Source organism: Mauremys reevesii, linkage group 9 (genome assembly GCF_016161935.1).
Source record: "Mauremys reevesii isolate NIE-2019 linkage group 9, ASM1616193v1, whole genome shotgun sequence".
NCBI lineage: Eukaryota > Metazoa > Chordata > Testudines > Geoemydidae > Mauremys > Mauremys reevesii.
Genome location: NC_052631.1, coordinates 80915738 through 81161848, shown reverse-complemented (window position 1 = coordinate 81161848; position 246111 = coordinate 80915738). Strand labels below are relative to the sequence as shown.

The window sequence follows — 246111 nt, the reverse complement described above, 5'->3', positions numbered from 1 at the left end:
TGTTCAATGTGTGGACTTTGGCTGGTTGAGGAGCTTGGTGGATTGTTAATATCGATTTTCAATAAGTTTTGGGGCACCGGGGAAGTTCCAGAAGACCAGGAGAAAGCAAGTGTTGTGCCAATTTTTATAAAGGGTAAACTTGTGTAATCATAGGCCTCTCAGCCTGACATCAATCCCAGCCAAGATAATGGAGCAACTGATATGGGACTCGGTTAATAAAGAAGTAAAGGAGGATAACATAATTAATGCAAATCAACATGGGTTTATGGGAAATAGATCCTGCCAAACTAACTTGATAGCTTTTTTTAAATGAGATTACAAGTTTGGTTCTTAAATGTAATAATGTTGGCTTAATATATTGGACATCTTCAAGGCATTTGACTTGGTACCACATGGCATTTTGTTAAACAAAACCTAGAACAATATAAAATTAACACGGCTCACATTCAATGGGTTAAAAACTGGCTAACAGGTCTCAAAATGTAACTGTAAACAGGGACTCAAGCAGATTGGCTTCCTGTGTGGTTTTCCAGAGATCGGTTCTTGGCCCTGTGCTATTTAGCTTTTTAATCAGTGACCTGTAAGGAAACAAAATCACGGATAAAGTTTGCAGATGATACAAAAATGGGGGGAGAGGTAAACAAGTAAGACGACAGGTCACTAATGCACAGCCATCAGGATTGTTTAGTGACATTAAAACCCATATTGCTTGCCCCCAGTTTACTAAACATAAATGCATACATCTAGAAACAAAGATGGGGGCCAGGCTTATGGGATGGAGAGCTAGATCCTGAGAAGCAATGACTCTTATAGGGAATGGTTTCCCCATGTCTGGGGATCTCTGACATTTTGAGAAGCGTTCTGGCATCTCTACTTTCAATCTGAACAGCTTCTAGAGCTGGGCAGAAGGGACACTAGCATGAAATGTTCAAAAGGAAGGAAGGAAAGGTGAAGAGAAACCATCTCCCCTTAATTATTTTATCTCATAGTAGCCAGTTATGAGAGATCGCTTCCTATTGGGAAGCCACCTGGTAAGATCGCTAAGCTTATCTATATGGCAATGTCTGGGAACCTACATAACTACATTAGGGCATGCTTAATGAGAGAAGACTGTACATGTGGAGGAAGGAACGTAGCCTGAATGTCACACTGTCTTGGCTTGCTCTCTTTTTACATATGAACACTGAACATGGGGTCAGAAGAGAATTAGCCCCTCTAGGTTAATGCGTTCAGAAACTAAGTATATCAAAAAGAACAACTCAAAGAGAAAAGGATAATCGTGGCAGCAAACCAGATTCCTGTCTCTGAGCAGATAGAGAAGACAGACAATGTGTTTTGCAATTGGACATTCTTTAGATCACAAGGGAAAACTACAAAATTGCAACAAACTGGATAAAAAGGAAAACAAAATAAGAGCAGCCTCACCATTAACTGTGGGAGGCAAAGGCCACCACATGGATGGTTTGGGATCGCAAAACTTACCCACAATAGAACATTTCCATCTGGACAAGAGAACGGACTGAATGTTTAACTCTGTGCCCGAAAACCTCTGGGGAGCTGGGATGGTTCAAGGTGCCTGAAGGGATGACTGAGAAGAGTTGCCACATAGATAGTTTATGTAGTACATAGCTTCTTCGTTGTCCAGGTGTAGCGGACTGCCCTTAGTTCTAGGATGCTGTTATGGAATGATCTCTCTTGGGGGACCATTTGCCCTCTGCTGTGACCTCTTGTAGATTGGCGCACCCACCCTGGAGAGAGGCATCTGTCATGAGAATTTTTGAAGGTGGAGGATGTGAGAATGGGCTCCCACACAAACCTTCAGTAGATCTTTCCACTACCTGAGAGAGTCTAGTACCAGCTGAGGCTCTGTGATTAGTTTGGAAAGACCCTGCCTATTTGCGGTCTACATAGTCCTTACCCCAGCCTGAAGACATCTGAGGCACAGTCTCACATGCGGTGTAACAAATATGGATGACAACATGTGGCCCAGGAGTTCTAGGCAGGCCCTTGCAGTTGTTTGAGGGCTGTGCTTTAGAGTAGAGATCAGGCTGGTCATAGTGAAGAATCTTTCCTTGGGGGAGATAAGCCTGGTGGATGGGGAGTATAGTGTGGCTCTGATAAAGTTTATCCAGTGGACAGTGGTGCAACTGGTTAGTGCAAAGGGGAATACTGCTAGGATTATGAGTTCAAGTCCTACCTGGAGCACTGGCTTCTATTACCCATATGGGTCTTTTGCTCATGGATTGTGTTATGAAGCCTGTTCATGGTGTTTCCCCAACATAATACCGCATTGTTTCCCTCCTTTATTAAAAGGATTTTGCTACACTCAGACTCCGGGCTTGCGAGAGGGGAAGTATTGCCTCTTAGAGCCAGCCAGGGGGTGGGGTGGTGGGGATATGTAACTGTCCCAGGTCACTGGGTGGGGGCTCGTGCCGGTTTTGCATTGTATTATTGAAACGGAACCCCTAGATACTGAACCCGGCCGTTGTTGCTACCAACTCAGATGGGCAGAAGGGCTACACATGTAAAATACTAGAAGTGTTCCAAATGATATGAAAGACGTCTCTTCAACAAATGTAATCAAGAATCTGAAGAAACAGATCAATATATTGCCAAGCTATGAAAATGACTGACTCAGACATTACTAATAGATTAGTAATGGGACACAAGACAAAGGAGCTTGAAAAAGAACGCTCAGAGAGCCCACACTAACTCTGCCAAGAGCGAGGGACACGTGCAAAGCTAGTTTTCAAGGTCATCTCCAAATGCAGAGCATAAAGTGGAGCAGACAGAGATTAGTTTACCAAGTAGCCAAGGGGAAGAATAAAAATAAAGAAAAAAAGACACCAAAAATTGTACAAAAGCAAATGCACAAATCACAAAGCAGAAGAGATAAAAATACTAAGGAAGGTACTGTAGAGAAAAACGTGTTAATGGAAAATACCATGCATCTGGGGTCTTGACAAAGTTACGGAATAAGAAATTATGCCAAGGCTTGCAGAAAAAACAAAAAACAAAAAAAGAGTGTACCATGTCAAGGAAGCAAGCAGCGACTCAGAGGAGGAGATTCTGCACACGACAGTGCAAAACAGCAAAATTAAATGGTTTGTGAAGCTCAGACTAGCAGCAGATGCAAAGACAAGGCAGCGGCACACATGCAGGAAACTGAATGCCAAATAAATAGGGAGGCATCAATGAACGTGCTAGGCTAAAAAGATTGGTATTATGTAAGAAAAGAAAGTGAAATTGCAACCAAGTGAAGCCAAATTAAAATTAGGCAAGACATCATCATAATACATTAGGACAGTGTAAATTACTAGCAGAATACCCAGGGAAAGTGATCAGGCAGTAGGGTGACCAGCTATCCCAATTTTATAAGGACAGTCCCAATATTTTGGGGGAGGGATAGCTCAGTGGTTTGAGTATTGACCTGCTAAACCCAGGCTTGTGAGTGCAATCCTTAAGGGGGCCATTTAGGGATCTGGGGCAAAAATCTGTCTGGGGATTGGTCCTGCTTTGAGCAGGAGGTTGGACTAGATGACCTCCTGAGGTCCCTTCCAACCCTGATAGTCTATGATTTTGGGATTTGTCTTATATCAACACCTATTACAGCCCACCCCCATCCCAATTTTTCACACTTGATGCCTGGGTCACCGTATCAGGCAGAAATTTCTGGCAGCACAAAACACAGAAGTCACTGCTTTGAGCTAAAACAATTGAAGGCTGAAACCTGGGACAAAAGGATTCATACAACAGACACAAGCAAAAAACATACCCAGAGCAGACAGTGAACCAGGGCAACCCTGCAGCAAAGCTGTCAAAAGATTATCAAGCTGGTCATCAAGGCAGGTCACACTCAGAAACAAATAAAACAATTCAGCCACTATCCGCCTCACAGAGTGCAGATTAACATAAAAAGAAAAAATAGGAGCAATAAAACAAAAAACTTAAAAGGCAGGCAACATTGTTAAAGTCATAAAGCCCCCAAGTTGGAAAAACAGATTCAAATAGTTTAAACAAAGCACTAAGAGCAGCTCAGTACAAAATGCTTACAACAGAAGTGTTACTTGACATTGTAAAGCTCAAAATAGCCTCAGTATTTGCCAAAGACTGATACTGGCAAGTGTTACTAGGTAAGGAAAGCAGCTACCTCAGCACATTTTGGACATCGGCAGGTAGATACAGAGGGCTGAGATGCTGTTTGGGATCAAACCTGTAGTGAAAGACAATCAATGCCGCCAGCAAGCCATACTAAGAGGACTCGCAGGGATAAGTGTCACTCACAGCTGATGACGTTCTAGCATGCGGATGCAGATACAGCATTGCAGAAACGATGGCCGATAAGGACCTCAACCTCATCTCTCTGCTAGAAAGAGCCAAGGAAGTAAATCTGAAAGTGAATTAAAAACAAGTTGTAATTGTGATTGTCTGCAGGATGATACAGGGGACACTGGCTGACCACCCAAGAGCTCAAATCACAGAGGCAAGTATTGGACAAAATTCAATATGGACCTGGTTACCTTAAAATGATGCAGCCATCACACACAAAGAACTGGGGCTCAGCTCAACTCTCCCATCCTGGCATGCTGTGATGTGAACCAAGAGGAATCCACATAATGTGATGACTGTGAAAAAGGGGTTGGGGCATGTCTCCTACAGAAGCTTTCACATCAAGATCGCAATCACTAATGGGGGCGGGGGGAAGATACACCCAACTTGAAAAGGAACATCATGCTAGAGCTTCCAAATGAAAAGTCTATTATTGGAACAGAACATTTCTATTGTTCTTTTCAAAACAACTTTTCATTTTGAAATTTTATTTTTTGAATAAAGATGGGATTTTCTCTCAACAGAATATTCTGATCAACCCAAAATTCCACTTCCCAGACAATTTCAGTGCCCCCCTTTCAGATTTAGAACAAAATTAAAAAACTTTCAAATCTGAACATTTTTAATTGAACAGAAATGCCAGTGACCCAACAGCTCTAATACCATGTGTGCTGAGTGGAGGGGCAGTTACATTAACAAGATGGCAGTTGTTTAGTCTGTCATCACATTGTACCAGAGCGTGTCAATGTCACTCCTTGTTACTAGGAAATAAACCACATTATGTTTCCTTCTATTTCAACACCAATGTAACTAGCTGTATCAGCATTTCATTTCTCCTCTTTCTCCTGCAGCGTCCCTCAATTTAGTACATAGATCTTGACTTTTAAGACAATCCAAAGAAAAAGAAGTGAAGGGACCTGGATGGTTAAGGAAACTGTAAACCAGGGGAGAGTGCTGCTGAAAGGAAAGGGTAAGGCAACAGTGTCTCATAACCTACCGGATGGAGTCTTTCACCTTTGGGTTGCAGCCATTCCAGGTAAAATGGGAACTGGAATCTGGGGAAGCTTGCTGTACCACTAACTGTATGGCATCACTTCTGCCTATTCTCTAGGGCTGCCACACTAGGCCCCACCATCCCTTGCACAGGAGGGCTTTCTGTTCCAATGCTCTCTGCACACCAATCCCAGTTAAGAACATAAGAATGGCCATACTGGGTCAGACCAAAGGTCCATCTATCCCGGTATCCTGTCTTCCAACAGTGGCCAATGCCAGGTGCCCCAGAGGGAATGAACAGAACAGTTAATCATCAAGTGATCCATTCCCCGTCGCCGATTTCCAGCTTCCGGCAAACAAAGGCTAGGGATGCCATCCTGGCTAATAGCCATTGATGGACCTTCTGTGAATTTATCTAGTTTTTTTTAATTTTGTTATAGTCTTGGCCTTCACAACATCCTCTGGCAAGGAGTTCCACAGGTTGACTGTGCATTTTAGCTGCCAAAGTAGCTCAGTTGGGAGAGCATTAGACTGAAGAGCTAAAAGGTCCCTGGTTCAATCCTGGCTTTGGCAGGCCCTTTCATCCCTCTTTGAGAGAGGGATAGCTCAATGGTTTGAGTATTGGCCTGCTAAACCCAGGATTGTCAGCTCAATCCTTGATGAAGCCCATTTAGGGAATCTGGGGCAAAAATCTGTCTGGGGATTGGTTTCCTTTGAGCAGGGGGTTGGACTAGATGACCTTCTGAGGTCTCTTCCAACCCTGACATTCTAGGATTGTGTGAAGAAATACTTCCTTTTCTTTTAAACCTGCTGCCTATTAATTTCATTTGGTGATCCCTAGTTCTTGTGTTATGAGATGTAAATAACACCTCCTTGTATACTTTCTCCATACCAGTTATGATTTTATAGACTTCTCTCATATCCCCGTTTCGTCATCTCTTTTCCAAGCTGAAAAGTCCGGCTTATTAATCTCTCCTCATACAAAAGCCATTCCATACCCCTAATCATTTTTGTTGCCCCTTTCTGAATCTTTTCCAATTCCAATATATCTTTTTTGAGATGCAGCAACCACATCGGCACACAGTATTCAAGATGTGGGCATACCATTGATTTTAAAAGAGGCAAGATGCCATTTTCTGTGTTATCGTCTATCCCTTTCTTAATTATTCCCAACATTGTTTGCTTTTTTGACTGCCGCTGCACGTTGAATGGATGTTTTCAGAGAATGACTCAGTGGTAAAAAGCTAATTTAGACCCCATCATTTTATATGTATAGTTGGGATTATGTTTTCCTACCCTGTATTTTCTGTCTTTTAACCAGTTACCAACCCATGAGAGGACCTTCCCTCTTATCCCTTGACAGCTTACTATGCTTAAGAGCCTTTGGTGAGGGACCTTGTCAAAGACTTTCTGAACATCTAAGTACACTATATCCACTGGATCCCCCTTGTCTACATGCTTGTTGATCCCCTCAAAGAATTCTAGTAGACTGGTGAGGCATGAATTCCCTTTACAAAAATCATGTTAACTGTTCCCCAATAAGTTATGTTCATCTATGTGTCTGACACTTTCGTTCTTTACTATAGTTTCAACCAGTTTGCCTGGTACTGAAGTCAAACTTACTGGCCTGTAATTGCCGGGATCAGCTCTGGAGCCCTTTTAAAAAACTGGTGTCACATTAGCTATCGTCCAGTCATTTGGTACAGAAGCTGATTTAAATGATAGGTTACAGACTACATCATGTGCCTTCAATGCCCCTCTGCCACGTACATTGGCCAAACCAGATAGTCTCTAAGCAAAAGAATAAATGGACACAAATCTGACATCAGGAATTACAACATTAAAAAACCAGAAGACTATTTCAACCTCCCTGGACACTCAGTAACAGACTTAAGTGGCAATTCTTCAACAACAACAAAAAAACCTTCAAAAACAGACTCCAACGTGAAACTGCAGAACTGGAATTGATTTGCAAATTGGACACCATCAAATTAGGCCTGAATAAAGACTAGGAGTGGATGAGTCATTACAAAACCTAATTTTACCATACTTATTTCCCCTACTGTTACTCACACCTTCTTGTCAACTGTTTGAAATGGGCCACGCTCCTTACCACTACAGAAGTGATTTTTCCTCCCTTGGTATCCTACTGTTAATTGAATTGTCTCATTAGACTGAGCCCCCACCTGGTAAGGCAACTCCCATCTTTTCATGTCCTATGTATAAATATACCTGCTACTGTATTTTCCACTCCATGCATCTGATGAAGTGGGTTCTAGCCCATGAAAGCTTATGCCCAAATACATTTGTTAGTGTCTAAAGGTGCCACAAGGACTCCTCATTGTTTTTGCAGACTATAGTTAGTAATTCTGCAATTTTACATTTCAGTTTCTTCAGAACTCTTTGGTGAGTACCATCAGGTCCTGGAGACTTATTACTGTTTATCAATTTGTGCCAAAACCTCCTCTAATGATACCTCAATCTGGGACTGTGCCTTAGATTTGTCACCTAAGAACAATGGCTCAGGTTTGGGAATCTCCCTCACTTCCTCAGCCATGAAGACCAATGCAAAGAATTCATTTAGATTCTCCGCAATGGCCTAATCACCCTCGAGTGCTCCTTTAAATAAAAATAAATTTGCTATTACATTTCGACTCAAGCTAGAAGTTCTTAACATTCTTTTTTGGCTTTCCTAATTATATTTTCACACTTAATTTGCCAGACTTTATGCTTGTCTCCATTTTCCTTACTAGGATTTAACTTCCACTTTTTAAAGGATGTTGTTTTGTCTCTCACTGCTTCTTTTACTTTGTTGTTTAGCCACGGTAGCTCTTTTTCAGTTCTGTTTTTTAATTTGGGATATATGTTGAGCCTCTATTATGGTGTATTTAAAGAGTTCCCCTTTCTGAAATTAAATGCTAGTGTTGAGCCGCTGTTTTCTCCCCACCACAGGGATGTTAAATTTTAATTATATTATGGTCCCTCTTACCAAGCAGTCCAGCTATAAGAACCTCTTGGACCTGATCCTGTGCTCCACTTAAGCAGTCCTTAAATAGGCTAACTCCTCTGCACACTGTCCCCCTCATTCTCTTTTGTTGCACCTTTGAGCTCACTTCCCATCGTCATTTGTCCCACATACTTCATCTCCATGTCTTTGTGGCCCCTTCGCATTCCTGTAATGGAGGCCATTGATCTTTCTGTGGTGGAGCTCTTTCAGAGGTCAGATGAACAGGCTTCCTTCTTAACATACTTACTCTTTTTTGAGGGAGGGAGAGGGGATAGGAGAAGGGAAGTGGGTTAAATAAAAGATCAGGATCTTACCCCAAAGGGACTCCAGAAACTGAGACCTTGAGTGGAACCGCAAATACAGGAGGATGCAACAGCTCCTTGCAAGCTTTCAACAATTCAGAATTATCACTTGACAATGCATTGCTCAGATTGCCCTCTGGACAACTCTCCAGTATAATTGCTTTGCATTATCATTACAATGTGCTATTTTGTCCCTTACACCACCACATACAGAAATAAATACTCAACGTTAACCCTCATCACTTAAAATCAGAAAGCTAATGTCCTGCATCTGCTGGAAGTTGATAGGACTCGCTTCATTTCTGCGGTTTCCATAATAACATCCATTTTCCCTTATCACGTGCAACTCATACCAACGCGCAAGCTCTAATCCAGGGGTTCTCAGACTTTTGTACTGGTGACCCCTTTCACACAGCAAGCCTAAGGGCGACCCCCTTTATACATGAAAACACTTTATATATTTAAGACCATTATAAATGCTGGAGGCAAAGTGGGGTTTGGGGTGCAGACTGACCACTCACGACCCCCTATGTAATAACCTTGTGACCCCCTGAGGGGTCCCAAACCCCAGTTTGAGAACCTCTGCTCTAATCCCAGTCTGCTCCCACACCAGACCAACTCTATTGCAGTTCTCCCCCCCCCCACCCCTAAAGAACACACTTTTACATGCAGAGTAACAAAAGGCATGACAAACTTTGTCCTGATTTTACAATCCCAGAATTTAATTACTTCAGCTCATATTTCTCCCTTGCTACCCACCCGTCTCACATCCGGCATATGCTGGTGCCAGGAAGCTTGCACAAATTCACACATTTCCAAGACCTCATCACCAACAAAAAAAAGCTGTCAGCATTTTCTGTTTCCATTTTGAAACCTAGGTTTTTTGGCTCAAGTTTTCTAAGCACAGTCTCAAGAAAATAAAATGTCAAGAAAAAAAATAAACAAGAAATGAACTTGATCTAAACCAGTGTTTCTCAAACTGGGGTCGCTGCTTGTGTAGGAAAAGCCCCTGGTGGACTGGGCTGGTTTGTTTACCTGCCCCGTCCGCAGGTCCAGCCAATCGCGGCTCCCACTGGCTGCAGTTTGCCGCTGCAGGCCAATGGGAGCCGTGATCAGCCGGACCTGCAGACTGGGCAGATAAACAAACCGGCCCGGCCCACCAGAGGCTTTCCCTACACAAGCGGCGACCCGAGTTTGAGAAACACTGATCTAAACCCTCAGATTGAATAAATGCTTGGCCCTGCTAATGCAAGGTACATTCACGATGGGTGATCTCAAGAGATATCAGTAGCAGGAAGTGGAGATGTTCAAATCAAAATGATACAAGAACATCCACATTTCCTGAACTGTCTGGTCTGTACTGCTTTGCTACTTTTGGCCAAAGGTAGGGATTGCAAAAATGTGTGAAAACAGAACAAAAAACAACCAAGCAAGCTTTTTCAAACCCAAGAAAGGTTTTGGCCCATTCAGCTCTTTCTACCAAGAGCTTGGGATCCTGCACACCTAACAACCAGCAGTTAAAGAGATATGAACATGAATCATCACCTAGGTAGAGGACAGTTCAAAAACGCTGGTTTAGGCCAGTCCTTTTGTAAATTACACAACTTTAGAAACAGCCGCTTCCTCATTTAACTCAAGACTCAGAGCAGAAGGAGCTACAAACCAGGTTCCAACAGGCTGGAGCTGCAAATTACTCTATCTGAAAATAATGTACCTGGCATCATTAGTCACTAGCCAAATAAATGTGGAACAGCTGAGGTTCTTGATCAGGCACTTTTATGATTCAGGATATTTTAGAGAGTGTTGGGAATGCAAGTTAATTACAAACTTAACACAAAGTAAAGTTATTTCACAGTAACTGCCATTTTTTTCTAATGGAACTGCATCACATTATCGAATTAATTGTCTCCAGTTAGCTCCCAGCTGTTTTGCTGGTTCAGGATATTGTCTGTTTAAAGACTATGAGCCACATCAGCCTGAGCACAAGCGGGTTACACGTTTGATATCAATGGAGAAGCATCAGGTTATACCAGTGGCTGAAGGTGGCTCTCTACATCACAGCTGATCACAGGCAGTGGCCAGCAGGATTACAGGAGGGTTGTTTCAGTGCTCAGGGGAAAAATATTTTTGACACCACCCTTTTTTTTTTTTTAATAGCCAACATGGGAATGGGTTTAAAGTTGCTGAACACATTTTTACAGGAGAAAAATATAGTCTTGCAATTAGAACCCTTAGGAAGAGATTTGGGAATAGAGGACATCGGCTAAGGACAAAATTCTGCCAAAGATGTGCAAATTTCCCAGCACACCATGCCTCAGATATAGCTGAGGGCAGAATCAGGCCCAGTGTATGAGTGCAGTTGCATGAACAGGGAGATGTCATGGGTGAAAGAGAGCAGTGTACAGGAATTGTTTTAAGTTAATGAAAAATCACCATGTGGATCTTTCAGTTTTGCCCCAAGTGAGCCAAGGCAGAGCTCAAGCTCTGTAACAACAGGTGCAGGAAAATGTCAAACTGTGCTCTTTGCTCAGGCAAGGTCAGTTTCTGGACTTCTGTGATCGCCAACTACTGAGGACAAGTGACCCATGCGTATGATATGTCCAAATTACGCCAGAGGAGCTGCTATGCATTGTGCACAAGAAATCAGTTAACTAACAGAACACTTAAGAACTCTGGTCAAGGGATGGTTGTTAGCTTATTAAAAAGTAGTACCTCCATGTTAAAAATACTGTTTTCCATGAGAAAATAATTTTGCCTATATTAATACCTAGGGGCAAATCTAAGATTAGAAAATAGTGACAGGCAGATGCAAACAATCTTAGCAGCAGACAAATAAAATATATTCCGTCTTTTCAAATGTTTAAAAAAAAATCTAGTTCTAACAAGAGACAAGCCACCTAATGAAAGAGGCTCTCAGAACAAGTAAATCCCATGTTGCAATATTGAATAGGATGTGACAGGACAGCTAAAAAAAAATACAGCCCAACTTTACAATAGGATACAGATTTCCTTTTGCAACAATATAAATTTTTTTTACATATTACAGTGCAATATATTGGTGACATTTGCTCCTCTTCCAAATGCGTTCAGTGCTGTGCAGTTCTTGTTTTGACACTGCTTTCAGCTTCTTGCTTGAACTGCTCTTGCATTTTTAAGAGACCTTTCATTATCTTTGCATATTAGGCCCGGGGGAGGTGAGGGGAATGGAAGAGATGCTTCTAACTGAGCCTTGTATCATCTCTATATTTTACACCAGGAAGCTGACCATATGAAGATTTTGTGCAAATTCTCAAGCAGTTTCTATCTCTGAGGCCTCTTCTATAAAGTTAGCAACAGGACTGAGAAGCAGGAGGGGAAATAATTTATATTCTCCATTTCCGTCTTCTGAAAGTAAAGGCTGATCATACAGTTCCAAGGTATCGAGGGATTCAGCCTTGTTTGCTGGAGCTGCCAATGGTGAAGCTGCTTCGCTACTTGAGGGAAGAGAGATAGCAGGTTTCTCCTCCAGTGAGGACAGGAGAAGATCTTTGGGATCCTCTGTCTTCCCTGCACCTTCAACAGAAGGCAGTTCTTCGAATAACGAAAGCAGAGGGTTGCCCCTGTATTGTATCAGCTGCATGTCTGTAAGGAAACAAACATTTCAACTCCGATTCATGACAGGTGCCAAGAGCAAGGAGGTCTTATTCAAAAAGGGAAATGGGGCAGGGGAAATTGCTTCAAAAATTCCTTCACTTCAGATATCAGAGAGGCAAACCACCTTTGAACAGCTGTGGGCCAGAAACAAGAGGATCCTGAGGACTGCATTTAAAGCTTGTGTGAGATGGAGCAGACTTGGTTGCCTTCATCTTTAGGCTGGAGACACAATTTGTGGATGCTACAAATCACATCACAAATGCATGGAATTATCTTTGTCCAAAATGGCCTGCCCTGACCACTGTAATGCTATACAAATGGCATGCACCAGCCTCTCAACAACTGCCCTCTCCTCACTCTGCTGCTGCTAAAAGTTCCCCTCTTGTCACTCCAAACATCATTCCCTCTCCCTCAAATCCCTTCAGTGGCTTCCTGTCCTTATCACATAGTGCCCTAAAGGCATTATTGAATCTTTCCTGTACTTCCTCCTACTCAAGTCATACACGCTGCCTTGTCTTTACAACTGCTCCAATCTCACCCATCTGCCACTCCCCAGCTTGCGCTGCATCCTCTGTCTGGAGCAACCTCTCACTTCTCAATATGCCTCCTTTCATGAAGCCTTCCCTTGCTGTCGCCTCAACCATCTTCTGTTTGAGGCTCCCTTGCATTTCATATTCATGCCTGAAGTAGAGTGCAAACTCATCGGAGCTGGGACCTCATACATCACATGAAGCTGTATATATACTTACCACGCTCCATAAATAAAGCAGACAGAGCATTACATTCTGGGGGCTGCAGTCTCTGGGGGCCACACCACCACAGTAAAGGGGGTGCAGCTGTGGACCCCACTTTGAAGCTCTCTGAATTGCACTTGCTCCCACCACCCCAAATAGAATTATTAAAAAATGCGAAGTCTCCTTGGTGACATTAACACATGAAATATTAAATCCAGCAGCTATGCTGATGATGCTATATTAAATCCTTAAGGGCTTGCCTCAGCTCCCATTAAAGCCAATGGAAAGTCAGGGTCTTAAACAGGAATTGGACTGGGCTCTCAACTATGGAAGTGAGGTCATACCAACACAGGCTGGGAAAGCTACATTCAAACCCCAATGATGTATTTTTAGGGTGGTCTAAAGACTCTGGGACAGTTCCCAGTTTTCCCTGCTGCCCACCTTTGCTTCCTGTTTCCTGCTCACTTGTTCCTAGCTCTTCAACGCTGTCCGTCATGTCCTCAATCTAGAGGGGAAGTGAACACAAAGGCAGCACATTTAGCAATAGAGAATTTTTAGAATCAGAAATATTACTAGGACTTCCAGCTTTCTGTTAAGTAACAGAGACTGAGGGGGGCGGGGGGTAGTCATTAACCAAAACCTCCACCAAAAAAGGCCAAAATGGCATGCATGCACTCTCTCACACTCCCCTATTTCTATTATTAATCTGCACAGCCCTGATCTTAAGGACTGTTGCTGCTCATGAGGGTGAAAGCTGTCAGTCAGTGCAGCAAATAGGAGCTTTCAGATATGCTTCTTGTAATTCAGGTAACTAATGTTTCCTGTACAGGTTTGCTGCAGCTGGTTTTTGGCAGATGTTCCCCAGTAAATATTGATCTCACCCTAAAACCAAAAGCTCTACTAGCTCTTTTATTCTATCAGGGCAGACCATGAAAAGCTGTTTCAAGTAATGCTTACAAATTAAAATCACATCTGATGAAAGCTGCCAGCATTTTACTCTGATTAACGTGAGCCAAAACAGGCTGACAGAGAAGTTTATTTAACCAAGGTACATTGTTTCAAGATTTGCAAAATCAGAAGCCATATTGCACAAGTTTTCTGTTTCAAGAGAGGAATTTATGAACTGGATTAAACAACAGCTATAAATTTTGATGTCTCATGTCTTCCTTCAGGAAGCTGCTATGGAGGTGTGTTTGGGATACGGGTATTTTATTCAAGTTTTTACGTTACGATGAAGAACTGGTGTCAATTCTGAAAGACGACAAATATTCATCAATGCCCCGTTTACAGAGTTGAGTGAATAATTCATGAATATATGAACTGAAAGCATTTCTGACTAGGTTTCTCCCTCCCCATTATTCCCCACCTCTATTGACAAATCAAAGAATACAATACCGAAGGCAAAATGAGAATGGGTGAAATAAACATTTTCCAAAATAGGTAGGAATATTACAAACTTTAAGGGGACACTCACAACAACTCTCTCTTACTTGCTGCACATAGTAACATCTGAGATAATTCAAACAAATCTAAAGTACAAGTTTTTCCCCATTTCTGCTCTTCACTCACTTTGGACAGTGAAACAAACTAGAATGGCAGTTTTCATGTTGTATCTCCAATCAATTTCACTTGTCACATAGACAACTTGTTGATTAGGGTCAAACAAAATTCAGCTCCTTCAATACCGTGTCAATCCTTTCCATCAGAAAAATTCCCCAACACTTACATTTTCCATACTGGATGAAGCATCTGTCAAGTTCGTGTCCAGGGCTGGTAGCTCAGGATTGAAAGTCTAAAGGTAAAGGGAAAGAACATACTATGTAATATATATATATATTTTATGGAAAAATCACAGTAACAGGTTCATAAAGGAAGGAGGGAAAAGGAGGCCAGGCAGATTGTGGAGTCCATTCCTCCCCTCTGCAATGGAAGGACACCACCTTTAATAGAGGATGTGTTGCATTCAACAATATGTAGGGCCTTCCATTTGAGAATCTAAGAGCACTTCACAAGCTTCAGAAGATGAGATAGATTAGTATTCTCCGTATTTTACAGGAACAGAAATGGAGGCACACAGGTAAGTGTCTTGTCCAGTATCACAAAACAGGACAGTAAGTACTGAAAAGAATTCTGATCTCCTATAACTCAGAACTGCACTGTTGCTAGATAAGATGCACCTTATAAACTGATTTGGCTGAGATTAAGAGCAACAAGGCCCAAAATACTCGTGGGTCTTTTTTTCCAGAGGAGCTGAGCATCCATAGTTCTCACTGATTACAATGGAAGTAGCAAGCACTCCGCTGTACTAAAAATCAGGCTGTTAGTTTCTTGCATCTTATGTTCACTGTAGCTCCTCAGGACTTTCCAGTCAATAGATACAAGAAACAGATTGTAACAATGATGCAATGGAAAGCCCCATCACAGTTTAACATTATACCTCTAACCTTATAAACTCTTCATATAGTGACTCTAAAGGCAGTGAACACCAACCAAAAAAATATTTAATGCTGCATCATCCCGAATTCCTGAAGAGTTAGGGCAGCAAACACAAATATCTAGTGGGTACACAGGCAACTAAGGCATGGCACAAAGGGAGAACGTGCTTGGTTATCAATCTGTGATGCTGACAGGCAGAGCATGTTGTATTTCCTGTTCCATGTAACACAGGAAAGTATACAGGAGGGTAACAAACCATAAGATGGTCTGATAGGAGTCCCTACAGTGACTCTATTTATAACTTTGTACTATTTCATTCACTGACATCTGCATTTATGAGGATCTTCTCCTCTACACACTCCTATGCAATAAAAGCCAACATGAGGAGAAATAATGTAAATGCATCAATTATTACATCTGAGAAATCAAAGTCTGCAAATAAGGAGACACTCACATCACTAAAGGATTCAGAGCCAAAGTTAAATTTCTTCCCAGACAGCATCGCCTGGAGCTCCTCAAGACTGGCATCAATACAGTTCAGAAAATCCTGAATCTCTTCCCTAAAAGAAATAAAAATGACAATGTAAAACAAGATGCATCAGAAAACCAGACATGTGGACTGTACTGCAGGCTGCGAATAGCCCCGGGGATAGTCTTGTGGCCAAGTGATAGCAGGAGAACAACATGAAATGGTCAGGACCCATAGTGGGCCTCTGCAAGTACAAGGTATGTCTCATTCCCATGCCACAGACCCTGTTACACTGCAGTGTTGACACATACAGTACTGTTTAGTTGTCAGGTAGTCTTCCTCCTCATGCCGATATACCAAAACCTATTGTATCAAAAAGAAGCAGGAAAACCATCTTGGATTCTCCTCTTTCTGCATATATTTTCCTCATTTTATTTTTCTTCCAAATACTCAGGATCCTGCTGTGGTCTGAAATACATGAAGTTTCTCTATTTTAGCTCAAGTTCAGGATGCGCAGCTCTTGCCTTATAGACAGCAGTGCTGAATGCAGCACGGTAAGAACCTGTTTTCCGGAAAGTTGGTCTGTACGGACACTGCTTATGTTGTAACACGAGCAGCCAGATTCTTGCCAGGCTGTACCTGCTTCCTATGGTGGCTGGCAGAACACAAAGGGCCTGGCCTCAAATGGAAAGGAAATGTGTAAAGAATGCAGACTGGCATGTGAGCCAGGAAGGAGAGAGACTGCAACCCCCTCACTGTATGTTGAACTACTTTCCACAGTGAAAGATATATACACAGCTAAACAAAACTGTACAAGTGCAATGCAATACTCCAGGTCTTGAATTCTCAGTGAGGTGATATACTACTGGATATTGGGGATTTGCACCCACCACTCCAACAACTGTGAATTATTGCAGCTATTCATCCCTGAAGGACAGCACCAGGGTCACTGAAAAAGAGTTATTAGATGTCATTGTTCAGTAACCAAACTTGTCAATATTAAATTAAATAATTGGAGATATACCTATCTCCTAGAACTGGAAGGGACCTTGAAAGGTCATAGAGTTCAGCCCCATGCCTTCACTAGCAGGACCAAGTATGGATTTTTGCCCCAGATCCCTAAGTTGCCCCCTCAAGGATTGAACTCACAACCTTGGGTTTAGCAAGCCAATGCTCAAACCACTGAGCTATCCCTCCCCACAATATATCTGTCTGTTCTTATGTAACAGAATAAAGGAGCATTCAACCTAAAGCAAGAGTTAATGATAAAAGAATGTGCTGCTAGAGGACTGGCTGGCAGAGAGACTATCACCTCTAAGTCACTGATCCAAACCTAGCCCAGGTCAGTACTGACTAATAGTCACTAATGGTTTTCCACATGGCTTATGTGGTGTTAGTCTCAGTCCAGCTTCTCTTTTTATCTAATGTGCACTCCCATCCAATAGAACCCACAAAAATGGCACTATTCAGTCCCCTTATTAGCAATCCCAGCTAAGGTTGAATGGACCTGTAGGGAGGAGCCCTGGCTCCCCGCCGTGCCTGAGAAGGACGAGCCAGACCAGGCGCCAGAGTGGGCGGAGCCACCGCCGCCTGTCCCCGCCCCCCGGAAGTCAAGGGGCGGTACAGGAAGTATAAAAGCCCAGTCCCAGCGCTCCGTTAGGGGAAGGCTGCCGGAGAGGACAGAGACTGGTGCTCGGGCTCCCGCCGGGCCCAGCCTTCCCCGTGCCCGGTACCCAGAGAAGCTGCCTGAGCATCCCGTGCCCGGTATCCGGAAGAGCTGCCGGAACTCCCCTCCGCCCGGTATCCAGAGGAGTCGCCTGCGCTCCCCTCCGCCCGGTATCCTGAAGAGCCCATGGTCTGGGACCCACCGGATGACGCCTGCGAGAGACAGATACCTAGGGACGGGGAGATTGGAAGTGGCCCAGGGGTAGCCGACCCCAGTCTGGCTCCGGGGGACCCCGAGCCAATGTTAGTGTGTTGTGGCCAGGATCCCCACTGACTGCAGCGAATCTTTGCCGCTGCTAGGGCCCCGGGCTGGAAAGCAGTGGAGTGGGAGGGCCTGCGTTCCCCCTGCCACCCTTCCAAGGGTGGCAGACTCCCCCTTCCCCCTGGCCTGACCAAGGCTTAGATACTGTGTTCGTTCAGCCCTGCTGAAAGGCCTGAGCTGGGACTGCTTGTTGCCCCGCCCTGCTCCAGGGCCGGGCATATAGACAGTGTGTTTACTCGGGCCCTGCTAAAGGGCCGGGACTCTGCCTTGTTCAGAGACTATTAGATTGCTCAGCCCCTGCGGAGGGGTCTGAGCCCGAGACGGATTGCTGCCTGTAGGGAGGCGCCCTGGCTCCCCGCCACGCCTGAGAAGGACGAGCCCCTTACCGGAGCCTTACAGGACCATTGAAAATTAACTCTCCACCTGTTCTACATGGAATTAATTCCCCATCTGCTTGAGAACTTGGATGTGTAAACCTTCATGGTCATTGTCACTGAGATACCTGTTTTGTAGGATAAGAAAGCACCTCAGTTTGTGGGGCTGGTCAGCCGAACCTCCCAGTGGCATATAAATTCACTGCTGACAGCCTCAAACCCCTGCCAGAGGCAAAGGCTTTTTTGCAGTGGTTGGGAGAAGTCCAGCTACATGTATATTGCTCCCCTCATCTATGCTAACATTCATTTTTAGAATAGGTATTTGCCATGTTGTTATATTGACAGATCCAATTAAGTTAGAGATTTCTACCCAGAATAGACAATGCTCAGTTTCAGGAAATGAGACCTATTCCCGCTGGAATGCCAAGTAGTATTAAGCATCACCTTCATCTAGGGCTTATTTTGAGAATGCTGGTACAGATGGAGAACAGATGATACCTGCTTTCAATTAGCCACACATGCCCAACAGCTTTCTGTATGACACAGCAGAAAGTTTTTTTTTTTTTTTAGGATCCACCTATTTTAAACTATGAAGCCTTGAATAGTTCGTGAAACAATAACCCAAATCACTTATCAATTTGAAGACAGAAAAATTGGAGTGGGTATGTTACAAACTATTGTGTTGAGGAAAAAAGGATTGTTTTTTTTTAAATTTAACAAGAGACTCAATACTGCTATCCTGTCTTGTGGGGTTTACTGAACACAGCCTATGGCAGCATCCTCAGAGCTATCACAAGCCTTTTTTTGCCTGGGCTGTTGTCTCAGAATGTTTTGATCCCATGTATCAAAGGTTGATCTGAGTGTGTTGTTTTGGACAGTTACGCCTTTTCCCAGAAGGCTCTTTCATGCAGGATTCCCATTCAGTCCTGTTCAAGGTGTATGAGGAGCAAGCGGAAGAGATAGCGAGATTGATTTGGGCTGCGATGCCATCAGGATACAAGAGACGCACAGATCTGTGTCTAATATCTCCATCAGATCCAGAGAGTTTGGCATTTTTTGCTTTCCTAGTGCTTAACTGAGACTGGCATTTGGAGGGGAACAAATTGGCTAAATAGCATTTGGAGAGAAACAAATTGGCTAAAACTAACTCTGGACAAGATGCAGCATATGATAGAGGGTAGCAGGCAGAGAACAGAAATGTGTGGTTCCTATCACAACTACTTTGCTCAAGGGGTTTGCAGTTGTAGAGTACTTGCATACCATCAATTACTATTGGTAGCAGTGATAGATGACACCTGCTTTCACTTTAAAGTATTCAGGACCATGTCTCTTTGATCTGGACTACACTAATGCTATGCATACCATTGGGACTTATAGACTGAATAACTGCAAATGCTCCACAGGGAGCCACCTTACAATGTCCCTTAGCACCAGCTGCATGGAACTATTACACAAAAACCTCAACAAATCCACTGGCCTTCTGATTTCTTCTTGGTGCACTTCAAGTTGCTGACTCCAATTTTTGAAGTCCTACCATATACAGCATGATTCCTGACTAGCAGAAAGTCTGCCCCTCTCTCTACAAACTGTCATGGTAGCTGATGACAGCTGGGCCATTTGAGGGGACAATCCTGAGACTTTTTTTAGTATCTGGAGGGCATGCATTCTCCGTGAATGACCCACAGCTCTGGAATTCACTCCCCGACCTAGTACAGATTGTGCTGACCTTCAACACATGGTGCAAGACCCATCTCTTTCCCAAAGCTTCTGAATGAAGAGTGGGGAATTATGATTAATGGAGGGAGAAGAGGGAGGTCTACATTTTTCAAAAGTATTTGCTGTGTTCTATATGTACACGACTGTAACTAGAAGCATTTTATAAAATTAGCACAATGTAATGTCACAAGAATGCTAGTATATAGACCAGAATTATATATTAGTATAAAGATACTCTGTACCTCTCCAGAAAAGCATCGCTTTGAGTAGTGGAGCTGCTCTCATTCAAGATGGAATCAATCACTGATGCAGGATCTTCGGGAACATTAACTTGTGCAGAATGCAGCTCTACAGCATCATTTCCTACTGCACTGGACTCGAGGGAATTGTCAGCAACTTGGGCTGGACATTCTGGTTCTGTATGACTTAACTCAATGGGCTGTGATACTTCGCAGACAGGCAGATCCTGTTCTTGAGCAGTCTGGGGCTCTCTAAGAAATACAAGACACGTAATGAAAAGTCTCAGGAGAGCTCAGCTACTACAATACTTCATAAAAAACATAACAGCAGCCAAAATGGGTCAGATCAATGGTCTATCTAGCCTAGTATCCTGCCTTCAGATACTTCAGAGGAAATGAAAAGAACAGGGCAATTAATGAGTGACTGATCCCCTGCTGTCCACTCTCAGTTTATGGCAATCAGAGATTTAGGGACACCTGGAGCAGGGGGATGCATCCCTCACCATCTTGGCGAACAGCCATTGATGGATCTATCCTCCATAAACTTATCTAATTCTTTTTTTGAACCCATGGCCTTCACGGCATCCCATGGCAATAAGTTCCACAGGTTGGCTGTGTGTTGTGAGACAAGATACTTCCTTCTGTTTGTTTTAAACCTGTTGTGTATTCGTTTCATTAGATGACTCCGGTTCTTGTGTTATGTGATGGGGTAAATAACACTTCCTTATTCACTTCCTCCACACCATTCAATATTTTATAGACCTCTATCATATTCCCTCTTGTATTTCTCTTTCTTAAGCTGAACAGTCCCAGCCTTTTCAAGCTCTACTTGTATGGAAATTGTTCCATATTCCTAATCCTTTTTGGTGCCCTTCTCTGTACTCTTTCCAGTTCTAATGAACTTCTTGAGATGGGGCGACCAGAACTGCACCCAGTATTCAAGATGTGGTGTGCCACGGATTTATATAGTGGCATTATGATATTTTCTGTCTTATTGTCCATCCCATTCCTAATGTTCCTAACACTTAACTTTTTAGGCTGCCACTGCACAATGAGCAGATGTTAGAACTATCCACGATGAATCTAAGATTGCTTTCTTGAGTGGTAACAGGTAATTTAGACCCTATCATTTTATATGTATAGTTAGGATTATGTTTCGAACTTGCATTACTTTGCATTTATCAACACTGAATGTCATCTGCTATTTTCTTGCCCAGATACCTAGTTTTAGCAGATCCCTCTGGAACTCTTCATAGTCTGCTTTGAACTTAACCATCTTCAGTAATTTTGTATTATCTGCAAACTTTGCCACCTTACTGGCTACTCCCGTTTTTCCAGATCATTAATGAATATGTTGAATCGTACTGGGCCCAGTACATGTTGGGAGAGAGCTGCCATTACCTGTGTCCGCTCTGAACACCGACCATTTATTCCTATCCTTTTTCTCCTATCTTTTAACCAGTTACTGATCCACAAAAGGACCTTCCCTCTTATCCTATGACTGCTTAGTTTCCTTAAGAGTCTTTGGTGAGGGACCTTGTCAAAGGCTTTCTGAAAGTCCAAGTTCACTATATCCACTAGATCACCCTTGCCCACATGCTTCTTGACACCCTCAAAGAATTCTAATGGATTGGTGACACATGCTTTCGCTTAAAAAGGCCACTTTGACTCTTCAACGTATCATATTCGTGCTATGGTAATTCTGTTCTTTACTATTGTTTCAATACATTTGTCTGATACTGAAGTTAGACTTACAGGCCTGTAATTAGTGATAGCTTTTTTAAAAATCAGTGTTACATTTGCTACCTTTCCATCTGGCACAGTGGCTGATTTAAGCGATAGGTTACATACCGCAATCAGTAGTTCTGGAGGAACTCAGATATGAAATTGCAGAACTCTTGGGTGAATACCATCTGGTCCTTTTGACTTACTGCTGTTACATTAATCAATTTTTTCTGAAACCTCCTCTACTGACATCTCAATCTGGGACAGTTCCTCAGATCTGTCATCTAAAAAGAATGACTCAGATGTGGGAATTTCCCTCACATTCTCTGCAATGAAGACTAATACAAAGAATTCATTTAGCTTTTCCATAAATAGGTTGTCTTCCCTGAGTGCTCCTTTAGCATCTCAATTGTCCAGTGGCTCACTGACTGTTCAGCAGGCCTCCTGCTTCTAACATACATAAAAAAAAATTGCTGTTAGTTTGTGTCTCTTGCTAGTTGCTCTTCAAATTCTTGTTTGGCCAGTCTAATTATACTTTTACACTTGACTTGCCAGAGTTTATGCCCCAGTCTATTTTCCTCAGTAGAATTTGACTTCTGATTTTTAAAAGGATTTTTTTTTACTCCGTTATTTAGCCAGAGTTGCATTTTTAGTCCTATTACTGGTGGGGTTTTTTCTTAAATTTGCATTTAGTTTGAACCTCTATCATAAGGTTTTTTAAAAGTTTCTATGCACTTATGACCATTCCCTTTAATTTACATTTAACCAACCTCGTCATTTTTGTATAGTTTCGCTTTTGAAGTGAAATACTACTGTGGTGGGGTTCTTTCATATTTTCCACCCTTTAAAATTTAATTATATTACGTTCATTATTACTGAATGGTTCAGCTATTAGAGTCAAACAGTGGTTCATCTGTTAGACCAAATCCTGTTCTCCACCTAGGACTAAATCGAGAATTGCTTCTCCCCTTGCTGGTTCTAGAACTAACTGCTCCAAGCAGCAGTCATTAATGGTGTCTCAAAATTTTCTCTCTGCATCCCATCCTGAGGTGACATGTACCCAGTGATGAGCTGCTAAAATCTTAACAACCGGTTCCCTATAAAAAGTTCTGATTTAAGAGATGTGCCACAGCATGTATTTTTTGTACCAATAGGGTTACCATACGTCCGTATTTTCCTGGGAGGAATTTTTAAGAACTGAAAAGCGATTTAAGAACTGAAAAGCCTGACATGTCCAGGAAAATACAGATGTATGTTAACCCTACCTAAAGTTTTTTTAAAAAGATGGGGCTAAACTAGAAATGAGCTCCTTTTCACGTGTGGGTCCCCGCCACTCCCTTGGGGTGTGCTAGGGTGACCACATGTCCCAATTTTATAGGGACAGTCTCAATTTTTGGGTCTCTCTCTTATATAGGCTCCTATTACCCCTCACCTCCTGTCCCGATTTTTCATACTTGCTGTCTGGTCACCCTAGGGTGTGCACGTGTGGGTCCCAGCTGCTCACTGCCCCCCCCCCATTGAAACAGGTGTGCAGGGTTACTGCCCTGAGAACTGCAGGGCACCAGTGGACATGGGGCTGGCTGCAGACGGGGCGTGGGGCAGGGCTAGCTGGAGGCAGGGAGTGACACGGGCTGGCTGCAACAGGGGCTGGCTGCGGGTGACTGCGGGCAGGGGGTGTGGCAGGGGCTGGCTGCTGTGGGCAGGGGCGGCTGCAGGCAGGGGGTGCGATGGGGGTGGCTGCAAGCAGGAGCTGGCTGCAAGCAGGGGGTGCGATGGGGGGTGGCTGCAGGCAGGGGCTGTGGGCAGGGGCTTGCTGCGGGTGGCTGCAGGCAGGGGGTGCGATGGGGGTGGCTGCAAGCAGGAGCTGGCTGCGGGCAGGGGGTGCGATGGGGGGTGGCTGCAGGCAGGGGGTGACTGCAGGCAGGGGGTGCGGGCAGGGGCTTGCTGCGGGTGGCTGCAGGCAGGAGCTGGCTGCAGGCAGGGGGTGCGATGGGGGTGGCTGCGGGCAGGGAAGGTGGGGGGGTGCAGACACTCACACGGGGGGAGCGGCTGGGAGCAGCCCGAGCAGCAGGACGCAGCCGGGGACTCACCAGGCAGCAGCAGGAGCCCCAGGGCCAGAGGTCCGAGGAGCAGCAGCAACAGGGCCAGGAGGCAGCTCACATGGCTCCCGCAGCACAGCGCAGCGCCCCCCGGTGGCCGGGAGGAGGAATTACAGGCTTCCTGGCCAGAGCCCATCAAAGCTTCCCTCGCAGGGAAGCCCATTAACAAGCGGTTCTAAAACCGCTTCTAAATTTAACAACCGGTTCGTGCGAACCGGCTCCAGCTCACCCCTGCATGTACCCAGTCAATATGGGGCCAGTCGAAATCCCCATTATTGTGTTTTCTGACTTTACAGCCTCGCTAATCTCCCTGAGCATTTCACAATCACAGTTACACTCCCTGGTAGTATATGCCTACTGGTACACTCTTGTTATTATGGTACACTTTGAGTCATTCGTGATTTTACTATATTTGACTCTATGCTTTCTTTCACACATATTGCAACTCCGTCAGCAACATGACCTACTCGGTCATTCCTATATGTTTTATAATCTGCTATTATCATGTCCCACTGATTATCATCATTCCATCAGGTTTCTGTGATACCTATTATGTCAATATTTTCATTTAATACCAGGCACTCCAGTTCATCCATCATAGTATTTAGATTTCTAGCATTTGTATACAAGCATTTATGAAATCTGTCAATATTAAGCTGTCTGCTTTCTGTAACGCAGCGGTGGGCAAACTATCGCCCGCAGGCTGGATCCAGCCCCTGAGGGCTTTGGATCCGGCCTGCGGGATTGCCCCCCATAGCGCCGTGGGCCCCACGCTGCTCTCAGAAGCAGCCGACACCACGTCCCTGCGGCCCCTAGGCAGGGGGGAAGAGATCTCCATGCACTGCCCTTGCCTCCAGGCACCGCCCCGCCACAGCTCCCATTGCCTGGAAATGGGGAACCGCAGCCAATGGGAGCTTCAGGAGAGGTACCTGGAGGTGCAGCAAGGGCAGCACATGTGGAGCCCTGCGCTCCCCCTACCCCAGGGGCTACAGTGTTTCCTGGAGCGGCGCAGGGCCGGGGACAGGGCAGGCAGGCAGGGAGCTGCTTTAAGTAAGCAGCGCTGCACCGGAGCCCGAACCCCTTCTGCCCCCGCCCCCCCAACTCCCTGCCTGCATCGTGCACCCCTCCTGCCCAACCCCCTGCCCTACCCCGCACCCCCCTGCCCCCCAACCCCCTGCCCTGAGCCCCCTCCTGCACTCTGCACCCCTCCTCTGCCTCAATCCCTTGCCCTGAGCCCCTTCCCGCACACCTCCCATACCCCGCACTCCCTCCCGCACCCCAACCCCTGCCCTACCTACAATTTCCCCACCCAGATGTGGCCCTCGGCCCAAAAAGTTTGCCCACTCCTGATGTAACGTAATAGAATGGGACTGCCATTTGACCGCTTCTTCTCTTCAGTTCCTACCTGTACGTTATCAACTACTTTCCTCTCCTCTTTACTAGGAAAGAGTATCTCCTTAAATAAATCCTCCCCTAACGGAAGTCTCTGTCTGAACCATGCACTCCGCTGCACATGTTGACTTTCCCCAGCCTTTTGTTTTGAAAACTTCTCTACCACCTTTTAAATTTTACATGCCAACAACCTGGTTTTGTTTTGGTTTAGAAGGAACCTGTATAGGCTCCTACTTTCCCTGACAAGTTCCCCCATTCCTAATAAACCTAAATTCTTCCTCCCAACACCATCATCTCATCCACACATTGAGATCCTGTAGTTGTGCGCGTCTAACTGGCCCTGCATGTAGAACTTGAAGCATTTCACAGAATGTTACCATGGAGGTCCTGGACCTCAATCTCTTACCTAGCAGCCTAAATCTGGCCTCCAGGACCTCTCTCCTACCTTTCCCAACTACCAATATTTCTACTAATCAAATCATCACTATCATTACCTGTCTCTTCCTAATAACTGGAGTTCCCTTGCCCAGGAGGGGTATCCACAGTGTGAAAGGATACCATGACATCACCTGGAAGAAGGGTTCTAACTATGGGACCATTTCCCTCCACTCCAGCTTGACGGCCTCCTTCCCTGAGATTTTCATCCTTCTCAACAGCACAGAGGCGGTCAGATTTCCCATTACAACCTTTAACATTTTAGTTCTCAATGCCTTTTAAAGTCTGACAGATTAAATCCTTTGAGTGCTCAATTCATCATTCCAGTCCCTTGTAAAATTAGTGAAAATACCTTTATAAAAGGAGAGGTGAATTACTTACTATAGCTTAGATAATGCACAATAACAGAACATCCTATTCTAAAGAACTGGAGTAGTGTCTGAAAACATGAGAGCTGAAAAAATCCTTCTCCCTAAAAATGGGAGATCATGCTAGACTTGAACTACAATGCTTTGAAGTGAGGCTGCATTTGGTATTGGTGGCAAGTCCTAGACCATGCAGTTAAGACATGCAGATTGAGAGAAAGAGAAACCATCTGTTTCGAAGACTCCATGCTTTACATGGTTCCTTATTCAGTATGCAGGGACAGGTGATTTTCTTTGGGAACAAAGATCTCTTTTCCCTGGGCTAACTGAAACAGACAAGAAACACTGTCCTTTTTACTTTTGGCATCATTTCTAAAGACTGAGATTTGCCAAATTTACAAACATTTGTTAAGCAACTACATTGGAGTCTTCAGCCAATACAGTAACTGAGTCCCATCTTCAGATCATCTTGGCCCCATCTAGGCTGTTTTATATTGTTCCTCCCAGACATTCTACAAGAGTCTGAGGTTGCAGGCTGGAGATTTTCCCCCACCCCACTTATTTAACGGTTATGTTCTGTAGAACAGAATCAAGGTAACTGCCCAGACTTGGGTAACAACTCTAAGGCTTGCTTTGAATATTATTGCAAAACTTGCCTGGCACTAGGGCCTCAGCATATAAGCACTTGAGCATGTGCTTAATTTTAAGCAGGTAAATAGTCCCAGAGAATTCAACTCAAGGTGTTTACTTTGATTCAAATCGGCTCATTTACATGCTTAAAAGGGAAAAACCCACTTAAGTGCTTTGCTGACTTAGTGCCCAAATGACCTGCATATTTTCTAACAGCTTTTAAAAAAAAGCTAAACAACAACAACAACAACAACAAAATCACAACGATCTGTAATGCACTGAATATATTTAAAGATTTGTATAGGCTGTTAAATTTTTAGATTCAAGTAGTGCCACTTATGTTATCATGACAAGTATTAAATATGTCTAAAGTGCAAGTACTTTCACATCTCATTCATACCCATCACTTCCGCTTGTATGCACTAGAGCGAGCAGCCCATCAGTGGCATCATCCACAGTGTTGGTGATATCTTGAATAATGATGCCTGTTTCATTTTCACTGTTTGGATCATGTTCAGAAATAGCCACCTGCGTGCCACAGGAAACAGTACAAAGAAATCAATAATCTGGCATATTAAGGTCACAGTTTCTAATTCTTGTTGCAATTGGGGTTCCACTTTTAGACTTTTTCTTACATCAAGCTCGTGTATTTCCATTGTTTTGGGGACATAGCAGTAGTTTAACATTTTCTATATCAGAAAATGTTTCACCCAAAGTTGAGGACGTTATGTTTGTAAGATTGCTCAGAACATACAATGCCAAACACATCCATTAGTCTATGGCCCCTCAAAATTTACCGCATTGCCATGCTCCACAGGAAGGTGAATATACTGCCGGCTGAATTTGGAAGGTGAGGCACCAGAGGCATCTGGTAGAGATCTGAGGGAAAAAAAAAAAATACAGCTGTAATGCAGAGTTAAAAGTAGGAGTACAGGTCATAGTAATGCTCGATTTCACACACTTGCTTATGTAGAACAGCAACAGCCGTTGCTTAGGGCACCTAGGAAGGGACTACTATTTAAGCGATTCAAAGCCATGGAACAGTTGGTGTAAAATGCATACTCATTACTGTTAGCCTCATACTTCCTATTTTTGTCACACACACTTGTTTTATTGAATAAGAGGGAAAAGTCTTGGGGGCAGGGATAATTTTTTCACATGCTTTGCCCAGCACAAACAGAGCTCTAACGCTGGTTGGGTCAACGGGGCATTAATGCAACACAAATTATAATAAATAAATAAATAAACAAACAAACAAACAAACGAGAAGGACATTCGCTCTGAAGAGAGTCTGGACAGCAAAACTTGGACAGCAACTTTTAGGAGAAGTTCTTAGTAGCCCCACACCATCACAAAGCCACACTTCAATTAGCAGAGCTACAGTTTTAACAGTAACCAAAAAAGGCACACGCAAAATTCAGAAGAAGCCTGCACTGGCAGCACAGTTAGGAAGCCACAAGTCCCAGCTCTATTTCTTTCTCATATGCATATAGACAGACGTGCGCCACACGTCTTTCCGTGAGAGAGCAGTGCTATTATGGTCCAAAAAAGTAAAATCTTTCAAAAGTCTCCATATAGCAAGTTTGATGACTTTGTTAAAAAAAAGAATGAGCTAGGAAAGGAGGGAAAAATAATAAAAGGAAGCGTGTTATGGACCTTAACAAGAGCTCTTTGGCCACCAAATAGTCAAATTAGTTACCTTTTTCTCTTGACTCCCACAATGTAGTTTCCTTTCATCAAACTTAGTATAAATTGAAGGATCTGAGGAAACAAAAGAAAATGTGATCAAACGGAAGAAATAACTCGGTATCAATGCATCAATGTATAGACTTTGCTACAAAATTATCAGCAAAGTGAGAGTTCATGTGTTAGATATAAATACTACCAATTGGCATGACTGTCTTTAGATTAAGAAAAAAACAAAATAAGAGGGCCCCCAAAATTAGATTCTCCCAGGTAGGTGAATTATGAACAGTTAAAAATCTCTCTTTGACACATGCAGCATTAACCACCATCACAGGCAGGATATAGACCAGATAGAACATGAAGTTCCTCCAGCAGGAGGATTACTAAATTTTCAGTTTCAAAAATCGTCACTGTCAGAATTCAGAAGTCTCTCTCCCCTTGTCTTCGAGATCCCCCATAGATTTAACTCTACTTGTTCACAATGTCATGATTTTCTATTCTCCACGAGGTCCCCGCAGTTCCCAAATCCCACACTCTGGCCTGATCTACATTTAAAAGCTTTGCTGTCATAGCTATGACAGTTAGGAGCATGGGAAAGAACAAAAAAAAACCCACACACATCTCTAATCGACATAGTTATGTCAGCAAAAGCCTTAAGGTAGATGCTGTCCTTTTGCTGGCATAAGCCGAGGGTGCGCTGGTAGAACTATACCAGCAAACCCTTTCTGGTGTAGAAAAAGCCTCTGTTCTTTCCCATTTCTTCTGTGAACAGCAAGATCTTCTCCCAGGCCCTGTATGGAACAGGCCCAGTACACCTCTATGCACCACATACACTTCAAATCCCTGGTTTATGACCTAAACAATCCACCTTCATTCAGCTTCCTAATTTTCCCACATGCTCAATCATTTCCCCTGAAACCTGCCCTTAACAACACTCTTGAAATTCTCTGCCCCACTTCCTGCTGGACGTATAGTAACCGTGATTGCTTTCTCTCTTGCAGAGTTATACTCGGGGGAGAGAGGGGGGAGGTTTGAGTTAGTATCTTTTGTTGGACCACCTTCTGTTGGTGATAGAGACAAGTTTTCAAGCATACACAGGCCTGAAGAAGAGCTCTGGGTACACTTGAAAGCTTGTCTCTCTCACCAACAGAAGGTGGTCCCATCAAAGATATTACCTCACCCAAATATCCTGGGACCAACACAGCTACTACAACAACACTGCAGGTATAACAGCATCATCTGTCATTCTACATAATGAAAAAATGCCATGGAACGTCACTGACAGGAAGAAATAAGGATAGTAGCACTGAAGAGGCTGCAATGGTACCTTAGACAGCAACTTCTGTTGTTGGCTGTGCTTCTGCCTTAGAACAGCCACTTCTTTCCACAGGGCTTTATTTTCCCTGCAACACAGAATGAATCAGGAGGTAGGGATGAACAGAGAGTTTACTTCCTGTGCTCTAGTTCAGTTTTCAAAGATTTATACTAGCCTGAGGGACTGAAGAAAAAACATTCCTTCCCTAGGTAACTGGGAATCAGTGACTCAGACCCACCAATCCAGACTCTGGGTTAAACTCGCTCCATCCTCCATCAGGCTGGACCAACCAATTGGTACTGGGGATTTTCACATCCTCTGCTGCTCAGCCACTCATTTTGGTCTGAGGTGTCCATCCAAAGCCTCCTGGGGTACCTAAGCCCATAGTTTTTTTTAACTGGTCATCAACATGTGATGCTCAGAGAAAGAGAGGCTCAGTGTAACAAGGACCATCTCAGAACAACCTGAATGGCTACTTCAAAGAAATACAAAATAATGTCTAGCAGGGGATGAAAATACTTACTGAGCTTTGGTTGGTGCTGCTTGCTTGTCAGAGGTCAGAACGGGATAACCCAGTGTCCAGAGGAATGGATCTGCAGGAACAGAGAGACTAGGACATGCAAATTCAACATACAGCTGACCTTCTCTCACATAACCACAACTGACCCTGTTTTGTATTTAGGAAGGCTAAATCACTTCCTGATGCATGCATCGACTACAACACAAATTCTGCCATGGATTCTGATGCTAGTCATTAAACTGAAATCGCATGAGTATTACCCAGGCTTTGCATACTGGAGTTGCTGAGCCATGTAGGTAAATGAAACCCGGAGACTGGAAAATGGATTATTCAAAGGAAAGTAAGGGACAATAATGAAGCTATATGCTTTTGATTAATATGAAACTAAAGTTTGGTTCCATTAATTAAATACAATCAATGTCCAAAATAAACTCATCTGAAATATAGACACAATCTACCTTCTCATACTAGCCAGTCTGACATCCATGTTGTTCTGTTGCTCCCTCATTTCCTGGACTTCAGAAAGCACTTTGTGTAAATCTTCCGAACAGACTCTGAGATCCTCCGCTCTCACTGCAGAGACCTAAAATGAATTGGGTTGTAGGTGCTTTAGTAAGGTCTATACTTTGTGCATTTCATTTTTATAAGGAACAGCACAATTTGATTATTGATTCTGCAGAAGAACAGTGTCTGGATTGCCTCAATAGATTAGATAAGATTGAAAAAATAAACTCATACTTTGATGCATGAGAAGTCACATCACGGCAGACACAATCTACTACTGATCATTCATGCTCGTTCCCTAAAGAAAACGCTCCACAATCTTTAGATTCTTTTTAGCCTGAAAAGTGTACAAAAACAGGAAGCCAAAAGGAGTGTGGCTATCATGGTAGGGTGGGTATTTAACACCATGCATCAAGCTCAAAGTTTAGCACAGATTCAGTCTTCTCCCCTCAAGGGCTCTCTGTATTACTGACATGAAGATATGCCAATACTGCTAAGAGTACAAACCTGTTGTAACCAGGAGCTAGAAGCAGCCCTGCTTATTGCACAACAGTGACATTATAGACTCTGAAACCAGCCCATATCAAAAAAAGGTAGAAGTTTACTGGGATCTAGATAGTTGTATTTAGATAATCCAGAATTACCAGGTGTGGACTAGAGACTTAATTCTGTTCCATCTCTGATTCTATGCTAATGTGGCTGCAGATGCTAATAATCAATAATACATTAGAGATTAAGATGCCTACTTGGTATCCTGATCAAAATGCATTGCTGCCTGCTTCATTATCAGCACAGCACCAGTTCCCAGAGAGCACAGACAGCTAGAAGGTAAATTCAACTATCAGTCACTCTGTCACTAAAAACTGTTAGGCATCCATCTGGATGAAATGGGATTTACCCCCTTTAGTCTGTATTTAAGTGACAGGGCCATAGGACTGACCACAGACACCCTATAGGAGAGGGTGAAAAGACTCCTCAAAAGCCTTGGTTAGGAGATACTCTTCACTCCAGCCTGCTTAGCCGCTGGAAGCCTGAAACAGAGTTTAGAGCAAACATTGCAATTATGACTCCCTTCCAGCTCATAAAACAGGAAAGGCTGATGGCCATTTTATCTGCTGTAAGAACCACTCATGTTTGCAGCACAATGAAGACTTGCTTGCCAGACTATTCCATGGCTCAATGTGAATTTTTTTGGCATTAATTAAAATCTTTTGTCTCCAGGCTAGAGGACTCCACCTAACGTAATGGTCTTAGGAAACGACATGAGCCAGCTATTTCAACATACTCGCGTGATAGAACCAGAAAATAGGTTTAAGCCAAACCAAGCTAACAATTGTAGGAAATAGGGAGGGAGAGTGGGCATGCGTACGTGTGTGCGGAGAAAGGGAGGAGATCGCAGCATCAGAACAGCAGATAAATTTGGTCCACTTGAGCTGCATGAACTCGAAATCACAAAATAAGGCATCGAGCAAAATAAAATTGTAGCTTCCTAACTAGTCCCTACATCTACAACCTGGTCTTTAACAACTTAGGCAACACAACAGCCAAAAGGATCTTCCACAGAGCTCAATGCACGTTTGCATACTGCCGAATGTCCATACTACACTCAGCACAATAACGTTCTGGTGTGCACTGCTTGGTAAGGAGGTTTTGGTATCTAATGATCAAATATCGTATTTTTCCTTGTATAAAACACCCCCCACTTTTCTAACCCAAAATTCAGGTTTTTTGTTTTGTTTTTTATCCCCCCTCCTGCTTTGCGCTCCGGCCATGCCCCAGGTTTTTTTTGTTTTGTTTTCTTTCCCTGCTTTGCCCCTACAGCCGCGCTGCAGGTCCCTCCTCCCCGCTGCTCCGGCTGCGCTGCAGGTTTTTTTGTTTGATTGGTTTTTTCCCCTCCTGCTTTGCCGCCCGGCCATGCCACAAGTTTTTTTTGTTTTGTTTTCTTTGCCGCTCCAGCTGCGCTGCAGGTGTCCCCCACTGACTTTGCCGCTCAGGCCCAGAAAGAGGACGCCGAGGTAGGGGTAGAGGTAACGAGGAGGGACGGGCACCCGGGCTGGTCTCCGGCCTCGGCCCTGCCCAGCTCCTGCCACGTCCCTCCCCGGCCGCCCAGGTCCGGTCCCCTGGCTCCGGCCGCCCGGCCCTGCGTCCCCGGCCGCGTGACTCCTGCCCTGTCCCCATGTCCCCGGCCGCCCGGCTCCAGCCCCGGCCCCGCTTCCCCGGCCGCCCGGCACGGCCGCCGGGCCCCGCCTCCGGTAGTGTGGGTCCGGGCACTGTGGCAGCCGCGACCCCACCTACCCGGATGCCCGGCTCCGGACACTGCCTGGCCCCGTGGCTCCAGCCGCCCGGCTCCTGCTCTTTTGCCACGTGGCCGGGCTCCGGCAGCGCGGGTCCGAGCATGGCGGCAGCACCGGCTGCCCGGCTCCAGCTCCGGCTGCGTGGCTCTGGCCGCCCGGCTCCCGCCACGTCCTCCGGCTCTGGCCGCCCGGCTCCCGCCACGTCCTCCGGCTCTGGCCGCCCGGCTCCCGCCACGTCCTCCGGCTCTGGCCGTGCGACTCCTGCCCCAGCCCCGCGTCCCGGGCTCCCAGCTCCAGCCGCGGCTGGACTGTAACGCCGCCAGCCACGTCCAGGAAGCGCGGTAAGGGGGCAGGGAGGGGGTGTTGGAGAGAGGACAGGGGAGTTTGGGGGTGGGGGGGTGGATAGGGACTTACTTCTGTGTATAAGACGACCCTCAATTTTTAGTCTAACGATTTTAGGAAAAAGTATAGTCTTATACACGGAAAAATACGGTACTGGTTTTACAAAGCCGCTGTTACAAGACAGACTCAGTGTGTGAGTTTAGTATGTGGAAAAGTGCTCTAGATTGATGGCCCTGGAGACTGAGGTCATGTGTTTTTCCTCAGGAGAGGTATAACATAAATGGGGCATGCATCCTCTACATTACACCAGGATGACTGTGTGTGGAATTCAGTCTACATGGCAACACCCAGTACTCAGCTTATGTGCTGAACAGGGCAGCAGAAAAAACAAACAAACAATCTCTGCACAGGTGAGATAGTGCTTTTTTGGTCATGCAGAATTTGTTAGCTAGGAAGTGGACTAAGACCCAACAACTTATTCCACATAAACTGCCTTTGATAAAAGAATGAATACACTCAGTGCACTATACCTTTCGTTTGATGTTTTCCAGTAGGTTTGCTTTCCCTTGTTTAAAGAAAGGGTGCTGGAATTCAATGGCTGCACTCTTCTCTGCTGTAATCATACCATTCTCCAAGGCAATCACTTTCCTGAACCCATCTGTTGAGGAAAGATTAGAGCACTCATTTCTCCCAGCAGCCAAAAGGAAGTTCAAAACATGCAGTTAAACAATGAAAACCAAATCCAAGTAAGATGATAATATCTGTAGCACATAAGAATAAAGTTACCAAAAGCAGGACCTGAAAGTGAGACCAAATAACCTTTCCCCAGCCCTCAGCCACTTGACCAATGCTGAACGTCACAGCCAGAGACCGCACCTACAGTACTACTGAGTGTAACTGACATGGACTAACAGATTCCATTCCCAGGGAATAAAAGGGGATGTTGTTTGGAAAGCAGGCATGTTGGGAGGAAAGAGTTGAACAGTGATTTCCAAGGAATCACGAAGTTAGAGAGAGACATGCCCTGTTAGGATCTCTTAGGTAAATACCTGGCCGACCTGAAGTAATGATAAAACTCCCATATAACTTCAATGAAGCCATGATTTTACCTATTGTTCATCTTTCGCTCTTACCCTCACATGGCAACCGAATGCATCAGAAACTGCATCTCCATGTACTACCTTCAATTAGTAAAATAATGTAGGGAAGAGAGAGGAGAGCAGCCCACAGAGCAGGAGGGGAGACTACGGCTCAGTTTATGTATCCACAAACAGACGTGCTGCTCTCCCCACATCACTCAGCAGGAAAGCAGCATTAAATAGCATGTCTGCTCTAAAAATAGCATGGTGACATTGTGTTCTATTTCCATTAGTGCCATAAATACTATGAGGAGGATGCAGAGTACACTCTTGAGGGGTAATATGGGTTCTTACCACCAACCAAAAAGTTTCCAAGGTAAATAACATCTTCTGGTTACCAGGATACAGCTCTCTGGGCAACAAGTCTGAAAACTGCACTCAAAGCCTGGCTGGGCCCAGCAGGAATATCAAGCCCCATACATCTGCATGGAATAGCTCAGTGGTTTGAGCATTGGCCTGCTAAACCCAGGGTTGTGAGTTCAATCCTTAAGGGGGCCACTTAGGGATCTGGGGCAAAAACCAGTACTTGGTCCTGCTAGTGAAGGCAGAGGGCTGGACCCGATGACCCTTTGGGGTCCCTTCCAGTTCTAGGAGATGGGGGGGGGGGAGGAGCTTTTACATGTTTAAGTCCAGTCTTGTCACAAGATAACTAGTAACTGTTCATTTAATCCTTTGATGCTCAGAGGTCATCCACTTCACCCTAAATTCCAAGAGATTAACAGATCCCTTCATCTCCTACATCCAATATAGAATCTAAACACTGCTCTACAGCCAAAATGCTTCTGAAATAAATGTAGTCAAACTTTACTAATTCTGGGTCACTGAGAACGAAAATGATGCTTAAAATTGTTGATTGGCTCTAGTTTTCAAGGTATGCTATTGGGTCAGTATATACGACCCTTGACTTGGGAATAGCGGAGGATAAGTGAGTTACAAAGGGAAGGTATCTCAATTTAAACCAGAAACGACTAAAATACATCTTTGACTGGATCTATGGATAAATCTATGACTGGGTTTGGACAGTACTTGCTTTTTAGGCAAAACAATGAATGATGCAATCTGAAGCTGGTATTGCGTCATACATGATATGAATTGCATCATGTTATTCCTAGAAGTCATGGATGATGCAATCATAACAAAGCTTACATCACTCTGCTGAACAAATTGCCCTATATCAGCTCTAGAAATCATACAGTGTCGTGCTCTCTTATTTGTCAGTGTTTGATTTTTGCAAAGGGACACATTTCTGTTTAGCCAAAGTGAGCAGAGATGCCTCGTACTTGTGTGAACAGTGCAGATAACTTCTGCTATGTTTGTGGTGAAGTGACTTTTGCATCACAAAAGCGCAGTATAACCACTATGGTTAAGAAAGCCTATCACCTTTATTTTGGCTGCAAAATTGGAGATCAGGACAAGAGGTGGGCCCCACACATATGCTGGGACACTTGTGCAACAAATCTTCGCCAATGGCTGAACAGGAAAAGGAAATCTACGCCTTTTGCAGTGCCAATGATTTGGAGAGAACCAACAGATCATACCAGCAATTGTTATTTCTGCACGGTGCCTCCAGTTGGGAAAGGTGTGTCAAAGAAGAAAAAGTGGACTGTGCATTATCCAAACATTCCATCAGCTATACGCCCAGTACCCCACGGAGAAGGACTGCCGGTTCCTGATGCACCAGAATCATTCTCACTTGAGTCAGACGAGGAAGAGGATGAAACTTCAGGTCCTGAACCATCAATGTCACAGGACCCACATTTTCTCCCATCCTCCTCCTCTGAACCACACCTCATAACACAAGGTCAACTGAATGACCTTGTCAGGGATTTGGAACTACCCAAGAGTAAGGCAGAGCTGTTGGGCTCCAGACTACAGCAGTGGAATCTCCTGGCAGGTGATATTAGGGTTTTCATGTTCCGTGACTGTCAAAAGGATCTTGTCCCATTCTTCTTCATGGAAGGTTGCAGGCTACAAGATCACAACATCGATGGTGTGATGGCAGCCCTCAACATCGTTCACGATCCAGATGAGTGGAGACTGTTCACTGATTCATCGAAGACGAGTCTTAAAGCTGTTTTACTGCATAATGGCAACGTTTTGCCGTCAATTCCAGTTGGTCATGCAGTCCATATGAAGGAAACCTATGACAACATGAAACAACTTTTGAGGTGCATAAACTATGACCAACATCAGTGGCAGCTTTGTGGTGATTTGAAGGTTGTTGCTCTCTTGCTTGGTCTGCAGACTGGATACACAAAGTACTGCTGTTTTCTCTGCGAATGGGATAGTTGTGCAAGAGATTCCCACTACATCAAGAAAGATTGGCCACTCCGACAGTCATTGGAGCCTGGGAGGAAAAGTGTTCAGCATCCACCACTTGTTGAATCAATGAAGATTTTGTTACCACCCTTACACATCAAGCTGGGTCTGATGAAGAACTTTGTCAAGGCCATTGACAAAACACAAGCAGCTTTCAAGTACCTCCGCGGAAAATTTCCAAGGTTAAGTGAAGCTAAGATAAAGGAAGGTGTCTTTGTTGGTCCTCAGATTTGTGAACTTCTTCGAGATGATGCATTTGACCATGCACTGCGTGGCAAGGAAAAGACGGCATGGAAAGCCTTCCAGTTAGTGGCAATAAATTTTCTCAGAAACAACAAGGCAGACAACTACAGGTTGTTGGTGGAAAACCTCCTCAAGGCATACAAAAGCCTTGGTTGCAACATGTCACTGAAGATACATTTTTTGCACTCTCATCTAGATTTTTTTCCACCGAACTGTGGAGCAGTGAGCGACGAGCACGGCGAGCGATTTCACCAGGACATTGCAACAATGGAGAAACGATACCAGGGCAAATGAAGCCTATCAATGCTTGCAGACTATTGCTGGACAGTGACAAGAGATGCTCCATTTAATGAATACAAGAGACAAGCCAAGAAGCGCTGAGTAGACACTGAATAGGACTAAACTATGTACATAATAGTTTTTTGCCTTTTGTTTCATAATACATTTTATTTATATAACCCTTTTGCTGATTTTTAAAGTGTTACATAAACAGTACAGGTGAAATATTATCATGTAAAGCAACCATAAACACATGAAAAGACCTAGGTTTACAATTTATGATTAAAACTGTACTATCTACACAATATACACAGACATAAAATGTAAAAACTTAAATAACTTAAAAACAGTAGCCAGTTATTTTAATTGTCATATTTGAATTCAGCACATCAAAATACATAATAAATAGCACATTTTATTTCTGAAGCAGACGACTTCTCAAGAATTGTAGACCAGTGCAATCAGAGATGTGGACAAGTCCGTACAAATCTACTCAGCCAAGGACAAAGTTCCTTAGTCACTTCACAACATAACCACAAGGGAATGCTATGAAATGACTAAGGCCCAGTATCACTCTGTCAAGCCACTGCAAATCTGTTTCTTCTGCAAGTCTATATGCGGAACCTACTTTTTAATCCTCCTTTCCCTTCAAAAAGGGATCTGAAATAATGAGATACCTTCCTCTGGTTAGTGAGGAGGGAGGATCTCCAAAATAAAAGAATGTTTTTCTTTGCAGTAATCAGGAACATTCAGTAACTGACTCCTCCAGTTCACTGACATAGTTCCTAAAGAATTATACCCCAGGGAAGGGTCACAGGTAAGCAGAGCTATGTGAGTAACTGATTTTTTGGCTCATTGGCTGAACTGGATTGGTGGGGGGTAAACATTTAGTGAAATTGAAGCAAAATTCTAAATGAAAAGTTCTTTTGGACTGAGGGAAATCAAAATATTCTGAAATCATTGAAACAAAAAACATTTTGATTTTTGGATTTTGTTCTTTCCAATCAAAACAGAATAGTGAATTCAACATGAACTCGTGGTTTCTGTTGACTCAAATTTGCATTTGTCGTAAAAAAAAAAAATTCATTCCGCTCTTCTGATAAGTCTGAGACTTCCCCTACTTTTTTTTCCCCTGGGGTCACACATACACAACATATTCGGACTGAACATTTTAGATAAACATCAGAAGTTTCACTAAGGTAGTTTTTCTATATAGTTTCCATCTCCAGTTGTCCCATGAAGTATTCCAACTACCAGACAAACAGGGATTTGGAGCAATCACATTTTTGAATTATTCTGCTCCAGCTCCGGGCAAAAACCTACTGGTCTCCGCTCCAGCTCCGGACTCCGCTCCAAAGCCCTGCAGACAACAACCTGTTTGTTCTGCAGCATAGCACTGTATTGTGTCTTTGGAGCAGAACCTCATTCAGCCTTGGCTGACAAACTGTATAGGGCATACATTTATGGTGTTATAAAAACAACAATGCACCATATTTTCAAGGAGGATGTAAAAGAAAGTTATGAACGAAGAACTTAATCCATCTGATCAACGTGACTAATCCTGTTTCAACATAACTCTGCAGCACAGATTAGAACATTTTGTCCTCCAAAAGATGAATGCACGTGTGTACATATGGCCTTGCTTCCTTTTAAATATTTATAAGTTTAGTACTCATGAAAATGAGGTATTAATAGCACTAGCTGGAGCCAGACAGCTCTGCCAATACACATCATCCCAAACAACATTCTCTATTTTAGCTCTGGATCCTCTTGAGCAGAGACCAACTATAGAATCCAAGTGAGCAGCAGTTTTGAGAGGCAGACAAGCCAAGACTGGGATGAACTCCACCACCATACACCTCTTCTGTTGTGAGCCAAGCTCAAGTCTAGACTAGACTAGAGCGTTGTATGGGACTATTTTTAATCCCATTCCCACTATTATGGGAGTCAGTCTTGTGAGACCCACGGGATCCTGGTCCTCCTGCAGGCCTCTACACTAGTCCCGCACAGGATTCTAGATAGACTCCATGTCTTCAGGGGTAAAAAGGTCAGAGTACTCAAGCCCCAGTCAACTCCATTCCTTTGTTTAAAGAAATTCCATATCATCGGGTAGCAAACTTAGCAGCATTGACACACGAGAACAGCCATTACTTACACATATTGAGCTGACGTATGAAGCTGCAAATATTGTTGTGTTTGAAGTATTTGGGAAGTAGCTCTTTAGCAAACCTCTGCTCATTCAGAATGCAAAAGCTCTGGCCACCCTAGAAGCAAATTAAGGGTAGAAATTAAAGAACAAATACATTTCCAAACTGTTTACATGCAAATGCCTTCTAGGCTGGTAACTACTTCTTTAAGGAGTGAGTAAAATAAATTCAGACAGATTTTTAAGTTTATAGGGTCCCTCTGAGCTCCTACTAATACAGGGAAAAAATTATAGTCAGAAGATATCCACAGCAGCATTTCTATAGGCAATGGGTGTTATAAACCCTTTTCAATTAAATGTTGAGCCTAAACCGTTTGAAAGCATGCCCCCTGAATAAGCTGTGGTAAGTATGGCACAGTCTTTCTAAAAGCAAGTCTCACGTCCTCCGACAAAATATAAGCATCGCTTGTGCATGTTAGAATTCAGCCACTAGAGGGCCCTTCCACCTGCCCCAAAGCCAAGCCTTCTGACTTCCTTCTTCTGAGGAGGTTCCTCTGTGCTCCATTGCTTTCCTCACAATTGTCATCACATATAAATACATATATAATCTCAAAGAGATACTGAAAGTACAGAGTGTGTAACCCAGCAATAAAAACAGCCATTTTATGGTAGCTGAACTACTTTTAGGTTCATTCTATTTCTAAGTTTAGACTTGCTGGAGCTGGACTGGTCTTTCACCATCCTCTTGCTGTTTGTGTTTATAGAATGATACAGCTCCTCCTCACCCATGCTTCTTATCCTCCCAAGGACCAAACACAACAAAGTGCTAGCACAGCAGGGACTTGAATCCCATGTTATTTTTAAATAAGTACCATTTGTGTTAACCTCAGTTTCATGGGTCTACATCTGTATACAATATCCAGAGCCTGGCAGAATCATAAGCCAGTCCTACCTCTCGGCCCACAGTCTCCCCATGAGGCACAAAATTTGATTTCACTTAAAAGAAGTTGTACAAAACCAAAACTAAATAAGTTTTAGCATAGTTTTTAAAAAAATTTCCTGCTGCGTCTGGAGCTCACACATTGCAGCATCATACTGTTGCATACAAGTGAAACCCATTGGTGCATATTTGCTGTTCAAGATTAGATGCCAGAAGTAAGTAGCGAGACAGTTAAATTAGATCCTTTTGATTTTGATGTTCTAAGGCACTAATTACAAGGTGAGAGTTGTTTTTCATTAAATTGTTTGTAATTCTGCATCTGACTGATCAACGCATTTAGTTGCACTGTGCTAATACTAGCAACACAAAGGCACTCACACAGTATATGACAGTGGTTCTCAACCTTTCCAGACTACTGCATCCCTTTCAAGGGTCTGAAACCCAAGCCCCACCACCCGAGGTGGAAGCACGTAACTCAGCTTTGAGGGCTCCCTTGTGGCATGGTGTCCCAAGCAATTCCCCTGCTTGGCACCCCTAACACTGGTCCTGAACTTGCAACCCACCTAAATCTGTCCCATGACCCCTCTGGGGTTCACAACCCCTGAACTGAGAAACACTTGTCTAGATGAGTTGATGTACCCCCTGAAAGACCCCTGTTTGAGAACCACTGGCATATGATGTATCCAGCTAAAGAAGAGGTGGGAAAATGGCTGCAGAAAATCAACACAAATACAGCTGTGTTCCTGGCATATCTACAACTGTGTGTGCATGCAACATATACCCAGACACACTTTATACCAGGGGTAGTTAATTCTTTTTTTGTCAAGGTACAGAGTCCAGAGGAAAGAATAAAATTTCAGGGTTTAGTCAAAAACGTCTGGTGGCCCAGATTCGGCCCACAGTCCACCTACTGACCACCCTGCTTTACACACACACACACCCCTTCTGAGTGAGTGAGCATAACCTGTACAGTACACGTGCAAACACAAGGGCTACTCGTGCACCAGCTCTAAGCCCTGCAAACGCCGCCCCTAGGTGCTGCTACACCACTAATGCACCATGTGGTACTTACCCGGGCACAAACTCCTCCTGGGCCCCTGCCTCCCCGCCCAGCCCAGGTGCTCTCTCGCCACGCCCCAGGAGGCTTAAACTAATCGTGCTGCGCGCATGCGCCCTGCCCCTAGCCGGTGAGGGGGTGCTTACCCGGCCCCAGGCGATCACATCATCGGTGCCCGGGTCCGCTACCAGGGCCCAGAGCTTCGCCAGGAAGCCAGGCACGGGGGCGGCGCCGGGACCGCCGGCCGCCACCGCCGCTTCCCTCATCCTCGCGCACAGAACGGAGACGACGCAACACGCAAGCGACCGCCACACGCAAAGAGCAGCACGGAAGCCAACGACGCTACGTGAGAGGCGGGACCTCCCTTCGCGAGCCTCCTCATTGGCTGGGCCATGCCGGGTCTGGCCCCTCCCCCTTCTAGGTGCTCCCGCCCCGAGCGTGGCGGTTGTTGTGGCGGGGCGGGGCCTCCGGGTCCTCGATGACGTCAGTGGAATGCCCGCAAAGGGCCAAACGGCGTAAGACGCTGCGTTGCGCAGCCAATGTTTAAACCTGGGCCCGGGACAGGGAGGGGCCGCTCGTGAGGAGAGCGCGGGGGGGAGGGGCAGGTTTAGGCGGGGACACTGACAAGTTGCGGGGAGGGGGCGCTCGGCCCCGGAGGCTCGCGCCGCTGACACACACGTAGGGGGTACCAGCCAGGCACGTGCACACCTGTAACGGCACATGACCCAGCACGGGGGCGGGGTTGGTGCAGCATTGCCAAGGCTCAGGCTTTTACTGGATGTTTTTTCTTAAAGCGTCGGCTGCTGCAGTCCTGTCCTGTGGGGAGACCCAGCTTTCATGTCACGGGGGTGGCAGCCACACAGCCACCGCCAGAGCGACACACAGAGCCTGAGTTAGGGGCAGGGTGACCAGATCTCCCACTTTGTAGGGACAGGCCTGATCTCTGAGGCTTTTTCTTATATAGAAACTTATTTCCCCCCCCCCCTCCGCCCAGTCCCAATTTTTCACACTTGCTGTCTGGTCACCTTAGTTAGGCACCTAGGCTCCCTTTACAGCAAATGGGGAGAGACAGGCCCCTAGGAATGCAATCTACAAAGCCGGCATATCTAAACTGCCTGGCAAGCCGCCTAACCTCATCAAAGGGCAATGCCAAGGAGCGGGGTGTGTGCTAAGCCTATCTCCGCTTAGCCTTTCACACACAAGACTCCAGCAGCTGGAGTCAGGCAGCTTAGGTGCATTAGGTACTTTTTCAGGGGCAGCTGCCTCACTCCATGCAAAACAGCGGGAGGAGGTAGTGGCAGTGGTGCTGCACTCCTTATAGGCTTTAGCCTAGTGGCTAGAGGACCTCCCCTGAGAGGTGAGGGACAGACCCCTGATCAAATCCCCCCACCTGTTGCTGTGGGGGATGTGATCCTGGATCTCCCACTTCCCAGGTAAGTACTCTAACCAGTGGACTAAACATTATAAGGTGGGCACAACTTTTTCCTCCAGCTAGATTTTGAATGGGACTTGAGCTACTAGATAGCCTCTCTGGTTGCCAGTTTTGGTTGGCTGTATTCCTGGAGATTTCATCACATGACAATCTTCAGGAATTAAAGATTACTCTTTAATTCCTGGAGACTCCAGGTCAATCTTGGAGGGTTGGCAACTCTACATCTGAGCCTAGCTACCACATCATGTCCCACCTGCAGCTTATGCAGCCAAATGTCTATCTTCCCTGGTTCGTGACTTGCTTGTTGGCTTGAGCGAGGCAACAGTGTGCATGCCCAGCAGAGCTAGCTTTAGCAAGTGCGAGGCCTGATTCGAACAGTTTCAACGGGGTCCCAGCAGGGATGACTGAAAAAAAACCAAACACACACACACAAAAAATCACGTGGGGCTTGTACTCACCGGGCGGCACTCCTAGTGTTCAGAGGCGGGTCCTTCACTCGCTCCGGGTCTTCGATGGCACTGAAGGACCTGCCGCTGACGTGCTGCCGAAGACCTGGGGAGACTAAACGACCCGCCACCGAAGTGCTGCCAAAGACCCGGAGTGCCGCCAGATGAGAAAAAATTAAAAAGGAGCCTCTTGCCAGGGAAGGGATTCTCGGCCACTTGCCCCCCCTGCCCTACCCCTGCCACTGGGCGCGGGGCCCTCTTAGGCATGGAGCCCGATTCGGGGGAATTGGTGGAATTGGCCTAAAGCCGGCCCTGACCCTAACCCTAGCTCCAAGTGCCCTACCCATAGGATCCCTAATGCTAGCTCCAAGTGCCCTACCCTTAGGAACCCTAACCCTAGCTCCAATTGCCATACCCTTACAAACCCTAAACCTAGGGCGGGAAGCCCTACCCATAGGAATCTCACCGTATCTCCAAGTGTCCTAGCCTTAGGAATCCTAACCCTAGCTCCAAGTGCCCTATTCTTAGGAACCCTAACCCTAGGGTGGGGCACCCTACTCATAGGAACCCTAAGCATAGCTCCAAGTGCCCTACCCGTAGGAACCCTAATCCTAGCTCCAAGTGCCCTATTCTTAGGAACCCTAACCCTAGGGTGGGGCACCCTACCCATAGGAACCCAACCCTAGCTCCAAGTGCCCTACCCATAGGAACCCTAACCCTAGCTCCAAGTGTCCTACCCTTAGGAACCCTAATCCTAGGGTGGGGCGTCATACCCTTAGGAACCCTAACCCTAGCTCCAAGTGACCTACCCTTAGGAACCCTAATCCTAGGCCGGGGCGCCCTACCCATAGGACCCCTAACCCTAGCTCCAAGTGCCCTACCCATAGGAACCCTAACCCTAGAGCGGTGCACCCTACCCATAGGAGCCCTAACCCTCCCTACAAATGCCCTACCCATAGGAACCCTAACCCTAAGGTGAGAAGCCCTACCCATAGGAACCCTAACCCTAGCTCCAAGTGCCGTACCCATAGGAACCCTAATCCTAGCTCCAAGTGCCCTACCCTTAGGAACCTGAACCCTAGGGCAAGAAGCCCTACCCATAGAAATCCTAACCCTAGCTCCAAGTGCCCTACCCGTAGGAACCCTAACACTAGCTACAAGTGCAATTCCCTTACGAACCCTAACCAAAGGGCGGGAAGCCCTTCCCATAGGAACCCTAACCCTAGGTCCAAGTGCCCTACCCTTAGGAACCCTAACCCTAGGGTGGGAAGCCCTTCCCATAGGAACACTAACCCTAGCTCCAAGTGCCCTACCCTTAGGAACCCGAACCCTAGAGCAAGAAGCCCTACCCATAGAAACAGTAACCCTAGCTTCAAGTCCCCACCCTTAGTAACCCTAAACCTAGGGTGGGGCAGACTACCCACAGGAACCCTAAGCATAGCTCCAAGTGCCCTACCATTATGAACCCTAAACCTAGGTCGGGAAGCCCTACCCATAGGAACCCTAACCCAAGCTCCAAGTGACCTACCCACAGGAATGCTAACCCTAGCTCCAAGTGCCCTACCCTTAGGAAGCCTAACCGTAGGTCGTGAAGTCCTACCCATAGGAACCCTAACCCTAGCTCCAAGTTCCCTACCCTTAGGAACCTTAACCCTAGGGCTGGAAGCCCTACCTATATTTACCCTAACCCTAGCTCCAAATGCCCTACGCATAATAGCCCTAACCCTAGGTCCAAGTGCTCTACCCTTAGGAACCCTAACCCTAGGGCTGGAAGCCCTACCCTTAGGAACCCTAACCCTAAGGTGGGGCGCCCTACCCATAGGAACCCTAAACCTAGCTCCAAGTGCCGTACCCAGAGGAACCCTAACCCTAGCTCCAGGTGCCCTACCCTTAGGAACCCTAACCCTAGGGCAGGAAGCTCTACCCATAGTAATCCTAACCCTAGCTCCAAGTTCCCTAACCATAGGAACCCTAACGCCAGGGCGGGGTGTCCCACCCATGAGAATCCTAACCCTAGGGTGGGAAGCCCTGCCCATAGGAACCCTAACCCTAGCTCCAAGTGCCCTACCCATAGGAACCCTAACCCTAGGGCGGGAAGCTCTACGCATAGAAGTCCTAAGCCTAGCTCCAAATGCCCTACCCTTAGGAACCCTAACCCTAGTGCAGGAAGCCATACCCATAGGAACCCTGACCCTCGCTCCAAGTGCCCTACCCATAAGAACCCTAACCTAGTGCAGGGCGCCCTACTCATAGGAACCGTAATGAGGGCTGGCTTTAGCAAATGTGGGTCCCGATTCGAAAAGTTTCAACGGTGTCGCAGCAGGGATGACTGAAAAAAAAAGACATATAAAAAAACTCGTGGGGCTTGTACTCACCAGGTGGCGATCCTAGTGTTCGGAGGCAGGTCCTTCATTCGCTCCGGGTCTTCGATGGCACTGAAGGACCTGCCACTGAAGTGCTGATGGAGACCTGGAGCGAGTGAAGGACCCGCCGCCGAAGTGCTGCCGAAAACCCGGAGCGCCGTCGGATGAGTAAAACTTTAAAAGGAGTCTCTAGCCAGGGAAGGGATTCTCGGCCACTTGCCCCCCCTGGCGGCCCTGCCACTGGGCACGGGGCCCTCTTAGACGCGGGGCCTGATTCGGGGGAATTGGTGGAATTGGCCTAAAGCCGGCCCTGATGCCCAGAGACAAACATAGCTGCCTAGGGAACTTTGAAACTTAATGCCTAAACTCACCCGATGCCTTACAGGGTTCAGCAGGAGTTTTGAGGGTTGCCGTGGTGGGATTTAGGTGCCCTTATATCTTTGTGGATCAAGGCCAAAGTTTCTAGTCTTCATTGTGGAGAACCAGAGTGTACCCACAAGGCACAGAAAAACCTTTTTTTTTTTAATTCTCCATTTTTTCCAAGTCTTATTCTTGGAGGACTGACTTACGACTTTTCAGCACTTACAGTTAGCAATACTGTACATCTCATGGGTATATTCTTTGTGGGCCGTGTCTGGCTGCAATGCAGAGATGAAGCAAGAGAACTTGTTGAGCTTTACCAGTGAAACAACCCTACCAGCTCTTTTCTAATAGGTCTGTTTTTATAGACACAATTAGGACAGGAGTCAGCTAATCCACAGTTGCAATGGTAGACAAGTCTTATAAAAACTTCTAGCCTTATCAGCCTTTGAATTCTCTACATCTGTAGTTTCTCTATTAAGCTATACTATTTCCCTCATGTTCTGCAGCCAAGGCTGTGCTAGGGAATTAATTTAAAAACACTGTTCTGGGACCTATTACTAGCATTAGCTAAGGGAGTTCTGACAGCTCAAGTGGTAGAACCCTGTGTTTTTGTAGCTGAAGTTCCAGGTTACTTAGTCCCAGCTGCCCAGGTTTATGTGCATTATTAATATAATTGTTTCTGTTGTTTGCAGCAAATTAATTTAGCACACTGGGATTCACGCATTTAACAAGTACATACATGTTTTATACTTTATATAAAATCCTTGTATTAAAAGCAGTTATAGGCTGACTCCAAGGGATATATACCCCCCTGCCCCAATGGAGATCAAATATGAATTCCTGTTCATAGGCTACAAGGAGTCCAGTGGCACCTTAAAGACTAACAGATTTATTTGGGCATGAGTTTTCATGGGTAAAAAACCCACTTCTTCAGATTTTCCTAGGCTTAGAGCCTTGTGGAGAGAGCAGCATGCTCAACCCCCTATCACTCTGAAGTGATCTCTCCACCTCTGGCCAAGGCACAAAAACAGATTAACAGGCTCTTCCACAAGCAGTGCTGTCCAGTCCTCAGATGGAGAGTCACCGTGCCAGGGCACCTTAGGGCAAAGCAGGAAAGATGAATGAGGGGCAAAGTGGAAGAGGCCCCAGTACCCAGTTAGCCTCTGAATGAAAGCATGAGAAAGAGAAAGAAAAAGAAAAAAAGAACAGGGAGTGTCTACTGTGTGGTATCTGTTATCTTCATTGCCTTTCTCCTAGCATGTAATTAGCTATATTAATACAATTTGTTTCCTCCCTGTCATAAAAAAAATACATACCTGATTTCCTGTTTCATAATTAATCCTCAGCTATAGTGCCACATGGAGAGGTTGCGGTAGCTTTTAAAAGCTGAAAGCAAAACAAACATGGATGTGCAGATATTATTTTTAAATTATGGGTAGGGCCCTACCAAATTCCTAGCCATGGAAAAAGTGTCACAGACTGTGATATATGGTGTCCCCTGTGAAATCTGGCTATTGTAAGTGGGTTGTACTATTGCCACCCTTACTTCTGAGCTGCCTTCAGAGCTGGGCAGCCAGAGAGCGGTGGCTACTGTCCTGGAACCCAGCTCTGAAGGCATCATTTGTGGGGTGGGGAGGCAGAGCCAGCCTTATGGGTGGGCAATGTGGGCAACCACCTAGTGGTCACACCATCCCCACCTCATACACACAGCCAGTTCAAGGCCTCTTTAACACCCGCCCTCCCCGAGCTCTGGGGCTCCTACCATGCGCCAGGCTCCAGCTGCTAGTCCCAGCTGGGCTGCAGAGGGGCAGGGGAAGAGGAAGTCCTGCATGAGCTGCTCCCAGGGCCAGGTCAGACCTATCTCTAGCAGCAGCAGCACAGAAGTAAGGGTGGCAGTACCATACCATGCCATCCTCACGTCCATGCTGCTGCTGGCAGCAGCGCTCGCTGCCGAGTTGGGTGCTCAGCCAGCAGCCACCGCTCTCTGACCACCCAGCTCTGATGGCAGTGCTGCTGCCAACAGTGGTGCAGACATAAGAGTGGCAATACCACAACCCCCCTACAATAGCCTTGGGACCCCCATGGCCCCCTTTTGGATCAGGATCCCCAAAGTTACACCACCATGACATTTCAAATTTTTAAAATCCTATGACTATGAAATTTACTAAAGCGGACTGTGAATTTGGAAGGGCCCTAATTATGGGTGATGCCTATGTAGGGCATTTCTATAGTATTTGTGACCTGAATATAGCTAGTCAGGCTGCTCACGTCTTGACTATTCAGTGTCTAGTACGTTCCTGAGACAACCCACAGCTCAGACCTATCAATTAACGGCTAGGCATCTCCCTTCTTTATAACCTGGACTTTGCCCCCTCTGCATATATTGATATTTCCAGGTTCGTTATTTCTACAATGCTCTAGGCATTTAAAGAAGAGAGTCTCAGCAATGACTAACCCATTCAACATTGCCTGTTTCTAACCCAGCTCAACAGAGTAAGTAAAACAGCAGATAAGTTAATTTAATACTTTCTTCTTTTTCTTGGGTAGAGGTTTCTTAGTAGCGGAAGTGTGATAGTCAAGACAGCGACTGGTTTAACTTGATAATATGGAGTTTCGCATGCCACAAGGAGAGAAGTAAAGAATAGTAGTTGTCTTCCTTTATATGCATTTCTTATAGTATCAGAGAATAATGTTCAGCTTTCAGATGCTTAATGTATGTTTTAGTGTCTAAACAGATCTATCTATTTCAGAGGTGATTAGAATAAGGGAGTTGAAATGTCTGTTTTCTCTCCTTCAGTTCATGGACCCAATTCTGATTTTTTTACACCAGTGTAAAGTCAGGAATAACTCCTTACAAGCCAATGGAGTTGCACTATGGTAAAAATAGGTGTGAGTGATAGCAGAATCAGGCCCTATGAATCTGAGCTGCTTCACCATTTCATAGAAATGGAGCACAGGAAAGTGTAGTATCCTGAATCAAACCCCTACTTTGCTCCTGACCTGGTCTTTGAAAGAAAGATCCCCAAAAGAGAGGCAATCTCAAAGATTCCATTTCAGGTTTTTGCATTAGGGCTGGACAAGTCACTGGAAGTTTAGTTTTAGGTGGACATCCATGCAAGTAAAATGTATTCAGTAAACCAACTAATGCTGTCATATTGGGTTTCTAGAACAAGTGACCCACCTGTAAGTGACTCCTTTCCAAATCTGCTTTAAAACCACTATCTATACTTGATATAAAGTCAAAACTCACCCTCTTCCTGAAATCTCATTTTGTGAACAAAATATAAAGATTAGACCAAAACTTCTCTCCACATTTGACTGCTCTTAGGTATCCCTTTAGGGCTACTGAATCACATCCCAGAAATCCTCTCCCCTAGATAGCCACTGCCACCTCATTTATATCCAGGTGGCTAATGAGCCACTTAGATGAGTCAACAGATTACCCTTTCTCGGCAATCAGTGTTAATAGGGTAAGAGGTTTCAGGCTAATCCAGCTTCTTACACCATCTATTGCTCCTCTTGGCTGATCACTGCTTCCTCTCTCTATTCAACATGACATTTGTGTGTGTGTTGAATAGCACATGTACAGTTTAGTTATCAAATTGGTTTGAAATCTATTTTAAAGAAGAGCATGAGTGTATGTCCTTTCATTTCCAAGTAGCTAATAACTACCTTAAGTGTGGCTTAATGGATGGAGCAGTAGCACGAGACCTTTGTTCTAGTCTTAGCTCTGCTGGTAGCATGCTGGGAGGCCTTGGGCAAGATATTGCATTTCTCTTTGCCTTTGTTTCCCCATCTGTAAAATGGGTATGATACTTATCTCCTTTGCAAGGCGCTTTGAAAGCTACTCATGAAAAACACTATGAGACTTACATATTTTTGGATTGTAGAGTTGAAATTTCTCACAAGTTCAGAGACTGTGCTCAGTTGGAGCAGAGGAATGTGTGGTAACAGTTCACACATTTGGGTATACCACAAAGAGGGGTTTTCCAGGTTGAATACCCAGCAGTGAAAAGCTCAGCCTTGTAAATTGAATGACTATCTGGGATTGATTAACAATCACTTCTGCCAGTTACCATTAATTTCTGGGGACAGATGAATTGGTTCAGGATTCTATCCATTAGCTCTCTATGTTAGCACAAGAGATATTTGGAGGGCTAGTAAAGGCAATGATAACCGATAGTGCTTTTTATTCAGAAGGACACCAAAGCATATTTGAAACCAATTTACAAGGACCACTTAACCCACCATAGCAGTACAAACACCCACAGTGGAGCACAGTAGATGTTTTACAGTGTACAGCAACATGACCCAAAACTACAGAACAAGCAGTTTAGAAGAATACGATCCAATGAAACACTTGAGAAAGTTGCCTAGGTCAGCCTGAGAGATAGTCAAGGCATGCCAAACCTCCCTCCACCTTATAGGAATTACCCCAGTAGGACAAGCCAATTGTCTATAGTCCATTGCCCTGTCTCCTTCAGTGGCCAGTGTCAGATGCTGTTGAGGAAGGTATAACTCCTTTGGTACACTTTGTTGTATGTTAATAGACCAGGGTGCGGGGTGGAGGTGGAGGATTTTGTTTTTCATCCTGGAGCTGGTGACTATCTTATGCTTGAAGCATGGGAGCTGAGAATCCTTGTAATTTTCCCATTCATTCTGATATAATTAAATGGTGACCTCAGAAGTTTTTACATGTTGATTCCTCCCCATGTTCTCAGAAATCCTGGACCTTCAAACCACACTGCCTAGGACTAAGTTATGAGCGTCAAAGCCTGCTTGTTGTCCCATTACTCCAGACTCTTTTTTTTGTTTCTTTTCCAAAAAAGCAGTTGCCTGCTCCTGAAGAGCCTTCACCTCAAGCTGGGATGGAATCTTGTTGGCAACTGCTGCCTCAGTCTCTGTTTTTCCTTCATTTGCTGCTGCTGCCCATCTTTGCTGAAGGTGCCACCAGAGTCTATTACCTGGGTATCTGTGAGGTGGAATGGAATTATGCTCCAACAGGGAAGAACATAATCACAGGCCGAAGCATTAAAGATGACCCGTATGTTTAACACCTATAAGTATTTGAGTCTAAAAAAAGCAAATGGCTCCGGAGGATTATGCAAGAAGTTTTGTTTAGCAAGCAGCTGATGTTGTCACATATCTGATCTTTATTGGCTTAATGGTTAACCTGTTTTTATCGTAGGAACATAGAAATTTTTACGTTGGGATAGGCCAATGATCAATCTAGTCCAATATACATTGACCAATTCCAGATACTACTGAGGAAAGTGCAAACCCTTTAGAATGCACCTTATTGCATGATACTATATTTCTTCCTGACCCTAGCAGGTGATCTGTTTATGTACCTTGAAGCCTGAGAATTTTATACCATTATGTACACAGGCAGTTAGAGGTGGTCAAAAATGTATTGTGACAAAAAAATACCTTTTTGACTAAGTGGAAATTTTTGCAAGAAAGCTTATGTTTTCATCAAAAATGTTCAGCATTTTGTTGAAAACCCAACAGCCTGAAAACTGAGAAAAAATTGGTTTTCAGTAATAAAAAAACCCCATATTTGGTTTCTGGTTTTCAAAAGCAAAAAAATAAACCAAACCAAACCAAGTCATTTAAATCACAACTTAAGAAAAATTCTGAAAAAACATTCTCTGAAAATGAAAATTGTGTATTTCCTGTTGAAATTTTTCATGGTAAATAAAATCCATTTCCTGGTGCTACACTGTCACCATGAATTCTTTGTACAATTGGATCACTTATTTTAAAAAAGCATATAGCAGAAATAGAAATGGTTCAGAGAAAGGCAACAAAAATGATCAGAGGCCTGGAAAGATTTTCATATATGGAGATATTTAATAGGTTGGGACTATTTAGTTTATAAAGACGACAAATAAGTGGGGACATAATAGAAAATACATATAAAATAATGAATATTTTAGAGAGGGTAAATCTTGTGTTTCTATTCACCTTCTCTCATAATAATACAAGAACAAAGAGACAGTCATTGAGATTAAACATAGAATTAGTCTGTGGAACTCATGTCCACAGGGAAATAAATAATAAAACTAGTTAAAATTTTTTGAAGGAAAAGTTTTTTAGTTGAAAATATGGCCTAGGTTTGAAAATGAAACTAAATTTGCAATAAACAGATTTTTTTCTATAACTATTTAGATCACACGTGCATCAGGCTGGCAAAATGTCAGGGCTTTTCATTTTGAAATGGAAACAGCTTCAACCTTTTGAGAGAGAGAATGTATGTGTGTGTGGGCGGGGGGGCGGTTTGCTGGGTGACCTTGGGCATGTCCCTTTCCCTCCCTGGGCCTCTAAAACAAGGATAATGATACTGACCACCTTCATAAAGCACTTTGAGATGAAAAGTGCTAAATAAGAGCTAGCACTTATTACACTACATTATATAATTTTTATAAGATTTCATAAAATGTAAGTCACTGCCAGGTTCTCTCATCCCTTTTTAAAACATCTGCTGTGGCCCTGCTACATAGAAGAGCTGGCTGCAGGAGTGACTCAGTGGATGTGGTGCAGCTCTGAGCCGCATACCTACAGCTCCACCCTGCTCTATTACTGTGAGTGACAAAGCTCCAGGTTGACTTCAGAGGTACAGCACTGAGCCAATACAGAACAGTTTTTCTATTTGCCCATGTGCCAGGACTATTTTTATTGCTGCAGCAATGATGATGCCTAGGAAAAAATATCTTCACCGTCCATGACCTGACACACTAATACTTGAGCCAAGATTCACCTCTCATCTAGTAGGAAAGGAAAGGAAAAAAAAAAGCAATCCACTGTTGTATTGACCATTGGACACTTGTAAGAGGTTTAAACTCTGCAGGTTAGATATGTGCTGGGGACACATCAGCCTCAGCTGACTACTCTTTCCAGTAATATTTCACATCGGCTTTTGACTAGAACCTCACCCTCTTTTCTTGTGTCAGTCTTTGTGAGAGCGCTCAGGAGATTTTTGTTCCCCCTTGCAACTCACAGAGCATAGCTCCAGTCTGCACTAGATTTAAAGGACTAGAACAATAGGTAGGATAGCAATCACTTGGGCTCTCAACTTTCATTCTTCAGTGCATAAAATGATCATAAGATAAGAAAGAAATTTCCCCCTGTCCCACCATTGTATAGCATCCACAGTTAAATACATTTAGGGGGACTGTGTCAGGTCTTCCCCTGAAGCATTCAGCACTGACCGTAGCCAGAAACTGTCTCTCAAACTAGATGGTCTGATGTGCTGATCTATTACATTGTGTCAGTTCCTCTCGTATTTTACAACATTCAAAACCAGACAAGAGTAGCGAGGCCAGTGTTATTGTCCAGTCGGATTGCAGTCCCAGCATTGCCATAGGGTCCTGGAAGAGGAAGCACGATGCTGGACTAGGAGTAGGGATAGACCGCTGGCACAGCAGAGACTCTAGGAATCAGCTGAGAGCTACATTAGGTGTCCCTGTTATCACTACTCCCCATGGTATGCAGCTGTAGTAGATGGCACATTATTCACAATCTGTTATCCTGTTTTGAATTTAACAGAGAAGCCTCTACGTTCCTCCAGTCTGGCAAGGACAGGGTGGGAAGCACTTACAAAAAATCTGTGTATAAGCAATACTCAGACTCCACGTATACAAGAGAGATCCCCAAACCTGCCTGGCTGGGATTTCTTGGGCCCATCATACGAGCAGAAGTGGGTGACACCATTACCGTGCACCTAAAAAACTTTGCCAACCGGCCACACACGGTCCATCCTCATGGCGTCTTCTACAAGAAGGACTCAGAAGGTAAATGATCCCCCGCTGAGTTGATTCAGGTTCCCACTGTGAATTTAGGAGTATATAGGAAAGCAAAGCCAGCTGAGAAGGGGTCTTGTTTGAGTTGGCTCAAAGCAGTATCACCTGGAAAACTGGTATAGTTAGGCTTTTAGCAATGCCACCGCATGCAGGGTTATTGGGTTCCTAAGCAGTACAGTACCATCTGAGATGGGTGGACTTTTTCCAAACATGAACTCCTTAACAAAATGTCCAAATTCCTTCCTAAAGAACACAATCTTAGTAACACTCTCATTGCCTGAATACAGCAGCTGAAGATCAGCAAGCTAGTAGCTAATAAATGTTTATATTATAGTGCAATGCATATTTAGATGTCTTTAATGTGATGAATCTTGAGGTGCCACAGGAATGATAGACTATCAGAACAGAGAGTCACTGTTTGAAATAGTCCCAGGGAATTTAGAAAGGAACTATTTCTGGGGTACTGCAGATTTGAACTGAAACTTAGCACAGTTCTCTGTTTTCCAATGAGAATATAAAGAAGCAATTTTTAGAACATGGGACCACGAGTCACCTTTCTGGTTCAGCCACCAGCATACTGGGCAAAGTCACTTAACAACTTCCCTGTGCCTCAATTTGCCCATTGGAAAAATGATGATTATATTAATTACGTGGTGTGAATCTTAATTTGAAAGGTGCTACAGAAGTGGTAAAAGTAACTTGCAGCTGTCTGTGCTGTATCTAGTGTGAGAAATGCAGTACATGTTTGTATGTTATATACTCTCTGCCAAAATTGAATGGATGCTGTGATTGCTCAATTATTCCAGGGTCCCTGTACCCCGATGTGTCCTCACAGGATCATAAGAAGGATGATGCTGTTCCACCAGGAGGGAATCACACATATACTTGGACTGTCCCTGAAGATCACAGCCCGGTGGCTGACGACCCAACCTGCTTGACCTGGGTCTACCACTCTCACACTGATGCACCGAAGGACATTGCTTCTGGGTTGATTGGGCCATTACTGACATGCAAAGAAGGTAAAACCTCAGGGGAAAGACAGCTCAGAGTTACAGCTTCACACATACTGAAGACTTTGCAATGATCTCACTTATGGTAACGCAAGCAGTGATGCTTTGTTAGACAGCTCTCTAGTTCACGTGGAACTTATATGTAATCTGAGATAGTTCTCAATTTCTAGATTGATTCTGATTGTTATTTCTTTGTGGCGTAGAGAGTTAGTACATTAACTTCTCAGCTCTGTGAATCAGTTCAAATGCACAAGTGGAAATTCAAGACCCCATTTGTACATATTAAGAAAGAAAGAAAGAAAGACAAAGCCCCCAAGCCTCCTCCAAACCCTACAGGATTTCAGCAAGAGTGACAACACTATTGAAAGATCCGGGAGCGCAGGGGGTGCTGTAAATCAGAAGTGAGACACATTGGAATTTAGGAATGGAATAGCAGGGAGTACTGCAGGTCTAGGGTGAGGTGCATTGGCAGACCTCAGTGATAGTCTGGGCTGGAAAATCACTCATCCTCTCTCTTGCCCTAGGAGCTCTGACTGGCACATCTCAAAGACGGCAAGACGTGGACCTTGATTTCTTTCTCATGTTCAGCGTGATTGATGAGAACCTGAGCTGGCACCTGGATGAGAATATTGCATCATTCTGCACAGACCCAGAATCTGTTGATAAGGAAGATGAGGAGTTCCAAGTGAGCAACAGAATGCATGGTGGGTGCCACCTTTCACACTGGCTTTGCCCAGTCAATCTATGCCTGGGGAGCTCCTTCCCTGATACCCTGAAGTGCAGTCTCATCTGATGTGTGCAGGGATGGTTTGAGAAGCCAGTGAGACCTTGTGCTGAAAGATGCCCCATCATAGGGGCAGCCATATCAGCACCATCAAAACAATCATAATTTTTGTCAGGGTTTTGGCTTTTACCGTCAGTGAACGTGTGGCCATTAATCTGATGTCGAGAATAAGATCCATGTTAGAAAATGATTTATGGAAGCAGGCTCACTGGGATTGGGCAGGAGAAGGGAAAGGTGTTCTGCTGAGACCCGTTTTCTGAATGTCCCATGTTTCTGTAATGGGACCTGCAGGATGGAGCTGTGAAACCTACCTCCACCCCTTTCCTGATCTCTGCTTCTGATTCACTTGGTTTTACAGCTATTAATGGTTATGTGTATGGGAACCTGCCTGAGATGACAATGTGTGCTGGGGATCACGTGGCATGGCACCTCTTTGGGATGGGCAGTGAGACTGACGTTCACACAGCCTTCTTCCATGGACAGACACTCACCATTAGAGGCCACAGGTCTGACGTGGCCAGCCTCTTTCCAGCCACTTTTGTTACAGCTGACATGATCCCCAGTAACAACGGGAGATGGCTTCTGAGCTGTCAGGTCAACAATCACCTGCAAGGTAAGGCACAGTCTGGAATCTGTCCTGCACCCTGTGGCCCCCATTCACTTCCCCACTGTGGCCCCTTGACACTACGGGATGAAGCAGACCAGTCTTGTGGGCAATGTCCCATGGTAAAAGGCCTTCCCCTGCTGGGTAATCAATGGTTTGATCTGATGGCTCCCCTTATATTGCATAAAACTTGTGAGTTACAGCCATCCTGGTCTTTAATATGAAGGTGCAGCCTACAGGGATTACAAATGCCAGATGTGACATCTCTTGTTCAGCACTGAATATCACAGGACTGGAGCACCTGGTGGTGCTGCAGAAGGCGCTTTACATCAAAGTGGAGCACTGCATGCTGGGACCTGTAGTCTCTCCGGGCTGTACCTATATGGTACACATGAGGGTGGCTGAGGGCTATTTTTGTCCACTGACCACCCTAATGCGATGTCCGCTCCCAGCCATGCACAATTTGTGACAACTGGGCTCAGTGACTTGTGCAAAGGGAATGGGTGGTGCACTGTAGAAATAGGTCCTCTGTCTGCCTTCCATTCAGAGTGGCAGACGGGAGTTAAGTGTGCATTTGCTTCTCCCATGTGCAGCTGGAATGGAAGCGGTCTATGAAGTCAGACAGTGTTCTCAGAAAACTCCGGAGTCCTTCATGAATGGGACAGTTCGGAAATACTATATAGCTGCAAAGGAAGTACAGTGGAATTATGGCCCCTCGGGGCTTGACCAGAGCACTGGGAAAAGTCTGCAGGAGCCAGGCAGGTAAGAGGGTTTTTGCATGCAAGGCACTATATTAAATCTGTAGCCATTGTCTGGAATACGAGCTTGACAGAAACGCTCTCAAGGAAACTTGGAACGCCTTTTTCAACGGAATGGTTTAACATGCAATTCACATAACATACATTCACAAAGCTTCCAGGTGTCCCAGCATGCTGTACGGTTGAGGGACACAGCACAGTTGCCTCCAAGTTCCATCTCTACTCACTGTACCTGATTTAGCAAGAAGCCTGCAAGTTTGATAAAAGAATGTAGGTACGATTAAAAAAGCAAGTCCCGTGGCAGACACAGGGTGGCATAGGTGGACTACAGATTTACACTGAGCTTCCATCTAGCCTTCTATGTGAAATCTAGCAGCAAATGCAGAGCGATTGAAATAAATAGCTCTCTTGAGGGTTTTACATACTTTCATTCCGAACAGCTGAAATAATATTTAGCACATATAAGGGTGTTTAATATTTTCAGAACACATTGCAAATAGAAACTAATGAATTCTCACACCCATCCCTGGGAGGTGGTAAATGTCAGGCCCATTTCTTACACATGGGAAAACTTGAACTGCACAGTGGTTAAGTGACTTGCCCAACACACCACACAGTGAGCCAGTAGCAGAGCCATGGTTGGAGCTCAAGAGTCCCAGGCTCTGTGCTCTCTCCACCAGATTCTGCTGCTTCTTCTGGAGGGCACATTTTGGAATGCAGGGGAGGGGATTAGTCTCTTTTCATTTCATGTGTGTTTCTTTTAGAGTTAGGATTGACACTACCCAAAACATCCCAATTCTTGTAGTGCTTTCCTGAGACCTCCATGGAAAGTGTTGTTGAAGTGGTGTTGATTCAATAGAGGGCATCTTTCCCTCTGAGTCAGTACTGCAGTTTCTTTTGGATATACTATTCTGTACATCCTGACCCCAAACTGTTGTACAGAATTGCTGTATAGCTATTAAACAGTGGCCATGTTCCACCAGAGAGTGGGCCGCGTTCCTGGGAAGAGCGAGCTGATCCCTACATAAAGTCTATCAGTTTGTAAAGGGCTTTGTCACACTCCTGGATGAAAAGTGCTACCTAACGGCATTATTATACTTGGCACTGCTGGGTTTTCAAAATCAGAGGTTTTGACTCAATTTGAAGGGCTGCAGAGCTGAGAGCTGCTGCTGTCACTGCCCTGATGGGGGCAGGGGAATTTGCCTTTTTGTAAAAGGACATGAAATTTGTTCTCTGTGTTTAGCTCTTCTGAGCAGTTCTTCAAGCATAGCGCCAGCCGGATTGGGGGAACCTACTGGAAGGCCAAGTATGTGGAATATACTGATTCAACATTCCGGGTAGAAAAACAACGGTCAGAAGAAGAGACGTATCTTGGGATACTTGGTAGGGATTGTCTGGCAACATAAACCCTCTTACAACACCTTTTAGAATGATCTAGCAGCACCAAAAATGCTGATTGGCTGGCACTGTCCCATAATTCCTAGGAGTTATAACTTCTGTGGTGGAGGTGTTTCCTGCATGACATTGCAATGCAGCTCTTTAGAGCAAGGAAGACCTATACTGGGGGGTGATGGGGTGGTCTTGAGATTGGTGGGGACCCAGTATTGTTCTGCCACAACCACCTTTGGAAGCTACCAGGAAGGGGCAAGGAACACATTATACCCCTATCTCTAACTAAACAAATCACAGCAAAGAGCTGGTCTGACTGAGCTTCTGATTATGTGTTTCTGACTGCGTCTTCAGGACACAATGCAAACTCCACTTTCTGCTTAGAAACTTCTTCCCGGGAGGAGCTGGCAATGCTCTTTGTGATCAGATAATGCCGAGACAAAAGGAGTGGGACTTGGAGAGTGAATGAATCATGCATGGAGGGGCACAGCATTAATTCCTTTGAATAAATTTTAGTACTGTCTATAATTTGAGCATTTGATGCCTAGATAATATTCTGGTGTGAGACACAACAGGAATGTGACAGATCAGAGTAGAGTAGATCAGATTAGATGAAGTAATAGATTGATTAGTCTGGCTGGTTGGGGTTAGTTCTCATAGAGGCCATTAGGGAGACGAAAGGCCTGATCCGGTCCCACTGAAGTCAGTGGAGCTTTGGTCACTGATTTAAAGTAGGATCAGGGAGTGAGTAGGAACAGGACATAAATCACTGCACCAGCTAAGGAGAAGGGGGTAGCTCTCCCTCTCCCTCCCATTTAATCCCAGCCTTTTGGGCCTGGAGTAACCGCTTCACTGAATTCTCTCAGTCAAACTTCAAGCTATTTTACCTTTAAATAGTTCCCCCATCCCTGCCCCGAATGCCAGTCTGCCCGAAGGGCCAGCAGTCCTACTTAGCATGGCCAAAACCAGACAGCTGGCGCTTCTTCTATGCCCATTGTTGTTAGTCATCTGTGGCTGTGAACTCTGGGTAGAAAATGGCCATTGATAGCCTGCTTTGTCCAGTTATCTTGGAAATCACTTCATTATCTCCTCTCTCTCTCTGCGTGTGCAGGTCCAGTTATAAAAGCCGAAGTAGGAGACACTATCTTGGTGACATTTGCTAATAAAGCCTCTTGGCCCTTCAGTATCCAACCCCATGGTGTGCTTTATGGAAAGAAGTGGGAAGGAACGCTGTACCACGACGGTTTGTTACTTCATCCCACCTCCTCTTTCTAAACTGAGGCAGTGACAACCCCTGTGGTGTGGTTCCACAGTCTGCAGCCACACCCCATTGGGTGGTGGTCTTCTCCGACCTTGCTAGCTGAGCAAAGCAGGGCCTGCTCGGCTAGTGTACCATGAGAAGTGGGGCTGGTGATGCAGTAGGGGATGTTCTTCCCTTTGACCTATCACTGAACCACTGCCCAGCATGGCACCACAGAGGAGGTGGTGCTGGAGGTACTATCTCTTGGAGAAGAGATGAAATCATGGTGCTGACCATTTCTGGCCCCTAAAGATCCCATGACGCTTGTTTCAAGAGCAGAGATATATCCCTGGTCACACTGTAATTTGGGTAGCTATATTCCACCTGCCAAAATTCTCCTGAAGATTTAATTGGATATATTTCTTTATTTCATGCCATCAGGCCCACCTCTGTCATGACACGTACAATAAATTTGCCCACACATGTATGTCCAGTAATATGTAAATATGTCTCTACTGTATTTCTGAGATATATGATGGCTACCCCATTCTACCCCGGAAGTGGCTGTCCTTTGGTGGTGAGTGAAATGAATCACAGTAGCAGATGACACTGAAGTGCTGCAGAGCTTGCAAAAGGGGCTGTATACATGAATACATATCAGCATCTTGTGTTTTAAAGGTCTGTCATGGAATGGGGCTTCAGTTGAGCCTCTCCATAACTTCACATACCACTGGACTGTACCACAGCATGTTGGACCCACTGCCAGTGACCCTCCTTGCCTGACCTGGATGTACTCCTCTGCGATAAATCCCATCCGAGATCCCAGTTCCGGCTTATTGGGCCCTCTGGTGATCTGCAGACCTGGGACTCTCAACACCAGCAACAAGCAGGTACAGTCAGCTCTCCCACTGCAATGATTCAGGCTCTTCGTCCTATGGTGAAGAAATAACTGGAGAAAGGAGACCCCAATAAAACCTTGGTAACTGAAATATAATTAAAAATACATGGGTGGAGGAGGCCCACAGATTAGAATAAAAGCATCTAGGCAGAATACGTGCGCTGCCTCAACCATGCCAAATTCATGCATCAAAGTGTCTTATGAGAGAAGCCTAACACATTGGATTCCTGAGGTATTTGACTAATCTTTGACTAATCTAATCTTGGGGTTTAATTTAAGGGAAAGGGAAACCTTTTGCATTTAGGTGGGTTTTGTCAAAATCCTTGGTCTGACCCTATACTGACAGTTATGGGATTACACAGGGATACATTTGTCCTAATATACGTAGGGCAGAATGCCCTATTCTTTTTCTTCCTTTTCTTCCTATTATTAATGAGAAGTGTGTGAAAAATTCACCACAAAATTGAAAATACTGAAAATCATTTTCATACTATGTTGAAAACAGTCCCGTTTTTGCTAAAGGTTTGTGCAATTTTTGCTTGAAAGATGGAAGATTTTGAGTTTCAAATGGAGCTAGGTTCTACTTTAACTCAGCCCATTTTGAGAAGAACTCAAATGAGGGGGTGATTTTACAACAAAAGCACATAAAATAGGTGGTGTTCTGCAGGCTTTTGTGATGTGGAGATAAGTGAAATCCTAGGGCTGACTAACACTTTCCCTTGGAATTTAATGAAGAAATGGTCATCACTTTTGCACAGGTGTTGCCAAGGTAGCACAATGAGTACACAAGGGGAACAGGAAGCACTGACAGCACTGAAGTAACAGGCCCACATTTGACAAACAGGGGGCAGCAGAAGACAAAACTAGTTGCATGATTGTGAATACATTGTAATGTGGATTGGGGAGTTGCTGGTGACTTTGCGAAGCAGCTGCTTTTAAAGCCTCCCTTGAAGATCTTGCTTTCTGGATCAGAATGATGTGGCTAAACTAGATGGAGTTCAGAGGAGAGCAAACCTGGTTAAGGGGCAGGAAAGTCTGATTTTGAGGAAAGATTAAACTATGTACAACTTGGCAGGTGGAGGGGAGATTATAATGATAAACGATTTACAGGTATTTGAGGGTGTGTAAATAAATCCTCGTGTCAAATAATTAAGAGTGGTCCAAGGAGGTATTACTAAGAATAAGAGGAGGAAACTGAGCAAATGGAAATTTTGGCTAAATATCAGCAAAGCTCTCCTCACAGGGAAATATATTAGTGTGTGTGGAATAGGTCCTTCAATAGAAGTTGTGGAAGTCTCATTGCTTGTCAGTTCAAACTGGACTCAACAAAGTTTTCAAGGCTTGATGGTAGGAAACAAATCGGGATTCTGATCTTGTATTAGGGAGGAGTGAGGTGGGCCCGGCTCCAGATCCTGCATAGTGGAGAGTGTTCTGATTTTGACCCCATTGGAAACTGGTGGGGAGTGTCCCGCACCTGAACCTATGGATTGTGGGGGAAGGAGAGAATGACTTTTCAGTCTGGAAAAGATTCTGATCCCTTTACTCATGCTGAGAAGCACCTTCCTGCACATATGGTCCCAGTGCTGCTCTAGGACCACTTGTAAAGTAAGTGCTACTCAGCATGAGTAAAGAGATCAGCATTTGGCCTCTAAGAGGTGGAAGTGGACAACTTAAGAAACAAAAAATTAGAAATTGCCATCATGCAAAGCAGCCTGTACTTTAACAGTTGACAGGTGTGGGTGATCTGTGTGTTTTTAAAATGAATGATCATTATTGTGATTATTATTGTAGAAAGGGATCGACAAGGAATTTTACCTCCTGTTCAGTGTATTTGATGAGAACCTCAGCTGGTATTTACCTGCAAATATAAAATACTATTTGAGAACGGAAGAAGCTTTCGTGAAAAAGGATGAAGGCTTCAAGGAGTCCAACAGGATGCATGGTATGGCCCTGTGCTCTCTCTTACATAGGCAGTGAGGACAGAACTATGAGGTGTGGGTCCATCTTTAACTGGTCGGAAAAAACTCTGGAATAGCTAACTACTGCCATGGCACCTAAGGATCCCAATACCGGTACCTTGGACATGCCATGGGGGGAGGGGGAGGGGAGAGAGAGAGAGAGAGAGATCAGGTGGACTTGGGAATTAAATTTCTGATTTGCATCAAAGGCACCTCTTTTGATAATTCTCTACATAGCAATGTCTTGGAGAATGGGTCATGGGACATGAGGTCCTGCTGTGCCCAAAAGCATGGCTCAAGCAAATCCCAGGGGTGAATTGCTGGTGAGCTGTACTGAGGAATACACAGCACTATGCAATTCCCACAGGTTGCCCTACATTGTAGGTATGTGTGTACAGAGGTCACCTCCTAGCTAGTGTGTAACTGTGTGGTTTTAATTCTTTTCTGTTGCAGCCATTAATGGATTTATGTTCTATAACTTGCCCAAGCTGGAAGTATGTAAAGGGGACACTGTGTCTTGGCACTTTCTGGGTCTGGGCACTGACACAGATGTGCATGGAGCCGCATTCCAGGGAAACACTATTCAGATGAATGGGATGAGGAGAGATGCAACCAATCTGTTCCCTCACACGTTTGCTACTGCCCTCATGCAGCCTGATCATGAAGGTAGATGCCTGCACAACTTCTCAATGAGCTCTCTCAAATGTTAATATTTGTTCTCTCATGCTGATTTGTCTACAAGCGGTGTCAGAGTTACAGGACGAGCTGCACTTTAGACCCCTTTCACTTCCTCTTGAGTGCACCCCTGCAGGGACAGCACCGGCTTCCTGCCCCTCACTCTCGGTGGAACCACCCAGCCATACCATTAATAAACTACTAGATCTTTGGGCTGTAGCACTCATTTCCCAACTGTCTTAACCTGACAGGCCCAACTGATTTTGACACTGGTCAGTCCTCTCACTCTGGCAGCCTGTGACAGGATAAATTTGCAGTGACACAGAAAGAACTTTTTCAAAAACAAAGTACTGATTTGCCAAAGGGAACACTGCATGTAGGAAAATGACTTAAAAACAAAAGGTCACATATGCATCTTATCATACCTAAGCTTAGCATCTCCAGCTATAGCTCAGGTAGGTCCAGTTTATCCCAGACCCCCTTTCTGAATCTGAGGGTTTGTTTTCATCCCTGCAGACCCACTCACTGTGTCAATCCTTCCTTCCCCTCCCTTTCTGCAGGATGAATCCTTTAACTGGCCGGTGTCTTTTGATCTCTCTTTCATGCTTGGCAAAACAGCTGTGTAACTTTGTTGGCACCAAGCAGGTAGTTTCTTTACAGCCAATAACTTGGCTGGTGTGTGAGTGCTTGCTGGGATGTTCCTTACCTAGGCCATTGTTTTGCCTTCCTGCTTGGCTCCTCTAACAACAACTCTCGATCTGACCCCACAGCAAGACACACCTCATAAAGAGACACACAGAGGTATGCACCATATTCATACGAAATAATACAGCTATTTCCCGGTTCATCTCACATAGTAAGGAAAGGACTTGCTTAGATCTTTAGAGCTGATCTTTTTGTTTATGATGCCCCTAGGCACTTTTGAAATCTACTGTCAGACTAGCAACCATTACCAGTCTGGGATGAAGGCACGTTACTCTGTCTCAAAGTGTGGCAAAGGGGCGCCTGCTCCTGAACCCCAATACGAGGAGGTGCGGACACACTACATCATGGCACAAGAGGTGGAGTGGGACTACTCACCAGATCGCAGCTGGGAGCTGGAACACCACAACATCTCTGGGCAGGAAAGGTAAAGAGGGCACCTTGGGGAAACCTGTGGCACCTTCAGGCAAATTTTGTAAAACCCATTCAAACAGGGGAAGCGGCTTTTTACTGGAGAGAGCCAAACCTCTGCTGATTGGATGGATACTGGCTAACCATGCCATGGTACTGCAGACAGCCCTCATCAGGGGTTCGGGGGCCAATTATCCCCTTTAATCCAAACATTGGCAGTGTTTTTCCTCCCTGTATTCTGCAGCTCCCTGCATATCTGTATGAGAGAGGGAAATTCCATCTCTGTGGCCCATTTTCATTACTGGCTGCTCACTGGTGCCAGCTGAGGTGGTGGTTTTTTGATGCAGGCCATCTGTCCACCACCAAATAGACTGATCTTCCCCTAACACCCTTCCCGTAAGCCAGCGAGCAGCCACCCCTCATAAGGGAATGCGGTAACTTTGATCACTATCATCCCGAGACAGAGTCCAATGGGTGGCTTGGAAGTGTGTGGCTCTGTATCCTCTTACCAACTCCCAGAGCCATTCAGCTCCCTCAGCTGATGTCATATGAAACTGGGGACTCTTCGGGGAGGAAACTGGTTCAGTTAATGAACCCTCTGCCCACAGAGAAGTGGTGTTTCTTTAATGCAAACAGAGCAGTGTTAACGTAACAGCACTCTGCATTTCTCAGCTATGGCAACCAATTTCTGAGCAATGAGAATGGACTTCTGGGCTCCAAGTACAAGAAGGCAATTTACAGGGAATACACTGATGGGACATTCAGAATACCCAAGAACAGGACCAGCGATGAGGAGCATTTAGGGATATTGGGTAAGCAATTATTTGAGTGGTGCATCTCTCACTCGGACAGGGCTGAGACTTAGTCCTGAAGAAAGAGCCAAGGAACTGGGACTTGGGAGAGCTGGGTTTGACTCTGCCTCTGACTGGCTGTGTGGCTGTGGCCAACGCAGTTCTCACATCTGTTCCCCCTCATCTGTACATTAGGGGCAAAGAGTCCTGTGGCACCTTATAGACTAACAGACGTATTGGAGCATGAGCTTTCGTGGGTGAATACCCACTTCGTATTCACCCACGAAAGCTCATGCTCCAATACGTCTGTTAATCTATAAGGTGCCACAGGACTCTTTGCTGCTTTTACAGATCCAGACTAACACAGCTACCCCTCTGATACTGTACAATAGGGATAAACCCTACCTTCGTAAAGCACTTTGAGAGCTATGGATGGAAATCTCCAAGTGCAAAAGAAACCCCTCTGTGTAGCATCATTAAAGAAAGACCCAGGCACCGTGAAGCAGAGGAGCATGCTGTGGATTCTTATGAGAGTCTAAGGAGGCAAGAGCTCCACTGCCTCACTCCAGGATATTTCAGTACAGCACAAGCAACGTGAGGCAGCATATCCAATCTAAAAGAGCAGGCTATGGCTATGAGCCGTCATGGTTTCAGGCCATTTTACACTGTCAGGTCTGGTTAAATCAGACCGTTGGATGATGATAATGAATCATTTGCATTATGGTGGCACTCAGAGATCAGAACTGGGTCCCACTGTGCTGGGCACTGTGCTCATAACAAGGCACGTTCCCTGCCCTGAAGAGTTCACAATCAGAGTTTTCAGGATCGTCTTGAATGTGGGGTTAACTATGATTCTTAACTTTGGGGAAGGGATACAGTGGTGAATAATTCACCTCCCACCCCTACGTTAAAGTGATTTCAATAAATGATAGAGAGAAATACTCTCTTTTGGCCATTGATGGAAGCTGCACTCACAGTGTGATCTTCCTGTTTCAAGGTCCTTTTATCTGGGCAGAAGTTGGAGATGTCCTCAACATTGTGTTTAAGAACAATGCTACACAAGCCTACTCCATTCATGCGCATGGGGTACTGGAAAGGAATGATGGACAGGTGGAAGCCGCAAAGCCTGGTGAGTCAGTAGTCAGCTATTTGTTGGGCTAACTTCTGTTTATACGGCAGTGACGACTCAACCCATTAAAAAGACCCAGCTAGGAGGGTAGAAGTTATTCTGGTGTGTTTGTTTTAATGTGATAAGTAATTGGAGCTGAATAGAAACCAGCCTTTCATGTTCAGTGTATTTTTATTGTTCATCTAATGTACTGGCTTGGCAGCCCTGGACAGTACCATCCTCTCTTTAGCCACAGAAGGCACACAACCTGGGTAGTGGCAGTGCAAATTCCCTCCTCCAGGTTACTCACCACCAGTGCACCCCTAGCCTGGAGGGTTCATCTCTAGAAATGAGAGGGACTGTGACAGAGTGCCGAGAGATGGAGCTTGAGCCAGCAATCTGGCCACTATTAGCATCAGTTAGCATCCTCTGGAGAAGGCCTGAGTGATCTGGGGTGTGCCTGATTATTAGGCCCCACTAGGACTAGAAAGCTAATGGGCTAATTAGCCCATCAATAGGCAAGCAAGGACTATTTCTCTGCAAGGGCAGGGGGGACGGGGAAATCACTGGAAAGTCTTCAGGAGCTCTCTTTGCCATTGTCCACAATCACAGACCTCTCTGAGACCTTCTTGCCTATAAACACCACCAGGTAGTTTACAATGTTTTAATCCCTCCATCAGTACATAGCAATGTCCCCACTCTTTTGAACTGTATCCCATCTTCTAATCCCTTCTCCAAAATAGGAGGGATAGGGACAGGGAAAGTAAGGCAGCTCTGCTCTGCAAATGCCTTTTATCAGTATTACCTTGCCTTCTTTTTCTCTTCCTCTCTTTCTGCCTTCCTAAACTCTTTTTAAACCACTTGTCTATTAATGGGCTAATTAGCTCATTAGCTTCCTAACCCCAGTGCGGCCTAATCATCAGGCACACTCCTGACTAATCAGGCCTTTGCCGGGAACCTAATTGGTGCTAATAGTGACTGAAGTGCTGGCTCTCCATCCCCCAGCACTCTGGGGACCAGCTAGTGACATTGGGCTGTGATAATGTTCTTTTATGATGTGGACAACTGTCTGCTAGGAACTGCTGAGACCACCCTGCACAGCCCTCACTCAAGGTAACAACTTTTGGTCACTGGCACCATGGGCTTGACTGGAGCTGGCATCTCATAGGCTCTGTATCTGGACTACGCAGCCCCTCCAAGCCATCCAGACTCTCAATCAGCCTCTACTTTTAAAATATATAACAAAAAGTTGAATGAGAGTGGCAGGTACCTCTGTGAATATACTTCAAAGCTTCCAAAGGTCATGCCGAGTCTCCCAGGAAGTGAGCCAGAATTTCCCTGGAGAACACTAGTCCTGGGTGATTCAAGTGAAGGTGAGGTGATTTTCCATAAGTTGGGGTTCAACTTTTCCACTCCCCATCCCCATCATGCCACCTCCTTTGTTTGTAAGGGGAGGAAAGAGTCTCTAGTCTATTGTTCACAACCAGGGAAAGAATCTGTAATGTACACGAGACTGCCATAATGTTGCTCTTTGGGACAGGCACCATGTTTTTGTTCTGTGTCTGTATAACATATAGAGATCCTGGCCCTGGGCTGGGGCTGCTAGTTGCTGCTGTAGTACAAATAGCAACTACTACTACCACCGTCACTCCTTTTTGTCTCTCAGGTGACATTGTAACTTACCGCTGGGATGTTCCTGAAAGATCCGGTCCAGGACCAAATGATTTTGTCTGCGTTTCTTGGGTTTACTACTCTATGGTGGATCCTGTAAAGGTAAAATATGGTTGGAATCTTAGAATAAAACAAGTTAGAGATGGAATAAAACAAGTTAGAGCCTCAGTGATCATCTAGACAGTCTCCTAGGAAACAATCAAGGGTTGTTCCCTGTAGGATATATTTTAGTGTTTGGCCTAGTTTAGAATGCGGTGTCCCATGTGATAGAGCTTCCACTATTTCCCTTAGGGAGACAATTCGACAGGTGAATAGATCTCATTGTTGATCTTGACATTAAGCCTAAATTCTCCCTTTCTTAATATAGTCCCTCATAAAATAATTCCTCCCACTCCTTGGCGTTAACACCCTTCAAATATTTATACGGTGTTATCACATCTATCAGGGAGGTGGTAAGGCCATTCTGCACTGCCATATAGAGCTGGCCAGCTATGGAGCAGATGCACGTACCTTTTAAGGGGTGGCTTAATGTCCCCATGTACCGTCAGTAGGAGAGTCACAGCTCCATGTTGCACCCAATGCACAGCAGTAATTAACTGCTAACATCTAGCCCTGCACTTGTAGTTTCTGTTAACTATTTCCAATAGACTACATTTCACACACAGGATTGATTATTCAGTGGCTTGCAAAGTACTTTATGGAGAGTACTGCAGGGAATAGCAAGTCAAGGTGCTGAATTGTGGTGGTGCTGTGTGCAGGAGGGATGGGAGGAAAATCCCCATCTCTGAACACCTCCGACTTTCTTCTCTTTCCTATTAGGATATGTACAGTGGCCTGATAGGCCCCCTAAAGGTCTGCCGTAAAGGGGCGCTGGGCTCTGATGGGAGGAGGAAGGGCATCAACAGGGAGTTTGCACTCCTCTTCCTGGTTTTTGATGAAAATCAGTCATGGTACCTGGAGGAAAATGTGAAAGCTTATGCACATGGGAATCAGAGCAAAATCAACCTGCAGGATGAAGAATTTGTGGAAAGCAACAAAATGCATGGTGCGTGGCCTTCACTTCACATCTTTTACTGGGCCCCATTCAGAGCTGCCTTTGCCATTTGCATGGGCCTAATTGACAAAGGTACCGAGATAGGGAAAGAGAGTTCTTGACCTTCTGGCCCTACTACCAGAATTAGAAATCCAGACAGGAGCCATTTCCTTTTAGAGTTGTAGGTGTTATTTAAGATTGCTAAATTGTGTAAGGTACATTGTGCATTGGCTGACAGATGCCTAATACACAAAGGCCTGATTCCTGCTGAGTGCTTCCTTTGGCTTTAGTGGTGCTCAGCACCACACAGAATCAGGCCCTGTGTTGCCGCTATTAATGTGGCATTTATAAGGCCCCAATCACAGATGAACGTAGGTGACAACTAATCATTACTATCATCCAAGCAACAGTGACGGAACAGAAAAGTACAGGTGCCAGAAGTTCCCGGCCTCACAATATGTCTCTTCAGCACGTACCCTCTCCCATTGCCCTCAGTGGAGATTTCCCTATGTGTTGCCTTGCTTTATTATGCTGCTCTTTCATTGTTTTGGATCCTTATTTCATTTGCAGACAAGGTGCAGCTCTCATTGTTGCTGTGCTAATTGTGAAATGAATCCTACTGAATAGCAATTTACAAATGACCAGCACCTCAGAGTAATGTACAACAACATATAGTATGCTGGAATTTGCCTGTTGATGGGGACCTGTAATGTTTCCACTGCTCAATAAGTGCGTGGGCAGTGGACTTTAAAAACGTGTAACTGTGGTTAGGCAACAAAGATCATATTTACATGGCCTGATCTTTAAAAGCACCGAGCTGCTTCTGCTACCTTCAGCTCTTGGAGATGGAATGTTCTTCAGTAGTAAAAGCAAAAGAGCAGGAAGGAGGAGAGTTCTGAGATTTAGCCAAGCTACGTCACTGACATAGCGTCCGCTTGGGACAAGTCACTTGACTTTTTTATGACTCAGCAACCTAGCTGAAAAGCAGGTGCAGTAGCTGAGTTGGGAGGTGACGGACAAAACATCAGGAAATCATGCTGGGGGGGGAATCTCACAACAGAAGAGACAAATGTCTGATTTACTTGACCCTAGTTGAGCTTTGAAAGGTTTAACCTGCCTTGAGGGAAACTGTTTTTGCACTGACATGTGAGGTCCTGAACATCCACATCATTCTGCTTTCTCAACACGTTGTCTACCCCACAGCCATCAATGGGAAGCTCTACGCAAACTTGCCTGGACTGACCATGCACCAAGGAGACTCGGTGAACTGGTACCTGTTGGGAATGGGCCAGGAGATCGATGTGCATACAGTCCATTTTCATGCCGAGACCTTCACATACAGGGTGAGAATCTCCTGCTGATTGCAGAGCCCAGCAGCAAGGGAAGGCTGGGGCTGGGGCTGGGATACCATTACATTCATTTGACCCCTTAACTAACTTCAGGCAGTTGGATATGTTTGCAGCATTGTCATGTAACCAGCAAGAGGAGATGATTTTACATGCCCAAAGCAGACCCAGGGGATCCCAGTATTGTGTTGATCTCTCTATCTAACCAATCTCAAGCTTAGGCTTTAGCAGGTTACAATCCTTTTCCACTTAGGACCTTGGAATTGCTTTTGGTAACTTTTTGTTACAATTCTTATCAACTACTGCAGCATCAACAAGGTTTCCAGGTCCTGCCCCCAAGATCCTTGTTACTCTAGACCAGAGTTCTCTAAAGATACATGAACCATTGCATGCTAACATACCCCTTCCCTTTTTGACAGAACGGCAAGAGTTACAGGGCAGATGTTGTGGATCTGTTCCCTGGGACCTTCGAAATGGTGGAGATGGTGGTTGGGAACCTTGGGACATGGTTGCTTCATTGCCATGTGTCAGATCATATTCATGGTGGTATGGAGGCACTCTACACAGTCTTACCAAGACCAGGTAGGGAGAGAGCAGCAGCCATCTCTATGCAGTCATCTTCATAAATAACTTAAGTGTACTTCCAGATAATGATAATACTTAGTACTTATAGTGCATCAAAGTGTTCTATGCATACAGTAATTCACTCACTAACTAAAGTATTATTAACTTAAGCTGCTCCTTGTTAACACCATATAAACAGAATTTGGGGCTAATAAACACTTCGGTCCCAGAGTTTACATGGCCCTAGATATTATTATTAGGTTTATGTTGTCGTCTATCCTGGAAGCACTGTCCATTGATCCTCCAGCTATTGTTATTAGTAAAAGTGCTAGCTACATTAGAGATGCACAGTGAAAGTGTTCTGATCTAATCACAAAACATTAGAAGCTATTTTGTGATGAACAGTGCTTAAGGGCATCTTGTCATGCCTTTCCCTTCCACAAGTTATCAAAGGATCGTGTACCCCATTGGAGTCTCAGGAGCCCTATTTGGCTAGCCCTGGTGCCTGAAATTAACTGAGACTTGGGAGTGCAAAGGTGCTCTCCTGGATGGAAGGAAGGTCAGAATAAGAAAAAGAAAATCTAGCAAGTGCTGAAAAATACTCACCATGTTTTAATAAAGTCAGTGTCTGAGCTGGAACCCAGGAAACAGCCTGAAGTAGTACGTGACATTCACCACAGAGACATAATACAAAAAAGGATTAGGAAACGGATCTTTAGAGGCAGATTTTGCAAGGACATTCTGCTTGGCCTCTTTTCTTTTGGAGGAACAATTTTATGCCCACCATGAACTGTGAACATACAATTACATCTGTAAAAATGGAAGCCATTGTTAAGTGTTATAATAATCCCTTCACATAACACAAGAATCAGAGGTCACCCAATGAAGTTAACAGACAGCAGGTTTAAAACAAACAAAAGGAAGTATTTCTTCACACAATGCAGAGTCAGCCTGTGGAACTCGTTGCTAGGGGATGTTGTGAAGGCCCAAAGTATAACTGGGTTCAGAAAAGAATTAGATAAGTTTATGAAGAATAGATCCATCAATGCTCTTAGGCAACGTGGCCAGGGATATAAGCCCTTGCTTTGAGTGTCCCTACGTCTCTGACTGACAGGGACTGGACAACAGGGGATGGATCACTCGATAGTTGCCCTGTTCTGTTTATTCATTCTGAAGCATCTGGCATTGACCACTGTTGGAAGACAGGATACTGGGCTAGATGGACCATTGGACCATTCTTATCTTCTTATAATTAATATTTGTTCTTGTTATCTAGGTTCTTGCTCTAACTGTCCAACTGGTGCTGAAGCTGGTTTCCACTCCCTTCTACTAGCCTTGTGCTGTAGGGGTCGGAAATGGCATCACCTATTAGCGTGCATGGCCTTCTACAGGCATTTACCACAGAGTATAGAGAGAGGCTAACTTCTTCAAAAGCACCTAATTGACGTAGGAAACTAACTGTCATTGAAAATCGTTGAGACGTAGTCACTAGGTGCTTTTGAAAATTGTACCCAGGATAGATAACAATGGCCTTCCCATAAAGTCTACACTGATTGCTTTTTTCCTATGCAGCATAACAATACATCACTAATTTGTCACTCTCTTTCAGAGACAGTGCCCGAGATCTTAGCGACAAAAGGAGGTACGATTTGCATTACACTGCTGAAAAAGCCTCTTGCATTGTGTGTAGGGGATAGTGCTGGTTGAACTTACCCTACAGACAGAAGATTTGGATCAGGTTGTGGTTGGATCTGTGTGTGGGGTGGGGGGGAGGCACAAGAAACCATATCTCACCCCATTTCCATGTGCCTCTGGGCAGGGGTGTCTCCACATCCCAGTCTCCGTGTTCCCCAAGTATAAATATGGGGGGCGTTGTGTTAGTGTGTGGGGTATGACTATAAGCAACGTGAATGGTCGGGGGTGGGCTCTGCCCGCTTGTGTGTTTCATCAGTAGAATTGCCCCTCCTCCATAACCTCTCGATCCTCAGCATGTCTGTGCTTAGTTAAGACAATCCAGCGGGTAAAAGTGACCTTCAAAAAAACGGTTTGTACCCTTTTTGCTTCTTTATGACCACTTAAAAAGAAGGCTTGAAAGATTTCTTTGTTTTTTAAAAGGGCGTTTTTCCTGTTCTGTTATACATTAGAACTTCTTACTTTATCTACCTGGTAGACTGTGTAGCAACTTGAGAGCTAGTGAAATTGTACACTCACAAGAGCGAAGAGACTGAGTAAGCAAGGGTGAAGAAGAGTTCAGTCAGATCATCTAAACCGCCTTGGGTTTCTTTTGTTTTCAGTAAGACCTAATTAACTGAAATGACAAATGAACAGCTTGGAGAAAGATAGCCCTTGTTAAAAATTCAGCACCCGCAGTCAAGGTGTGAAAACTCACAACACACATGCTCTTAAATCCACTTCTCTAACAATCCAGGGGATAAGAGACTGAATATTTCACACGTAAAACCCAGACAGAAAAACACTTAAACATCCCTTCAGGTGGTCTTTAACTATCATAAAGAAGCAAGGAGGGCAGAAGCCCAGTGCTCTGCAGGCGACCTTTGATTATGAGGTGTTTCGAGTATATTCTAAATGGAGATTTTTGACTCACCTGAATCATCTTACTGGATTGTCTGAGTTTCTAGCTTGTGTTTGGGGAGGTATTGGTTTATAATAGCTCCAAATATATCTGCTCTATGCAGTTATTAGATTGAAATGCCTTGCACTTCAGAAAGGGTCAGCTCTTCTTCTTGCGTACTCTTTCCTGTGGTTTCACAGGCCTCTGCACCACAGGCATATAATAACTTCCAGCTGGAAGTTACTGTTTTGCAGCTCTCACATTGTGTAAGATGCTCTTGCACTAGGAAGGCGTGAATTATCTTGGCTGTGCTACCCTGTGCTTGAAATGACAAAGGAGCAGAGTGAGATGATTTAAAAAATATCAGAGGTGCTTTAGCACCTGTTTTCATTTTTGCTTTGCATTTTCTGTACATCAGGACTAGTAATAAAGTGGCTTTTTCGGAATCTCACTGCATGTGCTCCTCCCCCACCAATGAACCCGCTTGCTTTACAGAATCACAGATCAATCACAGAGTTGGAAAGGGCATTTCAAGCCCTTAGGTCTCATATACTTTAAAGCCAGAAGGGACCATCATGATCATCTAGTCTGACTTCCTGCACATCACAGGTCACAAAATCGTGCCCACCCACTCCTGTAATAGACCTATAACCTCTGGCTGAGTTATGGAAGTCTTCAAATCATGATTTGAAGACTTCAAGTTACAGAGAATCCACTGTTTACATGGTTTACATCCTGCAATTGACCTGTGCCCCATGCTGCAGAGGAAGGAGAAAAACTCCCAGGGTCTCTCCCAATCTGACTTGGGGGAAAATTCCTTCCCAACCCCAAAATGTGGTGATCAGTTAGACCTGAGCATGTGGACAAGACCCACCAGCAAGACACCTGGGAAAGGATTCTCTGTAGTAACTCAGATCCCTCCCCATCTAGTGTCCCATCACCAGCCTTTGGGGATATTTGCTGCTAGCAGTTGCAAATCCATTTACACACCATTCTAGGCAGTCCCATCATACCATAAATTTATCAAGCTCAGACTTGAAGCCAGTTAGGTTTTTTACCCCCACTGCTCCCCTTAGAAGGCTGTTCTAGACCTTCACTCTTCTGATAGTTAGAAATCATCATCTAATTTCAAGCCTAAACTTGTTGATGGCCAGTTTATATCCATTTATTCTTGGGTCCACACTGGTGCTTAACTTAAATAACTATTCTCCCTTCCTGGTGTTTATTCCTCTGATGTTTTTATAGAGAACAATCATCTCCCCTCAGCCTTCCTTTGGTTAGGCTAAACAAAGGTCAGATTCATGCCTGGCGTAGTGCTGTCTTTATCTGAGGTGCAACCTCATTGAGTTTACCTCTGAGGCTAACCCACTGAACAGAGAACAGAAGGATCTCCCACTATATTGCATTTATCATGTACTTATTCATCTGCACAGGGATTTCAAGCTTCGAACTCGTATAGAGTGAAAATAGGAAGTTGGGGTGAGGATAACTTCCCTTGCTCTGTCAACCAAGCCCAACAGCTTTCATAGACACATTTGTAAAAGTCTCACTCTTCTTATAAATGACCACAAGAGCCCTCTACTTGAGGGATGCTGTCAGTGTCAAACATTAGCTTTATTGCCTCGTTAAAACGTACAGTATGTATTTTCCTGTCCATTTCTTCCAAAAAGGAGCCTAAACATCCACCATCACAATTCCTAACATGATCTCAGGGAAATTAATTGCTTGAACCAATGTTTTCTGAAGTGATTCAATAGAACTAATAGGGGAAAGAAGTATTTAAAGGTTCAGAATCATCTCACGTATGAGCTTCTTTTAAAATTGCCTGCCACGGGGAGTTCATTGAAAAAATTGACTCTGGGTTGCTCTCCCTCATCCCGTATCAGAATTACTACACCCAAAATACACGGGCCAGATCTATAGCTGGAATGAATGGACAGAGGAGCTCCATTGTCTTCAGAGGCAATTTAGACCTGCTGAGGATCTGGCCCTATATTTCCAATTTCTTCCTCCTGTCCCTGCCATCATTTCAGAGCTATCAAAGAATATTTTCCTTGCTCAAAATGAGCACTAAACAGAGGAGAAATAGAAAACCTGTCAGGAGTTATAGGAGTAAGTTAATTTTATACCAGTCTCAAACAGCTACATGTTAATCAAACCCCCTGGTCTACAGTTCTTCACACAATTAGCCAAGCAAGTCTTGCTTCTCAAAAGCTTTTCACATCCTTGCAGAACAAAAGCAGCAACAGCAATATTGGAAAGCGTAAGATTTAATGGCTCACCATGGTCATTTAGCTACCAGGGCCAGTGACTTGGAACAGCAGCAAAATGATGCAGGATGAGTCTCGTGTACTCCTTGGGCAAGTCACTGTGCCTCTGTGCCTCAGTTTCCTTATTTGTAAAAAGGGGGATAATGATACTTGCTAATAGGGATGTGTGAGTTTTAATGCGTGAATTTTTGTGAAGTACATTGAGATCCTTGAATGGAAGGGTTTACAGAAGGGCAAATTGTTGCTCACTCTGCAAATTCCTTCACAGCCTGAAGGATGAGAGACCTGTGGGATTGAGCAACAATTGATAGGCCCCTCCCATATATTGAATCTCTCCTTCCCCTCTACTCCCCTTTCTCCATGTTTCTCAGATGCCTTAAATTGTCTCATTCCTGCCCCCCAACAGTCACTTTCTCCTTTCGTTTGCTCTCAGTGACCTCTCCTGAGGACGAGTCCCATAAGGTCATTGTGTTTGGAGTTAAGATGGCTCAGGAGCAAGTGGAGGTCACAGTCATCGTTCTGGCTGTTGCAGGGATTGTGCTGTTCCTCGTTGCCAGCTTCCTGCTGGGTATGATCATCCGCCTCGAGAGGCAAAGGAGGTTAAGACGCAACAGGAGGTCCATACTGGATGATGGATTCAAACTCGTGTCTAAAAACAATCAAGTAATTTAGGAATTGTGTAAGGCCTTTTACCCACAAGCATGGAGCACAAGCCACTTCATAAAGCCAAACAAGGAGCCCTCAGCACTTTGTCAACTAAAATTCCTCCCACGAGCGTTCCCCTTTCAGCTAGCTGAAGAGGGGCCGTGGGAGTGAAAAGGATCTCCAAGTGCCTTCCTTTTCCCAAAGGGGGAGAAGCAATTATGAAGACTGTTTTCTCACAGCAAATTCTCTCTCCACTGAAGCAGCCTCACTTGCTTGGGTCTTCTCTTTCTAATGAAGGAAAGAATAAGGAGACAAGAGCTCTCAGGCTGAGTTCTGTCTTTGCCCAGCTGCCAGAGTTGGGCTGGACACGGTCTCCCTAAATGACCATGATCTGACACTGAACCCAAGTAATCTGAGGAAAAAGATAATCGTTGGTGTTTGTGAATAAAGAAAGATGAGACTAGATAGGAGAAAGCACTTTATTTGTATCTGATTTCTCTGCTTTTTATGAGAAGCTGGAAGAACACAGTACACTGTGTCACAGTGTCTAAGGAGATCCATCAAGAACATAACAGTAGCTGTGCTTCCGCCTTTGGCACTGCTGACACATCACAATGCATATATATGCATGCTACAGGGAACACATTTGAGTATCAGGCTTTCGGGGGTTTACTATAAGTGGTTGGGGGTGGAGCTTTTACACATGCTGCAAAATGCCTTGACAGTTCCCTGCATTAAAACTCTGTTAATCTGTAAGTGTAAATTAAGTGCAATATTTAAGTGTTTGTACAGTTCCTAGTAGAGTGGGGAGCTGATACCCTACGAAGCTTTGTGATTTATTTTCATGTCCATTGATGCTCTCTCTTTCCACTCTTCATATCAAAATACACATTGTTTTATTTAAGCTACCCTAGCATTTTTGACTGTTTCAGAGTTAATCGCTGTGTGCCAGGCATGGGAAAGGCCAATATGCTCTCAGCTCTGAGGAGAAGCCGCAGGAGTATGCTTGAAGTGAGGCTTACATTTTAGCTCAACTGGGGTTCTCAGACAAAGACACGGATCAGGAATCTCATCCTGTGCCATGAAGTTGTATTGAAGCACAAGTGAAGTCTAAACACCATGAAGGGAGAAACAGGTTTTCACGTGCTAAAGTGCCAGTAGCAGAGTTTGTTGAGAACACCAATGCAAGTTTATCCTTCATGCTCCCTACGGTTAATGAGACTGCCTGAGCCTTGAGATTAAGGGAACTCCTGAAACATAGAAAGTGGCAGTTGCAAGTGGGCTGGGTTTACCTTACCTCCTGTACATCTCACTCAAACTACACAGAGTCAAAGGTATTCGAGATGAAAGGGCTCTCTAGGTCAGTGAATCCCTTCCCATGCGTATGGAGAGTTAGCCTGTACTGGACATTCTGCTGTTATCACAACTCTGTGGTTTCTGTGGGTTGAGGGGTGGGTAATAAAGTACTAGGTTGAAGCTGGGGAGATTCAATTCCTCTGTTCAGACACAGGAGAACTACAACCAGGGCACTGGCATGGCAAAATTTCCCCACATTCTGACCCAGAGGGGCTGCCTTTGGGGCGAGAGGAGTCTCATGGCACTTTCAACCTCTCTGTTTAGACAGCCCAGCAGGCTCAGAGAATAATGGCGTGGCCCCCTGTTTTGCCAAGGGCTAAACTAAGACCACCAAAGCCATTTCACACAGGCCACTGAACAGCTCTCAGTGGCAAGAACTTCGATTGCATACTACCTGGTTGTGTTTAACCTCTCTTCCATTACCAGTGCTCTGAGCACTCAGACCCCAAGTGTCTCCCGTTATCTCACACACAGGTCTGGCAAGGAAACTGCATCCAGAGAAGATCCTGTTGACAACACGTTTAAAGGGTGGGGAATGGGGAGGGGAGGGGAATCCTTTCTCATGAAAAAAAAACAGGAGTACTTGTGGCACCTTAAAGACTAACAAATTTATTTAAGCATAATCGACCTAATGCCAGGTTATTTATGTTATTTAAGCACATCAGTTCTGTTTTATTCAGAGCAATAATTATAACACAATCACGTTCAGCTCATGTGGAATCCTTGCTTTTCTCCAACGCTTCTTTGCTTTGGTGATCGTCTTATATCTGACAATTTTAAAGCACTCTACAAACACTAAGGACTTAGGCAGGTAGGTACCGTTGTGTCTCCACTACACATATGAGTCTTAAGAGATACATTTTCTAAAGGTATTTGTGGGGGCAATTTGTTTAGGGATGACAGGGACTACAATGGTACCCAGCTGCTGCACAGGGGGATATGGGGAGGGAAAACTCCTTAGTTGCCTTCCCTCACCTCTCTGCACACCCACGTGGCTCAGACTCAACCTAATCCTTAATGTTCATCCAGCACTTGAATGCTGCACTCATATAGCCATTTCTATTTTTCATCTCTCTAGCTTTCTATGAGGGCATTGAGCGTGGAGGGTGTGTTGGCACTCAGAGCAGTGCTGTGAGGCCTAGGTAACAGTGCTCATACCTCAGAGGAATCCTACTCGTTGACTTACTGCAATAAGTAGAGATATTTGCCACATTCACCTTTCGTTTACATCAGTATAAACCCTGAGTAACTCTATTGACTTCAGTGCCAATGAGAGGAGAATTTGCCTCCTTGGTTCATTAAATTTCTTTTAGCATATACCACCATCTTAGGCACCAAACATAAAAAGAAACTAGTGGCACAGGTTCCTCTTACTTAGGATACTGCGTTTTGCTTGCAGTTTCGATGTTGCCCTGAATCAGCAAAGCACAGGTGTAATTGTGAGTCGCCCCACTGATTTGTATAAAGTTCTGCAAGTGCTTTCCTGGGACAGGGCCATAATCTGTAAAGAAAATTAAACCGTTCTGTCTAAGCAGCACCACCTAACATTTGCTGCAGGTCTGAAATGAAAAGCTCTCTCTTTTGACTTTATTAGTGCTCTGTCAAATTACTTCCTAATGTCCATAATCAAACACCACATTTCTCCAAGTAGGCTGACATTTACTTTCCCTCTTATTAACCATGTTCTACGCTCCTAATAATTCAGTTCTTTTATATTGATCTTAATGGCTTTGATGTATAGTCAGCCAAAACACCGGTTTTGTTTTTGTGCTATTTAACAGTGATGTGCGTTATACTTTGCCTTTTTTTAAAAACAAACACTAATGCCAAATAACCTAAGGCCTAGTATAAAAACCATCAAAGTAATGGCCTCTTCTGGCAATGAAGGGAATGCGTGTTGCATATGTTTGATGAGTAATTAGTTCTTCGGTACTGTGTGCAGTGGCTGTAGCGGCTCAGGCACATCATCATAGCTGCTGACAGTAACTCCAGAAGTACATTGGTATTTGCATGGGGAAAGGACCTTTAGCACAATGGATAGCAAAACCAAGAGGATAGGAGAGATCACAGTCTACTGGGAGTTGAAGCGGAGACCTCCAAATCTAATAATTCAGCCGGAGAATATCCTCTTTTAGAAAAGTAGGGAATGTATGCGTGACTCAGTTTCCCCACTCGCTTTTGTTTTGGTAACCACTCCATATTAAGGGATTAATTTATTTTCAGAGACAGGGGAATAAGTGGGATTGCTTGGGTGTAGGTCTCACACACACACACGTTGGTATGAACGGACTATCAAGACTATCAGCATGTGAATGACCATATCTTGGAGATAAAATGGAAACCAGCAACTAGGCCATTAATTTTTAATTACTACTGGCCACAGAGACCAGATGGGCAACTACAAGTCTGACCCCAACCCCTCCTCTACCTGAACATGGTGGGGGGAGTGGGTGGGTAGGGGGCAGGACACATGCAAACAAAGAGTAGAACTTGAAACAAAGGTCTAAGGTGTTAGGGGAGTGGGATCAGAATCCTGCCGTCCCAGCAGAGGGGTAGTTGAATCCAGGATAGTTCAGCAAGGCCAGGGTGGTTTGCTGCCTTCCCACCAGGCCCTGACACAGAGAGCCCCACCTCACTGGGCAAGAAGCTGACAAGTTAGGTGAGAGATGTGCATTTAGGCTTTGCTTTACCATTTTAACCTAGTCCCTAAATACTGTATTCCTGGCAAAGGCCACTCTAGGCACAGTCAAGCTGGGCAGCTGCCTTGGGCAGCAGATACACAGCAGCCTGGGGTGTGATACCTGCTGCACTGCAGACTGTCTGTACCCTGCTGCACATTAGTCAACCCTTAACCTGCTTTGATTTAGTCTTCTTTGAAACAGGACTAGATCAAGGCCCATTAACAGACAGGGCTAGAGTTAGACTCACTGTGGGCCAAGGCAGAAACTAAGGAGTGAACCCCAACCCTGCCACTCGGGCCCGAGCCCTGCCATCTGCAGCTTACCTTCGCGAGGGCCCCTCCTTCTACCCCAACACTGGCCCTGTTAACAGACTGTTCATGCGCATCAGGAGGATGATATAGATCCCTAATGCAGGGCTGGGCAGGGCTGCTCGAGGTAAGAGACCCAAGTAGGGTCCTTCCAGAGAAGACTGTTTATAGAGCGACATACTGTTATATTTGCCGCTCCAATAGGGAAGCTGAACTTAGCTTGGTCAGGGAGCTACAGAGGGTCAATACTGTCTGTATGGGGCACCCCTTTGAAATGGGGGTGCTGTTTTAAAGGAGTCACTTAGGTCCCATATACATTTTATACCAGAACTTGGTCGGGGTGGGGTGGGGTCATTTACCCACCCAGGCCAGGGCAGTAGCTAGGTTAGCACCACAGTTCTATTCAGTCCATGTGGACCAGACTGCTCCTTGCACCCTTACTTTTATTTTTCTCTCCTACCTGGGGGGCTTCACTTCCCCCCCCAACTTATCAGTATAGGGGGCTCTTCCTTGCATCCCATTGGACTTCCCCCCAAACCCAAGCCACACCAAAAATTTTACAAACCCAGAGCTTATGTTAAGGAACTGTTAATGCACGCAGGGTGCATGCTATGTAGCAGAAGGGGGCTGGCCTGATGACAATCTGTTGCCTTAGGCAGAACGTCTTGAGCAACCTCTGATTCCAGGCGACTATTAAATAGAAAAGCCCATCCAGTGTTGCTGCAAACATCTTCTGGAAACCCTGCAACCAGCAAAGTAACTCTCAAACTGGATCCAGCTCAAACTGGAGCACATGACATATGAGGAGAGGCTGAGGGAACTGGGATTGTTTAGTCTGCAGAAGAGAAGAATGAGGGGGGATTTGATAGCTGCTTCCAACTACCTGAAAGGGGGGTTCCAAAGAGGATGGATCTAGACTGTTCTCAGTGGTAAAAGATGATAGAACAAGGAGTAATGGTCTCAAGTTGCAGTAGGGGAGGTTTAGGTTGGATATTAGGAAAAACTTTTTCACTAGGAGGGTGGTGAAGCACTGGAATGGGTTATCTAGGGAGGTGGTGGAATCTCCTTCCTTAGAGGTTTTTAAGGTCAGGCTTGACAAAGCTCTGGCTGGGATGATTTAGTTGGGGATTGGTCCTGCTTTGAGCAGGGGGTTGGACTAGATGACCTCCTGAGGTCCCTTCCATCCCTGATATTCTATGATTCTATGCCAGGGACTGAGTCTCAGGGACACAGAGTCACAGCTCCCCCATCCCCACCTCTCATGAGCTATCTGGAGACCCAGGCCTTGTCACGAAGGTGAATACACTCCAGAAAAAAAGTGACAGTAAATTCATAAATTAGCCCTTTTCTTTAGTCTAGCTGATTTGCTTTGTCCTAGGTGGTTATTGTTAAATTATTCTTGGTCTGAATAAATTCTTTTAGCTTTTCATTCACCTCTCAGCACAAACAAAGAAACTACATTGGAAGAAACTCAGTGGAGGCTCAGAGATATAGAAATAAATTGCACAGAGCAGTGCTGCTGCTCTATTGGGTTGTTGCTCACTGGCCACAGATGCATCTGGGCAATTTTGTTGCTATAGAATTACAAACTACAGGGAGGGGGCAGAGCAGGAGGAATATATACAAATAATACATCAACCCTCCATAAACAACTCAACAGTAATTGATTAACAAAGCCACAGACTATTGGGGTGATGCAAGAACAGCAAGACTGCACAGCTGATAGACAGAGCAGCCTCTATTGGAAATTAGTGTTTATGGTGTTCAGATTCAGTTACTCACAATTACAGAATGTCGCAGAACAATATGGCTGCTATTTTTCCTTTTTCTGGACAAGCAAATCTATTACACAGCATGTCTCCTTTAAAAACCTCCCAACCTCCACTTTACCTGCTAAATCAGAGAAGCCCAGATTCTGTTTTCATTTGCACCAGAAAGAAAGATCAAATATACCCAAGGAGCCATAGACGCTGAGTAAGGGAAGACGGTAGATTATCAGCAGCACGTACATGGCATTGATACTAGCACAGGGAGCACTGTGTGTAATCGAGAGTTAAATGGAACTGCAGCTGCAAGCACGGTGGACTCAGCATGCTCAACCCCAGAGCTGGGGGTATGATGGAGGGAAATGTCATCTCCACTGCAGCCAGGAGTGGGCCTCCCAGCCCAGGTAGGCAGACACACTAGCTTGAGCCCTGCTAGTGTGAGCTAAAAAGAGCAGTGTGGCCATTGCCTCTCCAATGGAGACTCAGGCTAGCCATCCGAGCCCAGACCCAGGGTGGGGTCAGGTAGGCCTGAACTACAATGTCCATACTTGCTATTTTTTAGCACGCCAACTCAAGCCCCGCTAGTGCAAATCTGTCTATCCAGGCTGGGAGGCTCATTCCCAGCTGCAGTGTAGCCATGCCCTGTGCTGCTCTCAGCAGCAATTCCTCCCGTAGCAGTGAAAAGATCAGCAACGGGGGTCTGCGAGAGAAGCCCATCCAACCTTTCCCTGCTGAAGAAAGACAGCGATTGCAACACCAGGCCTTGAGATCAGTCTGCTCAGCCCTGTCCAGAACTCAAACCTGGTGCCTGCCCCAGACACTTTCAATCTAAAACCTTTTTTGTACAATTTCAAAATTTAATTTTCTTTAAACGAAAGCTTAAATTCTGCAGGCACTGACACGGTTTTCCTGTGCACAAAGAGCAGTCACAGCCTTTCAGTCAGGTTCACCTCTGATTTATATTAAACCACAAAACAACAGAAGAAAAAAATACTCCACAAGACAGAGCACAGTGTGCATTTCCTGTGCATAACAGGCTGCCACTGAGCACAAAGTGCCAAAGGGAGGAGAGTCTCCTCTCTAGTTAAAGGTGCAACATACCGAAAACATTTCACAATAGGCATAATGGAAATAAACCACCCCGATAAGTCCACTGGTAATGTGTACTACTGAGTCATGGCTGAAACCAAACCCTGCTGCTTACAAGGAGGATATTTTTGGGAACTGTTCCTTTGCCAAGTACTGGGAGATAATTGAATAAATGACGCAGATTTAAATTGTATTGTTTTTCCTTTTCTTTCAAAGAAATGGCATAGAATGTGGCTAAAAGTAAGAACTGTGGCCCATCCAAATTATGGTCTCTAGATTTGTTTAAAAGTAAATAAAATATGTTTATAATGAGAATATGATTTTCAAAGCAGATGAATTGCTAATTGGATTATATTTAATTGGAACCAGTGCAATGTTTAGAGGACCTCATTAGTGGCCTATTGCACTCCTCATGTTCTCTACCTTCTGTCTTCAATACTTAGTTGACTAGTCACAGTAAAGAGACCAGAATGAGCATGCTGTGCAGGAAACATTTCCTTCTGTTTGCTTATCCTTTGCATGGAGCCAAGATTTAGCTTCTTTTAGTGGCACTTGCTCTTCAGTTTGGCCCAAATGCTCAACAGTATGCACATAAAAGTGCATTCACACATGCATAACATCTGGTTAGAACAGTCACAGTGACTCACAGGGCCTCCCACTTCCTCTCACTGTGCTGCCCCTAACCCTCCTGGATGTGGGGGATGGAAGAATCCTCTCCCATGCAGCACTTTGAGGCATGAAGGCAGTTCCAACTCCCTGCAAGAGGTTCCTAAATTCAACCCTGCCATGCCATCACGTTGACTATTATTTGTATTACAGAGCTGAGATCAACCTGATAGTGAGCTGTACAAATAGTAAGAGTAGTCCTGGCTATGAAGTGCTCACAGCCTAAACAGACAGACATGTTATAAAGGGGGAACGGAGGCACAGTGATCACATGACTTGCCCCATATCACAAGGGGAAACTGGTAGAACCAGAAATTGAACCTAGATCTCCTAGGTTCCACTACCGTAACCACTATACCATCCTTCCTCTCTTTCCAAGAGGGGGTGCAGGCTCCGGCTGGCGGTTTGGGCTCTGGTGTGGGGCTGGGGATGAAGGGTTTGGGGTGCAAGAGGGGGCTCAGAGCTGGGGCAGGGGGGGTTGCAGGCTCCATCCAGGGTGTTGGGTCCCGGCGGTGCTTACCGTGGCTCCCAGAAAGTGACCAACAGGTCCCTGCAGTGCAGCCCCTAAGTTCATGGACAGCCAGGGAGGCGCCGCCTCCACAGCTCCCACTGGTCATGGTTCCCGACCAATGAAAGCAGCAGAGCCGGTACTCGGGGTGGGGGCAGCCTGCAGAGCCTCCCTGGCTGCCTATGAGCCTCCGGGCTGCAGGGACCTGGGGGCTGCTTCCGGGAGCTGCACAGAGCTAGGGCATACAAGGAGCCTGCCTTAGCCCTGGGCCCCTGCTGCGCTGCTGACCGGACTTTTAACGGCCCAGTTGGCAGTGCCAACCAGAGCCACCAGGGCCCCTTTTCAACCGTGCATTCAGGCTGAAAAACGGACGCCTGGCAACCCTAACAGGAAGGTACAGGATTTAGCCCTAACTAGATTATTTTAACAGTGAGCACTTTTACTCTGAGCTCTGCTGTTCAACCAGAAACTCCTCTTTGCTCCTAGTACATTACTTTCCAGCTAGTAACGAAACAAATAATGACTCAAAGCATTAAAAAGGGGCAGTTAAACCTCAGAGGAGCCTACTATGTCCCAGATGAAACCCCCAGTCAATGGTTGCAATACTGGAAATGTAGTTATAATACTAATAAACTGAGGTCCTCAGATAAAAAGTGCAACAGAAAAGGCCAAAAGTACTTTCCTCAGTAAAATCATGGACTCTCCTAGTTTTTCCTCTTGCAGCCCTCCTCCCAGCAACGCAGAGAGAAATCTACACAGCCCAACTCAGTCTCTGCCTTCAATATCCTTCTTCTGACTCATAGACTTTAAGGTCAGAAGGGACCATTATGATCATCTAGTCTGACCTCCTGCACAAAGCAGGCCACAGAATCTCACCCATCCACTTCTAGAACAAACCCCTAACCTATGTCTGAGTTATTGAAGTCTCAAATTGTGGTTTGAAGACCTCAAGCTGCAGAGAATCCTCCAGCAAGTGACCCATGCCCCATGCTGCAGAGGAAGGCGAAAAACCTCCAGGGCCTCTGCCAATCTGCCCTGGAGGAAAATTCCTTCCTGACCCCAAATATGGCGATCAGTTAAAACCTGAGCATGTGGGCAAGACTCACCAGCCAGCACCCAGGAAAGAATTCCCTGTAGTAACTCAGATCCCAACCCATCTAACATACCATCACAGACCACTGGGCATACTTACCTGCTGAAAATCAAAGTTCAATTGCCAAAATTAAATGCCAAAATTAGGCTATCCCATCATACCATCCCCTCCATAAACTTATGACGTCTGGTTGCACTGTAAAAAGAAGCATATTCTTCCTATTAACTGTCATCGCCAGTAACAGGTGATATGGATAATGCCCTATGTATCAATCTCCCTGGAAACAATTCTATCCTTGGGCCTCTTTCCATACTGCCTTGCTAGGGGTAGAAGGGCTTCCTGATCACAGATAACCAAGTTGCCACCTTCTCCTCATGTCAATCTCTCCTACCACCTCACTTGTCAGGCCTCCACTAAGAAGTGGGAGTTACCCTATTTTTCCAAAAAGAGATGATAGATTTCTGAGCCATCTAGATGTGCCCAGGGCAGACCTAAGTAACACTGCAGCTTTAGCACTATAACCCCTACCCAACCTCCATTCTACCTTCTACTGACTGTTATCCTCACAAGCTACATTTGATCTAAAATGGGGTTGCAAAGTCTTGGGAAGAGGGGACCACGCTGTGTCTTCATTTGCTCTCTGCAGCACTGAGAGCACTTTTTTCGGTAGTCTGTAAACAACTGTTGCACAGCCGGAATGAGTGGGAGAGAATTCAGGCTACCCACCACCTACTGTCTGGGCTCCCTTGCTGGAGCTATTATCTGATGGCTTCTTTGTGCTCCTCTGTTAGGTCAGAAATATGCTGGTTTTAGGGAACTAAAAAGTGTCTGGAACCATTCCTTTCCCTCACCCGAGTTGATGTGGCTGTCTGAATGGGCTGGATTGCTTTAAGGAAGCAGTGATTTGGCTTCTGGGTAACCAGTAAGCTACTGTAGGAGCTGTTCTGTTGCTGGCTTGGTGAATCTAATCATTAGAATAATCACCAGTTTTGGGGATTGTCTGCCCTATTCTCTGCAGTTTGATCTCAGTGTGCCCCTCCCCCCAAGCAAGTCACAAACATGCAGTTCAATCTCTCTCTTTCTCTCTCTCCCCATTATACACTTCAATTTTAAATGTCCTTCCTCCTCCTCCCCCCTTCTAAACCTCCTCATTTTCTTGTGTTGAAGTGCAAGCCAAAAATAGAGCCAACACACCAACTGAAAAGACAAAATGAAAGGAATTCAGAGAAGAGCTGTACACATGATGAAGGAGCCAGAGGGACTGGCTTATGGGAAAAGATCAAACTGGCTTAATATGTAGAATTTGGGTAAACAACTAGGGATAGCTGAACCTTCTCTAGATAGTTGAAGGAGGAGGAATTGTTTAGCTCCAAGGGGGTATAATTAGGAGAAACGAATGGCCTATTCAGCGTAGGAAATTTTACACAGGAAAAACTTCCCAGTGGTCTATCAGACTGTGGAAAGCTCTCGTAGGAAGTAGTGGAAACACTACGTCTCAAGTCAGTTACAACTAAAGTGGACAAAGCACTGTAGAATGTAATGGAAGGAATAATATTGCTGGAGTTGGACTTTACAAACTAGAGGTGAAGCCATCCTTGGCCTGGAGGTATTTTCCAACTCTAGTTTCCATGAAGCAATGCTGGGAGAGAGAGCAGGATCTCCCTGCCAAGATGAAGTCCCTACTGCAGGAATTGCTATGTAAACCGTACCATCTGTGGCACTCATTTTCACGCTGTTTATTCTTTTAATGATATCCCATTTCAGTACATTAGAAAATGCCTTCTTTGTAGGTAACAAAAGTTTCTCTCTCTCTCAAACCAAACCAGAGTCACATGATGGAGTTAGATTTGGAATTTTAAAGAACACGGGGAAAAATGTCTAATTTTTGTCATTGTTTTGTAAGGAGCCTTCTGGGAAATCTGCTGCTGGTGCCAGAGATGAGGTGGCTGATTTCCCCCGTGCTGTGCCATATGAAAGAGCTCTGGTAAAATTGATTGCAATGCTTCATTAGTCAGTATGCCCTAGAGGGCTGATCTTCTGTCACAGCATCGATGCGATGATAGTCAATAATGCTGGTGATCATGTGACAAGAATAACGTCTTCCCCCTCCTCAAGACCTGAATAAATCACTCTGAATATGTAACAAGTGGTCCTAGCAGAACTCAATCCACAGAGTAGGATACAAGGCTTTGATGGGAACAGGGGCAAGCCAATGGGGAAAGGCACCTTGAATGAGACAAGGTGATAGCCAGAAATGCCTGGGTGAGCCACTTTAGATAAAATTGCTGATGCCTAAGTATGAAGAGATGTTAATGAGGCATCTTGAGGGGTCACATGCACTGGCCACCTTGGGGCACCCTGCCTCCCAGGGAGCTGGGGGCATAGGCACATTAAAAGAACTCTCTGACTATTCTAGGAAAAGAAAAAATTAAGTATTCTACAAAGTAAAATTGAAGCAATCCTTCCTGTTAGGTCTGCATATTGATCCTTCCTCACTTGTCTGAATCACTCCGTGCTGATGAATGCACTGCACAGGCTGATTTTACAGAGGTTGTTCTCTCTGACTCAGCTGATCTTGAGCAGCAAGTGTTTGGAGACATTGTCATATCTTGGTATCGATTTCTGCAGAATCACTTCTGATCAACCTTTAAAATGTAAACATAGAGACACCCCCTCAAAAAAAAAAATCTGTTCCTTCCCTTCAGGGTGTCCTTTGAAAAGCCATCTTTCAATGAGAGTCAAAAGCAGAGTGCCAGATCTAACAGGTGTTCGGCCATGCCAGTGCCGCAAGCTCATGAAATGAACATGCTTGGAATGCAACTCATCTGCCTTTATCCTCTGAGGGCTGAGAATAATCATTTTCATTGGAATGGGGAGAGAGCTGTTTGTCCTCTCTCTCCTGAAGAACCCCATTTTTATCATTGAAATCCCATGATGTTGAGAGATCAGCAAACACAGCCCACTTGGGGGCTGTTCTCATCCAAGGAACTTTACAAAGAGCATCTCATCCCTGTTCTTGTTCTTCATGTAAGTCATTAAACATGATTAAGGCTGCAAGTCTGTCATGGATTCCGTGACTTTCTGGGACCTCTGACTTCTGCAGCTGGCAGGTGCAACAGATCACAGGGCCACCCAAGCTGCTCAGACAGCCCTGGGTCCAGCCACATCAGCCTGTGACCCGTCCATGACTTTTACTAAAAATGCCCATGACTAAACCTTAGCCTTAAAACATGATGTCCTTGTCTTGCCTCACTTCTAGGGCCTCATTGCACATGTTTGAGCTCTCTTCCCTCAGACTATTTCTAACCCAGTTCTCGTAACCTTATGATTTAAGTGATGCGGATGCTCCTCCCATTAATCTAGATGGTACCAAACCATTATCTGAAATCCCTGAACTTTGCATGCTCAGATGATAAGGAACCCAGATCTAAACCTCTCTTGGTTTTGGTTTGGCCAAACCAAACCTGATCAAGCCAAGAGCTTTCCCTAATTTGCCCATCTTTACTCAGCACTGCAGGGTTTGGTACCACATCCATCACTTTCCTCCACTCTGACCCATTTTACCATTGCAATTGGTCCTTGATCTCCTAGCCAGCTCCTTGTTTATTAAAGGATAGTGCCTTATGAGACATTCTTGTCAGCGCCTATGCGTTAGAGTCTCTGCACTGCAGTATCTCAATGCTTTTCTGAAATGCCTGCTATGTTATTGCCTCAATCCCTGCACCCCCACCAAAATGTGTCAGACAGAATGTATCTGCCATGAACCCTGCTGGCTTATGTGACCTGATCCCATTTGTCTTCAGATGATTTATGATCTCAAACATTATTGCCTGGTTTTACTAAGTTGTGAGCCATGTATAAATTACAGCATATTTGTTTTAAAAGTGAGTTGCCTTGACAACAGCACATCTGAGTCTTTCAAAGATTCAGTGAATCTTGGTGTCATAAACAGTTAGTTAAGGGTTAAGGTCTCTTTTACCTGCAAAGGGTTAAAAAGCAGTACCTGAGGAACACCTGACCAGAGGACCAATCAGGGACAAGATAATTTCAAATCTCTGTGGAGGGAAGTTTTTTTTCTGTGTTCTTTGTTTTGAGTTGGGTCTCTCTTGGGAGTTAAGGGAGTCCAGATATCTTAATCAAGTCTTCCCAGGTTTCTGCAATACTTTTCATCTATTCAGTCTAGTGAGTATTAGAAAGGCGTACTAGTATTATAAGTTTATTTCTACATTTGCAATTGTGTGTTTTGCTGAAAGAATCTCTTTATTTCTATTGCTGTTACTTTGCTTTTACTGAGAAAGAAAGCGGGAGGGGGAATTCTCTCCAGGTTTATAGGTTAGACTCTGTTTATTGTTCCATCCTGGTATCACAGAGCTAGTGTACTTTCTTTTTGTTCTTTTAATAAATTCTTTTCTTTGGACTTGGTTAATTCCTTCTCTTGTGGAAATTCAGGGGAAGGGGAGGGGGAAAGAGTGAGTTCCTCCTGGGTTTGATTCACGGAGTTGAATCGGTGTGTATCTCTCCGGAGTAGGCTAGGAGAGAGAGGGAGGGGGAAGCGGGCTGCTTCCCTTTGTGTTGAGATTCAGGGAGATTGAATCTGGGTTCCCCAGGGGAAGCTTGGGGGACAGGCAGTGTGTTATCCACTTTAAACGTAACTGGTGGCAGCGAAAACCCAGATCTAAACTAGGATTTTAGTTTAGAGGAGTCCATGCAGGTCCCCATCTTGGAACCCAACAGCTCCAAGTGGGGGAGAAAAACCTATGACACTTGGAATATTGGTCTCAGAGGACAATGAGGCTCAGCCCCATTACTTATGAAGTAAATAATCATAACTCGCCTTCTTCATCCAATAGAAGCAGTTCAGAGTCATCAGAATCAGGTGATAAACCCCTCAGAATTCACATCTTCCCATAATGTCGAGTGTCCTGTCTGATAAACTGTCAACATATGCACATTCCAAGAAAGCAGAGGTGTGCCATGCATTTGATGCCATGAATGATGATAAACTGAACTCTATGAAGGACTGAAAGGGACGTGAATAATTGCACAGCACTCAGTCATCCAGCCCATCCTTTGAGCACACTCATGCAGCTTTTAGGTCACAAACTGGCATATCTTGAAGCTACTGCCCAGAACGGTCTTATCGCTCCCAGTGTCAAAACAAGCAACCCTCTCATAAACTTGCTTCTCTCTCCAGCCTCCTCAGCTGGGTGTTTGATTTGGTTTCGGGCTTCAAGGGGCAGCGGCAATGTGCTTACCACAGATGGACATTGACTTCTCACACCTTAGCATCATTTGCTTTGCAACACCTGTAGCCACCCACCATTTATGAATCATTTGATCTACTTCTCAGTGCTGAAATAAAAGCTGCTCAGGTGGATGTCGCTGACAAACTCTTTTCCTTGATCATCAAATCCCCATTTCACTTCCTTTATTTTCCCCATCATCTTTTCAGAGCTCTAGGTGCATTTTAGATGGTGTTTGTAAAACAAATTGTATTTTTATTCTTGACATATATTTTCCACACTCATACACTTTCTCCAAGTCTGCTGTGTCTGGCCAAAAGAAACAAAATAGAATAGAAAATTAATGATATATTCCGTATTGTTTCCTTCCATATCCCAGAAATACACACCAGTCAACCAATGGAGCAGCTGTAGGCAAGTGGATTTAGCACTAGGTTGGGAGGCAAGGAAATAAATGTAATTACCTTGATTTATAGGAGGAGTGGAAATTGAGGCACAGAGGTTAACTGACTCAAGGCTACAGGAGCAAATCAATTCCAGAGACAGGATTAAAACTCAAAAGATTTCTGGCTCTCTCTCTTTCTCTCTCATATTCCACTTTTTCACTGAAATCTAGAGCTGTGGTCTAAGATTTTCAAGAGAGCCTAATGGAGTTAGGCAGGTTAATTAGTTTTCTGATGATTTGGTAATGATTTTTCCTAGATTTAAAGGGCCAAATTCGGCACTGACACCCATGCGACCCTAATGAAGTAAATGGATTACAAAGGTGTAAGTAGGGTGAAGAGAAGTCCCGATTTTATAGGGACAGTCCCGATTTTTGGGTCTTTTTCTTATATAGGCTCCTGTTACCCCCCACCCCCATCCCGATTTTTCATACTTGCTGTCTGGTCACCCTAGGTGTAAGTGAGGTTAGAATTTGGGTCAAAGTTTATAGCTCATTATGATTTTTTTTAAACACATGTATAAAACAAATGATTTACACAATTGTTTATGGATATTTCAGAGCACATCAGGAGGTGTCATTAAAGCCGCCCTTTCAAACTTATTTGCTTTTATGTCAGCTGAATGATGAATTAAGACTTCTGGCCTGAAAGGATTTTTCCATTCCATTCTAGTCAGTTTCTTGTACTGCTGAAGAGAGATCGACAAGCCACCTGAAACTGTGCCCAAACCACAGGGACCAGTTATTCTAATTGTACTGGTCTAAAGCGTTCTACATTTATGTAATTTTAAGGTTCTGGTGCAACCAATTAACATTTTTGTTTATCCAGTTTGAAGGTGGTAAAAAGCTCATACAGTCACAAGTTAAAATATACTCCAAAAATACAAAAAATTTCTTTTAAGGCAGATATGTAACTGATCAGCATTTTTCTTCTTTACACGAATACTCTTAGTGATACATTTTATCCATTTGATTGCTGCCCCTCTCATTCTGAGTAGCTCAAAGAAACGGAGTAATTCTTGTTCAACAATAAATGGACCATATGCTGTTCTCACACACACATAAATCTGGCGTAACTCCAGTGAATTCAGGAGAATTGCTCTGGATTTCCCTGGTGTAAGAGGGCAGAATCTAGTCCATAGTCTATAAAGCAGAGGCACAATCAATCAATCAGGTGAACATACTTCCTGCTGTGAGCATAGATCAATCTGACTTCAAACTCAGTGCAGAAAGTAACTGCCAAGGGCTCAATTCACAAGTTATCTGAATGGTGCTTGTAGACAATTTCAACTACAAACAAGGGAATTGCACCAAGATGGACAGATCCTGTTTTGTTTTGATTTTAAAGTTCTTCATTCGGGAGTGTGACATGTTGAAACACATTGTTTATATTCTTGGGCCAGCTAAGTCATCATTACACAGGCCTAATGTAACCAGCCTGGTGGTATAGAGAAATTTAGTTGGTATGTACTAAGGCACACATTATGTTGTATTGGTACATGTAACAGACTGAAGTATAAAGTCAACATACATGTTGATTCTAACAGACATTCTGTCTTAGTTTCTAGGCTTTTATCATACAATAAGATCTGCCAACCTCAGAAGCTTCTGCAGACCTATCCCTACATGAGCACATACGGTGCTGCTTTTCCAATGTTCTCAACACACACACACAGCCAGAGCTCCATCCCTAATCCCATCCACAACCCCATATAACTGTAAAACCAACAGAAATTACGTTTAACTGGCCTTCCCATCTATCTACTGCTTCAGAAGGTTTGGCAAATCAGGGAGTGGGGGTACGGCCCATCTGCGAAGGAGGGTTATCAGTGGCTGAGGAGCTGCACAAATAGGTATATCCCGTTCCGTCATGGCCTAGGGATGTGTCAAAGGCAGGAGGAGAGGGGGGTATATGGATGTGAGGTGAGAATTGGTTGGGGGCACACACATGCTATTTCACATGAGGTCCCTCAAAACCTAGTGTGAGTCCAGTCACTGCAGATGCTATGCAGATTCCTATAATTGCTTTTTATGAATCTTGCAAAACTATTTATGTCAAAAATGTCCTGAGGTTATTTTTTTAATATAACCTGCCTTCTCAAAGTAAATCCTTTGCCACTCTCTACTGGTATAGAAGAGAAGTGGGTTTCGTATAGAACCTTGCATATTGTAGGGATGCCAGTGCCCTTCATAAAGCAATGACTTACAGTCCTGAAATGCATTGCTTGGGCAGACAAATGGCAGAGCCATTTTGTTATCAACAATGGTTCACAGAACCTTGGGCTTTAGAAACAACTTTATTGAGGGAGAAGGATGTTGGACCAGGACACCAGCTATTATCCTAGAGTCTGTTTTTGCTGAGAGTTCTGGGGATATTTACCAGAGACAGATAGCAAGAGTCTTAGATGATGGGAATGTCTCTTCAGGTGCAAAATAATAATGAAATTGGTATAGAACAGGTTTTGGATCATCTGAGACACTTATCTGAGGAATTTAGAAGAACTTAATTCTCCTGTTAGATTCAGCCAAGTGAGACTAGGTCCAAGATAGCTGCTGTGTTTTACTAATCTCTGCCATAACAAATGGACAGCAGCTCAAACCTTCAGATGATAATGTGTCAAGGGAGCAATTACTACTACTCATCTTGGAGACAACAGGTTATTTAATTTTCAGTCCTCCTGGGTCTATTAAAGAGCTTTTCTTGAGTGATAAATGGAGTGCATTGGAAACACGGCACTGAAAGCAGCTCGATCATCACTTGGAGTACTTTTGGAATGAATATCTTAAAACAAAACTCCTCCCCACAATAGCTGCCAAGCAATCTACGACAAATGAAACACTAAATCCTAATCTGCTTCCTATTCTTTTTTAGAAGATTAGATTAGCTAGTCCACATTTTATTTGTTCTCTATGGTACTATGCATGCTTATGGTGATGCATATAAATATACGTGACACTAGAGTGGTTAAAAACAGCTGATTTATTATGGCATAACAGCTTGCATTCACACCTTCATGGAGCAGAAACTCTAGAGTACATGGCTGCACGATAATGCAAGATTCTTTGGTCTAATTTCTAAATGCATTTAACTGCACATTAACAGCCAGATTCTTCACTGTGGCTGGTGTGCTGGGAGTGGAGAGGAGTGGCCAGAAATGAAAAAGCTGCCAAAATCACTATCTTAAAGTATTTACCAGCTTACGTGGCCAGCTCTTCAAAAGGAGTACCGTGTGCTCAGTCCACATTCCCTGTGCAAAGGAAGCGTGTATGCACACACACAATTACCCTCACTGTGTTCCCGAGTGAAGGCATTTGCAAGCAGACTTGATGGACCCTCTTTTTTTTTTTTTTTTTAATAATTTTAGCCCAGATTTACAAATATAATGGAAAACACCACATTTGTCTGGAGGATGGGGAATGATTTGATGGCCACACCTCCATTCCGTTGTCCTCTTAGTGAAAGGCACAATTATGTGTACCCCTAACGGGCCCTCGTTAGCAGATCCAGCAGAAGCTGAATAATCTGCATGGACACTGAACTGCCCTTTTTCTGTTTGTGAAGAAGAGGATGTCAGGCTCCAGGGCTGTCACATGGAACCTTCACCTAATATATTAAACTTTGCTTCAATCTTCCTATATTTCAGGAGATAACTGTGGTAGCAGGTGTGGCATTTTTTATAATAATAATATTTAATTATTTAACTTCCACCTGAGGATCTGCAAACAAACACTGTACCAACATTCATTAATTCAGACTCACAACACATCTGGCTCAGTGTACGCACCTGTATTACAGGGCTATATTTAAAAGGGAGCAGCACTTTCTGGACAAAGGCCAACTCTTCTAAGTACTCCAGGGCAGGGGATCTCAGCCTTTTTCTTTCTGAGGCCTCTCCAACATGCTATAAAAACTCCACAACCCGCCTGTGCCACAACAGCTGTTTATCTGCATATAACCCCAGCGTTAGGGGGTAGCAAGCAGGGCAATTGCCCAGGCCCCTTGCCACAGGGGGCAGTGTTCCCGCTGATTTTTTACGTCCATGTGTGGAATGAATTTTGCTTTGTGCACCGATATAGAGGTTGTGTGTGGTGGGGATGGAGCTGAGGGGTTTGGAGTGTGGGAGGGGACTCAGGGCTGGGGCAGAGGTGCAAGGGAGTGAGGGCTGTGGTTGGGGGTGCTGGGTTGCCAACTTCCTCATCACACAAAATTGAGAACCCCTGCCCCACCCCTCCTTCAAGGCCCTGTCCCCTCCTTGTTCCATTCTCCCCTCCCTTCATTACTCGCTCTCCCCCACCCTCACTCACTTTCACTGGGCTGGGCCAAGGGAGTGCTGTGTGCGAGGGGGGTGAGGGCTCCAGGCTAGGGCAGGGGGTTGGGGTGCAGGGTGGGTAATAGGCTCTGGGTTGGAGTTGTGGGCTCCTGGTGGGGCCAGAAATTAGGGGTTCAGGGTGCATGAGAGGGCTCTGGGCTGGGGTAGGGGTGAGGGCTCCAGCTGGGGGTGTGGGCTCTGGGGTGGGGCTGGGGATGAGGGGTTTGGGGTGCAGGAGGGGAATCTGGGCTGGAGGAGGGTCTGGCTTATGGGAGGGGCTGTGGGGTCCTGGCAGCGCTTACTGCAGCTCTCAGGAAGCAGCCCCCAGATCCTTGTGGCCCCTAGGTGCATGGGCGCCCAGGGAGGCTCTGCGTGCTGTCCTCGTGCCTGCAGGCACTGTCTCCGCAGCTCCCATTGGTCGCATGTCTTGGCCAATGAGAGCAGTGGCGCTGGCACTCGGGGTGGGGACAGCGCATGCAGCCTCCCTGGCTGCCCATATGCCTAGGGGCTGCAGGGACCCGGCGGCCGCTTCTGGGAGCCGTGCAGAGGCAGGACAGACAGGAAGCCTGCCTTAGTCTCAGGCCCCTGCTGCGCCACTGACCAGACTTTTAAAAGCCTGATTGGTGGTGCCGACCGGAGCCACCAGGGTTCCTTTTTGACTGGGCATTCTGGTAGAAAACCAAATGCCTGGAAACCTAGGTGGGGATGGGAAATGAGTGGTTTGGGGAGCAGGCTGTCCCGGAGCTGTGGCAGAGAGAGAGAGGAGACTCTCCCCAGTCCTCTCCCTACCACGGCAGCCCCGGGGCTGGGGCCGGGGGAGAGGCCCCTCTCCCTGCCGCAGCCCTACAAACCCTCTACCTCTCTCCTCTCCAGTCCAGGCCCCTGTGGCTGTGCAGCTTAGAGGGAACTTAGACAGGGGTTCCCCGTGAAGGCTTCAACTTCAGACCTGGGTGGTGGGGCTCAGGGCCCTGGGCTTCAGCCCCATGTGTTGGGGCTTTGGCTTTCTGCCCCTGGTCCCAGCAAGTCTAATGCCGGCCTTGCTTGGCAGCCCCCCTGAAACCTGCTCGCGGCCCCCGGGTTGAGAACAATTGTTCTACAGTAATGACAGGGCTGGATTATCTTCTCACAGTTACACTGGTGTAAATCAGATGTGAGTAATCAATGAAGTTGCACCACTCTAAGGCTAGTGTGAGGAGAACTGGACCCAGAGACCAGTATCACATCCTCACCTTGTACTTGTAGTTTTTCTAGGCTATGATAATTACGTCTCTCCTCTGAAAGTATATACTCAGCGTTTGCTTACCACACTTTACTGCCTATTTCTGTCTTTTCATATTTGTATTATTAAAACTAGTGTTCCAGGTGTGGTGTCTCCAAAGCAATCTAACCTGGCAATATAACCTCTGTTGACCTGCAAGAGACACAGCTCTATATAGACAATCCCAGAAGTGAATTGGTTTGGCTACAGAATTACCTATGAACTCATATCAGCTTTGCTTCCCACTATTAACCTGACATCCATCTCTTAATCTCTGCTGTTCGGAAAACAAATTGTCCCTAGTTTCTCTCTGCCATGTGGTATTCACCCTTTCCCCATATGTATCATTAACACTTCCATATTATGTGTGGCCTGACGGCGGATGATTAAGGCTTTTTTGAAAATATTCAGTAACATCTTCTCCTGCAAACTGTAATTTGTTCATTTCTAAACCATAAACCCAGTTGTGCAACCTTGCCAAGGCAAAATTCCTAGTAAAGGCAAGATGAGCATTGCTGGTTGAAACACTGCAGGATTAGGGCCATTCAGAGCAATTGACATCCTCTGTACAAATTCACCAATCAAAATCTCAAACATCTATGATTATCATCCCTTAATTGTTTTGTATTTAATTACTAAATAGCACATAAGTCTGACTACATCCAAGCATACCTTCATAGCAAGAGAACAACTAGATCTGCATTCATACATACAGGAACTGATCCAGCAAAGCACTTAAGCATGTGCTTAATTGTCAGCATATGAGAAGTCCCACTAAAGGGACAGCCAATCCCCCTACCTATATTTATATCAATTCTCACCTGCAGAGACCCAGCTCAAAGCGGGAAAAGCAGTTTTAGTCAGTGGGATTACTCATGTGCTTAAGTGCTTTGATGGATTAGGGCCATAGCTACTACAGTGATGTTAGTTATAAATGTCAAACGATGACAGATGCACTCTCTGGTTGATGTTAACAAATGAGGATACAGCAAACACTACAGGTGAACACGTACGTGAGGTCAGACCAAAGCAAGAACTGCAAACAAGGTTACATGTGGGACAGATAAGACTGTCCATGAGCATTGCAGGTTGTTGTATCCTTACTTTGCACTGTTACATTTTTCACATAAAGGTGTTAATGTGCCGTGTTTCAAAGCAGTTAACAGCTACATGACAAATCTGCTGCCACCTTGCTCTGTCAAGAGCTGTTGCTTCCCAGTTGCTGGTGTCAAGCTGACATGCCTTCAAGCCTGACTTGTGGTCTTTGTATCGTTTGTACTGGCCACCATGAGAACAGGTGCCTGATCATAAAATATGGCATTGGGTATTCTTAAGTTGAACACACAAATGTGATGCCCAGACCAATGCAGCTGAGCTTTTATGAGCATGCTTTGAATGTCAGAAAGCCAACAACAATGAAGGATTTTGACACTGGGAATCTTGTCCCACCATATGACCCTGCAAACAAACCAAAGAGCACATATGGAACTGATCAACTGTCCTAATGTGGCAGTGATACATGATCCATGTCTCACAAACATATAGAAGCCTGCCCGATAGTGCTTATTTTGACAGCCTAAGCTAAATGTCTATCGTTCCGTAGGCAGTGTGACAGCATTCCAAACGCAGAGCTGGCCTTGGCTATGTGATAGCATCATCCATTGTGGCAAGTATCGTAGACAGACAGGTTTGATGAGCCAAGGTTTAGTTTTTAAGAGTTCATTTAAGTATTAAATTATAAAATAAACTGTTAATGATGTTCATGCAGACCCATAAATATCGTACTCATACACAAATTCAGTTATAATATTTTAATGGATAATTTTGCAAGAACCTTAAAGTTCTTAAAGGATAGGATTTTCAAAAGCATTCAGTATTGGTCTGACTTTACTTCCATCGCAAACAAGGGCAAAACTCCAGTTAACTCCAATGGGAGCAGAGTGGGGACAGTTCTGTGTGCTTTTAGAAACTCAACCAAGCACAAACATTGATGGTTAATTACATGAAGAAAACAAACAAAGAAGGTCAAGGGGCTTTTTTCTTTGAACCTTTTTGATATAGGGTGGAGTTGCTAGTCTGCAGTGTTGTGTTTCTCCCTGTTCACTTTGCATTAACATTTACATTTATGAAGTGTAACGATAGTTCCCGGCTGCCCTGCTATTTCATACCCCAAATGTTTCCATCAAACAGAAGAATGTTTTTATTTTCATTAAAAAGTCCCAGGGCCTCTTATGCTGAAACACAGGATGTCTGCCCAGCACCAGTCCACATTCTATTATACCATCAGGTTCCTGAGCACTAAAGTAATGACCCCACAAAATCAAGTATTGAAGAAAAAGAATTGCCCTTTTAGCTAATAATCACAGACAGCAGCAGGAATTAATGAAGAAATGGATATTAAAAATAGCTAAGGGCAACAGCTCCATGAATAGGGAGGTATGCTTCCTTGCAGTCTTATCAGTAAACATATAAATAGAAAGGGAAGGAACAATGTCCCCCAGGCCACGGCATAGAGAAACATGACTGTCTTGGTTGCAGGGCCGGTGCAACCATTTAGGCAACCAGGGCGCTGGCATTTGGGGGGCACCATTTTCTTCGGCAGCGACTGCGGAGGCTGGATCTTTGGCCGCCCCGGTCGCCGCCGGCATTTAGGCGGAGGGAGCTGGGGCAGGGGAGCGCGGGGAGGGCTGCCTGCAGCAAGTGGGGGGGGGAGCGGCATGCAGGGGAACTCCCCGCCCCAGCTCACCCCTGCCCCACCTCCTCCCCAAGCACGCTGTGGCCGCTTCACTTCTCCCTCCTCCCAGGCTTGGCGGCGCCCAAGCGGATTCGCGTCATGAGGCGGGAGAAGTGAAGTGGCCATGGCATGCTCAGGGTACTCATGTGCGGAGCAGGGGTGAGCTGGGGTGGGGGGGTGGCTCAGGGCAGAGGATGGGGAGCTGCCACGGAGGGGGTGCAAGTTGGAAGTTTCGCCTAGGGCGCGAAACATCCTTGCACCAGCCCTGCCTGGTTGGCTTCTCCCCGCAGAGTACCTTGGGAAGCGAATATAAAATGTTCATCCACAGTACAGTAGCTGATCAAACAAACAAGAAGCAGCTCTGCATAAGCTCAGAAGTTTGTCTCTCATCAACAGAAGCTAGTCCAATAAAGGATATTGCCTCATCCACCTTGTCTTGAAGTTCATCAATATGCGATCTGAGGCCAGTGTTCCTCCTCTGAACGCAGATGTGATTATTTCTGTGAATTTATGAAAATACAAATTAATAATAATGCCCAGGAGCTCCAGTCATGGACCTAGACCCCACTGTGCTAGGTGCTGTAAAACCACAGAATGAAAAATTGGTCCCTGCCCCAAAGAACTTACACTTAGATTGTAAGACAAGAGACAACAGTTGGACACTGACAGAATGATGGGTGAGTACACAGAAACAGTGACACAATATTGGTCAGCATGATAGGCAGTGGGCTCTGCACACCAGCAGCTTAACTATTGCTAAGTTGGTTTTTTTAGGCATCATGGCAAAGAGAAGTTTTAAGGAGGGATTTGAAGGCGAGTTAGTTTTGCAGATGTTTATAGGGAGCTCTTCTCAAGTGTAAGGAGCAGCATGAGAGAAAGCACAGAGGTGCTCGTTTGAAAATTTAACATGTGGGCGATGGATCAACCCGTGGTGCCAGCCTCCGAGGTGGGCATCGACCTTTACATTCCACCCCCTTCCCCCAAGTCCCTGCCCCTGCCCTGCCTTTTCTCCACCTCCTCCCCTGAGCGCACCGCATCCCTGCTCCTTCCCCGCCCTCCCAGGAAGTTCTAAGTGCCACCAAACAGCTGTTAGGTGGCAGGGGTGCGGGAAGTGCTGGGAGAGAGGGGGAGGAGCGGGGATATGGAGCACTGGGGGTGGGGGAAGAGGAGGAAGGAGCGGGGGGGAGCTTGGCTGTCAGTGGGTGCAGAGCACCCACTAATTTTCCCCAATGGCTGCTCCAGTCCTGGAGCACCCATGAAGTCAGCACCTATGCTTTGCAGCAGCACTCTGAATGGATGTCAGTGAGGACAGCAAGCATTTGTCCAGATCAGAGAAAAGGATGTTGCACTAATCAAGATGATGAAAACCTGGACAAGACTTCTAGCTCACCGTTAAATGCTAAGCCCTGAAAATCAAAACAAGTTGCTACAGGCAGAGTTCTCTTTGATGTTTTAAAGTGGTACCACCACAAGGGCTAGGGTCAAATTGTAACGGACCTAAAAATGCACGTTCGTATTTTTAGAATGTCTCCATTTCCAACTGGCCCATGGAACTGAAAAAAAAATCTCTCAACCTTCCTCTAAAATTAGAGCAGCAATAGTGTCAGAGATTCATGCCGCATACAGATGAAACAAGTCAATAAACTTTGGCCTCTACCTGAGAAATATTTGGCCAAGCTTGTTATTTTAGGTGAAGACAGTGAAAACTGCTTGGGTTGGTAGGGAGAGATTTCAGATGGAGAAGGGGATAGAGAAGTGATGTCTGATATGATCAGAAAGAGAGAACAATGGAGAGGTCTGGATAAAAGAAGCTGATGGATGAGAGAAGATTGCAGATACCCAGAGCGTTGTGTGATTAAACTGTGATTCAGCTATCAGGCCCTGCTATGCCAGCTGTCCATATAGCAGGGAGGAACCAATAGCTCTGGGTAGAACCAGGAGTAGGGCCAGCTTCTACCATGTAGTCCTGTCAACATACTTCATTCCTAACCTACAACAAGTCCTAAGCCACCTAAGAACAGGGAGACTGCTAATCATACTGGGCTCTGTGATATGCATAAAGGGGATCTGACTACAACCAGCAAATTAATTTCTGACAGTCTGGGATTTAATTACTACTAATAAACTTTTGTATATAGTAACATAGGTAAGTGTGGTTCTCTACAGAAGAAATGATGGCATGACATCAAATTCTCAGCCCTAAGCCATAAAGGGGCAGCCAAAGATTCCCTCTGATACAGCAAATTAGAAACTTGGCACCTATGTCCCAGGCCCTCCACTCCCGTAAGGACAGCCCTAGATATAGGGGTCATGGTCCTATGAGACCACTAGAGCTGGTATGATTTAAAACTGTCCTTTGCTGCTGTAAGTTACACCAGGAGCTATTTTGCCTCCCCAACAGCCTGGGAGGAGAGACATGGAAAAGTGGATTTAAACTGAGAATCTAAGGATTGGAGGGAGCAGAAGTATGTCTTATTCCTCAGCTGCACAGAGTGTAAACTCAGATCACTTGAAGACTGAGTCCATGGCCCTTGCCTAGAAGGACTTACTATCTAAACTGGAGACATGGGTTTAGTCTAAATTGAAAGCTCCCAAGAGGCAAAAGGCTAATGCACTCACCCATTCCATCACTTAGCCCCGTCCCCACTACAAGGACAGCAATCTATAGAATATGTTTCCAGGACTCTGACACCTAGAACGTCTGAGTCAATGTGAAATGATGGAAACAGCTACAAGCATGGTTGAGCGCAGCTTTTGTTTAGAATATCATCAGATTCAAACATCCCTGGATCTGTGGTCTGTTACAATCCACTTTTTAAGTTCAGACTTTTTTTGCTTTTTTAAATACACACAACTTTTCAAATGACCCCAGTGTGACAGCACGGGCTTTCGCCTAGTAGTAATAATAATAATACATTTGTTTTTCCTTGGATAGTGACCACAGTGTTCTTGTTGCTTTCCAGACAGAACAGGCCACCATCCTTGCCTTGAAATCTGGCACATTTATTCTGGCATTAGCTTTTATGGAAGATGAAATTCATAGAGAAACCAGTGTGATTTGCATATATCCATAGAGATTCAGGGACCTGCAGTTTCTTTCCAGATATTTCAGCCCAAATGTGACTCTGCAAATGATCATGTCACAAATGATTTCCTGCCAAGAATTATGTAACAAGCCCTGAGTTCTGCAGTTTCTGTCATTTTAATAGCTCAGACATATGGCAACTGTTTCTGAGCTCCTGTCCTATCCACTCATATCCAGTTGTCCCTAGGAGTTCTGATAGTGTTATTCCATAATTTAACTGTAATAGCAGAGGACGTGTCGTAAGTGGTATTACTTAGACTTCTGGTGCTGGAAGTTTGTTAAGATTTCAGGGTGCTTGTTAACACAGTTGGAATTGTACAATATTTTTGTTACCACCAAGACAGTAACCACAGTGTTATAATTTCTCATTTCATCGGATTAAAAACAACCCAACCATTAACATCTGTTGGGGTATGCTCTAGCTGTGCATGCAAGCATCCAACTCCCACTGAAATAAATGAGAGCGACATATGCACATCTGAAGCATTTTATGGCCCACTGCATTTAGCTGAAGACTCCGCTTGGCAGGTAGTATTTTAAATTAAGGCTATGGCTTGCTCTACACTACATAGTTATACCAAAGTAAGTATGTGAAAAATCCATACCCCGAGCGACGTAGTTATACTGACCTTACTCCCCCCGCCCCCCGTGTAGACAGTACTATGTCAGCAGGAGATCCTCTCATGGAGATGGAGTTATTAAGCCCACAGCAGAGCTCTCTCCCATCAACTTAGAACATCTTCACCAGATGGCTGCAGCTGCACCAGCACAGATGTAAATTTGTAGCACAGACCTGCCCTAAGTGAGTGGTTCAGATGGGAAAATGAAGCAGTCACATTCAAGTTTGCTGAATCCAACCCAAAGATTTCAAGAGAGAAGGATCAGCACCAGGCTGACCAGACAGCAAGTGTGAAAAAAATCAGGACAGAGGGTGGGTGGGTGGGGTAATAGGATCCTATAAGAAAAAGCCCCAAAATATCGGGACTGTCCCTATAAAATTGGGACATCTGGTCACCCTATCAGCACCTCATGCACCATTCCTGGAGCACAGAATGGAAGAGGCTGCCCACTTCTCCACCTGAGAGAGGTACATAAACTATTGATCTGTATGGAAAAAGGGTCATGTGAATTATCTATGCCATCCCCTAACACTAGAACAATAGGGCAGAGCTTGGTGAAGTTTAAATGCACCACATTTCAGATGTGTAATTAACAGGTGGAACTCACTGTCACAGGGTATTACTGAGAAGAATACCTGCATAAGATTCAGAAATGGGTTAGGTATCCATATAACTCATCTGTTGTATCACTGGAAAGAACATTTTCAATAGCTCAGCCATCAGTTGGATTTAGCATTTCTTGTCAAAAAAAAAATCCTTCCCCCAAACGATCCCAACATCATTTACAAACACAGAAATCATTTGCTTTACCCACTGTTGAAATGCAGCCACCTCCAGGGTGAAACACAACCCTTTGACAGAGCACAGCAACACTTCAAAGCAGGTAATGACAAAACAAAGATTACCACATCCTACTAAACCTGCAGGGCAGGATTTAGGGAGGCAGAATGCAATTACTGGAAGTGGAATTTTAATTTTGTAAAGACTTTGGAATTCACACCCTCAACCATGGGGGTAAAAAAACCAACCACCACTGACCGGCTCATGAAAGTTGTCAGGGGCTTGATTTTACAGCTCAGACAAGAGTCTTCCAGTAAACATCTTGCAACAGATGATTTAACTGCAGTGATTTAAAAGCCAGTGATGCTTTTCTAACATACAATCCTTGTGGCTGTTGTTGAGATCTAGTAGCCAACCACCTATAAAGTATTTGAAGCATGTAAAATCCAAGGATGGACAGAGCCAAGGAGCCTCCTCTTATACAGGCGCGGGGCTCTACGAGTGACTGCTTCGGAGTCTGGGGAATGAAAGCCTTTGGTAAGGTTAGGCTCCACACCAAAGGTCATAGGTCTGGGTTGAAACCAAGCTGAAGAGCTTTCTGTTTTTCCCCCGCCCCCAATTCTTATGTGAATTTCCATTTCTTCTGGTTTATTAAGATGATCCCTTGAGGCAAAGAACTTGCTGACAGTGAGTATCTTTTCCCATTGAATCAATCCACCAGTTTACAATCAGGGATCATTTAGGGCAGTGTTTCTTAACCATTTTTTATACCAGGGACCGGCTTGCTGCCTTCCTAAACTGTGTCAGGGAGATTTCAGGGACCGGCACTGGTCCATGGACCAGTCGTTGAGAAACACTGGTTTAGACTAGTCTGAGGACAGGTATAACCAGAAGGCACAGGATGAAATTCAGCATCACACCAGCAGAAATATTCAGTATACTATATGGAGCCAGCCTTCACTGGCTCATCTGGGCTGGAAGATGGTGGTAGAGTAGATATAAAATAGTAGATTAGAAATTTCTACCTCTCATTCCTTTGGTTATGATGTAGTCAGATTGAGGGCCAGATGCTGATAATTAAGTCAATGCTACTCTACATGACTCAAAGTAGGAATATTCACGGAGTAAGGTACAACTCAGAGTGAGTAAGGGGATGAGAACATGGCTACTGATTTCTCCCACAGGTTCCTTGTGACATCACAATGCCTTGCAGGCTTCCTCTTTGAATAGGCAGCCCCCATATTTCCTCGTTTGACATTTTAATAAAAGGCAAAACAGGCAAAGATCAAGTGAGCTGTATGGAGAGGGGAGGCCCAGATCCAATTAATCCGGCATTAATAAACTGCAAGTACCTCCCTAATATGGACGTTTATCAAGCATAGGATATAAATATAGGATAACAGATGGTCTCACAAAAAGTAGTGAAGAGTAATTCACTCAAGGGCTCTGATGACACAAAGAAGCAAGGACATATCTTATAATGAGTCTTAGGAGATGTCACTCAGTTCATAGACACTCATGGACATTTGAAATAATGCCAATAGCTAGATAGCGTTTGGAGATTCTTCTTGCCCCTGCCAAATACATTATAGATGGAGCTGATAGGCAACCTGAATAATAGGCAATACTAATACTTGCCACTAGAAGAATTTGTTTTCAGTTGCTTAGAACTTTGCCAAATTTTAACCATTTGGGCTGAAATTTTCCATGTCAGGTGCCTGCTTTAGGCTGAAATTGTTGGAAAAATCTCTCAGAAAATCATTCAGCTATTTCCAAGAAAAAGACTAAGAAATGTGCATAATTTTGTCCATATTAAAAAATTCGAGTGACTTTTTCTTTGAAAAGCTTAAGGACTTAAAAAAATTGGTAGGGGTTGGCTTTTGTGACAGTTTGCCACCCTTGTGAAAATCCACCTAAATCTGGCCAAGTTATAAAAACTGAAAAATTTCAGTAGAAACATCCTTGATGTTCATAGGTAAAATCTCAGAAGATGCTGTCCACACGGAGCATACTCGAGCCTCGCACAGTCTGGCTGGCATTAGGAGCTGTGAATCACCCATCCCCACAGAGCGACTGAGTATGCCCCAGCCCTGGGCTGCAGAAGAAAAGCCAGACATTCTCTGTAAGGTCTGCTCTGGGCCAGGGAAGGGTTGGGCACTACACCTGAGAAAAGGCAGTCTGTCTTTCCTGTGCTTTCCATGACCCCTGTGCTGGCATCCAGGTAGTATGGAGGAGGAAGCCATGTGATTTCAGTGCAGAGGGGACACATGCTAGACCAGGGGGAGGGAAAGGAGTAGATTGGGACTGGAGTGGAAGAGAAACTGTGACTTGGACTAATTGGGCATGGAGATTGGGGCTGGCTTGGTAAGGAGGCTGAGACAGGGAGTCTGTGGGAAAGGGAGTCTGGGATTAGTTCGGCAGGGAGCCTTGGACTGGGAACCAAAGCGGGGGCAAGAGTAGGACTGGGAGCTGATGAGGGGAACAGAAGGGGACTTGGTGCCAATTGGCTAGGGGGAACACGGAGATCAATGAGGAGGTGCTGGGATCAGGGAAGACTGATACTGACTGGAGAAGGACACAGGGGCTAGGTAGGTAGTACTAAGTAGGAGGGGCAAAAGGGAGACAGATCTGACATGGTGGGTCCCTGTGGCAAAAACAGTATGTGATCATGTAAATCAAAGGACTTCATCTTACTACATACACACCAGGAGGCCAAACTGAGGTTGCATAGGCAATATTGATGTGTGGGTGTGTGTGTGTGTGTTATCACAGATATGCCAACAGGGGAAAAAAGATTGATCTCATCACAGTTGCAGAGCAAGAAAAATGTGACTTTTAAAAGTATTAGAAGCCCCAAGACAAGATTTATGGAATTTCATCCAAACCAAGATTGAAATAGAAAAATCAGGTACTCTGGCCAGACCACACAGCTCTGACAATGCACCACATGCCTGACTTGCAGCATCCCCTGTTATTACAGGCTCTGCACCCCACACTCCTTGGCCAAATGTGCTTCAGTCTTGACCTGCAGCCTCCCTGCTGTTAGTCTTGTGCCCCATCACCTACTTCTGCAAGTACATCTCATTCTTGATCTAGAGCTCTAACTGCTATTCCAGTCCTGGACCTTCATTGCCCATCCATTTCTGATCTACTGCAGAAAGTCTCTTGAGGTCACATACGCTCAGGAGATATCTGCTGCCTGTCTGATTCCAACCTGCTTGGAAATAACATTGCCTTAGAACAACAACTGCCTCTTTTACAGCATTTCTGCTTCAGTTTTGACTGAGAAATTGACAACCATAAAGAGAAACAAAACAACAACAACAACAAAAATCAAACTCAATAGTTTGGGGGTCAGTTCTAGGGAACACTTGCATTACAACAGATACTTAGAAAGCACTGTACCATATCAGAAACATCCCAAGGCACTGGAACTCTTTGAAAGGGATTATATCTGAGCTCATCTCAAAGCAATTTGCAGAAAGTAGAGGTACCATCCATTTAAAAGCAATTACTAAGCATCCTCTCCTCTGTGTGAGTGGTAAAGAATTCCAAAGACGAGGGGCAAAGCTAAGCAGTTCTGTGGGCAGAGATAACTGAGAAATAAGTCACGAGAGCCTCTATACTGGGTTAATAAACATGCGTATACCTTGCCAGAGACTTCACAGTGGATATTTTCTTGTCAATAACTCAACAAAGTATAGATACCTATAAATGCTGTTATTGGTCAAGAAATCATTCAGCCCCTTTAAAAATCCAGCCATTGTATTTGACCCTATGATCTCCTGTGGTACTGAGTCCCAATGGATTGGTACAAGTTGTGAATTTGCGACATTGTAATGCAAAGTTTTGACCTAGCAGAACACTGCAGAACAGTGCCAGATCTTAACAGGAGGTCCTGGTTATTTTCTCAGCCAATGACATAACAACCCCAGAGTCACATTTTTCATTCTGTTACTGCTTTGGGGGGGGGGGTGCAGGGCGGGAGGGGGAAGAGGAGGACACTTACTAGCTTTTCTGTATTTCTGCACAGCTTGACAAACTGATAGCACAGGTAGCAGATAAAGTTTGACATGGTTAATAACAGCTAAACCAGGCCAGGAACCAGAAACATGCTCCTACCAATTTTTTTTGAAGTGTGATCCAACTTTCACAACAAAAATCAAATTTTAAAAATCCCTCATTATTCAGAAAGCTTCTCATCCACACAAATCTTTTTCTATGTCCTCCAGACCTTTCTCTGTCTGTTTAGCATACTATCACTTCCTTCTATTGCAGCAGTTTCAGATATTCAGAATTTGCTTTAAGAACATGCACATTAGTACTCGTTGAGGCAAATCTATTCATCACTGAATTAAAAAGACATACCATTGTTTGCATGCTTTGAAGGACTGACTTCTGAAAGATGCTCCAAAGTGATTCAGAAAGAGGACTGATATTCAATTGTGAAGACACTCTGTACTAGCATCTGAGCAGGTATTAGCAGCCAAGGATGAAAATGATAATACTATTTTGTGCTAAAAGCAGCTTTTACCTAAGGATCTCAAAGTGGTTTGGGAATATTAACTAATAAAACGGAGAGATTAGTTTGAACGAAAATGACAGCTCCAACTCTTTGCTGAGTTTTGGAAAGTTACCTATCTGACTCAAGGCAGTCTTGCTTAGGGTGACCAGACAGCAACGGGGGGGAGGGGGGAAGAGGGTAATAGGAGCCTATATAAGAAAAAGACCCAAAAATTGGGGCTATCCTTATAAAATCGGGACATCTGATCACCCCAGTCTTGCTTGGGATCATCTATAACTAAACCTCACAGCACCATGAAAAGTAGAATGTACATGCAAATCTGAAATGCTGCATTGGCTGGGTGCCCATGACACATTTTTGGCAGCTGTTCCCCTCATGGAGATGGGTTTTTTTAGAGCTGCGGCAGCGCTTTAACGTCGCCAGTAAAGATGTGCCCCTTAGATTGTCATCTCCAGGGGGAAGGGATTTTCTGTATCTTGGACAGCACCATCCAAACTGCTGGGATTCAGTATAAATTGTAAATATCCTTCCACAACATTAATTCCTTATCATTTTAAAGAAAAGGAGAGAAAATAGCATGTGTGAACTAATAATAAAAGGAAAAGCCTAGGGGGAAAGAGGTCAGCTCCCTGCAGGAGATTCTTTCTGCTCCCACACCCAATACCTTACCCCCATCACTCTGTAAAACGTGAAAAGAGTCCATCACAGACATGTAGCTGGAGGTCTCTAAGAAGATGCTTTACTATCTTAGCAGAGAAATAGAAGCTGGATCCACACCAGGATGTAGATTCATAGCTCCAGTGCGGACAATGAGGTTCAGTATGAGGTGAAGGGCTGTGCTATTAGTCTACATGACAAGATTTCCTATTTGTTTTGCAGCACCAGTGTGGCTACACTAGGGTGACCAGGTGTCCGGTTTTCGACCGGAACACCTGGTCAAAAAAGGACCCTGGTGGCTCCAGTCAGCACCACCGACCGGGCCGTTAAAAGTCCAGTTGGCAGTGCTAAGCCAGGCTAGTCCCTACCTGCACTCCAGCTCATAGGCCGGGGAAGGGGGAGGATGACAACAAGGGTCTATGAGCGCTGCCCCCACCCTGAGCACTGCGGTTCCCGGCCAATGGGAGCTTTGGGGGCAATGACTGCAGGCGAGAGCAGCGTGCAGAGCCACCTGCCGTGCTCCCCCTAGGACCTAGACCTGCTGGCTGCTTCTGGGGTGCAACACGGAGTCGGGACAGGCAGGAAGCCTGCCTTAGCTCCCCCATTGTGCCACTGACTGGGAGCCACCTGAGGTAAGCCCGTGCCCCAACCCCAAGCCCCGCCCTGAGCCCCCCAAAACCCAAAGCTCCCTCCTGCATCCCAAACCTCTCATCTCTGGCCCCACCCCAGAGCCTGCACCCCCAGATGGAGCCTGCACCCCAACCCCCTGCACCAGCCCAGAGCCCCCTCACACACCCTAAACCCCTCCTTTCTGGCCCCACCCCCAGTTAGAGACCTGACCCCCTCTCACACCCCAACCCCTGCTCCAGCCCAGTGAAAGTGAGTGAGGGTGGCGGAGAGTGAGCCACCGAGGGAGGTGGAATGTAGTGAGCAGGGGACAGGGCCTCAAGGAAGAGGTGGGGCTAGGGTGTTCAGTTAGAAAGCTGGCAACCCTAAGCTACACTGCTGTTAGCGATAGCCCAGCTGCTCCCTTCTGATGGGACTTAATGATCCTCTGGTGCTTTTATAAAAGATACCCCACTATATGACCAAGAGTCCTCTCTCAGTGAAGCCAGTCTGAATAGTCTAGACAGTGTGTGGGAGTTATTATGAAGTCCTTACACAGCCACTATTGCACTAAAATAAATTCCCCCCACTCTAAGGTTATGTCTAAACTACAAAATTAGGTCGAATTTATAGTTGTTTTTTTAGAAATTGTTTTTATACAGTCGATTGTGTATCTCCCCACACAAAATGCTCTAAGTGCATTAAGGTGGCAGACTGCGTTCACAGTACCGAGACTAGTGTTGACTTCCAGAGCATTGCATTGTGGGTAGCTATCCCACAGTCTCCGCTGCCCATTAGAATTTTGGGTTGAGATCCCATTGCCTGATGGAGCAAAAACAGTGTCGTGGGTGGTTCTGGGTACATGTCGTCAGGCCTCCCCTCTCCCTCCCTCCCTCCCTCTGTGAAAGCAAGGGCAGAAAATCGTTTCACGCCTTTTTTCCTGGGTTACCTGAGCAGATACCATACCACAGCAAGCATGGAGCCTGCTCAGCTCACCGTACGTCTCCTGGGTGCTGGCAGATGTGGGACTGCATTGCTACACAGCAGCAGCTCATTGCCTTTTGGCAGCAGACGGTGCATTACGATTGGTAGCCATCGTCGTCGTATTCCTGGGTGCTCTTTTAGCCGACCTCGGTGAGGTCGGTCAGGGGCACCTGGGCAGACATAGGAGTGACTCAGCCAGGTCATTCCCATCTTCTGCCGAGCACCCAGGAGATGATGATGGCTAGCAGTCGTACTGCACCGTCTGTTGCCAGCCTAAGATGTAAAAGATAGATGGAGTGGATCAAAACAAGAAATTGACCCAATTTGTTTTGTGAAATTAACGGCCTGCTAAACCCAGGGTTTTGAGTTCAAATATAGAAATAGGCTCAGGGGACACCTGGGCTTCTTCAAGAAGGGAACAAAATGTGTTTTTGAAAAGACTAAGGGTGGAGTTAGAGCTTTGCAGAAGAAAACCCTGGAAGCCTGAGCTCTGGCTAAATAACTTGTTTACAATTACAAGTCTAAAAAACAAAAGCTTCTAAGCAAGAGATTCCCCCCACCACCACCCTCAGAGACCCTCAACCAGCCCTCCCCTCCTTATAGAGGAGAGCAGCAACCTCTTTGGCTCCTCTTGGAGCCAGGCTTTATACCCCCCTCAGTCCCATAATGCTTTGCAGTTGTGAGAGTGTGGGGGGCACCCTCTAAATTAAGGATTTGCCCCTTTACTCTCCACACTGTCAGCTTTCCCTTCACAGCAGACAATTTGTAAAAAGTAAACAAAAACAAATTTGTGGCACTATGGCTGAGTTACCGACTCCCCTCCCCTCTGCCCAGCAAACATGCGCCTGCTGCTTACCTTTGGAAGCAGGCTTTTAAAGCCAGCTAGCTTCTAAGGGAAGCCCTAGAAGAGAAATCTGTAAATGGAGGAGTGAGTCAACCAGAGACCATCTTATTGCAAGGCCCCATTAGTGGTTCAGAGCTGCTCCAAGTGATATGGATTACCCAAGACAGAAAACGTCTTTTCTTGCTAGGGGACAATGGAGAAGTGAATTTCCTCCAATAGCATCTCTCAGTTCCCAGTTTTTCCTCTTCAACTTGACATTTTTCCCTAAGGAAAGAATTTAAAAGTGTCTCAATCCTCCTCTCATCAATTTTGCTGTCTGTGGGGGTTTCCTGAGCTACCCTAAATCCTGCTAGGAAGGAGCCCCTGTCCACTCATGTCCAGGGCACTGGTTCCTGGGGAGGGGAACAGGAGCTCCATCGATGGGCTAAAATACAAGGGAAAAGCCCTCTTGTCCCTAGTTCTTAATTCCTTCATCCTGAAAATCTCCTGTAGACTCCTCTGAAAGCATAGTCATCTCACAGAAATCAGACAAGATGGGGCAAGGTGTTGGGCTAGATGACCTTTTCTTATAAGCCTTATGCAGGAATTACTGAGTGAAATATTATGGCCTGTGTTATGCAGGAGATGAGACAAGATGGTCATAGTGATCCCCTTTAGCCTTAAATCTATTAAGCTTTTCTTATGACTCAAATGTCTTTTGTTCTGCTGCTTTATGTGCCTGTAATGGCTACAATGAGAGGTGGTGTTCCCTGCTGATTAGGGCATAAGATTCAACACACAGATCTCTGGGTTCCAATTCAGCTCTTCCACTAACTTGCTGTGTGGTTACCCTTCATCTCCAAAGGGTGGGAAAGATGGCAAGGTAAGAGGAAGGATTGTCTTGTGACTGGGCACTAGCTTAGGACTTGTGAGACAAGTTAAATTCTCTGCTCTGCTACAGACTTCTGTGTGATTTGGGCAAGTCATTTAGTCTCTCTGAGCCTCAGTCCTCCATCTGTAAAATGGGGACATAGTGCAGACTCCGTGGGTGCTGCGGGACTGAAGCACCCATGGGGAAAAATTAGGTGTTCTGCACCCACCGGCAGCCACCCTCTCCTCCTTCCCTGAGTGGGCCGCATCCCCACTCCTCCTACTCCCAGCTTTTCCCGCCCACTGCCAAAAAGTGGTTTGGCAGCACTTACGCTTTTCCAGGAGGGAGGGGGAAAGAGTGGGGACACAGCACGCTCGGGGGAGGAGGCGGTAAAGAGGTGGGGACTTGGGGAAAGGGGTGGAATTGGGGCAGGGCGAGGATTGTGGTCAAACACCCATGGGGCAGAGGGCAAGTCGGCACCTATGAATAGGGATAATAGCATTTCCCTTCCTCACAGGGATGTTGTGATGATAAATACATTAAAAAGGTTGTGAGATGCTCAGCTACTGTGGTGAGAGTGGCCACAGAAGTACCTAGGCCTGGTAGTCTGTGTGTCTCTTATTTCCTTTTTACAGATAGATTGGCTAATACTCTGCCTGCCTCAGCCGTGTCAAGTGGCTTATTCCATTAATGTCTATAGTTCTCTGAGGTCTTCCATTGAAGTCATCATGGAAATGAAAAGCACCATTATTTCAGTAAAAGAAAACTAATAAGAACAGTTACAAGGAAAAAGATTGACTACCAAAAGGTTTTTGACCATTTTCCAGTGATAGTTGTAACTGTTGTATGAGGGGTGATTTGATAGCTGCTTTCAACTACCTGAAAGGGGGTTCCAAAGAGGATGGATCTAGACTGTTCTCAGTGGTAGAAGATGACAGAACAAGGAGTAATGGTCTCAAGTTGCAGAGGGGGAGGTTTAGGTTGGACATTAGGAAAAACTTTTTCACTAATAGGGTGGTGAAGCACTGGAATGGGTTACCTAGGGAGGTGGTGGAATCTCCTTCCTTAGAGGTTTTTAAGGTCAGGCTTGACAAAACCCTGGCTGGAATGATTTAGTTGGGTTTGGTCCTGCTTTGAGCAGGGGGTTGGACTAGATGACCTCCTGAGGTCCCTTCCAACCCTGAGATTCTATGATCGGTTATTAAATGAATGAAACATAGAACAGTAAAAAGAAAAAAAAATCCCTTGTTATTTACTTGAAGCCTGATCACGGGCGAGGTAATATCTTTTATTGGACCAACTTCTGTTGGTGAAAGAGAAAGCTTTTGAGCTTACACAAAACTCTTCTTCAGATCTGGGAACAGAACTGAGGCTTTGACTACAGTACATATTACTTCTGTATCACATAAGTTGCTCAGGGGTGTGAGAGTAACTCTCACCCACGAGTGACGTAAGTTATACCGACCCAAGCGTTGGAGTGGACAGCACTGTATCAGCAGAAGAGCTTCTCCCCCTCTCATGGAGGCAGGAGTTAGGAGAGCGCTCGCCTGTCAACTTAGAGCATCTTCACCAGAAGCACCTCAGTGGCTCTGCTGCACTGGTATGCAGCTGCTGTAGTGTAGACATACCCTCAGAGTGTCACAGCTAAATACAAAGGTGGAACAGATTGTTAAGCATAAAGAGTTAACACATTTCAAGAGACCATTTAAGATGAAGCAGGCAGCTAACACTTCTGCAATCATAGGACGAAAGAGGTTCATAGGTTATAGATTGTTGTAATGAGCCATAAATCCAGTTGTGGAATGATTGTTTTGTGAAAAGTGTTCACCCACAGGTAATATGGTGTTTTTGTCTTATTTTTCTGAGAGTTCATTCAAGAGCATAGTGATGGTCTCATTTCACCCACATAGTTGTTATCGGGGCATTTAGTGCAATGAATGTTGTGATAGGCATGCAACCTTATTTGCATCCTTAGTAGCTGTGACATATGGCCAGAAAGGGTTAAGCATCCTGCACGATAAGTGACTTTGTCAACAGGTTGGCACCCACCTCTCACGAGTGCCCCCTTCTGGTTGGGCATGTCTATATTCTTTAGTTCTGGTGACCCCTTTTGGTGGTTCTCAAGTGGGTTAGTCAGTGACACAGTACTCCAGCTGAGTCACACTGTTTGCCTGTTAATCAGCACAAACTCCTCCCAGGGTATATGATCCACCAGGGCCTGTCTTTCTCTAGCATTCCCTGGGCTTTGGTCTTTAAGTAGTTCAGTTCTGGTATGAGGCTGTATCCCCAGGGCTTCCTCCCTGGAGACAGTGTCTTCCTGCAGCCCTCCCCAGGCTCAGTCCCTACTCAATCCTAGCAACCAGCCAGGAGCTCCCTCAATGCTCCCCCAGGCCCTGCTGCTCTTCCAGGCAGCCAGGCCTGCAGTCCTTTCTGCTCCTGCTCCTAGCAGCAACTGACTACTGCTCTGCAGTTCTTTTTATATGGCCCTCTTGGGCCCTGATTGGCTGCAGGGGAAGTAGCCACTCTAGCCTGCTTGGAGGACCTCTCCACTGTTCCTTCCCTGAGATGGGTGTGGCAGAACCCTGAGGCCTCCAGCAGGGGGCCTTTAGCCCTAAGTCTATTCCATCACAGACCCAAATTCAACCATTAGGGACATATTGGTAGATGATGTTTGTGTGTGTTTACATTGTCAGCAGCCTCTAACAATATATATGTAATCAAACAGTTCCTGTCTATGCTGTATTCTGTTACTTCAGAGATCAAAAGGAGATCTTAACATTTAAATGAACTGTAAACGTAGTGATATCACTGTATTACTCTCTCTTTGAAGTATATAGCAAATCACCCGCAAATGGTAGAAAACAGGCAATTGCCTGATGTTAATGTGTAGCTAATTCCCAGTGATGCTTAGGAAACAGGTCTACTTCAGAGTCTCAATGATTGCTTATTGTTTGCCTAAGAACTCTGAGCTGTCAAGAGAAGGCCTGCAACCATATAAAAAACCTTTTGGTCCTGATTCTTTTAATCTCAGATCTGCTTGACGCTTTATGCAGGGGAAGCTTAAGTCATAAGACTGAGCTCTCCGGTACCACCTGGATATGAGCATTGGACTGAATCTATGGACTAATTCTAAGAACTCTCTTCAACTCCAAAGCTTACCATCATCTCATAACTGTACTCATGTCTGTATGTATACTGATCTTTTAACCAATATTCTCTCTTCTTTTTAAATAAATTTTAGTTTAGTCAATAAGAATTGGCTGTAGAGTGTATTTGGGTAAGGTCTGAAACATTCATTAACCTGGGAGGGAATGTGTCTGATCCTTTGAAACTGGTAGAATTTTCTTATATGATAAATAAGATTTTCAGTAATCCTCATTATATTTGACTTGGCTGTCTGGGTGGAAGCCCAAGGCTGGGTTGCTATAAGGGAACTGTGTTTTAGCTTCTGTGTCACCAGTACGGTATTGTAGAAACTATTTTGTGCTGGCTGGGTAAATCCAAGTATTGGACTATCCACCAGCTTTGGGGGATTGTCTTCCCCACCCTTTACAGTTTGCCCTAATTGAGTAACCTCCGTATGGGCCGCCATGGGACCCCACAGTAGCCGATGCACATTTCTCTGCATTGGTGAGTTAATGATTCTATTGACTCAGCCTTTGGCCCTTCAGAACACCCCAAAGAGCACAACAAAGGAAATAAATGACTGTAGTTAACTTACACACTATTTCCCCCTTTATCACTATATTAACTGCAGCCAGGGTCCATTTATTACCTCAGAGCCAGCTAATGGCTCCTGCTGTTATGCCATTTTCCTGCTGATGCACAGGGAGCATTGCACAGAAACGATATACAGTCACCGGCCTGTTCTGGCTGGATTTGATTTGAAGAAGTGTCCAGATTTTTATGCACTTGAGCTCCTGTAGGTAACTGTGCTGAGAAATCAGTAAGCAGAGTTTCTTAACTGATGCTTCATCACTCAATTCCTAACAACCATCCTTAGCACATGGATTTAACATGCTTAATTCAGTCCTGCAACGTCTCTCTCACACAAAGTATTGCCAAGCACTTAGTTTTTGAGTAACTCACCTTGTTAACAAGAACAAGGGGGTTTGAGATGGAAAGTGACTCACTGGGGTGGATTTCAAGATAGATGGAGGCTGAGACAGAGAAATGGAGGCGCTGTTGGAATGGATGAAGTGCCACACTGTGGGAGCATGGATTACACTGGAAGGCATGCAAAGGTAGGAGCAGAGTAGTGCTAGAGACATGTGTGATACAAGAGCCATCCTGAAAGTAGCAGGCAACATGGACACAGTCCATTGGATGGGGTAGGTGGGATGGTTCTCAGAGTACCCAGAACCGTGAGTTTGCCTTATTACCTCCTCCTTCCAGCAAGAGGGAGTTGTGCTTGTGGTAGCTGGGTGTCAGCTCCTTGGCACCACCAGCCCTTCAGTCAGTCAAATACTCTCCTCCGGGCTCTGCACAGCCATCCCTTGGGTACAGCGAATCGGGGCGACAGCTCTGGGCCCTGCGGGCCGCTGGTGTGATTGGCCGGCGCCGAGCGCAGTCGGTCCTAGAAGTGACAGATTTGTCACTTCTGCCCCAGGCCCAGCACCCAACTAGGGGCGGCCTTGGGGCTTTGTCAGCCCTTACTTTGCCTTGCAGGTTAACAATCGGTGCACCCCAAGCCCCTTTGAATTGTTCCCCTGTGATATCCGCCCTTGAAACTGACTACTCACAGAAAGGTCCAGTTTTAAACCACTGCTCCCGTAAACAACATAGCATTTGTGAGAACTTCTAATACAACAGAATGAGATTTAAGAAAGAATAAAGATTAATTAGAAACAACAGGGGAGCGGTAGAAACAAGCAGAGTAGAAAACAAAAATCATAACACACAAACCCGGGTCTCCACTTATCAATAGTTAGCTTCCCTAGCTAACAGATTTCCCCCTACTCTCAAAGTTCAGTCTGTTACAGAGCTGGCTGGTTTCTCAGGAACCAGGATCCAAACATCCATCCAAGCACCCCTCTTTCCCTGCCAACAGGGGTTTTCTGCAGTGACTGGATCCAGAGTGCCTTTTCCTACACTCAGTTATATGGAAAAGTCTTTTGTTTCTATTCACAGGCAGGATGAATCCCACCTTGTAGAGTTGCTTTTCTTCCTTTAAGTGGCTTTGATTGTTCGTCCTTGCCTCTGACAATTTTCCATTGACTGTTCTGGGATGTGGCCAGGGTAGACTACAGAATTGTGCATTACCTTGCTGACTGACCAGGTAGGGGTAACAATTCCCTCTTGCTTGAAAGGGTCATCACATTTGAGACACATTGCCTCCAATCGACTAATTCTACTTCAAGTCCATAAAGCGTGCTTTCAATATAAATTCATTATTTCTTAAATGTTACCCGTACATACATCTCACAAGGATTATGGGTCTTGACAAGTGACGAGCTTTCTTTAAATACTTTAAAGACTGAATTGCTCAGATACTATATTGACCAGAGCCATGTAAATACCTGAAATAGGCAGCTAGAGGGAGAGGTGTTGCATGCAAGGTGCTACTGGGTATGTGTGGATAAGTTAGTGGGTAGAGTGGGGCCAGTCCACAGCATGCTTTGAAAAGTAGGAGTATGGCTGAGAGATACGTAGGAAGCCAGCAGAGGTGGGGGAGGGCTGAATCACTGTCTATAGCAGGGGTGGAAAAACTTACTGACCCGCCGAGCTGCATATGACAATCTCCAGAAGTTCCAGAGCAGGGGTGCCCCTGCCGGGGCTTAGAGCTTCAGCCCCATGGGAGGCACGTGATAGGGCTCAGGGCTTCAGCCCTGCTCTTGCAGAAGCCTCGAGCCCCAGCAGGTGCACCCTGCAGGGCTGAAGCCCTGAACCCCCCAGTCCCTGCTGTGCAGAAGCCCCCCCCGCCACAAGGCAGAGGTCCCAAGCTTTCCCCCCCAAGTCTGCTGAATGGAGAATGGATGGGGAGTGGAGGAGCTCTGCAAGCCACACTTTAATGGTAAAAAAGCCACAGGTAGCTTGCAAGCCAGTTTGGCCACCCCTGGTCTATAGCTAGAGATTAGCTTGGCAGTAGTCTATATTACCCTCTAAGTATATTCATCACAATGCACATTCCCTAGTCTCTGAATCCCTTCTCTGCTTTGCAGGCACTTGGTAGATGCTGGGCCTGAGAAATCAGAAATAAAATGTAAAAGCTTAGGTACTCAGTCTGTTACTAAATATAGCACAGCTCTATCTGGAATAATAAACTCGCCTGCAACCAAATTACGTACAGAAACAAAGGAAAGAATGTGTTTTCCTAACAGCATCAGTTAGTTAAAATCATTGCAACACTCCAGCTGATAAACTGGATGAAAACGCCTCCCCATCTCTCTCTCTCTCAGGGGGCAATTTTCCAAAGTTAGGGGCTTGGCGAGGAGGCCCAAGATATGGAACTCCACTCAGATCAAGGGTAATTCCAGGGAGGTTAATGGAATTATACCAGTGCAAAACTGGCACAAGTGAGAGAAGAATCAGGCCCAAGATTTTTTAAATTATTCCTCAACAAGTAATTTTTAAAAAGGAATTTGCTCAGTTGTGAAGTAGATAATGGGGACAGTAAACTTTGGTGGCAATTTTAGAATCTTTCTCCCCTTTATTTAGCTAACCTCTGCAAAGCCCTATGATTTACTCTTAGGGTTTTTCTTCACTGGAGATTAGTTTCCTTCAGGTCGTGTTTTGTGTCTACGTCTTGGGGTCAGTTTGGGAATCCCTCACTCCCACGGACGAGCAGTTACTCACATAAGTAGTGCCAGTGAAGTCATTGAGACTACTCATATGAGTAAATGCACATCACTGGGAGTCAGGGGGTTTCAATTAGCCACTTTTAAACTGAGGTGGGTCCAGAGTGGTATCATGGATCTGAATCCTCTGCACTTTGGGGAAATCTGGACTGAGTTCTGATCTCTCCAACTTGGGCCGTGCTCTAAAATGAGACAGACCTGAACCCAGTCTTCAGAATTCCTCAAATTTGAGGAAGTCCAACTTCAGATCTAGTTCTGGCTCCCAGTATAATGAACTGTGGCTGCTTGTACACAGATACCACAGTCATAAGTGGGAATCAAGCCTGTGGGCTTCAGCACAGTAGTAATGTGTCTGTGCTGATGCTCCAGCGTTTGATTGCCGTTGAGAACCAGGGTGCCTGTCTGTACTGACAGCCCCAGTTTGGTACAAAATGCTACATTAGATGAGACTTGAACACCTGCGAACACCACTCTGCACTAACTAACAGAAGAAATACGTAATACATTAGGACTCAGTACTTGTAATCATGCCAGCCTCTTGTTGCTAGTCTGAGTGACTAATGACCCACTACTTACTCACCTTTAGCTCAAGTAGTAAGGATGTGCACTTTTGGTACTGACAGTCCCAGGTTTGATTCTACCACCCGTAGTTAAGCAGCCACAGGTCAGTACATGAAGTTTGCAGCTTGGTCCCATCCCTACCTGTACATGATGTTTCAAATATTACTCTGTGTCCTAAATGAGTGCTGCATCACTGCAGAGGGAGAACTAACTAGCTAAACAGGATTATCCCTTGGCCCTGAAGGTACATTAGATACGCAATACCTGTGATGTATCTGGCTTTTACAGCTGCATATTTCTGTCTGCTTTGTGTAATGTATTGGAATGAGTGACATTTTCCCACGAGTGGAACATTTACAGTATACTCTCATTCCTCCAGAGCCCTATTATCTAAACCTCTGCATTATCCGAGTCCTTTCCTTGTCCCCCAGGATGAGAGGTGCACCCTCTTCAGCATTTGGATAATGCGGAGGTTTGGATAATAGAGCAATAACACTCAGCCAGGACTGCGAGGAGGAGGAGGCGACGACAACCCTGGCAACAGGGGAGGCCATTCTGATAATGAATGGTACCTGCAGCAGTGCAGGGAGCCCTTTGCAGTTCCACTGTCAGGGGAGTGAGCGAGCAGGGCCATGCCAATGGGGAAGCAGAGGGCTCCCTGTGCTGTCAGTGGGCCGGTGACAGCAGATCCCTGCAGGTGAGGAAGGATACAGGCCTGCTGGAGGCAGGGCAGAACAGAGTCCAGAGCAGGACCAGAGCAGCCCCCGCCCCTGGCACCTGTAGGGATCGGTTGTCACCAACCCTGCAGCAGTGCAAGGAGCCCTCTGCAGACCTGCCATCACGGGAGTGAGTGACAGAGCAGAGATCCCCAGCCAGGACTGAGAGGAGGAGCTCCTAGCCACAGGGATGGCCACCGCACTGCCACATGGCTCCTTCCTTCGCGATTATTCAAACTCCCGACCATCCAAATAAATTCCACGACTCCCATGCTATTCAGATAATGGGGAGTACATAGTAGTAAGTTACAGGGTGTTCATGTAACGTTCATCCTTCTCGTTGTTAATAAAGATAGGCAGACTCACAGCCCCTCACTAATGACACACTTCACATTAAGCTCTTGGCCTCCTTCTATTCCCACTGAGTTCAATAGCAAAACTTCCATTGACTTCAGTGGGGGCAGCATCAGACCCGTATGTTTATATTTTTAGCATCCAGATTTCATCTAATCAAACTAAGTAATCAACATTAAATGCAAAGAAACTGGTTTGACTATTTAGTCAATAAAGTTCCATTTAATATTTAATTGAGTTTATTAAAGAACATAATGAAATCAACACAGCCCAACTAATTCAACTTTGTATTTTGTTTTGTTTTGTTTAAAAAACAAGCAGTGACTCACTTCTCTCCCTGCTGCTTCCTCAGGCTCATCCACCAGGCACAGCCTGACCCTTCCCCCTTCACTCTGCAGAATCCCTCTCTGACACTAAGGCATAAGTGCTGACTCCATGAGTGCTCCAGGGCAGGAGCACCCATGGAAAAAAGTTAGTAGGTGCTTAGCATCCACTGGCAGCCAGCTCCCTACTCCTCACTTCTCACCCACCTGCAGATCAGCCACTACCCCTCTCTCCCTCCCAGCCCCTACTGCCCCCCACAATCAGCTGTTTCACGGCATGCAGGAGGCTCTCGGAGGGAGAGGGAAGAGTAGGGAATGGGTGAAACTAGGTGGGGAGAGGCAGGGCAGGGGTTTCATGGAACGGATGAGGTGGGGGCAGGGCCCAGGGTTGAGAACCCCCCTGGGGCCCAGAGGAAGCCAGCACATATGGCCTCAGATGCCCCTATAGCCCCTTAACATGGAGACTTCTGTTCCCAACTGTAAGTGATTTGGCCACTCCCAGCACCTGCTCATGGCCAAAGTGCCTCTGCAGTGCCCTGCTCTTTATCCCTCTGGATCCCCAATTTTCAACTGATGACCCCCCACTCCTTACCTTGTTCTTCCTTAGTTGCCCCCATGCTCATTTGAACCCCAGGTTCAGTAGCTCCTCCCCCCCAGGCCAGGAGAGGGGCCTTTAGATGCAGTGGGGCTTGTGCCAGCCCACCTCCCAGAATTCAATAAGGCCCTGCCCTTTATCCTCCCTCTTCCAGGGCTTTTACACAGACTCCACACTTGCTCATCCCATCCCCACTCTTATTGGATCAGGGCTTATTCACACAAAACACACTCAAAAGTAAAACTCAAAGGTTCAGAAGTGTGTCCCAGGGCATGGCTCTTACCTCAGAGCCTGGACAAGCGAGAGGGTTCCATCACAGTCCTCTTATCGGTCTTAGGGGGGTGAGCCATTCTGGGATTCAGCTGACAGCTAGCCTGCTCAGAACTGAGTCCCTACTGACTTCCCAGCATCAGCTCCAGTCAAGAACTACTTCAGCTCCCTGCCTGAGGTTCCCTCCCCACACCAGGTGTTTGTGGTTTGCTCATTTTAGCAACCCCGCTCCAGGCTTCAGTCTCCTGCAGCCAATTCCCTTACTCCCTTTGCTCGCTCACGTTGACCCTAGCAGGATTTTGGATTGAGCTGGGTAGGAATGGGAAAGCAGCAGCTGGCTAAAATACATTGTTTGGGAGTCTGTTAAAAAGTGGAGATTGCAACAAACCTGTCTCTGGACCAAGAGTGATCAGCAAGGCGGTGCTGCTTGCTGGTCTGAAACCAATTTAGTTTAGTGAGTCAGAGCACTGGGTTTCTAGGCAGGGTACTTCATTGCTTTTAGTCAATCAATAAGCTTTGCAAATACTCCCACTTTAAACATCACTTTATTTCAAACAACTGATTGTTTGAAAGCCCGTTACCTTCAGACCTTGCTTCTGGATTGGCCACATGAGGCCTGTTCTAGCTTTAAGGGCTGCAATCTTTGTTTTGCTTCACTGTCCTCCTCTTTGAGCCTGCCTGGAGCTCATCTGGCTCAATCATTTTTTTTTTGTCATCAATAATTAATTTTGGGGTTTGGTGGCTGATCCACAAAAATGCTCCCCAGAATTTATTTCAGGTCAACCCAAAGGAACAAATTTTTTTTCTTTCCAAAACAACTAAAAAAATGTTTGTTGCTGGCTGAACTAAACATTTGAATTGAAACTAAACACTTTTGATTATTTTTACTCTTTTTTTTTAAAGCTAAATTTCAAAAAGAAACAGTTTCAAAACAAGAAGTCAAAACATGTCATTTCAAAACTATTAAAATGTTTTGTTTTGACTGTTTCTAAATTTTGCCTTTGGCCAAAACAATTTGCTGAATTTGACTTGCGACTGCATTTTTTTCCAGCGAATATACTATTGCTGGGGGAAAAAGTCACTCAGCTCTAGTCCTGACCTTTGGGGTCGTGAAATATGTTTCATTGCTATATTCACTATTATGATGCTCTATTGTATGATTCATAGGAACCGTATGGCACACTGTGCTGTTACCTCAGGGAAATTCATTGTAGTGCTCAAAAAGGGAGGGGCTAAGAGTAGTACAAAGAACCAGGCATAAGGTCTGTGTAAACTCCATCCCCTTACCATACATATCCACGTCCCCTGGGGAATTTCTCGCCACCATCTCAGACAGGGAGTCTTGAGTATGACATCATTCCTGCCTCTCTGAACATGGTATCACATTCCTGGCCCCATTCCCAGTATTGACAACCCCAAGTGTTCAAAAATCATGAGCCAGGCCCTCAAATCCGGAGATTGCTTTAAAATAATTAGATTTTAAAAAGGGGAGGGGTTGTTTTCCAGTTTACGGTGCACTTGAATTGGGGTTTCAAGCTTTTCTCCCCAATCATGAGAGCTAGAATTTAAATAAAAGAAGGCTGAGGTTTTCATGCAATCTCTTGATTCCAGCAGCTGGAGCCTTAAGAAACACATCAAATATTGCAAGATATCCAGAGTTGGTATCACAGCCAGCACGGCCTTTCTGGGCAACTGACAGTGACACCATGTTCAGAGAAGCAGGAATGATGCCACACTCAGGACTCTATCTGAGCTGGGAGTGAGAAATTCTTCAGCTGATGTGGAGTATATATGGCGGGGAGGGGGTTACACAGCTGCTATGCCTGGTTCTTAGCTACTGCTGTTAGCCCCTCCCTTTCTGAGCACTTAAATAAACTTCCCTGATGTAAGAAGTGTAGTTTGCCACACAGTTTATAATAATCATATTGTCTAGCATAAAATCTTCTCAGATTAAGTTTCTGTTAATTATATGCCTCTCATGAGACATCAGTCCACAGAAAAGAGACTCGTTGCTTTCTGGAGTGTGCGGCTCTGCCCTTCACACTTTTTTGCCTAGACAAGATGACTGGGAGATGTTTCTCTTTGAGCAATATGAATAAGGTACCTGATCCCTTGAGATGCACGAGTGCTCAGTGGACACAGAAGGTTGTATTCTTTCCACTTGTTTTGAAAACCTTGCATATTTGTCAGGGAGGGAAGGGCAGGGGAGGAAGTTAGGCACACACCAATATTTTCACATTATTGGAGGGCATATGGACCAGGGGCTAGTGCAAGGAATGAAGGCGTGTGACATGGCAGACATACTTAAAAATATTGGTGCAAAGCAATCCAAATTGGAATATGCAATATTTTAAAACTAGCAGTGGGGTTTTGAACCTAGAGGAGCACTGAAATATTTGAAGAACTTCAAAAATATTCCCCCAGGAGAATAAAACAGAATTGCATACACAGCAAGAGATCTATATAATGAGAACAAAATCCCCCTGACTGAAGAGGTCTATGCTGTTGGAGATGTGAAATGGACGTTGGATTGCAGCTCAAAACTGCTTTGCTGGAGGTAAACAATGATCCATCACAGTAGTCAACAAGAGGCACGCAAATGAAGTCACAGAGAACCAGCAGCGCACAACCCACTGACCGCGAACTTCCCATGCACTATCTGCAGCAAAATGTGCACCTCTAGAATTGGCTTGTATAGTCAGAGGGCACACTATGAGACCAACAATAGATGATCTGCACAGATTTGCCATCATCGGATCGATGGACTACCAAGACCAGAGTAGTCTATTCCCTATTCACAGCCCTTTCAATAACTGTCATACCTAACCACAGCACCCAATATGACACCCTGCAGCTCCCTAGGTCAAATTCTGTCCTGATATAAGCAGTTGTAACTCCGCTGGTTCTCTCGGAATTGTGCCTGCTTACACTAGGTCTGAATTTGGCCCCGTGACTGAAATGTCTCGTCCATGAATATTTTCTAAGCTCTGTGACAGCAACATCATGGGTTACTGGCAGATAAATTAGTTAAAGCTTAGTCCTGTCAAAACAGCCTAGATAAGGAGACTTGAATGAAGCCTATTGAGCAAAACTGAACTTGTCTGTGTGGGAGCTCTACTGGAATAAGATGGATCTGCTAATGGATAATAGTTTTTTTCTACGGAGCTGGTGAAGCTGCTTAGCTGGAAACATGTGTTTTAGATACCAAGAGTCCTGAGCTCATATTGCTTCTGCTTTGATTTGTATAATATGTGTTATGGGTGGAGGGAAGTGGCTTGGATAAATGTCAGAGCTAGCTAATCCCTTTGCTCAAAGAGTTGAAAGTTTTTGATTCACTTCCTAAAGAAAATCCAGGCCCCTGTGCACTTCCTGGTTCTAGCAGAAGCTCTGATAATGAAATACCACAATGTGACCTTTTTGTCTCAGGAAAGATGAGAAAAACCTGTCCCTGTGAGATTTCTGAACTGGATTTCAAAACCATAGTGGTTCAAAATAAACATGGAATCAAAACTCCAGAGTGTTTTGAGCTTTGGGCATCCCTAATGGCAAGACTTAACAGATAGGCCAGGGGTCCCCAATGCGGTGCCTGTGGGTGCCATGGCGCCAGTGGGGGCATCTAAATGTGCCCGCATCCTGGCCGGCAGTCGAGCATCTGCCGAAATGCCACCGAATTTCGGCGGCATTTCGGCAGCGATGCCTCTCGATGATGCCGCTTGCTGCTGACAAGCGGCATCATCAAGAGGCGTCGCTGCCAAAATTAGGCGGCAGTTTGGCGGATGCTCGACTGCTGCCACAGTCCTTCATCTGGCGCCCGCCAGACGAACAGTTTGGGGACCACTGAGATAGGCTGAGGGGCAGGTGCAAAAAGCTTGACTTTCATTCATTAATGTAATTATAAAACTAAAGAAAAAGAATACATCCAGACATGTATATTAAAGTGGCGTCTATTTGATCAATTTTTTCTCACCTACCTTTGGAGAGCTCTTGTCTTTTTAATTTCTCCTCAGAGACAGCATTGTGCCTACCTATATCTTTATACAGCACATAGTACAAGAGGGCCCCAATCCTGACACAATCTGGACACTACAACCACAGTAATATTAACAAAAATACAAGCAGTAGCATCAAGAGGCATCGCTGCTGAAATTCTGTGGCATTTCGGCGGATGCTCGACCGCCGCCACAGTCCTTCATCTGGCGCCCGCCAGACAAACAGTTTGGGGACCACTGAGATAGGCTGAGGGGCAGGTGCAAAAAGCTTGACTTTCATTCATTAATGTAATTATAAAATATATAGACTAATAGACATATTGGAGCATGAGCTTTCATGGATCCAACGAAGTGGGCATTCACCCACGAAAGCTCATGCTCCAATACGTCTGTTAGTCTAAACTATTGTTGTATGTAAAGTAAATAAGGTTTTTAAAATGTTTAAGAAGCTTCATTTAAAATTAAATTAAAATGCAGAGCCCCCCCAGACTGGTGGTCAGGACCCGGGCAGTGTGAGTGCTACTGAAAATCAGCTCGTGTGCCACCTTCGGCACACATGCCATAGGTTGCCTACTCCTGCAATAGACATCTCAGCCTCCTGATTCACTCTCTCTGAACAGGTAAGTTTCTATGGTGTCTGATTGCAGCCTATTCACTTGTTCACACTTCTGAAGACTGAATGGTTCAGACTGTTCTGTGACACTACAAAGATCATTCAAGTAACCTATGTTGGCTTTATAGGCATAGATGCTGGAACTAGGGGTGCTGGGGTGCTGCCGCATCCCATGGCTTGAAGTGGTTTCCATCATATACAGGGTTTACAGTTACAATGTCTCTCAGCATCCTCACTATACAAATTGTTTCAGCACCCCTGGGTATAGGCCCTGGCTGTGTGACAGAAGTCAACATGCCCTGCAACAGGATTACAGAACCCAAGACACAGATGCAGGACGAATTGTTAAGAGCATGAACAAACACGTTATGAGATCTCAGGGCACATTACTGAAGTGAAGTTTAGTGTTTCTGGGAAGTACTAGGCTCACAGATCCTGAAAGAGAGTCCAGTGCAGCTTCTCCATCGGCATAGTTAATCCATCTTCATGAGAGGCAGAAGCTATGTCGACAAGAGAAGCCTTGCCGTCAACATAGCGCTGTCTTCAGCAGGGGTTAGGTTGGTATAAATGCGTCTCTCAGGGGTGTGGATTTTTTCACTGTGTTATAGCTGTGACGGGTTGGATCACAGAACCCCCGTAGGGAGCTGCCACCTGATGTGCCAAGACTTCGTCTACCCCTGCCAGCTTGGGGCCCCAGCACCCTGTCTTGCTGAGCCAGACACTCCCATCTGCTCCAACAAAGACCCAGGGTCTGAATTTCTTGCCCCAAAGCTGCAGGTTTACCTGAAAGCCGCTCACAGAAGTGTGCTTGTCTTTAACACTCAGATGCCCAACTCCCAATGGGGTCTAAACCCAAATAAATCCATTTTACCCTGTATAAGCTTTATACAGGGTAAACTCATAAATTGTTTGCCCTCTATAACACTGATAGAGAGATATGCACAGCTGTTTGCTCCCCCAGGTATTAATACATACTCTGCGTTAATTAATAAGTAAAAAGTGATTTTATTAAATACAGAAAGTAGGATTTAAGTGCTTCCAAGTAGTAACAGACAGAACAAAGTAAGTCACCAAGCAAAATAAAATAAAACACGCAAATCTATGTCTAATCAAACTGAATACAGATAATCTCACCCTCAGAGATGCTTCAGTAAGTTTTTTCCTCAGACTGGACACCTTCCAAGTCTGGGCATAATCCTTTCCCCTGGTACAGCTCTTGTTCCAGCTCAGGTGGTAGCTAGGGGATTCTTCATGATGGCTCCTCTGCCCCTTTGTTCTGTTTCACCCCTTTATATATCTTTGGCATAAGGTGGGAATTCTTTGTCCCTCTCTGGGTTCCCACCCCTTCCTTCTCAATGGAAAGACACCAGGTTAAAGATGGATTCCAGTTCATGTGACATGATTACATGTCACTGCAAGACTTCATTACCCACTTGCCAGCACACATGTATATAGGAAGACTTACAGGTAAAAAACAGCCATCTGCAGACAATTGTCCTCGTTAATGGGAGTCATTAAGATTCCAAACCACCATTAATGGCCCACACTTTGCATAATTACAATAGGCCCTCAGAGTTATATTTCATATTTCTCGTTTCAGATACAAGAGTGGTACATTTATACAAATAGGATGATCACATTCAGTAGATTATAAGCTTTGTAATGATACCTTACAAGAGACCTTTTGCATGAAGCATATTCCAGTTACATTATATTCACTCATTAGCATATTTTTATAAAACCATATAGATTGCAACATCACAATAGCAATGTGAGTTTATAGCATAGACCTAGCCTCAGCTCTGGGCCTCTCTGTGGAGATTGTTACCAAGAGGCTCAGCTACTGCTGAGGGGGGAGGGAGATTTTTGTAACACAGGAACCTATTTCCAGGGAATTGGACTGAGACCCTCAGATTACTTCTCAGAGGCTGCAACCAGCAGATGGTAAGAGTAGGAATGGTCAAAACATTTCTGTCGAAACTGCTTTTTGATGGAAAAATTGGGATTTTGACTAAATGAAATTTTCTGTGGCATGTGCTTTCTTTCTGAAGAAAATTTCATCTTGTCAAAAAATGCAAAACCTGCAAACTTTTGGCCAAAACCCGATAGTTTTTGATTGAAAGCATTTCAGCTTGGGGGCTTTCCGACTTCTGATGAAAAGTCAAAATTTCCAGAAGAAAAATTCCTATTTTCCAACCAGATCTGGGTAATAGAGAGGCTACCTTTTGCAGCAATGTGATTTCATGACTCAGAATATCTCCTCTTGCAAAGGATGTACTCGTGGATATTTTTTTCCCCCAAAGCACTTTTCAATTCTTTTGTGTCAGACATCGAAGCAACTGTTCCTTATTATCATGCTCTTCAGATTCCAGTTTGAACACTTGTAACCAGCGGTAAAGTCACAACAGCATTTCTATTTTCTGGTTGAAAATATCTGCTTCCTTTTATTCTAACACAGTCAATAATTAAAGATGTTTGTGGGCTTTGAAGACCATGGCATTGCGTCATGAGCAACAGACTGATTAAATCAATCAGGGGGAAATAAATTTCCATCATTCACCTACAGTTCTTGTGACCAGTGAACATTTATTTTTTCATTAGCTGTGCTAACTGATTCACAAGGCAGGGGACTAAATGACTGACCATGGAGGTAAGAATAAAAGTGCTTAATCAGTGCACCAGAATAAAGAAGCACATTTGGGGAGTATGCATTGGATATAGATTAATTTCTATGGGACCATGAAAAAAACAGATGGAAAAGATCCTTTTGGTCATTTCTAATCATTACTTCCCAAAAGCACTTCCTATTAAGGCAGAATTTTTCCCTAAAGTTTATTCTCCAGCATTTTGTTCTCCAACTCACTCTCCTGCTAACCCCTGATGTGCAATGATAGGGGCAGGGCCGTTTCTGCAAAGCAGCAAGCACCGCCGCCCTGGGCGGCGGTAGGCAGTCGTGTGCCCTTGAAGGCGGGCTGCGCGCAGCGCAGCGGTGGCAGCAGCTTCTATGTTTAGCTCCTGGACAGCTAACCAATGATAGGTGAACAAAGTAGCATCCTGATGCTGTAAACCCTTAGCCTTTTATGTTGCTCTTTCCTATGAGTAGCCCTTCAATGACCCCACAATGCTTGAGTGTGCTATGCAGTATAAAGTCATGCAAACCATGTTTTCTCCGGATGCATTTCTATTGATTGTTTTAGTGGAACTCGTCAACGGATGCTAATTATCTTTCACAGTAGAACCTCAGAGTTACGAACACCTCGGAAGTGGAGCTTGTTTCTGACTGTGAAACGTTTGTGGAACATTTCAGTGACTTACCTACAAAACTGTTTAGTTATTTTCTGGATGTAAAGTATATTAGGCTCTGTCTATACTGGCAAGTTTCTGCACAGCAAAGCAGCTTTCTGCACTGTAACTCCCGAGGTGTACACACTGCCAAGACACTTAGTGCACAGAAACTGCACAGTAGCAGCGCTGTAAAAAAGCCACCCCGACAAGAGGCGTAGAGCTTTCTGCGCTAGGGCTACAGTGCCGCGGTGCCAATATAGACACCCTGGTCGATTACAGCGCTGAGACTGGCCTCCGGGAGGTGTCCCACAATGCCTGTTCTTGCCTCTCTGGTCATCGGTTTGAACTCTACTGCCCTGCCCTCAGGTGACCAACCATCAGCCCACCCTGTAAATTCCTTAGGAATTTCGAAAGTCCCCTTCCTGTTTGCTTGGTGACGTGTGCAGTGGTCTCAGTGCATCTTTCCAAGTGACCATACCTGTTCCATGCACCAGGTAATCCCCAACTTGGAGAAATGCCGAGCTGCTGGACCTCATCAGCATTTGGGGAAAGGAGGCTGTCCAGTCCTGGCTGTGCTCCCGCCATAGGAATTATGATACCTATGGACAGATTTCATGATGCATGACAGAAAGGGGCCATGACTGGAACACATTGCAGTGCAGGGTCAAAGTGAAGGAGCTGCGGAACGCCTACCACAAGGCGCAGGAGCCCACAAACTACTGGTACTAGAAAGAGCTGGACGCAATACTCGGTGGTGACCCCACCTCCACTGCCAAGACCACTGTGGATACTTCAGTGGCTTGCATGTCAGTCGAGAGTGGACCGAGCCAGGAGGAGGAAATCTTGGACGAGGATGTGGAGGAGGAGGGAGACCCAGAGGCAGAGGATGACTCAGAGGCCAGAGATGCATGCAGCCAGGAGCTCTTCTCTACCCTGGAGGAGGCTAGCCAGTCACAGCTATCAGATCTTGGCGAAGTGCAAACAGAAGATTGGCAGAGGCCCTGGAGGTTTTTCGCCTTCCTCTGCAGCATGGGGCATGGGTCACTTGATGGAGGATTCTCTGCAGCTTGAGGTCTTCAAACCACAATTTGGGGACTTCAATAACTCAGACATAGGTTAGGGGTTTGTTATAGAAGTAGATGGGTGAGATTCTGTGGCCTGCATTGTGCAGGAGGTCAGACTAGATGATCATAATGGTCCCTTCTGACCTTAAAGTCTATGAGTCTATGAGAAGAGGAGGCCCCTGGTAAGTGGCTTTGATTTTGGAAATTGCTGAAGTGAGTTGTTGGGAGCAGGAGGGTTGCAGGAAGCAGGCTTGTGTCTGTATGATGCACGTATCACCACATGCCTAGTCTGAGCGGTGGATTGATTGACTGTTGATTGACTCCCTCACTTCACGGGAATCTGCCTCAGAGATCTTTAGGAAACTCTCATGGAGATACTGGGCAATTTGCTGCCACAGGTTCTTTGGCAGAGCTACTTTGTTTCTTGCCCCATTAATGGTAACTTTCCCGTGCCACTGTGCCGTCATGGGTGGGGAAACCACTGCTGCACACATAGGTGCCAGGGCGGAAGCTGCAGACTTGGAGAAGACCCTCCCTTGATTTCCTGCTCACCCTCATTCCATAATGATCACATCCTGTGGAAAGTGTGGGGACAGGAATGATTATCAGGCCCCCCTACAGTGCTGGCTCTCCCCAAGAGCCACGTGCCCAGTGTGCAGCAGGGTCCGGGAAGAGTGATTTACCCTGCCCCTGCGGCTACTCACCATTTTGGAGGTCTTGTGGCTCATGTGTGTTTGTCTGGTGTAGAACTGTTAAATGAAATTGTTCATAAGTAAAGTTTTATAAATGAAACAACATTCATTCATAAAACCGGTTACCCCAATAACTGGCTAATTGACAATTAAGATGTTTGTTAAGAGCCATAGCTGTTCAGCCAGCTGCCCTTGTAAATTTCACTTTCAATCCAATTGCTGCTTAAATCACTGAAATTTGCACTGTTTCAACATTGTAACTTCTGCTCACTGTTTGCCATTCATTATACTTGTCTACATTGTAGCTTCTGTTCACTCTTTGCCATTCCTTACACTTGTCCATATTGTAACTCAAACTCCATTTTAAAATGCTCACTCCATTTTGTAAAAGCCTGCTGCAACCTTCATTTTCAAAACCCTAATGGAGTGGTTCCCAAACTTGTTACACCGCTTGTGCAGGGAAAGCCCCTGGCGGGCTGGGCCGGTTTGTGTACCTGCCGCATCTGCCGTTTCGGCCGATCGCAGCTCCCAGTGGCCGCGGTTCGCCGATCGAGGCCAATGGGAGCTTTCCCTGCACAAGCAGCAGAACAAGTTTGGGAACCACTGCGCTAATGTAATCTTATTAGTTTAGTTTAAATGTGTGAATGAGGTATGTATGGATGATGGAATCAACCTCCAGCGCCAGCCTGTCCTGATGAAATAAAGTTCAAACACCAACGGCTGAAGATGCAGACAACAGCCCTAACAAAGTAAGAAGAGTCCACCCTAAAAGAACAAAGGTACAATAGAAGGTGGACCAAAGCCAGGTCCGAGGCTGAAAGTCACGTCTGCAACTGACAGATGATCAATCACACCGAACCCAGAAGCAGCGTGACACAGCAAGACCTATAGACTCTTGATTCAAAATAAAAGCCTATAAAAAAGATGAGTGAGATGGAAGACTTTGTGCAGGTAACATTCTGCTGCCAACATGGGAGGGCAGACCCAGCCCTTTCTTGTGCCCGGCTTTCCTGGCCAGTTAGCCACCACAAGCTACGAACCCAAGCTGCAAAATCAAGCCACGGACTCAAGCTACGTTCAGGACTGGTAACTATCCAGCAGCTGCAGAACATTAGTTATTGGTCATAAATCAAATTGTGTTATCATAATAAACGTGGCATCTTTTCCTTGTCCCCTGAAACGACCCTGGGTAGTTTTGTCTGCATAACACTGGGGTCAGCCAGTTAGTGACAGGTATGTGAATAGTGGCTGTATTTTAAACCACTGAATCAGTGTTCTGTGTGTTGCAAACAATACTGCTTCTGTAAAATGTTGCGTTTAAACTTCACAGAGATGACCTTGGGAGCCCAGCCTCCCTCTTTGTTATTGGCGGCTGAACGGCTGCACAGAATTAGAAAGCGGCCAAGAAGAACTAAGGAGGACTTTCTGTGTGATGTTATGATGCACTCCGCGGCCGAGAAACAGGAATTGAAGGAGTGGTGGGAGAGCGAGAAGAGGGACCAAAAGGAGAACGAATGCCAGAATGAAGCCATGGAGCATCTCTTAAAAGTTATGGCATGCTAAGCGGAAATGCTCCAGACGCTACTAGCACTGCAAACTGAGCAGCTTCGTGCTCGCCCTCCCCTTCAGCCGCTGTTGTAAAACTCTTTCCCAGGCTCCCCCCAGACACCGCCAACACACTCTTATCAACCTCCTGGCTCCAGTCTAGTCCACTCCTCCCCCCTCACAGTCCACCACTGTGGACTCCCACTACTCACTGCACTCAACACCCATTCCTCTGCAGTTTGGTCCTGCTGAAGAACAGTACCCACTGCATTGTACTCCAAAGGAGAAGGTTGGATAGGATCCCTGGACATACACAAATCTTTTGCCGTCCCAGGACCCCACCTCCTCCTGGGACCTTCCCTTCACCCATCCCCCTCACTGCTGATGTTTTTTTTTTGGTTTGACTCTCTCCTCCGATTGTTGTTTTTAAATAAAAGAATTGTGTTGGTTTGAAATCTTTATTCTATTAATTAAAAGCAAACAGAGCCCTGCAAAGCAATAGACAATTATGTTAAACCTTCATATTGCATCATCTGCACCAATCACAATCACCTCCTAGCATTACAAGCACTGCAATCCCGAGCATAGCAACAAATAAAAGTGGCTCTAAGCTTCAAATTGCTGCCTCAAGGCATTCCTGATCTTTATGGCCCCATGCTGTGCCCCTATAATAGCCCTGGTCTCTGGCTGTTCAAACTCAGCCTCCAGGCACTGAGCCTCTGTGGTCAAGCCATGAGTGAAGCTATCACCCTTCCCTTCACAAATATTATGGAGCATACAGCACATGGCTGTAAGCATAGGGATATTGTCATGGGCCAGGTCCAGCTTCCCATAGAGGCAGCGCCAGCGGGCATTTAAAAGCACACTCAACAGTCATTCTGCACTTGCTCAGTCTGTTGTTGAACCCATCCTTGCTGCTCTCAAGTTGGCCCGTGTATGGCTTCATAAGCCATGGCATTAAGGGGTAGGCAAGGTCTCCCAGGATCACAATGGGCATTTCGACTTCCCCTACGGCGATCTTCTGGTCCAGGAAGGAAGTCCCTCCTTGCAGCTTCCTGAATAGGCTAGTGTTCCGAAAGAGGCGTGCATCATGCACCTTTCCAGACCAGCCTGCGTTAATATCTGTGAAGAGCCCATGGTGATCTACAAGTGCCTGGAGAACCATTGAGAAATACCCCTTCTGATTAAGTACTTGGTGGCTAGGTGGTCTGGTGCCAGAATTGGAATGTGTATGTCATCTATTGCCCCACTGCAGTTAGGGAAGCCCATTTGTGCAAAGTCATCCACAATGTCACGCACGTTGTCCAGAGTCACGGTCTTTCGGAGCAGGATGCGATTAATGGCCCTGCACACTTCCATCAACACGAGTCCAATGGTCAACTTTCCCATGCCGAACTGGTTAGTGACCAATCGGTAGCAGTCTGGAGTAGCCAGCTTCCACAGTGCAATTGCCACACACTTCTCCAACAACAGGGCTGCTCTCATTCTCATGTCCTTGTGCCATAGGGCTGGGACGAGCTCATCACACAGTCCCATGAATGTGGCTTTCTTCATCCAAAATTTCTGCAGCCACACTGCTCGTCATCCCAGACGTGCATCACGATGTGATCCCACCACTCAGTGCGTGTTTCACAAGCCCAAAAGCGGTGTTCCATTGTGTTCAACACCTTCATGAATGCCACAAGCAATCTCATATAGTAGCTAGTATGCGTGGCGAGATCAATGTCACACTCCTCTTGTCTTTGTAGTTTAAGGAATAACTCCGCTGCCACTCATGATGTGTTGGTCAGAGCGAGAAGCATACTGGTCAACTGTTCGGAATCCATTCCTGCAGACCGAAGAGGCAGAGCACACAGTACACAAACCATTGAAAGATGGTGCCAAATGCAGACGGAAGTACAGGGATTGCTAGGATGTGAAGCAATGCATCACAGGGCATTGGGACAGGACCCATGATGCCCCGCAACCCCCTCCGTCTTCCCACAACTCTTAGAGGCAGAAGAGGAAGAGATGTTCTGTGGGATAGCTCCCCAGAGTGCAGTGCTCTGAATACTGCTGCAAATCTGAACACGCTATTACACAGGCAACTGACAGTGTGAACACACAACAGCGGTTTCCCTTCAGCGCTCTCTGTGCGGTGATGTAACTGCCGGCGATGTAACTCTGCCAGTGTAGACATGCCCTTAGATACAAAGGCAAAGATCACTTCACAGAAGGAACTGACCCTTGAAGATATGAACAATACGCAACTTGAGGACAGAGATAGACAGAACAAAACAAACACAAGAACCTTCAGGGAAATTGATGAGAGAAAAGACTTTGTTGTTTTTCTATTAAGCTATCAAGTACTATCCAGTAAATAGATATCCTAGCAAATCAAATAAACTGTCACTCGACTAAGGCTTACAGTGCTTCCAATTACCATGTGGAATATGCACTCTTGTTGTTTACAATATGCTGGATGCTGAAAGCTATTGGAAAAGGAAGGACTCAATATCAGCAGATGTCTCCGTGTCAACAGACACAAGGACAGCATTATTTAAAAACTGCCACATTTAATCCAACCAATTTTCGAACAGATGCTGGATTTATCAGTGACATTTCTATCTGAGCCACTTTCTATTTGTACATTATAAAGAGACATTGCAAACTGTTTGACGGAAATCAAGTGTGAGTGACTGTTTTAAAGTGTTTGTGGGTGAGTTCAGCATTCATTAAAGTGAAGGCATAATAGCACTGGCTGACAGCAAGCACTGCGCAAGCTTCTCTCGCATATGGCTCTGCCAGCACTCCTCTTTCCTGAGCTAAAGCAACCCTGGCTACTCCCATCCTGGGCCTCATATAGCTGTGTCAAGGCACTTCAGTCCTAACCCACTGTTCTAGTCCTAGAGTGGAAGTGGAGCATGATGATAAGTATTGTGTGGATTTGCATTTTTCTTTCAATGTGTGCCAGTGATGCGGAGACTGAGGCCACTGAGTTCATTTTCACATGTGTTCTAAGGCAGGAGTTCAACTCATGTTTATGCAGGTTTCATCTGGCACTCATTCTGTCACGGAAATCAGCTTCCCAATGTGAACCTGAATAGTTAGCTCTTTAACAGCGTATACTTCCTGTCTATCATTTACAGAACCATTTAAACCATAACTTACCCACATTATGTTTCTTATCAAATAGGTTTACAGACGGCTAAAACACACTAGGCATGTTCCGAATTGCCTGCAGTCTTCTCGTCCTGATGTGTAGACTCACAAGTGTTTTCTTGAAAAGACAATCAGAGCCTTGGGCTGTGATTTCATCATATCAGCCATGCAGGGTCTGTCCTGAACGGTACTTGCATGGGAGAATTGTAAGGAACACCCTGGTGGAAGGAGTGCATCTGTGAGTCAATAGTGAACCCAGGCTGCAGTCTGGTGCTAAGGAACATTGTGCTGCTACAGATATCAGCTATCATATGTGATGTAAAACCAAGGTCTTAACCATTTTGTATATATATGCTCTGAACATGGTTATCTTTCGTTTCAATTGCTAAAGCCCTAATTGTGTCTGCTTATTGCACATCCCTCCCGCATCACTGTTGGCTTGGAACAAATGTGTTGGACTAATGTTCTAATTTTCAACTGTATTCAATTAATTGGTTGATACTGTTTCACAGAAGCAATAGGAGAGTCACTACCGATAAATGTGCTGGCATATAAACTGGTTAGATTGCTGTTTGGATTTCTCACTCTTTGGAATCTATTTTCAATGTTTAATAAAAGTAAAGTGTTTTGTCAAAGAAAACCATGTGGGAGATTTGTGATTCTTCAATGCGTGTTGTCCATTAACAACCCTATGGTGCTTTTCACAAAACGAGGTTTTAACCCCAATGTCCAGACCAAACTTCAAGCTTGGGAAGGAAAGATGGTTTTGCAGTTAATGCGCTGGGCTGAGACTCAGGACATCTGGGTTCGAATCCTACCTCTGCCACAGACTTCCTGAGTGATCTTAAACAAGTTACTTCATCTCTCTGTCCTTCAGCACCTACCTTCACAAGGGTGTTGTGATGACAAATGAATTAACATCTGTGAAGCACTTAGGCCCAGATCTTCAAAGGTATTCTGGCTACTAACTTCCACTGACATCAATGAAAGTTAGGACCTGAAATACCTTTGAGGGTATGGGGCCTACATAATAGGGCCATATAAGAACACAGGCAAGCATTTATGCCTAGCTAAAATTCTTCCAGCATTTTAAGGAGGGAAATCTGTTATTCACTTCCACTCCTAACTAAACAAAAACACCCAGCTATTGTATAGCCCTGCGGGTCCATTGCACCCAAAGGTGGTTGCATTTCGGGGTGTGTGTGTGAGTGATCTCTATACATAAAGCTTGAAAAATGTTTTTGGAATTCTTCTTTTGTAAAGATTGGGGCGGAAACTGGCCCCTGTTATGTCTGCTACATTGTGGCCTGTTATTAGAGGGGACTCAGTCTGCCATCTTGTGCTAATAGAGGAACTCCTGATGCTTTATGTGCATGCACTGCACAAATTACCCCATAGCCAGGACTTAAAACCAGGATTCTGTGGTCCATGAAGAGACACTGTACCTGCTGAGACAAAATGGCATGGGAGCGTCCCCTCTGGGTTTGTTGGTAGGAGCTGTGGAAAGTTGCTCTCCATTAGAACAAAGTCACTTGTGTATATTTAAGTACTTAGCAAATAAATGTTTAGTCCTTTCATTTTGACTAGGATACATAATCACCTCTTCTGCTTGTAGCTAAATGCATTTTTGAACCTCTTGTGTTTTATACATGTGCCCTTTGCTTTTGTGATTCAATTAATCTCTCATTAAAAAAAAAACTATCACATACAGTGAACACATATGAGGCATAACATTTGGTTTGAAACATGTGCCTGATAAACAAGGGAATTGGTTTCGTTTCTCTCAGTCCAAGTTTTCACTCAGGGTGAGACAGAGGGGGATTTTCCACTGGATGTGTGTGGCTGTAAATGGGGATTCCACATGCACGTAATCACAGACAAGTGATTGAATCCCTTTTGTACATATCCAGCCCCTAGACACCTGAGACCTTTACCCCAACACCTTTAAAAACCACGTGTAAGGAAACAGAAAGCCACACAAACATCAGGTTTCTTTACAAACCTAGAATGAAGGCTTGGTTTATAGATATGGGTTGCAGGCATACCTGCAATATAAATTTTCAGCCAAAAAACAGATAGCACTTGTGGTTTGCATCAATTGAAAACATTTATTGTTTTTCACCATTATTTATTTGTTTGTTTATTTTATGGATAATTAGCTTAAATTTCTAAACAAAACGTCCCTTCAAACTGGAAAACCAGAATTTCTCTTTTGGAAAATGTCAAAATGAAACAGTGAAACGATTCTGAAATGTTTGTTTTCAAAAAAACATTCAAGTCAAGAAATTCAGCAAAACAGATCTTTTCCCACACACACACAAAAAATCGGTGTCAATGAATCAGCATTTTCCTATTAAAAAAAAAACATTTTACCAAAGAATTCCTGATCAACTCCACTCAATAATAAACTAAATAATCATGAAATATTAGTGTTTTTTTAGGTACCTATGTTGAAGTATAAAAATGCTTTAGTTGAAAAAGTAGCATTCTGTATCCTCATGTATCCTGGCAGAAGCACATCCTGACTCTGTGAATTACATCCTTCTGTGCACCGACTGAGTCACTGCTGGGCTAGAAGAATCCCTCGCTGCCCTTCGGCAAGAAGATACTGTAGAAAACAGCACGTCAATGAGTGGAGATACAGTGTCTGTTGTAGGTCATTAAGTAGCAAGATGAAGGAAGATAAAATAATGCAGCTTTTAAATGATGCAACCCCTACGTTCCAAGGCGTGGAAAGGGGAAGAAATCAAAACCAGAGTGGGCACAGATGTGCATCAGCAAATCCCAGGATCTCACCGGCAGTCTTTGGTGAGCTCACGGCACGGAAGAAGGCAAGGAGATGTGATATGAGTTTTAATCAAGCTGAAACTTTATCAGTCAAATTACATCCAAGGTTCTGGTCAGGGGACAGCCCAGTGCAGTCACCCACACCCCATTGATCCTTTGCCAGTTCTTGGAGGCTCCCACCCCAGGGGAGCCAATCATCACACTAGGAGGGTCTCTGGGCAGCTATACGCACCCGCTAGCATTCCTCTGTCTTTGGGGGGTTGATTCAAGAGGGAACTTCACCCCCCTACACAGCACTGCCATCAAGCGCATTGGAGGGCGGTCCCCCAGGTAGTGCCCTAGCCTCTGATTTGCATTTGATCCCAGGTGGTTAGACATAATGTCTCTGTCTTGAAAGGAGATGCCCTCAGGATGCCCACTGTGTTACCTTTTTAGATCTGGAGCCTAAATCAGTGTATTCCTGCATCTGCCACAAGGAGGTGCCAGCATCAGGTTGGCTGTCTCCACCAACTCCTCACAGGCTACCTATGAGCTTGGCCAACTCAGTGCAGAGATCAGCCGGGAAAAAAATTGGCACTTATACCAGAGAGGTGCCAGCAGAGGGGGTCTTGGAAAAATTTATTTCAGGAGGGGGTCTCCAAGGAATATGGGTTGTAATTGTTTAATGATACCCCATATGGGTTCTCGTGTGAAGTGGCAGGTGACAAATAGGGTGTGTGGTTGGAGGGGGCTTTATTCCCATACTAAAGCAGGTTGTATTGGGATATTTGTGTGGCCTGTTCCATGATGTGATTTACTTCTCTGGTGGAGTGTCCTTGTTTGGTGAAGGCAGTTTTAAGCGTGTTAAGGTGTATATCCCGGACTTTCTACTTGGAGCATATTCTGTGGTATCTGAATGCCTGGCTGTAGATCAGTGGTTCTCAAACTAGGGCTGCCGTTTGTTCAGGGAAAGCCCCTGGTGGTCCAGGCCAGTTTGTTTACCTGCTGTGTCTGCAGGTTTGGCCGATCACGGCTCCAACTGGCCGCGGTTCACCGCCCCAGGCCAATTTGGGTGGCCAGCACGTCCCTCGGCCTGCACCACTTCCTGCAAACTCCATTGGCCTGGAGCGGCAAACCACGGTCAGTGGGAGCTGCGATCGTCCGAACCTGAGGACGCGGCAGGTAAACAAACTGGCCCGGCCTGCCAGGGGCTTTCCCTGAACAAGCAGTGGCCCTAGTTTGAGAACCACTGCTGTAGATAACAGATTTCTTTTTGTGTTTGGGGTGGTTACTGGATCTGTGAAGACAGGTACTGTGCTCTGTGGTTTTCTTGTATATAGTTGTCTGTGGAGTTCCATTACTGAAGCTGATCGTGGTGTCCAGGAAGTGTCCAGGGAGTGTTCCAGAGAGAGTTTACTGGATGGGTGGTGGTTGTTGAAGTTGTGGTGGAAATCTGAGGAAGTTTAAGTCAGCTCTCCAGGGGATGAAAATATCATCCATGTATCTCAAATAGATCATTGGTTTTGTGGTGCCTTTGTCCAGAAATTTTTCCTTAAGCTGGCCAATAAAGAGGTTGGCATATTGGGAAGCCATCCTAGTACTCATGGCTGTTCCCATGGTTTGGACAAAGAGTTTGTTGTTGAATGTAAAACAGTTATGGGTGAGGATGAAATGGATGAGTTTGGCAATGTGCTTAGGGTGGATTCCTGTGTGTCGTTCATTGTCTTGTAGATATTTGAGGCAGACAGCTATGCCATCACTGTGAGGGATGTTGGTGTATAGGGAGATGACATCCATGGTGCCAAGCATGGTGTTCTAAGGTGGGTTGTTAATGTTGAGGAGTTTCTGAAGGAAGTTGATTATGTTCTGGAGGAAACTGGCCCTTTGTGTGTTGAGTAGTTTGAGGGTGGTTTCTATGAGTCCCTATATTCCAGCAGTAAGAGAGTCAAGCTAGATATGATGGGTCTGCCTGGGTTCCCCTGTTTGTGTATCTTGTGATGCATGTAAAGGTCCCTCAGGTGGGTTTGTAGGGGATGAGGATGTAGAGTTTCTCTTGGAGTTGTTTGGGGAAAGATTTAATGATAGTCTTAAATTCCTTGGTAAACTGTGGTGTGGTGGAGTCTTCTCTGAGTTCTTTATAGAACATGATGTCAAAGGATTGTCGGTTGGCCTTGTTAACGTAGTCATACTGTGCAGGCTATTTGTGGAAAAATCAGTTATTTCCAATTAATGAGAGCATAATGCCCAAAGGTGCAAGAATCTTGTCACACTATAGAACATCACAGACAAACCCACTATGCAAGACAGAGCATAATTAGGGATTGGCTGTTAGCTGTACTCAACTTGCTATAGATATTAAATGGACAAATGGTTCAGATAAATTGGAGTGTGGCAAATTGCCGGTACTGTTATGCTGGGTCTTGCGCTTTCTCTTCTTTGGGGAAGGTTCAGGGCGCCATTGCTTGCCTCTGAACCAGTATTTTTAATTACCCCACTAGTGTCCTTGAGGAGTGGAGAGGGAGGGACCTGGGCCCGACCTCTTCTCCAGGTCCCAACCCAGGGGCCCTGAGGTTAGTGGTGAACTACTTGTACTGGTGGTTCGTTCCCCTGGGTTACTTCCCTCTCCTGCCCTTCAGCTTGTGGAGGGGCTTCTTGCCTTCCTTCTACACAAGCCAGGTGCCCCTTACCTAGGGTTTTTGGACTTCTCAGCCCACCGCAGCACTCCTCCAAACTTTCCTTTTGTCTCTCTTCAAAACTGTTCTCTGCTTCAACTCCTTCAAACCACTCTCTGCTCCAACCAAACCTTCCTGCTCCAACAACCCACACTGTCTGACCTGAAGCAGGGGTTTATATCATGTGACTCACTGCTGGTACTCTAATTGGCTTCAGGTGCGCTAATTGGCTTCAGGTGCTCTAGTTAATCTATAGCAAACCTTCCTCCCTTTGCAGGGAATAAGGCTTCCTGCTAACACTCTCCTGCTGCCCTCTGGCCATGCTGTATCACAGGAGATATGTACACACCTCAGGTTTGAATAGTTTCAAACTTAGGGGAAATTCATAAGTTGAAACTTAATCCAGATCAGAATTTTGCAACTGTCCCTTATCCATATAACACCCAAAACAAACCCCTGATCCAACACCCCCACATTTGAGAGCACTGAAACCCAGAAATCCTGGTCTAGTCTCAAAAACCTTCACCAAAAATTTGATTCAAACACGAATTTATGAACTTTAGAATGACAAGTTTGGTTAACGTTATAGTTTATATGTATGTATGCATGTACATGCACACAATATAGATTTCATTCTCACGCTGTCTAAGTCCTCCCTGATTGTGGCTGGTACTAGCACCATCAAAATCCTATAAGAAAAGCTGTTCTCCTAGTACTATATTCCTTCTGCATCCAGAAGCAATAAGTACTGGAAATCTAAAGAGACAACCTGTTCCCAAGAGTTTTGCCACTGACGACAATGGGTGTAGGATTTCATCTTAAGTGTGTTTGAGAGGGAGTGGGTGTAGTGGTTACATTCCTGTTTGTATGATATTAAGAAATCAGAAAACAACATTGCAAGCAAAAACTCATCTGAAACTTGTCTGAAAATAGCAGTCACATTTAGAAGAAAAAACAACAAGGAGTCCTTGTGGCAGCTTAGCGACTATCAAATTTATTTGGGCATAAACTTTTGTGGGCTATAACCCACTTCATCAGATGCATGGAGTGGAAAATACAGTAGGCAGATATAAATACACAGCACATGAAAAGATGGGAGTTGCCTTACCAAGTGGGGGTCCGTGCTAACGAGGCCAATTCAATTAGGGTGGATGTGGCCCATTCCCAACAGTTGACAAGAAGGGCTGAATATCAACAGAGGGAAAATTATTTTTTTGTAGAAACCCAGCCACTCCCAGTCTTTATTCAGGCCTAATTTGATGGTGTCAAGTTTGCAAATTAATTCCAGTTCCTCGTTGAAGACTGTTTTGGAAGTCTTTTCGTTGAAGAATATCCACTTTTAAGTCTGTTATTGAGTGTCCAGGGAGATTGAAGTGCTTTCCTACTGGTTTTTGAATGTTACAATTCTTGATGTCTGATTTGTGTCCATTTATTTGTTTGAGTAGAGACTGTCCAGTTTGGCCAATGTACATGGCAGAAGGGTATTGCTGGCACATGATGGCATATATCACATTGGTAGATGTGCAGGTGAACGGGCCCCTGATGGTGTGGCTGATGTGGTTAGGTCCTATGATGGTGTCCCTTGAATAGATATGCGAACAGAGTTGGCAACGCTGTTTGTTGCAGGGATTGGTTCCTGGGTTAGTGTTTCTGTTGTGTGGTGTGTAGTTGCTGGTGAGTATTTGCTTCAAGTTGGGGGGCTGTCTGTAAGTGAGGACTGGCCTGTCTCCCAAGGTTTGTGAGAGTGAGGGATCGTCCTTCAGGATAGGTTGTAGATCCTTGATGATGCGCTGGAGAGATTTTAGTTGGGGGCTGTAGATGATGGCTAGTGGTGCTCTGTTACTTTCCTTGTTGGGCCTATCCTGTAGTAGGTGACTTCTGGGTACCCTTCTGGCTCTGTCAATCTGTTTCTTCACTTCCCCAGGTGGGTACTGTAGTTTTAAGAATGCTTGATAGAGATCCTGTAGGTGTTTGTCTCTGTCTGAGGGAGTGGAGCAAATGCTGTTGTATCTTAGGGCTTGGCAGTAGACAATGGTAGACAATGGATCATGTGATGTGGTCTGGATGAAAGCCGGAGGCATGTAGGTAAGTATAGCGGTCAGTAGGTCCGGTATAGGGTGGTGTTTATGTGACCATCACTTATTTGCACAGTAGTGTCCAGGAAGTGAATCTCTTATGTGGACAGGTCCAGGCTGAGGAGAGATTGTAGAGATTTAGAAGAGATTGTAGGATACCATGTGCAGCCTCACGCACATGTAATAATATGCCTGTAACACAGGCCTGTCATCTGCTCAAACCAAACCATCCTTTTTACTGTAGAATTCAAGTGCCCTATGTGGGTTTTCATCACTGCAACCTGTGGGTTGAGCTCTTTCAATAAGTCCACTGTTTCGGCCCCAGAATTCTCAAGCTCCTTTTGTGACTGTAAATCTCAACTTGCATTTTTAAAGGGATGGATTCCCTGGCAGCTGGCCGCCATCTTCCTTGCTGCCAGCACATTTACGGGAGTGACACTCTAGCCTTTAACCAACTCTCACTGAAGCCAATGGGAGTCTATGCATTGACTTCTACAGGACTTGGATCAGATCCTCTGGTGGAGGGGGGTGAAGCTTCCACTTGCCTGCCTTAATCTGCATAATACAGTCTTTAATTCTGGAATGTTAAAAAACAGACAGAAAACACTTTTTAAAATGGCAGCTGCATCTGTTTCACCTACGAGCTGCTCTTGAATGTACAGCTGGCATGTTGCAGGCCAACAGCCAAACACATACTTAGGAACTTGTATATATGTAAAGATGAATCTCCAAAGGGTTTATGGAGAGCAGCTTGGAAGAACAGATGGAGAAGACGCTCTTGGCTGCCTTGCAGAGGTTCCTTGCTGCAGAACACTATCGGAAGTGGGGGACATAACACAGATTTCCTACTGTCTCACAATCCCCTTCTCTTAGGGGATTTCACTTAGTAGTAGTCTCCCTAGCTAAGTTTTCATCTGACAGTAAATTCAAAAGCTTATTGGTAACAAAAAGGGCTGGTGTTTTTCAGAATAGCATGAGTACCTTTTTGGTTCTGAAATGATGGGGTTCTGGACTGCTCCATTATTTAGAGTGGGAAGAGGAAGAATTAGAGGGTTCCTGATTAACCCAAAATTATGAAGGGTGCAAAGCCCTCCTCTTTATCATCTTCCATGACATGTGAACAAAGAGGTGTTCACTGAAATTAACAGTGCACAAATTTAGAACCAATAAAATACTTCTCTGCACAGTTGTATGCAGTGTTGTTGTAGCCGTGTTTGTTTTAGGATACTACAGAGACAAGGTGGGTGAGGTAATATCTTTTTTTGAACCAACTTCTTTTGGTCTCTCTCACCAACAGAAGGTGGTCCAATAAAAGCTATTATCTCACCCATCTTGTGTCTCTATACATAGCACATTCAGAACAAGACTAAGGTCAATGTGGGACTAGGGAAAAATCCTACAGTAGCGAGAAAACCTAGTAGGTTTGTCTATTCCATTTCTGCACTCTTGCTAATGTGCTGCACAGAATATGACTAACCTGTGGAACTCACTGCCAAATGACATCATGCAGGTTAAATACTGTGACAGGATAATGTCATGGTCACAAACAACATGCAGGCTGAAATCCTAAAAAGGTAAATTTAATCTTGTGCCATGGAGTATAAAACTGATCACCTGTAGGGATTAGGAATTCCTGACACCATCCTCCCAATTTACATCTAGGTTCATCCTGGGAGAGGGATTTGCTTCTAGAGGATAAGATGTTGGTCACAGTTGGCCACAGCATACTAAATTAGATGGGGGTGGGACAGGATCTACAATGTTAAACCCACTATTCTTACTTAGTTGAATAAATTGAATTTGTGTAAATTTGTGTAAATTACTGTTTTAATCTGGACATGTATCAAGAAATTTGCAATCATCTGGAATGAAGGATAACAGAACAGGGTGTGTGTAGCAAGAAAGACAATGGAAAAATGGTTCGGGCAATACAGGAGAATCATTCCATGGAAATTGTGGCTAATGGATAACCAAGGCTGCTTCCCCACAGAATTCTGGATAGCTCAAGACAAAGAGGACATCTGACTCATTTGTCTCCCCCCCACCCCTGTTTCTTTCTTTTTAATTGGGCCATTTAGTGGAAGTCCTATTGTTTTCTGGTTGGAATCTTTGGTACTGACCACATGAGACCAAATTCTCTGCTGACATGATCCTCCATTGACAACAGCAGCAGAGGATTTGGCTCATGAATTACCACCACAATACATAAACAGGCCACAAAGAGATTTATGAAAAGAAAAGGCTGCTACTAGAAGAGCAGTGATATGAAGTGTCAGTTTTCCAGCATAGAGAGAGTTAAGACAAAACAACATATGGGCCTCATTGCTTCCTCCACATATTCTCTCTTGCAAACATTTTGAAAGCAGAGTTCTCTCAGGATACGTCTACACTGTAGACTAAGCTCAGATTCTGACTCAGGTTTGAGTCCAAGCCCCTCTTCTGTCCACACACAAATCAGCCTGACTTGGTTCAGTAAGCGCTCAGGACCCGGCTCTTAGGACTCTGCTGGGGAGAAGAATCAAAGCCTGAGTCCCGCTGTGACTGAGGTCCAAGTCCCGTCACTGTATAGTGTGGAAGCAGCTCAAGCCGCAGACACAAGTCAGAAGGTCTTCATAGTGCAGCACGACATGCTAGCATGGCTGAGAGACCCAGGTCAAGCAACTGTAATTCCAGTTTGCAATGCAATGTGGCTGCTCAAGCATGGGCTTGGAAACACCAGGTCCACAAGCCTGGATCCTACAGACTCAGGCTTACAATGCAGTGTAGACATACCCTGAGTTCCTATATAGATAATCAGACTAGAGTGCCCCTATTGGGAAGCTATTTATCAAAACATGAGGAAAGAGGGAGGCTTTTCCATCAGCTCAGTAAGCATATATGCCTCTGTATAATAGGTGAGCAAATAACAAGCATCTCCCACAAAGATCTTACATTCTAAATATTTAGGAGACCCCAATGCATGAATCACCATTTAGGCACGTTGGGTTGTCATTTACACCTGTGCAAAGGGTGTGCAAAATATGATCAAATCAGAATTCTGCAGTCACACCTGCAGAAATGTTTTACACCCACTGTGCACAGGACTCAATGACTCCATAGGTTGGAAGAAACCAGACCCCTAGAGTAATCGCGACCCTCTTCCTGAAGAGAAGTAAAAATTTCCCTGCCACCTTTTATTCCCCAAGCGGGCATCTATAAAATTCTGGTCCCTCTGCAGGAGAGCTTCTGTATTATGCTGTCTGTCAGTGTTTAACAGTGTCTTATCATGCTGACATGACAACCCGCTGGCTCGCAGGCTGATTTGCAAAGCAACAGGCTACACAAAGAACATATCATTTATTCTTTCTCTCCCAGAATATTGAAATTCCCGTAATAATTCCCTGCAGATAAGAGCATCTAGAAATTAATATATTTCTTATGAAGTCTGTGTAAAAAAATGGAAACATCCTAAGATTCCATCCCATCCATGAACATTTCTGCTGTCCCCTCCCACTGCCCCCCAAAATTAAACTACAGTCCAGTGAGGGTGAGCCACAGAAGAAATACAGCGCAAGTGCAAACTCTGCACATAAAGCCCCCTGATGGGGCACTGTATAAGGGAGAGAAGACGGTTAAGTCAGTCTTTGCCAACAAGGGGGCTAATCAGTTCCAGTTTGATGCTGCTTTTGTGATTTAGGTGCTTGCATCCACCAGGAAAGGGACTGAGACCCCAGAACTCATTTCACAGAGACCAGGTAATAAAACTGTTGCATGACAACAACTTTCTGAGCTGGACTGGAATTCAAACTGATGCCCCACAGCCAAAAGGCTCCACATCTGATGTATAGTCCCCAGCTGAGTTACACTCTGGTTATCGTTCACAACATAAATATCCGCTACAACTCAATCACATTCCCCCAAACCCCTGCATGCTGGCCCCTGGCATACCACTTTCTGTTGATTGGATCGGCAGTTCTCAAGCTGTGGGTCGGGACCCTAAAGTGAGTCACAACCCCATTTTAATGGGGTCGCCAGGGCTGACTTAGACTTGCTGGGGCTCAGGGCCCAAGCCAAAGCCTGAGGGATTCAGCCCTGGGAGGTGGGGCTCAGCTTTACAGGCTCCCTCGCTGGGTCTGAAGCCATTGGGCTTTGCGTTTGACCCCTTTCCCACCGAAGCGGTGGGGCTCAGGCTTTGGCCGCCCCACCTGGGGTCATATAGTATTTTTTGTTGTCAGAAGGGGGTCGCAGTGCAGTGAAGTTTGAGAACCCCTGGACTAGATCTTTCAAACGTCAGGCCTCTTTAGGCTAGCACTGAGCTAGCTGAAAGACCTGGTGCCTTGTAGGCCTTTGGCATTCATTGCCTCTATTAGTATGGACTGTTTACTCTCAGCTGCGTGTTGTTGGACATTGTTTTGACTGCCAAATGGTAAATTAACATTTTAATGAAACGAAACACTGCAATGCAATCCAAGATTGTCATCTTGGCAGAGTCCCCTCTCCATTTCTTTAACACAACAGCTACAAAGACCTGTTGGGGGCAATGAAAGCCTTTTAAAATTTCTGTTACACCATTACATTAGTCATGATTATTGTCAGCAAACTTTGAACATTGCTAAATATTAGGGTGGGAAGCATTTTTTCCCTTCTGCACTTAATGGAAGCTAGAACCAGCAGTGGCCTAGAGCTGAAAAGGTTCCCAGTTTTTTGAGCAATCCAGTTCCCATAACACAGGCTCTACCAGAGTTTAGTTCATAAAGTAACTCTCTGTCAGCATATAACTGGCTTGTTCTCAGAATAGGAAAGTTTGTTAACAGGGATGAGGAAATCTCATGGAGGCTGAAGATTCGTGAATCTATAAAGTTCTTTTCAAAACTAGTTTTTAAACTTGAGAACCTTTTTCCTGTAACTAAACCCATTTTTTTCAAAGCCAATTCAATGTAAACAGTAAATGTTTTTATAGCCACAGGGCACCAAGTTGTCTCTGATAGGGATGAACAAACACCCCCAAACCTGGAGTGGTGCAAAGGGGGTGCCCTATATATATATGACTTCATTTATTCTATATTTTTACTCAAATTTTTCTCTATTCTTCTCTCTCCTCTTGTTTCCCCCCTGACCTCTCTCCGTTCCATTTCCCTTCTCACTTCTTTGCTGGATTTTTTTCATTCTTCCTACATCTGTGACATTTCCCCCCAGTCTCACCCAACCAGAATATGAACCTAATAACATTCAAATTCAAGTCAATCCGTCAAACCTTTAGAGTTCAAGTGGGTTCAAAGTAAAGCAAAACAAAGTTATCTCAGTTTTAACTCCTAAAGTCCCAAACATTCCTAATGTAAAAGGAACCCTGTGTGCATGACGTTGACTAACCACAATTTAAAAGACAGTTTAACAGGTAATTTGAGCAATGCAATCTCAAGGTCCTGGAAGGCTCTGTTTATCTAGAGCAAAGCTAACTCATTATTCTGCATAGATTAAACAGAGCAGACTGAGTGCCTGCTCTAATCACATACTCCACAGATCAATGTACATATTTGAAAAGGGCATTAGAGAAACACTCCCAAACTCCTTCAGTTTAATTAACAGCAAATATTGCCTGCAAATTCAGCTTGGCTTTGAGTTGGTATCTTCAATAGCTGCACAGACAGAATTACAGCTTTATGTGAACGTGGGTCTGTGAACTGCACTGTCACCACACACCCTTTCATCTGACTATTTCTGCCACGCTGGTCACCAGAAAAGCTCAGTGTAGCTCAAAAGTTTGTGGCTTTCATGAGCAGAACTTGATCCAATAAAAGACAGTATCTGCCCCACCTTGTCTTTCTCATACTCTGAGACCAACACAGCAAACACCATTGACCATTGAAAACTGAGTCAGGAGGAGCAGGAAAACCCCCTGTCACAGCCCTAGTCAAGCTCTCCTTGCTGGACACTCAGCAAACTGCTGTGCTGGAGCTCAATGCTGGACCCAGGTGCCTTCCAGCCTTGCTGAGTCTGAGTCCATACCCTGGCTCTGGGTCTGGGTCTCTAAGCACACTCTTGGGGTGCAGTGTTTCTTTCTAGCACGCCCTTCCAAGCACAGAGAATTTGCAGTCCCACTGCCTAGACCCTGAGACTAGTGCTGGATCCCCAGGTGCTTAATCACACCCTTTCCAAGAGCTCCAACCTTGTGGGCACTCTGGCTTGCAGTTTACCTTTTCAGACACATGCTTTGCAAAATAGGATTTCTAAAAACAATGACTCTTTGCTTTAGAGAGCACATATGAGCTATGCAAATCTAGAAAAAAACAATAAAACATCACTATGCCATTCCCAGCCTCACTATCCTCACCACTCTTGAGCATTCTTTGGGATTCGATCAGAGTCTTCTAGATACCCAGAATTCCCCTCCTGCAGCTCATAGCTTCTCCTCAAACATATGGAGCCTCTCTCTTTGGCAGGCAACTTCCTCCAGCACTGGCTGGTCCCACAGTGAAAAAGTCCCCTCACTTTCCAAAAGCCTGTCCCGTTGTTCCCCTCTGCTGTTCACTCCATGCATCTGATGAAGTGGGTTATAGCCCACAAAAGCTTATGCCCAAAGACATTTGTTAGTCTCTAAGGCACCACAAGGACTCCTCGTTGTTTTTGCTGGCCCACTCAGTGTTTGTACGAAAAAGGCTGTACAACACCTCACCTCTTTGTTCCTTCTCCTGGGGAAATTCCATTTCTTCAAACCCTTGTCATTGCCCTCTTCAGAGAAGCTGGAGAACAGTGCTTTTCTCTAGGATGCAGTTACTCCTTTCCTCTGCCCGGGCAAGATGTAGTCAGATGCTGATAGTCCTTCCTATTCATAGACAGGTGCCCAGCACCACCCCCAAACCCCTTAGCACAAGGAGTGTTAGATAAGAATACCGTAAATGACATAAAGTCTTATAATTCTGACAGCTCATAGAATCAAACTGGAATTCATACATTGTACATAGACAGATACCCCAAATTGTCACACCTCTTTAGATCTTAGTTATAAAAATTTGAAAATGTGATCAATGAAAGACAGAGAGCCTGGATGAGGAGATAGGAGAGAAAAGAAGCCCTGACTCCCCCTCCCTCCACCTGAAAAATACCTTTCCTTTGTAGCAAGTATAAAATCAAGACCTGTAGCCAAATTCACAACAGGCAGAAGCAGATGCAACTCAGTGGAATTGCATCTGCTTATACTGATGGTGAATTTGACAGGTGAGCAAGATGCGCACACCTCCTGGTTGTGTGCCAGAGGAGCAAAGCTCTATGTTTGCTGATGCTGAAGCTCAGACCACTTCAAATCTACAAATGTGGCTCCACAGTCAACATGAAAGGGGACTGGGTAAGAACTTGTACGCTGTACTAAAATGAGCTAATCTAGGAAACTATGCAGAAACACACATTACTCAGGGCCCCATGTCTGCTTTCTTTCCACAGAAGAAAATGGAGCAAACCACTAAAGAAAACGGAGCAAAATATTTTTCCAGTGTGAAGGTTTAGTCCCCTAACTACTGCACGGTTCAGTGACAACCCGGAATAATTTAGGGTAGCAGAATTGAAAGCAGCTATATATCAAAAAGGAAGTGAACATGAAGACAGAGTCAAACCCCAAACAAGAACAAAAATCACTTGAAATAACGTACCAGAAGACTGGATAACTCAGAGGAATTGGAATAGGCTGTGGGGCCTTTCACCACCAGTTGGATCAAGCCTAGGTCGGTATAAAAAGAAAATTGTTACCATTACCAGCAAGAATTTGTACAGTGGTCTCTGCCAAGTGAATTGGTGGACTGAGTCCTAGCAAACCGACATCCATGTCTCAAATAGCATGCTCGTGTGTAGCCTTAACAGAGAGGCCCAGGATTTCATGGGCTGTGCAGATTGAGTCCCACTCCCTTCTAGAGGTAAACTCTGCTAGGATCAGCATGTGGGAAGTCTCCTCTGCTACCTGACCAGTTCTGTGCATGGGAGACAGGGCTCCTGTCTCCAGGGCATCAAGCTGGCAACTTTAACTAAGGCTACGTCTCCACGACACAGCTGAGAGCTCTCCTACCGATAAAAAACTTCCACTCCAATGAGCAGCGTTAGTGTAGTCGGCAGGAGAGCACTCCTACCAACAAAACTTTTGTCTTTCGGGGGAGGGAGGTGTTTTTTAACGCCTCTCACTTGCCAGTGTAGACAAAGCCTAATACTGAATTCTCTTAAGAGGAAAAAAAACACCAGACTATTCTGAGCCTGTCAGTGCAGCTAGGGTCACTTCCACCTGATCAATAGTTAGCATATTGGATGATAAATTGAAGTATAAGTCAAATTGACCTGTCAAGTCTCCTTTGTTCACAGCAGATCTCAAGTATTAGCACATGGCAAGGTTCATTTTCTCAAAATGATAGTATATACCTAATATAACATGCCTCATTTCATTATTACTGAAAAGCCCTTTGGCAGTTATGAGGAATATGAAATGCATTTGAGATTTTAGAATCTTATTCTCTTTCTATATCACTAGGAACAATTTGTGTCTGTCATGTGCTTAACAATTGGTGTGGCTGATCTCTACACATTGCACTTTCTCCTTGCAGTGTCTGGCACATTGCATTAGAAATAATTGCAAATACATCTGAATAGGCATCATAACGCTGTCAGGAGCTTTCAGCTCACAAATGGGGATGATGGTAGCTGGCTTCCAATCTCTATTGCCCAGTTCTACAGCCAAGGTTTGGGAAAATCTTTCCTCCCCTCAAGGCTAGTGACAAAAGTCAGGTTAAATCTTCCTTCCATCAGAAAGGTACAGGAGTAACCCTATGGGAATCACTGCACTGTTATGGGTATTATCTTAAAGGGAAATGAGCTCAACCAGCATGGACTTCTACAAGGCCCTTGAAACCAAGTGCCATTGCAGGAATGGCGTCAGTTACTGAGATCAAAAGCATTTGTTAATTCAACCATAAATGTAATAACTACTCATATTTATCCCTTTTTCCAAAAATCCCAAAGTAACAGGGCTGGTTCAAGCCAACTCAGGGATCTCTGTGAAGACATTCAACTGCAAAGCTTTTCCTTCTAGTCTTAGCCTTCTTGTTGAGACTAACAATAAGGGAGCTAGGTGGTTGCAATGGTGCATGTGCCAAGAACTTGGAGGCAATTCCTGGATCTGACACATTCCCCTTATGCTGCTCTGGGAAAGTAAAGGGGTCATAACCTGGCCAAATTTGACCCTCACAGATTATGTCTTGTGCAATGAGGAGTCTCTGGGTGGCAGAGAGATGGCATAATAGCTCTATGCTATCCCTTACTTCCAGCCCCCAGCTCAGGGCATGGCCAAGGGAAAGCTAGGGCATGGCCAGCTTTTCTTGGCTGTCACTTGGTGCTATTCTTGGTCCTGTGAGCTTCCGAGCAGAATTTAGAACAACACTGATACTGCTCTTATCTGCACGGGGGGGGAGGCTGAAGTGGCCTGCTCTCAGCACACACTCAGGTTCTGCCCTGACAATCAGAATCTTTGATTACAAGAATAGGAGAACCAGAATCCTTCACTCAACATGTGTCATCATTTAGGGTTTTAAATAACGTGGTTTATATTGTCTGGCAATTTTTTTTGTTCTTATGCTTGCACAAGGCACCAAACTAACACAATAGGGGCTGCTCCTGTGTACTGTCTGCCGCACCGCACACAAGAAGTACTGGAAATCTGTCCATGGGGGGAATTTCTCTTTGGTTATGAAGATCAATAATATGAAGTGTCACAGTTCAGGGCAACTGCACCTGTATTTCCTCTTAGTGGCTCAGCAAAGGCACCTATCCCAGGCTTCCAACCATAGCTGTTGCCTTTCTGGGGTGGAGACCTGCATCTGACCAGGGTATTTCCAGGTTGAAGCATTCCCCGCCTTCACTGTTTTATTCCCAGCAAACATCAAATAGCCTAAGCAGATCTGCTTGCTTTCTCTTCAGAGACTGATAACAGTGTAACTGCCCACAGTTAAGCTTCCACACAGCTCTCTCCCTGCAAGCGTATTTACTCTTAGGGCAAAAAATTACTGAGAAATCATACTAAACGCAATAAAAGGACCTACACGCTTACTAGAAGCTTACTAGAGCTCATCTCCCGCCTCCCCATCACTACGAGGGCTCTGTTCAATATCAATCCTTCCAACCCTTCACTAAGGATTGGGGTGGTCAGTTTGCTGGGTCAGAACCAAAAACTGTGAGGGCTTGTCTACACTACAGATTATATCAGTAGAATGTATGTCGCTCAGGGGTGTTAATAAGCCACGCCCCTGAGCAATGTAAGTTATACCGACCTAAGCACCAGCGTGGACAGCGCTATGCTGGCAGGACTCCCGCCAACAGAGCTATGGCCTCTTGGGGAGGTGGTTTTATTATGCCAATGGGAGAGCTGTGCCACTGCAGTGCTTCGAGTGTAGACTGGCCCTGAGTCAGTTAACCACCAGATTATTTATCCCACCATCCTTTCTTTGTCTGCTGGTCTCTGGACAATCCAGTCTGAGCATTTTGAAGAGAGTGTGAACAGATAATCAGCCAGACAATAGGTCCCCTCCCCAGGATGAAGCTTCAAAGGGCTGATAACTGGAGGAAGTATATTAGCATACCCTCTCCTCCTAGAGATCTTACATATGATCTCACAGTAACACATAAACAATTGCATTTTTAATACAATGGACTCCAAAGATATTAAACTTCATTCAGTAAGGTTTGTCCAGGATATTACAGAAAAGCTTTGGTTAAGCATCTAACCTGAGGCTAAGCTCCAATGCTGACGTGGCAACTGCTTGCTATCCAACAATGCAAATAATAATAAGCTGTAAATCATTTATTTGACAATTGACACATACACAGAAAAATCACTGGATAAACAATTTGATGAACATTGTTAAGCCAGCTCATATACCTATTCATCAAATAATTTGAAGTAAGAAATAATGTGTTGACAGCTCAACCAGTCAATGACTATTACACAAACTTTATTTAGGAAGGAACTGAATAGCAAAGATTTAAATATTAAATATTATAATATTAAAATATTATCTAGGAGTGGAATGGGCCTATGAATAAAGTCTTTATTTATATAGTCCCGCACACTCATTAAATATGAGACAATTCACTACTTTCTCTCTTCCCTTTTATGTTTTGTTATTTTCTTCCTTTAATCATTTCTTGGAGCTATGCCCATACTAATATGATCTCTCCCGCGCTGCCTCTCCTCATTTCTCTGTTTCCTGTTGATGTTTCTTTGTGTTTCTCCCAAGTTGCTATTTTTGTGCCTAAAAAGAAATTGGCACTAGCTGAATAAATAAACTTGGTATTTTGCTCCTTTTTAAATGACAAAAGGTTGAGATGAACAGGAGTGACACGTTTGTGAGCCAGCAACAAACAAATTACAATAATTCTCCAGACATATTATAGAAGGAATTTTGGCTGGTACCAAGCAGTGGAACTGGGAACTTCAGGTGTTTCATATTCAGCCTGAAAATTCCTAAGAAGCTAGTGAGCAGTTTAAACATTCTACTTCAGTTCTGCCTCATTGTTGGTAATCTCTAGACCCTACCTCATGGCTCCTCTGAGTTACTTTGGAAAAATCTGGCCCATGACCCAAGACCTAAGAAAATCATCACTTATCAACAACTCTGCAAAAGGATATCTGAGATACCCCCTTTATTTAAGAGCTGGTTAAAATTTTCTACTGTTTTCTCCATAGAAATTTGGAGGAAAAGGGATGGGAATTTCACAAAAAAATAGCAAAAAGTTCATCCCATATTTTGACCAGCTCTAGTTATTTCTTATTGTAAGATAGGTGGAAACTGTTGCATCTAAAGCACCGCTGTGGACTTTTTAATGATGACCGTTGTGAAGGATGTGAAAGATGTCTGAAATATTTTATGAATATTATATGTACATTTGTGGGTTTGATTATTATTGTCTTGTTTGCTATTGGATTACTAAGGGTTAATGTAGGCATGGCTTAGGCTGCATGTTAGGAAAACAGACAAGTTCTTCTGTTAGCCAGCCATTAAAAGGACAAAGCAAGGGTCACTCCCTGTGAAGGTTCCCATGCTGTCTTCAACACCCCAGTTTGGCACAAAGGAAGAAGCTGAAACATAGAACTTTGGAGTGGACAATAACTGAAATCTCTACAGCTCAGGAGAGAGAGAGAATCAGAGATTGCAGGAAATCAAACTGTCCCCCCATGCCCAGAGATGAGAGTTCCTGGGAGAAAGTAGGCCTACCTAAGCTTTTGGTAAGGCAGATACATGTAGACTGTTGTGTTGGAAACCCTTTTCTTGTTATGCTTTGCTCCTGTGATTGAGATTAAATAACACCTTGTTTTGAAAAGTCTGTTTTGGCTCACTGTATTCATGCACTGGTCACAGTTTGGGAAGGCCAAGTCTTTGACTTGCAGGACAGTCAAATCCAGTCAAGGCTGCTGATCAATCATGGTTAAAGCAGCAAAGAGTCCTGTGGCATCTTATAGACTAACAGACATTTTGGAGCATGAGCTTTCGTGGGTGAATATTCACTTTGTCGGATGCATTGCTTTTACAGATCCAGACTAACATGGCTACCCCTCTGATACTTGAAATCATGGTTAGTAAACACTGCTGCATCCTGAGAATCCAGTCTAAAGAGTGGAAGAATCACGAGATTCCACCCAACAGGTGAAGGCAAGAGGCCTATCACCTAGAGAAGGGGCACCTAAGATTGAGAGAGGAAAGGGCGCAGGCAGCACTGAACAGTGACATCCATGATACAGCATTACCTTCACCCTTGGGAGATTTTAAGAGAGGACAAAGCATTACCATGGTGATTTTGGCTCTTTCTCCCAATAAGGCTACACTGTATCCATAACCTACTGTTCACCTAAGACAGCACGCTACACAGAAAGCAAAGCACAAGCACGAAGGGCTTGTCTACACTACTGTGCGGGGTTGAGCTAAGGTACGCAACTTCAGCTACATGAATAGTGTAGCTGAAGTCAGCATACTTAGATCTACGCAGTATCTGCACTGTGATAAGTCAACAGCTGACGTTCTCCCGTCGACTCTGCTTACGTTTCTCATTCTGGTGGAGTACCAGAGTCGACGGGAGTGCTCTCAGCAGTCAATTTATCGCAACTATACTAGAGACACGATAAATTGACCCCGCTGGGTTGATTGCTGCCCGCAGATCTGGTGGGTAGTATAGACAAGTCCTAAGAGGAGGATCCTGGAGATCTGAGATTTGTAGAATTTGTTTCTGAGAACAAAGCTTGATCTCTTATACAACAAGCTCACTGTGTTTCACCCACTCCCTGTATTGCTGAACATTTTCCAGCTGTGTGATTCACTCCTTTGTTTATTTTTTTTAAAGTGGAGTAAGAAAACAAACAGATAAATTGCTACTTTTTTGGGTACTGATTTTCTGCATAAAAGTGTGCCTTCTAGGTGTATTGGTAAAAACAGCGCTTTGAGATTGTGAGATGCAAGGATTATAGAAACACAAGGTATAATATTGTATATAAAAACAATTTCTAAAATGTGTTCCTTTTGCTGACATCTCATTCCAGTAATGACAGCTTCCTACATGTTCCCTTTGTCCTGACTACACAGGATCATTTGAGTGGTTTTTGCTTCCCTTGCTTTATAATCACCTTCCGACATGGTAATACACTTACCAGCAGGCAGGATTGTCACCATCCAAAGCAATGCTAACCTACCCTCTTTGTCTTCTGTCACAGTTCATCTTGATCATTCTACTAGTAATAATTGCCAGTAAGCATGTCTACCATGTGATCACTGCCCTCTTGTCCCAGTTTCCAAATTAATGTCCTTTCACTGGGTAACTCACATCACCTTTACTGAGAGGTCAGGGGAACAGGTACAAGTGGAACGTGACTCATTTAGTTCTATGTCCCTGGTGATCGTAGCAGTCTCCCTACTTGTATGACTCTCCTCTTGTTTCCTCTTCTGTTCTGATTTGCTCATGAATTCAATTTTTTAAAATAATATGTTTCTGTTTCTAGTTACCCACTTGAGACATACAGTGCAAGGAAACAGAAAGGCTGCATTTACACGCGTGAACAGAAGTTGATAGACTGAGCAAATTGCATGTATTGTGAGCAAATGTGAAAACCAGTGAGGTTCAACAACAAAAATCAAGCTGACCCTCAGATTCCTTCCTTCCATTGTCAGTGATGCCGACATGTACAATTACTAAACAGCAAGTGTCACTATCACCGAGTAATTCCGCCTAGAAGAGTCCATGTTCCTCATATAAGGAGGATTTCAGGTTTACTAGACTCTGGCATTAGAACCCAGTTCCCAGTTATTGGGGTTGCCTACCTCCTATTTCTAAGTCGGAGTTCATCCGCTGATAAACATGAGCCCGTGCCCCTTTAGAATTTATTCATGAAGTGTTGCTATAGAACCCACAGCACATGAAAATAAAACATAACAGTCAAATTAAATGCTCTGAGTTCGAACAGATACTATATGTATAAACTCAAATTTGGGCACTTTAGTAGGGCCTATAAAATATGGCCACAATTCATTCATGTGTGCATGCAAATCAGGTATCTGGAGGCACAAATATTAATTGGTGACAAATGCATGATCTGTATGTGCAACAGATGCACATGCAAATGGGAGGGTAGAATTTAGGCATCTGAAAAGTGTGATATAGGCATCTGACCAATTCAGGCACTTCTTGTGATTTATTACTCAAACCATCTGGCTATGCACAGATGAGTAAACCATAGAAACCAGAGACTGAAAGGACCACTAGAGCCATCTATTCCTATCCTCACCACAGCCAGGAGAGGATTACACTGTATCAAAATATAATCATTCATTATATAGTTAATTTAATCAGGAAATAGTTGTAATAGCTCTGTGTGTCAAGCAGGCCCAGAAGTACTGACTAGCTTAGGTAATTATATGACCTCTATTATTGTATCTGAGCATCTCACAGTTTTAAATGCATTTATCCACACAGCACCTGCAGGAGGTGAGGAAGTGCTGTTATCACCATTTTACAAGTGGAGAACTTAGGTACAGGGAGACTAAATAACTCTTCCAAGGTCACACAGTAGTCTGTGGCTGAACAGAAGACTGTACCCAGCTCCACCCAGTCCCAGGCTGGCACCCTAACCCCTGGACCAGCCTTTCTGTCTGCAAAGTGGACTATTCTCATAGCACTTCCATTCCAGTCAGAGCTAGGGAGCACAACAGTCTCACCAAAGAACAGGGAATTCCCAGCCTGAAATTCAACTTTGGGCATTGTGAGGGGTTGGATGACAGAAACCCCCTTGGGGCTGCCAACTGATGTGCCAAGACTACTTCTGCCCCGGCTTTCCCTGCCCTCCCAGCTTGGGACTTCAGTGCCCTGCCTGGTTTAAGCCAGACCCACTAGCCTGTTGCAAACCCAGACCCAGGTCTGAACCACCTCCCCTACCAGCTGTAGGCTGAAACTGAAAGCAGCTAACAGAAGTGTTCCTGTCTTTAACACTCAGATGCCCAACTCCCAATGGGGTCCAGACCCCAAATAAAATCAATTTTACCCTGTATAAAGCTTAGACAGGTAAACTCATAAATTGGTTGTCCTCTAGAACACTGATAGAGAGAGATGCACAGCTGTTTGCCTCCCACCCCAGGTATTAGTACATACTCTGGGTTAATTAATAAGTAAAAAGTGATTTTATTAAATTCAGAAACTAGGATTTAAGTGGTTCCAAGTAGTAACAGACAGAACAAGGTGAATTACCAAGCAAAATAAAATAGAACACACAAGTCTATGTCTAATACAGTAATAAAACTGAATACAGACAAAACCTCACCCTCAGAGGTGTTCCGGTAAGCTTCCTTTTACAGACTAGTCTCCTTCTAGTCTGGGTCCAGCAATCACTTACACCCCCTGTAGTTACTGTCCTTTGTTCCAGTTTCTTTCAGGTATCCTTGGAGGTGGAGAGACTATATCTTGAGCCAGCTGAAGACAAAATGGAGGGATCTCCCACTTTCTCCAGTACACAGCCAGTACACAGCCAATATTCGTAACTTCAAATACAACAATGACACATGCATACAAATAGGCTGAATAGATTCAGTAGATCATAACCTTTACAGAGATCTGTTACATGGCATATGTAGCATAAAATATATTTCAGTTAGGTCATATATATACATTCATAAGCATATTTCCATAAAGTCTTATGGGGTGCACCATCACAGGCATGTAATACAGTAGCTTCTGCCTGAGGGGCCCCCTGGGACCAGAATTACCAATGCTCTGTCCTACCTCCAGTGACCCCTTCTTTGGGACTTAAACAAACTCCACCCAGTCTCTCTTTCAATCACAGCAAAAGAAATCTGATACCCAGGCTTAAGTTGGGTATAGTTCCTTCTCCCTCAAGTACGGGCCCTTCCTCAGGGATCATTGTAGTGGTCCTTCTCTGTCCCCACTGACCCTTTATAGCTCAGTTGCAGCTCCCCTCCCCCTTAATTGGCTCAGATGGGACCACTTGCTCTGGCACAGGGCAGCTGGACCTATTTCAGTGACAAGAGACCAGCCACCCTGTGACAAGAAATAACTCCCAAACTTTTCAAGCTTCACCCATCACCAGTTCCAATGACAGGGAAACAAAGCAATTGTATGGTGCTGTTTCCTATTCATTTCATTCTTTTATTTTAAAATTAATGCTGCCATTTAATGTATTTCATGGCAGTGGAAAGACAAGTGCATCTCTTGGACATCTTGTGCAAGACACTTCATCTGGAATCCTAAGTGCATTGATCTGAATCATTAGAAGGTGCTTCACAGCTCACGTCTGAATAAACATTCGGAGATCAGAGGCTCCCAGAATGGAAATAGGCAGGTGTTGGTGTAAGTATAATTCTAACAATTTTAGCATGTGCTTATGAAAATGATGGTGCTGCTCACTCTTCTGAAAGTACGAGACATGGGGCCAAATTCAGCGCTGATGTGACTCCATTCAAGTTACTGGAGACAGTGGTCTTACACCAGGGCTGAATTTTGCTTCTTGTTTTCAGAAGATGAACTACCCAATATACGGCAGCAGATCGTCTGAGTGTGTGTGAGATATGTAATAACTAAGCCATTATTCACAGGTCATTGGTGGCAACAACTTGTGCCTTTTCTGAATGTTATTATAATTTCTTTTCTAATAATGAATTATTTTTCCTAGCAAAATTAAAAAAAGTAGTTAGTAATAAGAGAAACCAAATAAATTATCCACATACTTTAACAGTACCTTATGAATTTGTTTTCATTGTGAGTTGCATATCCACTGTACTTGCTGGCTCTTTTTGGTATGAATATGCAGCTCCAGCATCAACTCTGCCAGGCAGACAACTGGCTTTGCCTTGACTACATCCAAGCCATGTGATAGCAATGTTCTTTAACAACTCCTAAGCTCAAAGGCTAATGAGTCCTTGCCCGGAGGATTTTCCAGCGGGAGTGGGAGGTACATGAAGACTGCAAGAAGAGACTTGCTCAGGGGCACATACAGCTGAGGTATGATTTGATTTCAAAAGTTTAAGTGACTAGTTATATGAAAAGTAGATGAATGTCAGGGAATTCAGCCCTTATCACTTACTGACTCCTTCAAGGTATCTGGCCAAGGGACTTCATGGACCTAGTCACTTTCCCTACATAGCCTCTCCATTTTATAACCACCCCCCTTCAACCTTGTGAGCAAATCTTCACTCACTGAACTCCAGCTTCACACTGAAATTTGTGGAGTTCCAATGTGAAAGGAGAACCAGGCCGATAGAACTTTACTTTTTGTCTTTAAAGCAATTGAACGAAATAATAAAGGATAAAAATAATGATTAAAATTTATTTCGTTTTGAGATTTTGGGTTTGTTTCAGCCCAGATTGTGCATCAAAATTCAGGGACTGAGAGTCCACATGAACCCAGTATAAAACTGGACAACCTCCTTTGCAAACTAAATGCGCTGAATTCCACAGAGAATATTGCACTATAAATATCTGGGATTCTGAAAACAGATTGGACTTGTGCTATGACACATATCTGAATCTCAGTAGATCCTGCACACAGCTGGATATAGAGGTCAGGATTCCCTGTCTCAACATCGGTGTTGAGATAATGGGATGTTACTGCAGGAACTTGAGTTAAATATTGTTGAGTCTTCCACTTTTCTGTGTTCAACTCCATTATTCTTTCAGAGAGCACCTGCCCAATAGATTTTTCTGACATTGTTGCCAGGTGGTTCTTCTTGAATTACAATGCAAATAGTATACATTTCTGGAGAGTAAGGCCAGATGGTGCAAGGGTTTGGAACACAGACCTCCACTTCTAGCTTGTTAGGTCAAATCTGGCCCTGGTGAGTCACGAAAGACACCCACAGTACCAGCTGTCCAGTGTCCTGTCTAAAATGAGTTGGCAGGTCTTAGCTCAGTGTCCACATCACAAAGCATAAAAACAAACAAAACAAAATCCAGCTTCAAATGTGACATTCCTTGGACCCTTTGTTGACAGCCTCAGCAGAGATCAGAGATGTAGTCAGTCATGGTGACTACAGTAGCATGGTCCTGCCTAGGGCTGAACTGAAGCGCTTTGTCAGAGTTATATCACATTGCTACTTACAAATAAAGGGCTTCCATTTCCAGGCTTTTGTAATTCATTTAAGGGTTCAGAATGTGAAGGCTGAACTGGAGCAGAAGCTTTACAGAGTTCTTTATGAAATTCATATTTGGACTGAACAAATCTCCCATGTTTATTGGTATGATAATAAATACCAAAGGGATTACTTAGGGGAAAGTGTCTGATTTAAATGCCAACACATGCTACTCTTTCAGAAGGGCAAACTTTTTTTATTTTTTTTTATTTTTGGGGTGGGGGGGTGATTTTGCTTTAAAATATAGGCCAAGTTGCTCTCAAACAATAAAATAAAAAAAAAATGAAAATTAGCTTGTGTCTAAGAGGGTCCCACATAGAAAGTGGGACGAGTGAGTCAAGGCCTGTGGTGATTTGTGGAGTGACTTTAGTGGCAATGTGAGCATTTACAGATGACCACAGGGACTGCTTACTCCCAGCTGGCTAAGAGTGTTGGATTCCTACTGCACTGCTAATTACCTGTGCGAAAACTGGGATAAGACCCTTATGGTGCCAAACTCTCCTCTCACTTATACCAACATAAATCCAGAGTAATCCCACTGAAGTCACTGCAGTTACTCCAGTTTCATACTGGTACAACCAAGAACAAATTATGCCCCAAAGGGCTTGGCTGGATGCAATGCACAGAAACACATCATTATTTTCCAGCACTAATCCTGTGATACTGTACCATGCTGTGTGTCCTCAACACTTCTTGTAATCCATGCACTTTGCGGCACATTCTGTACCCATGTAAAACTGGAGTAACTGCAGTTATGTCAATGGAGTTACTCTGGATTTGTATTAGTATAGGTGAGATGAGTTTGGTCCCTAGCACTTTAAGGGCCTTATCTCAACCTTCCCATAGGTAATTAGTAGTGCAGCAGGAATCCACACACTCGCCAACTGAGAGCCAGCAGCCCCACTGCTCATCTGGAAATGATCATGTCCCAATTAAAGTCACTTGGCAAATAACCATGAAGCCTTTTCTCACTTTTTCTCCTTTCTGTGTGGGACCCTTTTAAAACACAATCTGGGTTAGGCTGTGTTTTTTAAAATGAGATCAACCTGATCTACATATTATAGCAAAATCTAGATAGATAGATAGATAGATAGATAGAAAAAAAATTGTGATTCTGAAATAATAGCATCTTTAGGCATTTTAGAGACATTTCCATAATTAATCCCCATGGCATTAGGGAGCTGAGTAAATCTGGGGGATTTGTTCCATCTCAATGTGAATTTTATCAAGGGCCCTGTAGGATTTCTGCTTCAATTCAGCCTTTGTGTTCTGAGTCACCCAGGTAGCACTGCTATCTACAAATGGAGTGGGGTGCAGGATGGTTACCTCAGTGTATAAGATACAACAGAGGCAAATGAACATTTCTCAGATCTTGAATTTAAAGGACATTCCAAACTTTTGTTTTATGTTCTTTTGGAAAGGGAGCAAGGACCAGGTGTAATTTGATATATGCTTTTATTGCTTCAGTTATTTACCAATTTAGATATGAAAAATGTCAAATAAAAACAGTGAAAAATAAACACAACAAAGAAGAATTTAAACCAAACAACAATACAGCAAAGTTCTTGTTTGATCATCACTGATCTCTGGGGATCAGAAATATTTCATGGAGCTGGCTGATAAGATGGGAAGCTTGAGGGACATTTTTCCATTAGACTCAACACTTCTAGCCTGTGGATTTCCTTTATAGTGGCTCTACTCAAACAGTGGGAAAATATTGCCTCTCCACCCATCCCATCTGTCCTGTCAACTGACATAGCTAGGATGTTATCACTTTTAAATCAGATCTCTCACTGTCTTGCCAGGAGATCCTGCTTTGACCTGCTATTGTATCTTGTGCTTACATCCAGAAGTTTGGCCTTTCTGACTGCTGCAGCTGCCACTCCTTTTCTATGATGCATTCCCTAATGGAAATTTTGGATCGAAGGCAATAGCGCTCTAGGATGCTTTGTTGTTTTGCACAACATGTTCTGCATCAGACAGATAAATGTCTCAAACATCCTGCTTGGGCTAATGTGGACCTCTCCAAAATAAGTACTTTCTCCTCAAAGAAATTATTTGAAAAGAGACTGCTACAAGCCAACTCCCGTTGATCAGCTTTCAGCACCATAGACAGAGCACAAAGGAGGAAAAAAACAGAGAACTGAAGAGAAAAAGAGCTGTGTGTGAGAAAAATAAGTCTTTTAAATGTGCTGAGGACTTTCTGATAAGGAAAATGCTAACTGTAATGCTCTTACAAAGTGATTTGGATTTTTAGCATCTCTCTTTAATTTACAGTGCTCATCGGCTGAACGGACTTGCACTGTCCGGTAAAAAATTACTGGTGCATTATGTCCTGAAATATTGTTGAACAATGGACTGAAATATCAGCACTTTTGTTCTGATGTTAGTTATGCTGCACAGCTTTTACATTGTGAAAGCAGCTTTAATGCTCATGAAAGTGAAGTGACTATTATCACTGGCTTTAGCCAGGAAGAGGTACAGTTCAATGCTATCAGCTCCTCTATACACAACTGTCAGTCCTCATTTGCAGCACTACTGCTATTCCAGTCTATGGTCTGCACACAACTCTGCCACGTGTGGCCTACGGCAACCCTTGCAATGCCACTACTAGCTCCTCACAACTGTCTAAACGCTTCTCAGTTCTGACGTCCCTGCTGACCCTGTTCCAGGGCTCAGTTTAGCAGAGACAATCAGAGTGTATTGTAACCAAAAAGATCCTTCTTGTTGGCTTTTCCCCCTTTAGTTACAGAGGGAGAAAAAATGACACAGCACATGTGGTCAGCTGAAAAATAGCATACCAGAATGCAGAGCCTGATTTGGAACCCATGGCTGATTAGGGTCCACTTTGCAGGACTGTCCTTTATTAGAAAGGCAGAGTGGTTCATGGACAGGGCTCTAGATGGTGACTCAGGAGACCTGGATGTTATTTCTTCCCCTGCCACTCCACCCCTGGGCGACCCGGAACAAGTTATTTTACCTCTCTGTACTTCAGTTTCCCCTACCTACAGAATGGAGGATAATGATACTTCCTTTGTGAAGTATCTTGAGAGTTATAGATGCAAAACACTGTGTAAGAGCTAGATTATTATCATTCTTCATTATTAACATTAGACCATGGCACTGATTGGTGCTCTGCTAGTAGAGTGAAGGTTAATGGTCTTACCCTATGTTAGTTCATTCTAAGAAAATACTCAGCCACTGGCCCTTCATCCATATCCAATTCACCATATAGACAGGCCTGCTGACTGATCCCACAGAAACATGTGAGTGGGGAAAAAAGATATCACTTCTCCCTCCCTATTGTGTGGCTTCTTAGGGGGCAGGGAGAATGAGGAGGGGAAAAGTTAGAGGAGCCCATCACTCATGAGAAACACAATAGCAGAAAGGAAAAAAAAAGCACACAGCTCAGCCCTCAAGATCAACCCTAGAATAAAAAAACAGTGTGGATACACAACGAAGCAATGCTGTGAGTCTGATACTGATCTCTTTTACACCAGTGTTAATCCACTGACTTCAGTAGAATTATTCCTGATTTATACCACCGTAAGAAAGAAGAGAAGAGGTACAAAATTCAGTTAAGAAACAGATTCATATTTCAAGCTCAGGTTTCAAAACATAAACAGATTAACATTAAACAAATCACTAAAATCATCCTGACACCGTCCCTTTAATTCCTGAAGTTAGTAAACAGTTAAAAGATGTTACCACTACTTTAAAAATGTATACATGCCAGGACTGTGGTTACACAACTTAGAGATGAGGGACTGCTTAATCATAGTGATTTGGCTTGCGCTTACATACTATCACGTAATGAAGATGAATCACATCTTTAGAAATTATTCACTTCAAGTCAATTTAAATTAAAGCGCAGGAGTAGGCAGCCTTGAACGCAGATGCCGTTAAATAACACCCTGTGTACAGCAAAATCAATGGCTGAGGTATCTGACTTGTCTTTGAAAAGCAGCAAAACACCCTCAGTGTTAAAGTATGCAAGAGGCATTCTTCTTCATGAAAGGAAGATGTCCAATGACTCAGTCAGCATAGAACACATACAACTTCTCTCAGCGTGAATATAGTCCAGCTCACATAAACATACACTAGTTGTAATCGAACTAATGGGTTGAACAGTGTAGGGTAGCTGGGGTAGCACAGGCAGTGGCAGCATGGGCTCTCCTCTCCATGACCTGAGCAGCTGGTGGAAGGGACATGAAGTAGCCTCTCCCCCGCCCACCACACACACACACACACTCTGCCTCTTGCAGCTACACAAAGCAGGACAGACTGGTTCTCTCTAAACAGCTGAATTGGTAAAAATAAAAATCCAATTAGTCTGATTTTGAAATTTGTAAGAGATGAGGGGTATAGTAGGAAGAAAGAGCCTGACGCATGGCCTGGTGCAAGGTCTGAGGCCTGTACCAAAGTCAGCAAAAGTTATGCTATGAGCAACAGTCAGGCCCTGTCAAAAGCAGATGCTTGCCTGCAAGCCAGTGTCTGGTACATGAACTCGGCACCAGTATTGCTAGCCTTGCTACAACACACTGAACATAAATGAATGGCAGCAAACAACATGAAGGCAAGGAAAAAACAAATTGGTAAGGTCCTAACTGGTAAAGAAATTAAGTTACACTGTAACTGCAAATTGGGTAAACAAATTCCCAGTTAGTACTAGTCACAATTTGGAGTCAGCGACACTGCATATTAACTAAGGGACATGTTATTCAAAACAATCTTGTTCAGTGTCTGGGTGACTATACTAAATCCTGACACAGCAATATTTGATAAATTGGTTACTGTCCATTCCGTAGGTTATCTGACAGACAGCAGCTATAGGAAACATCTGGATCTATGTCAGCTACTGGCGTATCACAAAGCACTGCAACCACTGGAACAGAGAAGTTAGCCGTTCCTGTCTCCTGCCCAGCTAAACTTATCCCAGCGTGTGACAGCCGGCAGTAAGGGTGACCTATAACATGAATGGACAGTACTGTAACTAATTACAAGAAATGATATATAAAGGCTTCATTTGTAATGTCACTACTCCAGATTTCTATTTTACTTCTTATATACATAGCACTGTAATAATACCTATCCCAGTATTTCAAAAGACTCAGCCTACTACAAATGATGATATAGGTGGTAACTGTAACTGCCCTAACAGGAGCGTGTTGCTATCTGCAGTACCAAAGTAGAAGGGCCAGACTACAACACCAGATTGTTATGCTTGGATATGAGGTGGTGTCATATGTACACATACAAACTATACACATATTCCCTATATACCCATATACACTACAAATACAAATACCATAGCCATATTATCCAGATATGTTAATTATTTGGGAGTGCCCCCAAAGCTTTGGAAAATAAAATCTGTCCGTCAGTCATGCGAGGGAACGTACAGCCTATGAGGCATGAATGTATGGATGGTAAACTAAGGTGACCAGATAACAGTGTTTAGCCCACTGGGTCATCTTCAGTCCATGCATTGTGCATTTTCTGGGATGATAGGTAAACATCCTCCCCATGAAAAGACAAAACGTTGGGGAATGGAGTAGAAAAAAAGAGCCTGAAGCACGGGCCTGGTGCAAGGTCTGAGGCCTGAACCAAAGTCAGTGAAAGTTAGGACCTGACTGTTGCTCATGGCATGTCAAAAGCAGATGCTTGCCTGCCAGCCAGTGTCCGGTGCATGAACTAGATAAATGTCTATCCGGGATGGTCTAGACAGTATTTGGTCCTGCCATGAGGGCAGGGGACTGTACTCGATGACCTCTCGAGGTCTCTTCCAGTCCTAGAGTCTATGAATCTATGAAACTCAGCACCAGTATTGCTAGCATTGTTAAAACACACTGAATATGTAAACACATTCCAGCAGGCCAGCATAAGAACATCCCAGCTTAGCACACAATAAAATGGTTTGACAAAAGTGATGAATAGTGATATTCTGTCTGAAACATCAGGAGTGAAAGTACAAAGATGGGTGAATAGGAATGTTTTGTCTGAACCATCAGGAGGAAAGTATCAGGGGAGGTAATAAGCATGTCATGAAACGCGCAAGGTGATACGTAAGCTGTTTATCGTAGATTGTTTGTCTCAGTCTATAAATGTTGGAATACCTCGCCGTAACCCTTCGTCCAGCCTATGGGGAGTGGAAAGCCCTGCCACTGACTGAGCTGCGTCCATTGTCACAGGCATATATGTCTTAGGCCTGGTCTACACTATGCGTTTAAACCGGTTTTAGGAGCATTAAACCGATTTAATGCCACACCCGTCCACACTAAGAGGCCCTTTATATCGATATAAAGGGCTCTTTAAATCGATTTCTGTACTCCTCCCAAATGAGAGGAGTAGCGCTAATATCGGAATTGCCATATCGGCTTAGGGTTAGCGTGGCCGCTGATCGACGGTATTGGCCTCCGGGTGGTATCCCACAGTGCACCACTAACCACTCTGGACAGCAATCTGAACTCGGATGCAGTGGCCAGGTAGACAGGAAAAGCCCCATGAACTTTTGAATATTTCCTGTTTGCCCAGCGTGGAGCTCCGATCAGCATGGGTGGCGATGCAGTCCGAAATCAAAATCCAAAAAGAACTCCAGCATGGACCGTACGGATGTGATCGCTGTAAGGGCAGGCAAATCTGTTCTATCCAAGCTCCGATACAGAAGACGAAATTCCAAAGCATTTTTTTAAAAATCTCCAGACAGACGCCATAGCAGGGACTCAGCGCACTGCTGCGTGATAAGCGTAACGGAAAGCCAAATAATCAAATGGACGCTCATGGAGGGAGGGAGCAGGGACGGACTCAAGCTATCCCACAGTTCCTGCAGTCCCTGAAAAGCATTTGCATTCTTGGCTGAGCTCCAAATGCCTGTAGTGTCAAACACATTGTCCGCGGTGGTTCAGGGCATAGCTCATCAATTTACCCCACCCCCCACCCCCAGAAGTAAAAGGGAAAAAAATCCTCTCTTGACTCTTTTAAATGTCACCCTATGTCTACTGAATGCTGCTAATAGACGCGATTCTGCAGTAGCGAGCTGCTGTATCCTCTCCCCTGCTCCTTGGTGGCTGATGGTGCAATATGGCTGATATCCATTGTCATCATCAGCCTTGTGGCAGAGGGTGCAGTGCAGTAGGACTGCGCTCCCATCCTCATCATTAGCCTTGTGGCAGATTGTATAGTACAGAAGGACTGGTATCAGTCCTCATCATCAGCCCATAAGTAGACGGTCTGGTAACCGTCTTCATCATAGCAACAGGGGGCTGAGCTCCATCAGCCCCCACCCTTCATGTGTAAAGAAAAGATTCTGTACTGCCTGGACTATCATAGCAGGATGCTGGGCTCCTGTCCCCCACACTGCTTAATGTCCTGTCTGGACTATCATAGCAGCTGGAGGCTGCCTTCTTCCCCTTATTTTATCTCACTAACAAGTCAGTGTTTCTTATTCCTGCATTCTTTATTACTTCATCACACAAGTGGGGGGACACTGCAACGGTAGCCCAGGAAGGCTGGGGGAGGAGGGAATCAACAGGTGGGGTTGTTGCAGGGGCACCCCCTGTGAATGGCATGCAGATCATCATTTCTGCGGGATCTGACATGGAGGGGCTGTGCTCTCTGGTTCTCTGATACACTGGATCTCTAGTACACTTGCCCCATATTCTAGGCAGGACTGATTCTATTTTTTGATACCATAAAGGAGGGATTGACTCAGGGAGTTATTCCCAATTTTGGCTTTTGCGCCCCCGGCCAATCTCAGCCCGGGGCACCTATGACAGCAGCAGAGGGTACAGCACAGAAGGACTGGTAACTGTCATCATTGCCAGTTTACAATGGCAAGGTAGACGGTACAGAATGGCTAGTAACCATCTCTGCTATCATGCAAAAACAAGTGAATGCTGCTGTGTAGCACTGCTGAATCGCCTCTGTCAGCGGCATCTAGTACACATACGGTGACAGTGACAAACGGCAAAACAGGCTGCACGGTTGCCATGCTATGGCGTCTGCCAGGGAAATCCAGGGAAAAAGGGCGCGAAATGATTGTCTGCCGTTGCTTTCCCGGAGGAAGGAGTGACTGACGACATTTACCCAGAACCACCCGCGGCAATGTTTTTTGCCCCATCAGGCACTGGGATCTCAACCCAGAATTCCAAGGGGCGGGGGAGACTCCGGGAACTATGGGATAGCTACGGAATAGCTACCCACAGTGCAACGCTCCAGAAATCGATGCTAGCCTCGGACCGTGGACGCACACCACCGATTTAATGTGCTTAGTGTGGCCGCACACACTCGATTTTATACAATCTGTTTTACTAAACCGGTTTATGTAAATTCGGAATAGTCCCGTAGTGTAGACGTACCCTTAGTATCCTCGTAGAGTTGACAATAAACTAGGCCGGGCGCCTTCGCTCTAAACCAAGTCTGGGCAGTTCGATTGAGGTCTCCTATGCCAACCATCTGCGCAGCGCTGGGACAGCACACAAAGAACACACACACATGCTGCCAAAACATCTGACGACAAGGGGTTCATCCAAAATTTCATTTTTGACAAAAAAGAAATTCACTGAAAATGGAAAAGTCAGAACATTTCAACGAGCTTTAGTAAATATCTACAAATAACACAAACATTTGAAGAACAGCAAGTTGAGATCACAAACAATTTGCTAGCCGAGAAACAGCTACATTTGTAACAAATACTTTGACCTGTCCAGTAAAAGGTGAGTTTATATTTTAAAGCATACCCTTTTACATTCCAAGGTAGATTTTCAAAGCTAGTGACAGACACTGTCATGTGACCTCCACTAATATAAAAGGGAATCATATGGCTACTTCCCTGTGCATTGCAATGGAAAATGAGAACTTAGCAGATGAAATAAGAACAGATCTGCACTTTCTGTCCAACTTCAAACAAATGGTATCTTGTCATTTTAAAACAAAGGCCTATTCTTTACTTTGGCCTCTCTGCTGACCCCAAGAAGTATCAGAACTTTTGCAGTGCTGCTCTGAACTCTTTGGGATTCATCCTTCACTAGTCCTTAGCTAAGCTGCCCAGAAAGAGGAATATCCATCACCTGGGAAATTCCAATATTTTGGCATTTGTTTTTGTCCAGAAACAGGACAAAAATATTGAACATTTTCATGTAATGAAAAGTGCCAAAAAAATTTAAAATCAGAAATGTCAAAATGAAACACGTTGACATTTTCAATTGAAATAAAACTTTCCCCCATTCTCTCAGATTGCAATTATTATGGTAAGTAAATCTTGGTGATATTGAACAATCTATATGGGGACTTTCATGCCTGTGTGCAGTACCAACAAACGTACTTATATTTGCTCTGTGCCGCTGTGTATAGGGGACAGGCAGCACCACTGTTCGGTTATGATACTTGATGTAAATTGAGAGACCATTAGTGAGCCATTTGGAATTTTTATAATTGGATGATTGTTGCAGAACAACAGTTTGCTGCTAATGTGCTTGGTCCTTTGATAGAGTAATTCGGAACTGCACAGCATGCTGAGCAATGTACACATCTTTGTTATAAAGCACTTATCAAAATGGTCTGTGTTGTGCATGCATGCCTAAGTGCCATCTTGCTAAATTTTCCCAATAATGAACTATGATTGATAGAAAATATAGGTAAATGCACATGTATGACAAAAATTCCTCGAAGGAACTAAAGACTGAAGCCCAGTATCTTTCCATAGAGCAGGTCCACAGTATGAGCAATGGCAGTGCAAACTTCCCTATGGCACTTCAGGAACATTCACTTCACCTCTGATCTGGAGAGTCTTATTGTGATAAGACTGGAATCCCCACTGGCCAGGAAGCCCTTGGCTGTGGCTGAGTTCTGAGGCTGCCAGGCTCTAAGGTAGCCAATTATGTTTGTGATATAGTTTGTAACATAAGCATCTCCCTATTACCAATACTATTATTTTCTGTTTATACCGCAGAAGTGCTTAGAGGGCCCAAATCAGGGATCAGGGCCCCATGTGTTGTACGTACATAGACTGAAAAGATGGTCTAAGCCCCAACGACCTTACGGTTTAAGAGACCTAGATTTTAGCTTCTAAACAAGGCACCAAGGAGCAGACTTTTGGCCACTACTGACCCCGGATCACATGTGAAATGAATGTCTCAGGTATAAAGATCTCCATGTTGTATTGAACCAATCCTCAGAGCCTTCCACTCCACTGTAAAAAGGCTTCTAAGATCAGATGATACCCACTGGGGATGGGAGTCTCATATACAGCAACTTGTTATTTTCTAAATTATTCTTCCCTTCTTGGAGACCCTTAAAAGATCAGTCATTTAGTGTTTAACAGCTGCAGTAATTAGGAGTAGCTCAAGTTTACATACCTTTATGCAAAGAAACAATAGGTACTTTGCAGTTGTTTCTGGGGAATTGAGGAGAAGAGGCAGGGAAACCAGTGTGGCCAGAGGACAGCTCTCTGCCATCAAGCTATCAGAAACCATTGAGTGAATGAATAGTTCTGCTTGAAGAAGACACCTACAGAAAAGCTGCCACCATCTCCCTCTCCCAGAGGGATCATTGCTAACATGGGGCCTGATTGTGATCTCACATTGGTATATTTCCATTGATTCCGTGGACTTATTCTTGTCTTACACCGGTGTCAGTGAACTCAGGATTGAGACCATTAGAAACATAAGAAAAAAAATATCAGTTAAAATGAGTCTCTTTTACTGGTTCACATTCTGGGCCAGCTCCTCAGCAGGCATAAAACAGGCATAGCTCCATTGATATCAATCAAGTTATGCTGATTTACACCAGTAAGGATCTGCCCCCCCTCATCTTTAAACACAGGTTTCTCCTCCCCCCATAACAATGTTACTTCTGCTACTGAGAAAGGTTATTTAATTTAGATAACAGATAGTGTCTCTGTGTTATCAGATCACATCAGCACCTAACAACTTCAGAATGAAGCACCCCAGCAAGACAGACACAATTTTATTCTAGTCAGCAGGAAAACCACCTCCCTGTGGATGTATGATCCATCCCCAACTTCACCCAAGCACTCTCGGGATTTTATGTACAGTGTGAGGCCCAGTCTGCCACTCAGTTTGTCCAGAGCCTTTTTGTTACTGTACCTTTCAATGAATGAAATGTGCGTGCAAATAGATTAGAATCATTTGTCTTTTGACTCAGTCAAAAGTAATCCACCTACCTCAGTAATCCACATCCTTTTCACTCTTGATTTTGGTGGATGGTGGAGAAATGGCTGTTTTTCCATGGATTAGATTCTGATCTCTAAAATCATTTTTATAGTGAGTACCTGAGAGCAAATGGATCATATTTAAGTGATGGTACTCCTGGCAGGTGTCACATATAAATAATGGCACAGGGACAACAGTAATTCCAGTGGAAAATAATTCCTTTGTTATCTAACTTCACACACCCCTCTAACACAGGGGAAAGGGGAGAGAAAACAACTTTTGTTCTGGATTCTTCTGCTTTGTAATTTTCTTCAGCTTTTAGATTCCACAGTGATAATGTTGGTATTTTAGAAATACTTTAGGTAGGTAGGTAGAAAGATAGAATAGATGACAATTACCCACTTAAACTGCCTAGCACTAAACTTCCTTTGAGGATGGAAACAATTCCTTTCTCATAGTTTTTTGCCCTGCTTATCACTGTAGTATCCGAGCACCTTCCAGCAGTGCATCCATTCAAGCTTATCATTGATCTGAAGTAATGACATTCTTTTTCCAGACCTTTCTTGGGTTGTTTTGATTTGATTGGTGTCCTTTGAAGTATTATTGCTTGGGGTGTGACTCAAGATCAGGGATCCCATTGTGCTAGGCCTCTCAGAAGACCTTATAAGTTAGATAGTCATGAAGCAGCAGTGGCTGGCAGCAAACAAAGGGAGGGAAATGGGGATGGAGGGAGGAAAGGAGAAGTCACATGGTTGTTCAGGTTTCTAGTGTGCTCTGATTCAGCACTATGTAATATCAATCCAAGAGAGTGGTTTTACCCCAGTGTAAACCAGGAGATCAATGGAATTATATCAGTGTGACGCAGACAGGTGTGAATGAAAAGGGAATCGAGTACTAAATATTCCATCCACTGCTTTTTCAAAAGATGTCTCCCCGTTAACACAGAGTTTGTGCCCCAGCCATGCACTGTTGCTTTAGCACCTCGGCTCCATTTTTATAGATTTTCATTTTTGTTTTATTCATTCCCACACACGACTACTTTCTCCCCATAAGACTTGTGAGGTCTTAGTGGGGACCAGCTGTGGTCACTCAATTAGGGTGAACTGCAAAGAATGGGGCAGACAATCCCCATAAAGCTGGTGGATACTCCGATACTTAGATTTACCAAGCCAGCCTAAAACAGCTTCTTTATTACCTTACTGGTTACTCAGAAGTCCAAACAACACAGTTCCCTTAAAGTGATCCAGCCTCAGCCCTCCATCCAGGTACCCACGTCAAATATGATGAAAATTTCCGTAAATCTTATTTCATCTACTAATCCCAAAGGATCAGACACATTACCTCCCAGGTTAATTAATGTTTCAGATCTTACCCAAATACACGCTACAGCCAATTCTTATTAACTAAACTAAAATGTATTAAAAAACAAAAGAGAGAGAGCGAGTATGGTTAAAAGGTCAATATATATACAGACGAGTTCAATTCATTGAGGTTCAGATTCATAGCAGAGATGGTGAGCTTTGTAGTTGCAAAGAGTTCTTTCAGAAACAGTTCATTGGACTATCTCATATTCAGGGCATACCAGCATAACTGGAACCTCAGTCTTGTGACTCAAACTTCCCCTGATGAAGCCTAAGCAGATCGGAGATGTCAGAAACAGGACCCAAGGATCCTTTTATACAGTGTTCTAGCATCCACTTGGCCACACAGTCCTGGTTAAACAATAGGCTTTTGATGTAACCTTTTGCTTTCTAAACATTACCAGTAATTAGTTATACAAATTAACATAGGGCAATTTATCCATTAGGCAGTCTATTACAAACTTCAAAGAGACATATAGACAATGACATTATGTTACCCAAGATTTATCCACATGTTAATATTCCCTTTTGATCTCTGAATCAATAGTTATAGTGACAGACAGGAACTGTCTTTTTATGTAGCATCTAAGATACACACAATTAGTATTACTTCTAACAATATAGGTTTGAATTTCAAAGTTCTAGCCCATTTAGCATGAGTGGCCATAATTATCATTTGCATACCTTTCTAACATCACTTTAAAGATGGGCTTTGGGTCATTCAGCCTGCAAGCTGTTTAACCCTTTCTAGCCATGAGTCAGAATACAACATCTCTATCATGCCACTTGTCCCTACCCCCAGAGCCTCCTGTCCTCATTCTTACGTCACTCCTACAGTGTGTTCCAATATCACCAAGTGGAAACTAGAGTGCCTGGGGCTGAGGGATATTAAAGTCCTCTCTCTCTCATCTGCTGCTTGCTGAATCCAAGGCCTAGTGTCAGAAACTGGGATGGAGATGGTCAGGCCTAGCAGTCAGAGCTGGAATTAGGAGTAAAGGGCATGGGTGGAGCAAGGCTGGAGCAGGACTAGGAGCAGGGCAGCTGCAAGAGTAGGGCTGGAGCAGGCTAAGGCCTGGGGAGCCTGTTGCCGCCATCAGGCAGGACAGAGTTCCAAGCCTTGGAGTGACATTGAGCAGACTGAGCTGCTGTTTGTTCCACCTGTGGGGCTTATATAACTGGTCTGGAAGTCATATGACCAGTTCCTGGCTTATGGATTGGCTGGAGCTTAGCCTAGTACAGGAGTGGAAGAAAGAGGAGATTCAGTTTAGCCCATTGCTACTCCTGCTACTCCAGAAATGGTGGGAATCTCAAGGTCAGCCTTCTTCCACCTTTCCTAAGCTCCACACTGCTGCTGCAGCTCTGGCAGGGACCAGTGTCTCTTCCCTTCTTGGTGCTCAGGCAGTGGGGAGATGTTAGGTTTCTGCTCCTGTGGGGTAGCTGTGCGGGCATGCACTCATATCCCCACTCATGTTGGCTGACACAGAGAAACCTTCCAGTTTCAAAGGGAAACAAAAATATTAACAGTATTGTTCAGTTCCAAATTGTATATAGCTCTGCACTCTGGCCCTTTGTAGAATCACTGTCTGGCAAATAAGAATCAGGATCTTTTTTAGTTGGTCTACTCCTCCTCTCCACATAACAGGTCCCTGTTAACACAGAGGAACTTTCCAGTCAAGGGATCAAACTGAAGAGCTTCTCTGATAGCAAGGAAGGGGGCTGTGCAATTCAGAACGTTGTACAGATAAAGTTCTACCTCCTTGTCTTCCCCTCCCTGAACCTGCTTTCTCCCTCCTCACTGAATTCCCCATGTGACACCACCTCTTCTCTTTCACCACCAATGAAAATCTCTTCTTGAAATACGGTCTTCTTGGTGTTTATAATGCTGTCTTTCCAGATTCTCCTCCCTCTCTCTAATTGCTCTTGTAGTGTTTCATTTGGTGGGTCCTCCTCATCCCCTCTCCAGCCTTCCTAAGGGGGCCACAAGCATTCAGCCTTGGCCTGGCTCCTTCTCCCCTTTACAGCCTATCATTGGAAGAGCTTATTCAAAAACACCCCTTTGACTATCATCTTTATGCTTATTACTTCCAGATCTATCTACCTCTCTTCTCCAGACCTCTTTCCGTCTGTCCAAACTAAAATCTTGCCCTGCCTTTTGAACATATCCTCATGAATGTCCTGCCGTCACCTTAAGGTCTTCACAGGGCCAGTGCAACCCATTAGGCGACCTAGGCAGTCATCTAGGGCATTAACATCTGCAAGGCGGTGACTGCGGTGGCCGGACCTTCCGCCGCCTCTGTCGGGGCTGGCATTTTGGGGGTGGGACCTTCCACCGCCTAGGGCGCAAAAAATCTGGCGGCGCTCCTGGGTCTTCATGGACAATAGTGAACTCATAATCTTTCCCCTCAAATCAATCTCGCCTTGCTTAGTCACTGTGGGCAACATCACCATTTTCCTTGTTATTCCATCCATAATCTAGGTGTTATCTTTGAGTCGGCCGTCTCTCTAGACACAAACATCCAGACCATGTCTAAATCTTGCCACTTCTTCCTACACAACCTCTCTAATATTCTGTCTTGGCTCTCAGTCCACACAGCTAAAACTAAAACCATCTTGTGTTTCGATAAATGCCATCCCTTCTGGCCTTAACAAATACAAGCTTGTCCACTTCAAGTCCATTTAAAATGTTGCTGTTAAGATCATCTTGGTTCATCACTCTGACTACATCACTCACCACACCTTTGCATGCCTCACCCTGGATCCCTTTCTCCACCACATCAGAACAGTGGTTTCCCCAGGAATTGAAATTAGGGGGGGGGTGTTCGAATTTACAGGGGGGGGTGTCAGGACCAAAGAGATATGAATAAAGTATATGTTTTGTTAGGATAATGCAAATTTAACATAAGAATAATGCAAGTTACACCAAAACGCATAACAGGTCTAGATTTCTAAAAAAATATAAATTAAAAAAAAAATTAAATTGACTTTTGAAAAGTAAGCCATCATGGGATAAGAGGGAAGTCTTCTCATGGATCACTAACTGGTTAAAAGATCGGAAACAAAGAGTAGGAATAAATTATCAGTTTTCAGAATGGAGAGAGATAAATAGTGGTATCCTTGAGGGGTCAGTACTGGGACCAGTACTGTTCAACATATTCATCTGGAAAAATGGGTAAACAGTGAGGTGGCAAAATTTGCAGATGATACAAAACTATTCAAGATAGTTAAGTCCCAGGCAGACTGCGAAGAGTTACAAAGGGATCTCACAAAACTGGCTGACTGGGCAACAAAATGGCAAATGAAATTCAATGTTGATAAATGCAAAGTAATGCACATTGGAAAACAATCTCAACTATACATACAAAATGATGGCATCTGAATTAGCTGTTAACACTCAAGAAAGAGATCTTGGAGTCATTGTGGATAGTTCTCTGGAAACATCCACTCAATGTGCAGCAGCAGTCACAAAAGCAAACGAAATGTTGGGAATCATTAAGAAAGGGATAAATAATAAGACAGAAAATATCATATTGCCTCTATATAAATCTATGGTACATGCACACCTTGAATAGTGTGTGCAGATCTGGTCACCAATCCTAAAAAATATATATTGGAATTGGAAAAGGTACAGAGATGGGCAACTAAAATGATCAGGGGTATGAAACAGGAGGAGAGATTAAAATGACTGGGAATTTTCAGCTTAGAATAGAGATGACTAAGGGGGATATGATAGAGGTCTATAAAATCTTGACTGGTGCGAAGAAAGTGAATAAGGAAATGTTATTTAATCCTTCACATAACACAAGAACTAGCAGTCACCCAATGAAATTAATAGGCAGCAGGTTTTAAAAAAAACAAAAGGAAGTACTTCTTCACATAGTATAAAGTCAACTCAGGGAACTCTTTGCCAGGGGATGGTGTGAAGACCAAAACTATAACAGGATTAAAAAAAGAACTAGATAAATTCCTGGAGAACAGGTCCATCAGTGGCTATTAGCCAGGATGGGGAGGGATGCAACACAATGCTCTGAGTGTCCCTAGCCTGTTTGCCAGAAGCTGGGAATGGGCAACAGGGGATGGTCACTTGATGATTAATTGTTCTGTTCATTCTCTCTGAAGCACCTGGCCTTGACCACTGTTGTAAGACAGGGTATTGGGCTATATGGACCATTGGTCTGACCCAGTATGACCATTCTTATGTAAAAATTAATTATAATAATAAAAATGTTTAGTACAGAAACTCCCCAACATAATGACCTTTCAAGATAGCAACAATGTGAGATAACAACCTTGGCAAATAATGCATTTTAAAAATCTTGGCCTACTAGAAAACATTTATATACGTTTCCATTCCCAGTCACAGATCTAGCATTCTGGAGCAAAGTGACTAAAATATAGTCCAACAAACAAATGTTTACTTAACGTGCCCCTCACTTTCCCCTCCACTGCACTCCACTCACTGGTGTTGTCCTTGGTCAGTGGAGAGTAGACTCAGAGTTCAGAGGTGCTTTCACGTGAGTACACCTTCCAGGTGGGGGACAAGACGGCACCTTGCTTGTTCCTCCAGCTGCTCACTGTTCGCTCTGCCACGGCTGTTTGTTGTGCCACTGTTCACTCTACCGCTCTGTTGCCAATGGCCCTGCACAGTCACCTTCTGCTGCCACCTGCCACTGTGACCTCTGCGAGTTGGTCTCTTGAGGTTCCATCAGCTCTCAGTGATTTCAGCTGAGCTCTCAATGGGGTAACCTCACTGCTAGTGCAGTCTGGGCTGTCTCTTACACAAAAACATTGTACCCACAGGAACACTGCCCCCACAACAGGACTAAGCACGTAGACCTGCAGTGGTCACTTAACAGAACAAAAGACTATCTATGGAGCCTAATCAGCTCTGTCTTTAAACAGTGGAGAGGGACAGGTCCCCACCCTCTCTCTTGATGCCTTCAAATCATCACAGGCTAAGTACAGTTCTACTGCCCTTTACTCATACAAAAAGAACAACATTTCATCCCCCCTTTCCCCCCACATTCAAGTGGTTTGTAACCCAGCCCCAGCCAAAATCTATCAGTTGGACAACACAGCTCTGCTTGCTGGATACCTAGGTAGATTAGGTGTGAATGTAAATATAATCTGGCCCTGAAGCCTTTCCCCCCAGCCCCAGCTCATCACTGGCTGTCAGGGAGAGCTCATTTAGACTTTGCTTACAAATCATCATTTGAAATTGTTAGGTTGGCCAACATCACCAAAATTAATGCACTGACATCATAAAAAACAACAGCTGTATAAGGAAGCAAGGAAGCTAGTCTCTGTTCATACTTTTCAAATCTATTATACTTTTTCAGCTACACATATTTTATCATACACTATATAAGCTTTTAAAGTGTGTATTAATGTTTCAGTTTAAATTCAGATTTCCAAACAGTTACTAAATTGGTATGTAACTAGCTCACAAAACTGGGTGGGGGTGTTGGGGAAATTCAGGGGGGGTGTAGGGAAATCACTGCATCAGAAACAAGCTACTGTACTTTAATAATCTTCACAGTTCAGCTTCATCTTACCTATAAACTCTAATATGTGTCAGCTTCCACCTCCGCTCTGCCAACCATGCCAGCCAGCCGTCATCACTTATTAGTCCTTTTTCCTCACAATCACTTTCATGCTGCTCTTTAATGCTTCGGAGAAGCATCTCATGAAATCTGTCCCCTACCCTCCTTCAGATCCCTTCTAAAAACTCCTCTTTGCTGGGATGCCTACAAAGCACTAGAGGACAGCTAGGCATGGGGCGTGCTGTGACTACTGCCTGTTTTAATCAACATGATGGATTTACTGCTACCTCGTCCTCTCCCCTGCTTGTTTGCTGTATCTTTGGGGGTGGGGGCTTTTCTCCTTAATTACTGTGTGTAGGATCTCTATACACCCCTTGCCATTTGGGGCAGGGGCTTTTGAGGAGCAGTATCCACAGAGAGACAGCAGCACAGAGTTAGTCCCTGGGGAAATGAAACTGCACCTGCCTGCCTAACCTGTGTGCTTGGGGGGGTGGGCTGGGGAAGAGAAGAGGAGGAACTGGGAGGTTACAAACCTAAACTGACATGCCTACATAACCAACTCCACAGCCAGAATAGTCTCTATGGCTAGAGCCCTCCTGACATGAGCACTTAGCCTAGGGTGACCAGACAGCAAGTGTGAAAAATCAGGACAGGGGGTGGGGGGTAACAGGTGTCTATGTAAGAAAAAGCCTCAAATATCAGGACTGTCCCTATAAAATTGGGACATCTGGGCACCCTAACTTAGCCCCAAACCGGCCCAATGCTTGGGGGAAAGGCACCGTGTGTCCAGGGTTGGATGGTGGTCGGGGGTCGGTTTTTGTTTCTTTCCTGGGAGAGAATAAAGACAAATCAGGAGTTTCCCCCTATCTTCGGTCGGCCCCGTTACTCCGTGCTCGGCAGGCACAGGGGCAGTCCCGAGGGGGCCCAGGGAGTAACCTGGAGGCTGCCCGGAGCCAGAGCGCTTCTGTGGGTCTGCGAAAGGACGGGGCTTAGCCAGGCGAGCAGCTTCCCCTCCCGCAGCGGGGGTGTGTGTGTGTGTGTGTGTGTGTGTGTGTGTGTGTGTGTGTGTGTGTGTGGCGGGAGGGGGGATTAAAAACACCCGCTCCAGCCAGTTTGCAACTCTACAGTTGTCGCGCTCCTCCCCCCCCCCCCCGGCCGTCTCTGGGGCTGTAAAACCCACCTCAGTGGCAAGTCGGGAGAGGGAGACAGAGCCCATTGGCTCTCGCACGTGCAGCATGTCATCCAGCCGGCTGCATATAACAGGAAAAGCGGGGCCCGCTCAGCCCCAGTCACTGCCCGCCGCCTCCAGCGCGGAGCGGAGCGATGCTGGCAGGGACTGAGAGCAGCGGGAAGGGCTGTACTGGCCCCTGGGATCGGACGAGGTCCGGGCGGGGGGTCCTTCTCCAGGGCAGACACTGCACCAAGAAGCAGTTTGGGAGGCTGAGATGTGACCGGCATTAGGACGCGGTGACAAGGCAAGGGAGCAAGCTGCCGGGGCGGGTGGCGGGGAAGCAGCAGCAAAGCCCCCGAAGGAGCGAAGCGGCCAAGCTGGAGGCAGAAGCCTGGAGCCCAAGTGACTGAGAGTTGGCCTGGCTTGCCGCGGTTAAACGAGCCCCAGCATGCAAGCCGGGCTCTGCCCCCGGCTCCCACCGCCGAGCTGCCCTGCCTAGCGGAGGAGAATCGCTCCCACTCCCCGGGAACTTCGCCGCTGCTTCGAAGCCATGAGCAGCCACGTGTGGTTCCCCTTGCAGTACATCGCCAAACCCTACCGCCGGGCACAGGCCCGCAATGGCTCCGACTTCTTCTCTGCCCTCTACGGCTTCCCCAACCGATCCGCCTTCTTCCACGGCGACTTGGACCTGGACGACCTGGGGGACTTTGACAGGGGCACCCGGTACGAAGGGGAGTCCCAGAGCCGGACGGTGAAGGCGCTGCTCATCGTGGCCTATTCGGTGATCATCGGCATCTCGCTCTTCGGCAATATCCTGGTCTGCCACGTGGTGATCAAGAACAAGAGGATGCATTCGGCTACCAGCCTCTTCATCGTCAACCTGGCCATGGCGGACATCATGATCACCCTCCTGAACACGCCGTTCACCCTGGTAAGCGGCGCGGCGCCCGCACCAGCTCCCCGGGGCTCACGGCCTGGGGCAGCAACGCTCTGCCTGGGCCGCTGCCCCCTGCCGCCCCGCCGGCCCCTTCCCGGGAACCCGCTGCCCGCTCCGCGTGCTATGGGCCGGCCCGAGCAGGCAGCAGCGCTGCGGCGGGAGAGCGCCACAGAGAGCTTTATAGCGAGGGGGTCGGACGGTAACTTCCGAGAGTTAACTTGGAAAGCGAGTCCTAGTCTTGCCCCGCAGCCTTTACTGTCAGGTTTGCAAAATGCGCGCGCGCGTGTGTGTGTGTGTGTGAGAGAGAGAGATTGTGTGTCAGGGCTCTGGGAGGGGTGTGTGGATTCATTGTGTTTGTGATTGTGTGTCTGTGGCGGGGATGGGGGATACGCAATCAATGCCTGAACAGAGACCACTTTCTTTTTCTTTCCGCTCTCCCTCACCTTCTGTATTTCCAAGGAATAAAAATAAATATCCCTGCATTGCCTGCTCAAGTAGGGACCATGGTTAGCTCCTCCACCTCGTCCCTCTCCCCGGGCCACGCAGGAATCTGTCCACCTCGTCCTGCCACACACTCAGTCTCTCTCTCTCTTTTTCCTGCTGGAGCGAGCAGGGCTTGGCAGTCCATGCACCCCAAGCAGAGTAGATAAAGCTGTGGAGTGTGAACCTGACTTTCTTGCAGGATTCAGGGGGAGACACAGGCGTCTTACTCCTATTATTCATCTGAGGATGAAGAAGAGGGGAAGGCTTTGCACTGTGAAGTACACCCAGTTTTCTGTGGAAACTGAATAAGCAGTGTCTGTCCTTGTGAAGGTCCCTAAGAAACAGGTTGATTTCAAAGGGAATGGCTGCGTGTGTGCTGAGTCGGGGCCACTTCACACAGACTGTGTAGGCTTCCCATGCTGGGGGAATATGACCCCTGAACTCCTGGGTTTGGGTGATTGGATTTATTAGCTCTGGGATTAGATTGCCTTTGTCTTCATAATGAAATCTGGAAAGAAAAGAATAGAATGAGAGGGAAGAGTTAAAGTCCCATCTAGTCCACTGCATGCTAATGCATAATTTTCCCTTCTGTATATCCTGGAAGGCTTTGTCTAGTCTTCTTTAATATCCCAGATAATAAAGCTTCCCCCATGTCCCCTGAGAGACTTTCCAGTCTAGTAATGTCACCATCAAAAAAACTTCCCCAGTGTTCAGTCTGAACTTTTAAAAAAGTAAGACAACTAGGATGAAAATGTAAACTCTGTAGAGGAAGAATGGTGCCTTCTTTCACGTTTGTACAGCACCTAGAACATTTGGGGCATTGCTGGAAAAAAGTAATAATTACAATTATCCTCCCCCACAAAAAAAAAATCCCTACATTGACTTTGCGCCAGGCAGCGTGGGATTCTTATAGTGTGAATGGCACAGTTGTTGCTCAAACACCAACAAACAAAACCTCATTGGGAATAATAGGAGGCTTCATGCACTACTTTCCATGACAGTTTGTGATGCCACGAGGAGATCATTTTCAAAACATCCACATCCCACTGATGTCAGTGTGATTAGACATAGCATCCACATGCTGCATAAAATAATCCACAATAAGAAGTGCAATGTTAAAATCCACGAGGAAGGCAATCAGTGTTATAGTGTTATCTGGTTTCTCAACTCAGAGGGCCCAGTTCTCTTCTTGATTACAATAGTATAACTCCAGTGACTTCACACGTGTATCAACAGCATGCCCCCTCCCACCCCCACAGGACTGTGACAGATTTGTTTGTTTGCTATTTCTGCACTCTCCTTCTGATCCCCTTGTGCCCTCAGCTTACTTTTCTGCAAAAATGGGTATGGTACATCAACATCACTTTATAAATATATTAACTATTTAATTCTCACAATAACCCTGGAAGGCAAGGTTACTAATATCCTCATTTTGCATCCACCATCTGATTTTACCGATGATGCCTATTGTTTTAATCTACATTTGGCATGGCCTGTGAGTTCAAATATTGTTTGTTCTTCAGGTGCGATTCGTAAGCAGTACCTGGGTCTTCGGAAAGCTGATGTGTCACATAAGCCGGTTTGTCCAGTACTGTTCTGTCCATGTTTCTGTGCTTACCCTTGCAGCCATTGCACTGGATCGACACCAGGTATGCATCACATAACCCTGAATTTAAACTCTAGCAAATGTAGGGATACTTTAGAGAAAACAATCAGTATTCAACTTGTTAAAGCCCAGCACCTTGTGCCCTGTGATTTCATGAGCATCTCAGCTTTTATCTTTAAAAAAAAAAAAAAAAAGTTCTAGGCATTAAGGTTGTGGAGAAAAGCTTGAAAACATGACCCGAGGGTGACCTGAAGGATGGAAACCCAGAAAGCAAATACAAATAATTTAAAAAAAAAAATTAAAAAATTGCATGGTCTTTAAGCCACTCATGACGTTTTGTGGCCCAACTCATGATTTTTGGGTGCGTGGAGTTGGCAACATGCAGGACTGTACCATTTTCCTGTACAAAGAAAAAAAAGAACAGGAGTACTTGTGGCACCTTAGCGACTAACATTTATTTGAGCATAAGCTTTCATGGGCTATAGCCCACTTTATCAGATGTATAGAATTTTCCTGTATATTCAGCTGAAGTTGGACCTATTTTTTTCCCCTACAAAGTTGTTCCCTGCAAATAGTGAAAGGAAAAAAAACCTCTACAGTTTTGTTGCATCAGATAACATGAGTTCATACCTACTCCTTTCCATGGATGATAATAAATTTAGCATTTGACTGGATCCAGATTATTGTTTCTGACCCTAACTATTGTGCACTAGGATATAAAATTGCATAAGAGTGCACTCAGGTGTGGGTTGCCATTGTTTCTAGCACAGTTGGAATTAATATTAACAGCTATTACTGACAAGAAATTTCACTAGACAAATGTTACAGTTAGACAAAGTTCCAAAAGAATGACGAACCCCACTAAGTGCTCAGATTGTCAGTTGTGTATGCCAGCTGCTGTGAGAAAATGAAAGCAACTGCTGGAAAATGTTTTTTTTTTTAAACTGCTAATGTTTAATAAATTTCCCCATTCGGTCACCAGAAGTTCCAGCACTATAACACTCAAGAGCAAAGCATTGCATTTCACAAGAAAGGTGTTTAGAAATACCATATTTTACATATTGCATGATCAAAGATTGCAAATGGTTGGGGAAATAAGAACCAGAGCCTTAGTCTGACTGCTTAGCTTTGCTAGCAATTCATAAATATTATTTTAACTAAGGGAGAACATGATAACTTCCTCTAATATTGGCAGGATTTAAATAGCTCAGGAGTGAAATTGTTTAACAAAAGTCCAATGGGACATATCTAGGAGTAAGGGGATGCAACTGAGCAAGGAAAAGTCATTTCCTGAAATGAATTTATTTTCTAATCCTGGGATGTATCAGAGTGTGGAGCAGCTGCTCAAAAGAAGTGATGGGAGCCCTATTATCACTTGGGACTTTGATAATTGGAAAAAGCACTCAAGAAAATAGTGGAGGGAAGAAACCTTCATTAGCAAAGAGACGGTTGGGATGATTTAAATAGGCGTTTTTCATTGTCAGTGGTCAACATAATCATCTATGCATTGTGTTGCTCAAAGGTCATCACGGCTGGTCTCTGAAGCTGTGTTTGTGGGTGGCACCCAATGTGTTTCTTCACGTTGCAAGCTGTTCCAATAATTTGTATTTAGAGAGAACTTTACATTTCTAGGCACTGTACACCCTAAATATCCTTCTCCAAAGCCCTGTGAAGTAAGTATCGTCATCCCTGCTTCACAGATGGGGAAAAATGAGGCCCAGAGAAGTGAAGCGACTTGCTCTAGTGCCCAGATGGAATCATTGTCAAAGCTGGGATTATTTCCAACCCTGCACTCAGTCCACAAGATCAGGCCGCCTCAGCGGTGGAAGACTTGCGTCAGTTTTGCTTTCCAGGTCTCTACACAATGCAAAGCTATAATAGCATTTGAAAGAGTAGCAGTCAGGGTGACTTTTAGACCATGATTCTTGTGAGCTTCCTTCAGCAGCAAAAGCAACGAGCAGCAAAAGCAATGAGCAGGAGGGTGGAAAATAAAGCAGCTGTTACACACACACGCGCGCGCGCACACACACACACACATTTGTGCCACACCATCGCCAACACAGTCTGGGGCTAAACCCAGCTCTGATGTAAATGTGGTAGGCTTCAATGGGCCAGGCACTAAAATTGGTCCCCACAGTCATCAAATCCGCAAAAATCTCTTTCACATCAACTGAATGCCAATGTGGGCATCATTGTTACATGACCTTGTTACATTACCATCACTTACAGCTAAAGCCTGATCTGTTCCCATAGTAATTGGTGCTGACTTTGTCTGTTGTCTTTGTGAACATGTTTGCTAGCTGCTGCTAAATTCAGCAATGGAGGTGGGAGGGAAGTGTCCGGCTGCTGATGCGATACATCACATTCCAGAGTTAATCTATGTTTTTGAACAGTTAGTCCTGTTGTTATCAGTTCAGAAGGGTTCAAATGGAGTCTTTTTAAAGCCTGCTATGAGAAGATTTAACATGCTCTGAACTATTTGTCCTCCTTAGGTTATAATGCACCCTTTGAAACCCCGGATGTCAATTGCTAAAGGAGGAATTTGCATCATTATAATCTGGGTTATGGCCAGCTGCTTCTCTCTGCCCCATGCCATCTACCAGAATCTAGCAAGATTTGATATTGGGTAAGATGTATAAACAGGGGTAGTGTTTTTTTTAAGGAGCTGCCTCAATTTAACAGCCATAAATTATAAACACACATGTTTATTTTTTTCTGTTAGTAAAAATTAGCTGAAAATTGGCAACTGGAAAACCATTTAGTTCAAGCAGCATGTTTCCACTTTGAGTTTCTCTCCAATGTTCAATGAAAATCAAAGGAGTCACTTTTATCTTTATTAGTCAGTTCCATCTTCATTTTTTCAGTGCAGCAGACACTGCAGAGGGAGGTTCATTTTAACTATTTCCATTAGAATTGACAGATGTAAATTGGAATAGGGTTTTTGTTTTTCCGTGAAGCTTTAATAAAAGTTTTTTTTTAAAGTAAATAAAAATCTACATTTTGGCCCAAATTTGAGTTGAAGTTGTTCACTTAAAGATGCACTAATCCATGTGTCTGAATGAATTCCTCTATCTGTTTACCATATGTGCCCAGCTATCTTATCTTATTTTATAAGAGGCCTATCCCCTTTGTACTACATGCTTATGATTGTGGAATTGACGGGTTTTCTCCTTTTGTGCTCCAGGAACAGAACTATACGAATGGTCTGTCTCCCCAGCTTCCCTCCTCCTGCTGATCTCTTCTGGAAGTACCTGGACTTGACTACTTTTGTACTCTTGTATGTCCTGCCCTTGCTTGTGATCTCCATCACGTACACAATGGTAGCCAAGAAGCTCTGGCTGAGGAATGCCATTGGAGACGTCACCATGGAGCAATACTTTGCCCATCAGAGGAAGAAGAAGATGACACTGAAGATGTTAATGGTGGTGGTGGTGGTTTTTGCTGTCTGCTGGTTCCCACTGAACTGCTACCTGGTGCTCATCTCCAGCAGGGCCATCCACAGCAACAATGCTCTGTACTTTGCTTTCCACTGGTTTGCCATGAGCAGCACCTGCTACAACCCCTTCATTTACTGCTGGCTCAATGAGAGCTTCCGCTCTGAGCTCAAGTCCCTGTTGTGTGTGTGCCGGCGAAAAAATGCAGCCCAGAGCCACGCACTGCAGTCCATCTCTCCTCCTTTCAGGCATGCCTGGGCTGAGAATTGTCATTATAAAAGGGGCAGCTGCTCTCAGAAAGCAAGAGCATCTTCCCAAAGAAACTCTGCAAAGACAGACATATCCAGCGTCCAGCCAATTGTGACAGGGAGCTAAGCCACTGAACTGACAGTTAATCGAGCTCCCTGGGTCCTGAATCTAGAAAATTGGATATTACATTTATTTGTATTAAGTTACAATCACAATCAGGAGCAATTGCACAGACTGGGTAATGGGATATAGAGCCTTTAAACTTAGGAGAAAGAAGACCTAATTACTACTATATATACTTTGGGGTGACAGTTTATTTTATGGAGAAAATGAACAAACTAAAATAACTTAATACTTTTGATTTATTAATTTATTCAAGACTGATTCATAACTTTTACAACCACTTTTGGATTTGTGTCCCAGGGACTTTGCCTACTATTTGAATGGTAGGCACATCCAGTATATTATGTTTGTCTTTCAAAAAGTAATCTTAAATCAAGACAATTGATTATTCTGAACTGCTTAGTGTAGTGTTTATTCCTTCACCACAGACAATAGTGCTTCTCAATAACATTTAAAATGATCAAATGAGAACACAAGCTAGGTGTATGCAAAATACACCAAGAATAAAACAAATACAGTTCCTTTGGTCATAAAGATTATTAGTAGCTGCAACAAAATACAAATGAAAATTTACCTTGCAATCTCTGATCAAGCAACAGTGTCACCGGTGAGGTAATTTACAAGAATTAAGGAACTGATGAAACTGACTCCTATCTATAGTTGCGCACAGTTTAATATGTGCTCTCAAGATTAAACACATGCAAATAAGACTTCTGGGTCTCAGTCGAGTACAGGACTTGTAAAAGGAAATTGTTTAAGAGGATTTCTCAATTTTTCTACTCTGCCAGGTTTTTCTATTCTCCACACACAAAAAATATTAATTTTTGTTCAAAAGTTCATAGCATATTTCATTTTATGAGGTCTTTCATGCCTACAACTACTAAATCGCATATTTGACTCTAACACAGGTTAGGAGTGAGCCAAAGTCATTGCCTTTCAACAGCTTTTCACTGGCCAATGTGAAATGAGCTGGTGATCTCAGTAAAGCTCCTAATGGACAGGTGTCCACAACACAGAGTCTACCACTGCAATTGGCAATCTTGGCAGATTCAACGGAGAGCCCAAGGACTGAAAGGGCTATGGAGTCTAAACTCCCTCTCTCACCCTTGTAGATTATGGTTGAAGTGCTTTTACCAAGGTGTCTGTGAAGAATATGGACGGATTTACATTTCTGTTATCCAGTTTGTACCTGCTCTTTGGATAAATATCAGACTTTGCAGCCTCCAGGGCTATATCAATCTAGCAACTTCTTATCGCTATCAATTTGCTAAGGAAACCAAAATGGTGTTTTATTATTGTCACTAATTGGGGTTTTTCCTAAATCAGATTAAAATTATTTACAGGTATAGCTTTAATCTTTTGATTTTTATAAAGGTGTATCTGAACTATTCATAGCTTGGCTAGTAAGCTTCAGAGGTGGGCCTTTGACTGTCTGTCATTCTAATGTCACTTTCCACAATTAGTGACTCTTCCAGCATAGGAAACATGCCAACTGCTAGCACTTTGACAGTTGAACAAAGCATGATGCTTTGCAAAAAGCCAGATGGTAACCGCATTTAAAAAAAAATCATTTTTCGAATTAAGAGAGAAATGTGCAGGTTTTTCATACTTGCTGAGAAACAGAAATGGTGGAATTAAATGGTGCTGAAGTCATTCACAAACTCAGATATGAACTCACGCTTATATTAAAAAACCCCACTAACTTATGCTACAGCAGTGGCTCCAAACACTGCAGTTTACACTAGTGATGCTATTGTGCTTGTGACTTATTTCATTTAGGGGAATGTCTGAAAATATAGTCAATAGATATGCTGTTTCAGAACACTCAGGAGAGCATCTTCAAAAAGGGGTACAGAGATCTAGACAACTGATGGACCAAATTCATCCTGGTGTATAGAGCTGCAGTTTCTACTGAAGTCAGTGGGCACCATGCCTACTTATGCTAGGGCTGAATTTGGCTCAATAACGGTAAATATCAATGGGCATCATGTGAGCACATCACCATTCGTAGCTTTGAAAAATTACCCCATAAATGAGTATTAACATTTTTCACTTCCTTACAATAAATCAGCAGTTCTCTCACATCAGTTTTACACTGATGGAACTATTGATTTCAACACTTCCTCTCAGATTACACTGGCATGAGAGGAGAATTAGATTCATATATATTACTGTGCTATTTCTATCTGAAATATGAAAAGAATAATTACATTTCACTTTATTAACCAAAGGCGTAACTGTAATATATACTGAGCCAGATCCTTGGCTGGTGTAATTCAGCATTGTTCCACTGAATTCAATTTATCACAGCCAGTTTATCCCAGCTGAGCATCTGCGCCCACTGTTAAATTGGGTGAAGAATTTTAGAGAGTTTTTTAAAGTGGAAATAAAAGTACTTTGCTATTGAAACAGACTGGGACTATGTAACCTGGTAATTCATTGGTCATTAATAAAGAAACCAGGAAACCCAGGAACAACTAGGTTGTGTCATTCATGCCTCTTCTGATCCATTGCAGGTTAGGAGAGCAATTGTAGCTATGGGGAAGAACCAAAAATATACCAGATAAAAGGAAATATTGATGTCATGTTCCTTAAGATATCAAAAGCCCATTTTCATTTTTATCCCAAATTTCTTTAATAAACTTTCTGTTCCTCTTGTATTATTAATGACGGTACTCTGCCTTAACTACTCAGTGCCTTTTCCATCCCACATTTGCACACAGAATATTATACAGGAAGATGTACCATAGAATTGAAGGTAATTCAAGAAATCAAATCTTTTTACAAAGATTAAGTATGTGACACTAAAACCTTGTATTCATCTAGATGAACGGTGTGGAAAATAGTGATTTATATGGACTTTTGTGTGCCTGCTCTCTTAATGAGTAAACTCTCTGACAAGCAGATGTATGTAAACAGAGTACAAATCAGTTTGCACAAGGGATGTAAACAATTTACTCTTTCATTTTAATTTGTTATATACAAGTGGTAGCGTAAACCTGATGTTAATATTAGTTTACACAATTTTACTGGCTGGATTTGCATTGTTGTGTAAATGGCATGTGCCTTTTAACTAGGGGGTTGAAACATTAACACATCCAAGTTGTGTGGTGTTAAAAACCAGAGAATGACATTGGTCTGGACACTAGTTTACTGAAACATTTTCATCTCAGTGCTGGGTTCTTTTAAAAATATGAAAAATCCTCATCTTTTTACACTGGGAAGATTTTGATGCAGTTAATTATGTCAGTTTGCACATCCAGCACAACTGTTTCACCAGACTTCTGTAAAACTGCCGGCAATGATTCCTACATGGTATCCACCTCACTGGGATAAGTTTGAGCTGTGGTGAAAGAGCACAAAGTTTATTACCACACCACGTTGCATTCAAGTCATTGGGACCCAGGAAGTACAGTAACTCCTCACTTAACATCGTAGTTATGTTCCTGAAAAATGTGACTTTAAGCAAAATGATGTTACATGAATCCAATTTCCCCATAAGAATTAATGTAAACGAGGGGGTTAGGTTCCAGGGAAACTTTTTTCACCAGACAAAAGACTATATGGGTACACAGTGATGATGATTGTGAAGCTTGGATGAGGTGGAGGAGTCAGAGGGGAGGATATTTCCCTTACTGCTAAATGATGAACTAGCAATTGGCTGAGCCCTCAAGGGCTAACTCTCTCACTCTACAAGGCAGCAGGAATGGAGGGTGTAAGAGAGAGAGAGATGCGCATTTCCCTTTTAAGTACACTGCCTTGTTAATTAGATCAGCTTGCTGAGACCACAGCTGCAGCAAGCTCCCTCCATCCTGAGCCCTGGTGTGTGTCCCCTGCTCTATGGAAGATGGAGTAAGCAGGGTGCAGGGGGGAGGGAGACACCCTGACATTAGCCCCCCTCTTCCTTCCCTCCCCCCCGCACAGCAAGCAGGAGCCTTGGGGAGCAGCGCCAAGGCAGAGGGCAGGAGCAGCACATGGCAGTGGGGGGAGGGACAGCTGAACTGCCGGCAGCTGCTGCACAGGGAACCTAGGGGAGCAGGGAGCTGATAAGGGGGCTGCCGATCCACTCTGGTTCCAAGCCCCCACCAGCTAGCTGCAACGAGCTGCTCTTCCTGCAAGCCGTAGACAAGGCAGGAGGCTGCCAAACAACGTTAGAAGGGAGCATTGTACAACTTTAAACAAGCATGTTCCCTAATTGATCAGCAACGTAACAATGAAACAATGTTAACCGGGATGACTTTAAGTGAGGAGTTACTGTAAATTAAAGTTTGTAGGGGCCAGCCCTTAGCTTGAAACTGCAGGTCCAAAAAGTTCCAACTGCCTCAATTTATTTTTAGTACTTCCTTTTTAGACATAATGCCCCTTGTTTAAGGACAAGTTAACTAAACTGGAGACACACTTGTTTGCTAACAATATGAAGCTCAGTGAAAAGTCAAAAAATCCAAACACTGAAATGTTCTGCAAATGCCATGTGAAAAAAAAATCACACCCAAGAAAGGAGATACTTAGGTGAAAACAAACAAACAAATAAAAGCCATAAAACAAAGCTTCATCTGCACTGGCTAAAGGACATTCCAATCCCACTGATGTGCTTACTATACATGTTCACATAATATATGGAATAAGCAGAGCAGGGCAACAGCGCTGGCACAGTGCTCATCATTATGGTACATATTTTCTTAGCTACAGACTTAGTTTTGATCTCTTAGATATTACAGAAATACATTATAGCAGGGATCGGCAACCTTTGGCACACGGCTCGCCAGGGTAAGCTCCCTGGCAGGCCGGGCCGGTTTGTTTACCTGCAGCATCCGCAGGTTCGGCTGATCGCAGCTCCCACTGGCCGTGGTTCGCCGCTCCAGGCCAATGGGGGCTGCGGGAAGTGGGGTGGGCTTAGGGATGTGCTAGCCACCCTTACTGCAGCTCCCATTGGCCTGGGGGCTTACCCTGGTGGGCTACATGCCAAAAGTTGCTGATCTTTGCATTACAGGAAGGAATATATTTCACATCATATCTCTGGCTAACGCACACATGTAATGTACACATACTCTTAGCAAGTAACATGTCATTAAGTGGCAGTTTGTTCAAGGGCTAAATACCATTTATTTTTACATTCATTTTCTAACTTCACATCTCTGACGCAAGGAACCCCCTAATGCCTATCAGCAAAGGTTTCACAGTTCTATCAGCAACTCCTGTGAAGCCTGAAAAACTCACTAAACCTAACTCATTGCTGTCATAGTATTTATCTTTAAAGAATGTTGTGTGAAGTATCAAATAAAAGTCAGTAACACACCGGTTATTAATGTTGTGAAATGTACCTATTAACTGTAACCCCTCTTTCCTCCCTGGGTGACTCGGGAGCAGGCAACACTCACCTGCATGCCTGGGTGCCTGATGTTGTTGACATTAAAGTAGACCCTGAGTATCCCAGTGGTGATGCTGGATAGGTGGGGATCCTCTATCCATCCCTCTGCTGCAGTCCCTTTACTCCTAAAAGAAGTTAAAATTGGCAGTGCCTCCACCTGGCTGGGCCCTGTACCCATTCAATGGCCTTGGGAACCTCCAATAATAAACCTATTCTAATAAATTAATTATAAAATTAATATTCTGTAGCCTGGGTGTAACTCAAAAATACCAAATATAAATAATATACATCCAATATACTTAAATTAGAGTTAACAGACCTTTACTTAACAATTTAAAGAAACGACTAATTTAAATACACGGGGCAGTTCAATAAAATCAGTGAACAAACATAGGATACAGTATAAATGAAACTTATCGAACTGGCATTTACCCCACCACCAGAACCAGCTCTAGGCACCAGCAAAACAAGCACGTGCTTGGGGCGGCACATTTCCAGGGGTGGCATTCTGGCTGACGTCTTCAAAAATTTCAACATCAAGCCCCAGCTCTCCTCGGACAACAAAGTGCCCAGCAACTGCCTGGATGTGGCGGGCAGCGGCCCTTAGGGCTTCTGAGACAAAGTCTGCCTGACCCCGGCGTCCACCAAGAGCGACTTCATGTTCCTAAAGCCCGAGTCCCCCGAGGAACAACGAGAAAGCTGCCAAGAACTTACCAGGGCCGGGAAGGAAGCCCCAAGCGGCCAATAACACCATCAGTGCCACCCGCCAGGTAACCCTGCACTGCAGTACAGCCGGTGGGGCTCAGGGAGACGCACCGGGAGAGAGTGCCATGAAATACCCCTTCAAGGGTTAGCCTGGCTTTCCCCCTTCTTCTCTCCCTCCCCTGCCCCCTTGGAAACAAATCTGAGCCGGGAGAAATCCTTTCATTCAGGCACAACTTTTTGAAGATAATGACCCGACCCTTTGATCAAGTGGCAGTTTCGGAATTAGCACCCATCAGACAGCAGGCAATTCTCCAGCGCGCTCCTTACCCATTTCAGTTAATGATTTGGGGAACATCAGGCTCATTTTCAATTTTCAAACTAGCACAACCCCGTAGCCTTCCTTCAAGAGACCCAGACATGACACTGGGGCAGCAAAGCACGCAGTGATTTAAGCCTCTTGAAATGTCCCTCTCTATTCTGTATTTCCCCTCCACACATATTACAGGCGGCGCGAATTACTCATGTGCTCTAGTGGCCCAAGGGGCTTTTCAGCTCCTTAGTCTCAATAAGAAATCCAGGCAGATACACCCGGCTCAAGCAGATTCAGATGCAGTCGTTACCCAGTGCTGCATCACTACCGCACCCAGTCAAACAAAACAAAACAAAACAAAAACAACAACATTGCAAAGTGCAAACGTGTAAAAGCCACACAAAAAGGGGGGGAGGGCAAAATTTTTTTTGCTTGGGGCAGCAAAAAACCTAGAGTCGGCCCTGCCCACCACCATTTACCCCAGCCCGGAGCGTACACTCCTCTGGATTTCAGAGTCCCAGATGTTTGCGTGGGCGTGCTTGGAGATCTGCAACTGGAGGCAGCACTCTGTTGGTTCCTGTATCAGTCCAAAGCTGCACAACCCCTCTGATGATTGGAGCTGGCCCCACCAAAGGTCAGCAGCTCTGGGTCCTGGTTCGATGGGAAGATCACTCTGCCTCTCCTCAGACTCAGTCTCTCTGCTGTGCCCCTTCCCTTGCAAGTACTTTCCCAAACAAGAGCGGGGGTTACTCCCAGTTCCTTCACTGCAGGCCAACCACAGTCAGCTCTAGACACAGCAACAGTCTGTGCCCTGACTCCAAGGAAGCCACCAACAGCCTCTGAGACTCCCTGCCGATCAAAGCCCCAGCTGGCTCTCTGCAGCAGCTCCTGGCTTCCTAGCAGCAGCCTATGGTATGGCCAGAGCTCCACAGCAGCAATCTCACTCCTCTTCCCAAAATGGAGTTCACCCCTGCTCTCCCTGCACCGACTGGAAGAGGAAGTCTCTCACTCTTTCCCCCAGGCATCATGGGAGTTGTAGTTGCTAAGCCTAGATTGCCGCACACAGGCTTTTCCCTTGGAACACTCCCAATAAAGTTCAGAGGCCCCTCTAGTGAAGGGTGCTTACATTCTCCCCCCACCAGAAAAATCCTTAATGACCCCATTAAGGAACCAGAACAAAGAAGAAAAACAGATTCATTTACAATATAATACATACATTCTTAATTCCTACGGCTAGGTAGAGTAACATTCAATGCAGGGTAAAGTATAGGCCCACTAGAATAGGCACAATTTAGGCACCTAGCCTGAGGTGAGCACCACTATGAAAAACACCTGAGCTCATCCTTAGAGGATACATATTCTCGTTTGGACTCCACATGTTTTTAAATCTTTTAGCACATCCACCCCACTATGTACTGTGGGGATGGACACCTCACGGCTCACTCTAACCACACCATACATTAAATGCTGAGAGGGCCTGACTTCTCGCTGGGACCTCCTTAAGGGCTGTACCATCCCTTCTTTCTCCTCTACAGGAGGTGTTAATAAAGTTCCATCAGATTCGGCATCCAACACAGAATTATCCATTGCAGAAGGAGTAACATCCGTAGCAACCTTGTTCCCTACACTTGAAGACCCAGGGGGATTGTTGCATACATCTTCGCCCTCCCTAAGGACTTCTCCCACAGAAAAGAATGGAAGAGCTTCAGGGTTTAAAAGGGGTGTTCTAGCTGTGCTTTCAGGTTGATCTGGCTCAAGTGACAGTACAACAGACCCAGGAGACATATCTGAGGGTTCATGATACATAGATATATAGTCAGGGTAAACCTCCTCAGAATCAGTCTCTGATGGGGGGTCAATTATGTCCATCATGGTAGTAGGGACTGGCACAGGATTAGCACCATCTATGGAGTTGGGGGAGGAACTCTCGGACGTCAGAGCTCTCCTCTGGTTAGATGATCTGGGTAGAGGGATAGGCTCGATATCTGATGGACCATCCATTCTGATGTGTTGCCCCAGTGGAAGTAAGTGGTTTCAATGTAAAGTCTTGAATGGGCTGCCATTCGTTTCAGGCTTTAGTGGATGTACAGGTAACCTGGGCATTTGATTCTCCACAATGTAGGGCTGCGAATTCCAATGGTTTGCAAGTTTATGTTTTCCAGGGAGCCCAAGATTTTTTATAAGAACATGATCACCAGGTTGCAGATCACAGTATCGCACCTTCTGGTCATAATGGCCTTTATTGCCCCGGTTCATCTTATCAGATGCTGCCTGAGCAAGTTGATAAACAGCTCACAAGTCTTTTTTAAAATTAGCCACATACTGGAGATAAGACTGGTGGGAAGACCCATCCATTGAGACCCCAAAACTGAGGTCTGCCGGTAATCATGCTTTACGTAAAAACATTAGGAAATACAGAGAATACCCAGTGGCCTCATTTTGGGTACAGTTGTAAGCATGCACAAGATGGCTAACGTGCTGGCTCCATCTAGATTTCAATTTGGTATTCAAGGTTCCCAACATATTAAGCAGGGTTCTATTAAATTGTGGGTCTCCCTGTGGATGATAAGATGTTGTTTTAGATCTTTTTTATACCTAGCATAGTCAGAAGTTCCTGAATTAATCGACTCTCAAAGTCCTGTCCTTGATTGGAGTGCCTCCGCTTGGGCAGCCCATAATGCACAAAGTACTTCTCCCAAAGAGTTTTAGCAACAGTAGAAGCTTTTTGATCTTTAGTGGGAAAGGCCTGTGTATACCTTGTGAAATGATCAGTTATGACTAGCACATTACAAGTATTTCTGCTATCGGGTTCAATTGTGAGAAAATCCATACAGACCAAATCCATAGGGCCTTCACTGTGAAGATGAAACAGTGGAGCAGCTCTCATGGGTAGAATCTTGCGCTGTATACACCGGGAACAGATCATACAATACTCAGACATAGGCTAGGGGTTTGTTACAGGAGTGGGTGGGTGAGATTCTGTGGCCTGCACTGTGAAGGAGGTCAGACTAGATGATCATAATGGTCCCTTCTGACCTCAAAGTCTATGAGTCTATGAGTAATTCTGCTCAACATCAGTCTTCATCCATGGCCAGTGAAATCAGTCTCATGCAAGCCCATAGGTCTTATCAAACCCAAGATCCCATGGGCATCATGTAAAGACTGCAGGACAGCTTTATGAAACTGTTGATGTAAAATCAGTTGTTTTTTGTGTGTTGCCCGGGATGGTTAGTGATTCTATACAAAAGTCCATTCTCCAGGAAAAGTCAATCCCATTCTTTCATTAGGAAAGGAATATCAAGGTGCCTGCTCTTATCCACAGCAGCAGAATTCCCTTGATCATCTGCCAGCCAAACCTCTCCAACACAGGCATTGTCCTGTCCTGTGGCCTGAAGCTCAGAATAGCCCTTTAGAAAAGTGTGTCTATAATTATATAGATTAAATTTCAGGCAATGTACAGGTCTATTATTCTTCATCACCAAATTATTACTGGCTTTTCACCCCTGATCTCCAACTCTGCAGTCTATAGTTAATTCTGTGGCCTTGGAACTACTTTTTGTGGCCAAGTCAGCTAGGAAGATAGGCACTAGAAAGGCAAGGGCCGATCTGCTACAGAACTGATCTAACTGTTATGTTTAGAAAACGTGTCTTAGCCAAGGCTGTAAAAATCACAGATTCAGCAAACCGAAGCAAACTTACAGGCTCTGGCTGCTGGCTGCTTGCTAAAGCTCAGGTCATAGCCTATGAGGGACACTCAGCGGAAGAGTCCAAATATAGTGACTGTCCCAAAATCTTAGCCAAAATCATCCTTTATTGTTCAAAAACATTAAAATTAAGTCAATAATGCCCAAAGGAAGCCACATGGGACAGCACATAATAAAGCCGCATTCACTGTAGCTCCCCATTGATGAAGACTCTGACAAAGAAAATAATGAACCACCAGCTGCAAGTCATTTAGCCAGATCTAATCAGCTCCATTTTATTTGACTCTAGCATGCTTGAAGTCCACCTATAACAATTTCTGTTCTTCTCTGAGTTATAGCCTTCCTGGCAAAGGGATCTTTCAGACATCTCAAGGGCTGGAAGTGACTCACATGCCACAGTGACTTGCATAGACTTATTAAAAGAATATGCCTAACTACCTTTTCTTATATGGCAAGTACGACACAGCACTCTAATTAGGATATTTTTGTCGGTTATTTGTATGGCTGAGATAGACTAAACATCAGCCCCCAAACTGCATGAACCCCTGCAAAGTTTTTAGAAAGTTATTTTTCCTATTTTCTGTCCTTCACTTTCACCCACTACTCTGTCTGGTCCCATCCAGGAGTGGATGGGCCAAAATACCATGAGAATTCCTTCTGAGTATTCCAGGCCCCACTGGAAGTAGGATGTATGTGTAAACTTGGCAGAAAGCCTGTTCTTGTGAAACTTCCAGACCGATTTTGCAGACTCGTGGTTTGTATTGTTTAGATTGGCTATGAGTAAGTAGCCAGCCTTCTGAATACTCCGTTTGAAACTTTTGGTCATCATATCCATCCACCACAAGCTACTTTCAGTGAGTCCCAGAGTATGCCATCTCCCACTTGGTTTGGAATAGACATGCCATGTCTGACTGCCCTCTATGTACACCTTTTCCATTCTCATCTATTGCTGGAACACCTTTTACAACACAATCTGCTAAACCTCAAAATGCACATCTTCCAAAAAAGGCCTATAAAGCCCATTCTTCCCTGCAATAAAGTTGTATGCTATCTTTGGACTGCAGGGCGTTGTCTGTAAAGCACCTCACAGAGTGTTGGCTCTCTAGAAATAAGTAATAATTTACTTGGAAACAGCACTTGGGTAATAACATGGTCAGAGTTCCCACTCAGTGAGAGTGCCGGGGACACATTCTAAATCCACTAAATGGAGCGATTTACGGGGTGTATTTCCACTGACTTCAGGTCTGAATTTGGTCCTGTTGGGATCCGGGAAGTGCTAAAGGATCTGCCACAGCCTAAGGAGAGGATCCACAAGATCCGGTATCTCAATTAATTATGGGGGACAACTAAAGATATAACAGGGACAGGAGTGAGGTCACAGAGCTAAATGAAGGGAACCTCGTGGGGATACCAAGCAGAGAACCCCAGAAAGCGCCCACTGCTCCTCGAAGGTGTCAAGGGAGCCAGCGGACACCACCCAGAGGAATTCTGCTCAGATGCGTGCGCAGACAGAGGATCTGAAATAGGTCCCACAGTCACAGGAAACCCTGTCAGCCAACCTCCTCTCTCTGGTCTTGTAAATGGCCATTTTGACCAGTGCTAGGAGGAGGTAGACAAGGAGGTCCCGTGACTTTGTGGGGTCATGGATAGGGAATGTGTAGCTAAGGAGGTGAGGGGGAAAGCGCAGCCAAAAACGCAAGAGGATATCTAAGAGGAGCCAAAACAGGGGCTGCAACCTGGCGCACTCCAGATACATGTGCGCCAGGGTCTCCCTCATGCTGCAAAAAGGCAGGTATCTGGGATGGGGGTGAACCACACTGAGAACACGTCTGTGCTCATGGCTCCATGAAGGAGTCGCCAGCTGACATCCCCGGTAGGCCTTGGGACCAGGGTGGAGTATAGGCTGGCCCACCGGAGTTCCTCACCCTCCAGAGATGGTAGGAGGTCCCGCCACTTCGTGTCAGGGTGGGACACGAGGATGGGGATGTGAATCTGGTGCAAGGCATATGTTTTTCAAGTTTTAGGGCATTTTTCAGGATACAACTAATAATAGGCTCAATTGGTGATGTTTGGGTCAGGATCTGAATCTGACCTTTCAGGGAGTTCAGAGTTGGGATTCCACATTTCTTTTCAAAAAAGAGAATCCGGTTTACTAAGAGGTCATGAGAGAGGGACAGTGTCAGCCTCTGTTAGAGAAACAAAAACCCTGCTCCCGAGAAGTTATGTTACTGATCTGCAGCAACGAAAGTCACTCTGCAGTTTTCATCCACTCTTAGGCAAACCAAACCCATTGTGCACAATCCAGTCACCCTACAATATCAGACTAGTGTGCCTATATGATAGAAGCCAAACAAGATTTCAATTAGACAACAAACGTCAGGTTCAGGCTTCTGAGGGATTGTTCTGAACAGCGAGAAGAAGGGTTATAATTAGTTATGAAAACAGCCTCGAGACAGCAGGGCAGGCTCCTTGGTCTGCTCCCTTTGCACCACTCAGGCAGCATGAAGGGAATGGAGACCTAAGGTAAACCCCTAGTATGGGGAGTCCCCATGAGGCATAAAGCCAGCATAGCCAGCTCCTCTACCACCCTCCCCCCAGCTCTGGCATGTCAGAGGTGCAAAGGATGGGGGAATGGCCAGACTGATGTGTTTTAGCCAGGGCCGGCTCCAAGGGTTTTGCCGCCCCAAGCAGCCAAAAAAAAAGCCAGGATCGCGATCGCGATCTGTGGCAATTCAGCAGGAGGTCCTTCGCTCGGAGCGGGAGTGAGGGACCCTCCGCCGAATCTCTGAAAGTGTTGCCCCACTCCCGAGTTGCCGCCCCAAGCACCTGCTTGATAAGCTGGTGTCTGGAGCCGGCCCTGGTTTTAGCAACTCCCAGCAGGCACATGGACCCTCGGGCTCGGACTGGTCTAACCTGAAACCAATGCTGGGTAAAAAATAATAACCAGAGAGCCATAACCAGCTTCCAAATGCCTCCCCCACTCAGACTAAATTTGGTGCAGGAGAGAAACTGGCCAAGAGTCTTAATGCTAACCAAAGTGGCAACTGGTATTCTAGATACAGAGCTAACAATGCATGTGCTGTAGTAGAGCCTCTGCAGTTGACAGAGTTTTAATAGTACAGGATAGTGGGAAATGTGCTGTCAAATCAACATAATCTCTAGTAACTCTGGCAGGAGCCCTGTATAAAAGTAGCTTTTCAAGACTGCACTGTAACGGAGCCTTGCGCTGCTCGTGCCACAAATCAGCTGGAGAGCACGTAGAGTGCAAGCACCAGTGCCCTTTTATTCACCATCTAGCTACAGTCCCACCACCGTCTAGCTACAGTCTGTTCAACCCAGCACCCTTGGGGGGACGGCTTCCTCAGCCGCAGGCTCATCCCTTTCCTCTTTTCCCCTTCCCTTGGCTTCTTTCCTGACAGCTTTATATAGCCCCTTTGCCAAAAAAGCCCGCAGGAGTTTCTCCTCAAGCCCTTAGGCGGGTCACACCCAGGCAGCGCCAATTAATTCCCCTTAATTGGAGCTAGGCTAACAGGGGCCTGGCTCAGGCTCTCCTGGCCAGCACCCTGTTACATGCACCTTCTGTTTTTGAAAACCTAGAAACAGTGATGTTAGGGAAGTCCAGTGATGAGTAGATAGCAGTGCACTGTAATAAGTAACTTAGATGAAATAACTTAGACAGTAACAAGTAATGTCTCCTGTAAGGACCTTTCTAATTTGTTTGTAATATGCACCATCTAATAGAGCTGTTCTACAGTGTCTGTAAAGCCATGTAAGAAGCCTGAAAATAGCATTGCTTCCTTCATTGGGTTTTTTTTCCTCTTCTGGCATTTGCCAAAAACTTATTTTTTTCCTTCATTCGCAACCTGATCCAGAGCCCATTGAAGTCAATGAAAAGACTCATTCACTTCAGTGGGCTTTGGGTCAGGTCCTTGGCACAGAAGACAACACATTTCTTCTATGACTGTGACAAGCAGTATTGTGAATAGCAGAACGGACATCCTCACATTCTCCTGGTTGGGGTTAGGAGTAACTACCATTGAGTATGATAGGTGTTAGTCACATCCTGAGGCATGAGAACTGGGCCTATTCTGCAGCAGCGGCACACAAACCACTGTAGGACACAACCTAATGGTTGTATATTGAAAGGCAGAGGGTGTTTGTGAGAGAGAGAAAGAAAAAGGGACAGTTTATCCATACTCACTGATTTTTTCCAACTTCTGGTAGAAAAGAGGCTAAGGACTCATTTGTGAGGAGCTCTGAACCACCTTTTTCAGAAGAGAGGGATTAAAATATTTAAAATACATAAAACATTTCTAATCAGATTGTTAAATTTGGTCAAAATCTTTCAGCCTAACACTTTAGAGAGACAAGGTGGGTGAGCTAATATTGTTACTTCTGTTGACATTGGTCCAGTAAACAATATTACCTCACCCACCTTGTCTCTCTAATATCCTGGGACCAACAGCTGCAACAACACTACCTAAACAACAGCCCAACAGTGCTGCAACATTTTCCATTGCCACACTGCAGAAATACTCAGACACCACTTGCCTGTTTTAGAAGTGTCATATGTAAGCTCCTTTAGGCTGTGATCCATGTATTATTAACCCCTGAGTATTATCATCCCTTGGAGCTAGAACGCCTGACCCCTGGGGTTTGCTCTGCTTCTGCAGCTAGAGACCACTGCTCGTTAACTACTGGAGTTTGCTCTGTCTCTGCTTTAAGAGATCAGGGCTAATTGCCTACTGGCTTTGCCCTGCCTCTGCACCAAGAGACCAGGCCTGATTGACTCCTGGGTTTGCTCTGGCCCTGCAACTAGAGCCTAGAACTAACTGACTGTGGGGTTTGCTTTGTCTCTGCCTCCAGAGGCCAGCGCCAATGGACTACTGTGTTTGCTCTGCCCCTGGATGAAGGGCCTGGAGCTACTTGGGACCTGTGTGGGCTCTGAGCCCTGCCACAAGGGCCCAGAGACCATTGACTAAGCTATGTGCAGCCTCTGTTTGAAGGGCCTGAGGGCTATAGACGGTTGGCTGGTTAGCCCGTTAGACCGGTCGGGACGCTAACGCCCAACACTAATTCCCCGATAGTAGACGGAGGCCCCAACAATGTAGTGAGGTGGTGTGACCTCCCTCCAACCCAGAGGGAGAGGGACAACCCCCACACCACTACAGTGCCATACACATCTTCTGTCAACATGAAGATGTTTCCCCAACGCAAATGATGTTAGGATGGAGAGATCAGTCACTTTCCTGTAGTTAAGATGGTTTAACCACAATACAAATTCTTTTACACTTAGTATATCCCATGATGTCATGAGAGAAGATTTTCCAACAAATCTGAAGTTAGAACATGAACTTTGAGATATTGGTTTGGATATTTTAAAGTGATTTGTTGTTTTTACAAGCCTTCTCAATTTGTCTTGATATATTTCACTAATGCCTTTAGCTAAAACTCCAGAATGGTCACATTCTTCATAAAGAATAGTGTCTTTCTCTGGGTTTTTTAGAGAGACAAGGTGGTGAGGTAATATCTTTTATTGGACTAACTCCAGGGATTTCATTGGTTTATGCAGTAATACAAAAACAAAAAACAAAAAAACAACCCAAACCAATGTTCAAACATTCAGAACTTCTGGTTCATCCACATTCATCAACTTCTTCCCAACAACTAGGGTCAGGTCCTCATGCAAGCATCCATCATCTTTGTTTGTCTAAGGCGGCACTAGGTCCACTTGCTTCCCTTCTTCTTTGATTCAATCCCTCTGTCACTTCCTCAGCTTTCCTTGGGTCTCTTTCCTACCACTCTATCTTTACCATCTCCCCTTCATTCATCCACTGGACGTGTCCAACCCAGCAAAATCATGCTTCCTGGATTTTATCAGCCACAACATAGGCTTTGATTTCAATCCTACTATTTTCATTTCAAAATCTGTCTCTTTGTATAACTTCTCTTATAGTTGCAGTTGTATGTGTTTCACGAAAAGCAGAAAGTCAGAAAAGCAGTCATCATGAGTATAGTCCTGAGAGGAAGCAGAAAAACAGAGTTTTTTTGGGGCACAGAACTCACTGCAAAGGCAGACTTTCTAAAGAAGGAAACTGGCGCCTGTTTCTTCCATGCTCAGGGAAACAGGACTTTGAGTACATTCTCTGTAAATAAACAGGATTGCACCAGTGAAATCCCAATCGATTTCTCTTCCTAACAGAAGCAACTTGGCAAGGCCCTGAATATTGGATCACCGCATGGGCCAAAGTGTGGGGAGACAATATTTTAGGTGTAAAGCAGTCAGGGATTGGACTAATGCAGGGAAGGAGGTACTCAAGAGGAGCGTCTCTCACTTAGGCCTGGTCTACACTGGGGGAGTGTCGATGTAAGATACGCAACTTCAGCTACGGGAATATCGTAGCTGAAGTCGAAGTATCTTATTCCGACTTACCTCCTGTCCTCACGGCATGGGATCGAGGTTCATGGCTCCCCTGTTGACTCCACTACCGCCGCTTGCTCTGGTGGAGTTCCGGAGTCGACGGGGAGCACGTTCGGGGATTGATATATCGCGTCTAGATGAGACGCGACATATCGATCCCCGATAAATCGATCGCTACCCGCCAATAGGGTGGGTAGTCTGGATGTACCCTTAGTGGTCCACAGAATCAAATATTTTAGAACCATCAGCATAACTGGTGTGGATCCTTAGAAAACCCACAAAGGATAGGAGAGGGGGGAAAAGATCACTCCAAATTTGTCTCCCCAAGAAGAACATCAAAATCTTCTCTCCCTATATCCTTCATCTCAAGAAATTATTATACTGCAATTCTCTACCAAAGAAATTTAGCAGCAGGCAATCTCACATAATCAGTTGCTGCTGTGAAATAGGAATATCATGGAAGAGGAGAAGAGATCTTTACCTCTGTCAGACAGAGCAGCTGTTGAATCAAGGAGGAAACGGAATGTTTATTGAAAGATTATGCTAGGTCTACTACTTCTATATGGCAAAGGAAAAAAACTTTCACAAACCAAATAAACTCAATTGAAGATGAATGAATGCAGACCGCAAAAGAGAGGATACTGAGCAGGGTGAGCTTTTGACACACAGGATCATCTTATGATTGAGGCAAGAGGTTGGAGTCAGTTCTATTCTTGGCTTTGCCAAAGATGTGATGTATAACCTTGGGACAAGTCTCTTTAGCCCAGAGCCTCAAAAATGTACATTCAATGGGAGTTAGGCAACTGAATGCCTTTGAGGACCTGGGGCTTTGCCCCTGTGTGCCTCAGTTTCCTCCCCTGCATAATGGGAATAACATTTACTGGCCTTACATAGATGTTGTGAGGCTCAGTACTTTAATGTCTTTAAAATGCTTTGAGATCCTTAGCTAGAAGATGGTAGAGGTGAACAAAGTATTACTGTATATTGAGAGACCTCTGCAAACGTGGCATGAAATCCACTGTGGCCAACAACTGCACCAGGGGACAAGTTCTACCCAAATTCTGGTTCCTCACTGCAGCTAACGCCATGATATTTGTTTCAGGGACACTGTACTCTCCATGTCTGTTGTGTCCCATCTAGAACGTAAGCTTTCTGGGGAAGGGACCATTTTCTTTTTGTAGATTTGTATGTAGATTTGCCTAGCGCAACGAGGCTAGAACCTTTAGATGCTATTGCAGCACAAATAAGGGATCATATGAGAGACTGCTTCTGTGCCTAGAGCTGGAAGAACTAGACCAAGCTTATATGGGTGGAAATCCAATGTGACTACTCCCCTGTTGGTATAATGCTGCAGGAAAGTGTCGGAATGGCAGCGCTACAGGCCGAAGCTCTCTTTCACCCACACATCAGGTACAACACAAGAAGCAGCAGAGCTAGCTTCCCCAGGGAACAGGTGTGGCAGGAGAGTCGGTATGTACAACCTGTCCAGACTCTGGACACTGGGTTGAGATGTTCAACAAGCAGTGTAAGGGAGAGGGTTAATGTGTACTGCGGACCACAAGGGCCTGGAGGATTTCCCTCTTATCCCCTCCCCACTCCACCCAACTCAAAGACCACAGCACAAAACACTCGGCCGGTCATTTCTGGATACTTGTTGCCAACCTGATTCAAAACACATTTATCAGCTTATTTTTCGAATGAACTATGATAAATGGGTTTGCAAATGTAAACCGGTCTCATCTGTATAACAGACTGCATGAAACAGATTTGATATACTAATCGTCTGATTCCTTTTGAAGGAGAGGCATCAGGTAGTAATAGATGCAAGTGCATTTGAATTACAATACCACAGTTTTATTAAATAGAGCCACAACCGGGTGCATAACGTTCCCACTAATCCTCCTAGACATTGACTTAAATGAGCATTAACACAAAATAAATTATATAACTGTGGAAGGACAATTTTCTTTTAAGTCTATAAGCAGATCTGTAGTAGCAGGAGGACTTTTGTGTTTATTTTAACCGATGCAAGTCCTTCAGGCGGTAATCTTTGCACTGGTTGGTACAAAGTGCAGAACAAAAGGTGGATGATCTCTTTTCTGCTAATATTTGGTTGCCTAATTTTGTTCTTTCTTAGGGTGACCCTAGGGAAATGCTCTGTGTGAAACTGAACTTTCCTTTGACTTAGGAGGGGAAGTCCAGCTCCTCTTGGCTTATTGTTCCCTGCAGGAGGTTACTGAGTGGGGATGGGTCTCACTGGCTCAGCCGTAATATAAATGGTTTCATTGACACCACCTTCCCCTCTCCCCCGACCTGCCTAGAGACAGATCTCTCCGGTGTTACCAATAATGCAAAATGCACTAGCACAAAGGTCTTAGGAAGCTGGAGGTCTAAACCTGATCCAGATCTCTACCCTACCAACCTGGTCCACCTCTGTGCAGAAGAGCTAAATGCTGTTCACTAATAAACACTATTAGTAGTAACAAAGTGGTAGCCTAACTTACCTTCCACCTGCCTCATCACTTGAGATCTGTTCCCAGAGCATTTAATTAACCATACAAGGCCTGGCTAGTAGTGGAGACTAAAGATACAAGAAGGAATCCTGTCTCCATTTTGTCATCCCTCTCCAAGTGCATTCATCAGCTGCACTGCTTTGTGAATGCGCGTGAATACAGCAATGATATTGTCTCTCCATCTGGTTATGAAGTGAAAACCTCTTTGAACGTACTAGACTCAGGGCAGCATCTGTGACTCATCTCCTCCATCCTGTGACTCCAGTCTGGATTCTGCTGAACCTGTCCTGACCAAGGCCACTGATGTTAAATCAAAGGGGCCCTTCTCCATTCTTATTCTTCTTGATCTGTCTCACACCTTTAAACATAGCCGATCATGCGCTCCTCTCTTCTCTTCCTTCAGACAACTGTGACCCTTTTGTTCTCATCCCTTGCAGATGGCTCTTTTAGTGACTCAATTAACAACAAAAGTTTGGAAGGGATATTTAATCTCCTGCTTCAGGGTTTGAACCAATCTCTAACTGCTAGAGATTAGGATAAAATCGGGTGAGGTGCAGGGTGGAGGAAGGAGGGGAAGGAACAGATTATTCCACATCTGCCTACTGGAGGATTCTTACACCTTCCCCTGAAGCATCTGGTACTGACCACGCTGGAGAGAGGAATTAGGTTTGATGGACCTCGGGTCTGACCCAGTCTGGCAATTCCTGAGATATGGATGGGACTCAGCTACGTCATTCTGATCTTGGGTTACAGTTTCAAGGTTACAAAGGCCCTGTGTAACGTTTGCAGACTAAGTTGCTCTCACTGCACAGGGAGGAAGGCATGGGCAGAGCAGCAGCAGGGTATGGGCAATGCAATGGAGAGCTTTAAGCCATCTTTATATGCCTTCTCCTGATTTATGCTTACTCTATGCAGCATGGCCATTACCAAAGATACAGTCCTGGGACACCCCATTGTGCTGACATTGAAGCAGGCTTACCTAGGAGCTAAGGCTTGTCTAGCTCATTCTCCAGTGAGCCTTTGGCCCCTGTGAGAAACAGACAGAGTAGAGGGTCTGGCACAAGCTGTTCAGGTTGTATTTTGCAGTGGTGGAGTGATGTGAACACCATGTTCCTGGTAATGTAGGAATAGTTTTTTTGTAGGCTTAGTCCTAGCAGGTCAAATTCAACTCTGGAGTGAGCAGGTACAACCATTCTGAAGTGACTGATTCATACCCTTTCCCCCGAGGGGTGAGTTTAGCCCAATGAATCTAAGGGTTAGAGCAGGAAATAGGAGTCAGGATTCACAAGTTCTGGTCTCAGCACTCCCACTGCCTCATAGTGATGTCAGACAAGTCATTAACTCTGCACCTGTTTCCCCACTGGTAAAACAAGGATTAAACTCATCTATCTCACAGGGGCTGTCTGCAGCTTAATTTGTTCTGAAGGCTTTAGATGAAAGGAGCCACATAAATACAGGATCATTTTTTTCAGAGTAATATATTGATGAAGATGCTGGGTTCTTGCTTGTATGAGCTCTGGCTTTTCATCTGTATTCCTTCTGAATGGTTTATTTGTTTTCATGGTGATGACAAAGCCACTGAATGTCTCAGGCCCCTGGATGACTCAGGAGTGTACAGTAAATGCCTATCACATTGTGTCCAACTTCACATGTGGGGCTTGTGCACTGTACTGACTCTCCTGGCTTGTTAGGACAGCACTGAACTACAAATCAAGACCGACCATTGCACTTGTTTGTACAGGGTGTCCAAGCCAACAAGGCAAGAAGGAGCTATTCCAGGAACTGTTATTCACTTATGCACAAAGAATCCAGAGCCCCAGGGGAGGAAAACTGCCATGATTCAACATAAAGTGATTCTGAAAACACACCCTTAAGGCATTCAAAACCAACTCATTATTCCTATAGGTCCCTACTCATGTCAAAGCTCTCTGGAGAAAGTCCTACTTGGTGTTCTTCAAAGCTGAGTTAATTCAGGGCCAGACTGAGAGCCATGGGAAATACAGTGCTTTGTTATGCACAGAACAGGGGCACTACAGGCTTCCCACCTACTACACCCATCCCTCCTCTCTATGCACCAGCGAAGTCTTGACCTCTAACTAGTTGTGAAAGTAGGTTTCACAATATGAACCCCCTGCCCACTGTGCTGCATAAGCATTCATCTCCAGGATGACTGTGGGCTAAGACAGAAGGGAACATTTATCATGTAGGAGAGCGGATTCTGGAACAGCATCTACTCTGTCTGGTCATTTCACTGCAGTCTTCAGGGCTTGTTTCACTGAGAAAGTCAAAATTTCTATCTCTGTTATTCATTCTGTCTCCTTTTTTATCTCTTAGCAGTGTTGGCGATGCCATGCTAATGGGCTGATCGTTCCCTTTTACATAGTGTGGTCAGTTGCACATGTTTCTGTTTTAAAGCAAGCTCTGGAGTTCTCCTCGATACTCTCTAGAAGGGTCTTGGACGGCTGATCATAACATTTTCACCGCAGTTCTCAGGGGAGCTGAGTTTTATTGTCATTCTTTGCAGCATTCATGTAAAGCTATTTGCATCTTGGTGCCACAGAGACTCTTAGAAGATTGTTTTATTATCTTGTTCTATCCTCAAGACTCTGATTTTCCATTTCTCTCCTCTTGTTAGAGAAGACTCATTCCTTGTTGACTGAAAATGACCTTATGTTCCCCTTATCTTTCATTGGCAAAGAATGCCAATCAAATGTAAGATTATTTTTAATCTTCTATAGAAATTTTTACAGCACCTCCCAAAGACACTTTAAAAATCCACCTGCCACTGAAATCTTCACGATCCAAACACAAACAGCAAGGGCAAGAGAGGTCACCCAAGGAGGAAATGGCACATTGAATGAGTTAGAAAATAGAGATAAAAAAGGCAGCTGAAGACAGAGAGACACCTCAGCAAGATGGAATAGCAGGGAGCATAGATTAGTATGGGGAGAGAGTGGGGGGCAGGAGTGGGAGGGGAGAAATGAATCTGCCACAATGGGAATAGCCTTGCTCCAGCAGGAGGAAGATAGAGGTTACAGCTCCTGAGGCTGAAGAAAATGAATACACAGCAAAAGATAATCATGTGAAAATAAAACTGCACATCCTCTGCTAAGAGTGTCCTACAGCTCAACAGCCTGGGAATCATCTGATAGCAATAGAAGCTGCTTGGGAACCTGCAATCACTTTAGCTTTGTTTACACTGCAACAGTATTTGCCCTTTGCTGAGAGCAAGTAGAAAAACAGATGCAGGTGAACAAATGCTGAACATGATTTAGCTGTGAGTGTAGGCATGGATCAACCATTTGCAGCACCAGCTATTTATATCACAGTAGAGGCAAGATGCCCTAATGGAGAGGGGGGGCCCAGTGGCGCTAGGCACCGTACAAATGCACAGAAGGACAATCCTTGCCCCAATCCTTGCTTACAGGATATGCAAACAAGACAAATAAAGGGTGGGGAATAGAGGCAAGGAAAGGGGAAGTGACTTGGCCAACATTCCACGGAAGGGCCATGGCAGAGCTAGGAAAAGATCCCAGTTTGTCAATGGCCACTGGGCTCTTCAACTGTACTCTTGAAATTTCATGTTGCTGCAAGAGTTGAGCAAGAAGTCTCATGTTTCCCTTCACACTTTGATGTTATCACCAGCACTGGAGATGTAATTGTTTCGGTCTTCAGTTGCTTTTATTTTTGAAGAAAGGGGAGAGTAAAGTAAATGTATACAATTACAAACAAGTGCTAACCACTCTACCCTGAGAGAATCACTCCTTTCCACGAACGACTGCGTTTCTTCACATTCTTTTCTTTTGAACCACATGTGATGCGTGAAAGTGTACGCGTCACCCCTCATAAGTCTTTGAAAGCCTGGCCCAAACTGTTTAAAATTCATGAGTCAGGTCCTCAAAAATCATGAGATCAGATTTTTTTTTAAAGCTATGATATTTAAGCCAATTAATTATTGCACTGCTTTTATTTAGGTGCCTTGTTCAATGCCCTCAAGTTTGAAAAATTTGGCCATTATAAATCCAAATAAATAAAATACCACACAAAGAACTTTTCTTGGGGCACTAACAATTCAGCTGAAGTCAGGATGCTCAGAGTTCAGATATATACAGACAAGTATCCTCATTTTTGGCTGCTCTGCCTCTGTTTAGATTCACCTGTTATAAATGATGCTCCAGGCATGCACTGTAGTCCTGAAGCTTAGGCTGTTATCTTGCCAGAAACCTTTTGGGAATCAGATCTCAAGAGTTCCCCGCTTTGGTTAAACGAATACATGAAAATAAAGAAGGTAAGCTAACGAGGCTCTGTGTCTGTGAAGAAAGGAGGCAACATAACAACCATGAATCCTGACATAGCTGCATTATGAGTTCTCTGAACTGATAGCATAGAGCAGCTAGAGGAAGTTAGGCAATTATGTTCAGTGAACATCCTTTTTGTTGGTGTCCATTACTTTAATGAGCTATTCTTGCAGCACAAGCATTGGCAGAGTGCTTGTTTGTACTCATGACCATTACGCATTGCTGCAGAACAACTATTCTGAACATTTACAAATTGCAAGTTACAGGTTCACAGTGACAGAAAAAACAAAGGAGATTATTAAACTGGTTTTACCAAGGAAGCTGCCTCAGTGGCAGCAATGCAGGTCACTACAGAGTCTAGAACAGTGGTTCTCCACTAGGGGTACACGTACCCCCTTTGGGGTATGCAGAAGTCTTCCAGTGGGTACATCAACTCATCTAGATATTTGCCTAGTTTTACAACAGGTTACATAAAAAGCACTAGCGAAGTCAGTACAAACTAAAATTTCTTACAAGCAATGACTTGTTTATACTGCTGTATATCCTATGCACTGAAATGTAAGGACAATATTTATATTCCGGTTGATTTATTTTATAATTGTAGGTCAAAATGAGAAAGCGAGCACTTGCTCAGTAACAGTGTGCAGTGACACTTTTGTATTTGTATGTCTGATTTTTGTAAGCAAGTAATTTTTAAGTGAAATGAAACTTGGGGGGATGCAGGACAAATCAGACTCCTCAAAGGGGTACAGTAGTCTGGAAAGGATGAGCGCCACTAGTCTAGAATGCAGATAAAAGTGCTACTGAGCAAGTGAATTAATGGGAATGAACTCATTGGTCCTATACCAGTGGTGGGCAACCTGTGGCCCATCAGGGCAAGCCGCTGGTGGGCTGCCAGACCCCTTGTTTATATTTGCACGATCACCTGCAGCTCCCAGTAGCTACGGTTCACCATTCCCGGCCAACGGGAGCTGTGGGAAGTGGCCCGGGTCTGGCTGCCATTTCCTGCAGCTCCCATTGGCCGGGAAAAGTGAACCATGGCTACTGGAAGCTGCAGGGGGCTGTGCAAATGTAAACAAATGGTCTGGCGACTAGGTTGACCAGATGAGATTAATAAAATATCGAGACACATTGGGAGGGAGGGGGAGTCCACCAGCGGAGCCAAAAAAAAAAAAGGCGAGTGCTGCTGTTGGAGCAAAAAAAGTGTGTCACATCTTTTCATGAAAGTGTGTCCCATCCTTTTGCCCCTTTTCTTCCACTACATCCACATCCATCTCTGCCCCACCCACCTGATGACCACTGCTCTTCCAAAGCCAAGAGTGTGCAAGGTCTGAATCCAGGAAAGAGGCTGCACTTAGCGGAGGTTGCCAGACTTACTGACAGCATAATGGTCTGTAAAAAGAATATCAGTGGAGGCAGCAGGGAAGGTGGTGTTGGTTTAGAGTGTCCTGTGGGGTAAGAGAAAAGCTGCGGAGGAATAAAGGAAGCTAGTCATGTCTGCTCTGTAGGAGTAGATAAGCTGATCTCCAGTCCTCTGCACTATTTCAGGAGAGCTGAGCTCAAGGAAGAGTGAAATGTAGAGAAAAGCTTGTTGCTCTGTGGATAGTGCACCAGACAGGAGATCGGGTCTGCTGGGTTTTATTCCCAGCTTTACTGCTGGTGTTTAGTGTAACTTTGGTGAATTCACATCTCCGGAAAATGTTAGGTAATTTACTTGGCCCTTATTACCATAGTTTCTGAGCACCTCACAGTCTTGTGTAGTTATCCCATAAACCCCCCTGTATGGTAGGGAAGTGCTCCTACCTCCACTGTATAGATAGAGAACTGAAACACAGAGAGAGTAAGGCCCCAGATTCTCAAAAATATTTAGGCACCCAACTCCCATTTATTTACACAGAACAAGGATCGGGAACCTTTGGCCCACGGCCCGCCAGGGAAAGCCGCTGGTGGGCTGGGATGGTTTGTTTACCTGCAGCGTCTGCAGGTTCAGCCGATCGCAGCTCCCACCGGCCGCGGTTCACTGTCCCAGGCCAATGGGGGCTGCGGGAAGGGCAGCCAGCACATCCTTTGGCCCGCTCCACTTCCCGCAGCCCCCATTGGCCTGCGATGGCAAACCGCAGCCAGTGGGAGCTGCGATCGGCCGAACCTGCAGACGCTGCAGGTAAACAAACCCTCCTGGCCTGCCAGCGGCTTTCCCTGGCGGGCCGTGGGCCAGAGGTTGCTGATCCCTGACATAGGACATGTGTATAAGTGATTTGCCCAGGGTCACATACAGGAAGTCTGACATAACAGTAAAATCAATCCAGGTCTTCTAAATTGCAGGCTAGCACCCTAACCACAGGACCACGATCCCTCTGTTTCCCCATCTGTAAAATGGGAGATAAACAGTACTTCTCTTTTGTACAGGGCTTTCAAATTCACAGAATGTTTTTCTTAAGTGTTGGGCAGGGAGGAATAATACCCCCAAATCTTTTGATAGTATTTGGTGGAGGGAGATGGATTTGAATCTTTTCACCAATAGGATTATTATTGAATATAAAGAGTGATTTTCAATGTCACCGTATACAATGGAAGGGCTTTAAAAAAAATATTCACCTTCATCCAACAATGATTTCAGCTCAGTTACCTCCCCACGTTCCATGCTCCTGGAGTTAGAGCTCCAAGCAGCATCAGGGTTTAGAACAGAGAAGGAATTTATATAGTAAATAAGACACAGCAAGTGTACTCTGCAAGCATTCTGCTGTTTCCCATACAATTGATCATCGGGCTAAAAAGGCTAAAATCCAAGACACTAGGCTGGATTCACCACTCCATTTCTGCAGTACAGCTCCAGTGATTTCTGTGGAGTTACACCAGCGCAAACTGGTGTAACGCAGTGATGAATCAGTCCCACGGCCTTTTCTTCCCTCTCTCTGAAAATAATAGTTCAGGAATCAATGTACATTGATTCTTCCTTTTGCTGATGAAACCACAGGGGTCTCCTTATCTGTGTGCCAAGAAGCCAAGGCAGAGGAATCTATTGCATTGTCAGCCCCTGGATCTGGAAGGTGCATAATGAGATTGAGAAGTTGAGCTGTGAGTCAAAACCCATCTGCTGCCTTTTGGGCATCTCTAATTAAAATGAAGAGCAAGCGTGTACCTTTGAGGTCCTGTCCCAGGGAGTTGCATCAGTCGAGGGGAAATGCTAGGGAAGACTGGACTTCTGGGAAGGACAACCCTTTCCAGACAACAGGGAGCATACACACATTGCACCGTCTTTCAGGATAGGGCAGCGCTAAGAAGTTGTGTGGTGACCGTGTCATGCCTTTACTTCCTCTGTGAAGTCAATGGAGCTAAGCTGGTTTAGAACAGCTGAGGCTCCACCCTCCAGCAACTTTCACTGCTGAATAGGGCCACCTGCTTTGTGACACTAAAGAAGATTGTCAGGATGAGGTAACTGCCAGGGTGGCTGGTGCGATGAAGCAGCTGGGAGACTAAGGCAGTCAGCCAGCTGGTGAGTATCTCTGGGGCACGGCTGAGTTATTGCTGTTGATTAACTTTGGAGGGCAAAAGAGGAGCACATTCTGGGAATTTGCCATAGAGTTTGGCAGGATTAGGGCTGGTTGCTGTGTTTAGAAATCTAGGCTTGATTGCTGACTCTCTAGGCTAGGATGCAGTGAGATTGCAAGAGTGTCAGTCCCATGATATTAGAGAGACAAGAGCACCGTGTGGCTCAAAAACGTGTCTCTCTCACCAATAGAAGTTGGTCCAATAAGATATATTACTTCACCTACCTTGTCTGGGCTAAGTAAGATAGCACCTGCATGCTAGCAGGGCTCTTTCAAGTGAGAGCAGTAAAGTTTTTTGTTTTTGTTCTTGTTTGTTAATAGGCCAGTGCTTAAAGGGGGCTGGGAGAGAGGCTGAGTCACCCATTCCAGCTGTGTGTGGGGCCCAGGCTTTCCAGAGCGTGCAGGCTCTCAAAGGCTGGTAAAATGAAGGCAGCTGGGAGATTAAGGGCTTGCCTACACTTAAAATGCTGCGATAGCACAGGTGCGCTCCTGCAACACTTCAGTGTAGACACTACCTATGCCAAAGGGAGGAATTCTCCTGATGATGTAGGTAATCTATCACCCTGAGAGAGGGTAGCTAGGTCAATGGAAGAATTCTTCAGTCAATCTAGTGCTGTTTACAAAGGGTCTTAAGTAGGCTTAACAATGTTGCTCAGCAATGTTGATTTTTCACATGTAACCCACACACCACCTGGGTGTGGTGCTCTGTCCCCTCTAGTGACACCAAAACCACTTAGAGATTATTGAGTCTGCTACAGACTTAGCTAATAGTCATGTGGCTTTTAGCTCATGCAGTAGAGTCTCATGCATTTAGCTCCAAAGGTCCCAGGTTCGATCCCGCCTGCCAACGACTGGAGTCTATCGGTGTTACAAGTGCTGGCCCCAGACGAGGAACTGGCCAGTCGCTCTGCTGCCAATCCCACAGCTCGCACGAGAGAGCTTCAATGATAAACGTGCTCTCCAGCCGCTCCTCTAGCTCTGCCTGGGACAGGGTGCTCAGGTGCTCTTGGGAACAGTGCCAGAGCAGGGAATCTATTTCTGCAGCACTGTCCTTTGTGTTGGCAGGCCATTCCATCGAGGTGTTTATGCTCTTCTCCAGCAGCACTACGGGAGTCATCCAGGTCTTTGCAGAGCAGGCGGACACTGGGGTGACACTTGTGCCCGCATCTTGATGCAGAGCTCCTCTCTCCACTGTGTAATAACGGAGCTAATTTAGACTCACGGAGTCTTGTTACTCACTGCAGAGCTGAAATCACTGATACCTAGGTCTAAGCGTTAGACCTGCTTTCAGACAGCATCTCTGATGCAAGAGACTGCCCAGTGTGTACCAGCAGTGAGGGCCCCCCCCCGCCCAATAACATCTGAAATCACTGAGAGCTGTGTTAAGTGGTGGGGTCTGAACACATCCTGGCATATTGGTGAGTGGCTGGCAAGGCAGCTAGCAGAGAAGTGTGGAGATTGGCCAGCAGGGCGGCTGGCAGGGAGGCGTGGTAATCGGTCAGCAGGGCAGCTAGCAAAGAGGAGTGGAGCCCTGATCGGCCAGCAAAGAGGCAACAGAGCTGGTCAGACCATCGGGCCCCCTGCGGAGAGCATGGCTACAGCTGAGCACGCGCCTCAGAAGCCAACCAGCAGGGCCCCACGCCAGGACCTCTCGCTCCAGCAGCTGGAGCAACTGCCAGAAGCAGAAGTTTTCTAGAAGCACAATGGAGTCTGTGAAATCATCGTCTCTTACACCATGCGTCTGATGAAGTGGATATTCACCCATGAAATCTCATGCTCCAATACATCTGTTAGTCTATAAGGTGCCACAGGACTGTTTGTTGCTTTTTACACCACTGTTCAACAGGCTTCAGCTCTAGGATGACAGAAGTACCTGGCTCGGAGACATCTCCAGCTATAAAAAACTGGGCAGACTCCCTGCCAAGCATGACATTTAGCCCCAAAACTGCGCTGGAAGAAAATGAAGCTTGGCCCAGTATAAAAAAGAGCAGCAGCTGGGTCTGGCTCCAAGTATCAGCTTCATGCCCAAGACTTCTGAGGTGCAAGGCCGGATTATGACATTCTGAGGCCCTAAACTATGTCAAATGTACGAGGTCCCATACCATAACATTTTTTTATTATTTTCACAGAAAGGACATTGAATATATAAACATGAAAGTTTATATTTGCATATATACAAAGGCAAAGTTGTAAAAATAGAACAACAATCTAACTAAACCATATGTCTTGCAATATGCCTGTTTGCATTATAAAATACTTTCAAATTAACATTTTCATCTATGATTTCTTAATTAGTTGATATGAAAACTTTATATCTACAGCAACACAAAAGCAGTTAGTTACACAGATCAGTGTACTTCACGGAAGCAGTACAACCTGCAGTATGCCTGTTTGCACATCACATTCATTTTAACATTGAAATTTAAAACATTTTATTTTGTGATTTTTGGAGAGCAAAGTCATTGATGATGTCCTCAAATGATATGTTACAGAGTTTGTCATTTCTGATGCACAGAATGCTTAGGGCAGATAGCGCTTCTTGCAGTATTTTCTAGGCAGACATCTCTCTTTGCGTTTGCTTCTCTATCCTCTGTCTCCCCCAGGACCGCTAATTAATCTTGAGTAAACACCTCACACAGAGTGACAAGCTACATGCACTAAAGAGAAAGAATTTACCAGAAAAAAAGACTAGTAATCTCTAGACACGCATTGAGAATGTGATAAAAACTAGCCTGTATTCAAGCAAATATAATGAATATTATAGGCCAGGGATCGGCAACCTTTGGCACGCAGCCCATCAGGGAAATCCACTGGCGGGCCGGGATGGTTTGTTTACCTGCAGCATCTGCAGGTTTGGCCGATCGTGACTCCCACTGGGAGTGTCTGGCTCAGCAAGACAGGGTGCTGGAGTCCTGAACTGGCAGGGAAAACAGGAGCAGAGGTAGTCTTGGCACATCAATTGGCAGCTCCCAGGGCGGTTTCTGTGATCCAACCCATCACACCAGTATGTTGAACTGGTAACAAGAAGGGAGGAGCAGATCCCAGTGGATGATGAGAAGGAGCCACCTGCCTCCAAGGCTAGGAAGCTCATGGCTAGCACACCCAAGAGGAGGAGGTGTAGGATGATGGTGGTCAGGGACTCCCTTTTGAGGGGACAGGAGAATGCATCTGATGACCTAACATGATGTCCCAGGATGTGTGCTGCCTGCTTGAAGCCCACATTCAAGATGTTATGGAAAAGTTGCTGGGGCTCATCCATCCCTCTAACCACAAGCTCATGCTGCTCATCCACATGGGTACTAGTGATATTGCCTGGTTTGACCCTAGCCAATCAGCAGTGAATACAGAGATCCAGGAGCAGGGTGAAGGAGTCAAGAATGCAGGTTGTGTTCCCATCCATCCTCCCAACTGAGGGTAAGAGCCTAGACAGGGTAAGAGCCTAGACATATATCATGGAGTTGAATGCATGATTGCACAGAGGGTTTGAAAGTGAGGGCTTTAGCTTCCTTGACCAATGGATGCTGTTTCAGGAAGGAGGATTGATGAGAAAAGAGGGGAGCCATGAGAAATCACTGACCTAGTGAGGAGGGTTTTACGCTAAATTCAAAGGGGAAAGATGTTTTTGTTGGTTTTTTTTGCACTTACCTCTGGGCAACCTTTACAGAGGACTACATGTTGGGGGGTGTAGGAAGGAAAACTACACTAGGGTCATAGGAATAACAAGCAGAAAATCAGTGGGGAAATCTGCTTCACATCCTAAATGTCTATACAAATGCAATGAGGAAGAACTGGAAGTATTAGTACATAAGCTAAATTATGACTTAATTCCATCACAGAGACTTGGTCAGATAAATCTCATGACTGGTCTATTACTATAGCAGGGTATTGCTTACTCAGGAAGGACAGACAGAGAAAAAAGAGAGAAGGAGTTGCATTGTACATCCAGAATATATGCACTTGTTCAGCGATCTAGAAGCAGGTCAGAGGCAGACCAGTTGAAAGTCTCTGGATAGAGATACAGGGGGGAAAACAGGGGTGATGTCATGGCAGAGGTCTACAATAGACCATCAAATCAGGAACAGGAGGTGGATGAGGTTTTTCTAGAACAAATAAATACCCAAAGCAAGACCTGCTAGTAATGGGGGACTTTAACTACCCAGGCATCTGTTGGAAAAGTAATCCATCAAAACATAAAATTTCTAATAAGCACTGAACATAATTAATATTAACAACAATAGGGAAGGAAGACAAGTCAAAATAGAGAAAGTACAGATCAAAGAACGTTTAGATAGGTTAGATGTACTCAAGTTGGCAGGGCCTATTGAAATGCATTGCAGAGCTTGTAAGCAACTAGCTGAAGCAATTTCAGAACCATGAGCAATTATCTGTGAGAACTTCTGGAGGATGGGTGAGGTCCCAGAGGACTGGAGAAAGGCAAACATAGTACCTATCTTTAAAAAGGGGAATAAAGAGGACTTGAAATTAAAGACCAGTCAGCCTGGAAAGATACTGGAACAAATTAAGCAATCAATTTGTGAGCACCTACAGGATGGTAAGGTTATAAGGAATGGCTGGCATGGATTTGTCAAGAACAAATCATACCAAACCAACCTAATTTCCTTCTTTGACAGGGTTACTGGCCAAGCGGACAGGGAGGAAGCTGTAGACATGATATATCTAATTTAGTGAGCCTTTCGACACATTCCCACATGACATTCTCATAAGCAATCTAGGGAAATGTGGTTTAAATGAAGTTATTATAAGGTGAGTGCATAGCTGGTTGAAAGACTGTACTTAGAGTAGCTTTCAATGGTTTGGGTGCATCTAGCAGAGTACTACGAGGGTCAGTCCTGGATCTGGTACTATTCCATATTTTCATTAATGATTTGGACAATGGAGTGGAGAGTACGCTTATAAAATTTGTGGATAACACCAAGCTAGCACTGTGGAGGACAGGATTAATTCAAAACAACCTTGGCAAACTGGAGAATTGATCTGACATCACCAAGATGAAATTCAATAAAGACAAGTGCAAAAAACTTCACATAGTAAGTTAAAAAAATCAAATACACAATTACAAAATGGAGAATAACTGGCTAAGCAGTAGTATTGCTGAAAAGGATCTGGGGGTTATAGTGGATCACAAATTGAATATGGGTCAACAATGCAAGGCAGTTGTGAAAAAGGCTAATATAATTCTGGGGTGTATTAATAGGAGTGTCATATGCAAGATGTGGGAGTTAACTGTCCCACTCTACTCAGCACTGGTGAGGTCTCAGCTGAAGTACTGTGTCCAATTCTGGATGCCACACTCTAGGAAAGATATGGATCAACTCGAGTGAATTCAGAGGGAAACAACAGAAATGATAAAAGGTTTAGAAAACCTGACCTGAGGAAAGGTTAAACAAAACTGGGCATGTTTAGTCTTGAGAAAAGGCTTCCAAGGAAGATTGTGGAATCCCCATCATTGGACACTTTTTATAATAGGTTGGACAAATACCTGTCATAAAAAAGAATCTGACACATCAGAAAAGGGCGGACAAATAAACAGTGACAAGTTTTTAAAGTGCTTGTACACAAATGCTAAAAGTCTAAATAATAAGATGGGTGAACAAGAGTGCCTCATGATAAAGGAGGATATTGATATAATAGGCATCACAGAAGCCTGGTGGCGTGAGGACAATCAATGGGACACAATCATTCCAGGGTACAAAATATATTGGAAGGACAGAACACGTCGTGCAGGGGGGTGAGGGTGGGGAGGGGAGAGGCGGGGGAGTGGCACTATATGTGAAAGAAAATGTAGAATCAAATGAAGTAAAAATCTCAAATGAATCCACATGTTCCATAGAATCTCTATGGATACTAATTCCATGCTCTAATAAGAAGAATATAACAGTAGGGGATCTATTATTGACCACCTGACCAAGACAGTGATAGTGACTATGAAATGCTAAGGGAGATTAGAGAGGCTATCAAAATAAAGAATTCGATAATAGTGGGGGATTTCAATTATCCCCATATTGACTGGGTGCATGCCAGCTCAGGATGAAATACAGAGACAAAATTTCTCGATACTTTAAATGACTGCTTCTTGGAGCAGCTGGTACAGGAATCCCCAAGGGGAGAGGCAATTCTTGATTTAGTCCTGAGTGGAGCGCAGGACCTAGTACAAGAGGTAACTATAACAGGACCACTTGGAAATAGTGACCATAATATAATAACATTTAACATTCCTGTGGTGGGAAGAACACCTCAGCAGCCCAATACTGTGGCATTTAATTTCAGAAAGGGGAACTATGCAAAAATGAGGAGGTTAGTTAAACAGAAATTAAAAAGGTACAGTGACTAGAGTGAAATCCCTGCAAGCTGCATGGGCACTTTTCAAAGACACCATAATAGAGGCCCAACTTAAATGTATACCCCAAATTAAAAAAACACAGTAAAAGAACTAAAAAAGAGCCACCGTGGTTTAACAACCATGTAAAAGAAGCAGTGAGAGATAAAAAGGCATTTTTTAAAAAGTGGAAATCAAAGCCTAGTGAGGTAAATAGAAAGGAGCATAAATACTGCCAAATTAAGTGTAAAAATGTAATAAGAAAAGCCAAAAAGGAGTTTGAAGAACAGCTAGCCAAAAACTCCAAAGGTAATAACAAAATGTTTTTTAAGTACATCAGAAGTAGGAAGCCTGCTAAACAACCAGTGGGACCCCTGGACGATCGAGATAAAAAAAGAGCACTTAAAGACGATAAAGTCATTGCAGAGAAACTAAATGAATTCTTTGCTTCAGTCTTCATGGCTGAGGATATTAGGGAGATTCCCAAACCTGAGCTGTCCTTTGTAGGTGACAAATCTGAGCAATTGTCACAGACTGAAGTATCATTAGAGGAGGTTTTGGAATTAACTGATAAACTTAACAGTAACAAGTCACTGGGACCAGATGGCATTCACCCAAGAATTCTGAAAGAACTCAAATGTGAAATTGTGCAACTATTAACTATGGTTTGTAACCTGTCCTTTAAATCAGCTTCTGTACCCAATGACTGGAAGATAGCTAATGTAATGCCAATATTTAAAAAGGGCTCTAGAGGTGATCCCGGCAATTACAAACCAGTAAGTCTAACGTCAGTACCGGGCAAATTAGTTGAAACAATAGTAAAGAATAAAATTGTCAGACACATAGAAGAACATAAATTGTTGGGCAAAAGTCAACATGGTTTCTGTAAAGGGAAATCATGTCTTACTAATCTATTAGAGTTCTTTGAAGGAGTCAACAAACATGTGGACAAAGGGGATCCAGTGGACATAGTGTACTTAGATTTCCAGAAAGCCTTTGACAAGGTCCCTCACCAAAGGCTCTTATGTAAATTAAGTTGTCATGGGATAAGAGGGAAGATCCTTTCATGGATTGAGAACTGGTTAAAAGACAGGGAACAAAGGGTCAGAATAAATGGTAAATTTTCAGAATGGAGAGGGGTAACTAGTGGTGTTCCCCAAGGGACAGTCCTATGGACAAACCTAATCAACTTATTCATAAATGATCTGGAGAAAGGGGTAAACAGTGAGGTGGCAAAGTTTGCAGATGATACTAAACTGCTCAGGATAGTGAAGACCAAAGCAGACTGTGAAGAACTTCAAAAAGATCTCACAAAACTAAGTGATTGGGCAACAAAATGGCAAATGAAATGTAATGTATATAAATGTAAAGTAATGCACATTGGAAAAAATAACCCCAACTATACATTCAATATGATGGGGGCTAATTTAGTTACATCTAATCAGAAAAGAGACCTTGGAGTCATCGTGGATAGTTCTCTGAAGATGTCCACGCAGTGTGCAGTGGCAGTCAAAAGAGCAAACAGGATGTTAGGAATCATTAAAAAAGGGATAGAGAATAAGATGGAGAATATCTTATTGCCCTTATATAAATCCATGGTATGCCCACATCTTGAAAAAGATATACTGGCATTAGAAAAGGTTCAGAGAAGGGCAACTAAAATGATTAGGGTTTTGGAACAGGTCCCATATGAGGAGAGATTAAAGAGGCTAGGACTTTTCAGCTTGGAAAAGAGGACACTAAGGGGGGATATGATAGAGGTATATAAAATCATGAGTGGTGTGGAGAAAGTGAATAAGGAAAAGTTATTTACTTGTTCCTATAATATAAGAACTAGGGACCACCAAATTAAATTAATGGGCAGCAGGTTTAAAATAAATAAAAGGAAGTTCTTCTTCACACAGCGCACAGTCAACCTGTGGAACTCCTTGCCTGAGGAGGTTGTGAAGGCTAGGACTATCACAGGGTTCTATAAAAGAGAACTAGATAAATTCATAGAGGTTAAGTTCATTAATGGCTATTAGCCAGGATGGGTAAGGAATGGTGTCCCTAGCCTCTGTTTGTCAGAGGATGGAGATGGATGGCAGGAGAGAGATCACTTGATCATTACCTGTTAGGTTCACTCCCTCTGGGGCATCTGGCATTGGCCACTGTCAGCAGACAGGATACTGGGCTGGATGGACCTTAGGTCTGACCCAGTACGGCCATTCTTATGTAGAGATGATCTAGGTTTACTTGGTCCTGCCTCAGTGCAGGAGAATGACCTCTCTAGGTCTCTTCTAATCCTACAATTCTGTGATTGATACTTTATTGGATGAATTACACCAGGACAAAGTCTAATTGTCCTGTCCTGAAAAGCGCCTCAGTGCCATAAGACCATTTATTACTACTGCCTGATATACTGGGTTCTTATGTCTTCATCAGTAGAGCCTATTATCTGAGAGGGTTTCATTTGAAACTAAATTGGAATCTTCTGAAAAGCCATTTATTCAAAAATAAGAGAAAAAGAAAAATCTATCACAGTTTTGGAGAAGCACCTGACAAAACTGATTGTCCTTCAGATAAAAGGCCATTATTAAATTTAATCACTGAATGGAATTAATGTTTCTCTTGCTTGTGTGAATCAGAAATTTCCTATACATTCTGCCCCTGGGACATTTCTGAGAAGCTAGAGAGCATCCTGAGAAAGTCTGCCAATTAAAATATACATATTTCAGAATGTGAAAGTTGTGCGGAGGGAAATTTGATCTTCTGAATTAAGTGAGCCCTAGGCAGTAATTCTTGCAACTGAAACAGTTGGAGTCAGATCTCCACCAGATTGAAACCATTAAGAAACTTTTAGGCCTTAGTTAGCCTGCACTGAGTACCAGAAAAGTGAGAGGAAGGCTCAAAGGTGGCTTTTATTCTCCATATTTTGGGCCCCGTAATGTAAAAGAAGAAGTCTCAGGGTTCTAACCCCTCCATGGGCCATAAAAGGCAGAGAATAGCAAGTAGTTCTTTTCATCCTGGCAGGGGTCCCTGTGGTTACTCATTCAGTTTCATTCACAGGTGAGTCACTCAAGTAGTCCATACTTGTCCTTAACAGTTTGGTGGCACTGGGATAACTTGATGGGGATGAGGAGTAAGGACCAGAGAGTTTTAAGAGTCTCAGACAGACCTTAACAGGTCACATTTTGCCCTTAGATACTCACAGCAGCATGCATTTTCTCAGATAATATAAATTAAGACACTTATAATATTCAGCATAAAATGCATGTTTCCTTACTATATCTGAGGCTTCAGCAACTGGTAATTTGGGGTTTCTAAATTTATTTGTAATTGTCCCTAGATGTAGTAGTTCTCACTCCTTTTATATTATGAGTAGAAGGAGGATCTTTTAGAGAAACTCTTAGCTATATTCAAAAGAGATTAAGAGGCTATTGTGAAAAATGGCTCTAAATTTTATTATTGCTTCACTTTCAGAAGCACAGTATGTAAAAGAATAACAGTGAAAGGATATTTCAGGAGCACCAATCAAGCCTACAGATTACCTTACAAACTTACCAAAACAGATAACCACTGCTTGCTGTGGCAGACAAGCCACAGCTAACTTTGAGTTCAAATCTGGGGATCTAGTATGTTTTAGCATAGGTACAGAATGCAACACACAATGACCTCCTCTTTGTCCTGTACCCAAATCAGGGATGTTCCAAAAACTGAACAGGATATTTAGGAAGACAAGACTCTTTCCTAAAGGGGTTATTCAAAAGTCTTATTGGCCACCTTAAATTAGGCCAACATTTATATTAGCCAATATATGATCCATTAATAAAAATTAGGCCCTTACCATCTTATGTGAGGTAAGGTTACCTAATCACGGATTCACTTCCGTACAAACAGAGCTTCAAAGGGCATTCTCTCCTGCAACAGTAGAGCTCAAAGAACAGATCTGAGGCGTGAAATGGAAGGATAGGGCAAAAGTGTGCAGAAGCCATGTAAAAAAATATATATATAAACATCCCTGGCACCAGCACCTTTGGTGAAGCTATTCCCAGGTGTATTTCTGTAGAAAGGTGGTATTTCCTGACAGTCAACCAATCAACAATTCCATCATTCTTGTTTAAAGAGAGTCAGTGCTTCAGGGCTTAATGCCACCTAGAGAATTTGTGTGCAAACTGCAGCTTCCTTGCTTCATTTTGGAATTCTGAGAGATTTTTATCTTTGCAGAAGGTATTTCATGAGGGGGGAAATTCCCCACCTCTAAAATCGTACCCATCAGTCGGCCTCATGGACAAGAGATTTCAGGAAGGTTTAGGTTTTTATCACCACAAATTGACTCAGACTGATGTGATAATCTGATTGTTTGATTAGAGATCAGGCAGTATATTTTACATGCCAAGGTTCTGTGTTTCTCCTACAACAGTTGATAGCATTGCTAAGAGCTAAGGGAGCTGTGTTCTGTACATTGTATTGGACCTATTCATTACTTTATACACGAATTACTAGCAAAGCTACTATGCGCTTTGATTCTGTAACTTAATACAACTTGGAGCAAATAGCGCTGATTATATAAGAGAATCCAAGGGGTAATTTGGTTATCCCAGTCCTATCAAAGATAAGTCAAACAGCCACTGTTCAAATGTGGCCACAACAACAGATAGGCCAACGGGAGCTGCGGGAACTCAGTCATGCTAATACTGGCCTCCATGTGGGATGCCAAAACAGCATAGATCCAGAAGTCCATGCTCTTGATGGACTCATAACTAATTAAGGACCCAGTCTTAGTTCCATTTACATCAGTGGGAGCAGAATACAAGATTAATTATATTTTTTTCCAAGGAAAGAATATGGCAGTGAGACAGATTTCTTGTAAAGGTGTCCTCCTTTAAAGCTTTATCATCTCCTGGACAAAAGCTGGCCTTCTTTAAGCTTGACTGATGTCATTCTAACTGTTCCCTACAAAGCAATTGTGTCCCATGCAGTCATTTTAATCTCCCCCTCTCTGTTAAAGTAACTGGAGTGGAACTTCTCACTCATCATTACATTTCCCCTACTGAGAATCAGGATGACTTAAGCCTTTTCTCTAAGCTATCATCTCTGGAGGATTTCCGGAATCTTTGTTTAAAGTCCTTAATAAGGGATGATCAGCTTTTTGTGGTTTATCTTCAGCTGAAGATTTCTTTTAATAAATATTAATTTCTCTGTGATCTTAGAACTGGTAAGAGCTAGAAAGACGGCCCTGTAGATTGAATTCCTTAATTTATGCCGAGAGCAGATACAGGAGCATGGCTAGTGACAGAGCAAGCTTCTGGAACACAGCTACACCAAGGTGCCTCATCTCCTGACCTGCAGGGACCATCCTAAAGGAGGAAGAGGTGATGCCATTCTCAATGATCCAATGTATTGGATCCAAACACCCTTTTGTCACATTTCAACTGCCCTAGAAAGGACTGTGAGAACTGTGATGACATTTATTTCAACACTGTCCAGTTTCACCGTCAATCATACAATGGCCTCTGAATCTTTTGATGGAACCTAATTTTGTTACTCCCTATTTAGTGAGCCACTGCCAATATCACTGGTTCTCCTGCAGCTGCAAAGCATTAAGGAGACAGTTTTTCCTCTCTCAGTGGTACAGCAGTGCCACAGAAAGCTGTGTTTGTTGGGATTTTCACCTTCTCCATACTCACACCAATAGTACTGTAAAGACAACCATGCATCATTGTTTTACATCTTCAATCTCCCTCATTCCAGCTGGACAGAAGATGTAGAAATATCACAACAAAGTCAGTTCTCAAGTGATTTCCAGTCCAGTTTTTACTTCTGGTTCACAACATTTCTCTCTTTCCTGGCTTTTCCACAAGGCAGAAACATTTCCTGTAATAAAATTATTCTAATACTTAACATTTGATATGTCCTTTTTCATCCACTGATCTCAGTGTTTTATGAAGATGAATAGGTAATATTAACTCCACCTTACAGATGGGCAAACAGAAGTTTAGTGATTTTTTGAAAGCTACACAGTGAACCAATGGCAAAGCTGGGAAACAATAACTTCTAGCTCTTATATGGCATAATTTAGCCATAGATCTCAAAGAGCTCTATAAAGGAGGTCAGTATCATTATGGCCTGTGATATACACAGAAGATCAGACTAAATGATCTGGTGGTCCTCTCTGGCCTTAAATATTATATCTCCCTTTTACCAATAGGGAAACGGAGGCACAAAGAGGCGAAATGACTTGCCCAAGATCACCCAGCAGATCAGTGGTAAAGCCAGGAATAGAAATTCAGGGCTCCTGAGTCCTGCCCAGTGTCCTAGCCACTAGACCACAATGTGTGTCCTGGCTCCTAGCCTTAAGCCCTATTCATTGCCTCCCTGCATTTGTTTCCACTGTTGTATTTAAATAAAAAGAGACAGCATTCTGCATTTGCAGGTCTGCCTCTTGCCTTCATTTCAGTGCTGGAGGAAAACAGGAATTAAACTCAGCCATCTCTTTTTGGATTAATAGAGACGTTATGCTTTCCTAGCAGGAAGGGGTTTCATCTCCAACCCACTCCCTAGAGTTTTGAGGATTAATTACTTAATGTTTGTAAAATGTGTTCAACATATAAAGTGCTCTATACTATTATTACTCGGCATGAACCTTCATTTTGTCTTCCTTCCACTTACAGCCCATTCCTGTATTGAGCACAAAAGGCCTGATTCTGCCACCCTTGCTCACACTGAGTAGTACCTTACTCTGCAAGTAACCCCATTGGAAATAATGGAGTGCTTTCAGAGTAAGGCACTGCTCACTGTGTGGAAGGGTAACAGAATCAGGCTCTAAGTAATTACCATAAATTAGAATTCGATTCCAAAGCTTTCAGGCAAGGCACTAACAAGGGATCTTTATAATGCAGATGAATTAATAGGTTCTTTATTATGGGTTATTGTTCTGTGACAAAATACAGATCACAGCAAGGTACTCTTGAACCCAACATGGAGTAGAAACATCTTTGATAGGAAACAGATAACCAAGCAGCCTATGAGCCCATTTTTCAAACACTGGTGTAACCCAATGTTCTTTGTGTATTACCGGACCCCGAGGATACAGGTTAGCTACTGTTCTTTTAAATCTCCTGGGCTACATCTTATTCCCTGTTAAACCAATATAAGTTGGAAGCGAGTTCACTGAATTGTTCTAAAGCACTCTGAAGTCTCTGCATACAATGTGCTCCAAAGGTAAAAAAAAATAATTACATATCCATATATTCTTTTGAAAGAGATAAAGAATAACTAACAATCAAAAGCATTACTAAGAAAAAATATTGTAAAGTTGCTGTCATCTTGAATAGCAATGACACACTGGCAGCTGCATTAAAGCATATTCCCAGGTTCCACTTCAAAGGTTATAAAAATGTGCAATGTTTAAATGTATTCAAAAACTAAAGACTGCATCAGAAAAGTTAAAGCTGTGAAAATAATCTTGTTTCTTTGAAGTTTTTCAAAGGCTACATCCACGCTGTCCTATAATTCAGACCACAGGGGTTGAACTGCACTGTGCACTAAAAGGCAGCACTGTATCTCCCTTACATGAACGCCAGCTTCCTAGAACTAAAAGCTTCCTAGTTTGCATTAATGTAGTCCACTTTGAAGAGAACTACGCTACCATGAACTAGAAATCCTTTGCTTGCGCCTGTAGCAGCCACATGGAGCAGTTACAGCACAGCACTTTGGTGACCTGCAATGTAGTTTGACCTGCGGTGTAGACAAGCCCTAAGTCATGACCACTTCCCAGGCATCACAGCAGAGAAACTTTAGCATTTAGGGCCAAATTCAGAGCTGGTATGAGAAAGCAGAACTCTAGAGAAGTGAATAGAGTTGTTCCCACTCACACAAAGGATGAAACTGAGTCCTAGGAAGGAGCCCCGGAGTTCCAATCCTAGCCAAATTCTGTCTGTAGCAGGATGGGGGCCTGACCATGGTGTCAAAGCATCTCTTGACTCTGTAGACACCCATGCCAGGCCTTAAGAGGAGAATCCCTGGTCTTAGACATTTACCCTGCTAAGTATGATGCTAATACCATAATGGATGACACCCTCACTGTGAACCAGGTCACTCCTGGACTCAGGACAAACCAGACCTTAGTCAGGTGTAATAGAATAAAAAGTGTTTTACTTGGTTGTCACCCCCTTCAGGGAGGGCACCACTTGACCCAGTCTTACCCAGCTACAACACACAAGGCACAGATAACAAACAATAGACTCACATCCATCCGACCTTCCTTCTAGGGGGCTTTGGTAGGCAGAGGCGTCTCAGGGCCATCACAGGTAAGACATTGACTGTAGTCCAGCATGAGGCCTACCTTCATTCAGGAAGGCTCTGACAGGCAACCATCTCTTAAGGAACTCCTGGCTCAAGCCAGGCCTCTTCCACAAAGTGAGGCCTATTCTCCTTCCAAGTGAGCAGTACTCTCCCCTTTTAACCACCCCCCCTCCACCCCTGACTCTTGCTGCAGGGGTAGCAGGGCAGGGTTGACTGAGTCTACAGCAGCTTGTTAACCCTATCCTGGCATGGGGGGGAGGGTTGTATACCCGCACAGTCACCTCAGTGTTTCAGGAGAAGACCCACAGCAGTTTGTTGTGGGTTAGCAGTACACAGATGCAAAAACTTTCCTTAAAATATAAACCAAATAAATTCAAAATAAAATAAAGACAGAACAATTAATTTTGTCCAGTCCAACTTCAATTTCCCCTGTAAGAATTAATATGTGATCATCATACAGATTAGGGGAATGGTCTGTCCCTCCCTGCTGACCAGCCCAGTTTGAATGCCTTGAATCCCATCAATCCTTATTCTTTATTGTAAAGACAAAATTCTGGCTTAAAAAAATAGCATATTTACAATGGTTCGCAACTTTGCATATGTATGAGAGGATGTCGACATGACTGTTCTCTTTGCATTGCAGTAAAGACAGATATTGTTGTCTCTCTATTCTTCTAAATTAGGCCATTGATGCAAAAGGGATTAGGTGCTTTTGTAAACCAGCCACACACTTAATTAGGATATATGTATGTCCTACTGACTGAGTGAGATATTTTGATTGTGATTCATTGCACATTAATAACATTTTCACAAAGTTCATAAAGAAAACTAGAATTGTTATTTTGTTTCATCCAGCAAACAATTCAGCTTCCTCTTTATCCTAAGCCTCTTAGCAAAAACATTTTCCTCCTCTTATGGAAATGTAATGAACCGTAGCAACTGAATAAGCATGAGGTAAATTGAAGGAGCTGTACTTATTTTGCTTTCTAAACAGTGAACTCAGAGAAGATGAAAGTGTGCAGACCAACATTCCTGGAATCTGAGGAGCCCCTTTCAGCATACATAAGTCTTCCTTAGTACTGTCTCGAGCCACCATGCTTTGGAAGGACCAAATCTAGATATGAAAAAGAAGTTCAGTCTCCGTAACCCATTCAGTCCTTGGCCTCTGAGTCTTACCAACATATCTAAATTAGTGCTAATTGCAATAGTGGTTTCTGTTTGGAAGACATCTGATCTGTGCACTCAGAACTGGACCAAGACCTACCAGGTCTTCAATATTATGGCACAATTGTCAGATGACAACAATTTTTGTCCTCTCCTTGTAGTCTAGGGGTGAACACTATATTCTATTACTCAGTGTCACAGGATGGCACTGGCCCTTTATGAGGGAGTAGGGCCATCTCAGCACACCCCAATTAGGTTTTAAAAAGGGGCTAGAGGGGGCAGGAATGCTAGGGGGTTAAGAGACTGGCTGATGTTTCTGGGGAAAGCTACAGAGCACTCTCTGCAGCTCCTCCCTGAAAAGAGGGAGAAGTTATGAGGAAGTCAGTAGAGGGGCTAGTCTGCTGACTTTAGAAAGTCATAGTCAGTACTGGAAGGCTGAAAAGGGCCAAGGGGAGAAAACCAGTGGAAGAACTAGCTGGCTTAATTTTCTGAGGCAGAAAGCCACAGCCAGAGAAAGGAGGAGAAAGCTGAAGGCTCAGAGAGGCAGAGAGGGATGCCCACTGACTCTTGAAGATGGCTGAAGACCAGGAATGAGGTGAGGTGTGGGATGATGCAGCCGTACCAGAGAGCTGGATCTAGGTGATGGTGACGCAGCTGTACTTCAGAGTGGGGACGTAGTGAGGGATGCCAGGGCTCTCCCACTACTTGAGGTACTCTGAATTATGGTCATCAGACTTGAGTTATGATCTATGTTTCTTTTGTAATAAATTAACCTCACAAGGGCCATTTGTGCTCACAAAGATTTTTTTTAGACTGTTCTGGGGATTTTGAAGTAGGGAAACTGAGGCAAGCATGCCTCTTGTGCTGTGGCCTAGCTCAAGAGGGCACTCCAGCTGGGCCATCTTTTTGCACTGTATCTCTTGAGCCATCCAGTCTTCCTTCTCACTTTCTGAACACTTGATTTCGCTGATCTGGACAGGATGCCAGGACCATCCAATTACCCATCACAATTCCTTGAAAGAATGCAACTCGGAGAGAGGCTTGGCTCATGATGTTTAGATTTCAATCTGAACTTTCTCAAAGTTCAGGTGGTTGGATATGGAGCTTTGGTTCCAACCTCAGATCAAATGAGACACACAAGCTCTTAGTGTTTTTTCCTTCTTCCTTTTTTGATCCTTGAGTTTAAAAGTGAGTAAGCTATCCTCACTGGGTGATTATAATTTAAGTATCACCAGCTCACTTCTGCGTATATATTTGATCCAAGTCCCATTAAAGTAATTGGAAAGACTCCCAGTGATTTTAATGGGAATTGGATCAGCATCTAAAAAGAGGAGGAAGCTGTTGGAATAGACACCTGGTTTCCATTTCAAAATAGCAGTTTCTTTTATTTAGGAGCCAGGGCAACAGAGGAGAAAGAATTGCACACTGCCAGTAGCAGCAGGAGAACACTAGAGAATTCTCTTTTGGAAGGGAAGGTCTGCTGGAGCACTGTTGGTGTCCCCGCTCCTGCTAGCTCCTGCTGTGAAAGAGTTTAAAGAGCTGCTTTGGTCTCTGGGGATGAATTTCTTGATATCCAGGCAGTTTAACTGCATCAATCATAACCTGGGCTGGTCAGCAGGGAGGAATAAGGCCATTCCCCCAATCTGTGTGATGATCACATTTACTAACACTTACAAGAGAAATCTGAAGTTCGATTGAACTAAATCACTTTGTCTTTATTTTGTTTTGAATATATTTGGTTTATGAAATCTAGGACACTTCAGAAACACAGATATAAAAACAATGGCCAACATTTTCAAACCAATATACAGAATGGTAGACTCCAAAATCCATATTTAAGCACCTGAATAAAACAGAAAAGATTTCTAGTGGTGCTGAACATCTGCAACTCCCATTGTTTTGAGTACTTAGCACTGTTTAAAGTTAGGTCACTTTTATTTAGCAATCTAAATATGGATGTAGGGGCTTAGTTTTAGACAGCCAGGTTTGAAAATGTTGGCCAGTGCTGGCAGTGGAATAAGATGCCAAAGGAGGTTGTGCATCTTCTTCAATACGATGTCAAAAGAATACGTTTGATTGAAGACAACCATGGCTGAGACTTGACCCCCAACTACTGAGAATAGAGTTGAAAATTCTGTTCCGAGCCGTGGCATGATAATCTAGGTGTAACTTGGGATGTTTGCACGCTGGATTCAATGTTTGCCACAGCCACATGATGCACTGTTTGTCTTTTTGACTCACCTTGTTTAGAACGCTGATGTTCTAGACCTCGCTCTTGTCAACTGGTAGATTGCTGCAGTGTGCAGGTGGATTGTTAAATCTCAGCATTTTACAATGGAGAATCCTGAGTTTATTGTCACATTCTGTATTTTATTTTGACCTATTGCTTTGTGCCTGTTTCATCAAGTCCTGAGTCAGATTCCTGTTGTATAGGAGGATGGAGATGAGTGTGTCTCAACAAGCATAAGAGAGCAGATACAAAAAGAGAGTCCCTTGATTCATACAGTCTCTCCTCCTTTTATGAACTGAAATGTGTGCCGGAGTAAAGTGCTGGTTGCATAGCCCCAGAGACTGTAAAACTGGAAGTCCATGTACTGCACTGGCAGCAGAAATGCAAGCATCAATTACCCCGTAATGAATCTGGATGCATTCTGGAGGGACCTATTCTAGGAATCAGAAGAAAGTTTAGACCAGGGGTTCTCAAACTGGGGGTCGGGACCCCTCAGGGGGTCATGAGGTTATTACATGGGCGGTCACGAGCTGTCAGCCTCCACCCCAAACCCCAATTTGCATCCAGCATTTATAATAGTGTTAAATATATAAAAAAGTGTTTTTAATGTATAAGGGGGGTTGCACTCAGAGGCTTGCTGTGTGAAAAGGGTCACCAGCACAAAAGTCTGAGAACCCCTGGATTAGACTTTATGGCCTCTCTGCTGAGAGAAACTAGCTGCTGCTGCTTGGCCTCTTTGCTGCGAATGCCAGGAAAGCCAGCTGAAATGGTGGTTTTAGCTGTCAGCATGTGTCCATAAGAAACAGCCCTGTGGTCCACTAACTCAGTTCATACATGACAGCAAAGTGCCATCATACGCTAACAATTCATGAACTGGGCTGGTTTGGAACACTGTTGTCTTAAAGGCATAGGGTTCCATTTTCCTAAATATCCAACCCTCCTGGCAGCTTTATTTTATTTTTCAGCATTTGCAGTTTTGCCATGTGTGTGTGTTTGGCCATCATTGTGATCAAATATGAATATAGTCTAGCTAACAGACCTGTCTCTGACTTTCCAACAATGCTGCTGAAGAGCATTACAGGTTATTATACTTTCAGTCTGTGAAACTCCCATGATGTTCAAAAGGGGATTAGTGTCTATATCTGTGTACATCTAAATGTCATTTCCATTCTCCCCATGGCCCCAGATGTTTAAATTAACTGAATCAGCCTGCCCTCCTCCAATTCTTCCTGGGACTGCCTGTCTATTTAGGCACTGTGTTGTCCTCATCATCATGGTATGTGAGCACCTACATAAAAACAGAAGCTGTCTACTTGGCCTTTTGTCTAAGACCATGTATGAGAGGAGTTCAATATCTGATCCCTATAAAATGCTATTTATTATTTTTGATACTTGGCACCTATGTAGGACTTTTCATCCTAAAATCTCAAAGCATTTCACTAAGGAGGGTAACTTAGTAACTGCATTGTGCAGATAAGTATGTTGTACAGAGAGATTTTGACTTGCTCAAGATCACATAGCAGATTTGTAGGAAACTGGGACGAAAAGCTAGGAGAGGAATCATGACTTCAATGAAGTCAGTGGGGTCAGGATTTCACCCTAGGTCTTGCTAAATATTGGACTACACTGTCTATTCTGTGCTCTCAGTGTGCTCGACTAGAAGATCCAATGCATCTTTTCCATCCTTAACTTCTAGGATGCTTCAAAGATCTGAACACTTTCCGCTATTGTTTCTTAATCAATCATGAATACTGAAAATCAGGAATAGTAGTAAAATGGAAAAAAGGGAGCAAAAATCCAAAAATTGTTCAGTTTCTCAGGTTCCGTTTGTTTAGTGGAAAAAAGTGGTCATGTTTACTCAACAAATTTCAAGAAGAGAATTTTGTTTAAATAAGGTCTGTTCTTGATATTACTATGATTAAAAAAAGTGGAAAAATAAATTTTTAGGGGAAGGGGGAACAAAACTAAACACCTTCCTAGGCCTTCTTCATCCCCTATAAAGAAATAGAAAAAAGTGCACAACACCAGTCAAAGTAAATAAATAATAGTCCTTTGCAGATTGCCTTTAATAGGTGTTGTTTTTAATCCCCACAGCTGCCAGGGATTCAGATGGTAGAGAGAGATCCACTTGTGGCATACTGTGAACACTTGGGTTTTTTGGTGGCTCAACACACACACACACACACACACACACACACACACACACACACCCCTCTGATTACTGTTGGGTATCATCATAAAGAACAAAATCAGTGACTTGCAATCCATTTACATCAATAATATTTTCATGGATGGGTCACATTTCAAGCTCACCTAATTGTTCACCACTATCTAGTTGCAACAGCAAGGGACCTGCATGTTAGGTGGTTTTCAGATCAAATAAATGGAAAGATTGATAGGACAACTTCCTCTCAGCCTCTAACCAAGAAAACGAATGCAGGAGAATGAACACTAAATGGCCTTTTTAAACTTCAGTCAGCACAAGCCATTATAAAGCCAGAAGCAGCACTCAGAATCTCTCAAAATATAATAGATAGGAGCCAAATAGGCAGCAAAGCTAAGCCAGGGAAAACTCATTTTGAAGAAACATACCTCAATTTGAAAAGAGCAAAAATAGGCTGCACACCTGATCTAGCACCTAGCCAGCCTGAGCATGTTAGAAAAAGGACAAACAGCTATGAAGGAAACCTTGATTTGACAGATATGGGCCTTGATCTATGGGAATTATTCAGATAAATACTGTCATTAACAACCCTTGCCCATCATTTCCCTGTCAGTGGTTCTTTGCTCTGCATGAGCCAGGGCTCAGTATGATAGAAGAGGAAGTGAGCACTGGCAGGTAGTGGCGGGTCTCAAGAGCAACAAAGGCAACATGCTCCCCTGTTACATGTGAGGGGCCTGTGCATAAGAATGCTCAAAGCAAGTTGCCATGCAGTAGCAGAGGACTGCAAACTTTAGGCACCTACATTTGAAAATTAAGACCTGTCAGTCAGGCTCAGTGTGGTGCAGCATAGATCTGGAAGGAGGGCGGGGGGAGATAGATGAACATTACGAGGAGTGTGCAAAAGAGTTAATGATCATTTAGAAAATTCGTTGCTTGCATCGGTTCTTCAAGTACAACACTACACTGACTGCACGGCTGCAGCATGAAGATTTACAAAAGAGCTTAGCTACAAATCATTACATTCCCTGTATTAATTGTGTGCAGCTACCAACTTTGGGAAATGCATACAGCAGGCACTGGCATTAAGGGCTTGATCCTGCAAAGTGCTGAATGCTTCCTGAGAAGGAATTAAGAAGAGCTGTGGAAATTGGGGGTGTTTAGCATCTCCCAAAAGGTATACACCTTTTTATAGGATCAGACCCTAAATCAGTTAAACCATTTGCCTAACACAGGTTAACCCTTGGCAAATCCTAATAACTCCCTGGACATACACTGATAATCACCTCTGGTAAGGAAAATTATCCCCTTCTGCAAATAACATAATACTGCCCAATTGTGTCCAATAAATGAGTAGGAGGTGGGGGTAAACCTTCCTCTGATGCATCAAACATTGGCCATTGTCAGAGAGAGGCTAATGGATGGAGCAATGATTTCTGCTACGCTGTCAGTTCCACTGACCCTGTAGGCACAGGGCACACTCAGAGGCCATCACTGAACAACCCACACAGACTGATAAGGAGAGTGTGAACTGGACATGTTCTAGCTTTCTGCCTACTGTAGGCATTTTTAATGTCAATGTATCAACTCTAGGCATGAAGCACGTCACCGGCTTTGTAAAATATCATCCTCCAGCTGCATAACAAAAGAACGAAGGGAGCTATTGCCTGAGGTACGGAGGGATGAGCAGGATGATGCCAATGCAAATGTGTCAGTGGTTTGCTGAGACTCCTGGGTTACTACAAAATGCCTTTTATTTGAATGGAACATGATGACGCGTATGTAGAGCCTTGAGGCAGTTGGACATAACTATATATCCAAAAAGTTTGAGCTGTAATAGTAACTAGAGATAGAAAGCCATGAAAATGTTCTAAAGAGCTGGAAGATTTTTGGAAGAGCCCATGAGTGATGCATCAATTGAAAACCTGTTCTTCATTTCAAAGGCACCTGGCAATGGTTGGACTTCTGTTTGATGATTCATTATGGGGTTTAACTGGAGAATCAATTAGAGAGTGTGTGTAAGTATACGCAAATACCGAAAGGTGGAGAAAGTAAGAAAGGAGGAAGAAGTGCAGAAATGGAGAGAACCCTAAAAGAACTCTGAAGGGCCTTTCTTAGTCATCAGGCCCCCACAAAGGAAGAAGAGAAACAGGAAAAGAGCTTGGACTGAGCCCCAAAGAACACGCACAATAATTCTGCCCCAACAAGCTAATCTTTGCTTTTTTTGCAGTGGTGTTGTTGCTGTGTTGGACCCAGGATAGTAGAGAGAGAAGGTCAGTTTTGGACAGGGAGGGGAAAGGGGGCCCTCATGGAGAAAACTCTCCTGGCAGCTGCCCATTTTCATTAGGTGGCCTAGTAGCTCAGTCTCACCCACTGATGTCAGTTGAAGCAGTATGTAACATCAAGAGATGGTCTCTCAGCCTACAAAGTCCCACCTGATGTGTTTGTTTATTTCTCAGGTCAAAGCACAAAACACAGTTGTTGTCAGGAGGACTGGATTGGTGAGAATGAGAAAAGAGGCTCCAGACACAGCATATCTATCTGTTCACCGCAGCTTGCATTTAACACATTCAAGGAAGCAGCAGACAAGCTGGATACAACACATTAACTCTTGCTTTAGTAGAAATCAGCCATTGTCAAGTCAATGCCCCTATGCTCTGGTTAGTGTCACCTTACAAGACTTAAAGCTTCAAAAATGAATACTTAAAAGAAACATTCCAGAATGTCTTCTTGCTCCCTACACCTTGTCTCCCGCACATGCACTAACTCTTCCCATACCTATTCCCCTCTTCTCCCTACATACGGGCCTTCATTACCCATCTTCTATCTGATTAGGCGGACTCCTATTCAGAGTTCATCAATGCCACTCTCTTGTCATCCAGCCTGGATCACTACATAGAATCATATAGAATCATACAAGATTAGGGTTGGAAGAGACCTCAGGAAGTCATCTAGTCCAACCCCCTGCTCAAAGCAAGATCAACCCCAACTAAATCATCCCAGCCAGGGTTTTGTCAAGCTGGGCCTTAAGAACCTCAAAGGATGGAGATTCCACCACCTCCCTAGGTAACCATTCCAGTGCTTCACCACCCTCCTAGTGAAATAGTTTTTCCTAATATCCAACCTAGACCTCCCCCACTGCAACTTCAGACAATTGCTCCTTGTTCTGTCATCTGCCACCACTGAGAACAACCGAGCTCAATCCTCTTTGGAACCCCCCTTCAGGTAGTTGAAGGCTGCTATCAAATCCCCCCTCACTCTTCTCTTCTGCAGACTAAATAAGCCCAGTTTCCTCAACCTCTTCTCATAAGTCATGTGCCTCAGCCCCGTAATCATTTTTGTTGCCCTCTGCTGGACTCTCTCCAATTTGTCCACATCCTTTCTGTAGTGAGGGGCCCAAGACTAGTGCAATACTCCAGATGTGGCCTCACCAGTGCTGAATAGAGGAGAATAATCACTTCCCTCAATCTGCTGGCAATGCTCCTACTAATGTAGCCCAATATGCCGTTAGCCTTCTTGGCAACAAGGGCACACTGTTGACTCATATCAAGCTTCTTGTCCACTGTAATCCCCAGGTCCTTTTCTGCAGAACTGCTGCTTAGCCAGTCGGTCCCCAGCCTGTAGCAGTGCATCGAGCTCCCTGCTCTGTGCTACCCTCCAGGAGCTGAGCATGGGTTCCTCTCCCTGCTCCTCACACTACTGGGATGGGAGCAGGCACTAAAGATTGAGAGGGTAATGCTGAAAGAGTCATCCTTTTTGGCAGTGCATAAAGCTACCAATGAAATAGGTGGAATTAAAAAAGAAAAAGTTTCTGCTGTATTTGTCAATCAGTAACATGGGGGAAAACTGACAGACTAAAACTGCCTGCCATAGAGTGAGTGGCTCAAATTGATATGTTACTATTGCAGTGCACAGCAAGCACCAAAAGGAGGATTATAACTGGAATCTTTCACTGTGAATTGCTATCATGAAGGGACACCTTGAGCAGAGAATCAGAGACCTCAGAAGTGGAAAAGATCTGTGAGATCAGTCACACAGAGACTAATGCAGGATTGTTCCCTTACAATACACTGCACATGCTGTGTCTATCTAGTTTTAACCAGGGCTTGGATTCAATATGCAGTGGTATCTGATGTACTGGCACCTCAGTCATTCAGCTTCCTCATTCACTGGAATCTAAGCTTCCATTTTGAATAAAAAGAGTAAGTCTCTCACTGTTCTGGTGTGGAGATACATTTGAGTTTTCAAGGCTAACTGGTGCCTGCATTTGTAGAACCTGAAACAATAGTTCAGAGATGGGTGACCTATCCCATTCATCTCAATGGGCACTAAACCAGTAACCCAATGATAACAATGTTGACGTATCAAGGATTAGCGATGTCACTTCTTACAGTAAGTAAGAAAGGAGAGGGAGGTTCACTTTGTGAAGATCTCATGTTCTCCTCTAATGACAGTTCGTTTTGGTGCCTCCCGTGAATGGGCATCAGAGAGTACTGCCACTTTCCCCACCCTCTCCAACCAAGGAGGAGCTAAATTCAAGGAAGCCCCACAGAGCCAGTGGGCCCAGTGAAGCTCAAGAAGTCCAGGAAGCACGTAGGGGCATATTGTGAAACTCTGCCCGATCTACTGGGAGCAGAGTCTCATGAAGAGGCTCTTGGAAGAGTATCATCACGTTCACCCCTCGCCCATCTAGCCCTTGATTAACAGACTCCAGTGATGGGAACTCCAGTACTTCCCTTAGAAGATTTTCCCCAGCCGAACAGAGCTCACTCTTAGGACATTTTGTCCCTTCAGCCTCTTGAAATTTTTTCTTGCTCCTCTCTGAATTCCCTTCAATTTATTGATTCCTTTCTGTCCTTGGAAAAGAGCTTTCACTTCGGGGCTCTTAAATGTGGTCTTAATGGTTCCATATTGAGTGAGTTGATTCCTCCCTGTGCCTCTGTATGTACCCCAGTATAACATTTAAATGATCTCGGACTGAATCTCTTATTTTCTGCCTCCCTAAGTTCCTTTGCATTAAGAGCTATATGTGAGTAAATTATTATTATTGCCCAGTTTTCAGCGGTGTTCACAATACCTCCCAATGGGGTATCATCTGCAGCTGTACTTAATGTGTGGCCCATAATTTCTTGCAGGTTATTAATGAAGATGTTCAGTAAAAGCAGATGGGACACCTCCGCCCAACTCAATATGTTGCCATTCATCATTCACCCTTGATTTACATCCCTGTAGCTAGTTTCAACCCATGCAGCGATGCTCACATCCAAGCCAATTTGAGTTCATTTTCCCACTTTCTCGGTACTGAAGCCTGCTGCTCCAGATCCATCAAACTAAAAATACGCTGGCAGAGATAAAAAGTAACATGGTACAATGAACTGATTGTGGAGACTTCCCATCTCCCATGCATTACAGAGCAGATCCCTTTGAACTTACCCCCTGCTGTCAGTCAAAGCAATATGTTGGCTGGAGCACAAGAGAAGCAACATATGGGTATGTCATATCATCCCTATAGTTTCATATTGTCCCATGCCTGGAATTGACTATCATCTACAGATCCCAAATCCCACTGAAGTTATAAAAAGGTTCCCTTTGACTTCTGTGAGCTTTGCCTCAGGCCCCTGGATCCTTAAAATTTCAACTGCCCTGCCAGATGAATTTTACTGAATAACACTGAGTTCTTGTAATAAATACCTTCCCTTCCTACAGTGGAACCAGGGGATTCGAGGCTTCAAGACTCTAGTTAAATATGTCTTGGGGTTTTATTTGTTTGTTTTTACCTGATTCGGTCTATAATTTTAGATATGCCAGGTTTGAAAATACAGTGCATGGTGTATGGAGAAAAAATACTACCCGGTTCCCCTCCCAGTTTGGTGTAAACTAGGAGAAGAAGGATGGTCCCGTGGTTAAGGCATTAGACTGAGTGTTGCAATCAATTGCCTCCTTCACCACAGACTTCCTGTGTGGCCTTGGGCTCCTAACTTTCATTGATTTCAATGGAGCCTATATACCTTTGTGCAGCTGAGCCTTAGCCTCTTTGTGCCTCAGTCCCCATCTGTAAAATGGGGATTATAGCACTGCCCTACTCACAAGGGTATTGTGAGGATAAATATGGTAATGAGAGCCACATAAGTACCTGAAACAGAGAGGAGTAGTAAATGGGGTGACACCAGCATAATGCAGCAGCATCGGGATTAAAGCAGCATTAAAAGCTAAAGGAGTATCAGGCCTAGTATTTTAGCGGTTTAAATCTGTTCCCCCCCACTATATTCTTGCTCTCAGAAAGTGTTCCAGCTAGTTTAATAGCTCTACAGGAGCACTTGGAGACTTTTGAACTAAGTGGAGCCTTCTTATGTAAATAATATCTCGGAGATGTTGTGGAAATACATACAGAGCCTTTCCCTGACAAAAATATATGCTCTGATACCACCGTCCTTCTAGAAAATCTGCTATCAGACCGTGGGCCAGTGAGGAATAGCACATTTGCTGTGGCAACAGCAACGGTGCGGAAATCATTCCCTGGGAGCATTCACCAGGGTTCATCTCTGTGCACTTTTAAAAAGCATCTGGAAACTATTGTTTCATAGGTGTTTTCAGTTTTACTCTCTGGCTGCCATTATATGGGAATCTCTCCCCCACACTTACAAAGCAGAGGGTAAGAAGAGCAGAGAATTAAAATGCATCAGTGGACCTGCACTGCTTGCATAATGCGTGTGTTATTAATCCTGTAATCTTCTAAACTATAAGGCCCAGATCCTTGTTTAGGCTCCTATTTTTCTATTTATTTATTTAGGCTCCTATCTTCCATTGACTTCAGGGGAAGTTATGACCCTAAGTACCTTTGTGGATCTGGGCCTATGTTCACTCCTAACAATATTTTCCATTTACTTAGTTGGTGACTTCCACAGTTTGCCACTGTGTAACACTGTCCCTGACAGTGCGTGTGCCATTATAATAACCCATTACACTAATATCCAGATCCCATCAACATCTTACTGGAAATCAATTACTGGGGCTGCATCCTTCAAAGAGAGATAAGGTGTCATTTTAAATGAGACGTTATCAGTTGCTCATTGCTGAGATGTAATAATTGCAGTTCTTTTTGTGTAAAATTAAGAAGTCTAAAATATTAATAATAAAATAATCCCTGAAATTAATGACAGTGCTCTAATTTACTAAAGTGAAGAGAGAAAGTGCCTGTGAAGACCTAATTACTTTGGATACATGTTAAATTGGCTTTTTAATTTTAATGAATACAAACATGATTTTCATTATTTTGTGAATAGTCTGCCAGCCCACTAGATGCTTAACCAGCCAGTCACTTTACACTTCTCCACACTCCTTTCCATTTGCTTCTTCATAAGGCACTGTGTTAAACTAAAGCAAGCTAGAATTAAAATAGGTTCTGGAAAGAGAAAAATGGTGGGAAGGGGGAGCTTGTCTCTCCAATGAGATGCAAAACTAATTAGGTTATATTCCAATGACCTCTGAAGTCAATGGAAGGAATCTCATTGTCCATTAGAACCTGATTCAAAGCCCATTGAAGTCCATTTCAATGAGATTTCAATCAGGTTCTTAGTCATTAAAAGTTCCCATGGACTTTTTGCTAGAGTAGAAAAACTTAGCTCTGGAGTTTCTGGCCATATTCTATTTCAGAGGAGGACATTCTTCACACCTAAATCCCACCTGAAACTTAGGGTGTCCAGATGTCCAGTTTTTGACCAGAAAGTCAGGTCAAAAAGGGAACCTGATGGTGTCCGGTCTGATCTACCGACCAGACACCCAAAGTCCAGTTACTCCAGGCAGGGGAGACGGGAAGACACCGAGTCATCACCCACGCTAGTGCCTACTTAGCCCGGGGCACCTCCTACCTGCGTCAGGTGGCTGCAGCTCCCAACCCCAGCTCTGCAGGCAAGTGCCTCCAAACCCACACAGGGAGGGAGGGAGAGGGGAAAAGCAGTGAGTAATGGAGGGACGGAGGAAAGAAGAGTGAAGGGGGAATGGTGCCTTGGGGGAAGAGGTGGGGCAGGGTCGGATTCTCGTGGGGCAGAGGTGGGGCTGGGGAGGTTCCAGCACTTCTTCTGGAGTTTCCGTTTTTTAAAATATTACAAAGTTGGCAACCCTACTGAAGCTCCACATGGAATTCTTCCCTTTCTGTCTGAAAACTATTGGATAGGGTTGCTGTGTACCGTTGGGGTCACCTTGCACCCCCATGCTGATAGTATTTTAATGACTAGTAAGCCAATTCCTCTTCATAAAGTGCTTTGAGATCCTTCATTTTGAAAGATGTAATATTGAAGTCAATAATTAAACATTAAGAGTGAAATCCTGACCCCACTGAAATCAATGGCAAAACTCCCATTGACTTCAGTAGGGCCAGAATTTCACTCTAAGACTTTATTTAAAATCTATATAAAATATGTAGTTTTATGTGAAGGAGTCAAAACTGGATTACTTTGCAGTTACAGCAAAGGAAAATGGGATCATGCTGCAGGGTGTAGAAGTTCTCAGAGACACAGCGCAGAGGAATGAGACAACTATACAGAAAGTTCTGATGTTTCTCTTGGTTTGGCTGAAGCTCTTGTTTTAATCTGAACTGGTTCATCCACAATTAATGTCTAAGCATCAGAAATAATCATATGAACAAGCCACAGCTTGCCAGTAAGGCTGTCTCAGGAGCAGTGTGCTCTGAGATCCTGGCCCCCATGAGCATTCTGACCCTAGAGCAGTGGTTCCCAAACTGGGGTTCGTGAACCCAAATGTTACAGACAGTTCTCAGGGAAAAATTCCCTAATGGCGGACAGAGCTTTCCTAGGGACCCCGGGCAGCAAGGAACCAGCAGCTAAGCTGATCAAAGCAAGCACATCTATCACACTGAGGAGATTTAAACTTCAAGACTCCTTATAAGAAATGGAAAGGGAGGTGGATATTTTTTGCTGTTTTAAAACTTAAATAGGCAGCTAGTATTGTTTTTTAAATTATTAAGAAGAACAAGTTTAAGCTTTGTTGTAATGTGTGTTGTTTGCCTGGACTGCTCAAGCCCTGAATGCTTGTGTAGGAGGAACTCTTTGAGTTGGCTTCTTAAATATCTTCATGCTGTTTCACATCTGATACTCCTTGATGAAACATAGGAGCTTTGTCTTATAACAGGCTTATTCTAAGTGATACAAGCTACGAAAGTGAGAAGAATGTTGCCATTTTCATAATGTAGTAAAAATACTGTAATGATAAATAATAATTAATAATAGTGTGTAATAAGCATGTCATAAAAACAAATTTTATATTTCCAAGATCACTGCTTTTATAATTTATACTCAGGTAAAGGAGAAAATACCTAGAAATATTCATTTTTAGGAGGGGGTTCGCGAGACTTGACATTTTATTGAAAGGGGTTCACAGATTCTTAAAGTTTGGGAACCACTGCCCTAGAGGTTAGCACCAGTGGTAAATGCCTAAAAGAAGTGTCAGGTATCTTAAAATAACCAAACTCCAGCGAGGTTCCAGGCATGTGGAGGAGTCTCAGAATCCCAACAAGAAAGAATGTTTCATGATATAGATCAGAGGTTCTCAAACTGTGGTCCAGTGGTCTGCGAGCTCCATCAGGTGGTCCACGGATAATTTCCTCTAAGGTGCATGTCTAGGTGGCCGCACACAAGAGAATGAAGGGCTACCCACCTAATTAATGGAGCCGGCAGGCGTGGCTTCACTAATTAGGTGCCTGGATCCTGGAGAAGATGCACATGTAAGGTGAGGTGGTGGCCTTGGGGGGAATAGGGGGTAGATGGGAGGGGGCAGTGGGGTGAGAAGAGGGGGTGGGGGGAATTTGGGATGTGCAGGGCTGTGGCGGCCAGAGAAAGAGACGACTTTCCCTAGCTCCAGGGCTGCGGCAGCCGGGGAGAGATGGACCTTCTTCCCAGCCTCAGCTCGGGGGCTGCTGCGGCGGGGGAGAGAGCGCACACCCATTGCATTAGAAAGGTAAGACTATTGATATTAAAATATGAGTTGTATGCTTTTATTTATA

The 246111-nt window shown here is 44.4% G+C and overlaps 3 protein-coding genes and 3 long non-coding RNA genes across 13 annotated transcripts; 2 read left to right on the top strand and 4 right to left on the bottom strand.

The window, feature by feature from the left end:
- Positions 1–10390: 10390 nt before the first annotated feature.
- LOC120372424 (heat shock factor protein 3-like) lies at positions 10391–41976 on the bottom strand. 3 transcript variants are annotated; one of them, XM_039489568.1, is made up of 14 exons: positions 41796–41976; positions 39662–39770; positions 34057–34184; positions 30845–30969; positions 30390–30476; positions 29879–29954; positions 28565–28626; positions 27663–27744; positions 27266–27393; positions 20223–20471; positions 15889–15994; positions 14725–14790; positions 13440–13503; positions 10391–12252 (listed from the first exon to the last, which is right to left on the bottom strand). In XM_039489568.1, the coding sequence occupies exons 1-14, from the start codon at positions 41913–41915 to the stop codon at positions 11921–11923; spliced, it is 1734 nt and encodes a 577-aa protein (XP_039345502.1). In that variant the 5' UTR covers positions 41916–41976; the 3' UTR covers positions 10391–11920. The 3 variants fall into 3 exon arrangements, with proteins under 3 accessions (XP_039345502.1, XP_039345503.1, XP_039345504.1); XM_039489569.1 differs by lacking the exon at positions 30390–30476; XM_039489570.1 differs by lacking the exon at positions 39662–39770 and having other exon boundaries at positions 41796–41916.
- A 125-nt stretch (positions 41977–42101) lies between these two features.
- On the top strand, positions 42102–77263 carry HEPH (hephaestin). Of its 5 annotated transcripts, XM_039489898.1 has the most exons (22): positions 42102–42164; positions 48650–48746; positions 51086–51297; positions 53802–54046; positions 54862–55074; positions 55590–55769; positions 56208–56462; positions 57047–57215; positions 58455–58594; positions 59712–59843; positions 60519–60730; positions 62530–62680; positions 63150–63362; positions 64287–64500; positions 65157–65296; positions 66273–66404; positions 68050–68156; positions 68874–69099; positions 70291–70430; positions 70853–71015; positions 72607–72639; positions 76273–77263. In XM_039489898.1, exons 3-22 carry the CDS (start codon positions 51122–51124, stop codon positions 76509–76511), a joined length of 3480 nt encoding a protein of 1159 aa, XP_039345832.1. In that variant the 5' UTR covers positions 42102–42164; positions 48650–48746; positions 51086–51121; the 3' UTR covers positions 76512–77263. The 5 variants fall into 5 exon arrangements, with proteins under 5 accessions (XP_039345832.1, XP_039345831.1, XP_039345833.1 ...); XM_039489897.1 differs by lacking the exon at positions 42102–42164 and having other exon boundaries at positions 48441–48746; XM_039489899.1 differs by lacking the exon at positions 42102–42164 and having other exon boundaries at positions 48441–48746; positions 51083–51297.
- LOC120372633 lies at positions 60654–122681 on the bottom strand. 2 transcript variants are annotated; one of them, XR_005585081.1, is made up of 4 exons: positions 122519–122681; positions 68067–68148; positions 62554–62596; positions 60669–60789 (listed from the first exon to the last, which is right to left on the bottom strand). It is a non-coding gene; the product is annotated as an uncharacterized LOC120372633 (long non-coding RNA). The 2 variants fall into 2 exon arrangements; XR_005585080.1 differs by lacking the exon at positions 62554–62596 and having other exon boundaries at positions 60654–60789.
- On the bottom strand, positions 100227–105589 carry LOC120372632. Its single transcript, XR_005585079.1, has 3 exons — positions 105449–105589; positions 103653–103821; positions 100227–100438 (listed from the first exon to the last, which is right to left on the bottom strand). It is a non-coding gene; the product is annotated as an uncharacterized LOC120372632 (long non-coding RNA).
- A 16646-nt stretch (positions 122682–139327) lies between the features above and the next one.
- On the bottom strand, positions 139328–173497 carry LOC120372587. The gene is made up of 4 exons (XR_005585056.1): positions 173329–173497; positions 171331–171533; positions 151970–152037; positions 139328–139442 (listed from the first exon to the last, which is right to left on the bottom strand). It is a non-coding gene; the product is annotated as an uncharacterized LOC120372587 (long non-coding RNA).
- An 8849-nt stretch (positions 173498–182346) lies between these two features.
- Positions 182347–189252, top strand: LOC120372131 (probable G-protein coupled receptor 83). The gene is made up of 4 exons (XM_039488908.1): positions 182347–183147; positions 185160–185285; positions 187735–187868; positions 188427–189252. Exons 1-4 carry the CDS (start codon positions 182767–182769, stop codon positions 189049–189051), a joined length of 1266 nt encoding a protein of 421 aa, XP_039344842.1. The 5' UTR covers positions 182347–182766; the 3' UTR covers positions 189052–189252.
- The last annotated feature ends 56859 nt before the right edge of the window (positions 189253–246111 follow it).

What these genes read in the sequence shown, in the direction of transcription:
- HEPH (XM_039489898.1), top strand. Translation starts at nt 51,122, where the DNA reads ATGGAATCTTGTTGGCAACTGCTGCCTCAGTCTCTGTTTTTCCTTCAT. An exon ending in ATTACTGACATGCAAAGAAG is followed by an intron (nt 55,075 to 55,589) that starts GTAAAACCTCAG and finishes CTCTTGCCCTAG; the next exon opens with GAGCTCTGACTGGCACATCT. An exon ending in GGAAAGCAACAAAATGCATG is followed by an intron (nt 69,100 to 70,290) that starts GTGCGTGGCCTT and finishes TCTACCCCACAG; the next exon opens with CCATCAATGGGAAGCTCTAC.
- LOC120372424 (XM_039489568.1), bottom strand. Translation starts at nt 41,915, where the DNA reads ATGAGGGAAGCGGCGGTGGCGGCCGGCGGTCCCGGCGCCGCCCCCGTG. An exon ending in AGACTGGCTAGTATGAGAAG is followed by an intron (nt 30,477 to 30,844) that starts GTAGATTGTGTC and finishes TGCATGTCCTAG; the next exon opens with TCTCTCTGTTCCTGCAGATC. An exon ending in CTGTGGAGCATGGCAATGCG is followed by an intron (nt 27,394 to 27,662) that starts GTAAATTTTGAG and finishes TGTGGCACGCAG; the next exon opens with GTGGCTATTTCTGAACATGA.
- LOC120372131 (XM_039488908.1), top strand. Translation starts at nt 182,767, where the DNA reads ATGAGCAGCCACGTGTGGTTCCCCTTGCAGTACATCGCCAAACCCTAC. An exon ending in TGAACACGCCGTTCACCCTG is followed by an intron (nt 183,148 to 185,159) that starts GTAAGCGGCGCG and finishes TTTGTTCTTCAG; the next exon opens with GTGCGATTCGTAAGCAGTAC. An exon ending in CTAGCAAGATTTGATATTGG is followed by an intron (nt 187,869 to 188,426) that starts GTAAGATGTATA and finishes TTTGTGCTCCAG; the next exon opens with GAACAGAACTATACGAATGG.